We start from the raw sequence: 251,438 nt of genomic DNA, 5'->3' as shown, positions 1-251,438 counted from the left end.
AATTGGAACTTTATAGATTAGGACAGGCTAAACAAAGGATTCTGTGTCCGAAGAAACCTAATTGCTGTAATGCGTGTTTTGAAGGTAAACATCACAATGCAGTTGTGGGCTAAGCCCGCCATGGATGGGCTAAGAGGAGTTGGTTTCCTTGACTCGGTAGCAAACTAGTTCGCTATACATTATATATGCGAGTGTGGTGAACTAGTTCGCTATATTCACGTGCCACAAATACTCTGCAACGCCACCTGTCAATATTAATCATGCTGTTAAACAGAATGACAACTTAAAACCATAGCTAGCGCGTCTCTGTTTGCGCTGTTCCCTTTCGGCCGTGTACCAAAAAAGGTGAACTTTGTTTTTTAGCTGCGTTAAACAATGAGAAGCTGGAGAAGTCGGTAATTACATAATCATAACTTAGGGGCTTAAGATACATATGCACCGGAGAAGTTTGAAAAGTCAGGAGCTGCAGAGAACCTTTTAAAATAACTATTAAAAAAATCAAAAGGTACCAGTTCGGAAATACCTATACAAAATGAACATGTTACTATAGAGCGTGAATAAAAGCGCGAATAATGTAAGCTATTTCATGTATTAAAGAATATTCCAAAGCATCTGGCAGCACAGTAAACATCCTGGAATTTTCTCCAATTATTAGTGACGTATAATCCCACTGGAAAAATATGCGCTGTCGGCGATTATTGCAACCACTGCAGAAATTGACGCAGAGAGGATTTCAAGGTATAAATTGTGGATTGACGTTTCTCACATAATGTTCGTATTTGCGCTGAGTTCACAGGATTTTAGGGACCTTTAGTAATATATACACCGCACGAAGGACAGTTCCTTCAAAACTTTCTCTGGATTTTTCATTCAAAAGTTCAAAAACTGAGAAAATAAGACCGGTAGTCACGTAGCGATAGTGCAGCACACAGTTAGAGTTAGGTAAAAAACTTGTTTGCTAGGGAATGAAGAGGCTACACTTATTTCGTTTTTAACTTGTCAATTAATCTTAACCGCAAAACAGACTAATGTTTAAGGGCACGTGATTTATGTGTGTACTGAATAGGAGCCCTTTTTTCTGCGGCATGCGGCGGTCAGTACCTAAGGAGGAGGGGCTTTCCCGAAATCAAGTTCACTCCCCCCCCCCCCCCCACACACACACACACACAAACACTCCATTAGCTAGAGCCCCTTCCAAAACAAAAAAAAAAAAGGCTGGCAACGTGCCTAGTATCATTTCTTAGCTGCGTGCTGTTGCAATCTCAAACTTGTTTGTCACACTGAAACTTAAGAGCAGGCTGGTCGAAAACGCCAGAGATATGCTGGCTGAAGGGTTTCTTGAGGAAGCTCCAATATTTTAAGTCATTGACTTTTTTATTTGGAACACTGTATTGCGGCGACTTTATTCCCGATTAATACGTTTACATTTTTAAATCGATATGCCTTGTCGTTCTCAACAGTGAGCGAAAGGCGTTGCTTGCTGGCGTTACCCTTACTCAATTTTTGGCAGCTTCAGATTATAAATGTACCTAAGAATAAACCAGGTTAAAACTATGTGAAATTTAATAGTGTTCCTTGCTTAATAAATAAAATCGTCCATGTCATGGGGTTTTAGTATTGTGCGTTTCTAAAGAAATCGCCCTCCAAGTTTTAAAGGTTGTTTGTAAACTGCGCCACCCAGTGCAGTTCCAAGGGACCACTGATCACTGAGTTCATATTGTAGTTCCTTTTTTCTGTGCAGATGGCAGCACATACTCCAAAAGCAGATCTCGCAGTTTGCTCTTAGAGGGCGCTGCTCATCTACTTGCTAGCGCTTGAATTCTAGCCATATGGTAACACAGTGCCCTTGTCGCCCTGGGACTGTCCCCCATAACATATGAAGTCAATGCCAATCGTGTGGGCACCCCTGCAGAATTCATTCCTATTACATAATAAACCGACTTCCTGCAAACATTTTTATATTTGACTTCCGTGCGAGACCACGTTTCCGTGAACGGAGAGAAAGAGGATTTCAGTGCTACCTATATTATTCACAGTGGAGTTTGTATGGAACTGTTTGAACTGTATTCGCGGCTTAAGGTATTACGGTACAAACCATCTTTGCAGCCCGCGAAGACACCAGAACCATTGTTATTACGCTGAATGTCAATAAAATCGATTTTTTTTTCTTTTACACTTTAAGGTCACCTAGTTCAATAGCTCACTGTATGAGGGTAGTTGATTGCGCTGATCACCGCAGCAAATCACTGAGCCACCTTAGCGATGGCTTTGTGATTTGAGCATGCGCATCATATGCGGTTACACACCGCCGGGTACCCACCGGTTTTCGATTGATTACAAGATTTGCTCTGGCCTGATGCAATGCTTGTCTAGATTGAAATGCTTGGAAATTCAAGAGAGCCATGAATGGAGTAGACCAAAAGACAATTTTGCCATTTCACTTCGTCAAGGTGCCGGGGCTCCGTAAAAATACATCATCATAAAGAATGGTAATTTTTTCGGCCACTTGCATGAGGTGTGGCCCGAACCAACTAGTAGGAAAATAGAAATTTCGTTTTAGGCAAAATTTACCCTCACACGACCAAATCATGAAAAGAAGATCGCAGAAAACGATAAAGAGATTGGGCAATAGCCAGCATCGCATTAATGAACATACACTAAATAAAGACAGCATGCCCTGTGAATATTCGCCAAATAATTTTATGCTGAGTCGGACGCTGCTCGGCCAAAAATTGTACACTTCCTGAGGGAGCCCACTTCTCAACCTATAAGAATGACATACCTTGAATAGACAATCGATGACTGAGAGGTTAAAGGCAGCTAGTTTGTGTCCGTTCTTTCCTACCTTTAACTGTAGCCAGGTAGCACTGAAAGTTGGAACAATGTTATGATTTTGTTTTTGGCAAACGTTCAGACTAGCTCTTAGTGTCCGGCTTGGTACCTTTACTGAAACATTACAAATATACGTGACAACAACCTTCTCCTAACTCTTGTTCAATATTTAAACAGTATATCAACAACTCTCTGTTGCAACTAAAGAAACCCTACACGACCAAAGATGTAATTCTCATACCACACAGCTTCAATCACATGAACAGATTCTACAGTGCTGTACAACTAATACATATTTAACTCACACGCTCACATTCTAATGATTACCGTGGGTTAAAGCTTATATAGCCAGCCTGGAAGATTGTGAGATAGGTGATTGCGTTGGATGGGAAAGAAGTCAAGTTTTTTAATAACACTTTGTGACTCTGCATTGAATCTGTAAGTGGTTGAGTCTCACAGACTTAGGTTCTAAATTTTGCTACTTGAAGGATATGATTACTCCATAGAATTAAAGATGCCGTTATTTGTTAATTTAAGCATCGACCTGGCGTTCTAAACTAGCCTGTAACATAACTGTAACTTACACAGTTCTAGAAAATTATTCCAATATTTGGTGCTGGCGTATGGCGAGAGCCTAAGAAAGCACAGTCGGTGGATGGCTGCTATATTAACCACCCGAAGGGTAGCTACCCTGGAAAGCGGAGGGTATGGCAAGAGCCTAGGAAGGCGTAACCAGTGGATGGCTGCTGCGGGAACCGTTGTGAAAGTGGTTACAGTGGAAGGAAGAGGGTGTGGCAAAAGCGGAGGATTTTCCAACCGGGGGATGGTTACCGTGGAAGAAGCATCTGGCAAGAGTGTAAGGGGCGCACTCAGTGGGTGGTCGCCATGGAAACCACCCGGAGGACGGTTCGCCTAGATGGAGGCTGAGGCTTACCGGGGAAGGAGGAAGGTACTGTGAGAGCGTAGAAAGCTGGTCACCGTGGAAGAAGGAGGGTAAGGCGAAACCATAGGAAACCTTTGCTGGAGGATGGTTACCAGGAGAATCACCGGGAGGGTGCATACAATGGAAGGAGGAAAGTAGGCGACAGCGTAGAAATGTGTAATTTCAGGGAGGTTACCATAAAGGAGGAGAGAGAGTATGGTGTGAAGAGGACCATCGGTGACGCCGCGTGTCTGGAACAACGGATTGGAGAGGAGAGGTACCTTTCAAAAACTTCTTTAGACAGTCTATAGACTGTTTATAGACTCTCTATAGACGAACTTTAGAGGACAATCTATAGGCAATACAAATACTATAAAAATCTATAGAAAACCTACAGATTTATGGCCATACACTTTTAGTAGACGTTTGTCTATAGACAGTATATAAACTTTGAGTAGATAGAAGAAACAACTATAGGAAGGAAACGGAGTCCATAAGAAGTCTATATACATTCTATAAAAAATTTTTATAAGAGTTATTTGAAAAACGAGTGTGGAAAATTAGTAAGAGCGATTTAGCGTTATACAGAGATGAATTCGTAGTCACATCCTCTACCTCATCATAATGTAAAATATAAATATCTTAACAGCAGTCGCTGCTCTTACGTTACACAGTGGTAACCGCCATGTCACTTTTTTGTTCACTAATCTGTGGTCAACTTGGCGACTTCTCGTCTGTACTAATCCCACTTATGCCGCAGTGTTTCAGCAAAAGACACATGACTTGTGGTTACTCTAGAGTCGAGTAATTTCTAATTTGTACTTCTGACTCATGCTTGTTGTGTTAAAGTTTTCTTTGCAGTATCTTTTCTCTTGTATTGCTAAGAAAATGCACTCTAGGGATTCTTCTTTACAGAATGAAACGCTTTTGTAAACAACGCTTAACGGTGTTGTTAATTATTCGAAAAAAAATCAGATATTGCTCATCGTCATTTAGATTTCTACTGACTCTACTTTTTTGATTCTTAGTTTATAAATGTGTTTATAATTAATTCAGTGCTAGTACTTGTTGCACTTGAATGATTCACGGAAAGCGCGTGATGTCGTGAAACGCACAGCATGACCAATTTTTGTGACAAGGCGTGCTCTTAATTTAGCGTTATAATCACGTCGTGCAATATTTATTTCCAGTTTTATCACGTAATTTAAAGACCTGTCTCATTGCAACGGCGTAAGAAGGTGTCATGGTAATGTTTTCAAATATTCGCTCTTTTCCGACTTCAGTACCAAAGGGAATAAGTCATTAGTGAATATGTCTGATTTTGAAAGCGAACTGCTGTGTCCTCGAATTATATTGGAATCGATCTGAGTAGTGTTTATCAGCATGAAATGATTTTACATATAATGTATTTATTCTTGTATTTATTTTGCTCACCCCACACGCATTACCACGGATTCGGGAAAGCGCCAAGCCAGCACTCTTAAGCCTTGCGGCCTATAAAGTTTTTTGTAACCCCTCGACCATTTTCTTAGTTTCCTAAGGCAGGGATGATGGCAACGTGATGTTTATGAATGTTCAACGCAATGCGGCACGTAATGGCAGCCCAGGGAACTAAAAGCCCTTGTCCTAAATTCCTGGTAAAGTTTGAGATTCATTACTTCTTGTTGAGTTTCGTAGTCAGCGTAATGTAGACTCGTGCATGGTTACTAGTAATCGTGCTATCAGGGCGACTGAAGTAATCTTAAATCGTCGCATTGCGAACAAGCGATCGAGAATCAAACTTAAACCTTTTAGGTGATCGTCGTTAGCATTTTCTGTTGATTCTAATTTCGTTGTTGCTCATCAACGTTCACATAAGATTTGCTCACTCTTGTTTCATATGTCTTTATTTTCATTTTTATAACGCGATCCATGGCTTTTTCCGATCAAACGCACATTTATCGCTGTTTTTTGGCGGTAGTATTCTTAGGCTCGGTATATCTTTGTTACATACAATAAGTTCTTTATATCGGCGGTCAACACACAAAACTTCCTTTTATCCGGCCTTACACACGAAAGTTAGTTATTTCCGAGGTAATAACACGAAACTTCATTATGCCCGAGGTGGCATACCAAGGTTTATTAGTTTCGAGTTTAACACGCTGAAATTCTTTATAATCGAGGTGGCATACTAAGGTTCGTTATATCCCAGGTAGCATATCCAAATCTTTATAATGAAAGTGGCTACACTTGGTGGCGGCGGTCGCCATTTGCGTTTGCGTACACCATTATGATGCTTAATGAATTAATAATTTTAATCTAGAAATGTCACATAAATGTAAAAAAAAAGAAAAAACATCGCGGTTGCGTTCATTTGGAGCTAGCTGTCGTGCAGAAGAGCGATATTCTCCCAGAAGACGTATAACGGTCAGGAACCAGATTAGCGCTCCCAGAAATCGCCTTCACGTTTCACGGCCGGGTTGTTTTCGGGGTTGTGGCGTCATGGGGTCTTCATTTCCGTTGCCGCTTCTCTGGAACCGGGATGGCGGATTCAGCTTATGGCGCGGTTTTTCGCAACCCACTGGTGGTGACTGAGCGAGTCGCCTTGCATGACAGGAAGCGTCTACTGACGTCACTATTTGCGTAATTGCCAAAAGACCACAGAAAGCGGGTGGCATTTCGGTAAAAAAAAAACTGCGGTGAAGCGAAGAAGATCGAATGCTGCTTTGTGTTTTTTTTTTTGGGGGGGGGGGGGGGGGTGGGCATTCGAACTTTGGCTGGAACGAATAAAGCTAGATTTAAAACTAGGGAAATTTTTGCTGCGTCCCTACCGATGCGACAGCGATATCTATAGTGCGTATACAAATTATCAAGACGTCGGCTTGAACTTACAGAATATTTGACGCACATGTTTGCTACAGAGGGTATATCGATCAACCGACTCGTAGCATTTTTCGAATATATTTGCTTCTTCACAAACATGACAGATAAACACCTGAATCTCCAAATCCCAGCCTGTATTGTTTACCCGAACCTAGGAGCCCTTTAAAGTACCACAATTTGGCAGTGTCTTCAGGGTATATTTTGTGTTGCTCTCTAAGCGTCGAAAATGAAGGCACTGTGGGACCAACGGGCGAATATAATGGCTTGCTGTACTGAATCTTTCCTGAGATGTCTCTTTTAAAAGCACACTCTGATAAATTACAGGAAATCAAGGTTTCCCACAAAACACGGTGGAGCAAAATTTACAATGCCGAATGGTACACTCAATAAAACAAAAACAGTTGTTGAAATACCGTTGACTTTCTGTGTAGTGGTACGGAAATCTTTATCCTGTGGGGTATTGTGGCAGAATAAAAATAATAATTTGTTTTGAGGAAAGGAAAAGGCGCAGTATCTGTCTCATATATCGTTGGACACCTGAACCGCGCCGTAAGGGAAGGGATAAAGGAGGGCGTGAAATAAGAAAGGAAGAAAGAGGTGCCGTAGTGGAGGGCTCGGAATAATTTCGACCACCCGGGGATCTTTAACGTGATCTGACATCGCACAGCACACGGGCGCCTTAGCGTTTTTCCTCCACAAAAACGCAGCCGCCGCGGTCGGGTTCGAACCCGGGAACTCCAGATCAGTAGCCGAGGAAAATTCTTTGATCATTACATCTTTCACAAAACATACCCGGCAAATTTTACGAACTCGTTGCTAGACTAGTTTCTGCGTGAGCAACGAATCAAAATCTCGTCCTTTATCAGTGCACATATATTGTTACCTTGCTCGTGGCAGTATTGGCAAGCAAGGTGACCGGCCAGACAATTTTTTCTTTCTTTCTTCTTTCATTTATTTCTTTTCTCTCTTTCATTTTGAATATTTTGGCAAGTGTATATTTTTTGCCAGTCAATAAAGTTCATTCGAAAATTTCCAAACCTTACTGTTAGGTCATAAATGTTTTGCTCAGAGCTTACTTTGGTTTAGAGTTCAATTTATGATTTTTGAAGCCTTTTTTTTACTTGGGATCATATTTGTTCTTGCTATGTATGACTGAGTGCAAGAAGATGGGCTGGCGCTGAGCACTCGCAGTTATGTACTGACCATTCATAAAAAACCAGTTATAACTAATCGTCCTGACTTATTGAGCATGTAGCGCCCAAGCGCTAGTAACGTTATTCATGAGTATACCATGATGTTCCAAAACAAGGTTTTGGCGCACTGAAAGCACTGCTGATTTCTTGTCGAGACATAAAAACGCGCAAATATTTGATGTCTTGGATGCCGGGTCCTTTTACAGTAGTTTTGTTGCTTTACTATTTACACTATACATTACAAACTTAGAATTTTTCCAAACCTGCTGCACTTTTCTTCTTTAGTACAGATCATTTCTTTCGTTTCAATAACGACCGAAACGCATTCGGGCAATGCCAGGAACGTGGATTTTATTCCTATGCTATGATCTCAAATAAAAGTTCACGAATTTTTTTCGTAAGCGTATCTACATTGGTAACAATGTATTGTAAACGTGGATAACTTTCTGAACTCGCTTGAATTTATTGCAGGTGCTGAATTTAAATACTCAACACTTACGTAATGACGGAAAGCGGTTTGTCAAGCCGTAATACCTTGCACTGGGTAGTTCATGTCAAGAAGAGTGAAGAAGTGGGCATACCTTAAGTATTCGAAAAGGATCTTTTGTGAAAAAGAAGCAATGCTAAGAGGAAGAAACAAAAATAACAAAAATAATGTCGTAGTTCTTGAAACCTTGGAATCAGTGAGGAAAGAAATGTCATAACTATGCTGGTAAGAACTATGCAACTCGTAGCAGAGTGATGAAAGTTTCTTTGAGCAGACCGCTCTCTATTTCTAAAATATGAACACGTAGCTGCCCTGTAATAAATTCTCTGCCGGTCTTACTAATAACAAGTAAGCGCACTAGCAACAAGAGACGTCATTTGCTTGCGCTGCAGCTCGTCGCATTCGTTCAGACATTAGTCAATCGACCGAATGTAATTTTTATGATTAGATATTCTGAAAGGATTCCGCCTCTGAAGGAATCTCTTTCTACCCAGGTTTAACAGCAGTAGTCAGGAATAAACTAAAGATGGCAAAGAAACGCTCTCTCTTTCACTGCCGCTCAATAGGAAGACTAAGTATTCCATAAGAGGGCGTATCTTTCAAATTTTCAGCAGGGCAAGGAGTGTATGGGAGGGCTGCTCTTTCTAAACAGATTAAATTACGGGTTCTTGTGATAGTCGCCATCAAAGCCGGTTTCGCGAACAAAAGTCTTTTGTGCGTGGCCGCTGGGCAGAAGGTGTTTTGAAATTATTACGATGTGAGAGTATGAACGCGCAGCAATCTTCAAGCAAATAGAGCACAAGGAATGTTCAGTTCACCACACTTGACGCTTCTATCGTGAGAGCCACGTATTTGATCCCAGAGTTCTATGGTTACTTAAACTAGCCACTATAGCCATTATACTAGCCAGCTCCGATGCGATGTACAAAACGATGTACAAAAGAATATTTCTCATGTAAGCACACTCTTTCTCGATTGATACCTCACCCTCAAGCTAGAGCACCTGTCTTGTTTTTTGAAGAAAAAGGTCTTTTATGTTTCGGGATGATGTCGCTAACGAACTTACAATTTTTGATGATCATTTAGCGCCTGGTTTTTGATTGAACAAATGTGAGAAATTATTTCAGAGTTTAATGGCTTGTACCTGTAGACACGTACTGAACATGTCCACTTCAGCCTTCTTACACTCTTCGCACCCTAAGTGATTAGCAATCGGTGCCTTCGACAATCGCATTTCCTTTTTATTCCTGCACATCTCGCTTGGCAAGTAGCCCGACTTCCTGCACGTCAAAACTTTATTGGAATAAGAAATTTTTTTAGATTAAAGATATATTCAAGGCATAAGCACAATCTGGAATATAAGTGGCCTTCAAACACGCCGCTAACATAAACTCTTCTAAAGCATCTTCACAAGAACGAGGAAGGCACCAGTCGCAGAACTTTTGTGCAGCCCAGTTCCAGGAAGTCCTTCCCCAAATTGCTCGCATCCACAGTGCTGGCAGAACAGAGCAGCATTTTAGTTCTGCTTTAATTCTAAGCGTTCTATGCTTTCCTCGGGCCAAAATTCCATTTCTGGCCACTTAGGCTGTCGTCGATGATCGAACAGCAAAGACAGCGTCCCGCTGTCGATCCCTTTCACAGAAAGCTTTCGTCTTTAGCGAGCCATACATAATGCAGCCCACGTCAGCTTCAAGCAGCGAGCTCGGAGCCGGGATTCTTCTCTAATCCCATTTGAATAATCCGTGACGAAAGAGATCAAGATAAGGTGGGTAAGGGGGTGAGCCATCGTCCCTGCTCCATTCTCTTGCATCGTCTCTGGTCGTTCTTGAACCCAGCGAAGACAATGCCTCCTTCACTTGACCCCAAGTATTGTGCCCTACCATTGTTGATGCTCAGCTCAAACAAGTAAAAAAAAAGGTAGTTCTGAGTGGCTCAGTGCGATTTATTTTTTCCATGTCAAGCCATCTCGAGCAATTCGCGTGTGTTACTGGTAAAAGCTAGTTTTGGGTTTATGATCTTTAACGTGTACTGACATCGCACAGCACAAGGCGCCCGTGTGCTGTGCGATGTCAGTGCACGTTAAAGATCCCCAGGTGGTCAAAATTATTCCGGAGCCCTCCACTACGGCACCTCTTCTTCCTTTCTTCTTTCACTCCCTCCTTTATCCCTTCCCTTACGGCGCGGTTCAGGTGTCCAACGATATATGAGACAGATACTGCGCCATTTCCTCCCCCCCAAAACCAATTATTATTATTATTATTATTATTATTATTATTATTATTATTATTGTTATTATTATTATTATTATTATTATTATTATTATTATTATTATTATTATTATTATTATTATTATTTTTATTATTATTATTATTATTATGGCCTTCTAGCTCTACACGAGCACATCCCACGGCTTCCTTTTGCTTAATGTCCAAGCTTTTAACTACTGTCAGCGCATAATTTTTCTAAAATGAATTCTTCCAGCGCCTTCAGAGGTTGAAGCAAATATCTGGCTGCCTGGTGATTAGGTACGCAAATGCAACTAATTTATACAGATTTGCTGAGCTTGAGCGGTTAAGTTTATGCGAAGGGATATCTATAAGGCTGCTGTTTCTACTGAAGAGCGCAAAATACGGTCCTATGGGCTAATATTGAATACAGCACTTGTTTATGAGACTCGTGATCATCTGCTACCACTGAAAAATGTAGTTTTGTGTTTTTCCAGACACATATTTATATTCTTTTTTTGGAAGCATGCACTTCTTTTATTTCCCCCTTTCTCATTACGTTTTCAAAACATGTTCTTGTTTTCTTTTCCAAAAGTTCTGGTCGTTCAGTGCACTTGTTTACTCATACGTTCTTGTTCGACTGATTCTGATACGTTCAGTGACTGTCGACAGTATTCTTCGCAAAGAAAACACAAGGGACATGAGGTCGGCGAGAAAAGCTCAGAAAGTTACAGCCCTAAAGAAAACTCTGTTAAGTAAAACCATTCTCGCCGAACAACGCTCTCATAGTTACTGGCTATTTTACACAGTGTTTGCGCGATCGCTGTAGTTCATCCGCTTGTGATAGAAAAACAACCATTAGCTCATTAGATAGATAACTGTACGTATTTACGTTTCAGTGATATTCGTTGTTGACAGCAACAGCCGTTGACACAAGTGCAGTAGGAAAAAAAAACGTAATGTATCAAACAATACTTTTGTTTGATTTCCTTGCTTGCATGAAGCTTTTTTAGAGAAACTACTACACACACAAAAAAAAGGTGCGGCTTCTGCCCCGTTTTATTGAAATCTTAGTCTCCGTATGGGCCGTGCAGGCTTTAGCTGGAGTGAGCATTTGTTTGGAACCGGCGCTCTGAAAAAGGCCTAGAACGACAAAAATGACGCATATTAGCAGCTCAATGGCTTTTCATTTAATTGAAAAAAAAAAAACATATGCGCATTTGTTACATTTTTGTAGTGCGGAGAATGGGTGTTTGGTAATGTGTCACCGGAGCGCCGTGAGTAGCATTTTCGTGGTTACTGTTAACTTTTAACAAGGAAAATAAAGAACTACTAAATGCAGCTGAAAGAAATTTTGCAAACATTAACGAAAGATGCACGTTATAAAAATGTAAAAAAATGTGTATCTCTTCGTTGAATTACATGGGAAGCTAATGAGCCGCTGATATCCGTTATTTTTTTCATTATTGTTCATTTTAAAAAGCTGGTTCTAAATAATTGTCCACTGGAGCCAAAGTTCACTCCCCTCATACCGAGATTATAATTTAATTGTAACGCTACAGAAGCAGGGCTTTATTTATTTCTGCAGGAGTTTTTTTCAGAAAACATTATGCAAGCAGTAAAGCCGGCTAATGTATTGCTTTATGTACCACTTATTTTGTTCACTTCTCTAGTGCGAACAGATATCGCTATTAGCAGTGTATACCATTGAAAACGTAGGTACACTTATCTTTTTAATGAGCTAAAACTTGTTTTTCAATCCTAAGCGGATGGACATCGCAGACGATGAATTGTGAAAAATGACCCTTGAGCGCGAAAGCGCGACACCTCCGCTTTAACAGACAGCTGCAGCAGTTTTTGAGAATCCCATGGTATTAAAGAAATCTAGTCTATATATATATATATATATATATATATATATATATATATATATATATATATATATATATATATATATATATATATATATATATATATATATATATATATATATATATATATATATATATATGTATATATATATATATATATATATATATATATATATATATATATATATATATATATATATATATATATATATATAGGCTACAGGTAAAACTTGCCAAGTTTTTTTTTGCGCTGGCATCTGAAACAGAAAAGTAGATGAAGAATAAATCTCAGGCTTTTGCTCACAGCATCGAGGTATTGCGGATAATTGCGGTGATGACGTCAAGCGCTGCGAGATTTTAAATTTAATTCAATTGAATTTAATTCAATTTATTTCCAAAGAAATTCTGGTGGGACACCTGGGCTAAAAGCGGCATTTGTCAGCTTGACGAGGCCCAGGGCCCAGCGTATTACAAGGCAGGGCAAGTCACACAAATATTGAAAACAGAAAAAAATAAAGGAACATAAGATATAAATACTTAAACACACAGCACAGATAGACGTGTAAAATGTGGTTACAAGTAGAACGTGTATACAATTTTGAAGTAATGTAGAACTGAAAATGAAACATGCATACGGTGCCTTCGCTCACAGCTAGCCGTACATCGTTGGATGCCGCCAAACAATGCTCCGCGGGCTGTGCCTTCAATCGCGTTGGTTTAGTTTTTTTTTTCAAAGAAAGCGTTTCTGAGCTTTATACGTACCGGCACCATAAGTCATGTCATCATGCGCCCTCTACCGGGCGTTTTTTGCTGTGGAGAACTCACGAAAACCGCCGTGATTTTAATCAGCGATTAAGTCACCATTTCTGTTGTTAGCCCACAAAGACTTCGGTTGCTTTGCCTGAAATTGCCGCACATTCGACGCCATTTATATTGTTGAATTCTAAAACCACTTCAATTGGCATTTAAAAGGATGGCGCTGCATGAGTGCACTAGGCTATCGCCGGAGCCAAACACGCCTCCTGTTAAACTGCAACTCACTCTCGCGCTGTGCATTGCACATCGTCTTCTTCATCAACGAATAGTACTGCCAAACTAATATTCACGCTAATAGCTATGTGGCTGTAGTGAGAGAATGAAATGTACGCTGTATGCATGAAAAAGTTGAAGACGCGCATAACGGGCTCCCTGGGCCAGCGGACACCTCAATCGCGCTGTATGTTACGGGGCGGTGGTGTCCACCAGCAAAAAATGTGCTTTAGCAGAATATTTTGTGCTTAGCAATTCTAAACCACCAGTAATTTTTTTGTAGGATTTTTCTCACAGCCAAGAAGATGCAGTGACATTCTGCAGTAAACATGCTCGTGAGTGCGTTTATTATTTTCGATTCGGAGTATCAGGGGCCATGAGTTTCACGCGAGAATGAAGAAGATTTGGAGGTTTCCGCCTCAAAACTGAGTATTTCTACTCTTTGCTTGCAAAGCGTTTCATGGCAGTCTGCAACTTACGCTTGCCAACATGTCGAAAAAATGTGTCACAGTCGACTGAATGCATTCTGCAGGGGGCAGTTGTGTGTTTAGGGGGCTGGTTAGAATATTCGAGACCGGTACGCTCAAGCGTTTAGTAGAAAGGTGACTGACGCCAACGAGGTTACTTTTTGAAAAACACGGCATTTCGGAACCGGCTCGGTCCCTTCTTCATGGTGTGACTATACAAGCGAGGGGAAGCTTGGCATTTTAAGCCCTCGTGCTGAAGACTTCCGGGTCAGTGGCCACAAACCATAGATGTAAGAAGACAGAAGTGTTTCCAGGGAGCGATTAACATTCTTCCGTGTCTGTTGGATGCGCCACGACTCCAGCAGAAGCCTCCTGCGCGGGTTAGCTTTGGTTTCCAGTACACGCAGCACGCAGAGATGGGAAAACGTCATTTTCTTAAATCAAATCAAAATAAGCTTTATTTCATGATTCAAGGAAAACTGTACAAAATATTTGTACCGATGGCCTACATGGCTAGTGTCCAGTCCAATACAGAACAAGACATTTAGGCAACCGCATAAATATGTAAAGTAAAAAAAGAAAAAAATTAAAACCGAAATAAGACAGCAAAAGCATCCAGTGCCCGATCGGATGCAAAACAAGGCATTTGGGGAAATGTATAAGGAAGCTGCACACCAGCATTTCAGCAAACTATACGTGGGGAATTCAGACAAAATGCAAACACAGAAACACAAAAGAGAAATCACATCATTACTTGATTATGCAAGAAATATAATTTAGAAGACAGTTTAAAATTTCTGGCAACCTTTATTTCCAGTGGCAATGTATTTCGGACTTTCGTCCCAATGAACTCAATCTCTCACCGTATGTGTTCTGGGCGGTTGGTTGGAAAACAGCAATGCGCTATTTAGGTTACGCAACCATATTGCATGGGTGCTCCACACGCAGTAATGCCTTCATAGCACAGGAAATGCTTGTGAACTTGCGCCATCACTCCAGCGACCCTGGTCCGCCTCAACAAACTATCAATTGGGCTCGTACTAAAAGCGCTGGAGTCCAAACGAACTCCCAGGTGCCACACTGCCTTGAGCATTTTTAATGTTTACTGGGGCTGACTCGTACACTACTGAACCCTAGTTATACGGGACACAACTGCACTACAAAGGAGACCTAACAGGCAGTCTCGACCTGTACCCCGCAATGTCTGACAAGATGCTTAGAAGGCTGCTTTACGCATTTTTACCTTAATCACTTGATGTGCGCGATGACGGTAAGATTTTCGTCGACTATGACACCATGAAATTTGTTGTACTTTCGGACAGAAATATTGTTACGTTCCGTGTGATTGAATGCTCTAGTGTTTTGAAAAGCACACACAGACACACAAAGTTTAAATCTATTTTCACCTGGTCTGCCCACATTGATAGATAGATAACTACTAACTCAATTTTTCGTTCACAGAGGAAGAAATTACGTGTCTTGAAGCTCATTCTTAGAATGCAAGGGCAAACAGAGTAAGAGATGAATCTAGGCAGTGCGCTTTTGTGTGAATTCATTTTAAGGATAAAAATTGTGAAACTGAGAACGCAACCTTGAGGAACACCGTTGTTCTGTGTGGTCTACTTCGATAACAAATTTCCAACGCGAACCTTCAAAGGCTGTTCAAACAGGTAACTTTGAAAGATATTGAGCATATTCTTGTAGATTTCGAGAGAGAACAGGTCACAGAGTGCACCATACCGTCAAGTCATGTCATATGCTTTCTCCAGATCAACGACAACAGATAAACGGCTTTGTTTATGAACAAAAAGATGAAACTGCATAAACTGCTGGCATAAAACTGCAAAAGAACGCCCTTCTCAGTTGTTGACCAGCCGGCTCTAAATCCAGCTTTGAATTGGTCAAGAAGCCCGCTGAGCTCAAGGAAATCAAGAACTGCCATGAGCAGCTCGTTAGGGCAGTTGGTCGATAGCTCACAGCAAGTGTGACTTCCTTGCCCTGCTTAAGTATTGGGATGATAGACACCTCTTTTGAGGCTTTAAGAACACAGCCCAGCGGACTGTATCTTATTGAACAGAGAGATTATAGCGCCGAGGTTGTGTTCATTTAGACGTTTCAGCATGCCATAAGTAATTCCAACGGGGCTTGCCGCTGACTTGCCACATGTACCTAACGAAACCCCGAGTTCCTACATGGAAAACGGGCTATTGTGTTTTTCTGTGGATGGCCTTTTAACATGAAAAGATTTTTGCTCTTCAGCTAGCTTATGTCGCAAGAAGAAATCCATATTAATGTGCTAAGTTGAATACATATTGAAATGCTGCCGTAGTGCGTCTGCTTGACGGCTGCGCGAGTCGCAAGCAGCACTGAGAACAGGTGTTGGGTGAACATTTTGCCCCTTGAGTACTCTTAGCCTACTGTGCACTTTGTGCGTATCTGTGTAGGAATTGATAGATAACAGGAATGATGCCTGCTCTCTCGCTTGGACAGGTGTCCAGTACTACTGCCATTTGCCTTCGCACGCTTAAAGGAAAACAGGTTTAGAGGTGTTGAACATTGCGAAGTGTTGACCATGGATTAATTTCTTGGCTACGAGCTTCCGTTATCTGGGCATTCCCCCATGGCTTAGCCTGATTTTTGTTGTTCTTGAAGTCTGTGGAAAACAGATCTCGACTGCGTCGCTAATGTAGAGTTGCATCAAGAGTTGAGAGTTTGTGATAACTAGATGCATAGTTAGATGTTTCAGCATGCTATACGTAATAGCATGGCACTGCCCACTGCATTTTCTTGCAGTGGGCGTGTTTAGGCTGCTGATGATGATGAGATGTGCGGTTGATGAAATGAATACCACTTAGATTCCTTCGAATTACTTCCAATCTGCAACATTATATTTAAACTTTATAGGGTAATTTATGATTAGTTGTTTATCTTCTGTGTACCTAGAATCACGTGGAAATGATAACTCCGATATGAATTATTGTAACAGGCCAATCGGTGCCTGCCAAGAGCAATGGATAATGCATAGCAAGGTGTATTACCTGTGAGTGTTGCGTGATATGTTGGAATATGTACACTCTTTTTTGTTGAACAGACACCAACGAGAAGAAAGGAAGAAATTTTCACTTAGCGCATCTCGAGTGGCCGTTTACGTGTATCCCCATAGTAGGTAGTGCGCATTAAATTCTCCAACAAGCAGAAACGACTATGAGAGATTCATTAATAAGCATTTAGAACTCTTCCCGTAATAAGTGATGATGCGGGTGATGTACTGTGAACATAATATATTTATTTAACCAATTATTAGGGTTTTTATTGCCACTGACACTGCATCGGTATTCAGTGAATGGTTCCGACAACGAACATAATTCTAAGTCACTATAGCAACGCCACGCTGCGAATGCACAGTGTCTTGCCCGTCTTTATGAAACACTGCGTATTGCTTCAGTGAAATTGTATTAGCTTAATTGGGGCGTATTTCTTGCATGCAGAGTACGTGGTATTCTGTGAACATATCATACAGCTTACCATTCAGGATTTTAATTAGTCGTTTGCACTTTCAGCAGATGATGCTCTCTTCAGCGATAATTGCGATCGGACGATAAATACTATGCCTGCAAGACCTGGAGTTATTTTGGGATTTATGCAGCCTGCCCCAGAATTTTTGAATGCTTCTATTTTGTGTGGTCTAGCAGACCGCGCTGTTCTTTTGGAGGTTCTTTTGATGTGCTTGGCTCTGGTGGGCTCGGTGTTGCCCTTTTCACTTCTTGCGAAGATCGAGAGGCTGCTGGAGAAGGGTTTCGAAAGCCTGCGTCCCTAGGAGGAATGTATTGGGATCCGGAGGCAGCAGAGATGCAGTGCTCTGGACCCGACGAAGTCAGAGTAGCCTTAGGCTGCTCTTGAATGACAGAGATCAACATCGCCTTCTGGCGGGACCTGTATACAGAAAGAAGAACTATGTACACCGTGCTTGCCTTGCTGGTCCTTGAGGCTTTCCCAGGCTAAACCTCCGAATTGTGGATAGTTCTGGCGCCCGAGTGGCTACCAGGGGGGGGGGGGGGGGTCGAAGCAGCCAGATGTCAACAATTCTGTATTGTTTGCCTACTGTTACCAGACATGGTTCCGCCCCCAGGCGCTTGGAGTAACCTTATCATCTAGGTGTCTGCTTTACAACTTTATCCTTACCTCAAGATAGGAATTGTTTTGATGTACTTTGAGACGGATAATTTGTTTTTCTTTCTTGACCACTTCGCATGACCATAATAAGGCTGTATGTGTTCCTTTGCTGTCGGTATATTGTGTGTGTATTGCTTTGCAGTTGTTACTGTCATGGCCGTTTTCGGCAAGTCCTCTTGCTTGTGCATGTGAGACCATATTTATGGCCTTTGAAACACCTCTGTACGCTGGCTAAGTATGGGTGAGCGGGTCACTTTATGAACGTGACACGGACACACCCAGGCAAACAAGTGCTGCAGAAATTCAGGATATTGTGCGGTGTCAGAAGACAGGTCACACATTGAACTTGTAAATGCTCAAGAATTTGAGTGCCTTCCTTGTTCTGCGACAGTCACTCCATTATTGCGCCCTAGACGCTAATGAGACTTGTGAGCGTGTAACCGAAATATGCAGGTCTTCCGGGTTCTGTTGGTTTAGTAGAGTGTCAAATTTCTGCGATGTCTTCACTTGGATGAATATATCTCCAGGTGAAAGTTTCTTTTTATCATATTCCTTAGCTCTGTTGCTTCCGAACACTTTTCAATGACGGAAGCTTTTTCAATGACGAGCCTCTTGCTCAGCAATGCACAATCCATATTAAGAGAAGTTGACTTAGAGCTAAATAGGTGATACTTTCGGCGCGATGCCGTTCTCGACTCTCATAGAATTTATTTTAGGAGCGGGAGAGGGGCGGTTGAATCCTTGCTATGGCCTATGCTATGACATGTGTGGACTAATTGCTCTTATTATGTGACGCTACACCCTTAGAGACATGTGAAGGTCACGGAGCCCCCGGGACTTGGTAGGCAAGCAGGGAGGCCGTCAGGAGATGCTGGACCATGTCCTCGACAGCCACATTCTATGGTTGTGACTTTTCTGAGCTGCGCAGCGAATGCTCCATTCATCACCGAGTAATCGGCTCCTGTGTCGACTAGAGCGGTAACTTTCCGGCCGTCGATAGTCACTTCTAGGTCGGAGGTCCTGGCTCTTGCATTGCATGTCGCTCTCGGCGTCGGGTCACGGCTTCGTCGCGTATGCGAGTCACGGGTTGGGCGTGTGGTCGAAGCTCCTCTGGGTGGCGGCGTCGATTTCAAGGTAGCTTGCGTCGTGGTCGAGGTTCTCATTGTGTGCGGCGTCGGTGCAGCGAGTGTCGGTTCTTCATGCGGCGTCGCGGGTGCAGCGTCTTCATGGGGCGTGGTCGGTGGAGGATCTTCGGCGTTTAGCTCGTGAGCAACCTCACCTCCAGAGGTTGCTGCCTTTAGTTTCCCCTACGGGGGCTGGGCGACCTTCCTCGTACCGCGGCTGCGTAGCTGCGGCGTGGCGACGCAAAGCGCGAGGTTGACGGCGATGGTGAGCGCGAAAAGCGGTTCGGCGTGTACTCTTCTCGACGCAGGTACTCGTCGATTTCGTGCGGACGTTGTCCGAAGCGTGGTCGTGGGGCGTTAACGGCAAATCCTCGAAGACCGATACGTCGGTACGGGCAGTGACGAAGAATATGGCCGGCCTCACCGCAATGGAAGCACAACGGCCGGTTGTCGGAAGTCCTCCAGGCGTCGCATTTCCTGGGGCTTGAGGGTCGGTCATAGGCTGGGCGGGCGGGGGCTGGGAGGCGGCGTTGTGGACCAAGTGGCTCATCTCGGGGAGGACGTGGGGGTTGTCGTTGGGGCTGAGCAGTCCTTACTGCAGCGGCGTAGGTCATGGCCTGGGGTTCTGTGGCCGTCGGGGTGCCAAGTGCCTGTTGCACTTCTTCCCGTACCACGTCCATCAGAGTCGATGCTTGTGGCTGTGGGGAGGATGGCAGTAATCGGCGTAGCTCCTCTCGGACGATTTCGCGGATAACGTCCCGCAAGCTGTCGCTGGTGGTGGCCGGCGTGTCCGAACGGATTGCATAGGCAGAGGAAGGGCGGTTGTACTGCCGAGCTCGGACGTCGAGGGTCTTCTCAATCGTGCAGGCTTCCTGCATGAATTCCTCGACCGTTTTTGGCGGCTGACGGACGAGGCTGCCAAAGAGTTGTTCTTTTACGCCGCGCATTAAGAGCTGAACTTTCTTTTCCTCGGTCATCCCGGGATCGGCGCGGCGAAATAGGCGCTTCATCTCCTCGACGTAGCTGCGGACGGGCTCATTCGGAAGCTGGATCCTGGACTCGAGGAGTCGTTCGGCTCTTTCTTTCCTCACGACACTGGTAAATACCTTCAATAGTTCTCTCTTGAATAGCTCCCATGTCGTAAGGGACGACTCGTAGTTTTCGTACCACGTGCGTGCGGAGCCATCCAATGAGAAAAAAACGTGTCCAATCTTTGCCGCATCATCCCACTTGTTGAATGACGCCACGCGCTCAAATTGATCCAACCATTCTTCAGGGTCTTCGCCTAGGGATCCATTGAAAGTTGGCGGCACCCGCGGCTGCTGCAGTATGATCGGTGTCGACATCTTCGGCGAGGTTGCGGTGCTCGTAGCCGCGTCTTTTCGCTGTCTTGTGCGGTCCGGCAGTTTCCCGAACTCAGGCTCCTCTCCCTGGAGACGTCGGCTGGCGCGCTGAGCTGCTGGCTCGTCCTCGGGTGCGAAGCGCTCAGGGCTGGCTTCACGACTTGAAGGGGGCGTCCGGAACATGGAAGGCTACCCCGCACCTCCACCAGATGTCACGTAGTGGTGACGGCAGTCGAAGCAGCGATGAAGACGGACGAAAGGATCTTCTAAAAGAACTGTTTATTGGGCTGACTTGCACCCAAAATGGACTGAATCACTCGGCGGCGGCGAAGCGACAAGCGTGCTTGGCGGTCGTCGAACAGAATGCCCGCCGCTGTCGGCCGTGCTCAATTTAAAGCTGATAGCGAACATTCGAGATAAAGGGCGCAAAGTTACTAGAACATTCCGGAACAACGTAGAATCAGCTTTGCCTGGCTGCGATCAATCGAGATAAATCTAGTCGCGTCTTGCGTCGCAAACAAAGCGATAAGGTGGTGTCGCGGCAGATTTGAAAAACGAATAAACACTGCAAATATTCGCGGCAATACCCTTCACATTGCAACTCCCCGCCACTGTGTGCATATGTGTGAGGACTCAAAATCAGGACCAAAGTTTTCACCTTTTTTTTCGTGGATGTGGCCGACTGTAGGGTAATTCAGCATTTTCACAAAAACTGGCCATTGTAACTCGCCTGCAGAGCGATAAAATGGGCTTCTTAGACGCTGCAATGAAGATTGAATCGGGTGTTCATCGGTGATACATTAGTTAAAAAAAAAACATTATATGGCTACTAGCCCGGCATACTGTCTAAAAATTGAAATATTTGCCACATAAAGCTTGCGTCAATCAGCCTCTTTCGGTGCTGTTTCATGTACTTCCATTCTCTCAAAACTGTGCCAGTTACTTTTCTCTTTCAATCATTGCTTAATTTACCTGTAGTACCCCTTTTAGCTGGCTAATTATCAATTTTGTTTTTCTTGTTAAACTGCTTGTCAATTTTCGACCTCCCATTCAGTCTTTTCCTTCGTCTTCACTTTTCACAGTTTGATTTGTACTTTTGAATTATTGAATGATCTCCCTCATTAGAAAGAAACATTTAAGAAATGATTTTATCAGAGCAGCTGCAGGACTCCGTTGTTATTGTTTTCTTTCCATATTCCTCAGATACTGCCGTGGTGGCCTTGTCGTCTGAGCATCGGCTTGTTATGTAGGACTTGCGGGCTTGGTTCCCAGTGCCTTCATAAACTCACTTGTTTACAATGGGCACAAGCTTTCCCTTGACCTAAGCTCGGGTGCTCTGTGGGAAAACATGATTGGGAGATAGGTCTTCGACCCTACTTTGTGTAGCCAAGAACATTTTTTTGCCACGGCGCTTTTTAGCCAAAGCTGCCCTTGTGACTTTAAAGTTCATCAGTATCATCATCAAAACCTTAAGGTACTCTTCGACTGGAATTCGGCTCTCGGCATCCCACTCCTCAAAAGAGGCAATCCGTTACTCCTTGTATCGTTAGAGGTATATTTAGCCATGCGTTACTTATGCAAGTATTCCAACCATTCCTTCGGTTTAATTACGGTCCAGATTGCCCTTAGAACTTGAGACACAGAGCCACTTTACCAAAATATATTTTGAAAACCATTAGCCTTTTCACAAGGTTTTCAAATTCATGGTTGCTACAAGAAATAACGCACCTTTAATAAAAGTTCACTGCGCACTTTATCTGAAAGAAATATAACAACTTCTGAACTCTACGGTGTCTAGTGGAAGAAGGGCAAAAAAGCTTAACACTACCTTCGTTCAGGACTAGACTTCAGAAAGAAGAATGTCTAATGGAAAAACTGGAAGGCCTCATGATGCAACCAAAGTCTCGTGCTTTCCGCCGTGACTAAAAAGCGTCGCCTCTGGCGCGTAGTCTCGCCGTAAAGAACATGAAAGAGCCGAGCAAGCCTTTGAACAGTGTTTCAATCGCATAAAAAAAAAAAAACGTGACTAGACTTGCGAAAGATGTCCGTTGAGTTCTGTTCTTTTTTGTGCAGATTCACTCTACAAGGCTGCACTTTAGACTGATCGCAAAGGGCTTAGGCAACTTAAAGGTACTTCTTCATGTTCAGTGCATTACGTAAGCTGCGCAGCCCTCTAGCTGTCCCATGCCGTAAAATTTGTTATTCTGTCAGGTCTATTTATCGTGTCACCTTGAAAAGAAGTCTAAGCTGATCTTTAGAAGGGGAAGAAAAGTACATAGCACAGTCACATGCCCGGTAGGTACAAATGCAAAATTTGCTGGATTTATTACTCTCAAGTAATGCTTTAGTACGAAATATGAAAATTTTAGAGCGGTGGATATATCGAGGGCTTTCTCCTGGTTAAATGGGGGAGGCGTGGTGATGTGTCGAAGGCAAAAACGCCCTCGTTTACCCACGGTTTCAAGAGATAGTCCTCTTGGAGCTTCAGGTGCGAGTCATATGTGAGAAAAGGAACGGCTACAAACTGTTGTCGCGCGGTTCGAGTGGGCATAGATGTTATTTACTACGGGGGCAAGGGGACAAGCGCAGTAAAAGACAGCAATCATCATCATGATTACCGTCCTTATCATCTATCATAATCATCAGCCAGGTTGGGTCGCCTGTAGGAGAAATATGCTTTTCATTGATCTCTAAGTAGCCGAGTCCTGCACCAGCGGCTTCCCCGCTATCTCCGCAATTTTTTTTTATCGCATCTCTTCCATGACTCTGCCGCCCCCGCTACATTCGCCTTCTCTTGAAAGTTATCCTGTTTAGAGACTATTGCTTATCTGCTCTTGGCTTTACCTGCTCTGCTCATGTCCATTTCTGCTCCTGGATTTCAATTTCTGCTGGGATATCATTAGGTTGCGCTGGTTCCCTAACCCACTGTGCTCTCTAGCTGTCTTTTAACGTGGTCCCTGTTATTTTATTTTCTATAGCTGGCTCCGTCGCCCAATGCTACCACTTTGCCTATGGGAGAGGGGGCTAGGGAGAGGAAAGAGACAAATTAAAGCTGTGGCACACCAACCATGGAATTGCAGGTTGGGCGTACAAGCGTCTGTCATCACGGTAAAATTTCTTATGACTGTGGTTATGCACTGCGATAGGTCTGTTGCTTTAGATCGGACCTGAGGGAGACGTGCTTTTACCTAGGATCATCTGCTAATAGCCGACTACTTCCTCTGCGGTCGACGAGAGTAGTTTATTTTGTGTGAGGCAAAACTGTTTCGCAAGGTGCCATAGGAAAAGTACCGGGTTGGTCTGAAGTTCTCAGGCCACTGGGTTCGGTTTTCTTCGATATATCCTTGCACTTAAAATGTCGATTAAGCTGTCAAGGTTGTAAGAGGTTAGAACAACGCTTCTTTTACCCTCTACTGATATTATGAGCTTTGCGGGTGTCCTAACTGCCCGACTATGCTGCTCAAGAGCAGACCCTGTGGCCTAGAAACTTTTAACCGACCCTGCACGTACCTTCGTGTACTAATTGCATGATGCTCCCAACGCCGTACTATATTACAAACTGCGCGACTATTGCAAGCCTGTTCACCGCATACGGACACGGGCGATGTGTCTTTTGCGCGCTGATGGTGCTGCTGAAATGTGCTCGCTTTTCTCTGAAGCAGCTTGTGCATGCACAGAAAGCTTAGCATAGCAGAAGTAAGCTAGGGAAGAGAGAAACGAAGGCAGTTGGCATTGGAGTGCGCATGGCCACTAGAGAGCCGAGGGATGATTGCTCTAAAAAAACTTTTCACGATGCTTGTACAAAGCACAGAATTGCAGGTCTAAAGAGAGACTTCAGTTCAACCCTCGGCGTTTGCTCTTTGCAGCCACTGAACTTTTGCGGCCTAGTTTTTAGAGTGAGGCCGCCCAAAGATTGTGTTCCTTATAACAACGCCTCAGAATCGAAAAGAAGGATTCGTCTTGACGACGATACGGCTGTCGGCTTTGTGCTGCACTCGGAAAGAAGCCGGTATTTGATGCATCATTTCCCGTTTGCGTGTGGGAAACCTCAGTGTTTTGTTTTCTCTTTCCTATTAAGGCATTGAAATACAAGTTTTCTTGCACATAAAGTTGATGATTAGAATGAAGAGTAATCATGCTGAAGCAATTTAGGACGAGCGCATGTTGGGTTCTGTGTAACGGAGCTATATAAGAATCTTCTTTAACAAGTACGAAGTAATGAAACACCGGGATCTGTTGGAGAGAACAGGCGTGAACTATAGCGGTAAATAAGAGATTTCCGAACGTAAACAACCTGTCAGTGATATCTACTATCAAGAAGACAATTTACTAGGTTTTCACCAGAGCCACTGGCGGATATAACTAGAACACATATTAGTAGGTTTTTGCAGATTTTCCGGATTCTGAAACTGTCTGGTCCCGCTGCAGGTGGTGGCAGTGGTGTAAATATTCAGGCGGGATAGCCCTACAGAAGCGTTTCGGCAACTGCTCTGCCTGGTCACACTGCAGGTCTCCCTATGAGATCATAGTATTTCCACAGTACAGACAAAATAACAAGCGTTGTCTTAACAGCTTGGTGAGTTTAGTGTGCAAGCGATCCCATGTCATTACCTTTCTTAAGTGTATGATTCTCGCTGCAACTTTCGTGTTATTTAAGCTGCGAGTCAAAGTAGACGGAGTTTGAATTTACATTTTAAGCGTTGCAGTTACAACGTTTGCATTTGTGCCGATTTATCTTTCTATGCTTCGTGCTTCTCTAAGCCAACCATCCTTTATTTAGTGAGTCAGAAGTGAATGCAAATGCTGTGCGTTTTCCTAACTTTATTCAGAAAATCGCATGTAGGTGACCTAAGTATCGCATTTTGGACATGTTTACAAACAGCTTAGTTTGCTTCCGAACAAGCTACTTGTAGATTGTTCAGGCCACACAGTTACACATTCTGTTCATATTCGGAGAATAAAGAGATACTCCTACCTGAGAAACTGGCTTAAAGTGGTGCAGGAATCGTCTCAGAAACTTTGCCGCGCTTGTGAAAACAATTAGTTTATTTTTCATTACTTAGAGTAAGTATTTCGACATATTTGAAAGAATTGCTTCATCCAGTAATCCTGAGTACTGCTGGCCGCCAACTCTAAGAATTGAAAAAAGTCGCGTTTCTTCGACCCAAAAATAAATTATCTTTAATATTTAGCGCTATCTTTCGACCTGCTTCACTAACCGCGTATAATTCTCTCGGGTCACAAAATGAATAAATACTTTGTGTACCATTTAGATAGGAGTTTGCAACTTGTTTGGGTTTCTGAAACCAATCCTCTGTATCCTGCATACTTTCCTGCATAATTTCATGCTGTGTGTTTAACAGAATCATGAGGATAGCAAAATCAAGATTACTGGCAAGCGGGGATATTTGGCGGGTTCAGCGGCGCGACATTTTCGGCGAGGCAACCTTGAAGCCCCCCGGGCGCAATAAATACCAGCCTCGTGTGGCTCGACGTAACAGCCCCAGTGATTAATCGAAATGAAGCCAAGTGAATCCAAGCCGGTACTTAGGCATGGTGTGTTACTGAACCGTTAATAAAGGAATCGAGGCGAAGCGCCTTTCTTCGACAGCCGCGGTTTTAATGTCGCTATCTTTCTCTCGCCTACGTATGAAAGCGTATATGCCAGTGAGTAAAGGGCATGCATGAAGGCATAGGCAGATGATCTGAGGCATATTGCCACAGAGGCACTAACACCCACACGTTACAAAATAGGGATACCTAAAGTACCTTCGACTGGTTGCCCAGAGCAGTATTCTGCTCAAACCACCAACCCACAGTGCCTTTCACACCCTGCCTCAATATATCTTTCGCATGAACACAATACGGCAGAGAAATATGAAAAAAGGTTGCCATTTTCTGTCCCTTTTATATCACAGTGGGCCATATATTTGTTTCCAGGTTGGAAAACATATCACTTTAGTTTCTTTTTTTTTTCACATCCCGTCGTTTCCATTCTCGACAAGACGCCGGCCTGTCAGGCTTCATAGGAATAGCGCCGTGGGCGGTCTCATGCTTACGAAGCCCGCATGAAGAACTCTCCGGTAACCTTTAGGTCGGGTATGAGATCAATATCGCGGTTTCTTTTAGAAGCGCCCGCCAGTACATTCGTCTGGCTCAATGCTTTACGCTTCGGGTTTTGTGCATTATTTTTTGCCGTGCTCCCCTCCCCACGCCTTCTGCTTTTTTGGTTGCGACTGCATCTCGGCAAGGAGAGAAGCCTTTGCGAACCGCTGCTTACGGGAGCGGGCATCCGGGAAGGCCTATGGTTTCTGTCCACTGCGGGTCGCAACATGTTTTTAGCCTAGAAGACAGGCCCGTATTTGCGACTCTTTCTATATTTGTCAGTCTGTTTTGCTACCGTTTTACAGCCCAGCTTTCCACGAGCTTGAAATGAATTCAAAATTTCAGCCACAGCAGAACCGAAATGAAAAGGAAACAAAAAAAGGCGGGTTAACCGTTTTCATCATTCTAGCCTGAGTATCGGAACAACCAGGAACAGCTTCCTTTAATGTTGCCTATTTTTGGTTTGAGGATGGCTTGGAACTTATGGGTTGTTACTCTAACCTACACCCTGCCATTCTGCAATGACAATGCCGTTCAGTGTTACATGCGGTTCGTAAGAAACTTTTTCAGTGCAGGCCATTCTCTGTGGCTGTAAAATGTTGAAAACAATTGGGGTTTTGCTGAACCTTTATTTTTGTAGTCATAGTTTCTTCCGCAGGGTACGAGGAATATTATTACCTTGGTTCTTCTGTAGCATCATTATGTTCGTGCCTCTAGGTTACTACGGATATCATTACTGTCTATTGGGCAGGTGCTGCTGGAGTTGCCTCTCAAGCAGCTGTTGGAATAGAAGAATTTGAACTGTGTTAGCCTATCTGCCGTTCCATGATTATTCATATTAATTTCAGTGACTAAGATTTGAGAGCTTGATCTTGGAAAGGGCCTCATTTAGACAGTATACTCATGAGCAACAAAATTCTTATCCTGCTAATAATTACGCGTTGGCAGAGCTAATCAATTTTAGAGCAGAGGAATAGATATCGAAAATAATCCTTCAGCGGCAATTCATTCAGTGTGGCGTTGAGAAAATGAATTTAAACAATTTCACTGCTTATTTTAGGCGATAGCTGCCGAGCTTATTAAGGAAATGAACTCTTTTGCCGAAGTAAAGAAAAATAATGCATGGACTGCTCTTTGTAGGTCATCTTTTTAGTATTGCACTCTACGAACGACGTTCCCATTTCCTAACATCATGAGGTCAACAGTGCGAGGACGCAATGAGTGAACACATCATTACATGCTCTAAAATATCAAATAGTTATAAGTGTTCGAAAGTATGGACTGTTAGTCTGGATTTGGTGATAAAAAATGCGGTATACGTTAAAGAATCTTGCAAAAACAAGTCATGTAACACTGGCGCTCTCACACCCAGCTTCTTTATGAGAAAGAGCTGTGATAACACATTCGATATTTTTCCCGTGTAGACTTGGGAGGACCTTTTAAAACAGTTTTTGTGTGACGCTGGTAAAGCTAAGCTGTAAGCTTTGCTATAAAACCTGCACAACCATCACAACCTCCACTACTATCCTTACCGTCAACATGATCCTTCGTTGACGATATATTTGCATCTAAGCACTTCCTGATCGTACTTTTGCGCTTTACTTTAAAGTATATTCTGAATTTTTAAGAAGCTCTTACTTGGTGTCTTTTCTCCTAAGAAGCGCTGCTGGTCAGGCTTTATGTGACACTAACAAGCCTAAATCTTGAAAAATATTTGCCCCCCTTTTAGAGAGTTTCATATTGTTGCCTGTTGTTATTATATTTTGGGGCAGAAGGAAAGTGCCTCACGTAGGTTGGTGTGCTCCTAAAATATTCGTCGTGCCGCCTGCCTTCAAAGCAATAGATGTTGCTACACAGCATTACTAGAGATGTCTACATTTCTTACAAAGCTTTCTTCAGGGCTTCACCTGAAATTCAAGTTTGTGCGCACGCAATCGGAACCTCGTTTCCGCATTGCTGGCAGACTCCCAGCAACGCACTCGTTGTTCACCAGCAGCGAATGTGTTCTTTCGTTTCCAGAAGAGAGGAAAAATAAAAATAATGAAAAGGCATTCGATATACAGGCAAAAATGGCAGGCCAATGCTGTCGTGATCTGTCGAGAGCAAATTGAGTTAAGAAAACTCTGTACGCCCCTGACTATAAATTCTGCTGTGAAAACAAAAGCTACGTATTTTCTTTCCATGGTTTTGACTCCTAAAGGTAAAAATAAAGAAAAAACCGCCTGGGTCACCGTGTTCCGACGCAGAGCCCACTCGAGAGCAGTCGGGGAAGACTGGTAATGGGAAAAAAGTGCTGAGGAACCAATAATGAGATCACGACCTTCTGCAGGGCTAAAAATAAATGTCAGACGTTTCTTGCACAAGCATTCCTCACGTGGAAATGTTTGAATGGATTAAAAGGATTTGGGTAAAGTTTGCTTTTCATCTGGGCTTCATATACCGTCTTTGACAAAAGTAGCCGAGCAACGATGATCTGTTTCTTAACCGCGTAGCGAAAGACTTTTGGCAGCCCCTAAGCTTTGAGTCTGTGTAGAGTAAGGTGAACCCTTGTCCTCACGTTCTTACACCTTTCGGTCTTTAGGGTTGCCTTAAAGGATCCGTTACATGGTTGAGAAGCAAAAACTTGTTGCTCGGTTACTTTTCGCAAAGAGAGTACATCCGCACTCTGCCCCCTGCAAGCAACAGAGTACTGTCATTCATTGAGATGGTGGGCGTTTTCTCCATGCCATCACCTCTTGAAAATAATGCTGTTGGTAATAATAATAATATTAATTGGTTTTGGGGGAAAGGAAATGGCGCAGTATCTGTCTCATATATCGTTGGACACCTGAACCGCGTCGTAAGGGAAGGGATAAGGGAGGGAGTGAAAGAAGAAAGGAAGAGAGAGAGAGGTGCCGTAGTGGATGGCTCCGGAATAATTTCGACCACCTGCGGATCTTTAACGTTCACTGACATCGCACAGCACACGGGCGCCTTAGCGTTTTTCCTCCATAAAAACGCAGCCGCCGCGGTCGGGTTCGAACCAGGGAACTCCGGATCAGTAGCCGAGTTCCCGGGTTTCCCGAGTTTCCCGAGTTCCCGGGACTTCATTATCTCTGAGAAGTACGTCTTTATCTGGCTCACTTTACGTCTTAAGCATCTTGTCAATGTTGGTAAGGTACCGATGCATATTTTTTTGCTGGATATTTTCGCTTTTGACTGCTGCGTAATTCTTTAGAAGACATGAATAAGCACGTGAAATTCGGTTATGTTCACTATCCTGCTTATGATTGACTTTATTCTTCCATGCAGTTTCGGTTTGAGTTTGGGCACTCAAACGACAGTGCACATGATGACGTGAGGCCTGCAAAAATTGCTATATAATAGCTTTTTCCTTCCTTGCTGCCATGTCAACTTCTGGAGCTGTCTAACTTTAGAGTTTTAATGAATTAAGATGACAAAGCCGCGGCCATATTGCAGTCTTTGTGTCTCACGTGATCTCGTACTTGCTTGTAGCGTGACAGCCATCGTCTGCTAACTGAAACTCCAGAGGAAGTGAAGTCAATTAAAAATTATGTATTGAGCCCTGACCAATTCTACGGGGTGATCTATGTCTACTAATATCCCGCGGATCATTCCAGAGCAAAAACACACTCCAAAAAACTGTCTCCAGTCACACTTTAATGTTAACTCTCGCACATCTGTGCTCCTTGGCGAAGCTCTATAAGTAAAATGTAAAAGGACATCACAGAGCCACTTCACATTTTGTATCAAAATGTTATAAATGCTTCAAGAGGCGGGTGAAGAAAAATTTAAGAGCAATGTTGAGGGTCTTTCCCACTACCGAAATGTATGCGGGATCAGGCTGCGTTTCTGGCAATGGCGATGTGCATGATTGTGATAACAATGTAATGCCTTAGCAGGAGAAGCGTTCAAGGGAGCAGTATGCTTGTGCATAAAGCGATAACGAAGTTCGTTTCCAGGTAGACCACGTAGCACTCACATTCTTTAAATTCATGGCATTGTGGCTAAGATATTCGGAAAGAGCCACACCTGAGCGGTGTTACGATTAGTAAGACGTACTCTAGAATGTACATACTACTTGAATTACACAAGTCGTAAATGAGTGCAAAGACTTCATAAGCGACCAGAGGTTGTGTGACTTGTGACGTCATTAACGTCAAGATAGCTGCTACATGGTGCCGTCATCCGGCGTTGCTCTCACCTGAAAAGGCGCCGAGATGGCAGGCATTAGTTGAAGCCAGTGGCATAAGACTGAATGTAGTTCTATAATTTCGTCAAGAGGAGTACAGCGATGTAAACATAGTCGTCCTGTGGGGCATAAAACGCAACTCGAAGAGCGAGAATTGGTTGAAAATCTCCTGAAGGAAATATTTACGGATTTCATGCTTTTAATTTATTTTCTCATAGATTCAACGAAATATAAAAAAACGATTAGGAAGAAATGCTCACAAGTAGTGGATAGAAAACAGTTTCGGAATTTCGATACCTGTATAAAAAAAGGATAAGAAGGATGGTTCCAGCTACACTGTTAATGGAAAGTAATCCCTCTATTAGTGTGTTGTTGCTTTATGAAGGACATGAAGGCTGCGGGAAAGATTTGTATAGAAAGCGGCAAGGCAATGAATAAGGATACACTGGAAGCGTACTGGCGGCTCTCGAAAACACTGTGGCCTTGGAACACTTAAGCTAGGGTTGTAGGGTTAGGGATACTGAATAAGGATACACTGGAATTGTATTGTTGGCTCTCGAAAACACTGTGGCCTTAGAACACTTAAGCTAGGGCTATAGGGTTAGGGATACTGATTAAGGTTACACTGGAAGCGTATTGTTGGCTCTCGAAAAGAATGTGGCCTTGGAACACTTATGCTAGGGTTATAGGGCTAGGGCTGCTGTCAGATCACATGCGACGCGTCGTTTTGTTTATTGGGAACGTTGAGGTGCGACTCAAAAACTTTGATGTGTGACACATCTTTAGGCAAACAAAACATACAATTATAACATCAACCGAGACACATCGGCTCAGCGAATGCGCTACGCTTTTGATTTATATTTCTATATAGGATAAGTAAAAAGCTTTAGAATTGAACTTAAAGCTGGTGGCGCGAAAAGTTTTGTGGAAACGTCCTTGCTGCTAGGTGGGCACTACTGGCTGCCGAAAGACTTCTCGCGGAAACACTTAGATAGCTTTAACTAAAAAGCCATTGCCAAAGGTGTGCATCACCAAAGCTCCTTCAATTTTTTATGCTAGTGCCTAGTCCCGTTGTCTCTCAAAGCAGCCACTAAAACTACTTTTGTGTTAAAATCCGAAAATGACAAAATGAGATAATAGCGTTATTTTCAAACGGAAGGCTATAACAAAACGCCTCCCTGTTTGCTGCATAAATGTGATAAAAGTTGTTCTATTAAGCGGTGATTGGAGAGACAGGGAAGAAAAATCACCCTGCATAGCCAAGAAATGCGGCGTAAATGTACCAGATACGCATAGCCTATCAGGTTGATGCTTTTTCTTGATTTAATTTCAACAAGATATTATTTATGTCAAGAGATTTGACATAAAAATTGCATCAGCGTGTTCAACTGTTCTCTCACGTTGGTGCTTGCAGACACGAAGGGTGTTTTATTACAACTATCTACAATGCATAACAAAGAACAACACAAAACTTTGAGTTCGTTTGCAGTTCCCAACATTAGGTACGCGTGGGGAGACAGTCAGGCGCACATCAAGCACAACGTTTCGTCGATATAGATGCTCTATAGATGCGCAGTTGATGAGCACACCAACAACTTGTATTTTTTTTTAATTTTCAGAAGTTTACTTTTCACAATGCAAAACGAGTTTGACGTACACGTCTCGGTTTTTCGCCACAGCAGCATGCAAGAAACGACACACGTTCAACCGTATGCTTGCGAACAAGGAGCACAGTTGCAGCAATGTGTACAAAAACCACGCAGTCTCACCACGGCTTTGGGAAGCGCACTTAAGTAGGAGTGAAACATTAAAGGCTTAAACAACCCTCGCCTCGATGCTTACTCTCCTTCTCCTCCAAACATGCTACGTGGAGGTAGTAGCTAGAACTTCTCGCTTTTTACGACTCAACAGCGCACAGGGTTGCTATAATAGAAGAAATCATAAAAATGCCTTCGAGAATCGTTTCGATTAAAAAGTCTTTTCCTACTGAAGAAAGCCCTGTGATGCAATAACCTCATTCAGGCTTCACCATAAATATCATACATACATAAAAAAATGTGGAAATTGATACTTTTCGTATTTTAGTATAATATTTTAGGTAACTTAGTACATTTGTTTGACAAGACCTGTATGAGGTTATTGCATCATGGACCTTCCTTTTGTAGGATTGGAACCTAAAGCTTTTTTCAACCAAGAAGGTCATTAGCTCTACAAAACACTACGTAATTAGCGCAACATCAAATTAGAGTAATACTTTCTGGCTGGAAGTAAAATGGGATAAATGATGGGCGGAATTACTACGAACACCTGCGAGCAGTAATGAACGAAAAGGTGCAAAAGCGACAAACGCTGAAGGAACCATAACTAGCGTTGCTCTGTTAACGCGCAAAGGGCAACATCAATATCAAGGGTAATTTACAGACCGAGACGTCTGGACTTTCTTACAAGTATATACATTCATAACAACACATGAACTTTTTTTCATATTGGAATGAGAACACACATTCTTTCTAACATGTGCAAAGCATTGCGGCTCTGGCTTCAGCAGCCAGAACTCAGGTTGCCCAAGGCTACAAATGAACTGCCACGCCTAGATATCGCTGAACCTAACCGGACAGCCCTCTAGTGGCAATTACCAGGGGCCGCTGTTTCTTTATTTCAAGCGTAATTAATCTATCATCCACTGTTTCTTAATTTCAACCGTAATTAATTTACTGCGAGTCTCGAGAAACTGCGCCTTCTAAAGCAACAATATTGATGTCCATGGTAGTTAGGTAACGTGCGTATTCAAGGCGAATGGAGATGATAAGAAATGGGGTCAATAACCTTTAGCTCTCGTATGGCCTGAGCAGGCTTTATGGTGAAAAGCTCAAGAGACGCGGATCGCTGGAATCAATCGCCTTATTTTGTTACTGTCCTGCACTGTGGGTAACAAGGCATCAATGTTCGTAGGGAATCTGCGGCGAAGTTCTGTTTGTAAAAGCTTCCCGTTTTAGGGTACTCAGCAGACAGTTGCTTTAGCTCTAACGGTACCTTACATCTCCGTCTAGGGCTTGACTGGCACCCATGCAGCAGAGGTAATCGGCTTAATATTGGAAATGTATTGGCAGAAGTTGGTCCTACAGAGGACCAATTTGAAACCATCTTTTTCCCAATATTGGGCCAATTACCTGTGCTGCTTGCACAAGTAAAGATGAACCCGCATTTCGTTTGCGCAAAGCTACGCCAAATAAGTAGCTTCGTAGTGGTTACAACTTCTAGCTGCGGCAGGTTGAAGCCTGGGACAAAAGTTGCAACATCATCACTATCAGTGCACTCTAAGGCAACAGAGGGAGGCAGCTGAAAAGACAGAGATGCCTGCAGTAAAGCCAAGCTTACACCGAATCCTGAAAAACTCCATGCACGCTTCGGTATGTCGCACCGAGCACAAACAGTAGGGTACACAGTAGACTCGCGTTTACAGATGTTGACACATACACTTTTCTCGCGAGTAATAAATGCATTCGCCGGACACGCTAGAGGTGCAGTTTTAAGTCACTTGGCGAAAATAAATCGAAGTCACTGCCCATACTAGCAAGGATTCCTTACTTAGGTGAATCCGCTTGTTCACTGGCTCAGAGAGGCGAAGCGTACGCCATGACTTAAAATTCTCACCAATACTATGCTCGCGTTTCAGTAACTGGCTGGAGAGGAAGGGACAGCCCAAGATATACAAACTTCGTTTGACACATCAGCACGTTTCTGGCTTTCCTACGCGACAGCAGGAACTGCAAAAAGCTCAAACGTCAGCTGAATGCAAAAACCTCGCGCACCAACACCACGCCACAAAGAAGGCGATGAAAAGAGGTGAACAAAGCTCATGTCAGAAAAAATGCTTTCGCCAACGCTTTTCGCTTTGGCTGTTGTCAAACCTCGCATGTACGCAATGTTGATGGAGACTGCCCCCGGTGGAACGCAGCTCACCGTAGATTTGAATAAACAGCAAGGTACCCTTGGTTGGCGTCAACGTCTCGTAACAAAACAACTAAACAGCTACCGCGAACGAACTACGAGATACCACAGAGAGAGGGAGAGACATAGGCTGTTGAGGTTGTTTTTTTTTCTGCCTTTCTTCTCATCTTTGATCCAGCTATATTTTATCCTTCTTGAGAGTTGTTTTGTAGGCATGTGATTCTTTCCGGTGTTGATTGGAGGCTCTCCTATGAGAGGGAGTGGTAGAGGGGAGGGGGGCTTCACTTCTTGCCCCACTTCTGGAACAGGCCCATCCTCTGGCAACGACAGTTGGTGCCCCACAGGTTACATCGGCACGATGAGTTGTAGCAGCAATCGTTGGGTCGGTGGTCGCAACTGCCTCCGCGACGAATGCAACTCCTCCTGCGAGAAAAGAGGCGGCGAAGACTTGTTATAAATTTCTGTTTGTTGGCTGCCTGCACAAATATTTATGGCATTGCGGTGAAAGAGGATTCTTCAGCAAAACATCACAAAAGGGCTGCAGCGCTTTGGCCATTTTGTAGAACCAAAACGAGCGAGGTACATCGGTATCGCACTGTTCTATGATTCCGCCAACTGCCAAGCGCAGCTAGATTGTATGACCAGAAATGGGGCATTATGGGAGACGCTTTCTTCACGCCTCAGTTGTATTAGCCGACCACAAAGAGATAATTTTTGAGAGCGTTCACTTCAACGCCCAAAAGGGCCGCATAAAATGCCACAAAGAGGGGCCACATAAGGTCACATAAGGCCACATAAGAGACATATAGGCGTTATGGGACCTTATGAAACGCTTTTGCGGTTACCGTATGGGTGGCCACATAAGCGTCATGTGGGCGTTATGGGGCCTATATGTAACGCTCTTATGGTCACCATATATGTGTACTCGAAAATGGTTTCCAGAGTTGTCGCTATCGTATACAAGTCTCTTAGTAATAATTTCAGACATTAAAAATAAAGCGTTAGAAAATGAATATTTGACTCATAACAAGCCTTATTAGGGGCAAGAGCATGTCAGGGACATCATTTTGAATAAAAGACAAATTAGTACTTTAGACATTATTTGAAGACCGCCAAATTGGTCTTGTGTGCTTAGTGCAAACTATATGCTGTATGCTTAGCTTCTTGATCTCGATCGTTTAAGCTGGTATTGTGTATGCTGTGAAAAAAAATTCTGAAGTAATTTTTTTTCAATGTCAATTGCACGTGAAAGTTGTCAAATAATTTTGCTTGGCATATGCGAAGTGTTTATGTGTTGAAAAACTTTCTAATAAGAACTGTTCTTCAGGACGGCGTCACCATTATTGGTCCTTACTAACGGGTATTTTCGAGACGTATAGAACACATTGGAAAAAGCACTCGAGTGCCGGTTCTCGCGGCATCTGCGTGAAATTCATCGCGAATCCTGCAGCTATAAATATTTCGTGTCTTTCTTCGTACTGTCATAAAGTACATTTTTTAAACCACGATGGACCAGAAGATAGCACCAAGTAGAGGGAGTGGTTGCAGAACAGTAGCGCATTTTCTAGGCTTCCTAAAAAAGCATTACAAAGTTGCCAGCGGCAGCCAGTATTATAGGCAGCTCTCTCAAAAGGAAGCCGTGAAGGAACAGATGACGTGTTCTCTGGCAACAAATTTAGGGGCGGGTGCAAGGATCCTTCTTCTGCGCTTGTATCACAACTTCCCCGTGGTCTCCTGTAACTACCGCACGCAGTTTGCACAAATCAAGGATACAGGGAGCAGTCTGCAGTGCTTATCTAGAACCACGTTCGCCTCACTATCAGAGTAAGATTTCCAAGCCAAGTCCGATTCAGACAGTCATTAGTGTTTTAAATCAACATCACTGCCTTGAATATGCCTTACAGCAATACCATTACGCTGCGCAGCCAAGCTTTGTAACGGCAGTGGTGAGGCACTGGCTTGCTATAATGGGCATAAGCATATCAACTACACGGTTATTGAAAACCCAAAAGATAAGGAGTCTGCGGAGGAGTCGCAGAGAAGGATTCAATGGGTACATCTTGGAGTTGTGTGAGTACAGAAACATGGAAGCCGGTTTCAGAAGCGAAGAGAATTGAAAAGGCGGAAGCACCAGGAACATCTCTCCATCAGGACAGAAAATACCCAGAACCACCTCTGGTTTCCCGAAACGGAAAGTGTTCCTTGGGGAAGCACCTTCAGTATAACTCTGGCGCGATGCTAGAGTGTACTGCTCTTGATCCGATACGAAGGAGCCAATCAGAACGCCGAGATAGAAACGGAGATAGCTGGCGAAATAACCTCCATGCTGCTTTTTCTTTATTCCTGCTCGTCCAAGTAGAAAGGCGTTTGCTTTACCTAAAATGATGCCTGCTTACTACTTTCCTGCGTTTTATCTTGCTTCCATGTTCACAGACTGCGGCTGTCATGGCTCACTGGTTTCGGCCGCGAGATGAAGCGGAATTTCGCTGACAGAACCAGCATTTCGCAATGTTCCTCGCAGTGCGAATCATTTCGACAAACGTAAAAGAGAAGGCGTTTCATATGCCTCAGAGACAGGAGGCGACACTTTTTATGCTCTTTATGTAGCGCTGTTCAGAGGAACAAGTCATTTTAAGTAAAGTTAGTTGCACGTGAATAAATATTACATCCAATACGCGATAGACCGAGCAACATAGAGCATAACTTAAAAAAAGAACGTATACGTGCAAGAATATACGTATTTAAAAGAGAACGATGTGTCAGGCAATTTATTTTTACTCTCCATGCTGGCATCCCGTTGCAAGCATAGGTTACCACAACTAGTAACTTGGAGTGATTGCTTCTAAAATGTGAGTTTTTTCTGCAACGTAGAGATGTCGCTGGGGATGTTTTCTATGATAGCGTACATGGCTATCTTGAGAGCACAATCCTTCAAATCTTAAAACGAATGCATTGCAGTTACATAATCGATGAGATAACTTGAATGTACGATACTGAGTTATCACCGGCCATTTTTTATATTTCTTATTGGCAAGTTATCCTTAGAAGTTGTTTCCCAGTTTTTGAGGTACAAATGTGTTTACTTTTCCACATACATGACGGAGAAGTTGCGCTAAAGGAATTTTTCTATGCTTTCTTCAAACGTCCCTAGGTGGTCTAGGTAGTACGGGTTCGCGCAAATATATAACCCTGTAAGCCGGATGTTCAAAGCATGGTTGAAATTCTACTTGCTGTTATTCCAGCTTCGTTTTTTTTGTTGGATTCCATTTTAGCTCTTAGAAATTTAATAATAATTTGGCACCACGCTGACATACCCTGAAAATTTAGCGCTTGCTGTTATCGTCATGTGTGCTTTACACTTGTGAAAAAGTGCTGTTGACCTCCGAACATCTGCATGTGCAATGTAAGGCCGCTCTTTGTTTACGGCCAAGGTCCTGTAGAGTTGTATCTATGCGTGAGATAATTTTTCTGTTACACCTGTTGAACTAGACCGTGTGATTTCGGTTCTGTAACTTGCAGTTTGCACTTATGTACATTTTGCAAATATATTTCTTCCAGTTTACCATTTGCATTATTTCCTCCCGCTTCATCAACGCAGAATGATCCAGATCGAAGAGGTCTGAGCCCCGCCGAAGAAAAAGATTAAACCATGTCGAAATTTAGCGGCAACATATGATGAAACCGGAACTAGCCTTTCAGTTCTTGCTTTTTACGTTAGTAAGCGTTTAGCCTGTTCTAACGGCCTGCTTTGACACGTCGCGCGTTAAAGAGCAATGTAGTCGAGCGCTATCATAAGAGTTGTGCTGCGTGCAGTTAGGAATGAGCTAAAAAAGATAACATAACGCGCGTGCAAGAACTTCCGTCTTTAAGAATCTCCGCACTTTCATTATCAGGGAACTCATGTCAGGAGAAGAAAATAGCAGATAAAGTTGTATACGGTTTAGGGTCGGGGACGAAGTTCTGGAAACAATTTTAGAAGAGCACGGCAGACAATCAGTTAGGAATCAAGTGCTAGGAAATACTTTTCCGCACATTAATTTCTTATCAAGTGGGTAAAAGCTGTTTCGTTAGCGGTCGTTCATTGTTCTAGCCTGTTACACGCAGTGCTCGCGGTGCCGGCAGGAGCTTATAATTTTTCATTCTTTCAGGCCGTCCCAATCTAATCAATGTCCTTCATTACCAAGACCTACATTCTATTTAACATTTTTGTTAGAAATTTCGTTGTTTTGTATTAGCGTTGCCATTAGTTCTTGCGTTCAGGCTTTGCCTGCACGGCTGCTCTGTCTGCTCACCTACAAGCATTTCTTTCCTTATGTGAGGCAGCGAACCTATCGTGCAAATATTAATCCCCACGACAATTTTTCTTTTACTTACTCACTGCAAACCGAAAGAGCTATTGCTCCATCTTGAGTACCCCCATGAGGAAGAGTATCGTACCACGTAAGAAATTATGTGTAGGAACACTCATATAATCGTAGGAAGGTTCAAACATGTTTGCTTTTAGAAAGGATGTTACGCAACATACAATGGCTGACGCATGTGTGAGAAGGAACAGTACTGGAGGACGGGCTATTGGTGGACGCCGAGAAATTACCAAAGGAACGTTATGTCGTTATCTCCAAAGAGAAAAACACACGTCCAGCAAATAAATTCTTCCGCACTGCCTGTCCGGCAAATGAAATTTGCTCGTCGCATCACGCCCACACTTCCAGCCCGGGCCGTGGTTTCTCGCTGAGAGGCTCCTGGACGTCCTGTTGTCGACAAGGGAGGGAAGAGATCCCGCTTGTTTTTTTCTTTTTTTGGTTCACTTTGGCCCAGTTTTTGTCCCTTTCTTTCCCAGCGCTCCTTAATCTTGACGGGTCGGCATGCGACTCTCTCAATAGCCCGCCAACGCCTGTATTCCGTGGGAGGGTCTCGATGCCATGGAGTTAGCGACGAAGCGAAGCGTTCGACCGCTAGCCGTTGGCGTCGATGCGTCGGTCACGATGTCGTGTCCAACCGAAGAGCCGGCCGAACAAAAGTAAGGACGGGACAATCAACCGAAGACACTATCGACGAAGAAGTAAAAAAAAAGTAGAACGCCAATACTTCGAGGGGCGACGCCAACTCGCCTCAGCCAACCGTGGGTCCGACAGTCATAGCATGTAGTTTTGCCCACGCGTTCGTCAAGCCCTGCCTTCCCATCGTGTCGACTCCAGGGAAGGCGGTTTCCCCTTGCCTTTCCCGCATTCGTGAAGGTATTTCGGAACGTGAGGGGAAAAGCGAGTACAAAACCAAGGGCGCTGCGATTGTTCCTTGGTTCTGTATGTCCTGACTGTCTTGGGACAATGAGAACCATCGAACGCTTTCGCAGAGAACAAGTGAACGATCAGGCGACCAGGCAGCGTGGTGGAGGCACAACGCGTTGATGGCTTCGGCATCGCCACTGCCCACGCGAGCGTGGACGTTCTAGCTTTTTTTTTTACGACAGCGAGATTCAACGTACTACATACTGTCACGAATCCCCCGAGGCTGTAGAAGTAAAGGGAGACGATAGACACGAGCGTTCTGGGGCGCAGAACAAAAAGAGCAGTGCCTTTCGTTCTTGTTCGGCAACGATAGGACCTTTGGACGGGTGGTCGTATGAAACAGTGGAGGCAATAGAGATCGAAGCGAAGAAAAAGAAACCTTATTGCTTCCGGCTTCAAGAGCGCCCCCTTTTTTTTGTCGTTGAGTGCAATAGTTTCAAGACCGAATGGAGGGCTGGGAGAAGTCCATTTTTTATTTATTTCGTTTCTGAGTAAAAGTATCGACTTGTTTGCACCCTTCGAACACACGGAAGCCTCGCGTGCTTCAGAAGAGGGATGAGTGTTTTGATTCCTCATCGACCACGTAGAGAAAGACATGGAGCACCATTTGATCACGAGATTGCCATTTTCTTGCAGGATAGGCGATAAAGAGATTGGAGGCCGAAGAGCCTTAAGTTCGATACTGGGCCAGCGCTCTAGTCTGCGGGTTTTGTTTGCTTCTGTACTTAAAGTAGGGCTCTGCAGCTATCAGCATGAATGCAATTAGGTACTTGTCTAATGCTGTGAAACACGGAATCCTGAACATTGGCAAGGACAGTGCACAGCGTAAACAGAAGTCAGAAACATTGAGTTAACGGAAGAAGACGCGAGGTCAATCCATATGAAAAACGGGAAATTTCAAATGTGTTGTTGGCGAAGGTCACTCCTGGAGTTCTGAGCATGTCGTTAAAATTTCTCCATCATGCGTCTGAGTGTTCTGTGTGTTCTGTCACGTTTTCAGTGCGAAACACCTCAGCCGTATCGATCTGTTCGAGCACAGATGCGTTGTTTTGTGACATTCCTGCTTTCTGCTGTGTTTTATTTGCTCTGGGTGCCACACACTTCACTGTATTCACTCCGGTTTGTTTACAGCCACAGCTAGCTCTAAGGCCATTTATTTACCGGGTAGATTGGCTTTCAAAGGACCCTGAAATGATTTCGATGGACATATTCTAGTGCGACAGATCTGTAGAAGTGGTCTTTGTGGGTGTTCCCGTCAAATCTGAAAGCTCTGCGTGGACCTTATAATTTAGAGCTTTTAAAAAAATCTTTCCTCGCAGTAGCTTGCAACCGATTGGGGCGACACACCTCACTGCGCGCCCCTTACCCCGATGACGTCAGTGGGCAGAAGAGCCAGCCTCGCCCCCTCTGCCCACTGACGTCATCGGGGAAGGGGACGCGCGGTGATGTGTGTCGCCATTATCGGCCGCCTGAGCACAAAGTTTGAATTGCAGCGTCTTCCCGCCTTTCCTTCTCCTCTCGTCACTTTTCCGCGCTCAAAGGTATGCGCTCCTCCGCCACCTCCCCCCCCCCCCCTCCCCGCGGGAATTCCCGTGGGGCGGAGCTTCCTTACCGGTCGGAGCGACGCTGCTGACTGGCCGTGGCCATGCTAGCTAACCAATAGCCATCTCTAGCCGACTGCGTATTGGCGATCTAACCAATAGCCGCCATGCAGCAGCGTGCAGCGGAGGTGGCTGCGAGCATGAAGAAGCCGCCGAAAAGGACTCGTCAACTTTCGGGCGAGATTGTGTGTTGTCTGCTGCATGTAGAAGTATATTATTTTGCTCAGGCGTCTATTACGAGATAATATAGTGATTGAGCGACTTTAAGAAGTCTCCTCAAGAGATGTTTCCATGATCTTTAAACGAAAAATTATTTGTTTTTTTTTATTTCCGCTTTGAAAGCTGAGTATTCTACATCAATTTGCACAAGAAAACAGATACTTGCTCGCATCCTGAATTGCCCATCTCCGTTCTTTGAGGCAGACGGTAAAACAAACTGGGACCGAGAATCAGAGAACTTCGCAGAAAATCGCAAGATTATGAATTCAGGCAGTTTTGAGAATACAGTTTCGGTACTGGCGCTGCACAAAATCTGCTGCATTCTAAGGAATGCAACACATTGCCGCTGGTCAAATGGATAAAAGAACTAGCATTCTAAGTTAATAAATTAATTGAATGTTTCCGAATACTTCAAAGGGGGACAGTAACTACGCAGTAGATTGAAAGAGATAATTGGCTAACTAGGTTAACATAATCAAAACACTTCACAATCAGCGCAGTAGCAGCGCAGTATATTTAAGACGCTAAATCTAATATCAACACGAGTGGCGCGCACGTTCTGGACAAAAAAGAAAACATAAACCAAAGAAATGCACACAGGAAGATTAGGGTTGTCAGAATGAAATAGTCCAAGGTTAAGTGGGGCTGGAAAAGCTCTCAGTCAAATGACTCAATGTGGGTAGCTATTGGCATAAGTGGATTTCGGAAATACACGGAGGTTTGTTTGCATTTCATCCCGCTCGAAAGGGTCAGCCGCTGCCTAAAACGCTAGTGTACAAAAACATAAACAGCGAGCGAGCACCAACATAAAAGAAGGTCTGAGGTCGGAGGTATGGTCCGAGAAAACAAACGGGAGGCTGAGATTGGCCCGCATCTGTGCAGCGGTCGCGTTCTCGCGTAGTCTCCGAAGATCCTAACCGTTGTGGGTCGAGGCGAGATTGCGAAAAGATGGAGAGAAGAGGGAAAGCAAACAAACAAACAAAACTGGCAGTCATGTCCGGGTATGTTCGACGAGACCCGTGCAGGGATGCTTACTTCTTTTTCAGTCTCTATAGACTTAAGTTTTTCCTTCTTCCACTATGGCCCACCACAGCGGCTGAAAGGCTGCGACGTTCTGCTGCTCTGTACGAGTTTTTGAGGGTTGTATTCACGTGAGCTGGCCACAGAATCATATCCGTTCCATCAAGGCTATCTTCTGCTACTTCCTCTTGTTCAAAGCCGGTTCGAAAAATACGTTCGAGTCATGGCCAAAATAGTGCCAAGTATGTACTCGTCCTTTAGTAAAAATACATATTTTGTAGTATTTCAACCTCCCATGCTGTTACGATCAGTCGCTGTGACAGAAGGCTGAGCAATTTGACAGGAGTCTTGTTGTAACTATAACAAATACTGTCGTTACAGCAAGGCTGTTCCCAAATTGCTGAAAAAATGTGTTGGGACGAAAGAAATTCTTATTGTTCGATTCTCCAGTACAGACTTTTCAAGATTAACATGAATAACCAGTTCTGTTTTCGGTGTGGCATTATCGTGGCCTGTGCATTCTATATAGTAGTATATATATGGTCGTGTACGGAGTGCTCTTTTAAGTTCAGGCCAACGTGGATTTATAAGTATTCTTATGTCCGTACAAAGAACAGCGCACGTCTGAAACCGCAAATTCAGACGTTAAATGCATTCCTTCATTAGAAAAATGCTTCCATTCTAATCGGCCTTGCCGAGGGTAAATAACAGACAATAACTGTATTCGCCTATTGCTTTACACAACAGCACACTACTGACAAGCATGCTCACTCCAAGGCCATATAAACAAGCCCCGCCTTGACAACTTAATTTCGCTGATCATGTTCTCGAGAGCGACACAAAAGCAGCTACTCTTTGGATAACCCGAATAACATCACCACCTGCCATAAGGTCCGCGCGCAGATTTTCGCTTGACTTATTATACAGATGCTGTTGTGGACGATGTTTAGCGCGGAAAAAGGGCTATGCAAAGCTGGTGCGTCGGCTTTTATGCGCGAAAGAAACACTGTCGGCTAAGACGCTAAAGAGCAATTGAGGCTCTAAACATTCACCGAAGATTTGTTAGCGTGGCTTCTAAAATGCGTTTATCGCTGAATAAACAGCTGATGAGGTCGTGACGACAGCACTTAGTCGAATGGAATGGACAAGACACGAACTTTTGTAATGTCGGATCATTGTATAGGACTGAAATTGGAGTTTGAAAATCTATCCACTTAACTTTTCCGAAAACGTGCAGTCACAGGCTGCAACAAGTAATTGGCGCGCCGGGAAAACTTTCCTGTGAATTCGCCATATTGGCCATGTTGTCATATCATTCAGGTTGACCTAACATATGACAGCATAAATTAAGCTTAGGGAGTGCCACATCTGCTTTGAGTAGCATAAGTGTGTAGCAGACAAGCCTAGGTCAAGTTATTGCCTAGCGACAAGGGTAAAAAGCTGAAATAATAGTATAATGTAAGCTTCATAATGTACCCATTGGTTTTTCAGTGAGTTCATTGCGCGGTAGCTAATATTAAACTTCATTGAACTCAGTATAGAAACTACAATTGATTGGGTGCATGAGCGGCTGTCGATATGCTAGCCAGATTGGAGATACGCCTTTAAGAAAAAATTGACAGCGCTTTTGCTTCCTTCGTAGATCACGAAATTAAATGATAGCTAGTGTAAACGTTGTAAATCTTTTAAATATGTTCTCTTTGTCCCCTGACAGATGAGCGGCAACCGTACTTTTGCTTTTCTTAAACTCACTCATAACCACCTGTGCAGACACGCACTTTTTACGGCGTCGGCTGAGCAAATACTTTCGTACCACTAGATGTGCTAAGAATGCGTTGTGACGCCGTACTATGACTAACTTCCGAGGGTAATACTAAAAGCTATCGGCGTCAAAGGTAGCATGAAAGTGACCTCTCTGGACAATTTTAGGGGCTCCTTCAGGAAAAAGGAAATCAGATACTAAGGAAAGTGACCACTAATGAATTATAACACGCCCATACACGTGTAACAAAGTGCCCTGTAAAAAAAAAAAAAACTCGTAGTTTTCGAAATTTATAAGCGCTGTTGTGAACTTGGCTCCACGAAACATTTATATCGTTTGCTTATTTACCACGTTCTGCGGGTGAGACGAGAGTGAGACGAGACGTTTTTATTTCTTAGGGTTCAAATTTAAGGTCCCCAGAATAAGGTGATGATTTCGCGAACGCTGATCGCAACTTTAAGGATTGGTGTCACGCCAACAGCTCATTCGCTGCGCAAAAAAAAAAAAAGAATGGTTGAACGTGTCATGATTTCGCTTGCTGTATAGCGAGTCGACTGGTGTCGAGACGGATACCTTGATCGGGAGACACAAAGGCTATCATTAGGCACATTCCTGTGCAGCCGAACCTTCTAATCGTATGAGGATGATTCATGCATTATTTATCGAGCAGAAAGCGAAATTAAAAAGTGGATAGGTATTGCGGGACCTCAATTATGAGCGTTAAAGTTTAATCTCGCATGTGAGCACTCCCTGCGTGAACGACAAAGTAAAACGAAATTAAAATTTGAACGGCTTAATCTTCAAACACGAGGCATACAGTTCATATACGACTGGTTCGCATAGAACAGTGCCGGACGAATTACAGGATTTTTGAATTTGGGAAATCTAGCTGAAGCGTTCGTAGAAAATTTGTTCTGTTCACCATAATTAAATAACATTAAACTATGCGGTGATATACCGAATAAGTACAAATTTTTGTTCGGTAAAAAAAGGAAGTGCCTACATTCACCATGCTTGCGATAAACGCTAGAATGCTTCTCCTGCGGGAGATATATAAGGCTGTTTGTTTACAAGGTTAGCACTGAGTGTATTTCGGGCACATTTATTACCGGCAGGTGTTTAATGTGAATGTGCCAACGGATAAAAAATATTTATTTATCAATTCATACTACGAATCTCGCACAGGATTATGGCAGGAACGGTAAACGAAACCTTGACATGTGCAAGATGTACTGTCGGGTACAAAAGCGGTATATAACACTGGCACTCTCGTTAGACTTGATTGTCGCGCAACTTTCCAGCAGCGTCTACTGTCCGGACAAATGAGGAGGTGACGTTTTTCATCGAGAGATTTGTCAGCTCGCTCATTTCGATGCGTGGCGCTCCAGCTTGGCGTGAACGCCGAAGGGCACCAGAAAACCAGGAGCCATACAACCACACGTATTATATAGCATTTTGAACCCTAAAGTGCATAACTGTTATGATAATAATACTAATAATATAGAAGAATGTATATAGTACAGGGTTGATCAAAAGTTTCCAGGCCGCAGGGTCTCCTTTGAGCCGTGTGGAGGGGCATGTACGATACTCTAGAAGCTCAGTATAGCTGTACGGGGTAGAAGAAGCATCGCTCTCGCCACTCACAACCTTGTTAGATTCGTAGCAATGTTAAGAGCCCGACTATATCGCTTCGAAGCAGACCCTGTGGCCTGGGCACTTTTGACCAACCATGTACCTAACACTTGATACGAGGCTACTTAAGCCACATGTTGGTGTTATTGGCTAAGCGCAGCGGATTTGGTCAAATATCAGTGCAGTACAAAAAGAAAGAATACAGTGCTTGCTTCAGAGTTCCAGAATCATAAAAAAGTATTCCTAAATTTAAGTTCACAGACTTTAAATTTAAGTTCACAGACTAAGTTCACAGACTAAATTTGAGACAAAAAGAGCACTGGTTTTTCATGGTAATGTTCCCAATTACTGGCTTGTAAGCACTGGAATAAAAAAGCTAGTTAACGTGAACTTAGCAATTAAAGATAGCAGGCAAATACATATCATCATTGTCAGTAGAAAACAGTGAAAATTTCAGTCACTATGAAACGGGCATTCTTTTAGAACTTTTGAGTATTTCTGCTTTCTGGACTTCGTTTCATTAGAGGTAGCGCATCTTTCCCTGAGAACTGCAACGTGTGCGGATTGCTTGTGGTCCCCTGATTGAGTATCGCTTATATTGTAAAACGTGCTTGCTATATTTTATTTTAAATAAAACCGGATACGAAACCATGTATTGAGACCAGTTTCGAGCACGTGTGAACGAGCTCTGTGCCAACAGAGATAGCGAAAATTGTTCTGTCCTCTGAAAGGCGCAATTTCTTTTATTTAGCGCGTACGTCCAGGGAGCCGTAGCAGTATATGAACGTATAAACCAGAATGTAAAGGATCATGCGAAATTGATGCTTCCAAGGGCACTGCAACCCAACTTCGAATGTCCCTACGGTCTGGATAGAAAAAAAAAGATGTATACGGAAGGGAGAGAAAGATTGTTTGTCCGGCCGCGACACTACCAAGAATCAATTCTTTTCTCCCAATGCTTCAGCTTTTTGTTCAAAGCTGTTTGTCCCCACGATGCCATGAATTCTTGTTACTGCCGGGCATCCTTTTGCACTCTACTGAGGAGCCTGCTAGTCTAGCCACGACATTTGTGGATGGCCACAACAGCAGGAGCGTAGTTCCGAAATCAGGTTGTAGCCGGACGCCAGATAAATTGAAGAAGCCGAACCGTGTTGTCTTCAGTTGGTGAGCGTACGGTCGTGAAAAGTGCATTTCGCTGCTGTGTTCTGGCTACGCTATGGCGAAGTTGTTCAGACACGGGCTGAGGTTTTTTCGAGACCTTGTGACAGCGTTCCACACGACGAAGGAAAGAATATTGCGTTTGCCACGGGCTGAGCCCCTATAAAAATTGTTTACAGTGTTCTTATATAACCTATTGCCTTTCTATAGATATTTATTTTCGTATATTCATAGCCAACAGATTCTTTATAGAGAAACGTCTGCTTAAAGTGTGTGACCATAAATCTATAGATTTTTCATAGACTGTGTATGGGATTTGTGTTGCCTGTAAACTGTTTTCTTGGGTTTGTCCATAAAGAGTGTATACAATTTATAGACAACAGTATATGGAGAGCTTATAGACTGTCTAAATAATTTTTGTAAGAGAAATAAGAGAAGTATACAGCTTGTACTTATTGGAACAGGGCATTGCAGCTGCCTGCCGTCTCGCAGCGTCTCTAAATATTGGCCTTTTTGCGGACATGACACTTGCACTGATGCCCAATAAAAACATTCTTTTCCTGGTTTCTCGTTCACTTGTCCGTCTCGCTGGTAATAAGGTTTCTTTCAGGCTGCTACTATGTGCGCTCTTTTCTCATTGCCCAGCGCTGTTAGTGATGTGGGCTCACGAAGAGACAAGTGGTCCGCGAAAGCGAAAAAATAAAATTTGCTATTCCTCTGTAATAATAATAAAAGCCAGTTATTATTATCACAGAGGAATAGCTTTGCAGCTCCGATTTTAATACACGGCATGTCAGCAAATGATAGCTTCGCCTTTGCGTGAACTAGACAATGCCAATGATGCGTAACGAAAGAATAGATCTTGTGAACACCTGTGTAATTATTTCTCTCTTTTTACTTCAAGTGTTGGAGAGTTCGCGCCCATAATAGGTTTTTGCTGTTGCCAAAGTGGACCTTTCCAGTTTGTCGTTTCATTTGGATGAAATAGATTAGTAGAACAGTACAGCTAACTACGATGGCAGCTTGGTAGTCGTGGCTTACTCTCAGATTTTTGATTCCATGCTCATAATTACAATGGCTCGTCCATTTTATCCGGCAAAAAATGTTGTTTGCAAGTAACATACCATCAGCCTTTTTGACTGCAGATTGAAGTTACTCCGTAACTTCAATTGAATTTAACATTTGTTAAACGACTTCACTCTAATTGGATTTAGCTTCAAGATGCACCCTCCTGGTACTGCTAGCATCAGTTGGAAATACCGTTGTACGAACTCTTAACAATTTATAGGGAGTGGTCCAGCTCACCGTCACACGTTAATATCACGCCACGTTCATATCATGTTGATATCTTAACTACCAAAACAAGTAATTTTAGACTTCTGATGTGTTTTCTTAAAGGACTACAGACACCTCATAATTTAGATGTTTTCTTCGCCGTAAAGATGCTTAAGACAGCAAGATGCATGGATCACAATGCGATATTTTCCTACGACCATTGAATAGTTTATACTTCGATTTATTCTGCCATGTGGTTTTGGTATCATGAACCGAATGATGGGTGTAACGTATAAGTGCTTAGGTCACGTGTGGCGCAAAAAAACAGAGTATTACAGCTCACATGTCGTATGTTTTGATTCCAGCTCTTGAAGTAGACTGGCTTAGGTGTGGTAGGGAACTAATTCTAAGTGTCGTTTATTATATTGTACTGTTTTCATGCCTTACATCACCTAAACACTTCTTCCACGTCACAGTCACCGGTCGGTTCGTGAAACCTGAACAGAAGTTGAACTGAGAAGAAATTCAACTACAAAATTATTTAGAGGTCATATTGGAATGCTACGCGCAGATACATGTACTTTATCGTCTTCTTCGTTATTAAAATCAAGAAAATATGCAACTAATATCAGGTGTCAATAGTGCCTGAAGCTGGCATCGTAAGATATGAGCTTAAAAGGCAATTCCCATGTAATCCAAGTAATTCTAAAAGTTGAAAGGTGCACTTTTGCAATAGTCCGTGTTTCTCCCAGCATATAACTAACTTTTTTTATTTTTGCGGTACCAAAACAAACCATATCTTTTGGTATCATATCTGCAGGCACTGGAAGAGAAAGGCGTTTCCCAAGATCTGAATAGTCTGTGTTAGTGAAAGCAAATAACTGTTTTATTTTTTATTTTTGCGGTTCTAAGTGCAAACTATATCTTTTGGTAGCTTGTCTGCAGCTACTGAAAAAAAATGCGGTTCACACAATCTCAGACGAACTGAAAAGCTGACAGAAGCTTACTTTCGTGTGAAGAATAGAAGACGGGCCAGGTTGTCGTTGTAATCGTCCAGGTCATCTCCTGAAAATAACAGAAAATACGCATTAAGAAAAGGAGTAGTGCACGTTGTGGTTTTCGGCTTATAGAAGAGCACGATTTCTCAGACCGGGTCAAGTTATTTGCGATGAAAGCAGGCATTTCATCTCTCTTTACTCCAACTTCCGGGTTTTACCACATTGCCACTTACCACAATGTCATTACTACCTTGGTGAGAACTGGGAAGCCAGACACGAGAAGCCAACTCGAGAAAGTTAGCAAGAAGTAAACTGCTTTTGTATGATATCAGGAGCAATAACGCCGGCAGGGCCACGCAATAACTAGTTAGGATAACACAACAAGGTGTAACGCGACTCACCCTAGTAATGAGCTGTCTTTTCGGCTTTACACATTATCCAGAGGGTCGCTAAATTTCGCGCCAGCTTTGAGGAATCGGCTAGAGAAAGAAATGTGCACTGAGAATGTTTATTTTACGTTTGCAGTTTTCTACTGACCTGAATGTTTTCTGCTTCTTTTACAGTACATGCTGCAAACATGCACATGTACATGCACATGCTCTCGCATGTACATGTGCGCACAGAAAAGCATGGAGTGTGCTTTGGCCTTCTAAGCCTAATTACGTGTTCCATAATAAAAATCCTGAGGGCTAAATTAGGACAACTCCCAAAGTCTTCGTACGCAAATGTTGTCCTAAATTCCAGGGCACTAATGCAGTGTCGTTCTATTTTCTCATGTGAATTTCTGTTATGTTATTTTAGTGCTTTATATGTTTTCCTCCAGATCCCTTTAGTTACTGTTTTGTGCTTTGGATAACTCTCTCGAATTTATAAAGTGTTAGATTTTTGTTAGCATCCTTTTGCGGTCTGTTTATTTATGTTTCTCATTTTTACCAGCAAGGTGTTGCCTCGCTTTTTGTTGATTTATTAATATGAAGTCTTCCTCACAGTTTTTCACATCGGAACCGGGTCATGCACTGCAAACATACTCATATATTTTTTCACATAAATCTCAAGGAGTGTGCGCGCTAGCAGTAATGACTGGTGCTGAATTTCATGGGCATTGAGTGTTGTGTGTCGTGTGGTAAGATACGCTTTATTACACCAAAGAAAAACAGAACAGGAGTCTACTTTCACTTATGTCAGCACCTGTGGGCATTGTTACTCATAGGGGGTAAGAAATATCGAAAAAATTCTACTTCCATTACATAATGATATTTTATATGCCTTGCATGATTTGCTACTCGACGGCACAGCTACGAAACTGTTAAGGAAAATCATTGGAGCGAAATCACATTACTTAATGAACTACCTCTGAGCGTCTCTTGATTTAAATGTTGGCCAGCTGGTTCTTCTACCGCTTCTTTATTTCACTCATTTTATGTTCTTTCTCCTTAGTCATATAACAATCTCTAACAAGCATTATTTGTGCCTGCATATTCGGAGCCCCCATTCTTGGAAAATAACACAGATAGTACAAAATCTTTTAGAATTCAAGCATGTCACCAACCTTCACGATCATGGCATTGCACCTCTTATCTTAAAAAACACACCTATTATATATTAATTATTCTCTCTTTAATCCGAACTTGTTTCAGCAGCGAAAGCTCCGCTACAGTGTACATTAGCTAAACATTACACGCGTGAGAGATGAAACAATGAAAGAACTTGCTGAGCACCCCTGACAGCTGTTCCCAGGCACACCGCAGAACTTCTGGGCGTTCATTTTTATGTTTGTCTTTGAAAAGCGATCCTTTTTCTACGCACGATATGACCCCATCATTCCGATTTCAAATGTTGGAGGCGTCACTAACTTCATTAAACAACTCAAGACGCTTTGGAAAACAATATAAAAGTCGCCTGCACATCCGCAGGCACCCTTTCGTAGCGGGATAAAATAAGGCATAGAAATTTTAGCATTTGTCATAAAGCAGTCTCTACAAAACTATTCTTTGTATAAGAAGGTGCACAGTGTAAAATTTTTTTTTGCACTCAAACTCACAGAGCGCCGTAATTAGCACGCGGAAACTACCAAAATATAATTTAATATTCTTTCTTTATCAACTGCTCTTGTCCAGTATTAGTATATTCAATCTACAAGGTTAAATGAACAGAAATACGACTGGCAAGTGATTAAACGAGGGTGGCTGCATATCTTTGCCTTCACGCTAGGGGCTCCAATTCCATTATGAAAAATGTATAATGCTCACATTTTTTATTTTAATCTCCTTATATTGACTATTAATGACGCGTCGCCACGACGACTGGATGATTCGTTGGGGCACGCTAACTGCTTTGTCACGCTTTTTCGATTGCCGGACAATAAATCTATAGAGAGATGTAGCATCCATCACCAATTTTCCCGAGTCGTTTAGCGACTGCACAGTGTCACGCCTGACGCAGATGATACAAACAAGCTAGAGGTGCTTAATTATTCTGTAATGACCTGACGCTTTCTGGCGGAACGCCAAAGAAAATAGATGAAGCAAATAGACACCTAATTTGCGAATTTTCGGCACCAATTTTTCTTTCTCGCGAAACAACCCGCTCGAAAATGGCAATTTCTGCGTGCGAGGAGTCATTTGGCTCTTTTTAATGAACAAGGCAGTCGTGTTGCATAAGAGAATAGCCTAACAGTCACACAGCCTAACTTCCGGGATGCGTGTTTGGTTATGCGAATGTTTATGTATGGACATGGGCAGAGAAAGAGAAAAAAAAGAGAATTATTTATATTTGAAACATATTTAGGTCGTGTAAATATAGCGAAAATCTGAAATAATCTTATTTACGTTGCCACGGTGAAAAGTACCAGCGACTAATAATAATAATAATTGGTTTTGGGGGAAAGGAAATGGCGCAGTATCTGTCTCATATATCGTTGGACACCTGAACCGCGCCGTAAGGGAAGGGATAAAGGAGGGAGTGAAAGAAGAAAGGAAGATAGAGGTGCCGTAGTGGAGGGCTCCGGAATAATTCGACCACCTGGGGATCTTCAACGTGCACTGACATCGCACAGCACACGGGCGCCTTAGCGTTTTTCCTCCATAAAAACGCAGCCGCCGCGGTGTCGGGTTCGAACCCGGGAACTCCGGATCAGTAGCCGAGCGCTCTAACCACGGAGCCCCCGCGGCGGGTTACCACCGACTCAAATCTAGAATTCCGGTTTCATGGCAGGAGGAGAAACGACACTTCAAGGATCATTAGAGATGCTTGATTGGTAGTCTACCCGCTAAGCTACTTCAGATGAAGGTGAAACTAGATGACATGAAACACATCCACACAAATCTACTGTGCACTCAGGCACACTGGGTTTTAAGCGTTTGTATGACACTCGTCTCCTTGCGATAATTTAATAGCTGTTTCCATTTGGTTTCACTACGCAATGAGCAGCTAAGATATATCTGTGCTCACTGCACCTGATACAAGTGTGTAAGGAAACCCAAAGCAGAAAAAAATATGGAGCTTATATATATATATATATATATATATATATATATATATATATATATATATATATATATATATATATATATATATATATATATATATATATATATATATATACAGCGTGAACGGGAGGATAACGGAAACTACTGACAGCCCCTTATGTTGTTTTTAATAACTCCTAGGAACAAGAATCACGTGTGTAAGGAAACCTAGCATTGAAAACAATGGAGCTGATATATACAGCGGGAACGGGAGGATAGCGAAAACTACTGATATCCACCTATCTTGTTTTTTAATAACTCCTAGTAACAGGAATAACCTGCCGACCAGCACCGCCTGAAGAATTACATCGAGGCCATCATTTTTTACACCGCGTATACCCATCTCGCATGTAACTGTGTCGGGGGCCTTATTAGAAATAAATGCGTAAATATATAATAAGGAAATAACAAAGCTCGTTGTCTCGTTGTTCAGAAGGAAAGGCTGTCATTTTAGGGACATGCTATCGCTTCCGGGCAGCGTCGGTTTGTGTGAACTAGTTTTGCGGGAAACTCCTCAGGCTTTCTGTATAAGCCGAGCTTCGTCCGCTTAGTGTGAATATTTGGGAACCGCAATTCTCGACGCGTCATTCGAAAGGTTGTCCCGACATTAACGGAATGTACTTGGAGTAGAGAACATTGTATCTAAAGCTATAAAGTTTTGTAGTTGTTTTTATTAACGATAACTTTGCGCCGCACTTTATACGTTGTTAAACTGAAAAAAATATATATACAAGAAGGGTAAAGACAATTATCAACTTTGAATGAATGACTGTCACGAAACCTAAACGACGTAGAAAAGCACTGTTTTAGAGTGTCGAGACGAGGTCTTCACGTAATGCGAAGCTTGTTATTCCAATTTGCGAGCTTATACTTGCGTGACGGAGAACCAAATCACTGTAGAAATTTCACCAGACTACTTTGCATGGTTTTGTGGCTTAAGTCCGTTAGGCCATTTTAAGACAAATTAGTGTTCAGCACGACTGTCCTAATGCCTGCACCTGAACTCATAAATGACGAGAGAGGCGCAAAGCCTCAACAGGAAGCTCCGCGACTGCTGCTTACACGTCGGACAAACGGGTGCAGGCCAGGAAGTTATCCCCCCCCCCCCCCTCTGTAATAATGCAAATTCATTCATAATTTATATGCCCCGTTCGGACGAATCACAAACGCTTGTCCCCGCGGCCTCCATGTGGCCACATCAATACCGCAGATAATAAAAAAAAATGAAACGAGTCGAAAAAGCCGACGTCGACTGCAGAAACCTGGAAAACGGATGCGTGCCCCACGAAACCATTACACGCCCTGTTTTAACTGTCACGCTATGTTTCGATCCGGGCATAAGACACGGTCCCCTGGGAAGCAGCGGAGAAAGCAGCGGAGAAATTGAAGCCTTTGCGCGATAAAAACAAACCACCGGGGAAAAGGAGACAAGGAAAGAACATCGTTTTGCGGGCGCCTTATCAGCGCTCGGAAGCAACACAACCGACTTGCTCAAGAGCCTGCATCCTAAGCGATAAGAGAGAAATAAAACTGTTCCTCTCGTTAATTCACCGGGTCCTCATTAACATTCTGTGGCGAGAAACGGCAAAGGATTTCACAGATATACGTGAAATCAGTTACGTGCATTTCAACGCAAATATACAACGCGCTCTTGGCGCATGACGTCACATATGCTAAATTAGAACGCTAAAAAGAACACTGCGTTTTGCAGCGTAGCTGCAAGTTCGAACATGCCCGAGGTAGGTCACGATCTTGATAAAAAGTTGCAGCTTATGTTTTGTCAAAATAAAATATCTTCAGCGCAGTAGGATGCACGCGCCCGGCATCTAACTCGACAGTGTGGTAAATTGCCAGGCGGGAAAATACGGGCGCTTGAAGTTTGGAAGGAAAATACGCGGAGATATTTTTGAGTTTGCGATTTACTTTTTGCCGCATATTTGCATTTACTTGGAGGGTAGCGAAGCAATGATCTGAATCTTTGTGTGGGTGGGGCAGTTCTGCTAAATCGGAGTGCTGCTTAATGAATTCAAAGCACGCACTGCCGTTGTCTTTTCTTTTTTTTTCAAATGTCATCGCTGTTTCTCTTAAACAGTGCTGAATGCTTCAAAGCCTCGTAATGAAGGCGTAGAAAAATTTATCCACTTCCGAAATTCAATTATTAATAGATTTAATACCCTAAAAGGGTAAAAATTCGGAACATTTCTTTTAAAAAATTCAACTCTGCACAATTCATAAGAAAAATAGATATCTTATGACCGCCTAACAAGGACAAAGTTTCGCACCGGTACTGAGATGCGTACATTTATTAAACAGGAAATCTCAAAAACATTTTGTCACCTGCCTGCCCATCCGGTGACCCGTCCAAATTGCAAGCCTTATGTCCCGCAAATGACATAACTCTTATTTCCTAAATATCTTGAAAACGTAGTTTCTGCAATATCGTAAGCATTCTTTGTACTTATGCAACTGTAAACGAAATGTATTCATATTTTTACAGCCTGTATAATACGTGACTCTCCGACAACTAGAGGGCTAACCAGCTGGCTCCGCCTGTTTAAAAAAAGAAAGGAAAAAGGCTTGAACAGTTCCTGACTACGCTTTGTAGGATAAATTTATTGATGTGGACACATACACACGGCATGCCTAGAAGGACTCTGTCTGAAGTGAATATATAGCGCGTGCTGCTTCTAAGCCTTTCGAGGGTTGGAATCTGGCCTGCACTTGTGACTCGTCCTGGCATTAAAGGGCGAAGTGAAAGCGTTCGGTCATTTTCGAAAGGAGGAGCAGAATGCCTAACAAAGCGCGTTGAGGTTTATTACGCTGGTGACTCCCAGCTGCACAAAAGCAAACTACCGCAGATGACGTACGAGGGACAGACAGCGGGAAAGGGGAGGTAAACAAGAAGGGGGTGTCCTCGAGAAGGGCCTGTTCGGTAGACGCGACGTGCGTAAGCGCACCCTGGCGGCTAACAGCGTACGCACCGCCCTCGCAGACCATGTAGGCGCGCCGATCGATTCTTTCCGCATTTGGGACGTCTCTTCGTCGGTGAATCATTGCCTTCGGCGGTCGGTTATGCGTTGGCCCATGGCTGGGCCCATGGACGGCGCGTGCGGTTAAGACCTGGCGCTTCTGTATCATCAACACTACAGCCACAACCACCACCTCAACCCCTGCTACAAGCACTGAAGTACTGCAGTAATCATCATCATAATCATACTCGCCACGCCATCCCCTACATCGTGATCAGTCAGGATGGGTATGCTGCAGGACAGCACCCCTGCCAGAGACCACAAAACATTCCTGCTTTGCAGCAGCCATGGCCATGCCATTCCAACAATCTTTCAAGCTGGTTCCAACATACTTCTAGTTCAGTTTAGTTCATGGAGTTCAATGTTTCTAACGACTAAACCTTGCTGCGAAGATTCCTATTTCGCTTTGGGTACGATTCCACCGAGCATAACAGAAAGAGCAGGGGAGGTTGGCGCATACTAGTGGGTGATGAGAAGAGTTTGTGATGGCAGCGTACACTTAGACATGGCCGCGTTACCATCCGGGGTCCGTCTTATCGCTTTTCTCAGTTGTCGCTGGCCGCCTTAAGAATTTACGACAACCTCGTAGAAGCAGTAGTTGAAGTAGTAGTAGTAGTTGTAGTAGCAGTAGTAGTAGTAGCAGTAGTAGCCGTAGCAGTGGAATCAGCAGTAGTAGTGGTAGTGGTAGTAGCGTTAGTATTAGAAGAAGTAGCAGTTTTGGTAGTAGAGGTAGTAGTGGTAGTAGTAGTAAAGTAGGGATAGCAGTAATCGTAGTAATAGTAGAAGTGTTGGAGTTAGTAGTATGAGTAGTGTTGTAGTAGTGCTAGTAGCAGTAGCAGTGGAAAGGGCGGTCCTGCCGTTCGAGCAGGACTCGTCGAAAGGGCGGTTCCCAAGGGAGCGACTAACCCTCCCATTTAACATCAGTTCCATTCTTGTGATCAACAAAGTAAAAAAGCAGCTGTGAAGGAGCTCGGCTCTTCCGAGAGTCACCAAAAGGAAGCTAGAGAGGGGTTAGCGAGCTCAGATCATATATACGCAGAAACTGCCTCGGGCAAGTGCAGGGAATCGTATATGACGCTCGGAGCGAAAGTGAAACATTGTTTCTGCTGACCGAAAGTACTCTTGCTCAATCGAAAGCGGTAGCATGTTTTATACCGGGACAGCCAGATGGGTGAGTTGCCATCGTATATAAAGCAAGAAACTTCAATAGGCAGAAACAGCAATAAGAAAACTCTGAAGCTACACCTCTCGTAGTAATAAGCAAAGCAATATGCAATATCTGTCTTGGCAATTTTTTATTGAAACAGGGAGTAATAAATGTCGTTGAAAAAAAAGAACCGATAATTCCACGAGCGACCTTTCCATTAACGTAGGCGTGCTCACGTTTACGGCCTACAGCGGAGCAGTGTTATGCAGGCGTCCTTTAGGTTAGTCTATTTAATCTTCCACCTATTTTCAAACTATCGGGAATAGGCTAGATTAAATCAAAACTTGGAGATGCACTGCCTGTTTTCCAATAAGCTTCCCAGCTGTGGCAGCTTCGGAGTTTTTGAGAGCAATTTTTGAAGACCTGAGGGGTAAGTACTAGGTTCTCTCATTAGTTCCCAAACTTACGAAGCGGCACTTGTGGTTAGTTAATCCTGGCCTTTTTTGGAAGTGTTTTTAATCACTTCAGCAGAGCAACTGTGGTAACGACTGCCGAGAACTTGGAAATGCTCGAGGCGCATTACGTTCTATATATCTCTAAATATCGCCTTCTTTCCTATAGAGGGAAAAACGATCGTTTATAACGCAATCCTTCGAGAAGCTTCGATAAAGGGCACTTAGCAGGCCTCTGATTGATCGTTGCGGCGAACTGCGGTAAAACGGGGGCTAAGCTTCTCTCTTTTCCGATGGCTTTTAGGGCGCATGTGCTCTGAGTCCGCTGTGTTGACAGTATAGATCGCAGGCCATATACGCTGCAAACTCTCCTCCAGCAAACAGAGCCGAGTGCCTGAGGGGATTTTCTTAGAAGGCACTTGGTTGCTTGGGTGCAGGGCACGGTCTGGGATTAAAGCAGTTCTACATAACCCTCTGCATGACGCATGTGTAGAAAGGGACAGCAGTGAGGAAGTACTTTGGCTACAGTACCATCTTTACTATTTCTTTGCTGCTTTCTTGTTAGCCGACTGAGTCTCAGTATTAGTAAAACTGAGAATAATTACAGAGAAAAGTAACTGAAAACATCATGGCCAGTGGAGGAAAAAATGCCTGGACGTTTCCTCTTGCCTCGGGACGTAGCAGTAACGATACCTGTACCTGTAACGTTGCCTTCCTTTCCCTATTATCCACCCTTGAGCACTTATTGGTCTACTACTCAGTGGATTACTTTCTCATTTCCTTGTAAACGGCAGGTTGTACTTTGTACGCTACGCCGATGCCCAGAAAAAAACCTCACGTGCAACTGTCACCCTGGAAAACAGCCAGATATCTGATTGTCATGTAAGGTGCTCAAGGAACCACTACAACACCACCTTTCCCTCGCGGTGCAAAATGAACGTGCTGCACATTCCGAAGTTGGAGGAGAGGTGTGTCTGTGTATTGAGGCGAACGGTACTTTTCGCTATTTCTCCACAGCTTTTGGATGCTCACTGTGGTCGAATAGAGAGCCCGGATGAGTCCGATCGGATTGCGGCACGGTTGTAGGGTGTTCGCACGTGGTCAGGCACTCGTTTACATTCCCTGATCGTTGTAGTGCATGAATATGTATTCAAAGGATAATGTGAGGGAACGCCACAAGAACCCCAAAAAGAAATTAAGTGACGAGGGAACTTAAAACGCGCTACACAGGTTGTCTCATTCGACGCACTGTACATTAGAAGCGTGCGATGGTGTACGTTCAACACCGAGCAGTTCAGCTTTGCCGGAATCATTAGGTTGATGGTGGCGCCAAGGTGACTTAAATTTGCCATTTTAAAATGAACGCGCAGCGCATCACTTGCGTCCTACTCATCACTGCTGGCCACGTAGTCAGAAAAGTGATGCGTTTTATCCCATCATGGCCGGGCACCTCTGATATGGTGGTAGGGATGCAGTAGCGACGTAGTATCTCGGAAATATCAGGTTAAGGAGCTTCCAGGATGTACATAATAAGAGTAGGCACTTCAGAGAGAATTCTCGATTTTTCGTGAGTACGGCTGTTTTGACACGAAGAAAGGAAATCAGGCTGTCGGACTCATCTTATAGCTGGTACCCGATAAAAAAAACGCACATGATACCGGCTGATAGTTCGCCAGCTACAGTTGTGCTTGTAAACGCAGTTGGCAGTTGGCAGTTATGCATGGTCAAATATTTGCGTATCTGCCTTTTTTTTGTAGTGTAGGCAAAAATAGCTGCCTCTGTATGCACCTTGAACGTGATGAGGGGTATCAGAGGTTGTTAACAAGGCGGATAAGTTGGTGGTTATTGCTGGAAACGTTGCCCCCCCCCCCCCCCCCCCCCGTAGAAAAATACAATACACTGGGAACAGATTGAATGAGAGGGTAAAGCAAACGGCAGAAAGGCAGCAGGCACAGCCGGGCATGTACTAATGCTGCGTGGTTTGCGCTTGCAAGAAAAAAAAATGCAGGGTCAAAGACAGAGCCAAGGCACGAATCAAGCCTAGTCTACAAAGAGCACGGTGCAAGAAGTAACGGTGAAAAGCGGCACATACTCGAGCATGGGAGCCAGTAGAGGGAAAGGGAAGTATGGCGGGCTTGGAAGGGTGCGCGGGGTACCGGAAGCGGTTAGGAGAGTAGGAGGGGCTTACTTGGCTCGTGTGGTTTCTCGACAGAATTGGCGGCGCGTCGGACTTCGCGGTTCAGAGCGAAGTCCGTGCCGAAGTGCGCTCGACAGAATTCGTAGGGGTCCGCCTCGGCGGACAATGCCCCGACGGTTTCCTCACCTGCCGGGAGGGGGGGAGACCGAGAACTCTCAGCACGAGGCGCCGAATCGGATGATAGCGCGAGTCAATAGTTGTGGCGAAAAGATTACAGCGACTTCGCGAAAATCACGTTATCTTTGGTGCGCTCACACATTGCTCGTGGTTTCGAGAACTTGCGTTTGCGAAACAGTTGTCACAAGCGGCGCTAAAGGCTCCGATATCAAGGTATTTACGCCTGAACTCATCCGTCGACACAGCTAGATAGAAAACTACCAGTCAAGCTTGAATTATGGGCACAAAAAATTGGCTCCAAATCGGACAACACACAGCAAGAAAGACTGGCCAGTCGTCTTGCTGTGTGTTGTACAATTCAGCGCCATTTTTTCTGTTTATATGCACCAACAAGCACCCCAACATGTTCTACTCAATTACTTCAATAATGGGAGGCTATATAGCGATTACGAAGAATGAAGTAAAGCTTCGTTTGCGTAAAATCTCGACGGAAACCAATTATTTCACAAAAAAACATAATTATCCTCGCCCCAGTGATTGATTATTCGCTCTAGCTGGATTTGTTCGCTTTCGGACAGATATTTGTACAGTCACCTTTAAGCTAGCCCAAAAATAAGCGTTGTGTCTAAAAGTGTCACGAGCCCATAAGCGAGCGTTCTACTTTCGCGTGCCATGGAAAGTCAAATAGAATGTGAATGTTAGAAGCGAGCTTTTGGCCTTGTATATCTATACGTTCAACTTATGTCACCTTGAGGAACCTCTTGAATAATGTCAAAGATGTCACAAAAACATCCATAAAATGTGATCTAGTTATGCTAAGGCTATGTAAGGTTAGAAACCGTTTGAACCCGGCGAGGCATCTATTAGTTTAGCAATCTGTTATTCGTCTTGAGGTCGATCTGTTGAGAGAAACTAAGAAGATGAGTAGTGGCCAACTTCATCTTGGTAACTTTGTAACTGTAGAATAGCTCTGCAGCATTAGTCGAGCTTTTTAAGGAGCCGAAAGCTCTACACCTGTTTCCGACAATGACAGTACGGATCGGCAAGGGAGGCGTGTACGAGACAATTGATGTCACACTGAAAACAGTAAAACGACAGTGCAGACAGGCGGTCTTCTTTTATGATAAAGGAATGACTGGTCTATTGATTGAGGTGTTTGTGCCGACTACCCAGGGTAGACCAATTTGTTTGTGGTTATTCGGGTCCATCCTAATAAAAGCAAGAGTAAGATTGTGCTACTTGCTTTGTGCACACAAAACAATCATGCATCGCGAACAATCATATTCTACTTTTAATGCAACTATTGTTTATTGAACTTTTTGTGTGCGATTAGATGGACTTGTCTTGTACTATTTGTGACTGGGAGTCGCATTTAGATTCGGATTTTATTGGAGTACTATTGATAACAAGGAGTAGCATTCTGACTACAAATTTGCCGGTCATTAAAAAGAAGCCTGCTCATGCCAGGTGGCTCTGGGTGCATTGGTGGCATTAAAACGTGTTACCGCGAACTGAGGAAAGGACTGACAAGAAATTATTATTATCGCGCTCTTTTAAGCACCGGTGAACGTGAAAGTATTCGACTGAGACACTAAGCTGAGAGGAAGTGGAGGCTTTTGGCAGACAGAAACGGCCGCTTATTTTAAGTATGGGTGTTCATGCGTAGAATGGATGTTGAGAGTTATCGGAGCACAGAGCGGATTTCAGAAAACAAAATCTTTCACTTGAATTTAAGGACTCTAAAGTAAGTTCTCTACCGTTTTCTGTTCCATGAATTTCCGTCGTTCAGTAGTTGCCTAGGTCACACACGACTGTGCGCCATTTTCAAAGAGGCCGGGAAAACTCTATATCTTCCGAAAGACATACGTTGAGGCCATGACGATCGAACCTCTTTGTAACTGAAAGTGGCTTCACACTCGCGCCTTATCAGTGGCGAGTTTCAAAGTTCGACCAGTTCTCCTACTGCCTACTGAAACTTCCCTTGTGTTTATCTGAAAATTGACCGACTGTTTTCTCATAGAGGACTGGTTTCGTTTTCATGATTGGAAACGGGCACTTGTCGGCAATCGTTGATTCTTAAGATAAAAAATAAATTATTGAGTTAACTGCTTCCAGCTGAACAGTTTTTATGAACGTTGATGCTGTCGCTAAACGTTCGCAGTTGCTAAAAAAAATTACGAATACTATTATATAGCCTGCAGGAAACTCCAAACATACCTATCAGTCTCCCTTAATATTAAGAAACATGAAAAAAAAACAAATTATTATACGCCGGCACTGGTAACAATTCCAGTAATAAAAAAAAGTTTTTAGTGTTTTAAATTATTCAAAGCTAACAAAACTTTTTATAGGTCTCGCTGTTGCCAATGGGGCCCGAGCGCCAGACCCGCAACAGTAATAATAGATAAACAGGGAGGGTGTTTACTGTATCCATAAGGCTTGTCTACGAACAGATCGAAAGATCATGGGCATAAGTCCGAAATATGCTGTGCAATATGATATGTCAATGGAGAATTTCGGTTGCTTTCGCAGTGTGCGCATTTCTGGCAACGTTTGAAAGAGTTCGTTTCATGCAACGCTAATGCATGTAACAAGTTTAGTTTGTCTGAATACGGCATGACTATTGGTTTCTTGCTGATCTGTGAAAAACTAGCGTCTGATCTTTCACATGCAAAATTTCGAATAACAATAACACAAATTAGCTAAAACTGAAAACAAAAGTGAGCATAATGGCTTTGACGCAGTTATTACAACATGTTGCAGGCAACTGTAACACACTGCGCTTATTTCTAAAATGCACCAGGCTGTATGAACCTAAAGTTTCCTCATTAAGGCAGGTTTTTTGTGAGCAGCGGGCAAATGGAAGCCACATCAGATCCTGAGTGTGTGTTTCTTCCGAGACCAATTTTAAAGAGCAGCTCGCTTTTATCAACAACAACAAAAAAAGCAAACGAAAATTTACTCCCGTCGTGAAGCAAACAAAAATATTGGCCATTCTCCTACTGCGCAGTTCATGTTGAGGGCTGCGTTGGACGGCACTAATCTCAAGCGAACGAGATCAAAGGGACGACCCTTTGCGGCTGACAGGGAAAGAGATAAGTGTAAGAAGAGTGACGTGATTTGAAACTTGAGTTACCGGGCGGCTGCTTTTGACGTCTGCTCTTTTAACCCTAACGCTCTAGTTTAGGATCCCCCCCCCCCCCCCCCCCCCCCGCCTTTCCTTTCGAGGTCCTTTGCTCGTGTTGCAACCGACAACAAACAGGCCGCCACACAAGAGATATATACAGCCCTGTGTTTTTCTCACTTAAAACGAACCCGGGACTTTCACTGATAGGTGAGCGCCGGGGTGTGGAGGAAATGAGAAGTTTGTCTCGAGAGAGAAGTGGACCGGAGAGATGGGTAGTGGAAAAGGAAACACCACACCGTGGGCTCTGAAAGTTTTGGGCAAGTCGGGGCGCAATTTGTCTCAATGAAAATCGAGTCACGGGCGTTCTTTTACTACTCACTGAAAGTGATGCCATTGGCGTGGTGGGAATGCGATGGAAACACTTGATCACCTTCCAGCCTCAGTAGTTATCGGCTTGTACAAAGCCGCGGGGCTAACGGTTCGTTTTTAAACGTGTCCGCGTCGATGCCAGCGGAATGTAACGAAGAGTTTTGTTCATCAGCACGAACGTGGATCTCTAGCGGATATTTTGATGTGTATAGCGACAACTCCATTTGCAGCTGAGGACCAATATTATTTCTACTCTACTACTGTCTTCACACTTGCTACCACGAACACTATTACTACTACTACTACTACTTGATAATAATACAAATATTCAATAACAGGTGCCCAACTATTACAATGATGATCGACTGCCCTCACCACTGGTGCTACGACTACTCCCTATGAAAAATATCACATCCCAGATGTAGCCCTCATGTACCTGGGATGTGTCCTCAAATAGACGAGGGATTTAGGAAACGATTCCGCAAATATCTTACCCGTTTCCATTTGAGTCTTTGGAGCGCGGATCACAGACATGCCGACTGTCTCCGCATGGGACTAACTAGGTTTTTTCCTGTGGAAAACATCCGTCGCTCTAGAGCGGCCAACTTCCAAAAGTTTCATCGAAAATTTCCCCGAAGGTAATTGCAAGAAAAGGATAGCCGTCGATAGAGGCAGAAAATTTACCATCATATTTATGCCTAGCTCTTATCTCCTGCGACGCACAGAAGTCGCAGACATGATCAGACCGAACAAGCAGGAATACGTGACACATACAAAAGCACGCTTAAAAATGACAAAGCAGGTACACCCACAAAATACACGTATCACAGCGCTGTTGTTTGGGCACACTTAACACATACTTGTTCCAATCTTGTGCACCCTAAACATGTGGGCAACCGTTACCGCTTTAACTCTCAGAAGCTTAGCACAAGTACCCTAAGTATAAAAAATTAAAAGCATGTACTTAAAACAATGATTCATGCATGAGACTACGAATGATTTTTGCCATAAAGAGCCTGCTCACATTGCACTTGATTCTAGTTTCGGGAGCAGCCTTGGTGCACCAGTTGCATTCACTGCTGCTCAGCCTGCGGCATGTGCGGCGTCGACGTTACAGGCGCTCCATGATTAGTTCGTCCTGAATCGCAAGCCTTTGTGCTTGTAGCAGTAGCTTTAAGCGCATAATCTTGTCAGCTTTATTCTTAGCGTGCAACGTGCTCTAGCAGACAACGCGACTCTAACTGCAAACATACAGTGCTAAAACAGAGCTCAAGTAAATATCCGTTAGGCATCCTGTGCGATAGGATACATGCTAGCACATCCACATTATGTCCACAGCAACTAGTCTGCAGGGCTACAGACTGAGAAATTTTTGGGGTCTCACTGGGGCATAGCGCTTTCATTTCATTCTACGACACATATTCATTCTACGACACATATCACCGCGGTATTAGGCACTTGTACACCCACTGCAAAATTTACTACAAAAAGATGTGTGCATTGTGAACTGAGCCAGATTGCGAATTCGCGCGTTATTTCAGGTCACAAACGATGCTACGAGAGCTAGAAGGCAATTCACAAACACAAATCAATGGAAAATCACTGCAAACCCTTTCGTTGAGGAAGTCAATCAGGTGTTCCGACATTCCCCGAAATAAAGCCTCTTCCGTCGCCACTTAACACTACCCACCTGACACAATAATAAAGAGGGCCTAGGAGGGATTTGAACGTGCTAAAAAATTGCAGAAACCTCGACTTGCCAAAAGTTTTTCACTGGCATGAATTGTTTGCCGTTCGCTGCTTTGCGCAAGTGGCGGTGCCTTTGCTGACAGCTGAGAAATGTCATGGTATTCCTGTAGGCCACGAGAGAGAGAGAGGGGCCACGAGACGTCGTATGTTTCACTAAACGCTTCGAATGCGAGTGTAGCGTTCTGGCAGTCTCATCCGTGCCACTTGAGCATCCTCTGGCGGAGCTACAGAGATACCATGGCACTATGCCAACTATCGCCACTCTGTGTTATACTGCTGATAAACGGCTCTGAGAGCCGGCAAGTTATAACGTCATTTGGCGCCATGGAACACAAGTGCACTTGGTACAAAGTGGCAGGCAGGAGCCGCATTTTGCACAAATCGCTATGAAAATGGAAGCGTCGCAGCAGCACAATGTGGGGGAGCTCTAGGACAGTTCCCGGTGCCACGGACACAGCCTAGTTGAAGAGAAACACTCATGATTCATTAAATATGTACGAAATTTGAGTAACAGGGCTGCCTTCAGGATCTCACCACACAGTGCGGTCAGAATTATGATTGCAAAATTCTCAATCAGATCATTTGACACAGATGTGGCTAGGATGAACAACCTTAACCTCGCACGATTTGTCTCTGAGCTCCTGCTGCAGTTTAAAGTGTGGTAATGGGCTCTTTATTTTTATTTGTTTTTTTAGTTTTTTTAAAGCTGCAATCCTGGAAAGAGAATTGCAGAGTTGGATTACAAAATAAAAAGACACAAGAATGAAGATCAAATGTTGAGGTAAAAGAAATGTCTAAAAAAAATTAACAAACATCAAAAATTAGTCAGCAGCTAAAAAAGAAGTAACAAAGGCAGCACGACAAAAAAGTTGTCATCGAAATACACGAAGGTTTACGGCAAATTAACGAGAGCACCTAACAATTCTTCAGTGAATAAATTGATTCTTACAAAGAAAATGAAGCCGGTAGTAATAATAAATTAAGAACTGGATAAAGATCAGGAATCCAATAAAAAAGTGTTGTAGTCATGAATGAACAACGCTTTTATGTACGCAGTGCCATAATCCTGCGCGCCAAGTGGCCTAAATTTATGATTATCAGACGCGATTGGAAACAGTATGTGAGAACTAACATAGGCTTATTTTGTGCTCTGCAGCTCTTAACGCTGTCGGTGACAAATTACAGTAATAATAATAATTGTTTTTTGGGGAAAGGAAATGGCGCAGTATCTGTCTCGTATATCGTTGGACACCTGAACCGCGCCGTAAGGGAAGGGATAAAGGAGGGAGTCAAAGAAGAAATGAAGAAGGAGGTGCCGTAGTGGAGGGCTCCGGAATAATTTCGACCACCTGGGGATCTTTAACGTGCACTGACATCGCACAGCACACGGGCGCCTTAGCGTTTTTCCTCCATAAAAACGCAGCCCCCGTGGTCGGGTTCGAACCCGGGACTCCGGATCAGTAGTCGAATGCCCCAGCCACTGAGCCACCGCGGCGGGTGTGACAAATGACAGTAGTTCGATATTATCGTCCACTCAGAAAGCAGAGTTTCCTCTGTTCCTATCTTTTTTTACTTCCCGTTAGGCATACGAACTCGGCTTCAAAGCCATTTCCCTTTTGCAAGCACCATATCCTTCGTGTCATTATAACTGTCCCCTGCCGCAGATGGACTTTTACACAGTACAGGGGACAGCGGGAGAACAAATGACTATTGCAGAGCGCTGACGCTGCAAAGGGCAGCGAACGCCCCCTGGCTCCCATCCTAGGAGAAAAATATAGCCTCATGGATCGTCTCCCCCATGCAAGTAAGGAGAAGAGCGGCGTTTGTCCCCAAGCTCTTACAAAAACTAGCATCTTCACCGTTCGGAGCCATCGAGACGAGGAACCTTTCACCAACAACGGAACGAATAGTGAGAGATAAGCCAGAAGGTCTCATAAAGAAAGCACTGACGTGAGCGATGATCAGACCACATAGTCCATTTGTGGGCCAGCGCTCCGAAACACCGCCTTCTCACGTCTGTTGAACGCCCCTGGAGACCAACTCTGGGCCTGTTGCCTGCGGCGGCCCACTCGTCTTGCCTACTGGATCATTCATCAGTCACCGAAAGATTACGTCACTACACCTGAGAGAAAGGAAGACGGTTCGTTATTTGGAGACGGCTGACAAAGAAAAGCCAACGAAACCACAGCTGGGTTCGTTCCAGGGCATTTTTTTTTCCTGAACGGTCCCCATTTCATCTTCTTTAGTCGATGGAGTGTTATTAATCACGGCTTAAAGGAAAGCTGCTTATTATGCTGTATAAGAGGGGTTGTACAGTGCGATGAATGGACGCAGTTGTAGCCATGTTTGGACGTAGAGACATCTTTCAGACGGTCGCTCCGTGAAGGATACTCTATGGGGGTCCCTCTAGACCTGGTGTCTATAGCTGCTACCTCCGACCTTTTTGGACCATGAATCAAACGCTGGAAGAGTAAGCCATTCCTTCTAGAAAGCGATACCCAGCGCTACCCTTTATCACGGTGAGCTTTGTCGTCCGGTTCTTGCTGTCTACTTACTCTTTCTCTGTAGGGTTAAGATAGATGGCTTTAACGCAAAAGCTATTTTCCTGGGATGTCATGTTGAATGAAACTGGGTGGTGGCGGGTGGTTGTGGCCAACTGCGCATGTAGGTATACCAGCTCAATCAGCGCATGACATATCCTATATGTTACGCCTGTGGCGCTTACATCTTGCTGGAGAAGAGACAACACTACGACGAGATGAAATCTAGCAGATCTGCAACCCCCCAGAGCGCACTCTACATCTTCCCACAGTCTTCGTGGCGCGATATCAATAAACCGCCAAGATAGAGGTTCATTCGTGCTAGACAAAAAGGTCAGTCTGTGTTCCAAGTTCATCGATAAGTGAACAGCATGAGTAACCGTGGTCCTCTTTTTAGCGGAGTATTTATGGACAGAGAAAACTATACTGGTCATTGTATGGTGTGCATTAATTACCAATCTTCACAAACATTAAAATTATTATCAAGATATGTTCACAAATATTAAATTGTTGTCAAGATATCTTCCAAACATTGAATTATTATCAAGATATATGACGATGATTCAGAAGTCGTTTGGTCGGACCTCAGGCCTGAAAGTTGATTCTGGATGTGGGTCTTTAAACAAACGTCGTGTAATATCATTAAAATAACAGTAGAGGCCTCTTAATCGAATAAAACTGAAGGCTAGTGGCAAGTCGTGACGTTGCATAAAAGAAAGTAAATACTTTTCCTAAAATTGCACGTGCCCCACCCATCTTTCTTAAGCTCTGCGAGCTTTCCCTTCAAGGTACAAGACGTAATATTTGCCTCAAGATAGAAGTTAAGCTGCGACACAAGCGAGATTACGTATTGTGTGCCCCACGAAACAACGTAATTGCTCCTATATCCTGTTCCTGATACTTGGGCGAGCTTCGAAGCTGGTTGCTGTGCGAGCAGCAGACAACTAACTGCAGTGTGGAGATTAGGAAACAGAGTGTGATATAAAGGCCGCTGGTGGTGCAGGACGCGGGTAATTGGGGATCACTAGGAAAAGCTTTTCTTCGGGTGAGGATATGAATGGTTGATAACAATCCTAACAATGTTATTGACTTGACTTTGTCTGCAGCCAATGTGGCGTCTTATTGTTCGTATTATTGTCATTGCCGTCATCACCAACAGAGTTAAGTGTACTGTGGAATAAAGGCCTCTCCTCATGCGCTTAAATTACCTTTAATCATCAGCAAGAAAGATTATGGGTATTTTAAGAGTATTGGGAGTGACTTCATACCAGAAAACTTTTACATAGCAAGACTTGACACCAGGGTGTTGTTGCCTGATCGCCATTGGCTATTGGGACCTTGGACATGCATTTATGGTTACAGGGCACGCAGTGTTGTCAGGAACATGCCATTGGCGCAATTTCTGATGCCACTTTACGTGATCAACGGTCGTACGGGCCGTATTTTTCGTTGAACATATCTTTGCTTCTGGCAAATAGTTTCATAGTAGTGGTGAAGAAAAACCCCCCCAAAAAACAACCGTTTTCTATTATGGAACAGTCATTTCCTCGGCACTTTGGAAGACTCCAACAGCATGTACAGTCGCTCTTAACGACGGCATCGGCTAAAATCAAAGCTTAGTCTCTGTGTAGTTGGCACAAGACCAAACAAGGCACTTCGGAAACGAAAAGCACTTTCATGTCACTGATGATGTTTTGTTCTTTTCGCTGACATGTTTCTTCCCTCGAAAGAAGAGTGGTTTTCTGTTGATTTTAGGGGCTCTAGATTGAGGAAAACATCCGTTTGCGCTAGCTCACATAAAAAAGTCATCATGTACGGTTGCTGACTCATGGATACGAATAAGGCCTGCGTTGGACGTTTTAGTGAGATCAATAGATTAAAAAAATACACGAATTGTGCTGTTATACTGCTTTCTTTATTAACTACGCGATGTACTTTGTATTTTTTATCTTTATTAGCGCATATAGATTATAAGCTTTTAAGTTGTCGGTGCCCGCATGCAGGAATTGATGTTGGCGAAGGCGTCGATCGCTCTGCGTTTACGGTGCAACATTCAAGACTGCATAGAAGTGCAATGGGCTCTTTACAAGGAAATAAAGTTTGGAAAAACGAATGTTTCTTCTTCTCGTTGTTTTACCGCACTTTCAATATAAAATCTCGAACTAAATTTATTTCTTATTTAGGATGACAGTAAGGGCGCAGGCAAATATTAGGGTCTGGAATTGGAAGCTTTCTTTCTGCTAAGTGGTGTTTCCTGCATATGAGATTTTAACGACCATATAGATAGGGAATACGAGATTAGTATTTGACCTACGAGGACAGGAGAAGGGAGAGTTGATCATCAAATTTTTTTCCTGCTCAGGTTGTCATTTGCGGTACAATGGTACCTAGAGGTTAGTCCCACAATCTTCGTTACCTTTCATACTACCCACCGGCTCCTTTGTCGAAGAATTATGAATTTTCATAAAATAAGCAAATTTACGCTCCTAGATATGAACTGATCCCCTTTGAAGTTTCTGTTTACTTTATCATGCACACGGTCGTCAGGCCTATCGGTATGCTAATGGGGGTTCCAGCATCACCGACATGCACGCGTAGTCTAATTGCCCCCCACCGGAATCTGTCCTCAGAAATGGCAGGTGAACTCTCTTGTCCGCGCCTCTAATATTCACGACAAAAAAAAAAACAACTGTTTACGCACGCTTTTTTCTTGCGAAATCAGCCAGTGCTGGCGACACCTGCATTTGATCTTTGTCTTTTATACCTTATGAAAGCCCCGTTTTTGGTTACTGAACTCTATTTGGAATTAGAACGTGGCACTCTGTAGACAGAGGCAAAGTTCTATTAGGGTGTGACTTTACCGAACGCTTGCTGACTTTTCATACTGACTTCGTTTTCCTGCTATTCTCTCTTTTCTCCTTTTTTATATCCCCTCACACTTTTCTGCCTGGGCAAGGTAGCAAACCGGTCTATTCTTCCGGTTAACCTCCATGCCTTTCCATCTCCTTCTCCTCCTTCTTTCCATTTATACTCACTGTTTTTTTAAAAGTTTCTAACCACCCCACATCTCTTGAGAGCTGTTCTAATGCCTCCATCGCTCACGCTGTGGTTCCCCTGATCTTCCACAGTGCAATCTCTGTAATTCGAACTACAGATGATGAGTCAATTTTAAGCGGAGTTGGGTAGGTGCACACCATATGAACACGATTATATCGACAGGTCCTTTAAGTGGGAAGCTCGAATTCAACGAGTTCGAATTAGAGCCATCCTGGATATCGCCAATTTCACGGCGGAGACTGAAATTTGAGTACAGAAAGAGAGAGGGTTTGTTGACAGGAAAGGCAGAGAGGTTGGCCTGAAAAATAAATATCTGGCCTGCTACTCTGCACTGGTGAACGGGAAGGGGAGAAAAAAAAAAGGTCACGATGGGGGGTGATGATGATGGGGGAGACAGATGAAAAAATTCATAAAAAAACAAGGCACACTTTCTAACATCACAAATACGAGGCAAGGTCCGTGTCGCTTAAAAAGCGTGTGAGTGCTCACGTTGCCTGTACAGTTTTCAAACAATCTGGCCAAGCGCCGAGGATCAAATCCTCCGAGAAGAGTACAAAAAGTTTACATTACACTTCCGGCTGTGTAACACCTACTAAATACCTGAAACTACTAAGTATCACAAACTCTCCTCACTGAATCTGTGGCTATAGCAAGCGCTAAAATTGGGCTTGCCGCTAAAATAGAGAGAGCCGTTTAAGAACTTGGTTGCGTAAATTGAAGAAACGTTCATACCCCGAAATACGGAACAAGCTTGTTTTTCAACAGGAAGTTGTTTACGAGCGCAGCTGTTTTGCATATCACAAAATTTCTCTATAAAAATCAATATATCTTCACAGCTCCACTCGGCAAGCTTGCATTTTTTTTCTATCAACGGTTTTCTATCATAAAAAAAAATGCTCCCTATCACTTTTCTATTCCAGATTCACTACTCGATGTGAGCGAGGGACAAACTTTACAAGGAAGATTTTGCTATGCACCGGAAGAAGGAATCAGTACCTTCAATGTTTGAATAACAGTGCATTACAATGTTTCATAGTTACCTCAAAATTAAAATAGATGTTCAAGGTTCCTATACGTTCAGTTTTATGCCTTCTTCCTGAAGAAACATCAGTGGTCTGATGTCACGTACGGGGTTTAAAATTTTTTACCCTTCTCGTAAAATTTGTGCATGACAGTGGGCGTCAGTCCTCCGCTCCACGTAGGAGTACAGGCTGTGGCTTGGTGCATACAGAGACTTAAAAAGCGATTTGTTCAAAAGAAGTGCAGAAATCCGTGAAAACTACTATGTGCACCTTTTTCTCTTTCTTATCTCTACCCATGGACTAGTCTCTTGCCAACCCTTTTATTTTTTTTACATTTTTTTGCCTTGTTCCCATTGGTCAGCGTCGGTTTCGTTAGCGAACGGGCGGCTGACGTCGTGTAGTAGCCGTGAGTTTGTTGCCATGTGCTACAGCTGGTAATAAATAATAATGGGGAAAAATAACGAGTCATGAAGAGGAGTCCGCTCTAAATGTTGCCCCTAGTGTTCTGCTTGTCACAGAATACAACCTTTTTACCAGTAACGTTTTTCTCTTGTTTAATACTTCGTAACCTGGCACGGACATGCTGAAGATTACGAAAAAAAGGTTTTTCTTGTCGACGATAGTAAAAAAAACTACTTTTAGCTGACAAACTTATCTCCTGGATAAGTTAACTAAACCATAGCAGAACGTTGTCTGAGTCTCCCAACCATACACTGAAAGCGATTCAGATCTTGTGAGGAGCCATCATCAATGAAGGGCGAGCAGACATGGTTTAACTGATCGCGAAATATACAAGTTTCAATGTATGATCTATACAGTCCTTTAAATGTTTATCACGTGTGCAGCGCCTGAGAGCACTTGACATCCGCTTCGACGTAAAGGGCTTATTTTTATTTCACAATATTACAGTCGAGTGCTCGCACCGGTGCGCTCACTAACGTTGTACCACGAGAAATCCTATTTAACGAAGCACAAAACCACCATGCAACGCATTCATGTGTTCTATGTTATCCGTAAAATATTCCACTCCTTAGTACTGTAAAAGCAGGAAAAGCATAGAAACGTTAATCAGGCCCAACGACAAAGAAATACAAGAGCACATTGTCCAGAGATCATGAAAAAAATTAACAAAACTGCAGTGCACAGCACAGGAACACGATACGCAGTCTGCGTTAGAAAAGAAGTAAAAGCAATGAAGGAAACCATCATCACTGAACACAGCGCCAATTGCGAGTCATAGATCTTTCTTTGTTTTCAACACCCGGTTTTTCTTCAGGTGCTACCGTATTTTTTCTCCTTTGACCCTCATGCCACCAGTTTGTTTTACTTTCCCCCCGTCTTTTCCCGTCCTAACGATAATTTTCTACCTACATAGCTAGCCAACAAACCAACTAATTTCCCACTGGCTAACATACTGAACAACTACGTACCTAACGAACTAACCATTCAACTAACTAGCTAACTGAATGGCCAACAAACTGGACGGCTACACCGGCTAGTAAGCGAGTTCTCTAAAAAACTGGCTGACTGCCCATCGTGTTGAGTGAGTTAATATATGACTAACTGTTTGGATAACTGACTGAATGAGAAACGAGCCAGATTAATAACTTACCCTCTCTGAGTGGTAAATGATCAATGCAAAGATTATCTGAATGACTTAATAACAAGCTGATTCTACAAATGACTTGCCAGCTAACCAGCTTGAGCTAATTACGTCTAGTTAGAGCCAGCCGTCTAGCTGGAGCTGCAGTACTCACCAGCGACACTGTAAGGCGACGCTTCGGCCATGGCCTCGACAAGCAGCAGTAGGCAGAGGAAAGTGGCAATCCACGCTAGACACTTGTCCATGCTGGTCGCGGTGCGGTCGCAGCTCCCGACACTTTGAGCCTGCGGCGAAAAGGCACAAAGAGGGCGACTGAGAAGACCGCCGAGACCCGAAGGCGCGGTCGACACGCCGCGCCTACGCACAGCCGGAAGAGTTGCATGCAGCTTGGCAATCGCCAGAGGCGATCTTTTGAAGAATCGGAGCAACAGGACAGGTGAGGCACGGCACAAAACTCTCGCAGTGTTCGCGAGTTCATGATTTCTTTAGTTTATTTCCTTACTGTGCTCTCTGGCATACGTCTGGCGACTTCTTTCCGAGGGTATGCATGGTTTTCCGTTTAGCCTGGTTCACAAAACGTGGTTTCTAAGACCCTTTTCGGAAAGATTTAAAAAAAGCCTTCCTCACAGCCGTACAATGAAAAGAATCTTAAGGGCCGTTAATTAGAGACAGATAATTTCTGTCGACGCTGCAACTTCATTAGGAGCGAGACATCCTTTGCCGTTCATCTACCAAAATGAAAAAAGCTTAACTACCGATATTCGTACCGTCGTAGGCTTGAGAAAAATTATGGGTGTTTATGTCTAAAAACGGCTAGCTCTAATGAACACATAAGAAATCGGTCAATATATCATCAACAATTCATCTTCCCTATTACCCTTAGCCTAATCACCCCCCTGAGGGGTGATGGTTCGCCCTAGATAAGCAAGTGGGTCTGATACGCGCACGTAGTGAGGTCATAACTGATATCCCAAGTATGCTGCGGCCCTAATCTTATCTCACGCAGGTCGAACGCAGTTCCTGCCAACACAGGCGACAATTAATAACTCTGGATAATTTAATAACGTTAGCTTATTTGGCGACTGGAAACGCAAACAGCCGAGGACAAAAACGAATAGATGGACTTTTGCGGTGCTCTGTGCTGATATTCCTCGAAAGATATAAAGGAATGGACTTCTTTCATTTGTCCAAGCAAGTTGTAATCCATAGTACAAGCTCACCCAAACCTGTGGACACCAGCAGATCTGCAGCGATGTAGCAAATGAGGAAGGATAAAATGGACCTAACGCTGAATGCTTCCCGTATATACCTCGACCCTGGTTGGTGTAGTTGCACGACGTTGCTCGTTAGATATGTAAGGAGCATACAACACTGCATACAACTTGGAGTAGGCAGAACATCAGAAGACACGAAAGACGTCACTGGGCGCTCCCTCAAGAGCGGAAAACTTGACGCGAGCAACCTAAGAGTCCCACGAAGACCCGCGGTTCTCCGAGGGGGTAGTGCGGGGGTGTCGGCCCACGGTTGCAACACCTGAACTCGAGACACAGGAGAAAGTAGAAAGACGTCACTCCGCGAGACGCTGATGGGTAACTGGTTGGTCGCCCCATTGCATTTCGCCGAGGCAACGTCAATCGGCTGGTTTAGTTCAAAGGTTTTTTCATCTCCCAATTATTTCTTTTCTCTTTGCATACTCTGTTTTCCAGCCTTCCTCTTTCATTTTCCTGTGTCGCCGCCGATCGAATCCAGCCTCCCTTTTCGCTTGGGGATATTTCAACCCACACGTACTTTTCGGGGTACATTGCGTCTGACGCTGTCATTGATGGATGGCCTGGAGGAAGCCTGACAACGCCTTTTCGCGGTGACTACGTTTCCAGTGCAGGAAGGGAACTCGTTTTCGGTTTTATTCAATATCTTTCCCAATCTCTTGGTAAGTCTTGCTTTTCGAACAAGTCGCTGAGCTGTCGTGAACGGAGGCACTTCGTCTGTTCGAGTTAGCTCAAAGGGAATCTGTAGTCCACCGAGACACTTCGTTTTCAACTTCATGTTTGACCCTTGAGATTGCGCGGTAAGCGGTAGCAACGAGCTGTGTGACGACAGAAAGAAGTCAAGAAAATTTGATAAGTTTTTTCCTTCTAGTGGAGTGAAGAAACTGTCGCAAGCCAGGTTGACACTTTCGGGTGAAACAAAGGGAGTCGCTGCTTGTAGGTTGTGAGAATTGGCAGTGACAGCCAGAAGTCACGTTGCGCAAATGTTTGCGTGGCCAGTGTAGTGTGAAAAAACATTTCGTGAGGCGCTTGCAATGTCTAAAATGGAAAGTGCGCCTGGAGCCATGGACGGTGTCTACCGGGTTGATTGAGCAGAGGCCGAAAGTTGCACCTTTTAACTTATGCTAAGTGACGAAATATTCGTCAATACAGCCTATCTGTCGTAGTGCGTTACCTTTGCCCGGCACGAAGTGTCTTGTTAAAGCGAACATCGTTTGTACATGGCAACCTTGTGGAAACTAACATGATTAGGAGAGCCTGTAAGGACGGTCTTAGTGGTGTGTCAATGATCAATACTCAAACGGGGTGGCTATAATAGGTAACAAGCGCTAATTGTCTGAAATTCGGTCTCGCTCAGCAAGACTGCTCTCCAAATCGTGCGTCGCTAAAAATCCCACGGCGGCAGAGTTTTTTTTTTACTTCTTAAGAAAGTGAAACTGATGCTCACAGAGTCTAAGGTACTAAGCCTCAGACATTAACGAATTGACGGCTGCCATGATTTTTGTCTACAGGTTGGAATTTGGTCATCGAAGGAAGTTCGTCGAGTCTGAGGAAATTACAGGTTTCAGCTTCTATTTGCCGCAGGAAAGGAGGACATATGGTAAGGTAAGTATACAAATTTTATGCTACTGACAGATGACCATTCATAACATGTTTCATGTCAACGTAAATGGTTCACACTAAGAAAGGTCGCGAAAACATTTACATGGCACAGTTGTGCGTGATGCATGAATTTGAAAGTCGTTCTAACTGGACAGCTGTCATGATGCTAGTCAGCAAGCATTCCTTTTTGTTTCTTCTGCTCCTCACATTCAGCCTTCAGCGTTTCTCTCCTCGTGGCTGCTGAAAAAGTAACTGACATCTGCTACCACAAATACGCAATTTTTTCATATTTTTTGCTGTCCTGTAGTAAATATGTCACGTAAATGTACTACTCGAGGCTACTCTATTATACTTGTACTGCTTGTACTCAAGATGTCACCAACACTGTTGGAGATGGCGGGGTGGCGCGAATTTACCTCCAATTAAGAGTTACTACCATTTTTTATTCCCTACCAAGGCTCATTGCGCTGTCAGCTGACAAAGTTCTCTGTTGTCTCGAGAACAGAGCGGCACTGCTAACCTTGGTAGTTTACTGTGAATAGTTCTTACCACCGCTAAATGTATCGCAGAAAACAGGTGTTTGTGCCAGCAGTGTGATTAATTTTGCTCCTGCGAAACAATTCATTATCCGCGTAACTCCAGCAGTTAATCATACCGGTGCCCAAAACATCCTGTTGACAAGTATAACACGACGTATAAAATAGCGCAACATCAGACAAGGACATGAAAGAACACACACGAGCGCTGTAGTATAACACGTTCAAGGGACCACTTAACTACGCTTGCTGCTAGGTGTCCGTTGAAACTAAACATTTCGTCAGATTTATATGTCTTGTTGGGAATAACTTTTAACAAATTGGGAGATATTTCTTTAACCAAAACTTTTTAATTTTGAATATGGGTCGAATGGTTCAGAGCCGATGCGGCTCCTTATCAACTGGCCACAGGGGGCTGTCGCACCTGAAAAAGAAGTCGCGCCTATTTCGAAACGTTCTATTATTTCTTAAAATAATGAAATTTATTCAGAGAAACGTTCCACAATTTACTACGAGTTGCGCGTTGAGGTAATGTTGATCAAAAGTTTCAACTCTTCATGAGGTACAGACAGAGACACAAAAATGAAGAGTAATCTAGTTTGGAGACAACCAGAAAAACATGTAACAACAGTTGGCTTCACAGAATAAGCGGTTCGGTTTTGCTAATGCCGATAAGGCAGATTTTGTGCTTCGGAGAAATTGATTTAGTGGATTAAGTATTTATATATTGCAGATGATGCTACCTGGCGTAGTTTATCTTTATATGAATTGCATAACTGAGGGTCTCATAATGATTTCATTTGCAAAAGCCTCTCTATTTTACAGCAAAATTTGAAAAACAATCTCCCCTTCAACTGCGTGATGCCTGTTAGGATGTAAGGAAGGGCATATAAGACGAGGCGCTCGGCTATACGACTGCAGCACTTCCGTTTGGACCAGCTGAGCGCGACAGCTTTGAGATTGTAACAACTCGCAGCGCGACTCGCTCACCAATCGGAAATTTACAGACTGGCCAGAGCGCTGCCACGCACCGGCAGCAGAAGCTGCTCGTATAAAAGGACATCCGTTGGTTTTGGTGCGCCTTTTGTTGCTCTGATATTTCTTTTATTTCTTCCATTCTCTCTTATTATTCCACTTGGGAGGTATAAAGAATAAAAGATGCGAGGTTTTGAAAATTAATATCTCTCGAAGCTTGCATTGCACCGTGATATGGCCTTATAAGACACGTCTGATTTACTTTGAGAGGAAGAGATTTATCTCTTCGGAATCGACGACCTGGTCTGATCACGATTGTAGGGGCGAAGTTTAGTTTTTCTTTTAACCTCAGTTATTTTGCTGACGAATGAGACTGGTATTGTAAACCGGAGTTTGATGAGGAAAAATAAATGTGAACTCCCAAGACTGTAGCTTCTATGACACAACTATGGGGCCGAATCGACTTGAACCCTCACGCGCGAGTTGACTCAAGTTTTGCCCCTCGTTACCGCCATGCGGCGTTGCCTCAAAGGCCGAAAAGCAGTCGCTTGAGTTTACAAGGTGTCAACCAGGCGTACAGCTTACGCCAGATATACGCGATCAGCTCGTGAATAGTGTGCTTAATATTGCAGCGACATAGTTTTGCTTGAATGAAAACTCTTTAGACCTGAATTTATTTTTTTCAAGAATGGTTGTCTGTGCGCTGCCATGCATGCCTCCTTGGGATTGCCCGTGTGCTCTTGGCCAATACGGGCAAGTGATGGCGTCAGCCTCGCTACGCCCACGCAACAGTCCAAAGTGCATGCGCTTTCACCCATGTGCTTGGAAAGAATAAAAGAATAGCAGGCACTTTTTCGACACCCCGCCTCCACCCTACTTTGTAGCCCAAACCATAGATTAAGCGCATCAGAGATGATTAATAACGGTTCGATAACAATTTGCAAATATGAAACATCTCCAGCAGACGTTTTTAAACGATTCGCGCCAGGCATTTTAACGCGTATTCTAACTTATTTCGGGAACTTTGTGGGTAGGTTTTGGGAAGAGAAATTACCCTATCTTCGCCACGCAACTAGATACTTTGGCGAGAGAAACTAGAACTTCTAAATTTGGTGGATTATGGCCTCGGTAACGGTAATGCCTATTTTCATTCAGTTTATTAATGATCATAAAATCGCAAAGCCCCAGAGAAAAAAGAAGCCATTGGGCTTAAGCAAGCGTGCTCCCACTGACCGTGCCTAAAGCGGGCTTCCCCGATGTTTCGGATCGCTTGTGATTAATCACCGTAAATGAAGCGATGGCGGGGGCGAACACAGGGATTAGGGCACTGGCTTTTGCAGCAGTTTTAACGTGGGAGCCGGTGTATGCGGCAAACGACCCGTTAGGAAAATAAAAAGTCGGAAAGTTTTTTCTTTTTTATGCGTATTTGCTTGTGCTTTCTACAGCTTCGTTTCTCTCATTCTCTTCCTCTTTTTGCGCATTATCCGGAAAGCAAGACCACCGCAAAAAAAAGTGAGCATTTTCAGCGAAGAGCTTTGGATTAAATCCCTTGAATAGCACTACCTCTCTTGTGTTGCAAGAGGAAAGCAAAATCCGTAGATGCGGAAAATTGAAAGCTTGGGTCGTTACAAAAGAACTTCGATTAGGCGACCTCATCTGAATGATTAGTGACCCAATTAACATAAACCGCTAATCACCGTTGGCTGCTGAGAGCTCTGTGGAGGCTTTTCATTCGGCATTTTTTAGCGCGCTCTTTCCCGTCGATTCTTGCAACTAACGTAGGTAACGGAATAATTAAGCTTGTGTTTCTGCCCAAGAGTGAAGAAGGCGTGAGCGGCTGTTTTCGACTTTGCGTCAAGCACTAAAATCGCGGTGGTGTGTGCATGCCTGCAGTTTCTCATTATCGGGTCATCAAGTATCGTTAATAAAAGACATATTTACATTCGCGCAATTGCTTGGGCGGTAATTTGTAAGGCTGCTTCTTAACTAGCTCAGCTTATATGTTAGCTCAGCTCAAAACACAAAGCCAAGCAACAGTTTAATGCGACTTACTAGTTTGCACATTTAAGTGACATGGTAGAGGCCTTTGCCCTGCAGTGGGCGTAGTCAGGCTGATGATGATGATGATGATTAGACAGATCTTGGCGTAGTGCTTCGCATGTAGCACGTGCAACGAGAGACGCTTTGGTGGAGGGCTAAGGGTTAATTTCGGTCACGTGGTGTTTTCTAGCGTGCGCACAGTTGCCACAGTCTTTTTTCCTTTTCGCCACCATTGAAGCGCACTCGCTGAGGCCAGGATTCAGTCTTGAAACCTTGGGCTCGACACCCGAACGCCACAGCCACTAAGACACCACGTCGTAGTAATAATAATAATAATAATAATAATAATAATAATAATAATAATAATAATAATAATAATAATAATAATAATAATAATAATAATAATAATAATAATAATAATAATAATAATAATAATAATAATAATAATAAAATAATTGGTTTCTGGGGAAAGGAAATGGCGCAGTATTTGTCTCATATATCGTTGGACACCTGAACCGCGCCTCAAGGGAACGGATAAAGGAGGGAGTGAAAGAAGAAAGAAAGAAGAAAGAAAGAGAGAGGTGCCGTAGTGGAGGGCTTCGGGATAATTTCGACCACCTGGGGATCTTTAACGTGCACTGACATCGCACAGCACACGGGTGCCTTAGCGTTTTGCCCGCGTCGTGACTGCAGATTCAGATTCAGAATAATTTTTAATGTTTGAACCGCCACTCCCCTACCCTCTCCGGCACGGCACGTGCCGGAGAGGGTTGGTAGGGGGCTCGGTTCCTCTATAGATTGGCTTTAACGTAGAAAAGCTAACAACAGGTGCCGCTGGTGCTAGCTTCTTTGATCAAGGAAAGTTGATAACAGAAAAATAAAACATTGGAGCTACTGCAATACTGTATCAAAGCATCATCATCAGCTCACACGACATAGTGATTAGGCAGAAGAAAATAGAAGGAAGTAGGCAGTTTACCGCCGGTTTACCGAACCGAGGATACCACTGATTGGAAAGCCGACAATACCCCACTTAAAATAGACACCGATCACTCGTATCAAATAAGAAATATCTTCAAGAAACCGCAAATCTTTTAAGAAACTTCCAACATGAAAAGACGAGCTTTGAGCTGGAAACCACTAAGTTAGTTTTTAAAACCTGTTTTGCCTTTCTTTATTTCGCCATGAAGAGGAAGTGAAGGCTTTTCATTTTTTGCACCACAACAACCCAGAAAACAAAAAGAAACAACCCGCCGTTACTGAAGCCCACAAAAACTTCCGGCTCCTTCCAAGGAGTTCTTTCCCGCTCGATTTAACTTAAGAGCCGACCCCAATTCTAGAAAAATGCCCCCCCCCCCCCCTGCCCACGCTTTCTTCGATTGAGCAGCCCTCATGGCAATAAAGTCAACTTAAGCAGCTTGATTCATTGATAACAGTGGAAGGGATCTGAGACACTAGGGTTATAAAACCTTCAAAGCTTTTGTAAACACTGCCAGAGCAGTGGTGAAATATGAACTGAGGAGCAAAAACTGATTTTTTTTTGTCGGCTTGCCCATTTGGATCCGATGAAACTTTAAGCCTCTTCTCGCCTTTCAAGGCAAACAATATTTAGGTTGTTACTTGCTTCAACTCCAAGCGTACTCCCTGTGAAAGCCTATTAGCCTCCGACATGAGCTCCAAGCGCACTGTGAAAGCCTATTAGCCATATTGTTGAGCTAAATACCACAGGAAATAAACTATGTTTTCGTACAGCAAATTCTATTAAACAGTTCTTTTATAGCAGCGTTCAAATAAATTTTATATTTTAATTCGGTGGTGTTGCACAGAAATGTCTGCTGCCTTATTTCCGCAGAGCCTGACTCTGAAATAATTTTAAACATGGTTTATCTTTTCGAGAGGGCTTACTTGGATTATGTCTTCTTAGAATCGTGTCCTAACAAACTACAGAGTATTACCAAATGTGAAATATTTCCCATCCTATTCCGCTTTATACCTAAAGGGATGATAGGTAGGTGCTGTATTTGCCACTTTGAACCGGCTGTGGAGTGATAAGAAACGGTGGAATGATTATCACACGGGAGTAGTACCTCTGTAAGGTTAACCCATGAAATCACACCTTGAATTAGTTTATTTTTCAACTCCAGTCAATCAGCAAGCTTCATTTGCCTAACAAAAAACATAAGCTGAAAGCAGGGGACAAGCTAATCGAACTCGTTTTGGTTTCACGTTTAGGGCTTGAGTGGTTTACCTGCCCACTTTAGCAGAGTATGAAATTAAGAAAAAACAAAACTGCACGAAAGGTGCAAAAGCATTTGGATAAAAGCAGCGAGCCTGCACACCAAGTTGCATTTGCGTACACTATAGAATGTGACATGCAGATCCAACTATGCAGAGAGAGCCGTCAAAAGTATAAGGTAGAAATTATTGTTTCGTGTCGAACACCTAACACAGCCCGGGCATGCAATGGAAAATTCGTTGCTTCAGTAAAATGTGATATGAGATTTGTTCACTGTAAAATCTGGCTTAGTTGCTGCCGCTTCGTTTTAGTGTTTCATAAGAAGGACTTTTTTGTTTCACACCGATGCCTCAATGCGTGTTTCGTAACAGTTTTGTATCTTGCAGGAGATTTAGGCAATCATCGCCTTCAACAAGGGGTTCTTGCGCTTTTAGGTTCTTTCCTAGAGCCACCATCTTTGTTGAAAGGATGGCAATGAAAAGTAATCCGCTTTACAAGTTCTCCAGCTGTGAAAACATATCATTCCAGACTTCAATATATTGAAGTGTCCCTTACGTTTACTGTTCACCATTCACAGTTCTCTGTATTTTGACGGAGTTCACAAAACGAAATTTTGGCTACACATTCTGAAAAGACAATTGAGTTGTGAGAAGCTTATGAACATGCCCATACCAAACAGTAACAAGAAGCTGTCACCTCTCCGCCTGAATGCACAACGATTGCACTCGAATATGCCTCAAGGCCATTATTATTCTCCTGGGTTCTCATTAGTACTTAAAAAGAAACTAAACATGAAAAGAAAACACAAAGATAAAGAGTGCATGCAGATTAAGCATTCAAGGTGCTCTTTTCCGACACTGCATTGCTGGTATTTTTTCATGAATTGCGTAAGCTTTCAGCGTCACAAAATATAGCTTGCGACGATTTGAAAACAAAATTTAACGCCATGCACATCAGATTAGAAAGGTGAGCTTACCGGACAGATAAAAAGTCGCAACAAACTGGGTTTGCCTCAGGCACTTTTCCAAGTAAAGTTCAGTCTGCAAGTGTCCACGGCACAGAGTATTCTCACTGAGACGTCCAAAAACAATCCCTTTCAGAACGTTGACCCTCGGGAACGAGTAATCCTGAATATTTGGCGGCAGCTGCCGACGACGGGAATGCGGGGATACGAGCGGACCTCGGCGAGTATTGTTGATATTTAATCAACGGCCTTGGAGCAAAAATCCGCTTTCGAAGAAATGCCGGAGAAGGCGTCGTCACAGAAGGGAGGAAGTATGGACAAAGCTTTCTCCCAGCAAAACTGAAAAACAGCAGTGATGTCGTACTTTTCTTTCCAGATCTTGGGCGCAAGTTTTCGTAATTGCTGCTGACAGTAAGGTTCGCAACAGTCTTTCGCGCTGTTTTGGATGGTGAACTGAATGGTGTCCTTCGCTGGGGTCAGGGACACGATGATTACCACGGAGGCGTGGACACCTAAACAGTGGTAGCAGTTGCCTCAGTAGCACTGTCGTACTACCACAGAGAGTAATTAGGATAGGAAGTGTACGACGAATGCAGGCAAGGGCGCAACGTCAAGTTACGACAATGTAGTCACAGAAGATAACGATAACGTTAGTGTCCTCCAGGGAGGCACAGCAATGACGCTCTTCACGTCCTGTCAACAAAAGTGTCCACAATGGTCTTCGTGCAGGACGCAAGCTCCTGAGGTCCTTCACGCTTACAGGATACAATCCGTGCACTCGGGTCCTATTCGCAGCGCGCTCTCGTCACTTACAAAAGGAGAAAGTGCATGTGCTGTCCACAAGAAATGGGCGTCCTCCTTGTCGCGTCCGTTCAAGCGTTCCGTTGACAAGCAGCTACCAGGGGCGTTTGCGAGAGGGTCGTCTAAGTCGAGATCCGAGAACAACCTAGAGTCCTCACTGCTCTTCCGCCGGTGGTTCGATACTCAGTGGCTCTCTACCGGAGGTCATCGAACAACCGCGCTTCTTTTCCCTCCAAGATCAATTGCAGAGCGCAACACGCTAGGCCAAGGAAGCTCTGGATCCCTCTTCAGTAGACAAGCTGGCGTCTGCCGCTCAAGACGAGGGTGGGAACAAGACCTTCACACGCACGCACACACACACTTTCTCCCTTTCCTCTCTTTACGAGTTTGGCCCCACAGCCAAGCCTGTTCACTCGCTCCCTCGGTTTCCGAAACTCTCTCTCTCTGCTCCGAGGACAACGAGACATGCCCTCTGCAGTACCCGATTTACTCGCACACAAGCCGGACCCTTCTCCTAAACATACAGAAATAAAACCATGGTGGAAGACATTTTTTGTGATAACCATATAGCGCGGTTCATTTTCAGTACTCCCAATAAAAACTGCGCATTGAGGAGGAGTATAATTGTTGTTTCAATTTTTTTTTCTCCGCTGTCCCAAATTACCAGACCATCATGTTAGTGACAGTTCGGCTGATAAAGGAAGACAGTTTAAATTTTACTTAGCTGAATTTAGGGCAGCGCCGGAGAATATACCAGACGCGATGTTATATGCGAGTGAATACGATACGTGTGAGATGAGCGCGGGAAGGGGTCGCGGAAGAGATGGGAGTGTTGTTTTGGCGCCGTTCGCGGCGGCGATACAGCGGCGCTAAGGGACTCGACGAAAGGAGAAAACAACTTGGAAAGCAACAAGCAAACCCGAGCGAGGTTTCTCGCCCTGGCACGCGTCCCGGTCGTTTGGTGCTCACTTCACGTGACCTGACCTCTTCCACTGTGTGCGTCCTGGCCTGCAAATCATTGTCGGCGGTTTCCTCCACACCGCTCCCTCAGTTGCAGCGGGGTGGGAGAGGGAAACAGTCACCCTGGCTCGGCCGCAGAGAGCTGGGTCGCCAATGGACTGCTTTGAACTTTAGCAAAAGCTAAAGGCTGTTCGACAGCGGAGCTCTCCTTTTTCCGTCTCATCTTTAAAGACCAATAGGGTTAACTGGAGGACAACACGCACGGAGCAGGAAGTGAAAGAGTTGAACGAGGGAGTAGGGAGAGTGTGCGTTGTTGAGGTAGTGTGTTCGGGTAAGGTGAGTGAAAGTTATAACCACTATCGCCTTCGCCACGTACGCAACGTTGCATCACGTTTTGCTGACACAGTACTAGAGAGAAAACCTTTAGGGAAGGAAAATCAAATGACCTCCCGCGTCCATACCTCTATGTGGGGCTCAAGTCTAGGCCGTGATGAAGTGCTCCACAGCACATCGCCTTTGTATTTCTGTTTTGTTTTGCTAGATGCCCTCTTTCTGTACCGCAGCACTATGCTCCTTTTCACCTGTACCATGTCGCACAGGGGCAGGTGCAGCGCCAAAGCAGCGCTCAGATTCGGAAGACTCTTTACCAGCACGCGCGGTTAGTGAATGGGTCATATATTGGCCGCATATTGGCCGCATCCTGGCCGCATATTGGCCGCATACTTTCCGCTAGCTGGCCACATAATGGCTGCATATTGGCCTTCATTTCGCCACATATTGATGTCCCTTTCTATATGAGTGCAGATTCGTACATGGCTCCAATAGCTCTGCGTTTGATTAGTGTTCGTCCTCCCTTTTCTCAGTGAACAAAAAAGCCGCTCTGTACACATTACTGAGGCATACGATTGCTTCCACGGTGTATATCGACTGCATGCATTGACTACTACGCGACTGCACCTGTTCATACGCGTACCGAAAACGAGGATATCATAGAAAACGCGGAAGCAGTGAAATAACATGAGAGGGTGAACTCTGCCGATATGCCCTGGAGGTGCGTCCTAGAGCTAGACGGGATGTAATCGTTAAGCTGCAAAAGCTGATGTTCCCTACCTGCTTCTTGTGTGTTCATGACAGGCTCTGAGTCCTGATTAGGTCGCTGAGTTTGGTCGTTAGCGATGATGAAAGCGCCAATGGATCCGCGTTTAATTTAGCCCTCGTTTCGCGAGCCAATATGAGTTAAAATGAAAAAGACTGCAGTGGATGGTTTATAAAGGTCGATACGCACGTGCACAGCCTACCGTACTCTTTTTTTAAACGAGAATTGGGTACTGCCGCCTCCGTCATAGGCTCCTGTACAAATCTAAGCAGCGTGCTCCCAGCACCTGAAGGAGACATTCAGATGGACTCATAAACTATAGAATATTGCTGGGGCTTATAACACATTTGCACCTTATCTTCAGTGTGTTCGAAATTCGTGGTGAAAAAGAAATAGCTAGATATCTCTATGTTTCAAACCAACATTGAGGAAAGGGAGCTCAGAAATTCTTAAAAGCACAGTCCCATAATTAAAATCCTATATTCTAGGGTACCATACGCAAAAAAACATATTTTCCTCGGCTGCTGCATAATTCACCACGCATATCATCTGCCTTCAAGTTAATTTTTGAGTGGCGCCCTTTAACCTGCATAGGGCATTATGCCAGCTGAATATCATTACTTTCTGAGCATCTAATATACTTGTAATGAGACCTCACCGTTTTATGGCGAAGAAACGAATTATACTGCGGCTGCCGCACGTGACAAAATACCTCTCAGAAGGTGTATACACCTTTATTCTTACATGAACATTCGCTTCGCTAGTAGTCCTCACTTCTAATTGCTCTTGCTATCTTATCATAATTTTTGCGGCTGGCTAATCCGGCTCTTGAAATCAATAGGATCATCACCTGCGGCGAAAACCTTTTCATAATAGCGGCGGCACGAGGTGAAAACAAAACGAGGTGAGAAGCAGGGGGCGCTGTTTACAGGCGATGGCTTTGCTCCATGGCTTGGGATTATTTCGGGACGACCCGTTTCCGAAGCCGTTCGTCTGTTTTTACCGCTGATTTGTGGGTGTCGTCGTCTTCGTCTGTGTTCAAACGAAACTGCATGGTGCCGCTTCTTTTTCGGGCTCCGACACCCATTCAGCGAACATTCGAGCCCGCTCTGATCGCCAGACCCCTTCCGTCGTGGCCCCTGCGGGTCTAGTTTTGGTTGGCGCCGATTGAGCGGCGTTAGCTGTAAAAATAAAACCTTGGTCGGAAATACTATACGATCCCGGCGGAAAGCCACTCTTTGTGGTTGTTGCGAAATCAGCTAGGTTCGTGTTCGTGTGTTTGTGTGTGAACGACCTTTATATAAAAAAATCAAGTCACAGGCTTTAAGATCTGTCCTTTTCAACGTCGTCATAAACGCGGGTGGTTTTCTTTCCGCTGCCCCAACAACAAGAACAGCATCGTTGAAAAACGAGGAACCAAAAACAAACCTGCTACCCTAGCAGCGTGCGGTCTTTTCTAAAAGTTACCGGACCACATCTAGTGCTCGAGTCGCGATTTGGGCTTGTTGGTCAGAATACGTAATAATATGAAGCAGCGCTAATATAGAAGGACGTAGACAAGACAACAGGGCTGACGCAAGACAACAGCGCCAGCGAACACATGAGAACGACAAACACAAGACAACAGCGCCAGTCCTGTTGTATTGTGTTCGTCCTTGCCTATCCGTGTTGCTTCCTATTATTACACGTTTAGTGCGACCAGCACAGTTACGGAGACGCTGAGCACTGTGATGCTTTGACCTCAAGCCAGTGCCAATTCTTAAGATTCCTATCTACAACACCTGGGGTGATTCCTGAAGGGCGGAGTAAAATGGCTGGCCTTTCATAGCTACCCTGTGCGGAAGCTCCGTTGTTACACGTGCCAGTTGTAAAGGTGGTTGTATGAGTCGAAGATCAGTCGGTTATCCTTGCGAATGGAATCCCAGATGGTACTTGGAACTTTAATGCGTGCAAATGCGGTTGATCAATAGCTTGTACTTGCACATTTGCGGCCGAAGAAAATGTCCTGCCATTTCCACCAAGGAGGTGAACATGTCAGGGGTGTTAAATGTAAAGTTCTCAAGAACTGATTTCACACATGCTTCTGCCCTTCCTTATTGCGGCTCTTGCCTTCATGTTCTCTCAGCGATCCCCGAATCTGTGGTGCTCTGAATAAGTGACTAAGCACAGTGGTGCTCATGGTGACACGCTTGCGACTTTTTCCTACCCGTAGCTCAAGCCTGGTGTGGAGCAAAATAATAGCTTACTTATTTGTTGATCTTTTATTTTTCCAAAGGAAATGACTTCTCTAATGGCGCCCAATTTTACGCTCACGTGTCACTGTGCGCAGCGCAAAAAAAAAAAAGAATTCTACGCGGTTCGCCGGGCAATTTCACTTTGACACTGAAGGCTGCAGCGCGGCCCCTATGTTTTCGGCTTCTCAGCAGCGCTCCCTGCGAGCTAATGGGGTGCAGATTAATCCCATAGGCGGGAGTAAATGTGCCGAGAATTCCCAACAGCTATAAAGTAAAATTTGGCATTAGGCATATGTTGTTCATAATTATCGCTCTGAGTATTCCTTTATTTCTTCGAAATAAATTTTATATCTTTTTTCTTGCGCACAACTCTTGTGTTATGGCCGGACAAAGCGATTAGCGCTGTTGCCTGCCCTAGGAGGGGTGCCTTGTGCGCGATTAAGGCGAAGTGATGAAAGCCAGCAAGGACCAATGCATATCCTACGCAGAAAAAGATATTTATTCCTCTTCGAGATGAAAAAAAAAATCACATGAAAAATGTAAAAACAGAGAGCAACACTTGTGCAACGTATAAAATTAAACTGCAATAAACGGTAGAGCAAGAAAAATTTCTAGGTTATTTCATTCATTGTTGGTAAGCACTGCTTTTTTACTTTTTTCACTAAGTTTTCAAGACTACATAATTTAGCACTAAGACAAGCAAATACTGCTGAGAAATATTGTTTTTTGGCTATTCCCTGTAAAATGTATGCCGACTTTCACCCTCTTGTTCGTCTTTGTGTAACTTGTTAGCAAATGCGTACCTGAAAAATATTACATTTATCAATTCTTCACATAAGTCTTCGATTTCCCGTGTAGGACCTAGAAATTGTGTAGATCAATAGATGCTGGCGTCTGGATGAAAATACATAATGCATGTCTTCGTACTTGAGCATTGCTTTGCAAATGACATGTTCCCATGTCTAAATGCTTGAACAACATAAACAAAATACACAAACAAGAATTGTGATCTAGATATCAGTAACTTCGCAGAATTTTCGTTGTGTTTGTATATATTTAATAACATCTAATTTGCTATCATTATTGCTGCGACAACCTAAAAATTAGTTTCTATAGCTGGCTCTGAATGTTCAAGCACTTTTAATAGCGTATTTTGCAATAATTTTGTCTGTAGAACGGGTGAAAATTACCTAATCCGCCTTACAACAATATTTGCCTATAGAAGCAGTTATTTATTTGTTTTTTTATGTAATTATACATACACACCTAAAGGCCTTCAGGAAGAGAATATTACATAGAGGTGTGGCACGGGAAACACAATGTAATAACAGCTTGCGATATGCAAATAAGAATAGAAAAAATCCACGACAAAATACCCAGACACCAATGTGTGAAGTAAGGTCAACGTTCGGACAGTACCAATGTAGCACACAGTTGGAGGAAATCGTGAAAATTCAAACTCCTCAAATTCAAAACACTAAAAACCACACATTATCACTGATAGTTATTGTTATTGATACTTGTGGCATTGAGAAAATAATTAACTTTTGAAGGTGTCTGCAAGTTCGGCACTATCCTTATTAATGCCAGGTTTCTGAAGGGTGTTTTTAATAGTTCTAGTCGCACTTTTTGTAATAAATTTTTCAACACTTCATTGATACAGGTGAAAGTTCTGACGGCTGTCTAGTTGTGAAGGTGGCTTTGCTCCATAATTATGGTAGCACAACGTCCCGATGTAACTACCGCTCAGTATCATTAACGTGTTTCATGCAAAATCTTAGAGAACATTCTTTACTCCGAAATTTTCCACTTCCTTCATTACAATTCATTTTTCATTCCCGTGTTAACGCGGCTTCCGAAAAACACTCTCATGCGAAACACAACTATTTACCTTTACGTATAACCTCCATCTAAACCTTGACCGCCGCTACCTCGCGGATTATATTTTCTTAGATTTTGGCGATGCATTAGAAAAAGTTTGCCACAAGCTACTACTCCTAAAATAAGCGTAATTTAACCACCTTGACCAAAAATGATAACGTAGCTAGAGCACTTCCTTTGTATTTGTAATTTATAATGGCAATATATTGTAATGGCATTTTGAGATGAATAAATACAGGGCTTATCTAGAAAATGCAATAGATTGCCATAATGACAGCTGTAAACACTAATTTTTGCCATCAGCAACAACAGAATAGAACTGTTTACGTCTTTCAATTAATAACAGTTTTTCATTAAAAATATTAACCGCGGCAGTTGAGAGCATAATACATAATTACTAAATGATTCTCCTTATCTTTATTGGTTGCCAACTTTGCACTTTTTTTGGTGTGCGGTTATTCATGTTTAAATTTGGATTTCAACTGTGCGGCTATACACCATCTAACAGTATTCCTCTTTACGTCTTGTGGTTTGTCTTATTGTATTCGGTTTTTTTTATAGTGTTTTAAGATACTTCATTTCTCTTCTGTTACTTTTCTTTACAATATGTAAACCATGGTTGTGTTAATTTATGCCTTTTTGTTAGTTATGGTTTGGTGTACTAGATTTTTTATTTCTTGTTTCAGCTTTACCTTTGCCATTTGTTGTTTTTCAATTAAAATGCTCACCAACTTATGTACTCTTTCAGACGTTCGTGTTGACCCTTTAATGCCCTCTTGCAACAATCCTTGATGGAAGTAGCATTATCTATAAATAAATAAAAAAATAAATAACGATACGTGTTTTCCACTCTCTAAAAGCTTTCATTAGCCTGAGTGGTTGTTTTGGGTTTGCTGCTCTTTTTCTGCAAAATTCCACAATTGCTGGACGTGCACAGCTGCACTCGCTGCTACAGTATCTGATAGCAGGATTGAAACTCAAAAATGCTGTAAACAAATGTCGACTAATGTTTTCATCCAAGCGAAAGAGCGGGATCCATGTTGTTATTTTTTTAGCAGTCTTCCTTTCTTCTCGGCTGGCTCCGCTGTTGACGTGGATGCGATAAAGTCGCTTTGCGGGGGCTATCGGACACCGCTGCTTTTTCGCGAACTGCTGGACGGATGCGGTGCTTCAGCCGAATGTAACAATGCTTCGCTTGCCCTTAAACCTTTCATTGCAGCTTGGAAACTTCGCGAATTCCTCTAAATAAAGTCAGCGCTATAGTATTACGCGTTCTTTTTAGACTGATGGCCTACCGAAGCTGCTCTGTATTTTGTTTCCAAGTAGGGCACTTTTGGGGCAACAGAGTGCTCATCCTGTATTTATCAGGATGAAACAGTCTTTTAATACTATTATTTCTGTTCAATCAATCAATCAATCAATCAATCAATCAATCAATCAATCAACCAATCAATCAATCAATCAATCAATCAATCAATCAATCAATCAATCAATCAATAAATCGTCAGTCAGTCAATCGATCAATTAATCTATCAGTAAATCAATCGATCGACGCATGCAGAACCCTTATGCTAAGATGCAGTTGAGGCGAACACCGCAAGTGTTAGGCAGTTAATTTATTACTCTAGTAATAACATTTGATCGAGTGATTACTCACTCAATCAAATGTTAATAATAGAATACGTAATTAACTAGATAACAAATTCACTGGCGGTGTTCGCCTTAACTGCACCTCAGTGATAATGGCTCTGAAAGATGCTCACATAAGGTTCTTCTTAATACAATCGCAGTATAGGCCCCATCGGGAGAGAAAAAATGCGTTGCCGTTCGCATAATTTGCAGAACTGAAAGTTCGATCACCAGAGTGGAAGGGACAACTATGTGTTTTGATGTATCTTCGTAGAGTCCATGTCGCCACCTCTTGACATTTTAGGGTAAACATCTGGTTGTGTACAGAAAGACATGTAGAGGTCTGTTAATACAACTATAAAACAATGACGCACAAACTCGACATAAACGCATCAACAGCATCAAATGCTGTCGCAATGACCCCGCATAATATAATTAGGTGCCCCGCCAATTTTTTTTTTCATGCTGCTCAAGTCTCGCCCTCTATTATGCGAAGAAAATTCGAGTTACGCAGTCATAAATTGTCTGCAGTAACCATAAAAAAACTTTCTAGAAGTAACACACTTCGGTTTCTCAACAATCTACTGAAACTTGTGCGCCTCTCAAGTTTAACTCTTAGAGCGTCGATATCGTCGCTGGAATTCTTTGGCCCATTCATTCGAAGTATAGACTTCTCGAGTTCTACGATGAATATAGTGCCAAAAGCGTGGAGCAGTTGCGCAGAGGCCTAGATTACGCTTCCGTGGAGCACGATTTCAATCTTGCGATTTCGACGCTTAGAGCATCGAACTTTTCAGGAGAGTGGACGCCTCAACGCGCCCTGTGTGGCTGGAAGTGGCTCTGGCTCGCAAAGCTGGTCGGTTGCTCGAGAATTTCCGGTAGAAATGCGTTCCTCTTTTTCACGGAAGTACGATTTCGAATGGCCGACGTATATAGGGAAGAAATATCCCCCTCTCTAAATGCAGATAGGATGATTCGGGCGCTTTCTCAAAGGAGAAATGTATTACGAATGCAGAAAGGGAACAAGAAAAAGAAAAGTTCTGGACAAAAGTTTTTGATATCAAGGCAATTCTGGATGTTTCTCACTTCACTAGCAGGTAACGCTGCATGTTTTACCCAAACTGCAAAGCTTATCTGCTGGAAGCAGTCGAGCTCTGTGTGTATTTTGATTTGGTGAAAAACCAGCTGCCAGAAAAACAAATAAGACAAACTTGACAAATGGCGCTCTGTATATTACTGGAAGGCCATTGGATTTTCGTAGAGAACATCGTCGGTGCAAGTTGAAGTTGCGGCGAAAAGATTCAGTTGCATTTGAAAAATTTCTTATCAGCTGATTCAAATATATGACGTCTACAAAGAAAAAAAACTCTGTGTTGACTATTTTAACTGTATAGCCTAGCCTCTTGCATTTGAAAAATTTCCTATCACCTGATTCAAATATATGACGTCTACAAAGAAAAAAAACTCTGTGTTGACTATTTTAACTGTATAGCCTAGCCTCTTGGATTTGAAAAATTTCTTATCACCTGATTCAAATTTATGACGTCTACAAAGAAAAAAACTCTGTGTTGACTATTTTAACTGTATAGCCTAGCCTCTTGCATTTGAAAAATTTCTTATCACCTGATTCAAATATATGACGTCTACAAAGAAAAAAAACTCTGTGTTGACTATTTTAACTGTATAGCCTAGCCTCTTGCATTTGAAAAATTTCTTATCACCTGATTCAAATATATGACGTCTACAAAGAAAAAAACTCTGTGTTGACTATTTTAACTGTATAGCCTAGCCTCTTGCATTTGAAAAATTTCTTATCACCTGATTCAAATATATGACGTCTACAAAGAAAAAAAACTCTGTGTTGACTATTTTAACTGTATAGCCTAGCCTCTTGCATTTGAAAAATTTCTTATCACCTGATTCAAATATATGACGTCTACAAAGAAAAAAAACTCTGTGTTGACTATTTTAACTGTATAGCCTAGCCTCTTGCATTTGAAAAATTTCTTATCACCTGATTCAAATATATGACGTCTACAAAGAAAAAAAACTCCGTGCTGACTATTTTAACTGTATAGCCTAGCCTCTTGCATTTGAAAGATTTATTATCACCTGATTCAAATATATGACGTCTACAAAGAAAAAAAAACTCTGTGTTGACTATTTTAACTGTATAGCCTAGCCTCTTGAACAAGCGCAAAAAAGTTGTGCCGACATTCGAAGTGCACTTACTTAAACCACCCGTGGTAAGGACAACTGCACATTAATTTTAGACCCTTTATTACTTATGAAACATCTCGTTTCTGCGAAAACATCGACTTTTGAGTTAGCAATCACCAATCTAACGATACAAGTTTCTCCTTCATATCCGTTTAATTAAGCCACTTCATGTGCGCTCGTATCATAATTATGTTCACTTCTTACTAATATGACCAAATTCGGAAGTTGAATCTTCTAATGTCTTAGGAGAGCGTAAAGAAAGAGAGTGCCCTTAGTGAGCGTTAAATAACTCATTAATTACTAATTAGCGTTCGTATGGTTTGGAAGGATGGTAAACAAGAGCTTATCAACTTACGGGTTTCCTGTAAACATATAAGACCCCTTAGATTTCAGACAAAGAAGTTTCATGAAAAAGCTTTTTGGATTCCTGTTTTTTTTTGGTTTGCAGAACGTTTAAAGATACGTGTGTAATTAAGATGCGACTTAAAAAGCGATTCATATGTGTTGATAAAGCGTTAGCATCGCGAATATCTAGGGAATGGTGATCAGTTGGCACGCGTAAATTGCTGCCATGTTCGAAAGACTGCCGATTTAGAGTGCAAAAAGGTGGAAGAGTTTCAGAAACCGGTAACATGCGAATTCTGTACCATACAGGTATGTTCCAACCGCACAGCGTTTTCTCTTCCATTAATGGGAATGTCTAGAAAAATGACTTTTAGTGCATATCACTGTTTTTATCCAGTCTAGCATTGTTCAGGGCAACATTGAGCATGGATTTCTTCATTGATTCAACCTCATCACACCGCCGAACTCTATCATGACACTTCTCCCGTTGACAGGAGAGGCTGACTGCATGTTTATAGGCTTATATGCGGTGCATGACAAATGGCAAAAATTTATCCGAAACTGCTATCATGTCATTCTAAAGGAGCAAATGTAATTCTTTGTTCATATATGTGTTCCAAAACAATAATTTAAAGATAGCTCTAGAATGCAGATGCTTTGGACTTAGATTCGCAGAGGGTGTGCATTGTCTCATGACATCTATCGTATACTTCTAACGAAGCCCTGCAAAGGCTTGGAGGCCTGCGCCTGCACTTTGCATGTTGCTCTGATAGACAACGAGTAACATACAAAACCCTGATCCGTGGAATTCTAAAATATGGCTGCGGTGTTTAAAATCGTCATATGCTAATGGGTGTAAACGAATTAGGATCGTTCAAAAAATATTGCCCGTTTGATAGTTTTTTGATATGCCTGAGATTTCTCGCGGTCTGCCCGAAATACATTACTTTTCACGATTTCGGTCACTTGGCACCTGTTTGAACATTTCTAAGCCTTCATAATTAAAAACTACTATGAACTAATGATTTCATCTCTCAGTCCTTGTAGTAACCTGTTCAAATACACTTTTTGCAGTGCGCGATCTAAATTTGCAACTTCATTCTTTGTCATACTCGTACTCGGCCTTTGAAAGAATCTTTAGATCTTGCTATTTTTTATTTACTTTTTTTCACTCTCAAAAACACTGAGAAAGGCATTTACATTTTCCTTAGGTCATGTTTTGTTTGTACACTTTCATTTCCTTTTGCCATAGCTTCATGCCGGGCTTAAGTATGCGTAAACAGAACATAAATGAAAACAAAATTCATAGATGCTTGGAAATATAGAAATTGCTAGAAATAATATAAAGAAGTACCAACCTGATGGATAGATACTGTTAGGGCCTTGTTGCGCAAAAAAAGGAGTGTCAGGAGAGCTAATAATCGAAACACAAGATCTTGATATTACTTGTCCATTTATTTCCTTCGCATACCCGCTATAAGAACACAAAGGCTACTGAAAAACGTAAAAATATAAAAGAAAACTGAATTCCTGCGCGGCTATTTCTACACACCGAGCAATTTGAAACAGGAGAAAATGAAAACCGATTCTTTCTGTGTTTTTCGCCTCGCGAAAGTAAACACAATTTTTCAAATGCACCTGTAGAGTTTTAATACTTTCGAACTCATTTCGGCGGAGCTCATTTTCTGTTCTCCGTTCCAAGAACTCTGGTTTCGTTTCCACCTTCCTGAATTTTTTTTTATGGCTGGAAAACTGGTTTTATTCACAGTCATGAAATGTGAGAGTATAACACAGAAGGAAAATATTTAATAATTAGACACTAAATAAATACTCAACCAACAATCATTTTTTCCGCTTCCGTTTTGTGTTTTTCCACTTTTTCCGTGGAGCCTGAATTAAAAAAAAAAAACTGGACACTGAACTTGTCTTGCTGCGGACAACAACATCCCGTTAATACCTAAAATGAACTTGAAATTATTGCTCTAGCTGGAAAAGGAAGGCAGTTTCTAGTGACTGCAACTAATCAAAAAGACTTATTTTTGTTAAATCTTTCTCCGGTGGTTGTCACAAGCAAGATATTTGGAGGAACAGAAAAGCGAGGCTTGGAAATACGGCTATACTTTCTTTTTCGTGTAATCCAGCCGTGGGTGCCATCGAAAATAAATAGGAATAAGAAAACGGCAGCACTAAAGACATACCCTCCACAGTGGCAAATAGACCAGGAATGTCGTGTTATTATGTTGCTCGAGCCGAACGAACCCGTTTCGAGAAAATTAAGGAACATCGAGAAAATTAAGGAACATCGATTTCTCTTGCACTTTTGTTCTCTGTTTTCCACTTTTGCCGTCCTTCGCTGGCTGAGCAGCAGTTCTACCACTGCCGCGTTGACCTCGCTGACAGTAACTCTCACATTTCATTCCGTTCACCGCAGTCCTCCACAGTACGCCGAGTCACCGGATCTTTCAAAAGCTCACAAGCAAAGTGGAGTGGCGCGACCTTTGACTGCGGGCCTCTCGGGTTCCTGGGGGCCCGCAGGGCGCGAGCGTTACGGGACACCATGGCAGGAGGCAAGAGCGGAGTGAGTAAAGATTGCGGGATTAGGGCACAAGTGGAGAGAAAGGACGGGCAAGAACGCCAAGAAGGAAACGAAGGGCTAATCGGACCGTATACGAACAACTGTGAAAAGAAAGACCACAGAAGAAACCTAAAATGAAGCTGAGACTGGGGAGCTGCAAACGAAACGGCGGAAATAAAACTGCAAAAGCGACTAAAGAGAAAAAATGAATGACCAGACAAGTGGTCGCGAAGAAACAACGGGCGAAAGCAAATGCCTGACTGGAGGCAAGAGAGAGACTATGGAACACGAAATGGAAGAGTCGAGACCCATGCGCTAAAGTTGAAGCGGGGACGAAAGAAACCCACATCAGAAAACAAAAACAAATAGTGGAGAGGGAAATACTAGTCTTTGGATACTCAAGTGCAAGAGGGAAGCAAAAGCGGGGGGGGGGGGCAGGGTGACGTCAACCCATTTGAAGCTCAGGGAATGGACAGGAAGACTGATAGAGAAAGAACAGCGGGAAAATGGGGAAAATTGGGCGGCCGATAGGTGGTAAAAAAACAGAGCTTACACAAAGAAAAACAAAGGGATCCTTCGCTTTCCCGAATGGAGGACAAGGAGGCAGAGAAAAAGGAGAGATGACGTCGGGACGTGGGATGGCATCGCCAAACAGGGAGATCAAAGGGTGCTCAAGAAAAGCTGCGTGGAAAGGAATGTACTCGGGATAGCTAGAGGAGCTGTCAGCTCGCAAGAGTGATGCAAGGAGAGAGGAGAAATAGGAACAAAAAGGGGAAAAGGGAAGAAAAGGAAAAAAAGACCGACGCGTTAAAGCAGACCGCGTGAAGAGGGTGGCTCCCGGAGAGGTCCAGCCGGGAATCCTAAGCCGTCCGCGGAAGAAGGCGGCGGCTTCCCTCCAATCCAGGGCAGGAAATGAAGACCCAGAGGAAAGGTGGGGATATAGGTGGACCTCGTTGAAGAGAGGAGGAAGAGTTTGGAGAGGAGAGGGATGCTTGTTGAGAGGGCAGTGTTTGCGGATCCCTTTCTGGAGCCGACCGACCGCAGGTGTGGCATCACCTGTCCCTGGATTTGAGGGCGCATGACGGAGAGGACCTCTCCGCCCTGCTCTGCTTTGGGACAGGTGAGGGCCCTAAGAGCGAAAAGGAAATTAAACAACAAAAGCGGAGTAGCGGTAAATGAGGACATGGAGCACAATACATAAAAGAGACGTTTGATGTTCTATGCCACATCGGCTACTGTGACTTTCTTGTGCCAAGTTGTGTGGTGAACTTGAAATTATTTGTTTTCCAAAACTGTGTCCTTTTGAAAGCTTGCAAGCTGGATAAATAACCTGAGGAATCTAAAATTTTCGAGGCATTGTCATCCATCTGTGCTCGCTGAGCCCTCAAGCCACTAATGTTACCGTGCCCATGTTTATTTTTGCAATTGGCTTTTTCTCTGAATTGGAATTGTTGGCCTATTTGGCACAACTCTTATTTTTTTATTTGTTTATGCCTGTTACTGATCTGCAGGCGCAGGCAATTTTTAATTTCCTTTATTTTTGTTGTTATTTTGAATTTAGCACGGAATGAGACTTCGATTAGGGAAAAAGTAAAAGAACTCGGGGAAACAGTTCGGTGCCATGTCAAACCTGACGAACCTGAGCACTTCTGCAGAATACGCAGTTTAGATGTCGATGACGCAGATGATCTCTAACCCGTAAAGAAAAAGGCCAAGAAGGGGTATAAGAAGGGTTTTCGGTAAAGAAGACGCTGAAGCTAAGACTTGTGGCACATCACAGTGCAGCATGCACCCAAAAATTACTCTTTCAGAAAGCAACAAGACCTCCTATATCACAAACTTTGAAATTAATAACAAAAGGAGCGAAATGTGTATATGTTGAAAGTTACTTTGCTTTAGTTCGCATTGCATCTGGCGGTCGCAGCCACAACACAGGCGTTGCAAAGTGAGTTTCCATTGCTAGTGGCGCGGCGGAGACAGGAGCCGTGGCGATGTGCTGAGCGCCACGGCTTCCACAGCATATAGAGGTTCCACATTGTGAAAACAGTAAAGGCTTTTGAGTAAATGCTTGGCACGCAGAAAGCACGCAGGTTTTGTTTTAACTTATATTGCCTTGGGCTGCTTGAAGCTAAAACCCGCGCAAACGCTTCCTTCATACCCTTAGTACCCTCACTACCTTTTGCTTGTAGCTTTCTGAATTCAAGCGCTCGCAAAGGGAGAAGTTCCTGTTTTTGTTATGACACGCCGAGAGCAATCAAGAAAGCGGCCTCATCGTCTGAAGCCCGCTCTGTGTCAACTCGAAAAACTTCGCAGGGGTGCTTCTCGGGAGAACACTAGAAAAAACGAAATAGAAAAAAAGAACCCAGGCACAAATGCCACCAAGATTCACGGTCCAGCTAGTAGAAGCTGCTTGCTAAATGTGCCATCCCGGAAGACGGTGTCACGCTCTATGTCTTCCCGCGAAGACCTCGTCGACTGTTCTCCGCCGCTTTGTGTAAGTGGCTGCCCGGCCATTTTCGCTTTTGACAACACCCCGCCAGTTCTTATTTTGAGACAAAGGCCGTGCCGTGCTTGTAAAGGGGAAGGGAGAGGTAGACGAAAGGGCAAGAGACGGCGCGGTTACGGCTGCGCTCTCAGACAATGACGTCATCGCTGCTCTGGTTTGATTTCCGAGTGAGGCTGCGACCCGGGTCGCGCCCGACTCTTCTGGGCCGCCTCGGAAGCAAACAAGCCCCAGCCTCGGTTCGTGTCCCTCCGGGTCACTAAGTTCGGCGCGCGTAAAACGGGACAGCCGTGAGGTATTTATTCTTACATAATCACGCCTGGTAAGAGATTACGCTGCCATGCATATAACTACTTTAGAATAACTCGCTAAAAATTAAGAGCACGCGGAAATCCATGTCGTTAATAATTATTCTTTTGAAGCTCCACATCTTATTTTTGTGAGACCGCAACAGTCCTCAAGCAATATGCGGAAGTTCCTCTACATCCGCGTTTACATGAATGCGACAGATGTCGATTCTTGTCCCGTTTTTGAGTGAAAGCGTAAAAACGTCAAGCAAGAGAGTAGAGGACGAGTAAACGACTTTCCCTCTCAAAATCGGCTCTTTCTCTCAAAAAGGGGACTGGAGATCACTTCTGTCGCATTCCTGTAAACGCGGCTTATCAGTGCTTACACGCAGGAGGTGCTGTGAAAGAAGGAAGTTGGCTTTACCTCTTCTAGCCTCCAGCTCGTACAGCATGACGAGAGTTCAATCACACGAAAGTATTTGAACAAATGTGACCACATTCGAATAATTCATTGCAAAACAGCACTAAACATAGGTAAAACAGGCATCCACAAGGAGGTCTGCATGCAAATGTTTGTCGCCTCTTTGTTTTGTTGCGCTTGCTACGCTCGAAGTAATTGGCACCCATTAGCCGTGCAAGAACTACGGACCTAAATGCTGAATCCGGAATAATGGTCTTTACAGCCAGTTACTGCTTCTTCACACTATATACTGTTATCTTTTTGTTTGTTGCTATTCCTAGGCGAAAACCTTTTTTTAAGGTTTTATTCTCTTAACTTCAACGTCTAAGCCTAACTTGCTCTCTTCAGGGTTACGTGCTGTATTTCGGTTATCAATTCCTTACGTGACTCTTCATTCAAGGTCTTACGTGACTGAAGTGGCATATGACTTGAGAGAGTTTTTGTGTTCGTGCGCTACACTTGCTGCTTAATTCTAAAATTCCTTTCGCATAATCCCTTCCGATGTTGCTCTATTATTTTTCTCGGTGTTTTTTAACGTTTTTCGAATTCGAGTTCGAATTTCGAATTTTCGAATTCGAACTCGTAAACACGCTTTCTTGGAAATGCTTATTCGATTATTCACTGTACTGCTAAGCTCGGCAAGATACGGAAGAAGGTACACAGAAGATGTTTTCGAAACGCAAGACGATATCAAGGTGGTGTCTCTAGAAAAGAATATACTAAAGCGTAAAATGTATCCGCATAATTGTTCTTATTTCATTAGACGGTTCCTTAACAGACTGCATAAAATTGTGCGAGTCGCCTACGCGTGTCCCTCATAGTGTAATTGCTCACATTTCGCAAGTAAAACAGGAAAAGTAGAAAGGAGCCTCGTATTCTCCGCCAATGGCGCATCGTGAATACTTCGCAATCACTTGAATTTGACACCTTCAGACGCTATGCATGCAGTTATGCATATTAATTAATTAATTAATTATTCATTCATTATTTATTTATTGAGCATCTTGCGAAATACAAACAAACATTGATGGACCCATAATCATTGGCTAGTAACAGGGCCATAATCAACATAGGATACAAAATAAAGCAGCACACTAACAAATGAAACAAGAAATAGAATCCATAACACAATAACTCAAAACGTGCATAGTTTATACAAAAATGAATATAAAGTCTCTTATCATTCACAATATTTCTAAAAAAAGAAACTCTTTATATCAGGTGTAATATTAGGGGCTTGTTTTATGTTTAGTGGCAAAGGATTCCAAATAAGAGCGCCGTTAAATTCTAAGAGCCTTTTTCCGAACAGGTTCTGACATGGAGGTAGATTAAAATTTTGGTTTGTGGAAGCTCTTGCGGTTATTAACGGAATTTTAAACAAAGTGATGGGAAGTGGATCATTAGTTACTATGATTCTGTGAATGATCTGAGCAATTTTGAATTCGTACAGTGCACTTAGTGGCAGGACCTGAAGAGAATTGTACAAGTATACATGCTACATTGAGAGCTCTTTAAACAGATATAATTCTTAATGCGCGTTTTTGTAGATGAAATACAGGTTCCAGGTATGTAGTAAAGGTGTTTCCCCATGACTCAATGCAGTAACCGTGGTGACTTTGAATAAAGCAAAAGTTAACAATTCGTGGGATAGAGACTCGCAGCTTTTTCTTGGCGTGTGCTAGTTCTATCAGTGATTTCTTTGTTTCAGGTGAATTCAACATTCTTCATATCGCAAAAAAAGTTGTCGGTGGCATCTTTCGAAGGCTGTAAATAACATTCCAGAAAATAGCGAGCTGAGTTGTACACCCTCCGTCATTTTCATCTAGACAGATTTTACCGCCAGTGAGAATACCTTCTTATAATAGCCAGGGATTCCACAATCTCTCGGGTACCAATTTCACAAGTCCTGACATTTCAATGGTACATTTTCTAACCGTTGTTACATTTTGTACGAAATTTTGTGCTTGCCTGAAAACAATTTAACATTCGTTTTTTAGGATGTAGAACCAAAAAATTCGCTTTCTTTAAGCCTGGACAAGCTGCTCATTCATTCATTCATTCATTCATTCATTCATTCATTCATTCATTCATTCATTCATTCATTCATTCATTCATTCATTCATTTTTGACAGAAACCGGCACAGTGTATATGCATATGCATATACATATAAGTGGTATAAATGTTTTTTTAAAAATCACAATAACGAACGATGTATGCGAGTGTCCACAGCATTTAAATTAGCAAAACAGAAACAGCAGAGGCACAATAAATTAACCTAAAAAAATTTGAGTTTTTCATCACGCTTGACTTTCCATACATGCATAGTCGTACGCAAGTCAATACACAGACGGGCACAAAAATTAGGGTCTGTGGATATTCTACCGCGATATAAATTTAAAGAACGTGCATGTGCGGCAAAAGACTGAATTACAGTGCATTCATGGAATCCAGTACCCTGATATAGGCCAAGGCTTGACGATGAGTGCGTGCTCCACCCACTGACCACAATACGACGTCGCTTGCTAGCGAGCAATAGCTACAAGAAAGTTCTTTCCAAGAACGCACTTCCCGTAAACGTTCGACCGCTACAGGCAACTCAGTGTCTCAGGTTATGGCATCAAATCATTCCGCCCTGCTGGAATTTGTAATTTAATAGGCCCTCATTAGGGTCTAGCATATATTGTAGCCGCATATAAATTTTTACTTCTGTCGAGGCCACCTAAAGGAAATAATGCTAACCTTTGTGTGGTTGCTGAACATTGGCTACGTAGAGCACTGGCTTTCTTAAAGAATCCATAGTTGATAACCTATGAGCAAGCAAACGCTTGGGAACACTGTTTCTTAAAGCAGTATTTTATTTCCTGTTGTATCTGCGCGTTTCATTTTCTTTCCATCTGTGTTTCACATAGCGTTGATTGGATTGTTTCTTGATATTTACTGTTCGTCTTGTTCTTTGATTATCCTATTGTTTTCATTGTTTGCTTTACGCCTTCTCCGACATTTTTCCCATTTACTTTTTCATTTCCTTCATACCTCGCTCCCTCTCGTTCACTATTTTTTTCTCTATCTTTCACTTTTTTTGACGCACGGACATTCCTTATTTACTTCGCTCCTTCCTTCTTTCCATTATTGCGCTCTTTCCTTCCTTCTTTTCTCTTCGCTTCAGCCGTTTCCAGGTTCGGGTTTTTTTTTTTTTAAGCGACGTTTATTGCCTCAGGGCATGAAAACTATGAAACGAGATATGAGTAAGATGCTTAAATAAATGAAAAAAGGTGGGCTGATCTGATGAAATCAAGAAGTGAACGATGATATGGACCCTGTGTCCAGGCAATATAGCAATCCGGATTGACCGGTGAGAGACCCACCGCCGCCAGGTGCCGAATTCTCGTCGGCTTCAGCGCCGGGAAGTCCCACAACAGGTGGTGGATATCCGCCTCACAGTCTCTGTTCTTGCAGACTGGACACCCGGGGCGGGGATATAAATCTTTGAAATGCGGCCACTTGCGTGTTCCAGCTGGAGTTAGGTTCGGCTCTTCCTATTCCTATTACTACTGCTTTCTTCCCTTCAACGTTCCTGCTTCACTTCTCCTTCGTTACTAATCTTTGTTATAATCAGCAATGTGACGACAATGCACGCTTAACTTCTAAGGCCGCCGACAGTCGCACAGACTGCTACAGACACTTATTACGCCGCGCCAACGGCAGCCGGACTAGAATTTCGCAATGGACGCATACGTCACCAGCAACGACCGCACCCGCCTCGCGACAACCATTGCGGCCGAGCGAAATGCCAACTCGCAATCTCTAACTAGGACGGGGCGGTACCCGCGGGACGTGTCTCTCTGACGGTTCTCGCCCTCTTCAACGCTTAGTTGCCACGAATGGCAACGTGTCTGGGTGACGTTTAATTCGCGTCACAGAGACTCGAATCTCCGAAATCCCCTTCCCCCCCCCCCCCCCCCGCCCCTTCCCCACATCCCCCTTCCAAAGAACGAAGGAGGTGTGGCAGGATGCGAGGCTTTTACTGCCGCTTTCGCTAGCGCAACCGTCGCTTTAGTTCCGTGCCCAACATGCGGCGTACAGTTCTTTTATAGCGGGCAATAAGAGCGCCGCGTCAGAGCATGGACAATTTTGTTGCTCTGAGACGTGTCTAATGCCACGTAACGCGACCCGAGTCACGTGTCCTTGCACTGACTGCCGGCTGGGGAAGAGCATTTATTTGCTGATGCTTTTTCATCTTCGTATCTTCATCGGGAACGTATTACTGCTCAGAACACGAGGCGCGCGGCAAAGTTTTAGACACTGAGGCAGCCAACAAAGGAGCGAGGGCGGAAATTTGTTCCTTCTTGATTCTTTCCCCTTTTACGAAGTGATTCCTCCTATCTCGGCACGAGTTTCATGGGCGATATCGCTATTGTTTGAGATGAAAGCTGTGAAGATAGTGCGGCATTTATTTTTTTATTTCACGCGTATCTCTAAGCGATTCAGATGGTGTACAGATAAGGACATTAGACAAAAGACTGCCTCATTGTAGGACTTTTTCAAAATTCATTCATTGATTAGTTTTCACCATTCATTAGTTTATCCCACCATATTCTTCTTGAGTAATGGAGGTTTCTGAAAACGCCTGATATGTTCGTTTTCTGGGGGGTTTAACGCAAGGCAGCGGTGCGAGACATTTTCTACATATAATACTCAAGGACAGGGTTTCGTGCTTGAAAATGTGAACATTATATAAACCACCAGCTAAGAATCTCCCCCCTTCCTCCGTGAAATGCCCTCGCCATGAAAGGAATTGTGGGAGACTTTCGCCAAGGTGCACAGCACCCATGGCTACTTTTTTGCGCTATGATGTGTATTATTTGTTTTAAGACTGTTGTGAAGTGACGAAGCCGATGTTTTTCCCTCAGTCTGCACAGCCCAAAAAGACACCTGACATTCTCTTTCTTCAGCGGCTAACGAATTTGTCGCTGCCTATGTTCCCCACGTTAACTCAAATAAGATTAGGAAAAAGAAGGACCTGTAAGCCTAATTACTTGCCAGTCGGCTCGGAAATGATTGATCCGCTGTCTTTAAGCAATGCTCAGTAAAATATGCGGTTGCCTGAACGGTATGAAGCTCGTTTCTCCTATGAAACAACGAAACAAATTGCATGCTTATCAGGCGTATAAGGTAAGAAGTACGACAAAAATAAATACTTACTCGGCAAACCCGCCGCGGTGGCTCAGTGGTTAGGTGCTCGGCTACTGATCCGGAGTTCCTGCGTTCGAACCCGACCGCGGCGGCTGCGTTTTTATGGAGGCAAAACGCTAAGGCGCCCGTGTGCTGTGCGATGTCAGTGCAGGTTAAAGATGCCCAGGTGGTCGAAATTATTCCGGAGCTCTCCACAACGGCACCTCTCTCTTCCTTTCTTCCTTCACTCGCTCCTTTATCCCTTCCCTTACGGCGCGATTCAGGTGTCCAACGATATATGAGACAGATATTGCGCCATTTCCTTCCCCAAAAAACCAATTATTATTAATAATATTATTATTAGTTCTCGGCAAACTTTACCACACTCCGGTGGAACTAACCACACCACATCCCCAAAATAAGCTTCCTGTTTGCCTCGGAGTCTCAGAAAAAAAAACGCGCTGACAACGCAGTCTTTTTAATCAAGTCGACCTAATCTGGAATAGCAGCACGAATACAACACCCAGCAGAAATTGATATTCGCTCATGCCCACTGGAGCCAGCCAATGAAGCCAGCAAAATGTCCGCGTTCCAGGAGCACAACTAGGTTCGACCCACCCCAGTTCCGCCCTGGAGACGTCGGAGTGTAATTGGATTTGCGGGGCACGCTACGCGATGTCACTGAACCTTTGGGAGAAGAAAAAGACTCGTATCTATAGCTGTTCCCTCAAGTAGCACCCACAAGAAATAATCACACAGGGTTCTGATCGAGCGGTTTGCGTTGAGCAGGACCTTGGCTGAAAAGAACACTTGACAACTTGTCTTCTTCACATTTATGCTTTACTTGTCTGCCTTTTCCTGTTGCCCAAATGGAATGTAACTTTTCTCAAATAAAGTAGCATGAAAAGCTAGGATAAGGTTGTTCTGTCCGGGATATCCGTCATGAAGTCCGCATCGTCTGACAAGAATAGACTCAATATCCCCCAGCCCCCTCATTATCATTTTTCTCCTGTTTCCATTCCAGGTACTCCAAGACTTAAAATACGCGTACCTTGCAGGGCCTTTCAAATCACCATAAATGCTTTCGCAACGTACTTTACAGCAAACTTTTCATTATAATACAACTTTAAAAGAGCAGCATCTTGCTCGTCCTTGTTCCAATTCAGCTCCTTCCAACCACTCATTTCTAGTAGGGTGTGCAGTGTCTTAAAAAGCAGCCAGCAACAGGATCCTTATTCTACGAACAGGCAGAGACTGAAAACACCGCTCCCGCTACCGCCAGATCCATCCTCGACGACACTCAATCAGAGAGAGTGTATTCGGCGCTTCTTAAATTGTGCTTTTGAATAATTTTGAGAGGATTTTATTACTATTGCTCTATTGAACGTCTGAAGGGTTGCAAAGTTTGTACGGTAGAAAAATTTATTCTCGTTTCAGTATTTACTCCTTATCGACTTCAGTACTCGCCGTTTGACTGTTGGTTAATCTTTCAGGCTAATGAATCATCTTATGAGGACTAATTTTTCTTTACTGGCTCTCACGCATTGTAGGAGTTATATATATATATATATATATATATATATATATATATATATATATATATATATATATATATATATATATATATATATATATATATATATATATATAAATATATATATATACATAAATGTTTAAGCCGTAATATCAACTCAGTCTGCCAGAGCTCTTCCGTATTTGCCGGATTTCTTCTAGTCCTCTCAGCATTCAACGTTCCGCCGATAAACATTTTTATTAAGCGTGATTGCTGCCACGAACTGAAGCTGGCGTGAACTCAAGAGCACCTGGGCAGGTACCCAGATGAAAATCTGAACGAGAATGCGACCGCTATGACTTTGAGAGTTGACCGCAATTCCAGCTGTAGCTGTTCTTTATCTCGGCGAAACAAAAGAAGTACTTTATATATAAATTAGTGTATTTATATACGTTAGGCCTTTATGAAGGAGATTGCAGTGGTGCGGAAATGTTTGCAGTCATGGCATTCTGGGTATCCTAGCCCTCGCGCTAACGTACAGAATTAGTTCCTGGTTTTGCATTTTTCACTTCATCTGCCGTTGATGTTGTTTCACTTTGAGGGATTAGAATTTCATCGGACGTTTTTTTTCTTAGCTATGAATTTAATTTCCTCTCTTTCTAGGTGTTTCTCACCGCAGTTATTTAAGGACTGTTTGTCCTTGATGGTTCTGAGAGAGCCCGTAGGTGTCTATGACATTTTAACGTCCAGATAGATTCAGTTTCCTTGTTTGTACTTTTTCCAAGTATTAGAAAAATGTTTCTACACTTGGTCCCTTTGATATCATTTATCGCACCACAAATGTTACCATCGCCCGATTTGTTCCGTATGCCTTGTAAATTGAGGTCAACTACAATACAGAAATAAATGAACAAACGTATCAAGAAATATATGCAACAAATAGATTATCTATTATGCAAACAAAACATTAATGACGTAGCCAGAGGGGCACTGCAAGCTACTGGTGCAAAACGTGTCGAAAAGAGGCAGTGGAACGCAGCACCTCTCTCTTCCTTCTTTCACTCCCTCCTTTACCCTTCCCTTACGGCGCGGTTCAGGTGTCCAACGATATGTGAGACAGATACTGCGCCATTTCCTTTCCCCCAAAAAACCAATTATTATTATTATTATTATTATTAACGCAGTGGCGACACCTTGTGACTCGAATCACAAACTCGACGTTCGAAAATATTCTCTCTGAGGATGACGCGCGCGTTGCGCATTACTCATGGACATGATTTTCATGACATGTCATGAGAGTATAAGAATGGTGCTGCTAGGCGCCTTCCGTCTGTACGTGGGTTCAAGGCCAAGTATACAGTTCTGGTCAACATTTCCTTGGACTTCACGGTTGTAGCTGCGTCGCCCTTTAAGGGTGATACCGTGGTAGTTGTGATCCCTGCAGGGTATTTATAAGATTTGTCCGCCTCAATACTCTCTACCTTTGTGGTACTCGGTATTTCGTAGCAGCCTCATTACACTGTTCAACAGGAAGCCCTGCTGCCTGCAAACGTCTGACAAAGTCTCTGCAGTATTCGATATATCACCTCACTCCCAGTGGGTGCATTTCATGAACGACCCGCATAGCATACGTTATTTAGCCAGGGGGAAGTGAAGAGCTCGGCATATCACTCCTAGATTCCTGTGCGTCAGTGTCCCCAGCGTCTTTCATTCTTGAGGCTGATATACGTTTTGAAGACTAATGACCATTTACTAGGTCATAGTTATTTGTGCAAACTTCTGCACGCAAACTCCTGCGTGACTAAATTTGCCCTCCGTATGACACCTCTGTGTGGGCGGTGGTTTTAGTTAGCATTTTGTTCTATGTTCAGGCAGCTACCAGAAGCCGAATTTTGAAAGTGCACTCTTTAGATTACTCGTAGTCGCTGCGACGCTGTTAACAATGAGCACGACTACTTCAAAGAAAGGCCGCAGGTTTTCTGATCCATTTGCCGAACACTGATTTCGAACTTTCGCAAGGGACACTCGTTAGAAGCGCGTGTTTCCTGACACTATAAAAGCTCCATGCCACAGCGGTGGACTGCTGGTTCGATAATCCGCCTTGTACGCCGCCGGGTACGCTCCGGTGAGACAGTCGGTATCAGCTTTCTTCTGGCCTGGTTTTCGGCTTATTTAAGGCGCAATGCTTCGGAGATGAGTCTGCGACCGTCACCTTGTGTAGGCGGACATACTTTGTGTCATGGAGCTGCTTGGTCAAAGCGGCACTTGCGCCACCGCAATTCATCGCTATCATCTGCAATATTAAAAGCTGCATTGCTGAGCAGTGCCGTCACAATAAGACAGTCGAACACGTTAGGAGCCGTAGCGCTTGGGTGAGGGTGTAATGCGGTTGCGAATGGTTTCCGCTGGGACCTCTTGTTCGACTTCAGGCACGGAAGAGCACAGACAACCTATGATGGCGAAGCGCAAAGGGGAGCGTCTAGCAGGCCTTGCTCTAAAGTTCGTAGAGGCCAGTATTTATGGATTACTCTAAAATCTCGCGGCTCAGTTAGTTTTGTTTGCAACTAAAACGGTTGCCCAAGAATTAAGGCACTAAGCGCGTCAGGCATCATTCTTAGTGCCCCGTATCATAACAACACACATAGCTGCAATGCAGAGTGATCAAAGGCTCAGCAGGATACGATAAAGGAGGGGCCTAAAATGGAACCGCAAGGTCTGAGCAACGCTTTTAAATGCAACAAAAACACCTTGCAAAGCGGGCTTGAAAAACAGTAAAAGCAGGCGAATATCACAGTACAATCCAGTTTTCCTCTGAAGTGGATACATCGGAAAAGCCATTCTTGAAACGGCAGACAGTTTATTGAAGTTAGGCTTATATCCACATTTTATGTCCCGCTTTCTATGATTTTTTATGTTTGAATTTGGGGCGCCTGCGAAGTAGTGTGTGCGCACGTTTAATTAAGTGGCAGTGAGGCGGGACAGAAGTTAAACGATTCCATTTTTGGCAAAATTAATCAGGCAACAATGAACTACGCCGCCTCCTTTCGAGCAGGCGCTGCCTTAATTTCCCGCATGTCAGCGTCGAGATGACGTGGCCGTGTTTTCTTCCTGCCCGGTTTCTTAATCGAATGATCAGAAACAAAGGCGGGTCCTCAATCCGGATCCCGATAGCGTGTTTGCCAAACCCATATTTGCTTGCTCAGGCTCGGAACTTCCAGCGAAACTCGTGACAGCAATCAGTCGCATTCGATGCGCGCAATCAGGAATCTTCTGTTTTGCTTGGCTAAGATGGGGTGTTTGCATTTGTAGTAATTACTCTCCATCGGCGGTGTGGACCATCGAGTGTTTCCAACGGCACGGAATGAAATTTCTTGTGGTTTGAGTTAACTAAGGCTGGGTGAGTTAGTGGCTTCCTTCTGATAGTCGTCAGTTAAAATCGCCAAATTTCGTTTACGATACAAATCGCAGCTACTTATCAAGCCGAAATAAACAGTATGACCATCCTGATTAATTTATATTCTATTTATATTCCTTTATGTCTATGGAAGTGACGTCACGCTTGCAGTAATGTCACGATTTACCAGTCGGTACCTGATAAGCGAAACATTGGCATAGGCGTGGGCAAAAATGATCACGTTGTACAGGCCAAGTTTGCGCTTTTAAGGCCAAAAACTCCTTCCAGTGTGAAAAATAATGTGTACCCATGGAAGTAATGACTGCCATTTTTTTTATAACACGCAGTAAACTGGCCATTTTATCATACCACGCATGTGCACTAACTTAAGTTGTCAGATGTTCGTATAGACGCAAACAAGTAGTCCTAACTCTTGCTAATCTTGCACTTTCAACTAAAGATAAACAATTTTGTAGTTTCTTTCTGTACCTCTACTTTTGTACTCCTTGAAATGCGTGATATTGAGCGATTGTTACAGATTTTACTAGAATACATTTGGCATTTTTAACTGTTCTTCTTTTTGCCATCTTACACGCATTATTCCGTATAATTTAATTTTCTTTTTAATTTTTAAATTGGTTTTTTGGGGAAAGGAAATGGCGCAGTATCTGTCTCATATATCGTTGGACACCTGAACCGCGCCGTAAGGGAAGGGATAAGGGAGGGAGTGAAAGAGGAAAGGAAAAAAGAGATGCCGTAGTGGAGGGCTCCGGAATAATTTCGACCACCCGGGGATCTTTAACGTGCACTGACATCGCACAGCACACGGGCGCCTTAGCGTTTTTCCTCCATAAAAACACAGCTGCCGCGGTCGGGTTCGAACCCGGGAACTCCGGATCAGTAGTCGAGCAATCAGTACGCAGAGGCCTCTAAGGTTTTTCTAAATACCATAATCATTTTGATAACAATATGTGACACTGGAATATATTTAGATATTTATTTAGATGTGCAAAAAAAAAAACAGGACATGAAACTAAAATTTTTCAGCGGCTGTGGTTATTGAAATTTTCACTCTATTATGACTACGACGAAAAAAGGCGATCATCCGTTGAAAACACCTTTTATTGGCTGGAAGAGCTTTTCTTTTAGTAATCTGGTAGTTTGAAATAAAAGGTGGCTCCAGCCGTGCGTAAAAGAATTTATTTTACTTAACCTGACCTTTTGGTAGCGCTTAGACAAATAATCGTAGAACACTGTTATTTACTACCAGACTGGAACAAGGTTAAAAGCTGCATTTGCTGCCGCAATATTCTGAAATGAATATTCTGAATTCTGAAATGAAAGCGATATTCTTCATATTCTTTGCCGGTACCTTCATATTCTCTGTCCGGAGTGTTCTGTGAATGCTACGCCGAAGGGATAGTGTCTTTCCGTTGTTTTTGGTACGGTGTACTTCAACACCACAAAGTTAGATTGGTTACGCTTGTGTTCACTTCAGAAGGAGTACTGATCGATTAAGCTTTTTATTAATCACCGTTGTGTGCATCTGAAAAGGATGGACTGAGACAAGTGTTGCTTTCCCCGTTATTTGCATCGTTACAAGACAACTCCATATGCTTAGCAACGCTCGGCTGTCGTAATACCCCTCGTATCATGGTACATCTTCCTTGATACGTTCTGGACAATTCGCAGAGCGGTCCGATCTTGCGAAAAGAGACAAAGTTACCGCACCGTGAAAGTGTTGTCAGCGTGGTATTATTGCGAACGCAGACGAGCCTTTATCGCAAGTGCCTATACAGCCTGCTTGGCGTTCATGTACAATGTGCGATCGAGCAAGGAAGGGTTCATTCGAGCGTGGCACATCAAGTGCAGTCGACCTTGAAAGGATGCGCAGCTTGTTTCGCCTCTACGAACATCATGTCTCGGTGAGTCCTTTATATCCTCGGGTTTGCTCCCGGTAACCATGGATGCCGATGCAGTACAACAGTACAGCTTACTAGAGTAGCAGCAGCGTACGAGAAACCGTCTGGTCGACCACACTCTGCCCATAAATTGGGCATGACCCCTCCGCCAGCTGGCGTTAGCGCCGCTGACATGCTTTTTCATCTTCCCATCGACCGTCTTGCGTCGTATGGGCTTGCATATACATAGGAGCGCCGAGCAGAAGCCGACAATCTACGCGGGCACTACGTATTGTGTTCATTTGTTGCTCGTGTGTGGCTTGTACCCCTCGACAGAGATGAATAAATTACGTAACGAGGCTGTCTGGCGCTGCATTATTGGGGCTTGCGGAAGGGATCACTCTGGCCCTGCATTCGGGACGGAATGAAGGCAGGCCCACTTTGTAGGCGCCGAAAATGGATTACGGATCATTACTGCCGTTGCGTCAGTTGCGTGCGGTTTTCGGCGTACGTGGGATGCTCGTTTCTTTCGCTGTTGCGTTGCGTGTTCGGGTCCGGTGGTGTGGTAGAAGGGTTGCGGAATGTCTGCGTTGTTATTGTTGAGGCCGAGTAATGTGGCAAGGCGTTCCCGCTAAGCCGGCGATTTCGCGCAGGGCGCACGCATTTCATTAGCGCTGGCAGTAAGGGTAGGTTCGGAGCGAAGCGTGGGGTGGACCCTCGCAAATGAGGAAGCACAGGAAGTCGCCGAGTGTCCGAGAGAGAGACAGACATACGGGTGGACGGACGGACTACATCGTGCAGCTGCATTTGCCTGCACCGTGCGCAAATACATGCGCTTTCGAAAGCATGCAGGCAAATGGAACCCCCGCAGTGCACGTAACTAGTCTTAAACGCCAAATTTTTTCGAGCCACAACGGCGAGGTTATTAGAGTTTTCAAAATTCTAAAAACTGATATGGCTATTACTGAAAATCGGCAACAAATTTCTAATTGCAACTTGGGGCCTATATCTACTAATTATAAGCTTAATTATTAACGATTAGTTAACCAGCTTAACTAAGAACGCTTCAGCGGTTTTCTGGTGTCCGCCAACAGTGGTAACACTTTTCCGCAGAAACCATATTTTTACCCCAAAAAGCCTATTTTTGAAAATTTTTTAAAGTGCTCGTTGAAACACCCGGTATATAAAGCCTAAGTAGTTTTGGGACGTTAAACCCCTTAAACCAAAACAAACTTCATACACCAAGTCAAGGTACACAAAACCATTGCATGTTACACTTTCACTTGGCATGTAGGTTTAACTACGGTTGCCTGCATGGATAAACATGATAGTTCGATAATACCTGCGTAAAGTTTGTTACGCCCGTAGCGATTCGTTTGAAAGCACAGGAGACGTACCATTTGTGACGTACCATTGTAAGGGTGGGCACAGTAAAATTGCTCGCGCAATAAACAAGGAAACAGAGTATTCGGCTTGGAAAGAGCATGTTTTTGAGCTCTGATGTTGGGTGAAGCCTTAAATTGCAAAGTTTCGTACAGCAAAATAAAAACATAAAAAACGCCCCCATCATTGTCGTTAGCAGTGTTCAATCAACTACGAAGTAGGTGCTTCTTCCAATCACCAATTCCATCAGTGACCGGGTTGAGTTGCTGCGGCATACCTTGCTATGCAGACCACACGTTAAATATAGGGGAGACACAAGACGGGAATCACACTTAGGTGCATTGCTACTTCGAATTGAAATTTGTTGCATCGCTAGTGCGAATACCTCGGAAACTCGAATTCCTCCTGCGTTGCGCATAGGCACGTTTTACTAGCGATCTTTATAGGATATTTCCGCGATCTCAGTCATATGCCCTCGACTTGAGTTTCACTACTCTTGGTACTCATTTGGACTATTTAATACACTATTGGCTTTTAGTGCTCCGTATTGAACATCTTTTACATGTTCGTCTCTTCGAACTTTTAAATTTAAGCTGTTGATTTCAATGCTCGCTTTCTTCCGTCTGGAAGGAAAACAAGCACGAATTGGAGAGGAACAGTGTTTTTCTACCCTTCCGCTAGAAATACTGACAAATGCTGCACCCTAGGAAATTTATCGGAGGGCCTGTATTCCACATGGCAGCTATCTTACTTTCTCAGAAATTTCCTTGTTACTCTCTAAAAGTTCTTCATGCAAACCGTCCCAAGTAAGACCGCATTAAACCAATTTTTATTTTTTATTTGTTTTTTCAGCAGTCACAACAACAATGCAAAAATTATTCAGAGCGAAATATTTTCAAACTTTGTGTTCCTACAAATTCTAAGCGTGCATTGCTGAAACGTGTTTTACTTCTTGTTTAGCGTTCAACTTGCGCTACGTTTTCCTGGAGATTTCACGAAAAAAACAAAAAAATAAGCATACGGTGCCTACCGACACTGCCTGCTGGTACTCTGCAACAGTCACCCTTTCATACATTTCACGTAGTACGAAAGCCCAGAGGCACAGAACTCAACTCTCCAACCCCGCGCACTTCCTACGAAGCTGCGGCTTTTCCGCAACGACGCCAGCGGCCTCACGGCTCACGTGTCGAGCATTCTAAGCGGGCACATTGTGCCGAGGCAACACGAGCTCTTTCAAAAGGGTTCAACACCCTCCGTTGTCCCACTATGATAACGGCATTCTAGCTACTCTGTTCGTCACGCCTAACCAAAACCCGAGACTCGTCGGCGGCGACGAGGAACGCGATCTTTCCCGCAAGCTTGTCTCTTTCCCTCTTCCCCCTTCCATCCTCTCCGTGACGCGAGTCAACTTCCGACTTCCTAGAACCCTAAACCGCTCCCCCCCTCCTCTGTTACATCAGGCGGGCGAACGACCCCGTAACAAAACTGTCCGCAAGTTGTTAATCTGTCTTCTGCGGGAGCCGGGATAAACAAACATACAAACGAAACACTCGCAGGTCCTCTGTCTGCTGAGAGTGAGTGCTTTCCCGTGTATCGCACCGCCGTCGCAGATGCCCGTCTCTCGGTCTTCTTCGGTTTCCATGGGGGAGTGGTAGAGCCACGTGACTGCTTGCTCCCAGGGCTCGCCTATCTCTCTCCGCCACGTCTTCGATTCCTTTGCATCGGGCTCGGGTGTGTATGCCGTACGACGCAGGCTGTTTATCTCTGCCATGTGTGCGTCATCGCGATGGTGTTAACACAGCGGTGTAGTGTTACGTTGTATGCCCTGTAGATTCAAAGAAGGCGCTGCAGGTTCCTACTTAGGACATCGCCCCCCCCCCCCCCCCCCCCAACACCCTTTTCTTTCTTAATATCGCTCCCTGCCATCTCTGTCACCGGATTTTTGTTCCCATTGTCTTCCGACTCCTGATCTCAACTGTCCGCGTCTGATAAAAAAACCCTGGCTTGAGCGACATGCGTAAGCGACAAAGTTCTAAACAATTCTAAAACAAAATTCTAAAAATTCCAGACGAGGAATGGGCTCGGCACGCTCGAGTTCGCCTTTCCAAGCTACAAGTTCGAAAACAGAGTGGAGATTTGTTTAAGCACTTTTTGACGTGGGCGTACGCTGGATCTGCGCGCCTATTTGGAGGATTGCTTGTACTAGTCTGTGGGCGTTGAAACTGCAGTTAGTCGTGACAACGCTGATGACAGTAACATTGTAAAGATTTCGCATCGCTGCCCTAATCTTCGCAGAAATTCTCCGTCTGGCGTTGCCTGAAACAGAGATCAACCTTTCATCCACCTTAGCTCACCACCCTGTAGAATTATCCACCAGACAACTCCCCCCCCCCAACCCCTACACACCCACCACCAACTAACCCACTGCCTCCCTACAGAAGCTTCACTAAACGCTAACAGCCCACTTCCAAGGGCCCTAGCCACACCCATTCAACCACTTCACTCTCCAGACGCCTCCACCCACAAGAACTACACCCAGCACTGGAACGGAAAAGGAACAGCGAAATACAACACAAAGATGCAACGGAAAGGTGATCATTCTAGAAGGGAGATGTACAGCCAATACTGCTAATTCGAACTTACCGCATCGGTTCGTGTGAACTCCTGTGCATTTCTTTTAAATTTTTATCAGGAAGAACTTCCCAAGATAACGAAAACATTGAGGTAGGCACTGGGATGCAAAAAAAAAAAATATTGCACATTTGCGCAGGAAGAAATGCCCAGAATAGCCAGATAGATAGCGAACAGCGAAAAAAAAGTAAACCGAAGTATAGGCTGTCAGGAATAAAATCAACCTGCTAAGCATGAAACTATTGTGGTTTACATTACTTAACGTATTCAGAGCGCCAAAATGTAAAAAGAAAACTAACATGTCACTAAATCACCTGCGCGTGTTTTATGATTAGGCCATTCACAAAGCTTAAGCGTGTCCTTGTAATGTAAAGCAAAGAAAAACAGACAGACTAGCTAAAAGTTAGGAAGACCAAATAAGGCCAACCTTTACACTCGTTGCACATCTGGGCTGAAAGTTTCACCCTTCATTCTAGCGGACAGAAATAGTAATCAAGGCGGCAGATAACATTTGTAAAGCAAAACACACTTTCCTAAAAAATTCTGCCTGCTCCGCAAGGTCCCAGCCTCAGTGCATCTGAACTCGCAAGACTCGCAAAATTAAGGAGAGTTCAAAACCACGTCGTCCCTTTTTGAAAAAACACCCTCTGCTCCAGCGAGCCCAAGAGCACCCGTTAAATAGAAGAAGGGTGTGGCAGAGTTGCACGCTTCCATTCCCCCCGCCCCCCTGCTTGTTAGCGGGAACATTTGCGTGTGCACACGAGCTTGATAAAGACGCTCCACAAAGAGAAACACCCATACGAAGAAAGCATACAAGACCTCCTCGCAAACGATTCATATTTCCCGGGTAAAGGAAGAGGGGGGGGGGGAGGCCTGTTTAACGCGCCTCGCTAAGCTCTCTATTCCTGTGCATACTGTAGGCACAGCGGTAGTACCGGGAACGTCGTGCACACATATGCGGGCAAAAGATACGGGTTCGTGAGCACGTGTAATGGGTCCAACCTCCCCCGCAGACCACCTCTGCCCTTTCTGCAGCGAAACGGGTGGTGCTGGAGAGAGTACCGAAATGAGTAAACGCATGGGCACAACGATACACACACATGCTACGCACCACAAAGAGCGGTCTGGTTTCGTCTTTTATCTCGGCCGAACCAGACGCTGGGAGGCGTGTTGTCACTCGGGTGTTCTTCCCGTTATATCTGCGGGGCACTGCTTGTCGCCAACTTTCTGCGAAAAAAACGCCCCGCGTAATAGAGAGAAACGTTGGCGGAGGTTCTGAGATGGGGGAGAGAGAGAGTTCGTGTCTTTTGCTTTGTGCTATGCAGCAGTGAGAGAGAGGGAGTTTTTAGAGGAGCTTATATGAGAAAGAAGGCTTTGTTCTTCACCGAAACGACTGAGTTGGAAAGGAGATGAGTTGAGAGAGAGAGAGAGAGCGCGTAGTGTATGTGTGCGTCGGAGGGTCCTTTGTTTTGCGCCTTTTGGAAGAGGAATTTTCGTCCCCTTTGGTAGAATGCCGTCGTCAGGGAAGCGAGGGTTTTGGGGGATGCGGGATGCGGTCGGGCGTTTGTCTTTCGGCGGGCTGGGAACAAGAAAGCGGTCTTTGAGCTATTTTCTCGGGTTTTTATATTTTTGTCGTTGTCTTTTTTTTTTAGTGCACCAAGTTATTTAGAGGGGCTCTTTGAAGACGTTCTCCTGTCGTGGCCAGCACTCCGTGGTTCTGTGCCGAATCACACGCAGGATTTTCTGTCGTCTGTTTTTTTTTTGTTCAATTCTTTTGGGTATACTAAGCTGAGACAAGCATTCAGGAACATCGCCCAGTGTTTCGGTGTGAACAAAAAGCGAACAAGAAGAGACCTTACGTTCTCGCTCTTTCCTTTTTTTTTAAGGGCAGTTATTCACACCTGGCTTGCAAAAAAATAAATAAAAAGTTCTCACAGAAGATTCAGCTCTGAAAGGGACCCTGAAATGATTTCGATTGACGTATTCTAGTGCAACACACCTGAAAAGTGGTCTTAGTGGGTGTTCGAGACAAATTTCAAAACTGCGTGAACCCTATAATTTAGAAATAATTTTTAAAAATCCCTGCTAGCAATAGCTTGCAGCCGATCAGGGCGACACCAAACCACCCCGTTCCCATCCTGATGACGTCACTGTGCAGTCGGGGAGAGCTAATGCAGAGCTTTTAAATTTGACTCCAATACCCGCAAAGACCACTTCTAAATGTTTGTTGCACTGGAATATGCCCATCAAAATGATTTCAGGGTCCTTTAAGGAACTACGAGGACAGTATACCGAGAGTCCAGAAAGGAAATAAAAAATAGAATCCAAGAAGAACAAGAGATTTAGCAAAACACCTGAAGACCTGCAGGAACCCGACTGTTTGGTACGAATTTCCCAAAGAAGGTAGGCGTAGCTGGGGGCGTCAGAAAGTTATAGGTATGCGGATGACATAAGGGAGGTTGCGCGGTTAAAGTGGGTGCAGCTTTCACAGAGTTAATTGGGGAGATATGGGAGAGGCATTTGTTCTGCAGTGGGCATTGTTAAGCTATTGACGATGACAATAATTTTCTCTATGTGAAACGAAAGCGGGATGACATAGAGGCGTGTTGTTCTGCTCAGAGAGCAGCAGAAACGCTGGAAAGGAAACACTGAAAACTTGTCCTAGCAGCTTACAACGCCCGTTTTAAGTAAAACATGAACGTGAGGGTACCCTTCGTTGAAGCTGTCTTGTTACATAAAGCCTCATTTCCCGATGCGGGATTTTATTGCAGCGTGTTACGAAACATTTGCGCTTGTATATATATAACGAGAACACAAAAACGCGGCAAACGCGAAGCATAACTGAGACACTGGATTTTGTGCCCGGGAAAGCGAAAAGTATAAAGAGAGGCAAATGCGCACTGACCTAGGCAATGTTTCTGTGGACTGCTGGAAGAGGTCTAGGCGCTGCAAGAAACAACTAAAAATCCTCTTCTCGAATCACAGATGGCCCCTGTACAATAATACGCCGCGTAGGAGACGTTCCAGGCAACTTGTGGTTTGCTGCGATGACACTGTGGCATCCGAAGACGTCATCCGGCTTTTCAGCGGACCGGAAACGGAAGTCCACGTGCGGGCAGCCGCTTATCCTACTCAGACTATGGGGTTCGCTTCTCGTTTTGCTTCTGAGCACGCCGTTTCCGCCGTCATCTCCTTCTAGGCATTGTCGGCGGAAAAATGTCGGGCATTGCGGAGGTCAGGAGGAGAGCAACTGCTATCGGCGTGGCGTCGTTCTTGCAACTGGCAGGAAATGGTTTGCCCAAGGTTGCACATGCCAGTAACCAGTTCTCTCTTAGTTGTGTCTTCTTTTGTCGTCGCATTGAGGTGAGATGTCTCCTTATTGTTGATATGATGGTGTCGGCGGCGCGGACGTTGCTAATGCCTTTACCAGCAAAGAAAGAAAGGAAGAAACAAAAAAGAAAAAAGAAGGAATACAGAAAGCAATAGGGTGTATTCGTTTAGCATAACAGATGAAATACAGTCACACAAAGTTGCACCGAAAACCGAATCGTGCTGTTTAGTACATCCGCCGCGGCGGCTCAGTGGTTAGGGCGCTCGGCTACTGATCCGGAGTTCCCGGGTTCGAACCCGACCGCGGCTGCTGCGTTTTTATGGAGGAAAAACGCTAAGGCGCCCGTGTGCTGTGCGATGTCAGTGCACGTTAAAGATCCCCAGGTGGTCGAAATTAATCTGGAGCCCTCCACTACGGCACCTATTTTTTTTCTTTATTCTTTCACTCCCTCCTTTATCTCTTCCCTTACAGCGCGGTTCAGGTGTCCAACGATATATGAGACAGATACTGCGCCATTTCCTTTCTCCAAAAACCAATTATATTATTATTATATGCTTAGTATCTGAAGCCAGACTTCCGTATCAACATCTTCATTTCTCACGCTCTTCAGCGCGGTTCAGGTGTCCAACGATATATGAGACAGATACTGCGCCATTTCCTTTCTCCAAAAACCAATTATATTATTATTATATGCTTAGTATCTGAAGCCAGACTTCCGTATCAACATCTTCATTTCTCACGCTCAGTTTTCCTGGTGAAGATTATGAATTTTAATGCGAAAAGCCAGCTTTGGCCACAGAGCACCATGGCACTCACTCTAATCATAAATATGGGAGTAAGAAGAGAGTATGCTTTCCTCTAGCTCACTCCTTTTCTAAGCAAAGGGAGTCTACTAGGTGACAGCTTACTCCCTTTTGGTCATTTCAGCTTACAGTGCAAGATGTCTTTCTTTACAGAAAGGTGGGGCCAGAGACTCATGTTATAAGCACTTCAGCCCAAAGACGTCTTCGAACAAGTCCTTTAGCACGAGGGTGAATGTTCATTTATTAAACATGTATTGTCCGGTAGCAACCCTGTGTCTTCCTTTATGTTGTTCTTTTGTGTTTTCTCTGCTATTAGAGAAATGTAATTCCATGCGGCAACGTGCGGAGCTTTCCTCATTACTCATACTAACTCTCACTGCTGCGAACTCTCCTAACCAAGAAGGGAATAGGTAATTATTAAGCGCCTAGATGTAACCTGCACGCTGAAGCCTCATGCACGTGGAAGAATCCGTGAGAGATTCTCATCCAGAGCGTAATTCACGAGGAAAGCTTCATGCCTCTATTGAGACCGGAGGAACCGGTTTCAGGGTAATTGGTCCTCGGTGCTACTTCATGGCAGACTGATAAAAAAAAAAGGAAATATGAAATACTACACAACAGTCAGGCGTACACCCTGTCGGAACCTATCTCAGCGTTCGCTCAGCGTCTCTTCTTCCCGGTTCTTAGTACGTTCTTTTTTTTCCCGCGGATTTCGGATCTCTCGGCTAATGCACGAACGCCCTTGCATTGAGACCCGGTGTGTACACGCAGGCTCATTGCCAACGATACTCTCTTCCCCTCCCCACCCTCCTTTCCACTACTGCCCGGCCTTCCTCGTAGAGCTCAACCAGGCCGGCTGAGGCAGTTGTGACGCCGCCGGCGCCATGGGAAATCAGAATCCTATCCACGGTCGTCCGCGTACCCTTCTGTACGTGGTGCTTCTGTACATGGTCTTCTGTACATGGTGTTTGTCGCGTCTGGGGTTCGGGCCTGCCAGAATCCCTTCGCGTTACAACACCGAGGAGCTTGAAAAGCAAGATGGCGAAGGTCCCTCGCTAGCAGACGGAAGCCGGTGAAGAAGCAGACGACACGAAGGGAAAAACAGGAAAAAAAAATAAGCGGTAAAGAAGAGGGCAGTATCAGAAAGCCGTCGACATAGAAACGACACGCAAGAAGATCTAAAAATGATCCTGATATCTCCACAGCGCCATGAAACAGGCGTCTTCCACCTTTTGATTAGCCTGTCCTACTTATTTTTCTTATTTTTGCTTCTAGTTCTGACGTCTTGCCGCTGTCTGCCTCACGTTTTCATCGCTGGCCACGTCCCATCACTTTTGGTTGTTGAGCAGCCCATTCGCTCGTGTTCCCTGAGCGGCGGATTCTGCCCCGATGTTTGTGGTGCGCGTCGCTCCCGGGGGGGTTTCGAAAAGGCCGGTCGATTGCGATGCCGATGCTGCGTCTCGCATTTCACGCTTGTAGCGCTCTGCCCCGCGATTGAAGAGGCAGTCGCTGGCGTATTTTCGCGTTAGGCCTCGCTGGAGGCGGAACGGGGGGCAACATAATTTCTCGCGCAAAAATGTGAAAGACAAAAACAACAACAACAAAATGCAAGCAACGCTTTCAGTGTCAACATCACCTTATGCGATGGTTTCACGTCGTAAACAGAATGAAGTTGTTACACACGAGCGCTAGTGCTTGACGTTTTTCGATGAACGTCTTCGGTGCTTCCTTTCATTTTTACAAAATAGTTAAGTTTTTGTGGTAATAAATACTTTACGAAGCAGTTATTAAATATGCCAAACTCTTTTTGCGTGCCCAAAATTCGCGACATCGTCCATTCCAGCCACGTGAAAATGACTGGGAGTGCTCTCGGTAAGCAGGTTACTCCTATTAACAGTGCAGCAAAGCGGCAAAGCTATCTTCGAACCAAACAATGAAAAACATATATGCATGTGTAGGGGTGAAACCCGCTTCCAAGTGACCAAACCGTAACTGTTTCGTGTACTACGACGAAGCTCCTCGCCCGTGCCGAACGGCAGAATGCAGAATCGTACTTTCCCGTTTTTTATTTCATCTTTTTTTACTTTAGTATATTTCTCTGGCATTTCCAGCGCTCTACTTCCTTTTTCTGGATAGCTGGCACTGTCTTAAGATTAAAATGAACCCTACCTCTTCTCCACAACCGTCCTCCGTTTCCGCCTTAAATATTTTTAGGCATGCAATGCTCGTAGCTCTTACTCTAGGCAAATCAATACAAGCATTACGATTTCAATTTTCGCCTTTACATGAACTAGGATGATGACGCCACCATCCTGGCTCATGCAAAGGCGAAAACTGTAAGGAAACTTATCGAAGCTTATGAGATTACGACTGCCGGAAAAGAAAATTGTGTTAGCACTGAATTCTTCGATCTTTTCAATGGTTAATTGTAATGGCTGGTGATATCATGCTGATCATAGGAGGAGGTTGCACTTGTGTTATTTAGCTTGTGTTTTTGGTTCGTGTTGTAATCCTGTGTCTCGCTATCACATATACTTTTGTGTTTAGAAACGAGCTGTATTCGGAGCAATGAAATCAGTTGTGAACACTCAGTAAGTCTGTGTAATCATTCCCGCGTGTATATTTTCTTATCGTGAGAAAAGCTATAGAGCAGTTCACAGCACAATTAATGAACAAGGAAATAACCCTTGTTCCTGCCTTTTTACCTGGGTCGGATAGGTTGCATAGGTTACTGAATTCGCATGTTGATTGAGAGGCATTTTTTAGCTCGAAGAAGACTCGGAAATATTTTAGTTTAGCTCGAAGGTGACAGGGAAATATTTTGGTTCATATATAAACGGCTCTCTTTATAGTTCGAAGGCGTATAAGGTAATCGTTATCGCGCACCTTGTCATAAATTCTACGCTGGTCTATGCCAATGTCCCAACGCTTTCCAATAATTTCGCAAATGAATTTAGGCAGAAAGGTTTAGTCAAATTACTCAGACCTCCACTCGGGACGTTGCGTACCCTGTGCCAAAAAGCTTTTGAGAGCACCTGATCTGTACTACCCATTCAGAAGCCGAACAGTGCTTCACTGCAGAGCAGATTGTGACGAAATTGCTCTTAACGTCGAAAGAGACGCATTGCTCTATTCCATATGTCGCTTAAAACGACAACGCGGTTTGTTTTTTTACATTTTGTTGGCATTCAGCGAGTTCAAATTCAATTTCTGATGGAAACAACTTTAACAGAGCCTATCCATTTCAATGCACCGCCGTGTTGAAAAAGCTACCTATATATGGCGCAGATTCTCGATGTCCCAGATTTCTCGGCATGCACTGGCACGTGTCAGTGCAACGCACCGCCAATCGTTTTAATTACGCAACCACTGCAGCCTTCTCTCAAAATGAAACGTGCGCCCAAATCAGCTTAGCACAGTTCAAATGCACGCTATGAAATTTGGGCAACTGGCTTCAAACATTCGGGCTTTTCATGCAGATAAAACACTGTTTTCAGCCGCACGTAAATCGGTTGTATCTGTAATGTAGATACGCTTCAGCGCACGAATTTCTTGACATACACACATTGCGACAAGTACCTCATTTGCCAAAAGTAACAGAACAATGGAGTGCATATTGCAGCCGCGCAAAATACGAGGGACAAGAGAAGAAAGCACAGGAGAAAACGGGGAACTTCAACTGAGGTTTACTACGAAGAAAACCACATTTATACAAGATTTGTAATCGCACCTGATAGACAGTAGACACCATCACGTGACACTGGCACGCGGGTGCGCGTGGCACAAGTTAGCATCTAGATAGTTGAATTCCTTCTTGGATGAGGATATAGGAAGTGGTGCTTCTGCAACGGTCATTTTGTTTTTTTTTTATGCAGTAGGCTTCAAAAATTTTCCTGCTAAGCTGGGTCGGTAGTTTTTTCAGGATAACTGTGTCGCGGAGCCTGGGCGTGCAGTTACTGCAATGGCGGCAATGTTTCGCCAGTTCACCGCCCCCCGCCAATGATTCAACGGCTGCGCGGTGCTCCTGAAGTCTAAGATTCAAGCAACGTCCAGTTTGCCCTATGTAACAATTCCCACATGTGAGGGGTATTTGGTACACCACCCTTGTCTTGCAGGGAACGAGCCTGTCTACGTGCTTAGTGCGGCACTCATTCTTTTTTTTAATTTCCCTGCACGATATTGCACATGCCCGCGCTAAGCATGTAGACAAGTTGGTTCCCTGCAAGACAGGTGTGGTGTACCAAATACCCCTCACGTGTGGGAATTGTTACATAGGGCAAACTGGACGTTGCTTGAATGTTAGGCTTCAGGAGCACCGCGCAGCCGTTGAATCATTGGCTGGGGGCGGTGAACTGGCGAAACATTGTCGCCATTGCCGTAACTGCACGCCCAGGTTCCGCGACACAGTTGTCCTGAAACAAATGCGGTTGCAATATGCACTCCATTGTTAACCACCAACTAGTCCGCCTTTGCCTGTTATATGTAACCGAGCAACAAGTCTTTGCTTATAAACAGTATGACGGAACCATTACGACAACGCTGCACACAGAAAAATGTCAGAACATAAGGCTAATGGTTCACCTTACTTTACAATGATTGAGAGTTTAAGGGCTCACAAAAGTGCTTCACTACGTGCCTAAGAAAAAAACCGCTGTTGCCAGGTTACTTTTTGCAAAGAAGGCACATCCTTACAAGATAGTCTGACGACAAAATTTCATTTTAGTGCAGGGCATTAGTGTTCCACTGATAAGAGCATATCCAAATAAGTAAGATAATGATGGGTATTTTACTTTTTTTGGGCTGTGGTACTCTTCCTTATCCCTGATGCCCTTTTTGTAGCACCCCCCCTCCCCCCGCCTTCCCCCGCATTTCTCTTGTTTGTTGGGCCACGTCCAGGTATCAGCGAAGCCGACTTTTCCAATGGTGGGTTTGAAAGCGCCCTGTTTTGAGAAGTTAGCTTCCAGACTTTTGCCAAAGGTACATTTTTGACATTTTGTAACCTAACCAAACAACTCCGCGAGCAATGTCGACAAGACTGTCATTTTAGCTCATTGAAGGGAACACGAAAGAGTTTATTGTACCTGCTTAAGTAGAACTTGGTTTTTAAATGTTTTGTGCCCCGGGGAAAAATGGAAGAAAGTTAGAAATTTCAGTTTTTTAGAGAGGCTACCATCTTCGCTAGATCGGTGTGTTGCAACTGCGCAAGTTTTTCTGTTCCAGGTTTTACGACAGATCTGAATTCGGAAGAAACTGACCGGCAGCTCAGCACCATGACAGCTTGGGCAGCTAGGAAGGCAACCTAGGAATTCCAGCGCATAAACTCCAATTTAAGACCTGGCCATTTTTTGCGTCGCGAAACAAATGACGTAGGGCGAATTGTAGAATTACAAGGGCAAACGAAAAGCATTGTGCCTTTCTGATCTTCAGCGATTAATTAAAAAGAGATATTGCGGGAACTTTATGGTATATTATTTTTTATATGCTTTTAGGCTTATGGCGAGAGCGGTAAATTGTTTCCAGAGTTTTTGGGTTGTAATAAATAACGAAAACATACATGGTGCTCCTTGTCGCATTACATGGCCGTTAAAACCTTTCCCTAGCGCTAGCCTGCTTCTAGTTATTGATTTCTATTTATGGGTTGGCCAGCGGAAGACAAGGAAAAGCACTTTAGACGGTACTAAATAATGATCGTTACGTGGATGATTTATCGTTTCTTTTTCTCTCATAAAGCTTTCCGGTTTGTCAAAAATATGGTGGTGCAAATTTCATCGCGCTCGACTCCACATGGGCCTTTCTCGAACGCCGTCTCCTTTGAAGTTCAGTCAGCCGCTCTCACCCCCCCCCCCCCCTCACCCCGTATCCCGGTGTGTCTACTTCTTGCTGTTAATTTATAACCGCAACCCGCCGAACAACGCGTGCAGTTTGTCGGTGCTCGATTGGCGCGCTGCCTGAGTGGAATCTATGTCGTACGCACTCCCCCCCATAGTCGCAGGGTTGACGTAAGCCTGCCTTCCTTATTTTGCTGTGCAACGCCCGGGCTAAAACGAGAACTATAAAAATGGTTGGGGTTCAACCTGGCTTGAACCTACTTATACAAGCGGCAGCTCTGTTAAAGGGGCTGTGAAGTGGGCTCTAATAAAGTAGCGGCATGCCTAGGATATCGAAGCACGCCGCTTCACGAATAGTGTCCAGCAAGGATTTTTTAAATGCGCTTTGTAGAAGCTGGGTTATCTCTATTTACAATTTGAATTTCAAGCGTCTTCGTGCCTTTCCATCTCCTCTCGTCACTTTTTGCACGCTGGAAGGTAGGCGCTCCTTCGCCGACCCTCCCTCTGGGAGCGGAGCTTCCCGACCCGCCGGAGCTAAGAGGCTCATTGGCCGCGGCCACGGTAGCTGCCTGACGTCTAAAAGAATCTAACCAATGGCCACCTCTCACCTTGTCTACGGTGGACAGAGGAGGGTGCGAGCATGAAAAAGTTGCCGGGAAAGGTTCGCCAACTTTCGCGCGTGATTGTGGGTCGTATGCTGCGTGTAGAAGAGTATTATTTGGCTCTGGTTTTCATGGCAACTCAGTGCAGTGATTAAGTGAGTTAATGTGCTCTCCTTGGAAGGCGTTTCAGAGCCCCTTTAAGCATGGTCTCTATGGTCTCAAATCAAATTTCAAGGTCTAGGTCATGGTCAAACGTCAAGGACAGGTACTCAGCGGTCATAGTCATATGACCACGTGGTCATACTGCCATGCTTTAAGTCATAACACCACGCAGTTAAGCTCGGCTTGACCTTGTGAGGCATTTAAGGTCATTTTAGATGCGGTGCCTACTGTCTCAAATCAATTGCGAAGGGTCAAAGTCAAATGTCGTCAGTTCCCCAGTGGTCACAGTCATATAATCACGTGTTCATACTACAATAGCTGGGGCCATACCACCAGGCAGTCAAGTTCGGTTTGACCTTGTGAGGCATTGAAGGTCATTGTCTCATCCACAACGAAATTGGAAGTTGTACCCCGAGGAGCAGGTAGAAACCACCCGGTAACGTTTCTGCTCTTTCGCTACAAAAATGTTCTCTAATGCAATGACTGAATGTATATGCTGATAGCAGAGCGCATTCTCTGCAACGCAACTATTTTTCATCAGTTTGCTATTTAGTCTCAATTAATGGCCTTTTAAAGCCGACCGAGGTCGTACAAGGGTGATGACCTTTTTCGGGGATCGATCATTTGACCTCCGGTTTGCGGTGTGCGACTCTGGGCAACTCGGTCTGAGCAGGGCGTGTCGATTGCTTCTCGAAGCGTATTGAACCTTCTTAGAATTGGATTGTCTTGATGTTTTTCAGAAATTGCGTCGCGCTCAGGTACAGCGTCGGCGCAGTATTGCACCAGGCCATTGTTCGCACACACACCTACACGCCTCTGCAGATTTCTTCACCGGCGCATTGACAACGCCGCTATTTCAAAAACCCGATCGAAACGGCAGCCGGACTAATCAACTCTTTGCAAAATGTAGTGTGCTGGCATCGCCGTCGTATCGGAAAGCCGAGCGCAGTCGATTCGGAAGTGATTAGGTCAGGCGCTTACCTTTACCCCCGCCACATAGGGATGCAAACCCACTGTAACTCCGGAAACTCTTAAGGTTCGAACGGTGAGATCGAGCGCAGTTTCAGTCTTTGCAAGATTGATTGCAAGTGTAGATTACGGGGTCAGATAACCTTGGGAAGATGTGGCGAAAACAATTCCGCCGGTGCAAAGCTTCACTGTGTTGCGTGATTATAGACAATACATGTAGAAGTGAAACGTTAATAGGCAGGAATAGAGGGGAGTCAATCAGGAAGCAAACGTGAGTTAATGGCGTCCTAGTCAAAATCGAGCTGAAGAAATGAACATGGGCAGAGCATATAATACTAAGGCAGGATGACCAATGGTCGTTAAGGGTAACGAATTGAATTCCGTGAGAAGGCATGCGTAGCACAGGGTGACAAAGTTAGGTGGGCGAATGAAATCAAGAAGATTTCGGGGATACGATGGCCGCGACTGGCACAGGACATGGTTAATTTGAGCGACACGGGAATATGCCTTCGTGCTTCAATACGAAAAGTAGCGTATATTTATTTAACTGATCGCACAGATAACAAAGTAAGTTTTCCAAAGGATTTCCAAAGGTTTCGGGTTCGAACCTGGCCGCGGCGGCCGCGTTTCGATGGAGGCGAAGCGCAGAAGGTGCCGGTGTGCTGTGCGAAGTCATTGCACGTTAAAAACTCCAGGTGGCCGAAATTATTGCGGAGACCTCAACTAGGGCACCTTTTCTTTCCTTTCTTCTTTCACTCCCTCCTTTATCCCTTCCCTTTCGGCGCGGTTCAGGTGTGCACTGAGATATGTTAGACACTTTGCCCCCCCCAAAGAAAAAAAGCTAAGTATTGTTAAATGCCATGTTTGTGGAAAGAAACAGGAAAACTGTTCAAGACTGACGATTTCAAAGCACAGTTATCCCGTCTCGCGTTGTAGCGCTGTAAGTCAACGAACCCACTTCAGGCACACGCCTTGCCGTAGCACAAAGTGGTTCCGAGGCCGGTCATTCGCTGCCTCGGTGCATTTATTTTTCCACCTAGAAATAGAGGCGATTGTAGTTGTTATGCGCTACGCAGTGGCGAAACGAGAGAGAAAATTATGCTAGGTTATGCCTTGAACATTTCTGCAACAGTGCTTACTCGTTGTGTACGTGAAATATGTGGTTGTCTGTAATGTTGCATGCTTTATACAGTACAAAAAAAATTGTGTTTTTGCTTGGCACCTAGCCGAGGTTAGACAGTGGTCGATAAATGTTGCTCTGTTTCAGGTTCTGTGTGCAGTTATTGCTATCTATTTACTGCCTGCAAAGCATTCTCAAAAGGCCGGGACTTTCGATGCGTTGCACAGATGAACTGTACTTTGTACTAGAGTAAAGAGAACAGATATTGCTCGGAAGAATCGAGGGTGAGATCTAATAGCATGGAAGGACGAAACAACTGAGGAAAGTGAGGCAACTTTGTCGTACTGAAATCTAGAAACCGTCCAAAACAGAGCAATGAAGATGACGACGGTAATCAATTTTTATGGCTCAACAGCAGTTTTGACCAAATAGCGTCAGGCCCTAAAATAAACAATTTACACAAGCTATGGTAAAAGACCCATTTCCCAAGCATTTCACAACAGATAAACGGAGCGACAGTCTAGGCGAAAGCCTGTACACATTTTTTCACTGGTGTGCACCCGTAGGCACTGGTGGTCGAACTCCGCACCTCCCGCATGCGAGGCAGATCCTCAAACAATTAGGCTACGGCTGCGCTAAAAAAAAAAAAGGTGATAAATCATTGCAACTGGCTGAGTGCGTAGCTAAACCTGTAATGAGATTATACGCAACACTTTAAACCACAGAATGGCCAAGCGGCTTGCTGAAAAGGGCCCTCAGATCTGAATTCTCTTGCTATAGCTAAATGAGAGTCACGCACGCAAGCAGTTTCTAGACTATCGACGGGTGTAACGAAATGGCTTTGCCCCGTCATTTCCGTTAGCAGGTTAGATTAAGAGCCACGTGCTCGGTTATGGGGCTTTCATGTTACCGCACATGTTAAAAACAAGGATCACAAAAAAATATTGTAGTAGATTAGGCTGTTCCTGTGAGGTTGGGCGCAGAAATTACATTTCACTAAGTTCGTTTTCTACACGTGTGCATCTACCTGCCCTAACCTCATCGGCAATAAAAATTACGGTCTTACCCAGAGAGGGCAACGGACACAAGGCATAAAAAAATCGAAGAATACAAAGATTTCGCTGCAAAAGAGGGCGGCATTGAATCTTGAATGTCAGGGTCTTCGATCGTCGGAGGTGCACCGACTGAAAGCGACTCTGGACAGGTCTACTTGATAGATGATGCAAAGGAAAGAGGTTAATCCGGTATTTGAGCAAATCAATTGACGTGAACTATAACTCGCAAACCATAGAAGTAAAAAAAAGTCCCTGGTTCTTGTTAGGCTCACGTCAAATCGACGAAATACTGATGCGGCGCGCGCTACTTTCGTTCCAATTGTGATGACAGCGTTTTGGGGGACAATGAGGTTTTTCCCGAAGGATTTAACATGAAATACAAATCCGCGTTAGTCTGTTATTGCGCATACCGCTGCCATCAGGGTCAGGCAAAAAACACAAAGTGCAGAACGGCAAAGAAAAAAAATCAGCTGGTAATTCAGGTTGAAAACAGCCGTACTGCTTGGTTGGTTTGCTGTCTGTAATACAGGTGTACCGAATATTTCTGCAATGACTACTAAAGTTCTTAAAAATGATGAGTTCAAAATAGAAAGAATTTTTTTTCAGAAATATACTGTGAACTACAGTGCAGACGTCTCTTATTGGGACAGTCATCTTGATTAGCTAGACAGTTGACTGAAACTAGGTGAGTAATGTTTTAACTCACACAGTCTTATGGTTTGAAGTCATGAAAAAGACGATGCCATATCAATTTTTGAAAAGATCAAAAGTTGTTCTGTAATGCTGAGCGCATAGTGCATGCAGGAATTTTGGTGAAGATGCAAAGTCTAACGCGTGGCAATGACCACGGCACACAATTGGAACTGTCGCCGCTGTTTTAGCGTGTCATGCGCATTTTTTTTCCGTCACCGATTGGTGCAAGGAAAAAAGTAGCATTCGCCAAGAGTGTGGTCATTATTTCTTAGAGCGAGGAAGCAAAAAATTGCCAGTGGCTTAACTCAGCTATGCCAGGATATACGTAGCGAGAGCTGCACTTCCCACCTGGTTACGCATGTTGTCGAGCTGGTCGTGAATATAATGTTAAGCATTGAAGAAGTATTGGATGAAACATACTTGATCAGGCGTCTCCGCCGCTCGCTTCGCCTTCTGATGTTCATTCTTTCTCTGCAGAGCGGCCAAGTGCCAGGCGACAACTTCTGAGTCCGAAGAATTGACCTTCTCTTGACAACACCGCCGCATGGCGGCGGCAGGAGTCTCCTTTTCGTCACCCATACGAAGCGATTGTGATACACCGAGTCGTATCACCTCAGCTTTTATAGACACAGCCGCACATACGCAGTTTATCCACACGACCCCACACGGGGCCGCGGCGGCAGCGGCTGAGCTCTGACGTCATGCGCCGCGCATCTGCTGCCCTTCTCCGGTTGCCGCGCATGCGCATTCACGCGCGGCGCCAGTGGGCGTAGTCGGGCCGGCGCGGATCCTCGCGCGCGCCGGCGGCGAACTCTGACATCATGCGCCGCGCACCTGCTGCTCCTCTCTAGTTTCGCGCATGCGCACTATCGGCCTACCAGGCTCGCGGCTAAATGCTCGACTGGGTAGCGTAGTGTAGCTCTCGCTACAAAAAATGGCATGCCCTGGTACAATAGAGCAGGCAGTTCCAATCTGGCTCCGTACCCTTTGCATTGTAATAAGGGAGCAAATTACTCATTGGCACCTACCCAAGCGCAGCCATACGACTACAAAGGAAAGCTATACAGCTTCCACATAAATTTAGTAGTGAAGGAGAGATAAAGATTTTTTTACTTTTTAAGTTGATAACTTTTCAGAGTTCTTCTTAAGAAAAAGTTTTTCTTTAACTACGAAGTTTCTGTGAAAGTTTTAAAGCTTTCCTTTGTAGCCATATGGTTGCTTTTGGGTGGATGCCAGCGAGTAATTTTCACCCTCATTACAAATACACTCTACCTTGGGAGATTTACCTAAGCATATGACCAGCCTTTGCATTACGTTATCTATTGATCTTGCATCTACACCAAACATCAGACCCGCCACATGAATTCATTGTCGGTTTCATGCGGAAAGAAACGTCCGAATATCTCGCCGTGCTGAGCTTTCGAGAAGAGCTTCTTCGTTTCTTTAACTAAACGGCATCTTCCTCTCCACGCTTCGAACATCTCACTGGCACTAATCACCAGACTACGATAACTATAAAGTCATGCTGATTTTTAGTTCATTACCTATATAGTTACGAGTTTTTTTATTCTAACTTATGTCCGCGCCAGCTGAATAATCTTTTTTTCGATTCCAAAGTCCATCGCTACAGAAATTTTAAAAACGTTTGCTGTAACACCTAGTATATATGCCTAACGAAGTGCGGTCCTACGGCCGAAACATCGATGTAACTTTTGTTCACCTTTATGCATTACGGAAGCCAAGAGTCACCAAAATAAAGAAGCATAGGAGATTTTTATTTACATATATATATATATATATATATATATATATATATATATATATATATATATATATATATATATATATATATATATATATATATATATATATATATATGTGTATATATATAATTTTGTTGTCTTCATAAATGGGAGATTCACATGGTAGTTAACTCGAAGATAATTTATCAGAAAGCAGAATAAAATCATCCACATGCTGCCGGTGGGTTCGGATCATACTGGCGGCATGTATTTGCTTTTATTCTTCTTTCTAATCAGTTATATTTAAATTATAGCCCTGTCAGTGTCCCATTGATGCACACCAAAAATCATATATATATATATATATATATATATATATATATATATATATATATATATATATATATATATAAATTTGGTTTCGGTGACTGGTTTCAACGGGCAGGATAGTTATGCTGGAAACTCTGCTTTGATGGGATTCGTATAGCTCCTTTGATTCGAGCTCGGTGTGGATGCAGTCATCACTCACAAGTGGCATCAGGTAGAGCGGCTAAGAGCGGGGAAGGTTGTTGACGCCACTAAGGCAATTCTATAGCCTAGCAATCACAGTAGGAAGGCTTACAGCACTAACACCTGAAACCTAATATCATTCCGCAAAACAGCGATGGAAAGGGTAGCGTAAACAAGGACAAAGGTCGAGAGTATATGACCTGTGTGGGATACCGCCATTAACATCAGATGATTTTACTCAAGTCGGTATGCTGCTAACCTTAGCCTCTCGCATCACTTGATGCCAAGGTCATGTGATAACTGGCTATCTTACGCAGGAGGTAAACGCCTGGCTCGGTGTCCCCAAAGAAGAAAACATGGTTTGACCTCTATTAGCGGGAGTATCTCAGGCGAAGGAGGGGCGTTTGTTGACAGCCTGGCCGGCGCCGAAAGATCTCAGCAGGAGACTGTGCCGCACCGTGTGATGTTTTTTTAAGTGGCCAATACTTTTCGTGCCGAAGACCTGTCACCCCATCTAGCTTCAGGCAATGCGTGCAATTTTCTTATAAATAATTCGGCGTCAACACAAACCGATTTACTGACACTATGTTTCCCAGGCTACCGGCTTTTCGCCATGCCACAAAAATAGGCACGAAGAGCTTCTTTAGACTCTTTTTATGTGCACGAATGCTTTAGGCGAACGCAGCCGATTGCAAAGACTTTTAGCATTAACAGCATTACCCCAGGGAATCCAATGCTAACCCCTCAGTATTTTGAAGGTTAGCTCCCCTTTTTGAGAAACTGATATCTTCACGAGATTGAATTTTTACCAGATGGTTAAGTGCTCTCAAGGGCAAAGTCAACATGAGAACCGAACTTGACTATCAAGCGAATCGAAGGAAGACCCATTGGGCAGCAGGAGTTAGCGCTTTGGCAAGGTGCATTGTAAACAGAATACCGCACGATTGGTATATATTTTACGTCAGCCTAAAGAATAACATGCTTACAACAAGGCATATCACGTTGAAGAGCGCGTTAACCTTTGGACATTATCCAGAAGGTTCTACCGATCTCGAGAACGGCCTTATTTATCACGGACCATCACCAAGGTCCACTTGTTCGAAATGCGAAATCTAAAACGATTTCAGCAAAGAATATTACTCGTCTCTTTCCATTCGACCACTTGTTGAAAGTGAGAAATCTCCGTTTGATTCTTCTAGACATAACCTAACAGACGAGTTAGCAATAGTAAATTGCATTTCCTGCCCGTGTCTCGGAACTTCTGTGCTTTCAGGACCGGAAATAAACACCTAGCTGTGTCCAACTCGCGCTGGCATTGATTTGACAAATGTATATCAAAGATACTTATCACAATCATATCACGGCACACTCACTTTCTCGCATAGCTCTATAGGATGCCTTGGAGAAACCGACCACAAATATATCTTGCAAATTAAGTGGTAAATGCCTAGCGCTAAAAAACATCCAACTAAACAGTACGGAAGAAACCTCAGAAAAACTAACAAATGACGATCTTGCCATCGAGTTAATTCCGGTAGTTATGTATTTGATGTTTCTCTACCTAATTGACGCCTTCTTAGTCGCACGCTAATCTTAAACAGGTCGAGCGTTTACGCCTCACCATACGCTGCACTTGATAGAAAAGCTTTCGGTAACAACAACGGGTTTATAATTCAAGTGATGTCGAGGATTTCTGAAAAAAAAAACATGTCCGGAGTGCATCAGAAAAACTTCACTACAGAATGTGCACTTTAACCCTTGTCCTCACACCACACGAAATCCGCCGTGGTGGCCAAGGGGTCATTTATTTTAGGTGCTGAGACTAAACATTCAAGATTCAGCACTGGCAGGGGCAGACGCCTTTCGATAGAGGCGAAGGGCTGAAGGTGTTTGTACACTGTGCGATGCCAGTGCAGCTTAAAGTATCTTAAATGGTCAAATTAATTCCAAGCCGTACAGTATGCCGTCTCGAGCAGCCAATGTGCAGCTTTGAGGCTGTAAACTCCACAGGCCATGCAATAGCACTACGCAAGCACACACACGCATGGGCAACTACACGCACACACACATATATAGGTTACACAGGTAAATTACTCTAGGTAATCGAAATTAATCCAGAGCCTTTCAGCACAATACTCCTCCTAGCGCAGAGTGTTGCTTTTACTAGAAAAAAAATTATTAATCTCGTCAATAAATAGAGCAATAGTCGATACGCACGAATCATATGCTTGCATTTCTTTACTAGTTTTTCGTTGAAATGCATGGCAACGTACCTTCGTTCAAGGTTAAACCGTGTTCAGTCGCAGCCCAGTTTCCAGGCGAAATGTAGCGTCAGGGCGGCAAAAAGCGCCGGAGACACATCGCTATTGTGCAAACAGCGAGGGCGAAGTGGCCATGTTGCGCATCCTTGGAGCGCGTGTGGCGCCCCGGGGGCTTTGGAGTGGCGAAGCAGCAACACATACCGGCATGAAGAAAGCGAGAGGCTCCAATTTAGCTCCTTTCTTCCTTCTCCTCCCTTGCTTCTTGTTCCAGTGAGGCGCGACGTAGCATCATTTCCCCAGAGCAGTTCTAGTGGTAGTCTTTGGCCGATTTTCGTCCTACTTTTTAACGCGACAGCGTTAAGGAGCTCGTGTCGCAGAAAAGCCGGTGTCGTCGGCGTCGACGGCGTCTGCGCCGTTGGCCGTGAGCGAAAAATGGCACATCTCGGTGGACACCTGAACCGCGCCGTAAGAGAAGAGATTTTCCTTCCCTTATAGGGCGCGGTACGGGTCTCCAGAGAGAATTGTGAGACAGGCGTCATTTCCTTTCCATAAAACCAATTTTCATTTCATTTTCCTTCACCCGCCGCGGTGGCTCAGTGGTTAGGGGGCTGAATCAGGGGTTGGGGCGCTCGGCTACTGATCCAGAGTTCCCGGGCTCGAACCCGACCGCGGCGGCTGCGTTTTTATGGAGGCAAAACGCAAAGGAGCCCGTGTGCCGTGCGATGTCAGTGCACGTTAAGGATACCCAGGTGGTCGAAATTATTCCAGGGCCCTCCACTACGGTACCTCTTCCTTTCTTCTTTCACTCCCTCCTTTATCCCTTCCCTTACAGCGTGGTTCAGGTGTCCACATAGATATGTGAGACAGGCGTCCTTTCCTTAAGTTGTCCAACGGGCCACGCGTGACGCCGAACGGTCGATGGCGTCTGTGCACTCTTGGCAATGCTGCAACACGCGGTCGCGTCTCACTCTTAAAGACGAAGCTTAAGCGGCCTCCACATTTTTTTCTCACTTTCTTCACCTTCCATTCATTCCTCCTACCTCGCTTTCCCTCTTTCTTCTCTCTTCCACTTTTGCTTCTTCCATTAATTCTTTCTTTTTTCCCACCATTATTTACGCCCTCCTTCCTTCCTACCTTCCTTTATTTATTCATTTCTTCTTTTTTTATTCCCTTTCTTCCCTCCTTCATTTCTTGTCCTTTATTTCTTCCTACTTTCCTGAAGCCCATCATTCCTTCCTTCTTATCTTCATTTCTTTTTCTTTTTCTTTCCTTCTTTCTTTCTTTCTGTTTATTCCTTCCTTCCTTCCTTCCTTCCTTCCTTCCTTCCTTCCTTCCTTCCTTCCTTCCTTCCTTCCTTCCTTCCTTCCTTCCTTCCTTCCTTCCTTCCTTTTTTTTGTCCTTCCTTCCTTTCTTCCCTCCCTCCATCCTTCCTTCCTTTCGATCTCACTTTCTTTTTCTCCTTGTTTTGTATCTTTCTTCGTTCTATCTTGCTTTGTTCTGCTATCAATCTATCTTCGTTTTTATTCCTTCATTTCTTTCACTTTTTCCTTGTGTGATGTCGCCGTTAGTTACATTTTTCCTAATGTGCTTCCTTGATAGCGTACATCTCGAGAAAATAAACACATGACAGCGCGCACGCTGTTGCATGCATGCGCATCGCCTGTGCCCGCTTCACGGGGTGCGTGTCACATTTCGGCTTGAGTGGTAAATATTGTAGGCGCTTCCAGTAAATAATCAGAAAAGCAAAACACTGTCAAAAGAGAGAGTTGGAGGAGGACGGAGGGAGAGGAGGCGGAGAGAACGCCCCGTCGGTTCCAATTAGGAGGAACGCCCGGCGGGATGTAGTATAGCAGAGAAGCAAGGAAGATAAAAGACATGGGAGGCTTCCGTTCTGTCTGAACAAGCGTATCCAGCTTCTCGGCGTGCGTGTGTACATGAATATTTTTCACTCCCGGATTATGGATCTAATTCTGTTGCCATCTGTCGTTTAGTTTCTTTGTGCTCTCTTCTCTGGTCCAAGTTCGCCAGATGCCGCGATCATCAGCGCACCCTGTTAGACAACGTGGTTCGCGTAAAGTTTGATATGTCGGTTAAGCTTTTTAGACTGGTGGGAAAATGTAACCACATTATTTTTTCAATGTTTGTTTATTCACGCTAAAAGAAAGAAAGATCATGAATACGCGATGCGTGTCCGATCTGACATTTCTGGCGCTAGGCGGAGTGCATTCAATGGCTACTACTGCAACACGCCGAAGCTGGTGCAGTAGCTGTTGCTTGCACGAATGGGAGAGTTATTAGTCAATCGACCATTTGGTCGATCTGATCAATCAATCAATCAAGCAATCAATCAGTCAATAAACCAATCAATCAATAAACCAATCAATCAATCAAGCAATTATTCGATCAATCGATCAATCAATCAATCAATTGATTGATATATTGATTGATTGATTTATTTATTAATCAATCGCAGCCAGAGTGTGCGAAGGATGCTCAGCTATTCGTGAAATAATGTAATATTGTAATATTAAAAGACGTTTGCCGCGGAAATGAAATCTTTCTTCTTTTAGGTTTAGGAAAAGGTGCATATGTGACGAGATACATAGGCCGCGTATGTCTTTGTGTGAGTATCTGCCAGGCATTCTTTTTTTTTTTTGTGCAGAATGCTGTAACAGCTTAGTGGCCCCTAGAAAACAGATCCTGCAGGTAAAAAAAGCTGATAAAAATTTAACTGTATGTTTTGCATGATTGGAATCACGTCCTGTCACTTTTTTCACAGATGTAGGCAAGCCTCTGCCAGATATCAAAACCCTCCATAAACATTGTAGCCTCTGATCTGTTCCGGGTTTGGGGGGTAAGGGGGGGGGGTGAAGTGAATTGCGCTACTAATGAGTTTCGCGTCGCAGTATCAGACCACAGCCGTATGCGAAGGTAACAATAAAAAGTAATAGAGTACAAAAGTTTACCGACATTTCAGTATGTTAAATTATATCATGAGCCACACCGAGAGAATTCCATTTGCAGAGTAAACTTTGAGAGTGCCGTCCAAGTGTAGAGCGGCTCCGTCACTTCCAGACTCTCATTACAGCGAATAGGCCTGTCAAAACCGTGGCTGAAAACTTTTTCATTACACCATGACATCGCCGTGAAAGATAGACCAGGCCTAAACTTGACTCGGCTTTAAAGCACGTTGGCTAGGGGGGATGTTTTGCACGTCCGGCCGCTCCAGTGCTTGCACACAGTTCCTAATTGCCATTACAGGAGCCAACTGCTGCAGTGTTTGCCCAATTAATACGAGTGCGGTGCGGAAGTCTTCAGCGGCGTATACTTATTCCACCGGCAAATTACGTCGCGGTCTTTTCACGACACCCACGCCTCCTAACCGCAGAGCGTTGAGGTTCCTATGCTCTCAGCAGAAGCGACGCGCCGAGACGGGTTTCTTTAATGAACTTGTCACATACTGTGCTGGGGAAATTCCGTTTAAGCTCGTAGTCTTAGTTTTTCTATCCTCATTTCTTCTGGGTACTTTAAAACACTGGGTTTGTTAATTTCGTATTAGTTTTTGCGTCGCCCTGTGTTCACATATTGCTGTCATTACACATGTCTTGCTCCTTTCGCAGTGATTCATTATCAACGCACTGAGCAGGGGCGACATCTTTATTGGGCAAAATGTACTGATATCTACAACGCAACAGCTGGCTTAGAGTGCAGAGATATCCCCGCCGCGTTTCGCCTTCTTTTTTTTTCTAATATTTTGCTCGTTTGGAGAGCGTTAATCTGTTTTCTTCACAGCGAAACATTTGTCATTAATTCAAAGGCTCTCCACTCTTGTATTATGAAATCTGATTTGGTATTCATGACCACGAAATGCTTATGAGGGGCGTCAGTAAAACTCCAGTCTGAGTCGTAGTTTCACTGGTTTTTAGTCCAAAAGGTTGCCCAAAGAGGGGGTAACAAACTGAGCTGTGTGTTGTAACCGAGCCTGCAGTGGAGCGCTCAAAATCTTGATCTCATTACGAACCCTTACAAAAATGGTCTATATACAGTCCATATACTTCTCATAGACTATTGCCATCCTATAGATATTTATTTTTGTCTAGTCATAGTTGATAGACTATCTATAGGCAAAAGTCTGCTAAAAGTGTATGACCATAAATGTGTTGATTGTCTATAAACTGTCTATAGGATTTGTATTGAGTATAGACTGTTCTCTAGGGTTTGTCTGTGGACAGTCTATAGACTTTATAAACAGACGTCTATGGACACTCTATAGACGGTCTAAAGAAATTTTTGTAAGGTAACGCGCCACAGATCAAGCCATCAGCTAGTAAGCGGGTTCCTAAAACTGGACTAATGTCGAAATTCAGTCGCCTATTCGGAGCAATCCGCACGCTCTACCAAGGACGCCTGAATCCATCAGAAAGTACCGGCTCCAGATCTGCGTTTGCAACACTTGGGCTGCAGCCGGAGCAAGCCGAGAGCATTCGCGCGCCGTTGACAGACACAAGTATCCTATGGAACGGCAGACTTCCGGTTAAATCTCGCCTGCCATTGGAATAACCTTGCTCTGCAAAGTGCGAAGAAAGTTGATCCGGAGGTGTTTCGAACGTGCGATTACAATTCACAGTAAATGGTGTCGACCATACGGCGTCGCTTATTTCTTCTTTCGTTTCGGGGTGAGTGATAACAGACACCATGCTTCGCCACGTCCTGCTGGTTCCGCAGTGTTATAGGAAGAAAACAGGCCCATTACGCTTCATTGCCACGCACTCGCAGAGGTGCAGTCTCTTGTGCCACAGCACTACTTCAATAATATTAATAATTGGTTTTTTGGGGGAAAGGAAATTGCGCAGTATCTGTCTCATATATCGTTGGACACCTGAACCGCGCCGTAAGGGAAGGGTAAAGGAGGGAATGAAAGAAGAAAGGAAGAGAGAGGTGCCGTAGTGGAGGGCTCCGGAATAATTTCGACCACCTGGGGATCTTTAACGTGCACTGACATCGCACAGCACACGGGCGCCTTAGCGTTTTTCCTCCACTACTTCAATCATACTGCTTTTTTTTGATAACCTGTAGTTTGATATTATTAGTACAAACGGCTAGTTTAAGAAACTGTATTTACGATAATGTGCTGCCGTTGCAAAAATGGTAACTGTGTGATATTGGTTGCTGTCCTTAGTAATTAACGCGTATCGCTAGATTTTTGAAGTATTCTCATGGAGAGAATTTTTCGGGTTGCAGGTTAAGGAGAAAAATTTATTTCTAAATCAACTGGCTAGAAATTCAACAGGTATTCTCATGTCTCTTTATGAATTTACTGTTTTCACTCGCCAGTTTTGTTTTACTACGCAGAAATAAGATTTTTTCCTTGAGGTCGCATGGCGCAAACTTTTGCCCATAGAAACACACAGTTTGCCAGGGTGTTGCTAGTCTTGAATATTTCGTAAAACTTAGCCTTAAACGGTCGGTATCTGGAAGCAAACAAATCTGCTTCAATGAAAAATTGGTGCTAAGGAGCTGCAAATTATTAGAAACAAATGTGCTCGAAAAGTACTTCGTTGAGATCCATGTCCCGGGTTCGAACCCAACCGCGGTGGCTGCGCTTTTATGGAGACAAAACGCAAAGGCGCCTGTGTGCTGTGCGATGTCAGTGCACGTTAAAGATCCCCAGGTGGTCGAAATTATTCCGGAGCCCTCCACTACGGCACTTATTTCTTCCTTTCTTCTTTCACTTCCTCCTTTACCCCTTCTCTTACGGCGCGGTTCAAGTGTCCAACGATATATGAGATAGATACTGCGCCATTTCCTTTCTCCAAAGAGCAATTAAAAAAAAGAGATCCACGTACTTGTTTTCTCTGCCGCAGTAGTTGAACACTCACGATTCATAATGAATGGTTTCAAAGACACTACCGCACCAGATTTTCTCTGAGTAATCTTTATGTAACAAGCACACTGGTCTTTAACCGCGCACTGCGTACACAGTGTTACTTGTACGGCGCAGAAAAAGAACCGACGCTATGAGCACGACAAAATTCGCCTTGACGTTCGCTAATTCAGGAGCCTGATCCTGACACTGCTTCGCAGTCTTTAAAGAGGACAGCAACTGCCACATCAAATGCCACATTTACTCGCGTAACAAACTGGCTGGCATAATAAACGCACCCCCTACTGTGGCTGTCAAGAAGTGCATCTCCTTTCACCTCGCGTAATGAATGCATCTCATTCTTCTGGCGCGCATTCGGTTGGTGATAATAGTGAACGCAAGCAGGCACAATTTTTGAAACGCCGAAGCAAATACGCTGTAATATAAAACGCCAACTCTGGAATTCCAAGATTATTACATCTCACCCTGAAGAGCGAGAAGGCGATAAAAGCGCCCCACGCGGGATCCGAGAACGAAAGAAAGCCACATATGCTCTCAAAGGTCTCATATGGTCTCATATGGTCTCTGTTCTATAAATGCGAGACTTGAATGCGGAAATGTGCACCATAGTGAACTCTTGCTGCTATATTTTTAGACAGCTTTATGCGACGCCGCACTTGTTACACGTTCGCGTTGAAAACTGTCTGGCTGCGCTCTCTAGCGTGAAAATCGGGCCGAGTGTGCGTTTTGTTTTACTTAAAAGCTGAGTCGTCAGGAAGGGGTATTTATTCCAACCAGCCTATGGTTATCCAGATTTAAGATCTTTAAATTTTTTCTGAGTATCTCACTCACCCCGGGTAATGCAATCGCTCTTCCCAATTTTCAGAATATTTTTTTTTTAGAAAAAAATGCTTTTATTAGGCGAGTGAATGCAGCAGGGATCATATCGTGGATGAAGAAAAATAATATGGTTCGATTGCTGTTCCAGCTGACACCGAATTTTCGGCCTCGTTGCAAGTACTGATTGAATCTGGCTTATTTCATATTTGTTCAAGTATTCAAATCACTCGTATTCTCAATATCTTCGGGTCTCAGTTATTCGCAAGTCTTTTTTTTCATGGTTTTATGTTTGTGTCACTTTTTGCACATTATTATATTCTTTTTGGCGGAAAAAACGCCGGGAACTTTTTTTATGATAATATAGCTATCAAACGAGGAACATCGCTTTGCGCCGTCTTTCTGATCTTAAGAGTTAAGAATTTTTATAATAATAATAATTAGTTTTGGGGGAAAGGAAATGGCGCAGTATCTGTCTCATATGTCGTTGGACACCTGAACCGCGCCGTAAGGGAAGGGACAAAGGAGGGAGTGAAAGAAGAAAGGATGAGGAAAGAAGAAAAGAATTCTTAGAAAAGAAAAGAAGGGAGAGAAGAAAACAATTCTTACGAGAATTTCATTTTATGCCCCACAAGCGCTAGTCTCTGTGAGAGTTCCCTGAAATTCAACAAACGTGCATTAAAACCTCAATGCAGAAAATAAAGATGAAGTTGTCTACGATAGACAAGTACAGATGGCAAGTTAAACTGCTTTGTTCCAATGGCTGATATAAGCTTATTGTTTCCAATCTCCTCCGGATAAAATTGAAGGTTAACATTTACAGCGAGATAACTCCTGAAATGAAAATATCAAGCGCTTCAGCCTGACTTCCCCTGGAAAAAAGTGCAATGTTGAAAACTGCCAGAAGAAACTCTCGCTTCCTTTAATATTTCTTCGCCAGAGGCGCAGAGGCGCGAGCAGAATTGGATTGTTAAATATCAATGTCGAGTCTGTTTTGATATGTATTGCGCCGTGTAGCAGGTCGGGCAATGAATCTCTTTCGAAAGAAGCAGTAAATTTCAGATTTTTTTTTGTCATTACGTAAAATCTCGCATTGTTTCTTCGCCAAATATACACGCTTACAAAGAAAACAACACAGAATTACTTTCGAGATTCGAGAGGCTAGGCCAATGGAGAGACAAGCAGTTCCACGAAGTGCACTGAAAAATTAATTTTTTACAAATTCAAACGCGGCAGAGGCACAAGAGACGATAGTCTGTTACAGCGTCGAGTAAAGCGGATTACCCGCTTCCATTTCCTTCTGTGCGGGGGTTTCTGGCAGGGTATGCACAGCGTCTGCTGCACCGTAAATTAGATTACTCGAGAGGAACCCAGAAAGCACAAGTGGGTCTGACGCATCCCAGAACGAAGAAGGAAACCAAGGAAAAAAAAGAGTGGGGGTTACTTGAGAAGGCAAAAAACAACTACACATAGAACTTCGAGGTTCGTAACGAAGAAACGCGCAAGTTAAAACAACATTGAAAGGTACAGGCTGCTTACATCTGTGTCCCATGCTGGATTGCCGTGAGGCAAGACAGGGTGAAAAGCCGCTCGCCAAGAGCCCAACAAGGGTAAACGGAGGTGCCTGGCTCCGTGACCCGGGGAACGCGCCGTTGTGTCAGAGCACGCTGGCAGTCTTTTACGATGTTTCGCCTAGTAACGCGCGAACAAGGCAGGACTCGCGGGCCTGTTTGTAATAGCTGGGGTGGCTTTTGCATTTTTCTTTCCTGGCGAGCCTGAACTGGGTATTTCGTCACTGTCGACAACGAAACTAGACTATACTGCGTTAGGACGGACATGGTTCGCTCCATGTTGGGGTAGAGGGGTTAATGTCTTTTGGGCTTGTAGGGGAGGGGGGTGGCTAGAATACTTGTTGGTTTGATTTATATGCCTAAAATAAAGTAGAATACCTGATGGGAGAATAAATTTGTTTTAAAATAACTAACCATAGCTGCAGGGAGAGCTGCAGACGGTTAACAATTTCTTGTGACGAAGAACCGTCTAGTCAACTCCTCCTTCTAATGTTTCATGGCCATCTATACAATAAAATATATTATGTGAAAGAAAATGATGAATGACCAAAATGCGAGCACGCGAGACGAAAAAAAAAATGGCAATGGCTTAACTTGGCTAACCCTGGAACTCGGCGAAATGCAAGCACGCTTGCTAAGCGTCTGATGCCCGTCCATGGCAGCTCTGCTACACGCTCGCGACAGCCGTCCTATATATACCGACATGACCACGTGGCTATGACGTGTGTCACGCGGTCTTACGACACCCCCATCGGATGTCATCACGTGGCTTCACATCACCTCATAGGAAGTTCTGAAGGTGAATATGTCACCCAATGTCAAAGGTCAACTAAAGGTCATGGTTCAAGGTCAGGGGTCAAGGGTTCGACACCATAATTGTACCAGATGTGGTCATACACGGCTAACGTGGTTAGGCGGAAGGTCATTCAGTCATTCTCCGGCCTACGCGACGACTGATTTACCTAGCGTAGTGAAGCTTTTCGCTACAAAAAAAAAATCATTTTGAAGGAAACTCTCCCGAAGGTTAGGAAGGAACTTCGGACAACAGAGGGGCTAAAAAAAATTGCAGGACGCTTAAGCTTCGCCTTTAACAGTGGAACGCGACAGCGTGTTGCAGCACTGCCACGGAGTCCACGGAACGCCATCGCCAGTTCGAAGCGATGCCTTGCCCGTTAGACAAATCGCTCTGCTACGTACGGTGAAACGGACGCACGGAGCGGCAAACCACGTAGAAGTGCTGCCAGGCGCCTTGCCCAAAACGCGTGGGACTCAAGTTGCAGTCGTAGTTCGTCGGCACATCGTTCTCGACAAACCCGATGCCACTAACGCCAGCAATGCTTCCGCGCTGAACGAACGGGCAGCAAGCCGCAAGCTTCGTGGTGAACGCGCTTTGGATGTGCGCTGCGTTGTTCGCCGCTCACCGCGCGATTCCTTGATGCCCGCACGGCCTCACTGCGCCCGAGCGAGATATCTCAGACGCGATCTTCCTTTCCTTAAAATAAATTTTCATTTCATTTTTCTTTCCTTACAGCGCGGTTCGGGTGCCCGCAGAGATATGTGAGACAGGCTTCACTTCCTTTCCTTAAAACCAATTTTCATTTCATTTTCCTTCCCTTGCGGTGTGGTCCGTGTTGTCCACCGAAATATGTGACAGGCGTCCTTTCCTTGCGCTGCCGTCGTGGTCTATCTGTTGGGGCAGTAGCGTACATTGCGAGGAGGAGGAGGGATTTTTCTCTCACGGTCAACGCCGACGACATTGGCTTTTCTGAGACACGAGCTCCTTAACGCTGTCGGGTTAATACGCGCTACGATCGCAGAGCGTCTTTTGTATTCGGTTATAGTGAGCATTAATCTGTGGGTCGCAACAAAGGCGCAAGGCCAAAACACTCGTGTATTGATATTGCGAGGGATGTTGAAGAGCGCAGTGCCGGAGGAAATCATTCCCGAGCAATGTACGATTGTGGGCCTTATAAGGAACAGTGGATTTTGCATGTAATAACCACTTGGCCATTTACCGTGTGTTTAGTTGTAGCGTAAACTCATCATCCGAGAACTCCAAATAACATGGATAAGGCTGTGAACATCCTATGATGTTATTATGGTTGATGGTTTATGAGGGTTTAACCTCCCAAAGGGACTTAGGCTATGAAGGATGCCATAGTGAAGGGCTCCGGAAATTTCGACCACGTGTGGCTATTTAACGCGCACTGACATCGCACAGTACATGGACCTCTACACGTTTGCTTCCATCGAAATTCTACCGCTGCGGCCGGGATCGAACCCGCGTCTTTCAGGTCAGCAGCCGAGCATCATAACCACATAGCCACCGCGGCGTCGTCTGTGATGTTAATAAAACTCTGCAACAAGAGCGTTACGGCTACTACCGTCAATCGCTATTAGTGCAACTTCACGGTTGCTGAAAACTCCGCACAGAAAACGTGGTGTAGGTGCTGCTATAAAGGACCTAATCGCACCGGTCGATGGCTCAATGCACAACGTCTTGGGGACATTCCCCAGCGTCCTTTTAGCGCGATATCTTCCCCTCACCTTGCGCTCCGTAATTTAGGTCCGGACGCTTGGCTGCTGCGGAAGGGCCCACTTGCGCAATCGCAGCAGCAGCCATTTTGTAACGCGACAGCCCCCCCCCCCCCCCCCCTCTCTTCTCTCGCCAGTCCTCCTGGCAACGCCGGTGGTGGTCTTTAAGATGATTAGCCCGGCAATGAAGGAAAAGAAGACCCACGTAGAGCTACTTCCCGCACAGCACACTCGTTAAGCCTACGCGTGGGAAGCGCAGGCGGTAAGAGGGGAGGGAGAAAGGGAGAGAGGGAGGGAGGCGAGCAGCGCTCCAGAGTGTCGAAGGCTCTGCCAAGTTATTCCCTCCGTTCCCTCCCTTCCCAACTTCCCCGCATCTTCCCTATTCTTATGTACCAAACAACCGGCCCTTAATTTGGGTAATGCAGTTGCCCTTGGTTTCCGAGGCAACAGGGGCTCCTGGTGGCCAGCAAACGGCGAAAAGCGCGCAGTTTACCGTGACTCTTCTTTCCATGTTCCCTATTTTCCCGAGCGCAATAACTTCTCCGCATAACCCGTCATCCCTCTAACTCCGGTTTCTGCCTTGGCCCTTCGTCTGCTCTCCTTTCTTTGGAGAATCCTACGCTCTGAGGACATTTTAATAGTCTTTCCGTCTTTCCTCGTGGTGGCCGTGGCAAGCAAGGCGACCACGTAACAAGCAAACGGTCAATTTCCGTCACGCACGCGTTGTAATGGCACGTGCGGCTCGCTACTTGATCCGCCCAAGAGATGCGGGGCTCAGTCCTGCGGGCGTATCGCATTGCGCGCTGCGGGATACCAAGGCGAAAATAGTCCACAGCCCGGCGAAGGCAAGACTGACGAAATGTAGACGAAAGGCTGCTGGCAGACGTGTTGCAGAGTGGAAGAGACACGTGCACCCCCACGCACGTGTTGCAGACGCCATTGGACAAAAACTGCTGCTCTCAGGGCATCGTCTTGTGCTGCTTGGTTCCATTGTGGTTTCATTCACGCATGGAAGGGCTCCCCTTAGTGTTGTCGCGCAAGGTTGTAGTGGAAATTTGTGTGCACGGGTGTTACGTGATAGGAGAGAAAAAGATTAACTTATTCCTTTATTTTCGCACCCTCCATTTCATCCCTTAATTCCCGCTTTCTTGCTTTTTTCTCTTCCCATTGGTTTACTTTCATTGACTCGTACTGGCTTCTTTCTTTTTCACTCGTTTTCATTATTCCAGTTTCCTTCGGTCTCTCTATTTCGGTATTTTTGTCCATCTCGGTTCTGCTACTTTTTTCTTTTCTGGTATTTTTCTCTCTCTTTTGTTCCTTTTGTCTGTTCCGTTCAGCCTGCGAGCTTGTTTGTGCATACAAAATTTATTTAGATAGTCTATAGACTGTCCATAGACTTCTGTCTATAAAGTCTATAGACTCTCTATAGACAAACCCTAAAGAATAGTCTACAGGCAATACAAATCCTATAGACAGTCTACAGACAATCTATACATTTATGGCCATACACTTTTAGTAAACATTTGTCTATAGAAAGTCTATAGACTATGAATAGACAAAAAGATATATCTATAGGAAGGCAATAGAGTCAATCAGAAGTCTATAGACTGTCTATAGACCATTTTATTAAAAGATATATGACACTGGTCCTATCATACTGTTGTCCTCTACCATTTTATATTGCGTTGTCGTGCTCCTTCCTTTCTTTTTTTCGCTATGTAATTACTTCCTTCGCCTTCGTTGTTTTTCTTGCTCGGCCTATTCTTCAGCACGAGAGCGCTAGCTTCCGCTGCTTTGAACGAATACACGTGCACAGTACACTACACAATACACAGCTACAGACATAGAAATATCAATAACATATGCACAACGGATAAACAAACACAAAGTAGAAAGGTACGAAAAAACTCCGCATAGCACGTGACGAAAATTGCGCTCTGAAATGCGTCCTCCGTACAGCGGGGGAAACTTAAGACCTGTGGAAGTTTCCAGGGCCAACGGCAACATATCCGCCATGCTTCAGTGGTTCATACACTGTTGCGGATTGATGTCGCAGGCGTGGTATGGTAAATGCCAGCTTTGCATGTCTTTTTAACACAACATAAGGAAGGGTTGTGCTCTTGATAGCCCTACTTTGCATGCTATTTGAATAGTGTATTTGTCCCGACAGGGCTCATCTAGATATTCTGGGTAAACATTCGCTCGGAGACACTGTAATGTCTTTGGCGTAGCAAACGTTGGGTAGAGTATAAACGGAATACTGTTCGTTTATTGCATCTCAGGAAGTTTCTTGCCTATCGGAACTGTGAAGTTGTTTTCGGTGCCGTTTTCATTTCTGTAACAGAGCCGCGCATCTGTTTATGTGTATAGGCAATGTGTCGGCTGTAGACCGGAATGACGAATGCACCAGCACTGATATGATACGACTAAACCTCTGAATAGCCGGTCGCTGATAGCACGGCAGATCAATAGATGTATTTCTGAACTTTGTATTAGTAACGTCGCATTATTTCGGGGCTGAGAGGGGCATTAGTATCATAACAAGAGACAACGTTGCCCGATTCTGACAGCCAGTTGTAAGGCGGCTTGTCAGTGATGAGCGACGGCCAGGTTGTGAATTTATTCATAGAGCCTTTTTTTTATAGAAGCGAACTAGATTCAGAAAGCGAAAACAAACTGGAAAGCGACGCCGCAGTGCGCTCCTGGTAACTCGTACAACGTTCGAGATATTGAAGCCAGTAGAAAGTATTCGCAGTTCCCGCCTTACGGCATCCTATCCTATAGGTTTTTAAAGGATGGCATTATGCATGCGTGCTACCCAACTTTGAAGCGTTGAGCAAGAGGTGCCTATCCACGCCTAGAGCGTCGCAGAAGCAGGGTAGTATACATGCCGGCTTTGGGTACAGAGATTCCCACAGGGCTTGCACTCGAGCAGTGCGTATCTTTGGAGGAACCTAGATTTGCATACGCCATTTCGTAGTGGTCACTGAGCGCGAATTGCACCGGTTCTCGAGCGAGATTCCTTGGGACAAATTGACCTTGGGACAAATTGAGTGCAAACATTTTATGTACTAAAGTTTTTGAGCTATCAGAGCGCACATGCCTGTCCCAATACGCACCGTTGGTAGGCACAATCTCCAGGTTTCAAATGGAGTGTGTTGCAATCATGAAGTCGCGCACTGTGGCGCGGATTGAAGGAGACGCCAGCGATGTAATGCTAGATGGATGGCATGTGTCAAACATAGTTACACGTGTCGAAAACTTGAGATGTACGTGCGGCTGCAAGAACATATCGTGCATGCAGCTATGGCTCTGGCATCTGAAAGTTCCAGTGCTGAATATTTCCAACAGAATGTTACTGAGCAGCGGACGGGTTGTTTGCATGCTACATATTGTGGGTTCTGAAAGCTAAGTATAAGGAACAGTCCTGGAAAGCTTGTGATTTTTCTCTTGTAAAGAAAAAAATTTGCTTCTCATCACCAGATAAGAAAACAAGGTTTTCACTTTGTTCGTTTGTGAGATAGAATTATTCACATCTAGAGGCCGCATTTTCACTTTTCTTATGCACTGAAGTTTTCGGAAATAACCGCGACATGATTTCCATTTTGGCTTGCGTAGAATTTGCTCGTATGTGTATCGAGTCAGGGAAGCCTGAATATCGTTTTGGAAGGAAACTTTGGTGAATGATCGTTTCGTGCCTGAGTTTTTATGGCTCCGTGTTATAATAACATGTCACAATACATGTCACTTACATGTATTCTCAAATACAGGGCGAATTTTTTAAATACCTTCACAGATTTTTGTGTTAACAATTGAGAGAGCCGTCGGTGCAGTCTGTTGAGCTGGATTGTACAGCAAGGCAGCCATTATGTACCTAATATGTGCAAATAATTGGATGACTATTTAAATAAAATTAATAGATTAACATTTTATTTTTGATTTTAGGGTTAAGGTTATATTGCTAAATTTATGGCTATCAACAATGAAGGTGAGGCCTGTTTTTTTAAATTTGTTAATAAGCAGTGTGGTTGGAAATATCCAACGTCAAAAGCACACATTTGAAAACTTGTTGAGTTGTCATTCCTCGATTATCTACTAATGAAATTGATTTCTGCACAGAGTATTGCCACCGAAATAAAGTCTACTTTTTCTAGATAATAACATACACCAACTGCGCCACTATTTGATTTATAAGAAGTGCGAAAGACGCTATTGTAAAATATCTGCAATGGGGCAAAGCCAACTTAACGCGCTTTCTAAAACGCTGTTTTGAAGTTGGATGTTTCGAGACACATTGATCTTTACAAAACTAAAATAAAAAAGTTTGCGTTCGATGTTGGCGGTCATCAGTTTCGTATTATAACCTTGCTCCTAAATTCAAAATTGAAAAACTTGTTACTTCCATGCGTTGTGCTTCCATGTGTGCCGCCTGTGTGTTCACCTAACCAGTGCTGACTTAGCTAACCTACGTTGCTACGTGGAGACCTTCCGGAACGAGCTGGTATCTCAGTGGTTAGGGCGCTCGGCTACTAATCCGGAGTTCCCGGGCTCGAACCCGACCACGGCGGCTGCGTTTTTATGGAGGCAAAACGCTAAGGCGACCGTGTGCTGTGTGGTGTCAGTGCACGTTAAAGATCCCCAGGTGGTCGAAATTATTCCGGAGCCCTCCACTACGGCACCTCTTTCTTCCTTTCTTCTTTCACTCCCTCCTTTATCCCTTTCCTTACGGCGCTGTTCAGGTGTCCAACGATATATGAGACAGATACTGCGCCATTTCTCCCCCCCCCCCCAAAAAAAAAACAATTATTATTAGCTGCTAATCGACCTTTTGCATTTCTGGGCAGGCGTGCGGCCAGAGGAAGAACTAAGTGATCGTGCGGTAAGTGACACTATCGTTGTTGACTGTTGGTTTGCCCCGGCTGGGTATTTACCACACCATAGTATTCCACGCGCCTGGATTAACATTCTTTTGTACTCCACCCAGGTGCTACGAGAAAGTGTAAACACTCACAGGTGTCTACATCAAAAATGAGAGATCAGGAATTTGAAGAATCGTTTTTCAGGCATGACAAAGAAGGCTCATTTGCGAAAGCGCAGGGTAAAGTTATGAAATAAATAAATTCATAAACTAAACGTTCAGCACATAAAATTACACCGGAGGAAAAAGCGCGAGAGGAAAACTGTTATGGGAACGTACAAAATATAGCAAGAGTTTCCAACGGAACCTTTTCATTCTTGTGGCCGTAGATACGCCGATGCCTTTAGTTTGCCTAAAAGATAACAAAGAAAGGAAAAAAATTGCTGCGGTTTTTATTTTGTGGTGACTTCTGATGAATAGAGCGTCGGTCTCGGGGTCGTTACAAACCCTGCATTCACAGTATCTTCCATCGAAGTGTCTACTTCTGAAGTCGCCGCGGCACTGCGTTTCCAAAGCGGCGCTCCGTTTCTGGAACGGCAGGGCGTCGATAAGTGCCTGAGGTCGGTATAAACAAATCTCTCGCACAGTCTATTGTGAAAACGACGGGCCGACGCTCCCAAAGCCATTATTCACGGGGGCCACGTCACCAGCACGCCATCACCATGCCACCTCCATGATGTTTACGAAACGGTGCCCAACAATAGGCTTCTTTTATAGCTCAGCTTGTGCTGCAGCGCCATCCGTATGACGGCGGTGTTTACCTTCTGGTCCGATTCTCGCATGCCTGCAGTCTTCGCTGAGGGCCGCAGTCTGGCACACGTGCTTCCAGCTACTAAACGTCTTGGCGTTAATCTGTTGCCGTAACGGTCGCACCTCTTCGCGTCCCAGCGATTAGACGTTCTTTTTGGTTCTTGCTCCGGGCGTTAGACTATGGCTTCTACGAAGTCATGGCATCTGATTACTCTGGGTGCTTAATGAAGAAGGTAGGACATCAATTCCATTCACCATGAATTTCTTTTGTTTAAAGTGGTGGGAACCGATGAACAATGTGGTCGTTGAACTTGACTGGGCCATGAAGATAATGGGCTCGCGTGCAGTTTTCGTCTCAAATTATTCGCCAGCTCCTCAGCCCACAAGAAGGCTAAGCGATCGTCCACAGTAACCTGATACTGAGCCTTAAGTCAAGAAGCTGATGCAGTAAGGCAGAATGGGAAAAAAAATTACGCTTATAAACGCAACAGGAAAAATAGGCGCCGCGTTCTGCACAGCTGTTTTGCACCATAAAATAAAAATAGTTCCCATTTCTGCTCGTTTCATGGGAACAGTTATCCGCAAACGGGATTTTCTTATCTTGCCTAATTACAGCCCACGGCTCCTTCGGTACGCCATTAACTTGTGCATTTCAAACTTTCCCAACAGAGTGCATATGTATACGCAATAATCGTGCTGATGTTAAGTGACCGTTATGAAGGTTACTTCACATTACCCCGCAATGTTCCAAGCAGAAAATTATGGTGAGATTATTCCAGAAGTATTTATCGATCACAATGTGCAAGAATGACATGGAGATATTTTAGCAAAAGCCTTTCAGTGTAGTGCTTCTTTAGGGGCACACCGAAGGGCGTACAGTCTCGTCTCCCCAAAATGACTGGTGGTGCAGTCATGGTCCTGCTCTTTGATAGGTCTTACTTAGAATATGTATAACTCCAATGTCTAAGCTGTCGCAAGGTCTGCATTTTATATCAATACCGATTTAAAAACTTTTGATCGCTTCGTCATACTTCTTTGAGACAGCCGAATACTAAAGGTGTTCCTCTAGAAATAAACATAATCGAAGGAGGAGGCACTAAGAACAAGTTACATGGGACAAATTTTCTTGCTTCACAATATCTAGAAAGTGGTCTGACCGGCGGAATAGATTGTCGCCCACTCCAAAAGCAACGCAGGAAAGGATTTTGAACGCTCCGAAAACTTTTCATTCAAATCGCTGGTGCGAAACGCCAATCACTTAAACCTGCACATAGGTGATTAGCTGTACAAATCGAGAGGAGGGTCTTGACGTAGGCCTAGTAGTTCCCAGCTCTAAAAAGAAAGTAAATTGCTGCACATGTTTCGTGCGTTGCAAACGTACCGAATGCTAGCGCTTTGACAGAAAGGGATAAACCACATGGAAGAAGATAACTTGGTTCATGTAGCAAATTCCTCATCAATATACTTCAGCCGTGTTTACTTTGCTAACTATCTAATAATATTATCAATCCGTGGGCTACGTGTTGAACAAAAATTGTCGCAGAGGTACAAAGAGCCAAAAGAAAACGAGACATTGCTTTTTGAAGCTTGTTAACGTTTTGCGCTATTTCTTCAAGCCTTCCAATTCGGTAAATAAAACTGTAGCCATACAAAAGCACGAAGACGTTAACACGAAACCAGAAAAGAAGATTAAAAAATGCAGCACCTTCTCCGGAGGAGAACACCAGTCTTTTGCAACCTGTCGCCGAAATAAATGGCTTCGAGTATTTTCTTTCTTTTCACAACAACGAAGGCTCACTGAAGGGCGTGAATGCCGTGGGTGTTGAAAACCACGAAAAGAAAGTAACCAATTAAGAGCATTCGCGCGTCATTTCAAGACCGTTCCACTCCACAAGATAAATGCTGCGAGAGCGGTTGTATTACGCCCACCTCTTCTGAAAGAGTTTCTACACCGCCGAATGCCGCACTGCGCTACGCAATGCAGAAAACTTCCCAGGACTGCTATCGCACAATGAAAGGTAGTTTCACGCGCTAACATTTCTGTGCAAAAAGGAAAAAAAGAATGGCAAGGTACTTCTTAGTCATGTTAATGTGATTTCTGTGACTCGCTGATATGTTAGAAGTCCGTTTATCTTTTCAGCGAAGTTTCTGAGGGGAAGGGGAGGTAGGGAGGGGGAGTTAAAATTTTAAGCCTTTCTTTCGTGGGGTCCGAAAATCACTCGTTTGTTGGAGTTTGTTCCTTGATATGGGAGTATAAGAGGAGTTTAAAAAGTTGAAATGTAAAAAAGAAATACAATACAAGTAATAAATAACAATATCGAAATATTAAACACGCACATACACGGAATGAACTTTGGTAAGCAACAGGAAAACAGTTAATGCATCCCAAATAGAGAAATAGTCGATGAGACTTGCGGAGTAATGAAACAAATTTAATAAAGTATGAACAAAATAGCGAACGCAGGCATAACGCAGCGATAAGAAATGCTCATCGCATTTCAATTCATCTACCTTTCTGATCCTACTTCATAGTTGTACGCATAATATTATGCGTGTCTTTGATCTCGCGGAAAATATTTCCTTTATCCTTATTTGTCGGCAGAAACAATTCCTTGTACGCTGTATGAGCAAAACAAGAAAGAGGGAAGATTATTGACGTTCCGCTCTGTGCGAGGCTAATTAGCATCTAATTAAGGGGAGAGCGTAGCGGAAAGGAGAAATGAAACACAGAAAGATGGAATTCTTTATGAGAGCTCCCTCTCGCATTGTGACGTTTCCATGAACGTTCCTCCGCCCAGTCATACCGTTTTCTTTGCGTGTGCGCTCTAGTGCGTTGCGAAACGCCAGAGCTCTGCATCCCACACAGCGGCACACACGCAGAGACACCCGAAGTTCTCTTTTTATCGTGGTTCTAGAATCTTAATTCAGATGCCTTACGGCGCGGTTCAGGTGTCCAACGATATATGAGACAGATACTGCGCCATTTCCTTTCCCCCAAAAAACCACTTATTATTATTATTATGACGACGGGAAAGTGATGGTATATTCTCAGTATTTTCCGTGAACCAGAAGGAAACGAAAATTCATCTAGCATTTTCTTTCTCACCTACTTCTTGTCGTCGCGCAGACATGTGGCATGCATGCGATGCCTTCAGGGCAAGTGGCTTGCCTGAAATGCGAGCTCTCGGCTCAAGTACAGAGTATTGTACAGAGCCCTTTTTTGTTTTTCTCTTTTCGTGCTTACCAATTTTAGAACGTCAGAATTTTAGAACGTCAAAAATGCGAAAGCTTACCTTTATTGTTTGTACGCATAAGCTTTCGCAACAAGGGGCAAAGTAGGACAAATGAATGCGCAGTGGAAAAAGGCAACTAGCAGCACGGAAAAGGAAGGCACCAGCGCAAAGGCCACGCTGCTCCACCTCATTGCTATGCTTCTCACGTCGTTCTTTTGATCAGCTCGCGGCGGTTAGAGTTCAAAGAACGTGTCTCGAAAACGGAAACCGCGCGCAGAGCGGTAACCACACTTTTTTTCGGCGCGGGAAACTCGTGTGCCGGTAACTGGTGTGGGCCGTTCTCCTGAAAGTGTTGAGAAACACAGTGTAGCTGTGACGCGTCAAGTGTGAGCCCGAAAATGGGGTCCGTGGCATGCGCCAGGCGCCGCTGCGTGCGTTGTCACGGCAGCCTAACCAGCGCCACTATGGCTTGTGGTTGCGAAAGTCGGTGCAGCGAAGGGAGAGGAGGTGGTGGGTTTTATTTTCTAGGGGTGTGGACGTAGGTTTACTGGAGACATTTTGCCCTCGTTTACCGCTGAAGTCAAGTTTGAAAGTTTTTTGTTTGTTTCATTTCTTCAACGGTACTGTCTTGAGTGGCATTTTCTGGGCGTCGGCAAAGTGCGCTGAACCCGAAATATTTTCCTCCTGAGCGCAGATAATTCTCTTTAGATGTTCAGAGACTTAAGACACGTGTAGGGTGCGGATTAGGATCCCGCTAGTGTCCGCGCTGTCACTTCTTTTTCTCCAGGAGGAAGTTAGCAGTCTGGGAGTTTGTCTCCAAAGAAGATTAAAAAAAAAAAGAGCACAACTTGAACTGTGACAATGTTTTATAACTGCTGAAAGTACAGCTCTGTCTTTTGCCGCACTTATGCTTAACTACATCACTGAACATCATTTATGGCTAGACCAACGTTTTCAAGATAATCGCCCTCGCTGGAATAAATTTGTATTAAAGGAGCAATTACTCAGCTTCCTTTGCGCTCAGCGTAGCGCCTGAAGACATTCTTTGTATCACCAGCATCGTTCGCCAACAGCCATAAAACAGCCTACCGGACACTTGGTGGACTCTTTAGTCACAGCCAGTGGCGTGCTCAACACACAACACAACAGATAGGACGGCATGTTATTAAAACACACTTGCTAAGTTGAAAGCTATAGCCACTGCAAGTTAGTATGGGCACCACATGGGAGCTAAAATTTTACCGTAATGTTCTAAAAATAGCGACAAAGTTTCGATGAGGGAAATTGATCTCAGACGTAACCAATCGATGAGCCCTAGAATAGAAGCCATCAAGGGTGACGATTTTGATGTTACGTCATGCAGGATTTGCCAACTCTCTACTGTGTCGTCATGAAATGATTTTTATGAAGCAACCTTTGTAGTGGTACACCGCAGGTGGCAGCAGGAATTCAGAATAGCAGAATAAATATAATGACTTACAGGAGCCTGCTATGAATAGGTGGCGTGCGTTTCATTGTAGCATTAATAGAACAAGAAAGGTACTGTCAACTATGGAATTCAAAAACTTCCAAAACGGCAATTAAGGATTCGCGTGATGAAAAATTGAACGTAACAGAAAAGCCAGAAAAGTACTCATGCCCACATTTCATAAAGAGACCACTGTGGCCTCTCGTGATCAAGAACCAAGTCACGTTCTTTAGTGCGTAGCGCTTACGTCAGTCCGAAAACTCCAAAAATAACCTTTGTTCGAGAGTGATGAGATAGGTAAACGCATTATGCCTGCTGTAGGTACCCTTCAGGTCCGCACTCTGCTGAAGGCCATCCTGCGTCAGAGAAATGTTCGGAAATTTTTATTACACAAACTAATTTGTGCAGTAAAAGGCGGCAGGCGATATTTCAATGCTCATTCGTGAAAAGTGGTTTTACCTGAAGTAGCTTAATTAAACCCTTCGGGAAATGATCTTAACATAAGATGGTCAAGAGAAACGATGGAAATATACTTTTTTGTGTGAGGATATATCGTTTAATGATGACAGAAACCAAGAAGCATGCGTGCCTGCGTCGACTAGTCTTGAGGACTGTTATTCTTTCGCACAGATGCTGAGATTAACAGTTAGAGGAAACCAGAATAGCGTATATGTTTTTTCGCTTGTATAGTCGGTTGCTCTAATTCTTCAAGCACTTCAAAAGTGGTGTTCAACACGTTGAATACAAGCAGTTCACCTTCTTCATATGCCTGGAGAACAACTGCCTTATGTGCATGCATTAAACTCAGTCTTGTGAAAACAGTTTCTGCTTTGCCACGAGTCGCGCGCCGTCTAATGGGTGATAAAAAAAATCTCTAGGTCTACAGAAACGCGCTATAACGAATAAAAATATGAAAATTGATGAAAATGCTTATTGTCGCCGACACCGAAGTTTTTTCAAGCGATTCTAAATCTTTTCCAGCGCGTGCCAACCTTCGAACCAAGCGAAAAAACAATCAATTCCCGAGATGTCGTCAAAGCAGAGCCCTTTCGTACTCGCAGAGCAATATGTCAGGATCTGTTTTGCCCCAAAGCCCGCCGTCTTGAAGCATTCATGTCCTTGCGACGAGGGCTGAGCCTCCCGGTCCGAGAAGGGATTTTGCCGACTCTCCAGGCGACAATGCGAGCCCGCTTCAAGGGTGGTGGGTGCATATTGAAAATCCCCGAGGGAAACTTTTCTCTCTTCTCCAACTCGACGTCCGTGACGCGGAAGATGGATGGCTGTTTACGGTGGCCCCCTCTTGGGTGTGCTTTGTTGAAGCAGGGATCGATGGTGGTCCACTCTGTAACACAATACTTGGAGAGCCTTCTCGGCGTGGCCCTTCAAAACTTACCACAGCATGTGGCGGTACATGCTTAATTTTGCAAGGCAACGATTGGTGCTCCGCGGTCCTTCTAATGTTATATTAGTAACCCGAGAAAAAAGCAACAGGTGGCAGTACATTTTTCTGATCACAACACTTACCGTAGTGTTCCTGAAAGTCTGTTTTCAGAAGATCTTGCAGAGTACATAGGACCGCAAACATTGAGCCATTTTGCAAAGTTTTGTGCTCATTTTTAAGACATTACAGCCTCCGACATAATTTACGGGTACCGATACAATTTATTAAGACGCAGTTTGGACGCGGAGAAGATGAAAATATTTCATTCCGGAAGAAGACTAGGTTGACCTGTCCTTTCTAACGAGAATAAAGCATTAAAGATGAGGTTTGCCTCAGCGTAGATATGTTTTGTGCACATTAAAAAACACCTTTCGCGCTACAACAGCAAGATTATTATTGCGAAACAAAACTGCCTTGGACTTTTACTTGAGCCAGTGTACAGAAGGTGGATTGTAAAGCGATTTTAAGTCTGATGCCAGTAAGGAACAGTATCGCCTGGTCACTGTGGTCTTTGATCTTCAACAGTCTGGATTTATCTTCCAGCCTATCACTGAAGACCAGAAACAAGAAACAAAAACAGTTGTTTTAAAAAATTGTGATTCCGAATGTTCCAATCCCTCCAGGAACTTAGAACACCACAAATTCCAAATTTGTAACACGTGGGGGAGTATATATGTACCAAAAAAAGAAGCGCTTAATTGCCTTGTCCTTTTCATTGGATTTGTTCATCGCCAGCATGGGCTGCATTTTCACCATGAATCAAAGCCAAATTGCTCAGCTTTCCGCCTAAACACTTGTATTTAGCCAAGAAATGTATGCATCCCTGTAGGGACAGCGCAGGTTAGGGATGAGGCGGATGGTGGACTTCTAGATGTTGTCAAGTTCTAACTGCGCACAGCGTTACCAGCTTAAGGATTTTAACGCATATAGGACAAGAATTGTAACTCCAATAAAAGACAAGGACCTTACTCGAGGTTGCACCCACGCGGCTATCGTTACCACCAGCCGCCGTAAATTGGCGGGGACACCCAAATAGTCCGCTAACGAGTCTCCTTTACGATACTCTGAGTAACCCCATTACCACCGTAGCGCGCACCAAAGGGGTAAATTACTTCGCTATAAATATTCACTGCCACGGCGGCGCCACTGACGCCCCGGAGTCTGATTAGGCGTGTGTGGCCGCGCTAAAGTATAGCCGTAGCGACTAGACGCTGTACAGCCATTGGGCCGGCTGGTGCTCAGGCCATAATGTTATGCTTTTTTTTTTCATTAAGGACTCAAAACAAGGTTTCCTGCGAGAATTTTTTTTTACTTAATGATGACGCTTCAAGGAACACATGGTTAAGTTCTCTCACGGTATATCGAGCATCAATGTGCTCGTTATTATCGAACGGGATCTTAGATCGAGCGAGAGAAATACTTAAAAGAACCAATAGCACGCACTGCAACTACAGCGCGTGCCTGAATTTCTGGTTTTTTTTTTATCTCGTCCCTCTTTAGGGCGCTTTTTCACGAACGGCTCAAGTGTTACTTCGCTTCCTTTTCTCCACCCGGGTTCGAACCCGACCGCGGCGGCTGCGTTTTAATGGAGGAAAAACGCTAAGGCGCCCGTGTGCTGTGCGATGTCAGTGCACGTTAAAGATCCCCAGGTGGTCGAAATTATTCCGGAGCCCTCCACTACGGCACCTCTTTCTTCCTTTCTTCTTTCACTCCCTCCTTTATACCTTCCCTTACGGCGCGGTTCAGGTGTCCAACGATATATGAGACAGATACTGCGCCATTTCCTTTCCCCCCAAGACCAGTTATTATTATTATGATTATATTATTTCTCCAGAAGTGTGGTTTGAAAAAAAGAAGAAAAGAAAACGTAAAGTAAATCTTATGTGGGTTAGAAACTGGCCGTTTATTTTATTTTCGTTCATGAAAAAATTCATCTGAAAAAGTCTTGGTGAACCCGAATTCTTGACCGATTCCCCTGTGTGGGCATGTGCCATTTCAAGAGGTTAGCAAAAACATCAACAGCAATAACTGCACCGTCTGCAAGGACGTGCAGAGCACCGGCTTTGTTTTGAAGGCACTTCTTTGGACAAAAAGCAAAACTACCGCGGTTCGCGCTCGTTTCCGAAGTAAATGCCGAGTTTTACACGGGGATCTAGGGTTGAAAACAGCCGTGGACCTAACCTTGAGGGTTGTAAATGCGATAGCAGCAAGTTATCCTTTTGTTTTGGCACATGTAAGTTTCGTGCTTTTTGTTTTCTAGGCGCGCAGAGTTTCGCGGGAGGCTTCCGAATTGTCTTTTGTACCCCTGTATCGGCCGGCAAAACTCGAGAGGTGTGAATTATATGACTGAAGAGAACCACGCATTAGGGTGAACTTTTTTTATTGTACGACTTCCTTCCTGAGTGCTCTCTAACATTTTAAGCGTTATTCAAAACCACGAAACATCTGTCTCGGGGCCTAGTCGCAGTTGTTCTAGTAACGCCTCTGAGCTTACTGCGACCTGGATTATTAAAAATCACGCACTGCAACAATATCTTGTCTTATGACGGAGTGACTCAAGTTTCTAATTTAGTTATGAACAGTTTCACTGAAGTCTAAAAAAGGGAAGGCTAGGAAATATAAAAAAATAATGTTTATAACGTGTCATACTTCGCCGCCTAATATTGCCTGCATCCGAGTAGAAAATAAATAATTTTTTTCCAGGATAAACGCACTTAGAACGTGTCCGAGGCATAAGTAAAAGCACGCTCAAGCACGAGCCAACGAGAAATGCACTTAGTGGCGCTGCTGAAAGCCTCTCGCAGAGGATGTTGCCCTTTGTAGGAGGGATATGTACGGTGAGTTATGCAAAGGAGACAGCGGGCACGTGCTCGGACCTAATATGCCGAGACAAATGAGCCAGGCTCGGCAGGAAAGCCTAAGCGCGATATGCGGTCCCGCGCAGGCACTCGGCAAAGAGCAGGCTGTCGCCACAGCAACGATTCTGCTGCTGCACAAGGGAACCATCTGGTGCCTTCGGTCGCCGAATGAGAGCTCTGTCACTCAGCGGGCGGCGCGAAGCTGGGCGTCTATATTGGTACGCGTGCGAGGGATCGATGGCGCGTGTGGCAGAGAAGCATAAAGAGGATAAATAAAATTACACCTAGGAGCCGTTTTTGCTTCCAAGGTGTATTAGATGCTGTACTCGAAATTATGTTGCAGCCCTTTTGAATGCTCTTCGAAGTACCATATTTTGTACAGACTACGGAAGTTCACCATATTTATCGCAAAATATTTGTATGGGCTGTTTTGTGCGCTTGTTTATGTACTTGTTTTATTTTGTGGCATTTATATTGTGGCTGTGCGCGTGGTCTTCAACAATAGCTGAAAAAGAGACTTTATCCAAGATGAAACGGTGTCCGCATTGTATATCGTAACCAAAAACGGCCCTTTTCAAGTGGATGTCGATAAAAATGATATACAGAAAAGCTTGCACTGTGAATGTATTATGCGCTCTTTTGCACACGAACTCTTAATGTCCCATATTTGTACGTGTCGTCCTAGTAGACTTGGAACCTAGTACTAGTAGACTAAGCCCTAGTAGACTTAGTAGACTTGGAGGGGGTGTCTCTCTCGTCCTCATTTCGAGATTATGTTTTTAGACATTCCTCTTCAAAGAGTTATCAGCTTGCTTCACAACGTGTTTTACTTCAACCCCGCTTCGTCGGTATTCCTGGAATGAAGGCCAGGAAAATCTTGCTTAAATTCTTCTTACCTTCTGTCTCAATGAAAGAACGATTAGTGCTTCAAATTACATACAGCAGCCGCATTGAGTTTATTCGCGAAATGACCAGAAATTTAAAGTTGGACCATATTATTTACGCCCAGATTTAATTAGACGCTCATTTTTTCTGCGTGCCATTACCGACTAGAACTTTCTACCATAAGATGTGGTTTGCCATCACACTGAGGAATTGTTCATAAAGTTCTGTAGCCCCCTGCCATATTAGCCTTGTGGCACTGCGTATGTTGTAAGGGTAAAGAATGAATAAAAACAAGCAAAAGTGCCTTGCGTGGTTATTAAGTCATGCAAGCATTTTTGGTAGTTGATATTCTCCTGAGTAGTGCCGTTCGACCGTCACTCTATTTCATCAGGCGCGACATGTAACGAAAAGTGCGCGAATATATTGCTCTGCAACTGCAGCTTTAGGCCTGCGAGGTGGCACTAAACGTGCTACAAACATAGACTATCTTTGCTTGGATGTGCTTGCAATACGTGCTTATTTGCATGTGGGAATGTGCTGTGAGATGTTAACACTCATACTTTTTGTTCAAAAACGTCGATAGGCGCGCCAAGCACCACGCTAGTTGAGAAGCGCACACTCAACAACGCTAGACATTGACAGCGACTTAAAGTCATTGAAATTAAACAAACCTCGCTGTTGTTTGTGATGCTCTTTCTGACACTGTTTCTTGTGATATGTTATACCTTTACTTTATGTTTTCCTTTACCAATTTTACACAGTTATAAAAAACGTGCTTTGTCGACACCAATTCGTGCTCGCAACGCATTACATCCACAGTATTTTTTAAACAGAAGTAGTCAATATTCTCCATGAAGCAAGTTAGATGATATAATTGTAGCAACGTATTCTTGCAATCAAGACAGCTTTCTTCGAGCGGCATTCTTGTCTAGAGTATAGGGACTATAATAGCCGGTCAAGAGTATAACCAACCAAGGACAATCCAGATAGGATAGCAGCTCGCGATGTTAATTGGTATCGAAGCCTGATCTAGGCATTTGTCTTTATCTTCAGTTAACTTTTATACTGAAAAAAAAAAAACACAGGACTCACCTCACGAATCCGCAGGGCGTCTTCCTAACCAGAGCCGCGCCGTGCGATCTCTCCCAGCGCGCCACCAGAAGCAAAGAGCCAAACCGATGCACGATGAAGGCACAGACAGCGAGTACCGGTCCGGGAGAACTCGGCAGCTGAACAGAGTTCGTGGTGTCCCGCGCCAGGCACCGACTTTCTTTCCGGAACTCGCCGAAAATTCAAAAGTAGGGGAAAAAAGGAAAGACACGCACGAAAGAAAAATGTCAGCGAGTCAATGCACGCTGGCTTGAAGAAGAGAGAGCTGTGCGGCGTTCTGCGTTCGATCTGCGTTGAAGACACCCTCCCCCTTTTCGAAGAGAACACGAGGCAAGTCGGCAGGGTGGTCCGACTCGCTGGCTTGGGGAAAGAAACAACAGAAAGTCAGGTTCACGGCGCCGAGGTAGGGGAGAGGGTGGTGGTGGCCGTGCGAATAGCTGAGAAACAACACGCTGCGATGTTCGGGTGTGACGAGTCGGATGTGGCGGGCGGGCGGGCGGCGAACCAGCGGCTCTGTCCTACAGCGCTGCGGGCTGAGTGCGTCCAAGCCAAAGCAACACGGCGCAGTGCGAAGCACGAGTCTCCCTTTTTATCGGCCTCCCGAAATCCCACGCTCGCCGGCCAAGATACTCCCCCGTGCCCGGCCCCCAACACCGCGTCCTCCTCTGTCGCTTTTCCTCCTCCCCTTTTCCCTACGGCGGCCCTCACCACTTCCCTTTTCTCCCCTCTTCACCCACTTTCTCTCGCTCCTTGCCCTTTCTCATTCGCTCCTGTTCCTTTCTCTCGCCCTTCGACGAAACCGTCTTTTCCTCCTTTCGTTGTCGCTACTCTTTCGCCCATCGCAACCCGCGCGCGCGCGCCTGTTTTATAGTGTTTTACGCGAGCCCTCATCTCTTCCACCACCCTTCATCTCCTCTTCCTCTCTCGCTCACCGTAAACCTTCTCTCTCTCCTTCTCCTCTTAGCCCAGCTCTCTCTCGCCTTGACCGTCCGCACATCCTTTCTGGTCCCGGGCCCTCTCTCGATCGTTCCCTGTTTCCCCTCCGCTCCGGTCCGGGTTTCTTCCCGCCTGCATTTTCTCCTCTTTTTCCGTTTTCCCCAGGCTGTGTCCCGTGCGCTCTTTAGGCATTGCGTCCCGTAGACAGCGGCGCGCTCCTTAGCGCGGTTCGTGCGTTTGTCGGTGTTTTGTTTTGATTAATGGCGCTCTTACAGGTGTCATTCGGTGCACCAGTTATCTGGTTAATTCTCTCGATTCCGGCGATGTTTAGTGGCTCGAAACGGGCAGTAGAGTTCGTGCTGCGTATGTGGAACAAAAAAAATGCCGAAGTAATGTTTCTCATTTTACGCGAATCTATTTCGCGCTCTGATTCCAAAATTTTTTGCGTCGACTGCGACATACCAGTTAGTTGCTCTTGTGAAGTGGGGTTAAATTTGCCTTGTGTTGGACGCTACAGGTGGCTACCATATGGTAGGGTGAGGGTTGTCACTGTACACAGCTGGAGCGCATGCTTGGTGGGTACTTTCTGCACTGCGCGGGTAATGTCCATAATTTATGGCTAAATGAGGTAATCAGGTGACCTTCAGATTACACTGCGCCTTTGTGCAATTGCCTACAGCACTCAGACGAAACCGAAAATAACAGAAAAAAAATTGGGGACTTGGTGGACCAGCAGTAGAGCATGCTCGCAACATTTGTGGTCCCATTGAGTTAAACGAAGTCAGTGACTGCGTCGATAATGGTTGTAAGATCAAGTTGAACAAAGCAAAAACTATTAATGCCTTTTTCACAGAACGAAAATAAAGGGTATGATCTTTTTTGTTCTGCATCTGAAATCGGATGCTGCCAACTAATGTTGGCTGGCGCATAATGCAGGGGGTTTGACCCCGACCTGTAGTAAACGCCACCCTTAATTAATCACGCAGTTTGTAACGCTTGAGACTTTTGAACTCGTGCAAATTTTTGTCGCAAATATGCAATTCCAGTTTATTAACTTAATTTAGATTGATATCTCAAGCAAAGCGAGATCCCTGATTGGGAGTATTTTTACTTTCATTGTTATCAGAAAAGAAGCGCACGGTATAACCGCCACCCACTGAAATTCATGCGCACGAATTCGTGACAAGCTGCTTTCATGTCGGCAGCCATTTTAGCTTAGGCGCGTTTGCGGAGCAATCACATACGGTCCATATCTAAGAAAAATTTGTTAAAAGCGCTGTCACCGACTTTTGAAATGGTGGCGCCCGCCTCGAAATTTCTCACACGTGGCTGAGCTTTCGCTCGGTAACGCGTTAGTCACAAAACAGCGTGCATTACAAGGTCTTCCCGAATTACCACTCGTGACTGCTGTGCAGTGTAGATAAGTGTTCTGAGAAGTGTTCGCCTGAGAAGGACGTGACGGCTTTTCTGGAATCAAGACCTTTAACATTTCACCTTAAACCTTACAGTATTATTCCTCCTGTATAAATTTAGCGCTCAGTGCAATAAGCAGCAACGAATGCCACCTATTTCAAACTGGCGCTGCGACGACTCTGCGGCGATCGCAGCGCCAGGAACGACAGTCTCTCCGACACCGAGTTGCCAACTCTGTCGTGAGACACGGAGACGCCTCCGTGCTCCCTTTGCGGGAAGAGAGGCGGACGCATGCGCAAAGTGTGCCCCCTCCCCATCTACCCGGATTTCTTTCCTCTCTCCCCTTCGCCCCTTTTTCCGCCTCTCCTCTTTTTTTCTTCCTCCCGCTGCTCTCCCTCTTTCGCTTCGCCTTCCCTACACGTCCCGTAGAGCTCTCCCCGACGTGCCCACCAACTAGCTTTCCCCCGTATCGATTCCCTTTGGCTGAGAAACCCCGACTCGACGCTGTCGTGCCTCCCGGGGCAGCGTTTTGTTTTGGGCCCGCCAGGATCAAAAACTCCTTCCACTTTTTCTTCTCTTTCGCTTTTTTCAACTCCGTGCAGCTTTTGCGAAAGGTACGCGTGAGTGTTTATGCGTGTTCGGGATAGTGCAGCGGAAAAGGGAACGCCCTGCTCGCCGCTCATGCCTTCTGTATTTGAAACCTTGCGGTATGGTATTTGCGTGCAAGTTTAGCTAGTACCTTTGCATATGGGCTCGTTTCAATATTTTCGCTCAGACGAGTGTACTTTTTGCAACGCAGAATCATACTGCGCCTACTTCTGTGCGCAACTGCGCGTGCATATCAGTGTGGGAACTATGCGAATGTGCTGCGTTCGTTTATGTGTTTGTGAAAGCTAGCTTTTCGTGAATAGACGCCTTGTTTAGCCTCAGAAAGTGGTCATGAAGAATAAGTGGAAGGTCTAAAGGAAATGCTGTTATGCACTCTAGGTAAAGAACTGAGGTGCGATGTTGGCATGCGGGAATTTCAATGCATCAGTGTGTCCGACAATTTATAACACAGCTACGGCAGGTCATTTAGATAACGTTATTGTATACATATAGGAAGAAAGCCAACAGTCTCAGATACCACATAACATATAGGAATGCTTTCTCTTACTTTATCAATTTTGGGTTTAACCAATGGCATAATAAATGTGTAATTGTTTTACCGCTCAAAGATTATTGATTAGAATGCAGAAGTAAAAACAGTCACGCGTCAATGGCTGGATCAGAACACTTGACCTCCAAATTTTGTATTCGGTGCTCCTCAAACTGATAATTTAGTTTAGTTTTGACGTAACTCTTAGAGACCACTCTACTATGGTACCCAATTGTGTATAGTACATCAATGTTAAGTACTTCATTTCCCGGCCACCTACATATTGAATCAATCATTCATTACTGTTTTAATTTTTTTTAACTTCTCACTCATTCTTTGTGACTACGCGCACCTTTCGAGGACGCCTAAGCTGTCTCTTCGGTTATCTTTGGTTTTCCAACAGCGTTAGACATTCACTAATGTAGCAAATAGTGTCTCTCACCTCGCCAATACGTAGTTGTCACCTTTCTATACACTAACGATCAGGCTGGGTGAGACGAGTGTGACGTACCAGTAGATGTCATCATTTATCCTCCTTTGCTCGCGAGACTAGGTTACACCAGAAAAATGCCTAGTGCATTCTGGACGAAAGAGCGACACAATAATGAGCAAGTGCCGCCTTTCTTTCATCGCATTTGTTGCTTCTTTCGTTCTCTCTTTCGTTCCCTGCAAGCACAGGGAACCACGAGTGAGCTGCACAGTTCTTTTCCTTCTGTCGCTCCTTCCTCAAGAAGAAAAAGGAAACTTGGAAGTCACTCCTTCTGTCGCTCCTTTGTCGTTAACAAGGATATAATGGGAGTTGAAGTAGTAAAGATATCGGTGCGCTCATTACTCTCGTTTCAGGCAGGCTCTAACTTGAAGTGCATGACGACACCGACGCATAACTAACGGGTTTTTCGTATAACCAGACGTTGCCACTGCACCTTTTGGTCACGTTTTGTACGTCCATTACTGAGCTATAGCGGCCTCCAACATCCAGAAGGAAATGTTCTCTGAAAACACGAGACGAAAGAAATGACTTCCCCCTGGAGAATAATTTATGCGATATCTGGGTCCATTCCGAGCTCCACTAAAATTTCTAGAACAACGCTGTTCACTTTAATCCGCAAAAGAATTTTTCATAACTCGCAAAAGGCACTCTAGTTCGTTGTTTCTAGTTCACCACGTATAATTCTGTTCTACCGAATTCGGTGCAACAGAGAATTTAACTGCCTTCGTTTAAGAGCTGTATAAAGTTGAAGCCAAAAGAATGTAAAAAGCTGTTCGTCTTAAGCCACATTTTTTCAATCCTGCGTTATTTTTAGTCAAGTCTAACTAGATCCGCCAGTCTGTCCACATTTAACTTGTAACCACACTATCAGAAGTGAACATGCAGCTTAAAGAAGAATCTTAGGTTAGAAGGTAAAGGAAGCCGTAAAAAGTTTAGCGGACAAGCCTACTCTGCATTTATTTACAGGGAGCTCTGTCTTTAATGATAACGAAGCATCTTTATTGAATGGGGGCGTCTTTTAATTACAGGAAGGTAAAAGCGGAAGGAAATTTGTACTTGCGGCTACAGAGAAAAACTAGGCTTGAAAAAAACTTTACATTCTTTATTAATGGCTTGATGTGAGTAAGAATCAAAGACAGCAGTACTGGCTGTCTCCCTGCCCTCTCCTCTTCTAATAGGTCGCCGCGAGGCCGGTATAGTATAGGGTCACGGTGGGTGAACAGCGCAACAAAGGCGGGACAAAGGCAAGACAAGCGCTTGCATTGTCTTTGTCCTGCATTTGTTGCACTGTTCACCTACCGAGAATGCTTACCGACTCTCCCATATCTCAGCTTTACTCAATAATCTAGGGTAACATGAATCGCAACATAGCAAATAGCGCATTCGCAACGAAAGACTCCATTCTCATTTATACGGTGGTGCTGACCTCTCACTAGTTGGTAATATCGTTGCATTTTTGATATAAAAGATATAATGTACAGTCATCGAAAATATCAGAGGCCACTAAAGTGTAGCAAAAAATCCCGTATTTTCTGGCTATTTTTCAACAAAATATGAAAATGGCTTTTGTACATTGTATTGCCAGAAAAAAGAACAATTCTGTAAACTGACGAGCTGGGCTTGTCACACAATTATTTAGTAATAATAAAGGACTGCTCAAACTTCGCTCTCTCTCTTCCATACTTCTCCCGATGGCACCCGGTACGGGACCATTAATACCATTTAACCCATGGAAAGCTTCCTGGTGCATCGATCGCTGAAAAGAGACACTAAAAGATTTGAGCCTATCTATCTTTTTTAATGAATTTTTGTGATGGCGACAGTTGGACTGCATCTCTTGCCACCCCGTGAGAATTTTAAATGGGATTATGTGGGCCATCCTACTGGGCCCGCAAAGGCGGAGCCACTTGGATCACATGACCACATTGCGCTATACAAGACTCATTAGAAAACAATGAACGAAAAGCTTTTCGGTTGATTCCTCTGCCAGCGTTGAGCCCGGAGAAACGTCGGCATGCACCCATAACTTAAAGAAACATTCCCCAATAATTTTGCACAAAAACATTTTAGAGCGGGAAATGGTTTATGAACGCAGATTTTCATATAATTAATATTTTAGTCCAATAATCAATACATCCTGCAACCCCCAGACGGCAGTCAATTTTTTTTTTGCTATTAGCGTTTTTCCTATCGTAAAAACCGGACCCTAACGGTTTTGAATTGCAGTCTTAACTGCTCACTGCGATAGATGGAAACACGTTAGAAGAAAGATTTTGTTACACGTCAGAAGAATGAACCATTGCCTTCAATATTTTCATAAAAGTATCTTACAGCTTTTGAATATTAAAATTTTTTCTCCGAGAATCTTGGGCATGTGTAGCCGAAAATCTTTCGTGGAAGTTTTTTCGCCCAACATCATTATGCGGGAAGCGAAATACAGGCATAAGAGAAAAGCACCAGGAGTGAGCCCCACGAAACTTGCTGAAACACGCCAACACACTATTCCCATTATTTCCCACGCGGAACGCGGTAGCTCAACGACGTCCGCCTACCGTATGCTTCGCAACGGTAAAAAAAAAGAGGGAACGGAGGGAAAAAAACAGCGCCGTGCAGCGGCGAGTCGATGCTTCCAGCTGCGAGCGTTGCCGGCAGGGCGCCCTCTATCTGCTGCAGCTCCGCTCAGTTAACCTGTTGAGGAAGAGACCGAAGGGGGAAGGGTGGCTCAACAGGTGCGAAAACGGGCTGGACGATTTCGCTATGCCCTCCAGTCTCGGCGCCGGCCGGCAGCGCCGTGAAGGTGTGGACCAAAATCGTTCATCCTCGCTGAAATGTTGCTTCGTTTAATCTTATTCCTTTCCATTAGCTGTTCGCAGGCACTGCATAAGAGTAGGAAGGAGTTAGTATATTGCAGGGAGGCTTTGTTACGTGTCTTCTACAGAAACAATTTTTAAAAGAAATGTTTCGAGACACTACGGTGTTCCGGCGTAAAGCTGCGCCGCGCTGATTGGTCAGCATGCAGTCATGGTCTTTAAATGACGTTACAGCAACGGGCCATTCTGAGGGGGCGAACACAATGATGTCGTGAGGGACATCATAGTGACGTCACGCGCGCTCCACTGGAGAAGACAAATAACAATGAATGAACTAAGAGATACTCACCACCCCTGCAAATAGATGTCGGTGAATCTTGGGCTGCCGCAGTGATGAGCGTCATAAGTTAATTGCTTCTTGCCATTTTACGGGCGGCGTGAAGACAGAAACGGAATACAGTTAGGGTGATGTAGTCAAACTTTTTTTGGGCAGACCGGACCCGTCTCAGTAGTTAAGGCACTTGGCTGCTAAGCCCGAGGACCTGGATCAATCCAGACAACAGCGGCAGCGTGTCGGTAGTGGCGAAACGCTGAACGCACCCGTGTGTCGCAGAGTGCGATGTCAGTACACGTTTAAAGACCTCCAGGTGGTCGGCACTATTCTCGAGCCGTCTATAGAGGAACCTCTATCTCTCTTCTTCCACTCCGTCCTTCACACTTTCCTCACAGCGCGGTACACGTGTCCACCGAGATTGGAGACAGTCACAGTGTTCTTGTTCTGCCTTGAAACCAGTTTTCATTTGCAGAATGTTGGAGGTCACCACCCTGTTTTGTTTCACTTGTCACTGGCTCTGGCTGGTGAGAGAGAGTTCCTCAACAATTAACTTTTTTTGCCGGTTTTGCCAGCTTTGTTTTAAACGAGAAAATTAAGCCAATGCTCTCATGCTGTAAATACGTGTTGTGTAATTATCGAGGAAACGTATTCGTGGCTTCGGCCGTGTAGCTTCAGTGCTTGGAAAAAAGCGAACAGTTTGTTTTTCGCAGTAGTTGGTTACAGTAATCGCCGCCAAGCGCTTCGAAGCGCCCCTCGGACATTTAGGCGCATGCGTAGGGTAAAAAGTGATGGACATTAACAGAAGTGTGAGAGCAATACGATTTATAATAGGCGGTCGCCTGGTCCGTACTTGTGAAGAGAGTAATTAAACAAAGAACAAAAAGTTGGAGGTATATAAAAAAAAACGACACCCATCTCTCCGTTCAGTTGGAGCATCTCACTTTCGCCTCAACCGAGTGGCAAGTTCTCCTCTGCCTCGTTTTTCACTACACCGCTGAAGGACACACAGCCAAGCGGCCACCGTCACCCCGGACTTAAAGGTGAACTTTTGAGGAATGTGAACTTGTCTTTTTACCAGGGGAACATTATACGTTCCGTGAATTCTTATAAACTTCGAATTATTGTCCTGTTCGGCCGTTGGCCCTAAGTAAATCGGAGTAAACGTCCCGGCTCCCGCATTTTTCTGAACGCAACGCTGTAGGTAGGCGGAGTCAACCAACGCGTGGAGTGCCTTGTGGCGTCTTCGCTATCGCTTTTATTTTGTTTTTTTTAAGGTTTCTGTGAATAAACACTTTTCAGTCACAGACAATAGAGCCGCAATTTAGGCCCACGGAAATAAAAATACGCGTGGATTCTTTTGATTTACGTATCACTCCGCCGATGGCAGAGCGGCAAGCCGCCACGAGACTAGCTGACGCCTTCGTTGACTTTTACCTACCGTGTTGAGTTGAAAAAAAAAAAGACGGGAGACGGCACGTTTAATCTGATTGAAATAGGGCAATAGGCCGCACAGGAATATAATTCGAAGTATCTAAGAATGCCCGGAACGTGTACATAGAGTTCCCGCGGTAAATACACGAGTTCAGATTCCTCTTTAGTGCGCATTTAAGGGCACACATTGGAGTCAGAGCCTTGCCCCGTAATATGAACACCAGGCGAGCCGTAGATATGCACGAGCAACTCGTCTATATTGACGGTACTGGAACCAACCCAACATTGGAAGTACATTATGCAACTTAGCAGGCATCGACAGCTAGTGTAGTTGACAATGCACTCCAGGCAGTCACCACCACCACCATGTGCATCACGAGCACTCTGGAGGCACAAGAGGCAGCCATCACATTCGTAATAGTCTCCAGCCTGGAGGATGACATAACCTACATCCCCCACCGACTTCCAAGAGGCTTGACGCAATCACGGCAGGAGAATGGTATCGACCCCAGCAAACCGCATCCTGATAAACACAAAACAACACTTACCGGACATTGTTATAATCTGGGCACCTGCTCACAAGTCGCTCCACGGAAAGTAGCGCGCGCACATTATCGGCCGAGCTTATGCAAACCGGACCCTGGAGAACGGCTCAAGATGAGTGGAACAGGTGTTCCAACAGTTAAGTGCTATCCTCTTCAACCGTTGGAGTTGCACCCACCACGCAAACACGCCAAGAGAGAGGTAGTGGTGGCATAAAGACCACTGAAAGCCAACACCTATGCATATCTGAGCCTTCTTCGCATCACACATCTCACTCTATACACCTACAAATGCTCACTCCCCGATACATATCCCACCATACCAGGTGTTTGAGGGAATATATTAAGTAATTCTCAGCAACAGTTTTTTTTAGCGAAAACTATAGATTTTTCAGCATAGTATTACGAGTGTGGGCAGAAGCAAGAAAACCGGTGAATCACTTTAAGTAGTAAGCTGGTTTACTAATTTTTAATAGTTAGCTTTTCAACTATTAGAGTTAGGTACATAGTTGCAATTAGAAGTTTGTAGTCGGCTGTTACTAGCGCCCGTATAAGCTTTTAGAATTTAGAAAACGCAATTATCCTTGGCGCTGTGGCTCGACAAAACTTGGCTTTTTGTAATAGTTACGTGCACTGAATAGGTTGCCTTTCTTGCATGCCTTTCAAATGCGCATGTATTTTGGGGCGATGTGGCCGCATTTTGTCGAGCCAGAGGACCTGGGATAATCGCGTTTTCGGATTTCTAGAAGTTGATATGGCTATTACTGACGACCGGCTTCAAATCTCTAATTGCAACTAGTTGCCTACCTGTGATAGTTAAAAAATTAGTTATCAGAAATTAGTTTACCAGCTTAGTACATAAGACAATTCACAGGCTTTCCAGTGTCCGCCAACACTGGTAATACTATGCTGCCAAATCCACATTTTTACCTCAAAAAGTATATTTATGAAAATCATCTTAAGTCTTCCCTAAAACACCTGGTTTATCACATCGTATAGGCTTGCCCGAAAGTACAGTACAAGCAGCCCCAGTAATCCCCTGCCGTGAGCAGGCGGAGCACGCGTTTTTAAGAGTTTTCTTGAACACTAGAAATCTGATGCACTGGGTTTTGGTGACTGCAATAGCAATAGGAGTGCAGGCCTAGGGGTCACTCCCAGCATAAAAATAGCTCATTTCAGTTTCAGTATATGTTTTCCACAACCACCAGCCGTGAACGCAGCTTTTTGGTAGTTAGAGTCGCAGTTTCTTACCCCTGGTATAGCTGCATTTTGAACTTCACTAAAGTTAGAAAGAATAAAAGTTGCTTTTCAAGCGTGGGAAAAAAAAATGTTGGAGTGTTCTTCTGCTTCTTGCACAACAAGAAAGAAGACAGGAAAGATTAAATTATGTGAGGAACAAAGTACCTCTTTTGAGTAGTTTGCCTTTTCTGATCGCCTTTTTAATAGTTACGAGGTTGCGTTGGGCTTGGAGACAAAAACGCAGGAAGAAAAAAAAAGCAGACGCTCCTATGAAGAGGCATAGTCAAATTAAAATACGCATCCGGCACATCCCAGACTCACATATCCTGTCATAATGGCGGTCTTTTCGTAGTTACGACCACATTCGTAGGCACTCAGACACCGCACACGCAAATTAACCAGCGCCGAGCGGAAGCGTGATAACGGTATCGATTTGCGCCGGCACGCTTCCTAGAAAGGCTCGCTGTCTTAATCACTGCTTCCACTGCGTGCTGATATGTTCACTATTGCGAAATTCAAAGCGAAAACGCAATTGATTCTCGGAAGGGAAGGTTTAGAGTGGTTTCTTGATAAGGTAATGCAAAAGCGTCCTTCTTCTGAACGTTCATACGCGCATGTAAGGAGGCAAAGAGCTCGCAAGGCAGAGAGAATGCATCACAAGCAAACAAATTTTTGTGTGTTTATGCTTAGTTTACGGGCTCTGCTTTTTCTGAATTACTCCCCCAACTCGCTCATCCCGCGGGAGTAGGAGCGCCGCTGTAAAATGCGGGAAAGATTCAGAGAAGGGCGCTCGCTAAAGAGCAATGCCTCTTTGGCTCGAGTACTGCGTGGGATCACTGGAACGCTCGGGGTTGCTTAGCGAGTGCGGGCCTTAAATTGAACTTCGATGAGTTGCTCTCTCGCCGCTTGTGTGACAGAGCACCTCATCACTGAGCCGTTATTGCTCTGATAGGCGCATCCTTTTGCCTGAAACACCGAGCAGTAATCGAGTTTGATTTTTTTTTTCTAACCTTCGCTCTGTAAGCAAGAAACTTAAATACAGTGAAAAAAGGTAGGAAAGGATACTTTATTACTCCGGCTTTTATGGGTTGGTATTGATCCTGACTGCGAATAGCGGGACCTGCTGCATTGAGTTTCTGAGATTTCACAACGGACCTAATAATGCTGCCTGTCGTAAAAAAGCTAAACAAAAAAAAAAACATCGGGACACAAGCGCTTTGCATGGATACTCTCAGTATTGTTTGTAGGGAGTCATCGGACTGCGTGTTTACTGCATTTGTTTATTAGAGTTTTACACGCGAAAAAGAGCAGAATATTGGTCGGAGACCTTTCATGCGCCGCTTGAACTAGCTGTTCTGACAGGCTTATCTTTTGACGCATTCCTCGAGCAAGTGAACTTGCTAGAACTTTTGTTTTGATGGGAGCAGCCTGATTTATTAGAAAGTGGAGGCAAAAAAAGGACCTTAGCTTAAAAGTGCTTCGTAAGGCGAAAGCAGCGAAAAGATGGCAGCCTTGGAAGCTATTTGCATTTGTTGTTTTTTATTTATTTATTATTTATTTGTTTATTCATACTGCCGGCACAGGCCAAGGCAGGAGTTGCCGTTTTATAAAGTTGTTAGAACTTTTGCATGTAATATACAATCAAAAACAGAAAAACAAAACTCTTTGAACATTAGGAATTTTCGCACGTCACTGACGGCAGAAAAAAAAGAAAATATTTGAATAGCGCACAAAAACGTCAGCCGCTGTGGTACAATGTGAAGAAGAAAGGCTTGTTTAGCTCTCAACGACCCTAAATCAACTAATGGAATGAGGACTTGGGAATGCAAACGCATGTTGGCCCTTGAAAGTTTGCAACGTAGTTAGAATGATATAGCTGCCTAAATGAAAAAAGAGAGCCTTATGACTTTCACGATAGCCACGAATACGAAAAACACAACAGAAAAGTGGCGGTCGTCACAACACATTTTCCGTAATGCTTTTGAATAGAAACCTGTAGGAACAACAAAAATTTTTCTAGTAACCACAAAATTTTGTGTAGTTACTTGAGAAAATTACTAAATACAACAAACTTCAGAAAGATACCACAAAACAACAAAAAAATTGTTATTACGACTAAACTACAAAACAATTGGTCGTATTTTGACATGGCTCTGCAGTTTTTAGATTGCGCAAGTTCTTTTCTAACGCTGCAAGAAGACTAGAAACATTTAGCCATCACCAGCGAATGACGTCAGCTGCCCTTTTCCAAGTATGTTCACCACAGAAAAAGCTGTCCAGAACCAGTCCGGGGAAAAGCTTGCCGCCATTGAAAACCGGTAGGTATCCAAACATATTGAGGGCCAATCCTAGCCTGTCCCGCCTATGAGCAGGACGCTGAAACCACCAGGCCTCAGCGGTAGATTAGTTTGTATAAACCAAGTAACTTTTAATCAGTAGGTGGACGCCTTAACCATGCCATGACGGGATTAAGGAAAGAGTAAGGAAGAGATATGGAAAAAAAAAGATATACACATAACGCACACGCTGTAGACAGCGCTTGCGATGAGGCCCAACATGAGCGTGGTTCGGATAGAACTAACGCAAGAGAACGTAGGTGTGCCTCTTGGGGTGCAGTTAGTCTTTTATGATTACATATTCCTAATGATAACCCAGACAGACACGTACTATTCGTTGACGCGTCATCAGCTGCTGACGCATTTCACGCGTCCAATGCAAGAAAAACCCAGTCGTATACACCTTTCCGGAGATAAGCGGTGCTTTAAGAGTGCTAGCTCCTGAGATGAAGTTTCCCGGCCTGTGCATGGTTTCAGCTGCCAAAATCATGCGTCACACATAACGTGGACAGAGCGCAGGTCAAAAGCTTGAGAAAGTAGCGCGAAGAAGAGCAGAGGGGGATAGTATGCATGACTGTGGCGACGGCCAACCGGTCCCGTATGCGAAATCTAGTCCATTTCTAAGGCGTCCTTTCAGTGAGGCTTGGTTGGCCGAAACGTCGTAAGTGGATGCACCTGCTCGTATGCAGCGGAAAGTGCTGAAGAAACGGGATGGTCACGCACGTGGATTGTGCGCACTCCCGTAGCGGATGCATGAGCAACTCAAGGAGACAAGTAACCAAAATGGCGGCGTGAATTCATAAGTGGTACATTGTTTTTCGGCACGTAATCGTGCTATAAATTGCACACAGAGCTTTTCTTTTGTTTTATCTTGCAATTAACAAAAGTAATAGGCGACATATATGCTCTATATTTGTTTTATTTTACCATTAGACAGCCCCAGGCCTAACGAAAAACGTTGGTTTTTTGACAGAAGGGGTTAACTTTCTTAAAACCAGGTGACGCCACTATGACAGGAGATAGCGAAGTGTCTCGGTTTGCGTACGTTGAACTAAAGGGCTGATGTGATGTACGGCAACGTCCCGTAAACAGATCGTGTTCAGTTTACATAAGCAAGCATGCGCTCTTGACGAACTCGCTATTAGATGCCGGAGCGTCTAGCATCCAAACACGTGCGGAGTGACTGGTAGCATAAACCCACTCATCATGTGAGTGGTTATTCGTGAGCGATGCGACATTATGCCGGCTCTGTTGACATGCAGGGGGAGGGTTTTCTGCTTAACGATTGTCAAAGGCCACGGCGCGATGGCTCTGCAATGACATCACGAGCTGCCTCGCGAATTATTTTTCAGGTTTGAATGGCAACAAGTGCGCTTCGCGCCTTTACTACTTAACCTTAAGATCTCTCAACGCACACATGACGAGAGAACACACCAAGAAGCTTTAGCAATCATTTTTTTGTTTATTTATTTGCTTCAAAAACTAGAAATGCCTTACAGTGGTGCCTGGCGGTTGCAGCAGTGCATGCATAAAAGGCACGCAAAAAGAGATAACCATCTGCACAGAGGTTCCATCAGAGCAGAAGCTTGCGTTTAGCCATGTTGCAGACAGCACGTGTAGTTCTTTGCTGTACAGATGTCCTCATAGTGTCTCGCTGTTTCAACACGGCACTGAGCGTGCGCGTTACTTGTGTACACAGTTTATGCACGAGGAAATTGTCTCTCCGTTACTTTTTTCCTTAGAGCTGAATATAAAGCAGCGTTCTCACAGATACGCACGCCGTTATTCTGTGTGTCTCACTAAGCATGAAGTGCAAAGACAACTTACAGAATGCTTATTCTGCTCGGAAATGTTAACTATTGCATCTTTAAGAACGCTTCATGTGCTGCATCGCAGAACTTCTCTTCTTTATAATATAGCGTTTAAAGTGCTTAACTAAGTGTTCTCATTTGCCTGGACTTAGCCCCCAGTAGGAGGCTTTTAAATCCCATAAAAATACATTTTAATGTTTCTGTGCACAAAATACAAACTTCTGCAAGTCTTTTGCAGTTGGTGACTCAAATGTGAAAGATTAAGCATGTTCAGTTGAGTGGCTCAAAATTTGTTGTGAGGGGAAAAAATCCTTCCATTCACAGCGAAGCAGGCGCGATTAAGCACGAAACGTGAGATTTTTTAGCACCTAGTAGGAGTTTCAAAAAATTAAAATAAATTCAAGATGTAGAAAGGAACTACTAATAAATGCGCTTTTTATGACGCGTGATGGAGATGATTACAGGGGCAAATAAAAAGTAGGCATAGTTAATGGCACCAATATTACAGCCCTAAATATTAAGCTCGTGAATCCTTTTTGGTTATGGCAAACTAGTGTAATATTTACAATTTTAAAGGGGTGAGCAAAGTGCGAACTATGTTCATAGTTTCCACTCTTTAAACAATCTGTGATTAATAACTTAGTAGTTCTATTCAGTACTCCAGTAGGAAATAAAAAAGAACAGTATCCAGACTTTGGTTGCAGTGCACTGCTGTTGCTCAATACCACCAAGTAGACATGTGAAAAAAGGGCAGTTATCGTATATTAAGTGCATTTTTTATCCATTGAGCAATTCTCAATGCGTGTGCTGGCGTAGCAAGTAAGAAACAGGACCTATACGTTGCAGGGCAAGGATAATTTTGCGTTATGCCCGCCTGAGTACAAACGACCCGTCAAAAAACCAAAGCATGCATTACTTTATATATCCAGGATAAAACACTGCTCACAACAAAACTGGAAAGACGAGCCTAATACAAAAGAAGAATGATGTAACGGAGCTAATAGACAGGCGTGCAGGTTTATATCCGTGATGAAACACCGTGCCCAACAAAAGAGGCTCATAATTCTTTTCTTCAAAGTGTATTTGTGATTAAAACTAAGCCTCTTCGATGCTGATATGAGAAAGGTAAGTACAGACATTGTTCATCTGAAAAAAGGCTCAGAAGCAGACAGGTATTGATTTCCTCGGCTGATGAGAAAAAAATGAAGTTTCACAAGGAACGCATAACGAAGGAAAAGCGGTGTGCTTCTGAACCAATATTTCGAGCACCTGTGCAGGAGGTCATTGATAGGCCTTGATAGTTTTATATGGAAAGGTGTTTACCCGAAAGCATTGTTGTGGGGCGTGCTCGTTTTAAGGCCCGTGTTCAAATTCAACAATAAATAAAATCCAACTACTAAAGCTATTTATCTCTACGTCTTTAAAAACTAATGACCAATATTTTGCTTTCTGAATGCACAGAGGTTGTTAAGTTTAAAAATATCGAACTGTTTTTTTACTGGACGGCGTTAAAAACAAAATATGATACTCGGAAAGAAAAGCTGAGCTCGGCATTCGGATAAGTTGAGTGGACGCAGCAGTGTGTGTCAGAAAACATGAGGAGACCTCACTCAGGTAGTTTTTCAGACAAAAATATCCTCAGAAACTTGAGCTGAATGAACTGAACGCCAATTATAGCCAGTGGTAAATATTTTTAGAAGGAAGTATTGTAGTTTTTCCCACTGTTGATACCAGACCTCGTATGCCGTTTTAAGCTCCTCAAAACAGAAGCAGAATGTTCTCCTGTAGAGGCTGCTTTGCCATTATAAGGATGCGCTTGCAACAGAGCCCATTTTACAAAATGAAACCTTGTAGCTGTATTTGAAAAAAAAAAGATATTTTTCGTTTGCAGTGGCCGCAACACTGAAAAAGACTGCATAGAGCTGGTTGCATGTTGATGCTTTAGCCTAGCTGCATGTTGCGAAAAAAATTCAGACCGATCAATAAGCATAATGAAGAAGTTGTGGGACGAAAAGTGTTAAAAAAGATAACGTTGGTAGCTTGACGAAACATGTGTAGCTTGCCAAATACGAAAGAACAACTGTCGGATGATAGAGCTAATATATTTCGCGTAATAAAAATTAGAGCCCATATCACAAATGGCAGCAGGTTGACCAGCACGCTATAATCATGTTCTTGGGGCTCATTCTATTTTTCGATCCTTTTAGCCAGCCCTAGCCCCACCCGCGATACATCACGGTGTGGGCGAAGCGTTCTCCTATCAACCTTGACCTAAAATCTTTAGTATGTACTAATTGCGGTTCCATGTAGCGTTCTCATTAACATCTAATTAATATTTTTTCTTGCCTGTGGTCAAGTCAGTTCAATAAACTGACAATTTTAGTTTTAGGTTATGTGAGCTAGCGTTTCTTAACGTTAAATTTATATTGTTTATCATGAAAAGATAAATACCATGAAAGCGTAGTGCTAGTCATGTGTAAGTCATTTCACTGAAGAATATCAGTGGCTGAGAGCCGTCGCCGTGGCTAAGTTGTTGTGGTCCTCTGCTGCTGTCCCGAAATACGCGGGTTCAATTCCTTCCATGGAGGTCGCATTTCGATGGAGTCGAAATGCTAAGGAATCGTGTAGCGTGTGATGTCACTAGCCAAAGAACCTTAGGTGGTTGAAATTTTCCGGCGCCCTCCACTAAGGCGCCCTTCTTAGCATGAGCCGCTTTGGAACGTTAAACCTTATAAAACCAAACCAAATAGAAACAGTCAGGTTGGTTTGGTTTGGTTTGGGGGGGTTTAACGTCCCAAAGCGACCCAGGCTATGAGGGACGCCGTAGTGAAAGGCTCCGAAAAATTCGACCACCTTGGGTTCTTTAACGTGCCCTGACATCGCACAGCACACGGGCCTCTAGAAATAAAACAATCAGGTTGAGAAATATTTTGTTCGGTATGGGGCTGCCACTAGCCGCTGACATCAGAAAGCAGCCGAGATCTATTATAATTAGCAAGCTGCCTAAAGAACATTTTAAAACTACCTTTACTCATTTATTCAGTTTCCTTTACTTTTAGCTCCGCGTTTGTAATGTACGTATCAATTTTTGTGATTAGGAGATTTCGATGCCCTTTTGCGATGCAGAAAATTCTAATGCTGCGTGAGCGTAAGACGAAAACCGGCTGAGAGAAGCGCGCTCGCGCCCACACCCACAACCTCTTTCACGGGCCGCCACAACCCCTGCTGACACCTGCCCAGGCTCTACGCCACACCCCTGCCACTGCATCTGTCACAGTCATGTGCTATTTCTGTGCATTTCAGTACAAACGGCCAGGGGGGAGACCACGTGACACGGATGACACTAAGTGACACGTGCCCGCAGGTACTTACTTGTGTGTGCGATCTTCGACAAGCCGTTTCAGGCGTACCCCACGTTGAGAGCTGAAACAATCAAATTTGAAAAAGTCTAAAAACCGATACGCTGATTAATTGCGGCGAGCTACAATATCCATATTCTCCTTATGGTATAGCCGCCGCGGTGGCTGAGTGGTTACGGCGCTCGGCTGCCGGCCCGAAATACGCGGGTTCGATCCCGGCCGCGACGGTCGAGTTTCGATGGAGGCGAAATTCTAGAGGCCCGTGTACTGTGCGATGTCAGTGCACGTTAAAGAACCCCAGGTGGCCGAAATTTCCGGAGCCCTTCACTACGGCGTCTCTCATAGCCTGTGTCGCTTTGGGACGTTAAACCCCCATAAACCAAACTAACTATCTTCGCATGGTATACTTTCGAGCTTCTATACTTTTCAGTGGATTGATATTTACTTAGAATTGGGGTCTGGTAAGTAACCGTAAAGTCAGAACGACATTGTGAACGATTCGCTCCCACCCTCCAGAACCGGTGAAAAGTATAGCAAGGGAAGACTTGAAATACCTGGCGGCTCATGAGAACACCTTCGCTACGTGAAAAAAATATTTTGATTCCATACTTGAAAGTAACCACCAAAACAACTCCCGACCATCTTTTTGAACCAGAGAATAAAAGCAACAGAAAAAAAAACATTTTATTTGAGGCGTTTTTGTAAACAGGAATCCTCTTGGAAGCATTTATCATGTCTGCTTCATGGCACAAGACAAAATGAAGGGTACAGGCGAAGATAGAAGAGAGTGTTAAAAAAAAAATTTCAGACACAAAAGTCTGTGTGCTATACGAGAATGGAAGTACGTGTCTGAGGAAGGGCTCCACAGCTCAGCGCGCAGTGGTGGCGGAAACTAAGAGAGGCAAAACCCCGCAAATACGACGTGTTTCAACGTAGTGCAGCAACGCTTATTTTTAGGCGCAACAGCCATCTAGGCCATCATCATTCTTCCTGTCTCCGACACGTCTTGTTGCTTGCTGACGCAGTTAAATTCGCATCTGAGGGCGTGGTTCCTTTGAGCGTGCAAATGTGCGCTCCTCAAGGCGAGTGAAAGAAAACTCACATCACGTTCCACAACACATCGTTTGTGAGTCTCATTTGGTCACGAGGAGTCTGTCGGTTTGGGTTTTTATATTTATGAAACATGTTAACGTGAATTTTAAGAGACAGTATACCTATGAGGGTGTCTCTGCAAGGTAAGTAGCTAGTGTTTAGTGTAGTAATATCTCGTAGGTAAAAAACTATCGGAGAAACTAGTCTACAATTTAGTTAAAACCTGGACAGGACACATAACCTCAACATATTTTACGATTGGCTTGATAGATAATGCCCGTAAAACCGAAGTTGGTTACTCTCTAATTTACATCCAAAATTGCTGGAATATTAGTTAGTTTGTTAGGTTTATGGGGGTTTAACGTCCCAAAGCGAATCAGGCTTTGAGGGACGCCGTTGTGAAGGACTCTGGAAATTTCGACCACCTGGGGTACTTTAACGTGCAGGGACATCGCACAGTACACGGGCCTCCAGAATTTCTCCTGCATCGAAATTCGACCGCCACGGCCGGGACCGAACCCGCGTGTTTCGGGTCAGCAGCCGAGAGCCATAACCACTGAGCCACCGTGGCGGCTGTATAATTGGAAGTTTCATAGCATTAGAATGTTTTGATCAGTAATGTCAAGGGTTCCTTGTAAACTGCAAGTAAGCTTATTGGCTACGTTCCCGTTCTATGGGCGTGGCTTGAATAGGTGATTAGGCAATGAATATTCAATGTTACTGCTTCGAAAAAGGTGTCAAACCCAAGAGAATAAAAAAAGTAAACGCTAAATTAAGTTTGTAATTCTTAAAAAAATATTTAAAAGAAAAACAACGTATTAATTTCAGAGTGCCAAGAACCCATGGCGTGAATCACATTATCTCTTTCATAAGTGAAGGCCCGGTCCAATGTGGATTTTCGTCGCACTGCAAAGGTTTCTTAGAAGTGCAGAGGGTTTGCACAATCCGCTACTTTGAACACGTTCCCTTGCAGTATAATTCGGGCGGGATTGTAGTAGTATATTCCCTTTCAGCACCATATCATCTTAAAAAGTTCTGTATATTCGAACTGTTTTTCAGAATACGAAATGTGCAAGCCGGAATAAGTCAACAGTTCGGAAAGTGCTATACTTTGGGTTCTAGTCAAAAATATGCGCATTTAAAATGCTCACTGAGACGTCAGGCCTCTCATAAAACAGCAATACTACAGAGATGCATGTGAGCTACCAGAGGCGCCACTTCACAATGACTCTTTTCACTGTCGTGTCTGAATGCTCGAGAAAAATCACTGTGATAGCTCAGTTTTAATTTGCGGAGGAATTGCCCCTAAAAAAGTTCATAGCCGAAGGATGCGAGATGTTTTTGTTTTTACAATGGCATAATCATGAGTGAGAACTGGCAGTGATTAAAAATCGGCAAAATCGCCGTTTAGAAACTAACTTTATCGTTTAACTTCAAGACAAACGCCAAAAGAAACAACAATTTAATGTCAACCTGTATGCACCAGTATAAATGTCCCCTGAAAGGTAATCATTAGGAACTGGAGCAGATAGACATAACTAGTGCTTACATACTCTAAAGACGGTTTCCTTTGGGCAAATCGCGCAGGAAGAGCATAAAAAAGTAACGGTTAATTTAAGCCGATGTGCGGCAATACGTTTACAGCCGCCGCTTTATTTCTAAAAATTATCGTTAAAGGAAAAGAACATCAAAATGCGCCTCAATCTGGACATTTAGTTCACTTTTTAACTAGCATTTTTCGCACTCTCCTAAGCATTGTAGCATTATAAAAGGCAACACGGCTAGAAGGTTAGAACGAATTAGAAGCGTACAGTGTTATTGAAGAAAGTAGCATAGAAATGTGGGGAAGACGAGTGCACTATTACGCCAATGTAATTTACAAGCCCAGTGAGATAACTTAAGTAAGGCAGCTGCCCAGTTTGAACAAATTGAATGCAAAAAAAATATTTTCTCCTGATGCATAATATTTGAAGTGTGAGCCTGAGGCAAATTTTCGTGTCCCGTAACGTCTCTAACAAAACGTCTCACTTCCATGTGCTGGATCAGTTTTACACGCAAAGAAAAGAACCCTTCTTGTCGCTGCAGAATTTGAATTCCTGGAACCGCTGCTTTGCCGAGGATATTTAAGAGACTCCTCGTCTAATCCTGCTTTCACTTAGCGGCTAAACGTCATTTAAATTATGAACGCGCGCATGTATATAGGAAGAGAATATTAAAATTAATGGGATACTTACATGATGGCTAGCGTTACTTGTACTACAAAAAAACCTGCGAACACCCCGGTTATTAGAGGACAAGACATTGCTAGCCCTATTACTAAACAGTGCAGAAATGAATACATATAAACAATTCAGCGCCGTGACCTTTCGGGTTAAGGAATAGTTATATTGAATGCAAATAACTGTTTAGTCAAAATGAAAGATAACTCATACAATTCAATTAGGTTGACAGTCCTTTCATTGATATCTGAGAATAATATACACAGTTTGGTGCCTGTTGTTCAATTTATACATAGCAGTCTACAGTGTGGAGGCTGCAGAAGTAGTACGCCCTCAAAACCATATTGCTTCGCAAATCATTATTCGTTCTTCTCGAAGCCTCGGTGAGTGTTAGGACGAAAACAAAAAAGCAGTGAACTACTTTCTAGGCGCGGATGGGGTAAGTGCAATTCACCCTACCGGCCGCGCACCGGTGAGGTGCGGAACGGAAATGTGGTAAGAGTTTTGTACAACAAAGTAGACGAAGTGGCCAGTCACGGTACTTCAGATTTCTCTCAACCAGATATGCCTGTGCTCCATTTAGTTGATAGCGAACTTCTTTTTGGGCGCGGACTTTGTGTGCACGTCTGGGCGCTATGTATCAAACGGAGTGGGGGAATTTTTCAGGGGTCATGAAGAGCCTGAGGAGCACATAAACAAGTTTTGTCTTGATTTGAACTCATCATCATCATCATCATCATCATCATCATCATCATCATCATCATCATCATCATCATCATCAGCCTTACTACACCCACTGCAGGGCAAAGGCCTCTCCCATGTCTCTCCAATTAACCCTGTCCTTTGCCAGCTGCATCCACCCTTTGCCTGCAAATTTCTTAATCTCATCCGCCCACCTAACCTTCTGCCGCCCCCTGCTGATTTGAACTAGTAATGTGGAAATTTTCCAATGACACTGGCAACTAAAAAATTCTGGTCGCTCTGTCTGGTCCTGTTGCAGATAATATTAGTACAACAATATCTTTCAGGAAGATCACAAAACTTTTAATAAAAAAAGCAAAGCTCGTTACGGCTGCGGAGACTTTTCTGTGCTGTTACGTATTCAGTGTGAACAACAAGCAGAATGGGTATATCGTTAATTTTTGAAAGCTAAAGTGCGCATAATACCACCTTATTACACCATATTAATATTGGCTCAGTAACGATATATACATACATATTGTTGTTTTTGTTTTTTCTGCTGCTTTATATTTATTTTCTTTAAGTGACACATTAATTGAAGCATTAAAAAAATAAAGAAAAACAATAGAAACATTCCCCTGTGCACCATTGTTTCGGTGACTGTTGGCTTCCTTCATATGTTTCTCAAACGAGCCCCTCATTTCGTTTACCTTGTCGTTTATATTTCGTTTACCTATATATATATATATATATATATATATATATATATATATATATATATATATATATATATATATATATATATATATATATATATATATATATATATATATATATATATATATTTATGAAGGGGGCCAACAGTCACCGAAACCAAGGTGCATAGGGGAACGTTAATTTTTTTTTTTTTCCTAATGTGTTATGCTTATGAGTGGGATAATAATACTTAGAATAATAAATTGCTTAAAGAAAATTACTTATAAAGCAGCAGAAAAAACAACCATGCCGCCGGTGGGATCCGAACCCACGACCTCCGAATATCGCGTCCGGTGCTCTTACCAACTGAGCTACGGCGACGGCTGTCCAATCTGCTGCTCTCGTGGGTATTTATGTTTTACTAGGTGTAAGCGAGCCTTGAGAGTGTTCACCAGCGCCACCCTCGACCATAGCGGCGGACGTAGCACGTCCTGTAATACCGCGAGCGTGACGTAGAACGTCAACTAACGGTGAGGGCGGAAACTGTGCGAGAGCCCTCTTATGCTACCTATGGCATCAAGATTGCCAGAACCGAGACCCTCGTTAAGCTATTAGCAGACAAGTTAAAGGAAATGAGGGGCCCGTTTGACAAATTTATGAAGGGGGCCAACAGTCACCGAAACCAAGGTGCATAGGGGAACGTTAATTTTTTTTTTCTTAATGTGTTATGCTTATGAGTGGGATAATAATACTTAGAATAATAAATTGCTTAAAGAAAATTACTTATAAAGCAGCAGAAAAAACAACCATGCCGCCGGTGGGATCCGAACCCACGACCTCCGAATATCGCGTCCGGTGCTCTTACCAACTGAGCTACGGCGACGGCTGTCCAATCTGCTGCTCTCGTGGGTATTTATGTTTTACTAGGTGTAAGCGAGCCTTGAGAGTGTTCACCAGCGCCACCCTCGACCATAGCGGCGGACGTAGCACGTCCTGTAATACCGCGAGCGTGACGTAGAACGTCAACTAACGGTGAGGGCGGAAACTGTGCGAGAGCCCTCTTATGCTACCTATGGCATCAAGACTGCCAGAACCGAGACCCTCGTTAAGCTATTAGCAGACAAGTTAAAGGAAATGAGGGGCCCGTTTGACAAATTTATGAAGGGGGCCAACAGTCACCGAAACCAAGGTGCATAGGGGAACGTTAATTTTTTTTTTCTTAATGTGTTATGCTTATGAGTGGGATAATATTACTTAGAATAATAAATTGCTTAAAGAAAATTACTTATAAAGCAGCAGAAAAAACAACCATGCCGCCGGTGGGATCCGAACCCACGACCTCCGAATATCGCGTCCGGTGCTCTTACCAACTGAGCTACGGCGACGGCTGTCCAATCTGCTGCTCTCGTGGGTATTTATGTTTTACTAGGTGTAAGCGAGCCTTGAGAGTGTTCACCAGCGCCACCCTCGACCATAGCGGCGGACGTAGCACGTCCTGTAATACCGCGAGCGTGACGTAGAACGTCAACTAACGGTGAGGGCGGAAACTGTGCGAGAGCCCTCTTATGCTACCTATGGCATCAAGACTGCCAGAACCGAGACCCTCGTTAAGCTATTAGCAGACAAGTTAAAGGAAATGAGGGGCCCGTTTGACAAATTTATGAAGGGGGCCAACAGTCACCGAAACCAAGGTGCATAGGGGAACGTTAATTTTTTTTTTTCTTAATGTGTTATGCTTATGAGTGGGATAATAATACTTAGAATAGTAAATTGCTTAAAGAAAATTACTTATAAAGCAGCAGAAAAAACAACCATGCCGCCGGTGGGATCCGAACCCACGACCTCCGAATATCGCGTCCGGTGCTCTTACCAACTGAGCTACGGCGACGGCTGTCCAATCTGCTGCTCTCGTGGGTATTTATGTTTTACTAGGTGTAAGCGAGCCTTGAGAGTGTTCACCAGCGCCACCCTCGACCATAGCGGCGGACGTAGCACGTCCTGTAATACCGCGAGCGTGACGTAAAACGTCAACTAACGGTGAGGGCGGAAACTGTGCGAGAGCCCTCTTATGCTACCTATGGCATCAAGACTGCCAGAACCGAGACCCTCGTTAAGCTATTAGCAGACAAGTTAAAGGAAATGAGGGGCCCGTTTGACAAATTTATGAAGGGGGCCAACAGTCACCGAAACCAAGGTGCATAGGGGAACGTTAATTTTTTTTTTCTTAATGTGTTATGCTTATGAGTGGGATAATAATACTTAGAATAATAAATTGCTTAAAGAAAATTACTTATAAAGCAGCAGAAAAAACAACCATGCCGCCGGTGGGATCCGAACACACGACCTCCGAATATCGCGTCCGGTGCTCTTACCAACTGAGCTACGGCGACGGCTGTCCAATCTGCTGCTCTCGTGGGTATTTATGTTTTACTAGGTGTAAGCGAGCCTTGAGAGTGTTCACCAGCGCCACCCTCGACCATAGCGGCGGACGTAGCACGTCCTGTAATACCGCGAGCGTGACGTAGAACGTCAACTAACGGTGAGGGCGGAAACTGTGCGAGAGCCCTCTTATGCTACCTATGGCATCAAGACTGCCAGAACCGAGACCCTCGTTAAGCTATTAGCAGACAAGTTAAAGGAAATGAGGGGCCCGTTTGACAAATTTATGAAGGGGGCCAACAGTCACCGAAACCAAGGTGCATAGGGGAACGTTAATTTTTTTTTTCTTAATGTGTTATGCTTATGAGTGGGATAATAATACTTAGAATAATAAATTGCTTAAAGAAAATTACTTATAAAGCAGCAGAAAAAACAACCATGCCGCCGGTGGGATCCGAACCCACGACCTCCGAATATCGCGTCCGGTGCTCTTACCAACTGAGCTACGGCGACGGCTGTCCAATCTGCTGCTCTCGTGGGTATTTATGTTTTACTAGGTGTAAGCGAGCCTTGAGAGTGTTCACCAGCGCCACCCTCGACCATAGCGGCGGACGTAGCACGTCCTGTAATACCGCGAGCGTGACGTAGAACGTCAACTAACGGTGAGGGCGGAAACTGTGCGAGAGCCCTCTTATGCTACCTATGGCATCAAGACTGCCAGAACCGAGACCCTCGTTAAGCTATTAGCAGACAAGTTAAAGGAAATGAGGGGCCCGTTTGACAAATTTATGAAGGGGGCCAACAGTCACCGAAACCAAGGTGCATAGGGGAACGTTAATTTTTTTTTTTTCTTAATGTGTTATGCTTATGAGTGGGATAATAATACTTAGAATAATAAATTGCTTAAAGAAAATTACTTATAAAGCAGCAGAAAAAACAACCATGCCGCCGGTGGGATCCGAACCCACGACCTCCGAATATCGCGTCCGGTGCTCTTACCAACTGAGCTACGGCGACGGCTGTCCAATCTGCTGCTCTCGTGGGTATTTATGTTTTACTAGGTGTAAGCGAGCCTTGAGAGTGTTCACCAGCGCCACCCTCGACCATAGCGGCGGACGTAGCACGTCCTGTAATACCGCGAGCGTGACGTAGAACGTCAACTAACGGTGAGGGCGGAAACTGTGCGAGAGCCCTCTTATGCTACCTATGGCATCAAGACTGCCAGAACCGAGACCCTCGTTAAGCTATTAGCAGACAAGTTAAAGGAAATGAGGGGCCCGTTTCGCACCGTTATGCACCTTGGTTTCGGTGACTGTTGGCCCCCTTCATAAATTTGTCAAACGGGCCCCTCATTTCCTTTAACTTGTCTGCTAATAGCTTAACGAGGGTCTCGGTTCTGGCAGTCTTGATGCCATAGGTAGCATAAGAGGGCTCTCGCACAGTTTCCGCCCTCACCGTTAGTTGACGTTCTACGTCACGCTCGCGGTATTACAGGACGTGCTACGTCCGCCGCTATGGTCGAGGGTGGCGCTGGTGAACACTCTCAAGGCTCGCTTACACCTAGTAAAACATAAATACCCACGAGAGCAGCAGATTGGACAGCCGTCGCCGTAGCTCAGTTGGTAAGAGCACCGGACGCGATATTCGGAGGTCGTGGGTTCGGATCCCACCGGCGGCATGGTTGTTTTTTCTGCTGCTTTATAAGTAATTTTCTTTAAGCAATTTATTATTCTAAGTATTATTATCCCACTCATAAGCATAACACATTAAGAAAAAAAAATTAACGTTCCCCTATGCACCTTGGTTTCGGTGACTGTTGGCCCCCTTCATAAATTTGTCAAACGGGCCCCTCATTTCCTTTAACTTGTCTGCTAATAGCTTAACGAGGGTCTCGGTTCTGGCAGTCTTGATGCCATAGGTAGCATAAGAGGGCTGTCGCACAGTTTCCGCCCTCACCGTTAGTTGACGTTCTACGTCACGCTCGCGGTATTACAGGACGTGCTACGTCCGCCGCTATGGTCGAGGGTGGCGCTGGTGAACACTCTCAAGGCTCGCTTACACCTAGTAAAACATAAATACCCACGAGAGCAGCAGATTGGACAGCCGTCGCCGTAGCTCAGTTGGTAAGAGCACCGGACGCGATATTCGGAGGTCGTGGGTTCGGATCCCACCGGCGGCATGGTTGTTTTTTCTGCTGCTTTATAAGTAATTTTCTTTAAGCAATTTATTATTCTAAGTATTATTATCCCACTCATAAGCATAACACATTAAGAAAAAAAAAATTAACGTTCCCCTATGCACCTTGGTTTCGGTGACTGTTGGCCCCCTTCATAAATTTGTCAAACGGGCCCATCATTTCCTTTAACTTGTCTGCTAATAGCTTAACGAGGGTCTCGGTTCTGGCAGTCTTGATGCCATAGGTAGCATAAGAGGGCTCTCGCACAGTTTCCGCCCTCACCGTTAGTTGACGTTCTACGTCACGCTCGCGGTATTACAGGACGTGCTACGTCCGCCGCTATGGTCGAGGGTGGCGCTGGTGAACACTCTCAAGGCTCGCTTACACCTAGTAAAACATAAATACCCACGAGAGCAGCAGATTGGACAGCCGTCGCCGTAGCTCAGTTGGTAAGAGCACCGGACGCGATATTCGGAGGTCGTGGGTTCGGATCCCACCGGCGGCATGGTTGTTTTTTCTGCTGCTTTATAAGTAATTTTCTTTAAGCAATTTATTATTCTAAGTATTATTATCCCACTCATAAGCATAACACATTAAGAAAAAAAAAATTAACGTTCCCCTATGCACCTTGGTTTCGGTGACTGTTGGCCCCCTTCATAAATTTGTCAAACGGGCCCCTCATTTCCTTTAACTTGTCTGCTAATAGCTTAACGAGGGTCTCGGTTCTGGCAGTCTTGATGCCATAGGTAGCATAAGAGGGCTCTCGCACAGTTTCCGCCCTCACCGTTAGTTGACGTTTTACGTCACGCTCGCGGTATTACAGGACGTGCTACGTCCGCCGCTATGGTCGAGGGTGGCGCTGGTGAACACTCTCAAGGCTCGCTTACACCTAGTAAAACATAAATACCCACGAGAGCAGCAGATTGGACAGCCGTCGCCGTAGCTCAGTTGGTAAGAGCACCGGACGCGATATTCGGAGGTCGTGGGTTCGGATCCCACCGGCGGCATGGTTGTTTTTTCTGCTGCTTTATAAGTAATTTTCTTTAAGCAATTTACTATTCTAAGTATTATTATCCCACTCATAAGCATAACACATTAAGAAAAAAAAAATTAACGTTCCCCTATGCACCTTGGTTTCGGTGACTGTTGGCCCCCTTCATAAATTTGTCAAACGGGCCCCTCATTTCCTTTAACTTGTCTGCTAATAGCTTAACGAGGGTCTCGGTTCTGGCAGTCTTGATGCCATAGGTAGCATAAGAGGGCTCTCGCACAGTTTCCGCCCTCACCGTTAGTTGACGTTCTACGTCACGCTCGCGGTATTACAGGACGTGCTACGTCCGCCGCTATGGTCGAGGGTGGCGCTGGTGAACACTCTCAAGGCTCGCTTACACCTAGTAAAACATAAATACCCACGAGAGCAGCAGATTGGACAGCCGTCGCCGTAGCTCAGTTGGTAAGAGCACCGGACGCGATATTCGGAGGTCGTGGGTTCGGATCCCACCGGCGGCATGGTTGTTTTTTCTGCTGCTTTATAAGTAATTTTCTTTAAGCAATTTATTATTCTAAGTATTATTATCCCACTCATAAGCATAACACATTAAGAAAAAAAAAATTAACGTTCCCCTATGCACCTTGGTTTCGGTGACTGTTGGCCCCCTTCATAAATTTGTCAAACGGGCCCCTCATTTCCTTTAACTTGTCTGCTAATAGCTTAACGAGGGTCTCGGTTCTGGCAGTCTTGATGCCATAGGTAGCATAAGAGGGCTCTCGCACAGTTTCCGCCCTCACCGTTAGTTGACGTTCTACGTCACGCTCGCGGTATTACAGGACGTGCTACGTCCGCCGCTATGGTCGAGGGTGGCGCTGGTGAACACTCTCAAGGCTCGCTTACACCTAGTAAAACATAAATACCCACGAGAGCAGCAGATTGGACAGCCGTCGCCGTAGCTCAGTTGGTAAGAGCACCGGACGCGATATTCGGAGGTCGTGGGCTCGGATCCCACCGGCGGCATGGTTGTTTTTTCTGCTGCTTTATAAGTAATTTTCTTTAAACAATTTATTATTCTAAGTATTATTATCCCACTCATAAGCATAACACATTAAGAAAAAAAAAATTAACGTTCCCCTATGCACCTTGGTTTCGGTGACTGTTGGCCCCCTTCATAAATTTGTCAAACGGGCCCCTCATTTCCTTTAACTTGTCTGCTAATATATATATATATATATATATATATATATATATATATATATATATATATATATATATATATATATATATATATATATATATATCATACTCTTTGTTCATGATCTTTCGGTTCATAAAGCCATTCAACAGCATACGTAAGGAACATTACAGAAGGATTAATACCCTGTCGCGCAAAGTTTAAAGCCGTCGACTTGAGCTGTGCTTTCGCCTTACTACGCCTTATTTACGCTGTATTAAGAATTATTGCAATAACTGGGAGCCTCTTGTTAATCCTGTAGACACCTATGTTGCGAACTATATATTTATGAATAAAATTTCACACTTACTTCTTATCTGTCCGCTAAATGAATATAGTTTTGTTTATGTCCAAACTATAACACTAAATGTGCTTCACCCGTCTTCCTTACCTTACAAGGCCTTATGACATCCCATTTAATACTCGCCAGTTCCTCGAACAGCACTGCTAAACTAGCCTCACTTAGTAAGGTTCTAGCGTTAAACTTACAAAGTACAATTTCCTTTAGAGACCTGTTTGGCGCTCTTTGCATAAAGGTTATTGAAAATTTACTTGTTGAGGAAAGGTAATGGTACGAGTCGGGATATCTAATCGACCGCTGATTAGGAGTCATTGAGACGCGACATGACTGTATGAGTAATTCAGAGTACACTAAGTTGAAGTCTAAGCTCGCTGAACATAGCATTTAATATGACAAACACATGCCACCAAGCTGCGTTCAAGATCTTATGCACACATGAATGTAATTTGAAAGAGAGCAAGTTGTCACAATGCTCTTCACAAATTCTCACACCTTAAGATATTTCCTCGGGGCTTACTAAATCTATTAGGACTTTTATTGGTGTATACTGAAGAAAAAACATGCCTGCTTGTTGGATGAAGTTATCTGAGTATTTCCTTTCTTGTACCTACCCTATTCAGGACTTTAACGAAGCAGAAAATCGAAGCAACAACTGGGATGTAAAGGAAAGATATAAAATAATCAGTGTCTTGTTTTCCTTTCGCAATATTCGCACTGTACAAGGGACGGATAAGCTTGTTCAATAAATGACAAACATAACAATAGAGCAGCAGTATTAACGATGACACATTGGTTTGTAGCTAACAACGGTGTCCTCTTATCTGCTCTTCGTAAATGGTATTAATAGCCCAATCACATTTCTCGGCCGAAACTGGGGATATCAAAGGGGCCTATTACTCACGACTGCCCACATCTCGTAATCTAACGCCATAACAAGGCTTCAGCGCGACATTCTGACGTTGAAAGCTTACAGTCCATTGTTCCTAGCCAAGAGACCGTTGCTAATCAGGTCCTCGTTATTTGGGCCGTCTAAGAGAAGTTCTAATTAACGCGTCTAAGAAACGCGCTGGTCTGAGCGCTAATTCAACTGTTCCTACGTCCAAGCTATTCTCCGCTTAAAGAGTTTGTTACATATGAGGTGATTGTACGGTCTATTACTCTGGCAATATCAGAAACCCCACGCAGACAGTCTTCAACCGGTGTATATTTGGAGCGCATGGACACATTATTTATAGGCTTGAAGCTGTGGTAATGCGATAGAAATAGGAGGGCAGTAAAGGCCAAATTGTCTGGTGGCGTCGGTATCGTCTGTGTGAAGCCTTCACCTGCCTGGTTGTGTTTAGTGAGATTTCTTTCTCGTCGTAGTGGAGGGCTCCGGAGTAATTTCGACCACCTGGGGATCTTTAACGTGCACTGACATCGCAAGGCGCCCGTGTGCTGTGCGATGTCAGTGCCGTTAAAGATCCCCAGGTGATCGAAATTATTCCGGAGCCCTCCACTACGGCACCTCCTTCTTCCTTTCTTCTTTCACTCCCTTCCTTATCCCTTCCCTTACGGCGCGGTTCAGGTGTCCAACGATATATGAGACAGATACTGCGCCATTTCCTTTCCCCCCAAAAACCAATTATTATTATTCTCGCCGCCTTCCCCCTGCCAACATTCCGCTCAGCAGCTTCCACCTGCCAACCGTTCCTTCTACCCACCCCCTCTACACACCTAACAAATGGAGTGAGAGGCCAAACGAAGAGTTCCTCAGTTCCTCAGCATAAAAAAGAACGACTGTGAAGAAAAAGACTCGGACAACAGCAGGCCTACGAGCAAAATGGATGTCGTCCCGTAGAGCCATCTGTAAAAGAATGAGGCTTGCGGAAGCTCATATCCAACAATTCTGGACAAAGACGTTTTTAAGCTAGAAATAGTTTAAGAACGCCATTTATTCATAGATTGTTAATAATATTAATAATAATAATTGGTTTTTGGGGAAAGTAAATGGCGCATTATCTGTCTCATATATCGTTGGAAACCTAAACCGCGCCGTTAGAGAAGGGATAAAGGAGAGAGTGAAAGACGAAAGGAAGAAAGAGGTGCCCGTTGTGGAGGGCTCCGGAATAATTTCGATCACCTGGGGATCTTTAACGTGCGCTGACATCGCACACAACACGGGCGCCTTAGCGTTTTGCCTCCATAAAAACGCAGTCGCCGCGGTCGGGTTCATAGATTGTTAACAACATATACGCAGATCTCGACTCGATAGGCATGCATTCTTTTTTTGCTATTCATCGTTTTTTCTGTCTTCAAAAGCGTTGCCCATTGGTTTTCTATGCAGTCTTAACTGTTTGATGCAAGGAATGGGAAATATTTAATAGATTTTGTTACACATCATAAGAATGAACCATCACCTTCGATATTTCCATAACAGTACTTTACAGTTTTTCAATATTCAAATATTTTTTCCAAGAATGTTGGACATGCCGTTATCGGGTAGCTCGGGAGAGCAATCTGTGTCTCACACCGGCGCTGTGTTTGAAGCGGCCACCTTTTGTTGCAGTGGTGCATCGCTTATCCGCTGCGCCTCTGCGCCGGTATTGGTATGAGGACTCGCTACAATCTAATAATGTGACACATTTGCGTACCTGCGTATTCTGACTTGGAAAATACTGGCGACTGCAAGAAAATGGGCCCATAATTTAAATAGAATAAAAATCGGAACAGAATTAGAATTGGAATATATTGACGAGCGGAAGAAGAATGCCATCGTAATTTCTCCGCTTGCATAAAATTGAGCTCCATAATTTTTTTGTTTACCTGTTTTCTCGAGATGCCTGTTCATAAACAGTATCTCTTTCCGGCTTTCTTGAAAACTTTCGAAGGAGTAAGTGAGTCGCAATCTCTTTATCTCGAAGTCGTATGGTTAATCGCATTTTGAAGTTGGCCTCCGTAATACACGGGTTTCAGCGCCAGACAGAATTCGCTATTATGAGAGGTGATTGTAGGTTTTATCTCTGCAATCAATATTGACTTCATGTGTTTAGCATCACACAATATTAACGGTTGCAGACGCCAATGATCAAAACATGCCTAAATATTTAGAAGGCGAATAGTGAAGGTATGGCAGGTTTTTCAAGCCTTGTTTATTGCGTGAGAGCGTATACGGGTGATGGATTTATCTCGATGAAAAGATATCTGCACAGATATTGAAGTCCACATAATACAGGCGATGGCCACCTTATGCCTAAGTAGCATAGGGTGCAGGATGTGCACAATAAGAAATGATCGTCGGGTCAAATTTACAGTTCCGACGAAACCCTCAAGGCGCATAAATTATTACTGACTGTTCTCTAAAACAGATACATCAGTTGGTTGATCAAAGTTTCTACAGTAAAAATTGAAGTTCTCATTAGAGTTAGTTCGTTCATGCGAAACTCTTAGAAACAGCGCAGTAAAAGAAACGAAGATGTCTTCTTCGTAAGTGTGGTTTCCCTGATCCTTGTAATTTTCCTACTCTTTCTACAAATTCTAGATTAGTATTTGTCTCTTTTTGAGCGTAGTGCCAAAAGAGACAAATCCTTCTCCTCGAACACTGCCTCTTTTTTTTCTTGCCCTGTAAGTGCTTCGGTCCATCCGCTTCTCGATTTATCGTCCTGCCATGACATGGAGGTTTTCGTTTCCTTGCGTCTTGCTGTACGATCAGTAGAGTCCAAAAAGCTTGTTTAAAAAAATCGCCATTGCGGCCCGACGGATATGCCACAAATAAAGTTACCTTATTTTCCTTTGAAAAACTCTTCACATCGCAGCGTTGGTCAGCAGACTCAGGCTCCTCTTCCTTCGACTGTTAAACTTAGGGGTTTAGAAATTCCGCTGTCATTCCCGGCACCTACCGGGAATCGTCTCTAAGCGAGTAGCTTGTGACCCACAACCAGTAGTCACTTTGATACTCTAAAAGCTATGTAATATGTCACTCAGCGTAGATTGAGACGCTGAATATAGTGGGACGATTTGGAAGTACACCTCATCAACGGCATGACTATAATGCCGAACGATGGATGGGTGTGTTGGACCCTCAATGTTTAAGAGAGAGTGCATTGCTGGGCGAGTCGGTCAATCATGATTAGCAAAGGGTACTGCGCACATAGAAAAAAAAGAAGGAAATGGGTACACAACACACGCAAACTTGCGACTGATTTTTTTTTTTTTTGTGGAACGAGCAAGCATCTTTTATAGCTGCAGAACGCCTTATCGATGGCTATGCATAACCCAAAAACCTGCCTTCTTTTTCATACAAGTTGATTAATGGGTCGCTTGAATGACGGAATTGATTGATCAGGCACGGCTTATTGGGTGTAGCACTGGGGAACGCTCCGCAGTACAGTGGTAAATTTGACCCAGTTTTTTACTTCAGCGAAAGCTAGTGTTCTCTTAATCGTTCATTTGAATTTCAGGCCACCTGGCCGATGTATACGTTCCCAAAGGTTAGGAGCACTTCATAGACAACGGCCGTCAGACAGCTGACGAAAGCAATGGAATGACGCTTCGCATAGTGCGCGGTACTTTTGTCTTAAGATATAACCCGAGGGCGCAATAAGCCCAGCTCTCCACGGGCGGAAAACGCTACCGGCAAACCACAGGGATTCGCCACATTCTTCTAACCATGAAACACCCTGTGAACATAGAGTAGCACTGCTGGCATAATTTCTCCAGAGCGGACCGTATACCGGTCACGTCCTAGCTTTCAGTTTCTATAGACGCTCCTCTGCCACAGCGACAAAGACAGAAATAGAAAATCTAGCTTTGGTTTGGTTTATGGGGGTTTGACGTCCTAAAGCGACTCAGGCTATGAGGAACGCCGTAATGGAGGGCTCCGGAAATTTCGATTACCTGGGGTTCCTTAACGTGCACTGACATCGCACAGCACACGGGCCTCTAGAATTTCGCCTCCATCGGAAATCTAGCTTTCGTCATCATATTGGCCTGATCATTGAGGCTTTCATGTACAAGGTGCGTGCAAGACTTAGCCAAGCCGCCCTACAAACAGCACGTTCCGATGGACCTTTTCAGTTTTATAATGTGCCGTCCTCCAGGCAACGAGTCTTTTTGTGCACGTGGCGAGTACATCCAGCAAATGTGATCTGGTGTTAAAGTCAGGTTAAAATCTAAAACTATGGCTTTTCATGGTCTGGTAATTCGTGAGTAAAGGTTACATCCTTCTCATGTCTTTTAAAAACTGATAAATTTTCTTGCAATGTTGCTGTCTGTGTCACATCAGGTTGATCTTTAAGAAAACCAAATTATTTACGTTTTTTTTATTGTTGCACTCTGCCATCTACATCTTCATAGTAATTAAGTGTACACTGCCTTTCTGTCATTTTTCTTCTTGTATAATATTCCCCAATCCCGTAACACCCGCGGCATTAGGACTAGCAGTATGCATTAATTAAAAAGTATAAAAAAACACCCAAATATTTTCAGAGTTGTCTCGTCGTCTAAAAGGCGCACCAGATCGCGGCCATTGCTGGCCAAGGAAGTTCCAGCAAGTACAGGTGCCAGACACACAAACATCTTTACGCTGAACAAGCACCTGATTGTTGAAAGACACAAAAGTTGAGCCAAGATAAAATTTAAACAGAGAAAAATTGTTCAGCGACAAACCAGAGGTGTTCTCAAAGGCTGTCATAAAACTACCTTCAATGTAAGACCTGACGGCGCGAAACAGGGCATCGTGGTGTATAGAAAACTAGAGGTTTTCTATGTCAAGTGAAAACGCAAATCCTGCACATGAAGCACCCTATAGGTGAGAAATTATATCACCTGAGTTCCTTGTCAAGAAAGGGTACTAAACCAACAACAACTTTAAAAACTTTTGAAGAAACCCGCTTATTTCACTTTGCCGGGTGCCTTTATGACTCACTATGCACCCAAAGGGCTTCTCAACTTTGTGGGTTTTACAGAAACAGGAACAGTTCATAGCTATCGCGCTTGATGCCAAAAACTACTCTTGAACGTTTATCTAAAACACCTTCCTTGCACAGCTCAGAAGCTTGGTTCATTACCTTGGACGGTTTCACCTTTTTTGCAATTAAGTTATTTTCGATTGCTTGAGTGAGTGGCAGACGATTGCATACTTTATCAAGAAATTTCTAGCCCTGAAGATCAACTTCTTTTAAGCGATTCACTGTCTGCAGTAGAAAAATGGTGCTCCACGTGGCAAATGACTTTGAATTCCAACAAGACAGTAGCGATGACTGTGACACGTAAAAAGAATCCTTTTAGTTTTACATACCGCTTAGCCAATGAGCCCCTCTTAGTTGTCAACGCTTTTAAATACTTAGGAATTCAGATAGCCTCAGACCTTCGATGGAACGAGCACATATCGTATATAGAAAAAAAAGCTCTAAGACAACTGCACTACTTGAGAAGAACGCTGGCACAATCCACACAAGAAATAAAGCTTTTAGCTTACAAAACATTTGTTCGGCCAATGTTGGAATATGCTGCGGCAGTGTGGGATCCCTGGACCGAAAGTAACAAACTTAAAATAGAAAGTGTCCAACGCAAAGCTGCTATATTTATCTTTAATTGTTACAGTTGGAATATTTCCCCAACAACCCTACTGCAAACCGCAGGACTTGAACACCTGGCCATGCGTCGTCATCGAGAAAAATTAAAGTTATTCTACTTGTATTATCACAATAAACTAACAATAGAGGAAGTAATTTTAGTTGAGCACACATCTCGACACCCCACACGCTCTTACCATACTTAGAAAGTTGCCGCGTTTTCATGCAAAACTAATGTATTTAAGTATTCGTTCTTTCCCCATACTATCATTAAGAGGAATGGTTTACCTGCTGGTGTTGTCAATTGCGAATCGGTGGATTTATTTTTACAAGCTCTGAAGGATGTATAGGGCTCTTATGTATCCTTGTTTTGGGCCAAGTCCGATGCCTTAGTTTGCTGCCAGGATCGATGTCATTATATGTTCTATGTCTTTGTAATCGATTTGATGTTGTATGTACTGGTTTTTGCTCTGTTCGCTATCTGCTTCTTTTGCAATGTACTTGTTATTTTTATCAATATGTTTGTACCCCACTCCTGCCTAAGGCCTGTAACACAGGCCGGCAGTATTTGCTAAATAAATAAATAAAATCCCTAAAGACAGGATGGCGAAGCATCTCTCTTTATCTTATTGTAGAAGGGCCAAGTCGTTGTCTCTGAAGAAAGAAACAACCTCCTTTACTGATGTCTTCAGGCTCGAAGGTCCCCCGCTCACAATATTCCGAGGGCCATTGGCAGTCAGTAGAAGGCTGTCAATACCGTCGAGTAAACATCGCTTCCTCTTCTCGTTTGATGCATTCGGTGTCACGTGTTTTTGCGCGCCTACCGGCCACACCCCGAATGAATAAGAGAATCAAGGCTACGGGCCTTGCTGCCACAGACAGCCCTGACGGCGGAATTTCTGTGGGGATGCCTTTTACGACGTCTTCCCAAACGTAGGCCGAGTACCGGGGATAATGGCAATTCTGTGTCAGTGCTCGCGGACACCGAACTATCAAGGAAGATCACCAATGTGCTGAAAAAGCGACCCAAGTTCAGCACTGAGCGCAGAGTGCCGACACAAGCTGCAATTCTTGAAGCGGAGAATTATTTGTGAGTCTGTGCTTGCGCTTGTCCTTTTCGTCTTTGTTTGTATGTTCACTGTGCCCTTCGTTGATCATGCGTCAATGTGAACACCATTTCTGAGTCTTCAGAGAAGGGGGGGGGGTGCACTCACACACGGTGAAGACAATGCTAAGCTTTTATTTAGAGAGCGAGAATTAGCATAGCGAAGTCATTTCACTGTGTGCTTGTGTGGATGACTGGATTTACATCTTTTGTATTCGTCCGCATCCATCTCTTAACAAACGTGTCAGACGTGCAGGTAGACAAAGGCTTTCAGCCATTACTCAGGTGTGTACATCTCCAATTTTTTTTACGCCTGTGTTACCCATTTGTTTCTCCTGAGCTGAAGCCCAAACTACTGATGTTATATATCTTTTAAATTAAGTTTAGCATCCTGCAACCATGTCTCCCTCTCAAGTTTCTTTTTTTCTGCCGTAGATAATTCTTGCGCACACCATTCTGTACTGTTGTGTTCCATGTCATGACCGAAAATTCTCTCAGTTCGACCCCAACTTCCCTCTTTCGGGCCCTTTTACTCTCCTGCAGCTTGCAAGCAAAGCCAGTTTAAGGAAGTTAAGTTCCGTTTTGGTTTTTGATGTTTCCTCAAAATTCGTAAAAATTGCCTCGACGCCAGATTCTTGAAAAAGAGAAAATTATCTGAATGAAACAACACACTTCTCGCTGGTGCAGCTGTTGTAATGGTTCTTGTTTCCCTTTCTAGAAATGACGCATGAGAGGCCGACAGCAAATGGTCTAGTTAGGAGGCCGGTGGCCGCTCCTATTGCGTTGCTTTCCCGCAAAACAGGCAGTACGGCTGGTAATTCGAATCCCGATTTTCCGTAATTCTGAAGGTTTCTTCTGACATAATTTTATACTATGCATTACGCCCTTTTGGGAACAATCAAATCGCCAGTGGGCAACGACCCCATGTACAAATGCACGTGGCTCACACACTTTGTCAATGAAGCGTGCCGTTTTCTTGAAAACTATGCACTCTTTCTCAACGAAAAGTAAAAAAAAAGGAGTAAGGTGTCTTCTACCGTAGTCTTTTCTATAAAGGGAAGTGCGCTAGAGAAGAGCTTACTTTATTTTCACTCTCATACCGGCGTATTCGTGTTTAGTAGCCAATAGATCACATCTTTCCAGTGAAACGCAGTCGTGACACGTTCTAGAAGGGCTTCCAGATTTCCCAAACACACGTGTCACTAGTTACGAAGGTTCAAAACTGAGCAGTACTGTTCTTTTCGGTGTCTGCAATTTTCTGGCCACAGGATAGTCAAAAGTTTTCCGAACACACATGCTTCGATTACTGTTTTCATCACGCGGGCACCGATCCCACTGGTGTTAACAAAGAGGGGCACAGAAGGGTATTTAGCGAGGCTTTCGCACATGCATTCAGTTCGGCTTGCCTGCAGACTCAGTCTCCCAATGGGTTGGCGCTCACTGTCAGCCCGCCTGGACACCGCGAACAATGCCGAAATCCGCTAGGAATCTTCCACTGTCGTGCTGTCGCGCCACGTGGCTGTAATCAGGTCTCTGTAAATAACTTTACCGTATGCGTGCTCGCATGTTCGTCGTAATCACTGCATTCTTCGCGGCGCGCTGCGCGCGCAAATGCGATTCGCGTTATCTTGCGAGCTGACATTTGCACCTGCCAGGCCCGGGCAGCTTCACTGTGACTAGGGAATTGAATTCGCGTCGTGTGAACAAGATACTTTTAGCGCGAGTTTTCCAAATACCTTCCTTTGTATCCGGCTTCTCGCTTGCGTCTTCTGTTTGCATTGCGACAAATGTTGAAATGTCACGGGTAATGCCATTTTCGTATGCCATCTTAAGTAGTAACATCACTTTTGTTGAACCTACTCAGACACATAACTATGGGGGTTGTTTGCTTTGTTTTGCAGTGCTGCGAAATAAATGTCAATTTCGGGAATGCATTTGTAAACATAGTTTTGCGCACTGCCTGTTGGCGTCTCGCATTAGAAGGAAAAATTCCTGCACCTGTAATTAGGTTTTTGACATAATAGGTGTGGTCAATTCTTCTTCTGTCACTATGTTGTATATTCAACACGCTTGTTTACAACTCACAGTGGAAATATATAAATTTTTCCCGAAAAATTAGGTTGCATGTCCTGAAACAAGATTTCAATATATATTACTGGCCGCGGTGGCTCAGTGGTTATGGCGCTCGGCTGCTAACCCGAAAGGCATGGATTCGATCCCGGCCGCGGCGGTCGAATTTCGATGAAGGCGAAATGCTAGAAGCCCATGTACTGTGCGATGTCAGTGCACGTACATGGGTGATGGAAATTTCCGGAGCCCTTCACTACGGCGTCCATCATAGCCGCAGTCGATTTGGGACGTTATACCAGCTAAATCAAATAATTCAATCAAGATTTCAATATACACTTTATACTGCTAAAAAGCAAGAGAATGGGCATGCTGAATGCGTTTCCCAAACTAGCAAAAAAAAAATCTGCCCACCGCGGTGGCTCAGTGGTTATGGCGCCAGGCTACTGATTCGGAGTTCCCGGGTTCGAACCCGACCGCGGCGGCTGCGTTTCGCTGGAGGCGAAACGCTAAAGCGCCCGTGTGCTGTGCGATGTCAGTGCACGTTAAAGATCCCCAGGTGGTCGAAATTATTCCGGAGCCCTCCACTACGGCACCTCTCTCTTCCCTTCTTCTTTCACTCACTCCTTTATCCCTTACCTTACGGCGCGGTTCAGGTGTCCAACGATATATGAGACAGATACTGCGCATTTCCGCTCCCCCAAAACCAATTATTATTATTATTTTAAAGGCCTGGCGTTTTCTTTGATGGTTTCATCAGAAAGTTCAGTTCGAAAATTAGTACGGATTCGTGGTTAACCGGTTTTAGTTATGTACAAAAGCGGACTTGAGCACTAAGGAAAAACAGCATTTGTTCTGTATTCTCAGTAACTTGTAAACACTCGCAACATCTTCTCTTTGAGAGACAGTTTTTTTTTAAACAATACTTCAGTTGGATGTTTTAGCGCAGAATAAAAGGTTTGAAAGAAATTTTTCTTTTATCAGCTAAGTTTTGTTTCCTGTGGTAAACATAAGATATAAAAGCGGTAAATCACGCCAAATGTTAATGAAATTTAAAGCAAAGTCTGTTTTCGAGCCGCACTAGGGCGCTGTGATCAGATATGTGAGAGTAGTGATTGGATTCTGAGCTTGCACTTCCTGCTTAGCTAATGTCTTTTCAAAATTTCTTTGTCTTAGGTGGAAGATTAGAGCTACGATGGACGTAATATCAGCAACGTAAAGTGATGCTCGCAAGAGAACTCGCCTAGGGCTGTACAAAATTTTTTTGGGATACTCGAAAGGCCAGCTTAGAGTATTGCTACACCCTGTACAAACAGAAAATGCTCTTTGTATCTTTTGAAGTTGAATATCAATCATTTGCTTCATACAAGCAGGTAAGATAGCAAGTTGGATAAAAAAGACAGCGAACCGTGAGCTTATAAGTCAAGTATATTGTTTCTGTTGCCTTAAGTTTAAGCAATTTAGGTGCCTGATTGCAGCCCACGATTGGGGACCTATACACGTAAAGTGCAAAGGCAAGCCGAAGTATTAATAAAAAAAAAGAATCAGAATCAATGTTCGCTCTAATCAGAGGAGATCAGCAGGTTACTCTACATAGCAAGGTATGGGAAGTTTTAGGGAAGGGCGTCTATATAGAAGAAATATAGACAGGGGCCCAGGAACATGAGAAAAGCATAGTGCGGGGAGTAATAATGGATTGTACAAGTACTTGATTTTGAAACAACTCTCAGTCATAAGCGTGAGACTTGCAATATTCCTCAGGAACATAGCGTACAGGGTGTTCACAATTAAGCTGTAAGGAGTTTGAAAAACTACTGAGAGCAATGCATCAAAGTCGTTACGGTAGTTGGGTGATAGGGCTAGGCAGGCATAAACAGTGAGGAAATTATCATCGTAACCTGAATTATGTCCTAAAATACACTGTTACCTTTTAATTAATTATCATTAGCTGGTATATTTTATTGAAAACATAATAGCAGTGGCATTCAGTTACTATTCTATTTTGTAAAATTTTAGTAAAGCGCTGTTGTCCTCAGTTAAGCATGTCTAAAATTTCAGCCCCAACTGTGCTGTTAAGGATACGACATCGCGGCGTTCGGCATGAATCTTCTCCCTATTGTGACGCAGCCGTTGAGTATAGCACTCGACCTGACAGGAATGCAGAGTTACAGTCGACGGTTATAACTTTTCGCTCTTGCCCACCAGTTGAGTATCGCTGCTATTGACCGTATGCGAAATCTAAAGCACCATCACAACTTATAAACTACTTGAGAGTCAGTTCCTCACAGAAACAGAGCCTGCCCCGCGTCGCGGGCACAGTGATTCTTCGCTTTCGCTGGCCAAGAACAAAAAAATTGGCAGCGGCTTAACTTGGCTAACCCTGGAATTCAGCGAAAAGCAAGCACGCTTGCTAAGCCTCTGAGGCTTGTCCATGGCACCTCCGCTACAGGCTCGCGACAGCCTTTCTATATATACCCGCATGACCGCGTGACAATGGCATGGTATCACAAGGTCTTACGACACTCCCATCTGATGTCTTCACGTGGCTTCACATCACCCCATCGCATGTTCTTAAGGTCAAAAGTCAACCCAAAGGTCGCCCAGTCTCTAAGGTCATAGGTGAAGGTCACGGGTCAGGGGTTTAACACCATAACTGTACCACATATGGTCATACACGGCTATCCTTGGTTGCGCTGAAGGTCGTTCAAAGTCGTTGTGTTGCCTGCCCGAAGACTACTTTACCTAGCATAGTGAAGCTTGTCGCTTCAAAAGTTATCACAGTCGACTGAAATTCCGCATTCTTGCCTGCAGGAGCGCCATACGTAACAGCTGCGTCACATTCAGCGCCTTATGTTGAGCGCTGCTGTTCCGCATGCGGAATTACGCGGTTACGGCTCACATATTAGATGGGTATATCTCTGGACACAAGTGCGTTACCAAAATTGTAAGAATTAGAACAGTCTTTGAATGACACTGCCTCCAAGTTTTCAGTATAAATATGACAGTTAAGCGCAGTGAATAAAAGTTGGGTTTTTTTAATACTCAGGTTACGATGACAATTATTCTGACTGTTTGTGTTCACCTGGCCGCATCACAATTTACACTTATGACATTTGAGTACTGGGCGCGTTGGCTTGTTCACCTTTCTTGTGATTGTCTCTTATTTTGCGCTAAAGTTTGTACATAGAACTATGCACCCACTAGCCCAGCAACAAGTATTACTTGAGTACTGGTCTCGGCATTTTTTTTAATTCTTGAAGCTTAATTTTGAACACCTTTTCTACTGCGTTCTGCCTATGATATATAAAAGGCCAAAATTCCTGGACTAACGAGAAGGCTCGAGAGTAAATTCAGGACAGGGCGACAAGCTATTGAAAGGAAGTGGTAACGTAGAGACTGAAATAAAGCAGAGTAGATAAGAGAACAAGCTGCAGTGAATAATATCCGGGCCGAGATGAGGAGAAAGTTAATTTGCGTGCTGCTTGTAGTGCAAAGAACATATAAGCGGTGATTAGGCTTTGGTGACAATGTAGATCGCAAGAGAAGGAAATGCATAAGAGGGAAAGAGGAACTGAGGAAAAAAATTGGAATGCGGGGTTTTACTTGAGACATGATCTGTACAAGAACCCTTCATCGTAGAGTCGGAGCAACCGTCCTGTTAACAATCAGAATTATTGCTGAGTCTATAAGGACAAGAAACACCGTGAGGTTGAGGACAGCGAGGTCCTCAGCGAAGTAAAAGCATCCTGAACCAATGGATGACACTCAGTTAAGCGTGAAAGTAACATCAGTATGCGTTCCGCTTGCTCACCATGGTGGTATCATATTGGTGATGAACAGGCTGCAGACACAAAATCCACGGCGTACATCAGCCCTGAAATCATGATATTTAGTTCTGAGGTGGCAGAGGCCTTGCGCCACTCTGCTTTGTAGTTCTGCATGTTTCTCCCGTCAGCGAATTTTGTGTTATTCCGGTCTGGGCTCTCTCCCGCAGCCCCTTTTATCTCTTCTCTATTTCTCCTAGGCTAGGGTAACCATTCAGGAGTCTCTTCCGGTAGAACTCCGTGCCTTTCCTTACCTTCCTATCTATCTTTCTCTCATGGCCCTGAAAGGCACGCTGTCGGGCACGCAAACTGGAACCATTGGAAGAAACGAAAGAAAAAAAAGGAGAATGGAGGCTAAAGAGAGGGAAATGGAATAAAAAGAACTCAATGGAAGCAGGGATGCGAGAGATTATGTTATAGTCCACAGGGGCACCGCACTGGCCCCAGCATATCTGTACCACGGCGCTGTCCCGTGCTGCTGGCTTCAAAGGTCATTGTTCCGGCTACTGCTCCATGATCTTGTTTCCGGTCAGCGGACAATTGTTTGATGTCCGCAGTGTTCGTTGAAGTAGGCATGACTGGACGACCGAAATAGGGGCTTGAGTCACATTCGTTTGGTTATTACCCTGCTTATCACAGTTTGTTACCACCGAGGTGGAAGATATAGAGGCGGCCTGGAAATCGGAAGTCTGAGCTATTAAAGTATCAGACTCGTAGGAATCGCTGTCAACTTGTAGGCGTCCGTGAGTCCGTTAAGATAGCAAAAGTGACCGCCATAAGATAGCCCCGATGAAGTAAAACTAAATGTGGCAGCCGGGAGTGTGGTAGCCTAGCACACTCTAGCAAAAGAGTCGCAAAATCTGCCGCAGCAAGCCTGAAGATTCTGCAATTTGTTTATCTGCGCTTGCACTTAATGGTAAACAATTATTACACGGAACGCTACTTTATAACTTGAAAGCATAGTGATTTTGTTGGCTGATAATGATGAGATTTGAGAATTAATGCAGGAGAAGGCCACGTCTCACCTCGTTCGGTTTATTGACAAGAATACTTCAAAAAGGGGAAGAGAAAACTACAACTGATACTAAAGTTTTCGAAAGCCTTTTAACGGTGTGGGTTCAGACCTGGAACGCAGAGACAGAGTTACCTGAAAAATAAAAAAAACGGCTTCGAGAATTGGTAGGCAATTTCTTCCCGAACGTTTACACGGGGGTCACAAATGACATATACAGGGCACAAACTTCTGCAATTTGCACATCTGCTGAGACTGACGTATAACCGCTTATATAAGTAAACAAGTAAAAAGCTACATAAATGCACTGAGTGCTGCTTGAGTGAGAAAGAAAATATTAATTGCAGCTCCACATTCATAGCAGAAGACTTCCCAATTACAGAGCAGGTTTAAAATTTTTTTTCCTGAACCAACATGCAAAGGCAACGAAAAAACAACCAGAACAATGCTATTGCTCGATAAACAAGCGTGGTTGAAAAGCAGGTAAAACAATTACCAGGATTACGTGTAATCGGTAAATAAGCATGTGCAGTCTCCGTCAAAAGTGTACAGCCCAAGGGGTTTGCTTCTAAGCTGTTTATCGTGGCTCCTTCACACATCAAGCACTCCAAGCCTTAGGAGCATTGAGGACGCAGAGCCATTCCTCTTTCGAGAGATTACGGCCTCTGAGGATGCATAGCGATCGAAGCATGGTGCAGGCCTCAGACGCAAACCCCTTGGGCAGTATACTTTTGACGGGAAGTGTACATTATTAGCAGACGACTAGGCAGAAGGCAATAAGCAGGTGCACATGACAAGACGAAGCCTGCAGTGGTTTACGCTCAGGTCTTGTCGACATTTAAACACAAACCGTGAACGCGTTCAGCCTAACGACTTCAGGCCTGACCATCCTGGTCACAGCGAATAGGCACTGCGCAACTTTCGGTATCAGTAAAAGGGGCGAAGTTGTTTAAGCCATATTTGAAAGACAAATTTACAAAACCCCGCACTCATCTCTCATTGCCTGCTTTATTCCACTAAGAAGGCCGATTTTCTGCCGGAAAACATTATTCTGCTTTACAGTTTTTCAGTTCTCTCTAATATTATCTGTAATATTTGTCTATTATTTCATTCCCCGTACGCTACACGCCTATTCTAATGCTACACATATTTTTTTCTATTATTCACATTTACACTTTATTCTTATCATTGCTTTATTTACGTATTGTTCGCGCAGTTCTTGTGTTTCCGTTAATAATTTCATGCACTGTTTTCTCTTGTTCGCAGTTATGCACTATCCGTTTTGATTAGGTTCCCCAAAAGTCGTGTACTTTAGCACTTGCGCTTGGAACAGTTATTAATGTATTAACTAGTATAGAAGCCCAAAGAAAAAAACTTGAAGTGTAGACAGGCCAGCCTCGTGGCTTTTTATTACTCTTTTTGCTCAGCCGCGCTCTTTAGGAATCGCTGCACGAATATTAAGCTTACATAATCGGCACTGTGTGCTTCAAGTACAGAAAACCCCCGAAAGTAGTCGCATTCACGTGCGTGCTTGTGACAACTGGTAATATTTCGATATTCGTCTCCGTATTTTACACGAATATTTTTATTGTTCACGACGACTTCTTTTAGCCTCAATGTAAAGAACTTAGCTTCTCGTCCTGCCTTTGGCTGCAGGTATCTTTGATAACGCGGCGTCCTAAGCTTTAAAAGTTCTCAGTCCCTTCAACACAAGTCCAAATATCGGACCCCATCTTTAACAAAAATAAAACCACTTGATTGAAAAGAAAAAAAATCACGGTTTTAGCATAACTAAGATTTTTAATATGTAAGTCCCATGCTTGAGATACTCGCAAACTGTTATGAGGAATAAAGTAAATTTAGAAGCGACGCGAAAAAGAAGAAAAATGTTGCATTTTATTATATTAAGAAATACGAGCTCTGAAAAGAGTGAAATGTGGAACAATATTCTCAAGCCCTGTTCATGAACTCGCATGCGCAAATTTAAACTCCCCGCTTTCTTCAAAATTAATTTAGTGCCACTGATCAAAGTTCTCTGCAGACAGAGCCGCAGATTTTTTTATGTTGCCTCGGTGCGCACGCATAACAATTTATAATTAACAAAAATCTCAAGCGTGTTCTTTTTCATCTTCAATCGCTTTATTCTTTTAGATTTTTTCACGTTTGGTATGAGGAGAAGCTTTGGGATAGCTGAACCTTTATTGTGTTCATCTGTCTCTCCTTGTATTCACTTTCGCCACCACTCCCTCGCCTCCTTCACTCTTTCTTTCATCTGCCCTTCGCTCCATTCCTTCACGCTTGCTTCGAGCGCCAGCTTTGTATTTGCTCGCTCATTACAGGATTTCGTGGGCGTCACGACCTTGCATCGGTCGGGTTTCCCTTTCGCTTTTGTGTTTTTCTCACAATTAACTCAGCGTTAGCACCGGCTTCTCTTTGCACATGCGCTCAGCGAGCCCCAAAGAGAAAGCCAAAACGGAACAAGCGGTTCGATGCGCAAATAAGACGTGCTGCGCCGGTCCCTGAAACGAAAAGCCCCGGGATTTTCGCCGATGCCATCGCCACAGCGGCGCTAAGCCTAATTGCCGAGGCGTACGCGGGAAACAGACAGGCAAAAGTGTAAAACTGTCACGGTTTCCTTGGTTTCTGTTCAGTTTTATTTGTTTGTTGGTTCGTTCAATGCTGCGCAGTTATTTTAAGTTTGTTTTTCCTGTTGGTTCGTGGCACGTCCCTTAAATGCAATAGCTAAAGTTTGCGCCGAGTGAAGTTTCTGTTTTAGGGTTAGCTTTTGTGTGCGGTTCTCGGTGCTCTAAGAGCTGCGATTTGCAGCTCTCGTTGCAGGGATGTTTATTTTTGTCTCCGTTGTTGCTGGTCCTTGCGCAACGAACTATTTATGCGTCTCTGTTTTCGTTGTCTCTATCTTTGTCTCCTACTGCAAGGCTCGTAAGAAAGCAAAGTACTGCGTAAAAAAAAAAAATGTCCCTTCTCCTCATTCATGCTTTCCAAAGCACGACCTCCTTTCTGCTTTTTCGCGTATGTCATTATGATGATTGCACAATTAAGAAAGGCGTTTGAGCTGTTTATTTTTTATCTATGGTTAAACTAATCTAATGCGACAGATTAACAACGTGCTAATCAGATGAGGCTGGCACTGCTGCGCGCTACAGTACTGGACACTTTAATTAAACTATCGCGAAAGCCTTGCAGGGGTCCATGACTTTTGTGTCTCTGGAAGCGACAGGTGTGAATTATCCTCTTAGTTTTGTTTTACGCCGGCCTTGTGCTGAATAAAAGTGTGGAAGTTTGTCCAGGTTAAGCGCTTATCAGGCATACACTGAACCGCTGAGACGACGCAGAGAAAGAGCATTTAGACTGAAAGACATGGCCATGGGAATTACGGGTTGTATGTTATTGCGTGGGACCTACATTAAGAGCATTTAGTAGATGTGATAATCATTGTGTTACCTGAGCCAGTTTGAGTGTAAATACAAAAAGCATTGAAGGTTTTGGTGTTTGAAGGGCCAGTAATAGCACAGTCTGTGGCCATATTTCTTCATGCTTGCCCTTAGAACTACAAGTCATTGCGTTTTATAGTTTGCAATATTTAATAGTTTTTGGAATTAGAAGCGATATAATATATCTATAAACGTCCGCACCTTCTTACTCACATTGAACTAATGCAGGCTTGTTGTTTCCTAAATGGAGCGACCAACGGTCACCTACCTCGGGAAATCGTTATTACAGTCCACGTACAACATTACTCTTGGCTGTTGCCTTCAAAAGGGCATTTGTGGGAAGTATGTTGCTTCTCAACCCACCTTGACTCTAAAGCTAATCTCACGTGTTGGAAAACACAATTCGTAGCAGGAAAAGGCTTTTTAGGAGATATAGTTACAGGTCCCTATTGCCTTTTGATGGTTCTCAGAAGCAGGCTGCGTCGTACAGTCGAGCGCTTCGAAACTTGCGCTTTTTCTTTTATTCCTTAAATGAAGGCGCTTGGCCAAATGAAATTTCAGTAGAAACAAACTCTTTGCGCATGGTTACCGGCCATATTTTTTCAAGCCAATTTTTCGTGAGAAAAATACTTGACCCTTAGAAATTTGACCGACACCAAAACATCTTCTTCTAGCACCTCACGATTGCCATAAAAACGAGAAAAAGAATAGGACAGTGGCTCTTGTGGCAGTATATATCGCTGTAATGGTCTGCTGACAAAGCATAAAGAATGTACCATTTTTCTCCGAAATACCCCGAATAATGCGCATGTGCGCGGTCTGCCACGTGCCTATAATAAGTGTCGTTCTCGTTCGAATGCAGCGACAATGTTATCATTCCAGATTTAGAGGAAAAATATGAAGACAACCAGCAACTTTTATCAGTGGTTTTGTACACGTGCACAGGAAGCTTTACGTCCACTGATCTGTACAGGTGCATTAAAAACTGATGCCCACAAATTTTATCAGCAGGTTACTCAAAAAGCACTCCTCTTCTTCAGTATGAGCTAGTTTAACCGAGGAGCGGAGAAGGGACCCCACGCAACCAAGCACTGACTCACGACTCAACACTTATTAAGAAGAAAGGCCCAGAATGAATAAAATTGCTAAATGCTCAAACCCAGATGTTAAAAAACCTCAAAAGATAGAGGATAAAACACATGATAATTGAATGACATGACGGTAAGGATACGCAAGCTGCTTGTTATGCACTCGACAGATGATTTTCTAAAGCACTATATTCTTTAAGTTTTGCGATGTGGAATGTTTGTACAATCTCGCGAGTTAAATGATCCCGGTGCTTGTATACTACGTTCGTCCTTTAGGGGCGTGTTGGTGGTGTTAATGTAAACTCTGGATTAGCCTTACATTAGCCTGTCGCCTGGTGCCTCGATTGAGCTACTGATTTGAATCACTGTGTTCTACTACTGTTTGATGAGGCCAATGTCCTCTAAAAATCTCAAGACTAATGTGTGTGAGTAGCCGCGATTTAAGTCACGCTTTTTAAATTCCCAACGAAATTTGAGCTGGACCCTCGTTACAAGTATTTCTCTTGTTAACATAAGTGCCCGTTCATACAGCGTCTTATTTGCCCACCGTAAACTTTGCCGCAGGTCAGGTGAACTACATACACGACACCAGCGTTACGCTCAGCGTATCTTATAATAAGCCATTCTTTGTCCTTTTCTCGCAGTTCATTTTAACGATCAGCCGCCGTGGTGGCAGAGTGGTTACGGCGTTCGGCTGCTGGCCCAAAAGACGTGGGTTCGATCCCGGCCGCGGCGGTCGAATTCCGATGGAGGCGAAATTCTAGAGGCCCGTGTACTCTGCGATGTCAGTGCACGTTAAAGAACCCCAGGTCGTGAAAATTTCCGGAGCTTTTCACTACGGCGTCTCTCATAGCCTGAGTCGCTTTGGGACGTTAAACCTCCATAAAGCATAAACCATTTTAGCCATCAGTACACAAACTTCTCTTGCAGCCAAATCTTTGAACAAGCCGGCTGCTTCTCAAATCAGGGGATAAAAAGACAATCTACAAAGCTAAGTTTAACCCCAGCGCAATCTTTGAAGCTTGGTAAAGCTGCAAGACCGAGCTTAAAGACAGCCACAAGGCACCCGAGCATTGGCATTCATCATTAGCACTTGAATTAGGTCATCCAGCTTAAGCGATATACTAAGTCTGCATTTTCGCATTTTCTTGAAGACGACCAAACGTAAATATCCTAGACACAGACGCAAGGTGAAAGAAAATGCAGGGCAGCACAGCTTTTCATGCTGGTAAACTACATTGGCTCGTGTGATACGCTGTGCCGTAGCACCAGCCGCTGAACATTGAGCAGCGTGTTGAAAGCGCTGTTTCTTATTGTTTTGTTAAGCATCCGATCAGCACTGCTTCGTAAACAGGTTTGGGCACTTGTGCTGTGATTAATTTTAGGGTTCACAGTGACACGTTATTGGTACTGGTCGGGCACAGCTTTGATCAAGAAGTACTTTGGTTTGGGCTAGCTGGTGCATAGCCATAGCTTCTAGATGATGCCAGGACGGCGCGAAAAGAACAAGGACAAAAGAGGCACAAGAACACAACAGGAGAGGCGCAGGACAGGCGCTGTCCTGTTGTGTTCCTGTGCCTCTTCTGTCCTTGTTCTTTTCGCGCCGTCCTGGCATCATCTAGACAGCTTTGATGATGAGGCTGGCCGCCAACTTATCTAGCTGACGTCGCGGAGGGGTGCAAACATTTGGAAAATAGGAGAGACTGTGTCGCCAAACAACTCGTTGCAAACTACGACACCTATTGAGGCACCTTCACTCAATGGCGCCCGTACACTGGAAGCCCAGGACCTCATTCCCAAAGTTGCACATTACCGAAAGAGGCGACTATCCAGTTTACTTATTCTTTTGTTGCTTAGGAACAAATGCATGAAGTCCTCCTTGGCAACAGGTTAATAGGTTAACGTTTGCTGACGTCAGTTAAGTTTCGTTAGGTTTTTGGTCACGACTTTTTGCTGCATAGACGAAGTTGACCAAAGAGAAGGGCTCTGAATGGCTTTCGGTATAAACACTTGCCTGTGTCATTTAACTGGATGCAAAAGAGAGATTGAACCTTAGTAGGATCGACAGATCACCGAGTTGTATTGACAAAAGAGGCTACTTTTGCCAAAAGTCTTTATGAGATGGAAGAGCTGAAAAGCCGAAATACAGGCTTCGCCATCGCACAGTATTTTCGCAATCAAACTGAAACAACATATAAACGCCGTTCTTTTTTCGTGCGGATCTCAGGGCTAGACAAGTCCGCCCTTTAATTTCAAACTTCGATTACGGAGTCCTTTTTGATATTCACATCCTGGGTTTCATTCAGCCGGCAGCGGTACAGTTAAAACTCGTTGAAACCAAGCGAAGTGCAGCCAAGGATTATTACGTTAAATCGAGGAATTCGTAAAATCGAGGAAGGAGTCGTGACTTGGGTGCATGTATGCTACTGCTGGCATGCTGCCAACAATCTGTGAGGCATGGTAGGCAAAATAAGTGAGAAATAATCGCTTTTTTTTGCTCATTTCTTGCAGGAAAAACTTCCGTAAATATGGTTTAGTTGTTTGTTTCATTATTTCGAGCTAATGCTTGCATTGAACATAATGGGTACTTGCCCGTGAATCAAAATTTATTCGTTAGATCGGGAAATTCGTAATATCGTGTTTCGTCAGAACCAGTTTTCACTGTATTTCTGAATACAGTTTCCCCCAGCGGTAGATGCGGCAATTGTTGCCAGATTAATACAAACATCGCTATAGTCGGATACAATTCAAGAAACAAGCGAATTTTCCCCGTCAGAGGACCCCCTTTTCAGCCAATGGCGTCGGGCTGTTCTCATGACCCTGCTAGCGTTACAGTACAGGGAGTGGCGCAACAACGCCGGTAGGGGACTATCCCCTTTCATCTGCCGCTCCCTGTATTGTCATGCTAGCAGGATCATGAGAATCGCCCGACGCCATTGGCTGGAAAGGGGGTCCTCTGACGGGGAAAATTCGCTTGTTTCTTGAATTGTATCCGATTGTAGAGAGATGCAGAGAACGACTTTTTACTAAGAACGAAAATTAGATGGTGTTGTCCAATCCTCTAAAGGTCCTGGCATCCTTAAACCTGGAGAGACCCACTATATTCGACCACTGACCCGCAGAATGTGCATTGTTCAGCCCAACGGTCGCGTTATTGGCAAGCCAGTGGTCGCCTGTCGCCCGCCGATTGCCTTCCCGCCATTTCGTTAACAGCGCCCTCTTTTTTCTGGCCCGGTCGACAGCCGACTGTCTTACAGCAGTCTGGTTCTGGCTTTTAGCGACCGCTGGTTCTCTCCTTCTTGCTCGGTTAAGTCATCGAGCCCGGTCTCAGGCCGGCGCCGAAGGAGAGCGCTAAGCCCCTTCGCAGAGTCTCGTTCCGCTCGGCCAGCAGGCGATAATTGGCTTCGCGCAGAATCCCTTCCCGCAACCCTCCCACACCCGTCAGCGAAACTCGGTTACCAGCTCCCTAAATGCCTCTCTCCGTCCGCTGTTGCCGTAGCCCTAGCCGCAGCTGTGGCCGCAGCCCCGCCACTTGCGGGGCTTTAGTCACGCCTGCTAAGCCTTTCTCCCCGCCAAAGAAAAGGCCGCCTGTCGTCTCTGGTTCGTTTCGTTTTCGTGCTTGGACGCCTTTCTTCCCATAGCTCTTTCCCGTTCCAATTCTCCTGGATACGATGACCTGCTGCGCATGCTTTGCTTTCATGCTGCAGTTTCAAAATAAGTGTCTGTTTTGTGTAGGTGTTTAGGAAGTGTAAGAGCTGCCGGAAGCTATTCTTTAGTCAAATGTTTTAGGGGAACCCTCCAAGGTGGGTTTTTACTCCACAAATTTACTCCACCTAGTTGGGGTATTCCCCTAAAACATCTGGCCAACACTGTTCCCATTTCGAGTTATTGATAAATTCGGTCTCGCCCTACTATATGCTTGCCATCCCGGTTAGCTCACTTGGTAGAGTGACTGCTCCGGTGAAGCGGTGGTCCCGGGTTCGAACCCCAGACCAGGATAAATTTTTCTTTATATGCGAAGTTTCTGAGGAAGCTGTTTAGTTTTCCTTTGCCGCCATATGCCTGCGCTTGGGTGGACGGAAAGTTGTAATTACTTCCTTAGGCTATATTTGACATGACTCAAGCGGTGACGCGAGTTGAGCTCCATTCAGGGCCTGAATCAAACTGAAGAGCCTTTGGACTTCGGTGTTTTAGGGTTGTCTCCTGATGTTTGGAATGCCACGGGTAATTAGTGATATGGTGACCAGATTTACAAGCGCCGTCTCACTCTGCAGCATCCCACATCCTGTAATGTAGACCATTTTATCTTGGACGCCGCCATCTTGGGAAGCTAACGCCCTCTAGTGTCTTGTTTGAAAACGACAGCCATGCTTCTATGTACGATCGCATTCGCGGTGCACACCAAACAATACGCAGGTGGAACAAATCGGGAGTTTCGAGCTTCGGGATTCAATTTTTTTCGCGTTCTAAAATTGCGTACTGATCGAAAAAGCTTTTCAAGCTGCAATGAGATCGTTCCGTCAAGAAATGGTCGGAACACTAGCGGATTGTGGCGCCGTAGGTGCTTCCACCGCCGTGATGACGACTGACACAGGTAAACAGTAATCTGACAGGTTTAGTGGAACCAACGTGGTGAAAACGGCGTAGGCGTAGCGCTGGTTGCTAAGGCGGTCGAAGGAGAGATGCAGGGCAGCTCTCAGGCAACTTTCCGTGATATCTGACAGAGTTTGAGAGCTAGATCAGGGTTAATAGCTAGGAATAACTTTGGAAGCTAGCGAAGCTAGTCATTTCTTTACCACTGTTTTAAGTGTGATACTATCGCATTTTTAGGAATAATTTTGGAAGCTAGCGAAGCTAGTCATTTCTTGACCACCGTTTAAAGTGTGATGCTAATCACATTTTATTCGTCAAGTAGGCCTGGTGCGTATACACTCAGTTTACTGCCCGAAAAGCTAACGGTGTGAGTTCGTTTCTTGATGGCTGACGAGGATATCTGAGAAGCGAATTTTTCGCCCTTGCCATCACTCTTGCAATGGAACATCTTGCTTTCACGAATTTATTGTCGCGCCGAATAACGAAAATATATACCTAGGCTCTAGGCACAGGATACACCCGCATTCTTTAAAATGTGTTAGCGACTGATAATACAGGACAGTGAGCTCTAGCCCACTGCTTTTGTGATCTCATAATTTTGGCATAATTTTAAAGTGACGAGAAAACGCACCGAGATCTTTCTTGCAAACCCTAATTAAGAGCACCACGCCTTCACACACAAAAAACAAAACGAGATCAGGGCATCTCCTTTTTTTTTTGTCCGCTTGTAGCCAGCTCTCACGGTACGCCTCCTGCAAATTTTGATCTGTGTCAAAGTTACCTTGATGCACGGTGATTTTCTAGCGCATTTAATGGGAATAAATTCTCGTGTGCGAACGAATGACTTTTTTTCACATATTTGCATGCGCACGTGCTGTAGACAGCTGAAAAAAACGGGGTGGATGTTCTCGGGGGAAAAAAAGTGTTCTATCTGTTCTATCGCTGCCTTGCGACCAAGTCGCCTTGCATTATTCACAGGGGTGGAGCATGCATATCCTCATACCTTTATACATTCTAGGCGATCGGATTATGTGACTGCACTGAAATAATTTTTTCCCGCTCATCGTCTTCCCGTAAACTTCTGCTACCAATTCTTCCTTCCGTGCAGTTATGTTCTTGAACATCCGCTCTCACTAACAAAGTGTCGAGAGCACGCATGAGACGTGACCGACAGGATGAAACTCGTTTGGTCGATGCTTGCAATCCAAAAACGGCCCTTTTCTGCGAAGCAGTGCAAATGAAACAGCCTGCGCCCGCACCCATGCCGCGGCATTCGGTGCTGTTCGCACTGTTCTGGGGTTCATTATTCGCGCTTCCAATAGTTGTTGCTACAGCCGACAACAGCACAGTGGTAGCCGAACGACCTTTCGACTGGATTCGTGGCAATATCTAGACGCAAAACGCTTTTCAACTCATTCGTTGCGCAAGAGACCGCGCAGCACACTCAAATACTGTGCACCACGCCTTTTTGCCCCTGCCAGCAGAGGAGCCGCGCTGCGCGCTCCGGGTTCGAGGCTATTTTTCTCCCTGCGCGCCGGGTTCGAGGCTATATTCCTCCTCGCCGCTAAAACGGTCTATACTTCGCCAGTCTGCGTTCTTCCGCACCGCGTTGGAGCTTGATGTTAAGGATTCTTTTCTATTCATTTCATTTTGGGGAGAGTGGGTGGCGTGATAGCATTGTGGAAGAACCATTTCAATCAACAGGCGATTAAGGAAAAGAAACATCTTGGTGAATTTTTGGACTAGGTAATTTGAGCCAGTACGTGTAGACAGATATTGTCTCTTTCACAAGAATGGAACATCATTGGCGTGTCGCAGACGATGCTCAGGTGCTTCCCTACGGCAGATCAAGCACTTCGCCTTACGCTAGGGAGCCTGACACAGCGAAGACCTTTGTCCATGCAGTCAAGCAAGCACTAAAACGATTAATGAACAACATTGCAGTCACTTTTATTTTTGAAGGACATTTTTTTATTTCGCGTGCATGTACATTTCATTGACAAATCATGCCATTCGAGTACGGTTGCTCCTTCTTCATAGTGTGGCATCGTGCCTCTCTGAATAAATTAGTCATGATGATGATCCATCCACCCTGAAACGTCCATTTTTAGCCTATTATCGCTAAACGATAATCGAAGTTGCATGAAAATCGACTACATCGCATTTTCACATCGCGTTCTTTACTAACTTTAATTCTCGTTTTTTATCTGTTCAGCTCTTTGTTGATCAGCGCATAAAACTGATCATTAATAAAACACACTATTTGTGTGTTATCGGCCAACTACTACTTAACTTCGGAATAAACCACTCGACCGTCTTATCGCAAATCACTTTCAAACTTTACCATTCTCCCTGATAAGCATTGTATTTATAAGAAAGCAACATAGACTTTGTACAACTGCTTCACATAGGAAGCAAATTTCAACACCAGGAAAGTACGCGGGCGGGGCAACATTAACGCAGCGCCTGATTCACGCTCTACTCTTTCCTGATTCGCCCAGTAGCGGCCTCAGGTTGGGGTTGAGTGCGCGCCCCCTACCGACCAAACAACACAGCTTTGGCCGGGCGCCGTTTGTCCGGTATTTTAAGCCATGGTCTGGAAAGAAGCGCGTGCCATTGTTTGAATGGACACGCGCCGTTTCGGTAAAGCGGCGCTGTTTCATTACCGCGGCGTGCGCCCAGCGCGGTGAAACGGCTAACCGCTTTCACTCCAAATCGTCGTCAGAAATTGAGGTAGGGTTGCAGTGTTTTCAATCCCAACGGGCCACATTAATTTGCCTCGTGTCCCCGAAGGCGTGACCTTCGAACCACGAGTGCGAGGCATACCGCTGTTGTCTTTAAAATACAAATAAAATAGCAAAGAGACCCCTGAAATCAATTCTATTCGTCGCCTCTGTTTCGCATATTGCAAACACCGAACACCGCAGGCATTGTTTACAAGACGGCTGCATGTTTCAGAAGATGTCAAGGTCAGGCGCTTCTTGGTGAAGCGAGGCTCTCTCTGGCCGGCCCGGACAAATCGCATTTGTTTCGTAAAAACATTTGTTTTGATCGTCGCCAAGTAAACAACGCCAATCCTGAAGCCACCGTCTCCACACTCGCATCGACTTCTCATCAAATCCGAGTAAAACAAACAAAGACGGCAGATTCGTAAACACGTTACGAGGGCGAACATGAGAGATGATGGCAAGTATCGATTTGATGCGACGGTTTTTTGACGTTTGTTATCGCTTTCTGTTCACTGGCCTTTGTTTACCGCCGGTAGAGGGCCTATGTAATTGGGATGCCGAAGGGGTACTGGCATTTCTAGGTCCGTAAAAGCGTGGGAAGCGCGAACGAGTTGATGGTTCCGGTCATGCGTGGAGTGGACATTTGCATACATTTGCATAATTAGCGCCGACGAAGAGAGCCTCCGCACCGGTGCCAAATTGCGCGCGCATTCGGGTAGCAGTTGAAGTAGTAACAGCAACAACTACGGTTGCAACGATAGCAACAACCACCTCGCGAACGGTTAGCAACAAGGAGCAACGAGCCGCCACGAATTAGGCTGAACTTTAAGCGCGAATGTCTTCTTTGCTTTTCCTTTAGTTCTATTACGTGTCGGCGCTTTCTGTGATTCCTCATTTTCCCACGAATCCGGTTCTAAGAAGAGCCGGGAACGCAATTTACAGTCCTGCTTTCCCGTACACGATTACTTTTTTCAAGGGTGCAAGTGTGCCGTGGCTAGACTGTAGCTTTCTCTCGCGCCGGTTTAGTGTGAGCCTGCTTTCTGCAACAGCGGCGCCCAGACGGCCTCTTTACAAACCATTCCGCCTTTTCATGCAGGTCAGGACTTTTAAACGTTGCGAAATGCTTCTTTGAATACACGTGACCAGCATTTAAGGAACTCGAACGAACTTTGAAAATCTCATCTACATGCCGTTTCAAAAGCAGCCTTAAAGGTTTAAGCGAATTAGCGTTCCTTTTTTAAAGCACCTTATGCAACCCGTTCTAAGCACTGCGATTCGAATTCCAGTTTTGAAACATTTCAGATCAGCTAGAGTGAATGCGGTCAATGACTTCATTGAAGCACAAGGTCTTTCATGGCGACAAGCGGTCGATTTCTCGTTCAGTGCCTCTTACATTGCGTTCACAAGGCAAATTCCGTGAAGATTTGTTCAAGAACCGTAACCAAGTTTCTTAAGCTGTTTATTTTTTAAAGTGAGTCTTCCCAGGCGTGCCGTTCCCAAGCAGCACTGGTTATCTGCCCAATACTGGAAATGTAATGGCAATGGCTGGTCCTACCAAGGATGAATGTGAAGCCATCCATTTCCAATACTGTGCGTCTTGGGTTAGAGTTAACGCTAAATGCTGATCATAAATAAAGTGCCCTGTAAGCTACGTAATTTAGGAGCAATTTTTTTAAAAAGTAGTTATCCAGAGAAAAGTGCAGACATTGTGCTTAGGTAGAGTTGGTGCCGACAAGCATGCTAAATTGGAAAAGGGCCTTGCTGTATCAGCCATCACGTGTTATTCTCGCTAGTCGTTCAATTAGAGGTTAAGAAAACAAACAAAAGCTCGCACCTTAAACCACATAAGATATACATTGTATCCAAAATACATTCTCACCGGAGGTCTAACATGTACAGTATCTATAGTTATGTTGGTCATATTTGGCAACAAAGTTCTGCAAAGTTTAACACATATGCGAATCACTTCAGTAATTACTGTAGTGAATATTCGTCATGCCCATGCCAACATTGTCCTGAACATCCTGCACAAGTTCCCACGCGAGCTTATCTTGCTCTAGAAATTTGTCACGCATTAGGACGTAGAAAACTCGGGGGGTGGGGGGAGATTCAAGCAACCTTGATATGCGCTGTTAAATATGCGACAAATCAAACGCAAATACACATCGTGCTAAGGGAATAGCTGCGGGTTGTCGGCAAGCTATTACCAAACAAAAATCCTCGTCTCAGTGCGAATGTGCGAGAAATATACTCGTCATTTGTCCTTCATATGCTAGGTTGCACGTGAGTTCAACTCCAGTATACAACAGAACATTGTGACCCAAAACACAAAGTGTGCTTGTGCAGTTGGTAGCACTCATTGATTGGAAGCAGTTATGCCTGATATTGGTGAACTTGGACGTCTTGACGCTAAGACGTGTTGTATGTGTACCATTTCTTCGTCTCTTGGCTTGGACGTGCTTGTTGCGATTCGAAATTTCTAGCAAGACAAGTTTATCAGTTTTTCATGATATAAGCTAAACATCATTTCATATGCAGCTGGAGGTAACAATACGTACTTGAGTTAATTACAGATCACAGTAGATGATATTAGGAGAATAATTTCAATTCATACACTTCGGGCAAATTCAAAGGGAATCTAAAGTAAATAAACCGTTATATTCAGTCACAGAAGTCTGTGGACCGTTCGACGGGATCTACAGCACAGCGTAAAAAAGAGCGCATGTTCGAGTAACTCTCACATTGTGCAGCAAAGTATCAACTTCCCATCTAGCTATCTAAGAAGAATGCTGCAGACGAGATAACGTGACGACTATAATAATCACAGCACAAAAGAAAGCGTTAGAAACAACTGCTGAGTCATGAACAAGGGCTCAATACTTTAATTTCAAAATTTTCACCAGAGTTATGAAAATAAAATCACGTTTACCATAAGGGTACGACGGTTGACCTGCGCTTGCTGGACCATGAATTAACAGAACCTTCACAGCACGCGTAAATGTACGTTGATTGTGCTTTTTTATGTTATGGGTGGGTTATGCTATATTGTTTCTGAAATGCGCGGCAAGAGGTCAGCGGACCTGATCGGGCGGCGCATTCGCGGGCAGAGGCTCGAGCGCGAGCTCCCCGTGAACTCTTCTGACTCTAGGTCGAATAAAAATCGCTCGTCCTTCGTGACACCGAAGTCGCCAGCAAGGGTGATTGGCGTAATTCAATTAAAACCCTCGATGAACGGTTTGACGAAAAAGCGTTCCGCAGCGTCTGGAGGCGTCTAACCGCAACGCATACTACGCGATGAAGAAGAAAGAGGCATGAGTCGCGAGGCTCGGGTCACGTGACCGTGGGTGAGTGAGCGCCTCGCGCGATGGCAGTGAAGGTAGCGAGAGCGTGGACGCCCGGTGTTGACGCTGCTGGACGGCGGACAACGCATAAGCGGCAGAACTTCGATATAACAGCTAGCGCTGCACAACTGTTTATATAAAGAAGCATGAGTGGATTTGGAAGACACATTCACAAGAACAAGCTGACGAAGGCTATGGGAAGTAACGTTTAATTAAGCGTGAACTTATTCCAAAAATGAGAAAGCAAAATGTTTCGTGCAAGCGAGATTCACACTCTTGGCAATAGTCGGGATTAAAAGGAGGTTAGCTGCCAGCCATACTCTTTTTCAGCACTACTTGCAGAGAACTTTTCAGAGAACACAGAAGGCTAACATCGTTAGAAACTGCTCGAATGCCTTAGAACCGGTCACGCGTCATTGAAACCTTGCAATCGAAGCCGGCCACATTCCTAAGGTCCTTCGCCTGGCGTGATGATAATGATAAGACCACGATAGAATTCTCTAAAAGCGTGCGTCACTGCACAATTAGATAATACCAAAACAAAGTGTAAGGTATCAATGCATTTACGCGGAATTGCACAGTACGTTTACCCTCGCTAGTCGGCAACCAGTCCGTGTTTTCTCACTAGGCGGAGGATCGAGAGGGGTGCATGAGACCAGCTTTCACCAGCGACAAAGCTCAAGAGGCTGCATGCCCGAATCGGACATGCATGGGATCAGATCGAATCCGACATGACGCGCGTAACAGGATGACGCAAAGCGCAAGAAAGATGACGCATCGGTGCTGACGGCAGTTTCCCGTACCCTCAGAGAACAAGGCAAGGGGAAAAGGGGAAGAGGACGGCATTCGCAATCAGACTTTGCTGCTACAATGTGGGCTCTGGGACGAGACCAATGCGCATAAGAGATTACCTCGTGGAGTCAGCGCTTTTGTGTCACCGGGGCAATAGGCGACAGGCATTCCTAAAGTCCAGTGGAGGCGGCGATAATTCAAGTGCTCCAATTGTTACGGTGGCAGGCGTGCGCTAAATCCTTAGTGCAGTAGGAGCAGAGTTAGTATCAGGGTCTTTAGCGGAGCTCGGAAGCAGTCGTTAGTGCTTGCGCGAACGTGCTTAGAAGGAACGTGATAGGTAATTTTTTATTTCATTTTTGGAAAGACCTTTATAGTTTCATAACAGGATTGAAGTACGATGGGCGTCACACCCGATTGCAGATCGATCATTTCGAAAGCTTTTTGTGGTTGGGTGCGCGCTGAACGTGGGCTGGGCTCCTAGGGCTGAAAAGCGACCCCGGGGGGCCGAGTCTGGTGTTCTGGTCTAAGGTTTCATGCGCTGCACCATCGGCCCTACCGAAAGGGGAGTCTCTCGCAGTTCGACAGTTCGAGGTTTTTTTACCCCTCTTGAAGTTCATGCATCACTTCTTGTCAGTAGGTTGGCTATAAACTTCTTGTTAACAGCGTAACCTTCGCCCCCAGGTTATTTTTGACTTTGCTCAGGATTGCGGCGGCGAGAAAAAGAATGGTGGGGAACACACACACACACACGCACGCACGCACACGCACGCACGCACGCATGCACGCATGCACGCGCACGCACACACGCACACACGCACGCATATCATTCTTTGTCTCGGCGCCGGACGCTTAAACTATGTGAAACCAACTTGCCCATCAGCTCATTCTTTGACTGTGGGAAGTTCCGTGTACGACTGGTGCAGCTCGGGTGCAAAAGCTCTGCTACCTAGGACATCTGCAAGTCGCCCCAGCCACCGGTTGGCACGCCGTGAAAGGAAACCGACCAATTAAATAATACTCATGGCATGAGACCTTCAAAAATTGTTTTAGATATTAGCTGTGTTTATCTTGTTCGGTGTGCTTTCGAATGTATCCGATAGAAATAATCACTAATTTAAGTGAGCAGGGTTGGGGTAATCTACATGTACATTGAAGGACTGCAGACACCAAATTTTTGCTTGCTTTTTTTCTCCTTTCCAACGATGCGTTATACATTGGTAAACATGTCGCACCCCGTGGTGTTCACTTATGAACGCTAAATAATTTATAATTGAATCTCTTCTGGATTCTGTTTTGGGTTCATCTCCCGAACGTTAGCTGCAACGTGTAGCCGAACTTTGGGTCATGTGGGGAAGAACAAACGGCAACATTACCGCTGGTACGTCATTTATTGTAATTCCAGCTGTAGAGGCAGGCTGACTGAAGCGTTGTAGTAAGTTAAAACTACGTATCAACGTTTCTATTGCAGTGTTTCTGAGCCTCACGTGGCCAAAATTTCAACGACACGTCACAGTCAGCGTTCGGTTGATGATACCGAAACAGCACGAGAATAGAAATTCAATTATAAATTTTTAGCTGTCGTAAACGAATACAACGCGATGATCAATGTATTGTAATGTCTATCAAATCATTTGAATAAAGAAAACAAGCAATAAAATTGAGTGCCTATATTTTTTGAAATAAACAACTGAACATATCGCTAACACTGCCTTTACACCAACACTGCCACTACCGATATACATGCCCTTTAGCTAAATACCATGAAAATATATTAGTATATTTAGCACCTGTGCGGCCTCTTGCTATCATTTTCTGTCACGGCTGAGCACAATCAGCTGGAATCAACGCTCATTAAGGTTCATAATCAAAAAGCTTTTAGGAACCTCCTCGGGAGTTCAATGCGTGACGTGTCTAAAAGTTGAAGACATTTAAACATAAAAAACTCGGCTTGGCTAGACATCGATTGCAATCACTGCGAAGGTTACTTTCTGATAAAAGCTACCAAACTGCTGTGCTTCCAGGTGATTCTGGAATGAAGAACACATGCTACGGTTGTAACAGATGAGGGTCGCACAGTTGCGCAAACTGAGGTTGTTAAAAGAGATTTCCAGGATGTAATGTTATAGTTCATGGTCACCAAAACAACGGAGAAAAGACACGAAGGAAGGTGCAGTACAGACCGATGGACGTCGGCCTATTTCTTCTTCTCAGCTGTTTCTTGGACCAAAAACGCATTAGCGGTCATTGTACCAAAGAGGGATCACCTACCGTCCAACCAAACAACTGTCAGCGAGCGCTGTAGCTAATTAGTGTTGGCCGCAAATTTACTAAAGAAGTATCAGCAGCAGGTGCACAAAAGAGTAAAAAACAGTTGTAGGAAACAAGTGTCAGCAGCAGCTGCACCAAAACAGGGCCAGCAGCATTTGTGTCAAGTAATAGTCAAAAACTGTTGTTCCACAACCGGCATAAGAGAATGCAGTTGCCAGTCCTTTTGCAGTACACGACCGCAAATGGTACATTGTCCATTGCGCCCACATGTCTCCTACAGTCCAGACTCGTGTGCATAAGGTGATCAATAAAGTTCGCAGTTATTGCATAATTAACGAGGGGCACTCTTTTCATTCCTTATAAAGTCTCGTATGGAACACTCTCCTTTAAAAAAAGAAACGGATTGTATTAGACATTGAAAAACCCACATTACCTCCTACCTCCAGCGTATAGAAATTACCTGTCTCATCAGTCAAAACTGATAAATCGGTCTTTTTCGCGTCTCCACACACGGCTCATAAAATTTTAACTCGCTCGTTCATTACTTACTACAAATATTGAAGCCGTTTCTGTAACGAGAAATCTCAGGTCACATATCAATGCATTTTTTCCCAAGTCGCAGAAGTCATGAAATGTTTTTTTTTTCTGATGCTGTCTGAGTTCACTTACAGCTATAGCTCTGTTCTTTTTATTTGATACTGCCTGAGTTGATCAAAAGCAATCGTTTCTTGTGCCTTTATAGGTGTCAGCGGCAATTGTGCAATGTAGATTGCGAAACTTGCTCCTCATTCCTACCTCTACCCATGAACTTTAACCCCATGGGGGCAGTTTTTCCTTTTTTTCTTAAATTACAGTGTGTCAGTGTAGAAGCTTTTATGTGCTCAGCACGAGCTTGGTGCCGCAAGTATTGTGCCCCTTATTCGAAGCATAAAAATGCCCCAAAAGCGCCTACGTAACAGCTGCGTGGGAGTTTTGAGTCGACTGCCACAGCCTTGCGTGCGTATTTGCGCAAAATCAAAGGGAACTGTGGGGGCGAATATCGGAACTCACTTGCTCTAGAAGAATTCTGCCAGATGCAATTATCTCCAAATGCGACCGCACGCATGTTTTCAGTATAAACACCCACACTAGCCACAGAGGCTAAAAAGTTCATTATTGCATCTCAAGAAATCAGGAGCCCGACAGCGAGAATTATAATCCCACTTTTGTTCCCGTGTCCGTATAACTGACGTGCACAGGTGTTTTTCACGCACCACTCAGTGTTAATTCTAAGAAATCTATAAAGCGTATTTTTGTTCACACTTTGTTATAAGATTACCATATTTCAAGAAAAACAACCCCTAACAAAACAACAGCTAAATACTTCACTCAGCAAGCGCAAAAAGACAGGTATGAACACAACGGTTCAACACTACCGTGTGTCACAAGTTATCGGCTAGTTAAAAGAAATAGCTGATAAGGCAAGCTGGCTAATAACAAAGCTACAAAATAGGGCCGCACACGTTCTCCTAACTTAGTCAGCGTGCGAGGCAAAAAAAAAAAGCGCTTTGGCGGGTGAAGCTACAGCACTGTGGTGTACACAACGCAAAATTCGTTTGTCCAGATCTAGTTTAGCAGAAATCATTGCAGAAGAGATCAAAACAAGCGTTTTGTAGATGTGCGAAAGAATTCTTATTAGAAAGGAAAGGCATGCCACAGTGAAGGGATTTTAGTGACCTTTTCAGCACCTCGTTTATTTCATAACCTAAAAATTTAGAGCAAGCATCAAAACTTGCTATACCGCAACACAACACTAAGCTGCGGCAGTGACAATATGTTTATGAATTGCTAAGAAACATAGGCATTTAATGGGTGCAATGAACAACGAAAGAACGAAGAAAATAGAACAAATAAACAAGGTCTTATGCAGTTATAATCCAGCACAAAAGCATGAGGACTCCGAGAACTTAAAACAAGACAAAAGTTGGCAAGATGGCAACAATGACAGCAACAATACTTTTTCACATATAAAATTGAAATGCAGCAACTGACAACAGTGCATACAAAATTTGAAAAACACTTTCAAAAGCGTGCCCTCTGTCTTCTTTCCTTTTTACCTCAGCGTTCCCTTTCATTTTTTTTCAGCCTCAGAATTTGAGGACCACTACAGACAGCTTTTGTTTCGTAACCTCTGACTATGCTAAAACGCTTTTCAGAGGAAATGTTCTTTTGTTTTGATGAGACGAGGGGAAAATTTAATTTCTTACGTTTTCTTCGAATACGTTTCCAGAGGCCGCTGACAATCCTTTAGCCACGAATGCGCTATGCTCTGGTGGTTTTCACGCACCGTGCCAGAAATCTGCGGCCAAGCCATATTTTTCAAAGTGTCATTAACAGCCTAGGTACAGCCTGCCTCACTTCAAGCCATTCCGCCTCACTTTTCGCTGGCGTGCCTTCTATTAGCTAGTTTCCCTCACCCTGCCGGTCGGCAATGCTTCGTAAGCGAAATTTTTTTCCAATTCGCTTTCAGGGGTAAGAGCGCAATGCGTCAGTTGTTTACGCTGTAGCCCGTCCTCACCAGGTAATCTTTCTCGCTTTTTGCATCGCAGCTTCCGCCGGTCACTGCATGTGCTTGCTGATGTGCGACTGTCGCATAGAGACCACACCTCGTTGCTTCTCGTAATATGCGTGGAGCGCAATTATCATGCAGTGTTAGAGGGTGGATGCCAGTAAGTAATTACTCCCTTATTACTAATCTACTCCCCCTTTGGCGATTCCCCTAAACATTTGACTAACACTGTTCCTACTTCGAGTTATTGATCGAGTCTCTCTCGCCCTACCATAAGCCTGCCGTCCCGGTTAGCTCAGCTGGTAAAGCGGCTGCTTCAGAGAAGCTGTGGTCCAGGGCTCGAACCTCGGATCAGGACGGGTTTTTCTTTAACTACGAAGTTTCTGAGAAAGCAGTATGGCTTTCTTTTGTAGCCGTATTGGTGCGCTTGGCTGGATTCCAGCGAGTATTTACTCCTTTATTACAAATCTACTCCACATTGGGGACTCCTCTAAACATTTGGCCAGCAACCGTACCACGATAGATATAGATCGAGAAGGGGAGGAAATTTTTTTTTCTTTGCACGAGAACGGCAATGAACAAGAAAAATGCTAGAGCAACTAGGTGGACATCGAGGCATACCCCCCCCCCCCCCTTTCACCTCGAAGCCAGAACAAGAGGTGAATGAATTATGACGGGTGTTTCAGTGAAGAATGGGCTTTTTTTAGGCATGAAAACAGCTCCTGCAGCTTTATAACGCAAGTGTCGGCAGACATCAGAAAACAGCTCAACAATGTCTACTATTTAGCTGATTAATTGCTGATAATTAAACTTAACTATTTCAGTTAGGCGCCTGATTGTAACGAGAAACTTGTAGCTCGCCGTCAGCCGTAACAGTATGTAGTATTCCTAAACGGGTTTAGCCTCGGCTCTGTGGCTCAAAAAACTTCGGTTACCTCGCGCTAAAGGACGCGCGCATTCGAATAGACCGTGTGAAAAGCGATGCCCTCCAGAGCACGTCTCTCCATGGCGCAATTGCGATGTGACCTGTTCTGTCCCGCCTGCGCTGCGGTGAGCGCCCCCTATCGCTGCTCCAGTTGACTCCAGAGAAAGAACGTCATGTGACACATGTTCAACGAAGTCACGTTGCTTTCCGCGCGGGAATTTTGACAACACGCGTCTTTTGACGCGAGATGGCCATCACGTTTTAGGAATATTAAAAAATGACGTGACTATTATTAACGGCCGGCTACAAATATTTGATTGCATCAAGGCTCCAAACTATAATAAAATAAAAGTTGGTTATCAGAAATTACTTTATCTTCCTTATCCTTCTTGTTCCGTTATTGGCTTGCTTTCAGATGTTCGCCAACAGTGGTATTATTTTGTCGAAGAAGCCGTATTTATGCCTCAAAAAAGATTATTTTAAAAAGTAATGGCGGGCATCCTTGATACACCGGGTGTACTGGCAGTATTATCGCAAGCGCATTTTGGATGCCCGGTGGTGGACGGGGAGACAGATATTGTCGAAAGTGAGCGCGAACGACCTATGACAGCGTTTCCGGGCACGCATGTCTCTAATATATTGCAGGGATAATTATTAGTGCCAGATCTACGCACTGTGTTTGTCTATTTGAAATGTCCGAATCTAGTCCGGGGCCCTTTAAAAGCATTTGGGTCCGTATATGGTAAGTACAGAGGCTGAGCGGCAAAAAGTGTTATCTCAGTGACATTCTCTACAAAACGAATATTGGCCAGCTGCTACGCCAGACTTTGATTTATGACTTCAATATTTAGCTCACTTAACTCCAACTCTACATTCATACGCAATGCAGAGACAGGGGCTGTTAGAGAAGTAATATATGGTTATGAAGACAACTGACATAAAGACATACATACATATGAGGCCCCGCCAAAACAAGGCTGTGAGGCGGTGGCATGTCAAGCTTGGACCACTTGTATTTTTTACTTTAGGACTACTCGAAATGAATGAGGAGTTCCTTCTTGTCATTACGCCGCGAAATATTATTACCCTCAGGACACTTGTTGCCACTTTAATCATGAAACACTCCTACTTTCCTGCAATGGTAACTGGACACATCTACTTGCTGCTTCTAATGATTTGCATGTTGCATTGTAGGCACTGACGTTCTTATATGCTATAAGTGTTCTACTCCTAGTTATGAATACGGTCATTCACCCTAGGAACGTTGCTGGATACTATGGCGATAACAGTTTGTGTCCATGAAAAAGAAAATAAAATTTGCTTGCAACACAAAGATGCATGCAGTTTACTGACATCATTACTATGCCGCCGCCTTAATTTCCACTTCCAAGTCTGTATCCCGTCATATCTACTTGCCTTCATGCAAGCTCATTTGCATAGACAACTAATGCAAGACTTCTACCAGTGCGCTTGAAAATGAAGGAACGAAAACAAGCGCTGTAGTTTTGCACTGCCAAAATAATATCATTTAAAATAATAGGACACATACGTGGCTTTGTACATCTCTATTATATGTCTAGCATGAACTATTCACCAGAAAATGACGGTGTTGCACAACTATTGCCTGCCAGGAAGCGGTGTTTTCCTGCATGCGGATGTCACATTCAGTCGCATTGAAGTTGATCTCTAAAACTTGTTCAAAAGAAAGAAAAAACTTACAGTAATACGTTTTATGCAAACGACCTTTTGGTGAGCTATAATCAAAGAAATAATGAACGTCGGAGTGTAACGATCCGACCATCGAACGGTCCCTCTTGAAAGGTCGATAGAGCTGTCGCTAAGCCTTCGTTGTACTTCTGTCGCTGAAAGAACGTCATTAATTATGGCCCCATTTGCAAGGGCTACTACTTCCTTTGGACATTGGTCTTTGTCCACGAAGAATAAGGCACGAGTTGGTTGGAAGGGCAATTTCTTTTCTGAACCTTAACGCAGTTTGGGGATGTGTGAATGCAGTGAAAAAGCACGCCCCGAAACACACTGAGCAGTGAACGATATCGCCTCGCGAATGCCACTTTTTTAAAGTTGCACAACGCATTCTACAACACATACTGATGTCATGGAACACACACATTGTACGCTGTTCAACATAAAACCAGATCCCACGGTTTGCGTCGAGCCTGCACGCTTACATTGATAAATTTGGCGTTTTGAAACCACTTGTGCGCCTTTTCCATTTGGCTTTCCGCAAAGTGGTTCACGGAGTTAAGCGATGCAGCGCATTCAGGATATAGTGAGAAAAAAAGAATATAACGTAAAAGCCAGCATGACGAAAACAGAAGTAGATATCAAACAATATTCAGACTCAAAGGGTGTTCCAAACGCTCATATTGGAGAGGAGAGGAAAGCTCTAAAATTTTACAAAAAAAGAGAGAAAATAGTCCATGTTTTTTCAGAACCTTGAGTGAATGGGTTGGCGTGAAAAGCGATGGTGTTATTTCTGCGTGTCCTCTATTACTGCTTAGGGCGTCAGTAAGCAACTTGGATCGAGAAAAGAAGGCGCACGGGCAGTTTTGAAGGATCCTTCGTGTTCTCCAAAGTGATCATAAGAAGCACAAGTCTTGAATCAAGAAAATGGTGCATCATTTTGCTATAGTTGTCCAGCTTCCCAGTTGAGTCCGCAGTGAAGAACGCAGTAAGCCACACAAAAATTGCCGGCCATTTATCACACCCTGCCCGGAAATAATGCTCGTGCTCTTTGTGAGCCGTTACGACGGTTTCCAGAAAGCAAACAAAAGTGGTGAAGATGTTTGAGAAACCACTGTACGGTGGTTTGTTTCTTAATTGTGTTTGTGCGAAATAGGTTTTTGTATTGTACCGCCCACACAATGTTGTAAGTGTATGGACGCTCAAGGCGCTTTGCAACAGCTTCGTCATGGTTTTCATTGCTGCTCCGGCTGAACGTTCCGCGTGACAAAACACTCCATCATCCGGCTCTTTTTTTGTCCCGTTTGTGTATGGCATGTCCTTGAGGGTCATGGCACTTATTACTCTCTGGAGGACTGCAGGCCTTTACTGAATGTGCAGCGCCCTTGGAGACACTTTGAAAAGACGATGATGAGAATCAGAAGCACAAACTGGAATGAACGATACACTACCCTCGAAGCACGAATTAGTCTATCTATATAGCAGTATAAAGAGAGTAGGCTGTCCTGAAGCACATTCGCTTTTAGGAGCAGGGTATGCTTTCCATGTGCAGGGGTAGATTTCATTTCCTAATGTACGGAACGCGTACTGCTGCCAACGGAAGCATAGTTAAATTGCAAAGCATAATTCCTTGATGCAGTTAGCTATGGAAGGAAGCCTTGAAACGCGTCACCGGAGGTCCTGAGATTAGCACTTAGAGGGGACTGTAAATTCGCTTAGAAGCATTATAACTAATACAACTTCTAAATGTTTAACAGGAAACTTGTTTGTGTTACTAGCCGTTAAGTACACCCTATATTTCGGGACGGAAATCTACCTCAGGGTTTGGGCAGCATACCATGGCCCTAATAGGGAGTGTGCGAGAGGAATCGTACGGCAAGTGGTAAAACTTACGCTTCTCATTGCATGACGGTCAAGCTGAGTAGCTGTTTAGATAACAGCGGGCTCTCGTGCATCAAATTAGTTGCCTGATAATATTTTGCAACGGAGCACAAGAAAATCTTTCGCGAAAGTTCTCGCCTCCGAAAAGTCACACTTGAGGATATCGAGTCGGCGTAAATCGTGAGACGCAACCACAAAATATCAGCAGTGACTTGTTCATAGGTGCAAATGAATGTGTAGAGAAGACATAAACATTCACTACAGCGAAGATGAAGGAGGCAGAGTGCAGGAAGGCCAAGCCAAGCTCGAGGAGGCTGCAGTAGCACCCAGTCGCAATCGCAGAAGCCATACAGGCAGGAACGAGCGCCGTCGGTTCGCCAGGGTTCTTTTAGAATCGCGGCCGTTTTCGACGGTACTGATCGCGCGGCGTTGTTATTCTGAGAAAAGCGTACACAGGAACAGGGTAGTTCTTTTGGAGCGGCGGCGCACGCACAGGGCTTTCGAAAGGTCGTACCCGAAACAAACAGAGAGGGCGAGCACCGGGCGGCCCATCTCAGAATCGAGATCGGTTTCTCCCGCGCAGCCGTCTTCATGCCGCCGTTCATTCCGACCGGTTGGAGGGGACCCAAGAAAACGCAAGCGAGGCGCCGAAGAAATGGTCGTCGATAAAATGCACCGACCCGAGTGAGTGAGTAGTAAAAGACACGGGACAATCTCCTCGTCCGTCCTTTTATGGCAGAGATACTCGGCGAATTTTGTCTCGTGGATTGCAGCCCTAGCTTTCCAACTTTTTTGTCCCCGCAGTACTCAGTGCATTAAAACACAAGCAGAGAGTGTCATTAATTCCGAATATTTCTTCGTAAAAAGAGCAACGTAGAAAACGATATGCACTAAAGTCTTGCGCAAATCACTCAGAGCGTGCATTTGCATATTATTTTCCCAGCCGGTGATGCCGTTAAAGCTCTTCTTACTGTGTTATCAGTTGTCGCCTGATTACCGATTCATTCGTAGTCTGAGTTTACTCGTGTGAATTGCGACGAGGGTGATAAGGGCGCTATCGAGTGGCTAGAACAGAGGAAAACACTACCAGCCCTTCTTAACCATGGTCCAATCAACACTATCCGTCCTACTATGCCCGACTTGTGCGAAAACATATCACGAGTGATCGCGTAGACGTCCTGTGTGTTTTCCCTCCTTAGCTATAGTGCGCTTTTCGTAGCAGTAACGTTGGAAAGGATGTTGGCTGACTACTGAGGTCACTTTCTTCAAAGCCCATGTTTAGAGCAAGTAACTATGAACAAACGAGGACACTGGTGATAGGGGTCGCTGATTGCAAGAAGAGTTTCGGAGTTTACTGTGTTTCAGTTTTCCCTCTTGAAGTAGAAGGAAGCTCCGTTATCTGTGAGCATTCTTCCATTATTAGCGATTTTTACGACTTACATAGGGGATGCCAAAATTGTTCCAGTGTGGCGGCGTTAAAAAGAACTGATTTCGGAGCTCACCAGTTAGAATCAAGCTTCCTTTAATATTTCACGAGAAATTTCCTGTCATTTGCAAATGGTGGCAACATCGTGTGAGCTCCGCACAAATTGTTTTAACGACGGTATAAACAAAATGAACGTGAAACAAAAATAAATCGCTGTTGGTCATTTGAAAACGGCTGGTGTGGAAAACGGAGTGGGAGATGATCGACGTTCGTTTTGGAGATAATTAATAGAATAAATTACACATAAAGTGAAGAATCTTTTACGAAGAATGAATGGAAAGATTAAAGGCGCTATTTTTCGCATATAGAAACACAGATAAGCAACACTCAACAAGTTTTATTTTCTTATACTGCTCCGCAAAAAACAACCTAGAAAAGCTTGCTAGTCACTATCATTGGAGTTGTACCTCTTAAAGCCGAATCCTTTTCGTATTTGTGCCATAAATTTTATCAGAAAGTACTAGTTTTTTTAAAAAAAGTTTAGATTTATATTCGTGGGCTAAGTGGAAGAAGAGAACAATGAGATCGCGTCAGCGCATTGTATTGTCCAAGCATGTAACCACGTCTTGTGCTCTCAGAATGTTCGTAGGCAGTGAATGAAAGGCTACTATTGATTGCAAGACCACTGTGATACAGTTGTTTTCGTCAGATTCTATTCAATTCCTGCACTGCGCCCGTCTGCCTGAATGATTATAGTGAAGACGAGGGCCGGGTTTCACACACAACAAAGAATTTTTCTGGAAGCTGAAGTTTGGAACAGAAGAGTGGTTGGGGCATTTCTAGAGGGTTTGAGGTCGGTCGGAGATGGAGGTACATAAGGGAGAACCTAGGGAGGTAGGGGGTGTGTGGTGCTTCTGGAAAGAAACTCGATTTCTCACTGCGACCTTAAATTCGATTTGTCGCTCCACTGCCACGTGGTCCTCTAGTGGGTAGAGGCCTTGAGAAGCGTGTGGCTGTAGGATGGTGGTCGAAATTCTAGTGACGGCATGTTTTAACGTGACAGCATTAAAGGTCGCGTTCAGCTGAAAACTTAGTGTTGTCATTGTCGGCTTTGGCGGTGCGTGAGTACAGATACTTCAGACGGATCAAAAGGCAGACGGATATAAACACCACTAGGTTAATCATGTACATAAATACAGGAGTAGTTATGAAAGTATAAATATTGGCACATTAGAGTTTGACAAACAGAAAATTCGTCGAATACATGAACACATAAAAGATATCAGCGTGGCGTCAATTCAAGCTAGACGGCAGGCACACACATCCTCTCGCGAAACGCCGCATTAAAGTGCAACGCTTGCCAACTGACCCCAGAATGCACGCTCCTAAATCGATAAGTGCAGCGGCTAACCGGGGCTCATAAAAGGTGCCGCCATCTTTTCTATTTCGCCATGACCCGGCCTTTTTGGTGAAGCGACTGGCGCCAAGCCAACCCGTTCGCGTCCGTCCACTTCCCCTCTTCTCCCTTATATATCTGCAATGTGAGCGACGGCGGCCATGTCTGCAAGCAGAACACGCGAGCAGAAAGAAGGAAGAAAAGGAGACATTTACGGTTGTCATAACAAGCTCCCGGGGAGTCGTAGACGTCCCCCTGTGTACACGCTCACAGATGGGAGCATTCTAATTCCCTAGCCGTGCCCCGGCAGTGACGACCGGGATCATATAGACGCTCAGCCTATGCCCCTTTCCTTCTCTCGTACCTCCATCTCCTATCCTCGCTGTGTTTTCCCGTTGTTTACCAAAGGCAGCGAATGACCGAAGCTCCTAGAGGCTAGTCTCTTTTGTAGAAGCTACTGTGAAGATTTTCCTGCCAGAGGGCGTCTAGGCAGACTTTATTTACATAAACTGGATATCACCAACAAACATACTTGCATATCTGGAATGAAGACAAGTTGACTGCTATTCAGTTTTACTTTTTATAATATTAATTTGTGCCCATTTTTTATGCTCTAAGAGCATGCATGGCAAAAGAAATGATCTATAGTGCATAGAAGATAGACATCAAAATGAAATGAAATGAGAAAATTGTTCCGCCATTTTTTTCAAATGTGTGGCACTGCAAAATGTCTTCCAGTCCTGAAGGTACCGTTTCGCTGGTAATATGGCTTGATGCAGATTCCGTCTATGTTATCAAACAAATTAATAGAGTTCAACGTTCGTGTCAAAGGAAAGCATGGACTATGCGAGCGGACGCTGTAAATGATGGGGGGTTAGTTTCGAGCATCTATCATTTTTTTATTCAACGATATCTTCGTCCACAGGTATTGTTGCATAAAGTTTGCACAAAATGGTATTCCAAATTCCGGAAATTGACCAAGAAAACACGTGCCTAACCGATAAAATGCTTATTCTGCTGCAGCATCGCAGAGTTTTACTGTGAAAATAATTGAAGCTGCTAGCATTATCCTATGCGCCCAATAATAGAAAACTTCACCATATAATTTCCTCCTCAGCCACTGCATGCTGGATAACACTGGTTGCGCTGATACTGTCAACCAAAGAGATTAACTCAGCCTTCCACTAACACCGATTTTCATGCACTAAGTAGTAAGTAGTATCAGATAACAGTTGTGAAAAATATATATATCAAACTAGAACTGTTGTTCTGAACGCCTGCCAAGATCTCATATTATAGCAATATCTAAGAGGCCCCTCCCAGGTAAAAGAGGATGCTACTGGCCAGTCAGTCAGTCAGTCAGTCAGTCAGTCAGTCAGTCAGTCAGTCAGTCAGTCAGTCAGTCAGTCAGTCAGTCAGTCAGTCAGTCAGTCAGTCAGTCAGTCAGTCAGTCAGTCAGTCAGTCAGTCAGTCAGTCAGTCAGTCAGTCATTCACTCAATCAATCAGACAATCAATCTGTTTGTCTGTCTGTCTGCCTGTCCGCCTACCTGCCTGCCTCTCTGCCTCCCTGCCTGCCCTGCCTTCCTGCCCTGCCTTCCTGCTCTGCCTTTCTGCTCTGCCTGCTCTACCTGCTCTGCCTGCTCTGCCTGCTCTGCCTGCTCTGCCTGCTCTGCCTGTCCTGCCTGCCCTGCCTGCCCTGCATTCCTGCTCTGCCTTTCTGCCCTGTCTGCCCTGCCTGCTCTGCCTTCCTGCTCTGCCTTTCTGCTCTGCCTGCCCTGCCTGCCCTGCCTTCCTGCTCTGCTTTTCTGCCCTGCCTGCCCTGCCTGCCTGCCTGCCTGCCTGCCTGCCTGCCTGCCTGCCTGCCTGCCTGCCTGCCTGCCTGCCTGCCCTGCCTGCCCTACCTGCCCTGCCTGCCCTGCCTGCCCGGCCTGCCTGCCCTGCCTGCCCTGCCCTGCCCTGCCTGCCCTGCCCTGCCCTGCCCTGCCTGCCCTGCCCTGCCCTGCCTGCCCTGCCTCCCTGCCCTGCTTTTCTGCTCTGCCTTTCTGCCCTGCCTGCCCTGCCTGCCCTGCCTGCCCTGCCTGCCCTGCCTGCCCTGCCTGCCCTGCCTGCCCTGCCTGCCCTGCCTGCCTGCTCTGCCTGTTCTGCTCTATTCCTACCCTGCCTGCTCTCTATGTATGTCTGTCTGTAGGCGTGTGCTTTCGATATAATACCAGGTGTTCTAATTAAAATTAGCCAAGCTCTTGAAAGACTGTCCTAGACCATAAAAACTATTGCGGACTGTTGAGAATCGCATGGCCTTGCGTGCAGACTTTTTGTTCTGCAAATGGCTTCCGTAAAGGCAAATTAGTCAACTTTTATTCCATTAACTTCAAAAATAAAGCATCAATACCTTAGTTGTAGACCGTTTTAAAACAACTGGCTGGAATCTTTTCATCTGGGTATCCTTTACCTAAAATAGCATTTTTAAAGATAACTAGCAAACCGCAAAAGCTTCCACCTGCCGCGTGTCTCTTCAGCGCCTCGGCGCGTGTCGGAGAACAAAAGCTGTTGTTTCTTGCGAAGATAACGTAATTCGCTGTTACAGAAGTGTGTAGCAAAGTTTATAACGCTTGCTTAAGGGAATATTTGATTTCGTTGCAGGTTTCGGAAAGAGCCCTGCGTTTCTAGAGACTAAAAATTTTGCTTTGCCTCGATATAGAGTAGTTAACCCGGCACTACACGTGGTTAGCGTCGCTTCCCGTTGGTTCTTCGATTTTTCTGTCGTTTTGTGTTTACCGGCACCGTCATACGTAGCCAGAGTAGACAAAGCGGAAATTTACGGTTTCATTCGTGCTGCATATACTCAGAAAGGCGGTTAGTGAAACCGCTGAATAGTGCGCGAGCATACAAGCTCGCAGCATTCCTTGCTTAGAAGTTGAGATTCCATGCTTTCGGGACGTTGCGAAACGCGCTTGCAGCACACGAAGGAAAAAAAAAACACCATGGTCTCTGATAAGAAGAGAGACAAAGCGGAGGAAAAGCGGGCGGCTTTCCACCTATTGCTATTCCTTGCAAAGACCTAACAAACCTTCCCGGGGTGCCTTGGGCAATCGCGGTTTGGGCTAATGAAAGAAGGCAGGCCGAGAACGCGATGGGGGGCCCTGACGGGAGAGCAAAAAGGAAGCGTGCGTGATTTAATTTCCACAGAGCGTCGAATTTCAAAGGGAGAATTCGGTTCCCGGGAAAATTGCTGCCGCGCGACCCACTTTTGCGGCGCTTGCTTGTCTACGTCGTCTTTATACTCTTGCTGACTAGACAGCATTTTTTTACAGTGCTATTTTTTACCTTGCTTTCCATTGAGCGAAGGCCCTGCTTCTCTCCTGACGCCCGTGAACTCCGCGCTGCTAAGCCCAAATGCAGTTTCGGAGCAGTAGCTAATCCTGGCTTCTATGCAGTCCTGTTCTGATGTATTCTTGATGAAGCGCGCGAGCAATGCAGCGAAAAAAAATAAAAGTAAAAATAAAGTTGGGGGAAAGTGGCTGGGTTTATGATGGAGGTAACTAGATTCCGGTGCTGCCGTCTGATGTCGTTTTAGACAGATAAACTTCGACCTTTGGCTTGGCGTCGTGTTAACGGGTGTAGCTCGAAGTTTTTCTCCTCTCCGTTCTGCTATCCGGCATAAAACTTCCCTACTAATTTATTTTTATTTTTATTCGCTATGAGTAGCGGCTTAGAGAGCTGTTATTAAGACGTAAGGAAGGAATCGTATTTCTTAGTGTGGGTGGCGCTGTAGTCTAGGATGAAGTGAGGGCAAATTATCTTGCGAACGTACCCCGAAAAAACTTCAGGAGTTCTGTCTGCTGGAGTGTGTTCGTCGCTTTCCTTAACCTCCTAACGAACATAAATTTTTTTTCGAAAAAGGTACCAAAAAGTGCCATTTAGTACGCGTGCTGCCATCTGTCGGAGATCCAAAAAACGTTTTTTGAGAACCTTTACTCGCCTTAAACCGGACACAGAGTGCCAGAAAACACACGACGAGCTGTACTCGTCAAGAACCGGAAATGAAGGTCGGCTGATGATGCAGCTCACTCGTCCAAGTCCGCCAGGGGGTTAATACTATAGGCGTAATTGCTGAGAATTACGCGACATTTTTGCTGTTGGCCCAAGTAACTTTTTTCAGCAGGAAACAGCAAGTACAGCTTTGTAACATTATACAAAAATTCATTTCAAAAACAGAGAGAATGGTGAACTATGTTTGTGGTTGTTTTTTGTTCTCCACTTGTCTTTTATTTTTTTTTTACATTTTATACCTTCTCTTCTTAAAGCCGCTATGCCTTTCAGTGTATAGTTATATGTAAGTGCTCACTTAAATTCACCATGCATCCCACGCATTTCATCAGGGCAATAAGCTCCAGAAATAATAGCATGTCAAATTCAGAATGACGGGCCCTGCAACTTGATCCGCCGCATTGTTTCAATTGGTTTTCCAGCCCAGAGAAACATTTGTTGTAAGATGGGTTACGATACACGTGGAGTCGCTGAACGAAATCCTTTCCTTGGAGCAAGCTGCATATATCTTAAGTTCGTGAAGCATCAAATCAGATCACACGAAACATTATTTTTCTCTCAAGGATAAATGAGGTTGACGGGTAAAAGCCGCATAACAGCGGCTTGACAAAGCCTTGCCCCCTCTATGTACAGTTCAGCCGTAGCTCTAGTGCACATTATGCCCGATCAAATTCACATTTCAGTTCGCAGACCAAAATTAGCACTTTACGAAACAAAACAATTAAGATGAAAGCATGCCTTGCTTTGCCCTGTAAGCTATCCTCCCGCCGTCTCTACCTGAATTGCATGTCATGTTGGGCTCGGCAATACGCTTTGTTATCGATTATGTTAGACAAGTTTAGCTGGCTTGATAGGAACACTGAGGTTGGACGGTTTAGAACTCTCGCGGTGGAGATCGCTATCCTGATACTGAGCCCGTTATTTTTTTTCATACCATAGGCCGCCGAAAAATTGCAGTGTCCTTCAAAACAAATTGAAAATGAAACTTAACAATGCACGTGCCTTGAAATCACTAACATTCAGTGACATAATATTTAATGCCAATGAGTCAGTAGCATCTAACTACCTCAACGTGTTAACATTATCGGGATAGTCGTTATTTTGGCCGCAGTGCGAACGAAATTGTTTCATTTTATCACTTAGAATCCGCTCTTCAATAGCAAGAGCTGCGGCTACGAATGTAGTGAATGTCCCCTACAAATGTTTAAAGCTTCATTGTCAATTCACGGGGTTGCCAAATCCGAAGTTGGACTATTTTGGGTTGTACATGGCACATGATTTTCTGGAATTCAAGAGGGGTCAACAGCTACAAACAAAGCTCAAGTTATACTATGGAAGAACTGTGTGATTCTGGAAGAAACGCGGAACAACTTATTTGGCTCCGTCACAACAAAAATAAAAACAAACATCAAAGTTACAATCAAAGAAGACAGGAAAGACTCGTTCTCTCCCGTGAACCAAGTTCGATCCAAAGATATGAGGCACCCTACACCGCCTTCTAGATTGCGCACACTACTATAGTCGGATACAACTCAAGATAGAAGGGGCAGATGCCTCTCAAATAACGCCCTCCAGCCAAAGGCGTTGAGCGATTCTCATGACGAAGTGGTTGATCGTCTTAGAACTGCTAGCTTAACATCGCAGGTGGATATATGAAAGAAAATAAATCACAGTTCAATCAGAGTAACAACGGCATCATGAAAATCGGCCGCCGCCATTGGCTGAAGCGCCCCTTTCAGTGTCATCTTCCGCTTCGTTCGTGAGTTGTATCCTACTATCGGTTCACCTGGATAAAATAACAACGTGTATATATTTCGTGTAGTTGTCCAAGCTGTAGTCACCGTGCCTTTTACGGCATATGTCCCCTTGGGCAACGGTGTCTGGACATTACACAAATTTGACAATTACGGCGTCAGACGTTAATGAAGGCCCATGTCCATTACCAAAACGAATGTCTCTTCACACCTATTGCTTCAAAATAGCATGCTATGATTTTCTCCGCGCTAGTGTGTTTATCGAGTGTGTATCTATGTTTTTGCTGACCATGTATGAATGAAGCAAACAAGTCTTTATTTTATTATGTGTCGAATGCAGAAGTTCAAAATGTTCGAGAGGTCAAATTTTGGCAGCAAATCTCAAATTTGCTAGCGGCTTCGAACGGACTTGAGGGCGCCTGCTTCGAGGCGGCACCACGGAGGATGAAGGGGAGGAACAAAGACCACGCTCGTTAGTGGTAACTTATACGATGTCCTCTTAAGCTGTCAATCGCAATCGCTATCTGGTTCGCAATTATTAAAATGAGGAGTAAAACGTAATGCTCTTCGCTGGCTGCGTTGCGAAGGAACCAGGAAACCTGAGTCTTCTGCGGCAAGTCTTCAAAAGCCCCCGACGTCAACTTCATTTCTCAACTGCTAATGCTTGCCCGGCTGGTTTTCTGCGGGGCGCCGGAACCCTGGAGCAATGTGCTCCCCCACTGAAATGTTAGGTTCTACGGGCCTGTCTCAAGTAACCGAGCAATTGCGAGTCAATTCTCGCTACTTGCTGCCAGGGGGTTCAAGAGGGAGCTGCAGCATTACTGCGCATATAGTCGTCCTCATTAGGCACAGAATGCAAACAGGGTGAGTCAACTGAAATTTAAACAGTCTGACCAACTTCGCTGGCGCTTAATATATTTCGCTGCAAAAACATGACCCGCCCGTGGTTGCGGAATGAAAAATTTGAGGAGGCACTGCGGCTGAGAGAACCGTGGAGAAGAACACTTTGAGCCTTCTAGTTTCTGGCACCTGTACAAGATTTGAAAGCATTGACGCACCAGAAATAATGATATAAGATATGATTCATACTTTCCCCCAACCATAATCTCATCAGCACACAGAAGTTCAGCTACCTGTAAAATTATTGGGCTTCACTGCTCCTACTGCTCGGCGAAACGGTGGTCACAGGTACGAACCGCGGACCAGGACAAATTTTTCTTTAAGTGCGAAGTTTCTGAGAAAGCTGGATAGCTTTTCTTTGTAGCCGTATGGCTGCGCTCAGGTGGATGTCATTGAGTAATGACTCCTTTATTACAAATATACTCAACCTTGGCGGATTTCCCTAAAACATTTGACCTACACTGGCTTTTTGCAGAGCAGTCTGGTATACTCGAGTTCATGTAAATGCGAGGTAGACGTGCAGTGACTGCAGACATTGAAGGTAACTCAACCATCGCAGCATTTTAAGGAGACCACATCACGCGTCCTACTAAGTTTACTGTACTCCCACTTCTAGTCAGAAGCTTGGCATTGAAAAAATGCTATGCCTCTTCAGTAGCAAAAGCATGAGTGTCACAAATATAAATAAAGAAGCACGAAATAAGAAGACGGCAATGATGATAGCAGAATTTTTAGACCACAAAGACATATTTGTCCAAAAAGCGCCAAACGCAACTTGATGGTTCATCAGGAGTAACTCACATACGCAAGAACTGAAAATTTATTAAAGTGCAATGAACGCAGCTCTGGTGAGGGGATAATTGTAATGCGATATTTGTGGTGTGTCGTGAAGGCGATCAAGCCCGACGGACTGAGTAAAAATGAAAAATGGAATATAGAGCCTCAAAGACTGCCCAAGAGTGACTGGTGGATTTAAAGACCGGGTCAGACAACTTCAGCAGAAATCGTTCCTTGAGCAAGATGGGCGAGACATCTGACACCTAAGGTAATGAGCTTAGCAATTTCCTGAAAAATGAGAAAGGGCCTCAGATCACATAAAATAAGAGATTCCCCGTAAGAATCCTTCAGCAGTTAAAAAATTAAGGACCCTATCTAAAGCAAACATTCATTCATCGCCTTGAAAGAAGGAGGGGCTCAGTGGTATTATATCTGCGAGCACTTCCCGAGAGTCCGGTCTGTCTATTTTCAACGTAGGGCTCACAATAATAATGTGGATAGTTAAAAAAGTGGCCACCGCACATCATGCAGTGTAATTTCAAGGTATTCTTTATAGTATGTATGTCATGAGTGCAGTTATATTCTAAGCAGCAAAAGGCTACTTCTCTAATCTACTTCTTTTTTCTCTGGCATAACTATACTTTGCTTTATTTTGTGCAGTTATATCTCTATTTTTTTGTTTCGTTGCCACTCTAGCGGAGAATGTAGTTAATGTGTGACCCAAGATCCTGGTTTGAAACTTTTTCTGTATCAACTCTGTCCTACAGCTGACACAGCGAGTCTTTCAGCTACCCTAATAAAACCTATGTGTCGATGACCTGGCGCCCAAGTGTAGTGTAATTTTCAGTTATATCTCTGCAGCCGTGAGGCAGTTGAGGAGGAACAACATTACAGGGTTATTGGGGGGGGGGGGGGGTTCACAGAAGACAGGGTCGTAACCAGATTTAAGAAATTTGTAAAGGACTAAGGTGGATATTTTCTTTAGAAGAATCTCTAAAAATCAAGAGTTATTCGGATTATCGGGGGCCATGAGTTGCACACAAGACGGAAGTCAATTTGAAGGCGTCCGTGTAAAACTCAGTGCAGAAATATTTTGCTTCCAGAGACACAGAGTAGTGTTTTACGGCGGTCTGCGACCCCCATTTGCCAACATCTACAAAGACGTGTCACAGTCGGCCCGATACCCTTCCCAGGAGGCAATTATATCTGTAGAGGAGGTTAGTATGTTGGAGAACGTTATGTTCAATTGTCAAACAATAGTGGTAACTCTGATGGGGCATTGTGGTGTTTTGGACGGCAGGTTTTGAAACAGCAAAATGCTAGTTGGGCTACGTAAAAACATATTACGCGGATGTTCGGCACGAAATAATACCTTCATGGCATACGTAATGCTAAAAAATATGCTTACTCGCACAACTGAACATTGGTCCGGCTCAGTTAACTAGCAATAGAGCTTCCACGAAAAGCGTAGGTGGCCAGACAGAGTCCAAGGTGGCACACTGCGTCGAGGATTTTTAAAGTAGCTTCTCTGCTGACTCGTATAATACTGATCCGTAGTCAATACTCGGTAGAACTACACCATTAAGAAGAGTTCACAGGGAGTCTCGTTATGTACTCTATGGCTGTTAAGAGTTAAGACAACATATTTAAGAGCTTCAGTGCTTTCATGCATTTGGAACTTGACCGCGTGACGTTCCCGATGAAGGCGAGCCTGTTGTCCACTATGGCGCCAGTAAAAGTGTAGTCTTTTTGGACAGCAACGCTCTGCTTGTTCGGACTGATATTGGGGTTGTGTTTAATGCCATGTTCTTTAGAAAAGAGAACACACAGCGCATTTTCTCCGTCAAGTTTAAATCCATTGTCTTATCCCCGCTTAGATAGATTTGGCTCGTAACTGTATTTGACGTTTGCAGGTGGACAGTTTAGACGACTCGCAGCTTATTTGTGTATTATGTACGTAATGAGTGAGGGATGGATCTAGCAGTGCGCTCTTCAGTGTATTTATTTGAAAGATCACAAGGCTACAAATGAGAACGCCACTTTGAGAAACAACCTTCAGCTGTGTCAACTGCGTTAATAGAGAATTTTCGACAAGATTCTAGAAACTTCTTCAGACAAATAACTCTTAATCATAATCGGTATTTTCTTATATTATTGCAAGAAATAGCATTTCGCAGAGAATGCCATAGCGCCACATCGTATCATAAGCTTTCTCCAGATCAAAAAAGTAGTTAAAAGTGTGGTTTATGCACGAATGAATCTGTTAAATAAGACTAAAAAAGACAACGAGCTAGTCAGTTGTTTCTCAAACAACTCTAAATCCAGATTTGCATTGTTCTTGAAGGTCGTTAATCTCAAGGAAATGCATCTGGTGGAGATTTGTCATTTTTTCGAAGTGCTTACGTACGTAGTTGGTCAGAACAATTTTCCAATAGCTTGTTGGAGTGTGGCTTCCTTTCGTCGGTTTTACGTTGGGATGATAGTGGCCCTTCTTGGCCTTTGGGGTAGCTTCCAGCGGACCATGTCTTAATAAACAGAGAGAGGATTGGTTAGACGGTATGTTCATACCTGTTTGAGCAAGCTCAATGTAACCTTATCGGGGCTTGACGCTAGTTTACCACATGTCTTGACGCAATCTTCAATTCCTGCAAACGAAATGATGTATCGCACTGTTCTGTGGATGACATTTTATCTCGTAAAGATTTACTCTACTCATTAAGCTTTTATCGCAGAAAAGAATCCGTATAGTACGCTGAGCTTATTACATATTCAAAATGCTGCCGTAGTAATTCTGCTCGATGGCTGAGTGAGTCGCCAGCATCACTGACAGGAGTCGTTGGATGAGTAATATGTCTTTTTATGGCTCTAATTTTTAGTGTACTTTGTGTGTGTCTGTGAAAGTATGAATGGATGAAGAAACGATACCCACCTTTCCCGCTAGAGTACACGTCGCATATATCAGCCATCTGCCTTCACGTCCATTCGGCTTAGGAGATTCGCCTTAGGGCTGTCAGACATCTGCGAACTTTCGACTATCCGTAATTTCGCTGCTGACGAGCCGATGTGCACTGCACATTCCACCACGGTCTTGGCCTATATTGATCGATGAGTATCACTTCAACATAAGACCACGGTGAGGGCCTTACTCAGACAACTAGGCTACCCTGACAGCTACAAGAAGTCCAAGAGACGGAGGGCTTACCGGACGACGTCACATTCTCCGACACAGTCTTACCCATCCCTAACCACTTGGACCCATAACTGCACAGAGACAGGAAGGAAGCAAGGGCTCAGGTGTTATAAGAGCGCATCATTTGCAAGAAAGAATACGTCTTTATAGACGCAGCTAGCAAATGAAGACACAGAACCAAGGCGGCAGTGACAATCGACTACGCTCACAAGCAGCTAGCCGGCGTCATCATAAGGAATTTTACTTCTACTGAAGAAAAGGAGGCTGCGTTTGATCTCGCAGCAGCCGAAAGCAACAAAAGAGGAGAATCCTTTGTAATCATCTGAACTCGCCACGGCCTATCACAACTTCCTGAAAGGCAGAATTGGCAAGAAAGCTCTCCGCGGTCTAAGCAAAACATCCCATCATATGGGCATTGAGACACGCTGGCCTGGCTCGAAGACATGCTAGCCGAGCTGTGGCTTATGCGTTGGGCCCGATCCAGTTACCCAGACATACGGCGATATATTGCAGCACCTTAGCGAACTAAAGAGGATCTATCCTCCACCCCATAGGCAATAAACTAAAGAGTAGTATGTAAGTTCCAGATACCTTCAAACAAACAGTCGTCCATGCTTATCTATCCTAAATCAGACTCACCGCACTACATGCAGGCCCGTATGCCCACGGTGCGGAGAGACAACCACGTTATATCACACCACATGGGGGTGCCAGCACAACCCAGCAGTTCCATGGCAGTCATACAGAGCGTCACATCCTAGCAGTGGGAGGCCACGCTGTCCTCCTGGAACCCGGATGTCGGTTTTCACTGGCCGAATGAGCCTAAGGTACAGGAGCCGGTCCTGGACTAGACACTCCACCCATGCAGACTCTCAAGCTTCCGCGAGCAGTGAACAAACGCTTTCTCTCCCTCTCTCTCTCACCTATTTTGTGTTATTCTAGGGGTCTGTAAAATGCAGTTTTCTGCTGCATCCATAATGCCTGCAACGTGGTAAAGCCTTGAGAGTCATCAAAACCGAGGTATGCGATTGATGAACTGGATAGCCCTCTAAGTCCTCTGAAATTCTTCCTGTGAGCAGCCTATTCGTAAAACTTTCAGGATTATTTACGTTCGCGCGTAAACTATCTGCGTACCTTGGAATCACGCAGAAGTGCTTACTTCCGTGCGGTATAATAACAGCCCACTGAATGGTCCAAGAGGAATAGAAAACCATTAGCGATGTCTGTTGTCGTTTTGTGTGCATGTTGTAATATATCGACACTCTCTTGTTAAGTGGACACGAACTAAAGGGCAAGAGGTATTTTAGAGGTACAGCCAGTTCGTTGGTTTACTAATGTTGGGTGGTGTGCATTAACGACTCCAGCCAATAGAGACGGCTCTCCAAATTGGTCGATAAGTGCTTCTCTTTGCTTGGCAGGTGATGTTCTGGAGGATTGTAGAATTAACATACTGTAGTCATTCTACCTAGATATTAAGGCCCTTTTTGCCCTATTCTTTAAATCGGTACTGAATGATTGACTTTTAAATTGAATTTATTTTTTACCTACTACGACGATGCCACCCAGATTGTGAGCGCTCCAATTCGTGTCATATCAGAGCACTACATATGTTTTCAGAAAAACTGTGTGAGTGGTGCATATTTGTTCCTTGTAGACAGAGTATGTTTGGCTCACATTCTAGGCAAATTTCATGTATGTCATTCGCGTTTTTATTAGTCCTCAGCAGTTTTATGAGACGATGTTTTCATTAGCCGTGATTACCAGCGGAACATGTATACTATGCCTGCAAGAAGTGTTATTTTGGTCAACGTGTAGTAGGACCAGTAATTTTCAAATATTTCTTATTCGCGCGGTCTAGCAGAGCATGCTGCTTTTCTAGAGACCCCTTCAGCGCACTAGACGCCTCAGGGCCTGAGGGTGTTGCCCTCCTCGCCTCCAGTGAAAGCTGGGGGGCTGTTGCGGAAAGATTTCGATAGACTCCGTACCCTGAAGGAATGTGTTGGGATCCACAGGCCGCAGAGATACGGTCTCTCTGAAGCCAGCAATCTGAGAGTAGCCTGAGGCTACTGTTCAACGACGGAGAACTCCATATCCTCCGGGAGAGGACCGGATACGGAAGGAGAAACTGTGTACTTTGTTTTTGCCTTAGTGGTCCCAAAGGCTACGCAAAGCTGGACCTCTGAAATGTGGATAGTTCCGGGACCAGAGCGCCTTTCAGCGGTGGGACGCAGCAGGCACACGTCAACAATGCTGTATTGTGTGCCCAATGTCACCAGACGCTGCTCGTTCCCCCGGCACACAACGTCAACTTATGTTCTTTATTGTTGTTTGCTCCGCATACATTTTCTTGCGTAAAGGTAGCAGTTCTACCCATGTAGCTTCAGCTCGATAATTTCTTTTTCTCTCTTGAACTCTTCCCGTGACCATAATTAGGCTGCAAGTGACCCTTTGCTGTTTGCATCTTGTGTGCGGTCGTGTGTGTGTGTGTGTGTTTTGCAGTTCTCATTGTGGTTGGTTGGCCTCAAAAAATGCTGGCACATACGCGCTTCGGTGGAGTGACCAAGACACAGACGTTCTTTTGCTTCTACATCCCTCTGTTCTATGGACACACTTGTGGAACTGGAAAAACCACCGCTGGTTGGGTATGCATGGGAGAACGGAATATTGATGAATGCGACATGCGGCAAGCAAGTGAGGCAAAAATTCAGACAGTGTCTGGTGTCACATTGTCTTCTCCCTTTCTCCGTATGATTATATGGTGAAGAAAGGTTATCCATGTAATTTTTTAATAGTCAAGGAGCTCAGCGTTTTTCCCTGTCAACAGTAGTCACTCCGATATTGCGCCGTGGACACTGCTGAGACTTCTGTGTGGTGTTGCCTAATACACGGGTCAAGCAGGTTTGGTTGCTTTAGTAAAGTGTGACTTTGCTACTTTCTCTTCACTTGAACGAGTAGATCTCCAGACAAAAGAGCCTTTGCATCATTTTTGTTGCCTCTGTTGCTTTAGAGGGGCTATTTTGCTCTTGAGGGAAGTTTTCACAGTAGTGATGACTTCACGCCTTTATTACTTTGGCGCGAACCTCTTTCCCAATTGAATCATTGTTTACAGGAGAGGAAATTTGAATCCTTGTGCCATGTATGCACTAAGGATTGATATTAGGTCACCTGTACTTCACCCTTAAGACATGGGAGTGTCCTGGAACACCCATCTTGTAGACAGTTGAGGAGCCCGTCAGACCGGGCTACGCCAATTGACCACTACTGCCACCGTTCGTGGTTTCTGTCCTTGAACTTTCAACCGTTCGCCACGGTGCGGATGAGAACTTAGATAGGGGTGCTCATGGTCCTTGATGGCGCCAGGCACCATCAGCTGGAGACTCAAGGTGTCCTTTCAAGGGAAAGAAAAGAGTGAGATGCAGGGCACATTCAAATGGATGTGAAAAAATTGGTGGCGGCTTAACCTGGCTAACTCTCGAATTCAGCTAAAAGCAAGGACACTTGCTAGGCATCTGAGGCTCGTCCATGGCAACTCCGCTACACGCTCGCGACAGCCGTTCTATATATACCAGCACAACCACGTGGCTATGATGTGGTATTGCATGGTCTGATGACACCCCCATGAGATGTCATCACGTGGCTTCACAGCAAGGTCAAATGTCAAGGTCATGGGTCAACCCAAACGTTACCAAATCTCAAAGCTTAAAGGTCAGAGGTCGACTCAAGGTCAGAGATCAAAGGTCGAATGACGGAGGTCAAAGGTCAACTTAAGGTCATGGGTCAAGTTCAGGGATGAAGGGTTTGACACCATAACTGTACCATACATGGTCTTACACGGCTAACGCGGTTGGGCTGAAGCTCGTTCAAGGTCATTCTTTGGCCTATGCGACGGCGGCTTTACGTAGCATAATGAAGCTCTTCGCCTCAGTAATCGTGCTTCTTCCAGGTCATGGCTGCAAGAGAGATTTTCGCTTACGAAGCAACTAGTGGTTAAGCATGAACATCCTTGTCGAAAGGCCGGAGCCATGGAAGAGTTGGGGTTTTGAAATGAACCGAACTTACGTTGCCGGTTGTTCAGTATTAAGTGACTCCGCATTCTATTTCATCTCCTCGCGATGAGTTCAGTTTGTGTTCGAACTAAGAATATCCACGATGCTCCGTAACTCTCGGCGACTGAAAGGTACATTTATAGGAGCTCTGAGCTTGTAAGCGCAATTATGCAAAGCCATGAGTAGAATAATGCCTAGCATAGCAGCGCAAACCCGTTATTTCTGCGGAATTTGATGCCGGCGACGCACTTTTCGAGGGAATTGGGGTTTGGCAACAGCGAAGCTCTTGCGTAGCTCAGCGCCGCAACAGCTTGATTCATCGCCTGGAGCTATACTAGATTGCTTCGGATGCGAGGGAGTCAAGCCAATTTAGGAGCGTTAGGGCAAAGGTCGCTGAGGCCATAAAAGGCATTCTACGTGGACCTCTGCCGAAGTCGTTATATTAGCGAAATTCCGTAGCCTATTTCGTTGCCAATTATATTTCCAGAGTTTCACCCTTGGGCAAGTCTTCTATCACTCAAATACCCCCCCCCCCCCCCCCCAGAAATGCGGTCAGTAGTGAAAAGAAATCGGAGGTACCGAAAAGACAGCTTTAGAGACAGATTTCCTTGAATTTTTTTTTCTGTGCGGAAAATTTTCAACGAGTTGTTTGATGCTTGAGCGAAAAAGGTACGAAAGGGTAAAAAAAAGGGTGCTTTAAAAATTTATGCTAAAGTTGAAAACAATAAGGAAATTTTAAAATGATAATGAGGAAATCGTCACGTTTATTTTTTAAGTTCGTACTAGAAAATAAGCATTCTAGATATAATAGAGTGCCTCTCAAAGAAATTTCTCCCAGGTGAATCTCATTCGCAGGGCAGCTTCGTCGGCTTATGACCAAATATAATCTTCAACTTCTATTCCGAAGAGTGAGCATAAAAAGAAGAAAATATCTGTCCTCGTGTTGATGCTGAGTGCAGGATTGCAATTACATGCTAATCTCGTTAACCAAATTCGGTGCTTACAGCCACTATTTCTCATAAGCATTTGTGCTTTCATCAAACACAAGAGGGTCACATACAGGATGCGATTGAATGTGAACTGAGAAAGAAATTTCAAAAAAGAAGCACAAAATGTAGGAGAGCAAAAAGTTAATTAATACATAGACTAAGGCTGAAAAAAGAGCGGACGAAATGAGTCATCGTAGGGTAGAGAGAGAAGATAGGAAAAGAGTGAAGAGGGGGGGTTGAAGCCGGATAATGAGAAGAGAACATTACAGAATACCAATCAAGAGCACAATCGTGTTCAGTACTTGAAAGATGCGTGCGGTTCAGATCAGCAAAGATAAAGGTTAGACATAATAGTAAAAAAAAAAGAAAATTTTCCTGACACGCCGCCAGTATTTCCATCCATGAAGGACCGAATAAATATTTCTAATAGTAAGGGCTGTGGTAAATTTAATAATGATTATGGGTCCAGAATCAGGGGCGTTTAAATGACGCAAGTAGATATTTGGTAGAAGCAGAAAAGCAAGAAAGTCGGATGTGCCAGAATTCTAGAGAAAGTTTATGATGGCTCCTGCTGAAATGCCCCATGGGCAATAATTCATACGAG

The 251,438-nt window shown here is 44.2% G+C and overlaps 1 protein-coding gene across 5 annotated transcripts; it reads right to left on the bottom strand.

Annotated features, from left to right (window-relative positions):
* Window positions 1-32,226: 32,226 nt before the first annotated feature.
* On the bottom strand, window positions 32,227-163,437 carry LOC144104231 (xibalbin-1-like). 5 transcript variants are annotated; one of them, XM_077637110.1, is made up of 5 exons: window positions 162,800-163,437; window positions 73,820-73,949; window positions 60,073-60,207; window positions 49,739-49,796; window positions 32,227-35,199 (listed from the first exon to the last, which is right to left on the bottom strand). In XM_077637110.1, exons 2-5 carry the CDS (start codon window positions 73,908-73,910, stop codon window positions 35,058-35,060), a joined length of 426 nt encoding a protein of 141 aa, XP_077493236.1. In that variant the 5' UTR covers window positions 73,911-73,949; window positions 162,800-163,437; the 3' UTR covers window positions 32,227-35,057. The 5 variants fall into 5 exon arrangements, with proteins under 5 accessions (XP_077493236.1, XP_077493239.1, XP_077493240.1 ...); XM_077637113.1 differs by lacking the exon at window positions 162,800-163,437 and adding an exon at window positions 119,178-119,293; XM_077637114.1 differs by lacking the exon at window positions 162,800-163,437 and adding an exon at window positions 117,384-117,407.
* Window positions 163,438-251,438: the final 88,001 nt, after the last annotated feature.

Source organism: Amblyomma americanum, chromosome 9 (assembly GCF_052857255.1).
Source record: "Amblyomma americanum isolate KBUSLIRL-KWMA chromosome 9, ASM5285725v1, whole genome shotgun sequence".
Classification (NCBI taxonomy): domain Eukaryota; kingdom Metazoa; phylum Arthropoda; class Arachnida; order Ixodida; family Ixodidae; genus Amblyomma; species Amblyomma americanum.
The sequence above is the reverse complement of the archived record's forward strand: the minus strand, read 5'-3'. Positions and strand labels throughout refer to the sequence as shown.

Bases quoted from the DNA above. Each gene is read 5' to 3' on its own strand.
- LOC144104231 (XM_077637110.1), bottom strand. From the start codon at position 73,910: ATGGACAAGTGTCTAGCGTGGATTGCCACTTTCCTCTGCCTACTGCTG. The intron at 60,208-73,819 runs GTGAGTACTGCA...CCCTCCCGGCAG, and splicing joins GTCGCCTTACAGTGTCGCTG to GTGAGGAAACCGTCGGGGCA. The intron at 49,797-60,072 runs GTAAGCCCCTCC...TGTTATTTTCAG, and splicing joins CGAGAAACCACACGAGCCAA to GAGATGACCTGGACGATTAC.